The sequence below is a fragment of the Echeneis naucrates genome, chromosome 20, assembly GCF_900963305.1.
Source record: "Echeneis naucrates chromosome 20, fEcheNa1.1, whole genome shotgun sequence".
NCBI classification, from domain to species: Eukaryota; Metazoa; Chordata; class Actinopteri; order Carangiformes; family Echeneidae; genus Echeneis; species Echeneis naucrates.
Window position 1 is genome coordinate 14,712,763 of NC_042530.1, and position 251,692 is coordinate 14,964,454.

At 40.8% G+C, this 251,692-nt stretch overlaps 14 protein-coding genes and 1 pseudogene across 19 annotated transcripts; 7 read left to right on the plus strand and 8 right to left on the minus strand.

Moving 5' to 3' along the window:
- The first annotated feature begins 2,144 nt into the window (after window positions 1-2,144).
- On the plus strand, window positions 2,145-2,776 carry LOC115060608 (histone H1-like; annotated as a pseudogene).
- Window positions 2,777-3,966: 1,190 nt separating this feature from the next.
- On the minus strand, window positions 3,967-4,362 carry LOC115060618 (histone H2A-like). The gene has a single exon (XM_029528577.1). It carries the CDS (start codon window positions 4,351-4,353, stop codon window positions 3,967-3,969), a length of 387 nt encoding a protein of 128 aa, XP_029384437.1. The 5' UTR covers window positions 4,354-4,362.
- A 9,179-nt stretch (window positions 4,363-13,541) lies between these two features.
- Window positions 13,542-19,517, minus strand: LOC115060716 (histone H3). The gene is made up of 2 exons (XM_029528751.1): window positions 19,496-19,517; window positions 13,542-13,960 (listed from the first exon to the last, which is right to left on the minus strand). The coding sequence occupies exon 2, from the start codon at window positions 13,950-13,952 to the stop codon at window positions 13,542-13,544; it is 411 nt and encodes a 136-aa protein (XP_029384611.1). The 5' UTR covers window positions 13,953-13,960; window positions 19,496-19,517.
- Window positions 14,356-14,742, plus strand: LOC115060715 (histone H2A-like). The gene has a single exon (XM_029528750.1). It carries the CDS (start codon window positions 14,356-14,358, stop codon window positions 14,740-14,742), a length of 387 nt encoding a protein of 128 aa, XP_029384610.1.
- LOC115060713 (histone H1-like) lies at window positions 15,969-16,604 on the minus strand. Its single transcript, XM_029528749.1, has one exon. It carries the CDS (start codon window positions 16,602-16,604, stop codon window positions 15,969-15,971), a length of 636 nt encoding a protein of 211 aa, XP_029384609.1.
- A 2,171-nt stretch (window positions 19,518-21,688) lies between the features above and the next one.
- On the minus strand, window positions 21,689-22,063 carry LOC115061007 (histone H2B-like). Its single transcript, XM_029529218.1, has one exon. The coding sequence runs from the start codon at window positions 22,061-22,063 to the stop codon at window positions 21,689-21,691; it is 375 nt and encodes a 124-aa protein (XP_029385078.1).
- Window positions 22,064-23,304: 1,241 nt separating this feature from the next.
- On the minus strand, window positions 23,305-23,616 carry LOC115061246 (histone H4). Its single transcript, XM_029529533.1, has one exon. The coding sequence runs from the start codon at window positions 23,614-23,616 to the stop codon at window positions 23,305-23,307; it is 312 nt and encodes a 103-aa protein (XP_029385393.1).
- A 1,885-nt stretch (window positions 23,617-25,501) lies between these two features.
- On the plus strand, window positions 25,502-30,031 carry LOC115061368 (protein FAM92B-like). Its single transcript, XM_029529676.1, has 8 exons — window positions 25,502-25,521; window positions 25,703-25,940; window positions 26,033-26,101; window positions 27,865-27,966; window positions 28,398-28,403; window positions 28,487-28,591; window positions 28,688-28,801; window positions 29,783-30,031. The coding sequence occupies exons 1-8, from the start codon at window positions 25,502-25,504 to the stop codon at window positions 30,029-30,031; spliced, it is 903 nt and encodes a 300-aa protein (XP_029385536.1).
- Window positions 30,032-33,324: 3,293 nt separating this feature from the next.
- Window positions 33,325-143,078, minus strand: arhgef4 (Rho guanine nucleotide exchange factor (GEF) 4). Of its 3 annotated transcripts, XM_029528939.1 has the most exons (15): window positions 142,740-143,078; window positions 138,368-138,397; window positions 100,066-104,748; window positions 99,090-99,362; window positions 98,619-98,748; window positions 57,594-57,745; window positions 47,089-47,268; window positions 46,608-46,808; window positions 43,646-43,825; window positions 42,629-42,861; window positions 40,753-40,882; window positions 40,525-40,656; window positions 38,167-38,410; window positions 36,867-36,944; window positions 33,325-35,543 (listed from the first exon to the last, which is right to left on the minus strand). In XM_029528939.1, exons 1-15 carry the CDS (start codon window positions 142,905-142,907, stop codon window positions 35,386-35,388), a joined length of 6,972 nt encoding a protein of 2,323 aa, XP_029384799.1. In that variant the 5' UTR covers window positions 142,908-143,078; the 3' UTR covers window positions 33,325-35,385. The 3 variants fall into 3 exon arrangements, with proteins under 3 accessions (XP_029384799.1, XP_029384800.1, XP_029384801.1); XM_029528940.1 differs by lacking the exons at window positions 138,368-138,397; window positions 142,740-143,078 and adding an exon at window positions 118,476-118,497; XM_029528941.1 differs by lacking the exons at window positions 98,619-98,748; window positions 99,090-99,362; window positions 100,066-104,748; window positions 138,368-138,397; window positions 142,740-143,078 and adding an exon at window positions 94,526-94,784.
- Window positions 143,079-148,230: 5,152 nt separating this feature from the next.
- chchd7 (coiled-coil-helix-coiled-coil-helix domain containing 7) lies at window positions 148,231-153,728 on the minus strand. Its single transcript, XM_029529273.1, has 5 exons — window positions 153,459-153,728; window positions 152,006-152,065; window positions 151,781-151,879; window positions 149,646-149,785; window positions 148,231-149,482 (listed from the first exon to the last, which is right to left on the minus strand). Exons 2-4 carry the CDS (start codon window positions 152,057-152,059, stop codon window positions 149,681-149,683), a joined length of 258 nt encoding a protein of 85 aa, XP_029385133.1. The 5' UTR covers window positions 152,060-152,065; window positions 153,459-153,728; the 3' UTR covers window positions 148,231-149,482; window positions 149,646-149,680.
- A 336-nt stretch (window positions 153,729-154,064) lies between these two features.
- Window positions 154,065-169,497, plus strand: plag1 (pleiomorphic adenoma gene 1). Its single transcript, XM_029529454.1, has 3 exons — window positions 154,065-154,201; window positions 160,071-160,427; window positions 160,615-169,497. The coding sequence occupies exons 2-3, from the start codon at window positions 160,180-160,182 to the stop codon at window positions 161,801-161,803; spliced, it is 1,437 nt and encodes a 478-aa protein (XP_029385314.1). The 5' UTR covers window positions 154,065-154,201; window positions 160,071-160,179; the 3' UTR covers window positions 161,804-169,497.
- Window positions 169,498-173,197: 3,700 nt separating this feature from the next.
- mos (v-mos Moloney murine sarcoma viral oncogene homolog) lies at window positions 173,198-174,822 on the plus strand. The gene has a single exon (XM_029529424.1). It carries the CDS (start codon window positions 173,230-173,232, stop codon window positions 174,229-174,231), a length of 1,002 nt encoding a protein of 333 aa, XP_029385284.1. The 5' UTR covers window positions 173,198-173,229; the 3' UTR covers window positions 174,232-174,822.
- Window positions 174,823-178,286: 3,464 nt separating this feature from the next.
- On the minus strand, window positions 178,287-183,662 carry steap2 (STEAP family member 2, metalloreductase). Its single transcript, XM_029529677.1, has 5 exons — window positions 183,263-183,662; window positions 181,434-181,600; window positions 180,015-180,542; window positions 179,625-179,789; window positions 178,287-178,580 (listed from the first exon to the last, which is right to left on the minus strand). Exons 1-5 carry the CDS (start codon window positions 183,660-183,662, stop codon window positions 178,287-178,289), a joined length of 1,554 nt encoding a protein of 517 aa, XP_029385537.1.
- A 2,780-nt stretch (window positions 183,663-186,442) lies between these two features.
- alg14 (ALG14 UDP-N-acetylglucosaminyltransferase subunit) lies at window positions 186,443-197,844 on the plus strand. 2 transcript variants are annotated; one of them, XM_029529407.1, is made up of 4 exons: window positions 186,443-186,613; window positions 187,734-187,900; window positions 189,484-189,606; window positions 197,503-197,844. In XM_029529407.1, exons 1-4 carry the CDS (start codon window positions 186,469-186,471, stop codon window positions 197,731-197,733), a joined length of 666 nt encoding a protein of 221 aa, XP_029385267.1. In that variant the 5' UTR covers window positions 186,443-186,468; the 3' UTR covers window positions 197,734-197,844. The 2 variants fall into 2 exon arrangements, with proteins under 2 accessions (XP_029385267.1, XP_029385266.1); XM_029529406.1 differs by having other exon boundaries at window positions 187,734-187,882.
- A 5,102-nt stretch (window positions 197,845-202,946) lies between these two features.
- Window positions 202,947-220,583, plus strand: cnn3a (calponin 3, acidic a). Of its 3 annotated transcripts, none has more exons than XM_029529101.1 (7): window positions 202,947-203,188; window positions 216,919-217,040; window positions 217,148-217,214; window positions 217,492-217,629; window positions 217,736-217,852; window positions 218,256-218,402; window positions 219,477-220,583. In XM_029529101.1, exons 1-7 carry the CDS (start codon window positions 203,132-203,134, stop codon window positions 219,816-219,818), a joined length of 990 nt encoding a protein of 329 aa, XP_029384961.1. In that variant the 5' UTR covers window positions 202,947-203,131; the 3' UTR covers window positions 219,819-220,583. The 3 variants fall into 3 exon arrangements, with proteins under 3 accessions (XP_029384961.1, XP_029384962.1, XP_029384960.1); XM_029529100.1 differs by lacking the exon at window positions 202,947-203,188 and adding an exon at window positions 205,900-205,998; XM_029529102.1 differs by lacking the exon at window positions 217,492-217,629.
- The last annotated feature ends 31,109 nt before the right edge of the window (window positions 220,584-251,692 follow it).

The following is a 251,692-nucleotide window of genomic DNA, read 5'->3' on the forward strand; positions in this document are numbered from 1 at the left end:
TCACCACGAGACCTGTAGACACCTGCTAAGATCAAAAGCCGTGTGTAGCCACGCAGGTTAGTCTCATGCATATTTTTCCAGTTGTCTCCATATTTACGGGAACCCTCCAAATTTGTCAATTCCAGTATGATCTTTTCAATGGCTGGTGTGATGAACAGGAGGAAAGTGGAGGAGATGTCCTTGGCATGGGCAGCTGAATATCTTGTTGGCCCTGGGGTCATCCTAATGATGTTTTGTGCTGCAGCTCTTCCTGGAGTGGCGTTATGGTCTGCGTTGTATTCCTCCTCATCTTCTTCTTCAGATACCTCTTCTTCCACATCATAGTGTTCTGGCTCATCCTGAACCTCTGATAACATCCGGTCCAGGAACTGCTGGACAGTGAAATGTCAACTCAACCAAGTTGGGGTTCTTCGGTCAGGGGTATCTTTATTTCCTCTCCACTGAATTTTTTTTACATGATGTTCTTTTGTTTTGTCTGGGATCTTGTGTGATATGAGGGGTTAGCTGCAGATCAGAGGTGCAGGCGCAAATTCAAGTTCAATTTGTACATCAATAGGAATCCAGTTTCTTTGTTTTTTTATTTTGGTGTGTGTGTTTGTGTGTGTGTGTGTGTGTGTGTGTGTGTGTGTGTGTGTGTGTGTGTGTGTGTGTGTGTGTGTCTCTTTTGAATTTTTTTCTGTCATGTAAATGTTTTTATAACAAACAGGTCAAAAATGACCCATAAGTCAATCTTCAGACCCCAGGGGTATACAGCCCATATGGAAGTGTAAACAAAACCAAGAAGTTTAACCTTTTTTTATGTTGTCATAAAGTCATAAAAATTTCACGTTGAAAAAAAAAAAATAAAATAAATAAAAATTGATTTTTTTTTCTTTCTGGTAGCGAAACATGGTGGTATGTCATTTTCAACAACTCAAGGGTTAATATCTTAAGTAGTTCAACATCACTGTCACTGTTTGGCGTCACTTAGTATCACATTTAAAAAATCATCTCCATGAAGAGCCAAACCACTGAACATATCTACAATCAAATGCTACTCATTAAAATAAAAGCTGCCTTCCTTTTTGAAAATAAATACATACATACATACATACATACATACATAAATGAAGACATTTATTTTCAAATGTGTCAATGAAGCAGAATCTGACTGTTTTCTGTTTCTCACAATTTGGATGTTGAGCTGAGATTTACTTTTACAACAAAAAGTTCTATATTCTTATTCAGCTGCGTCAACGTCAAGACCTAAATTAAATTGTTTAAAATATACACCCACATTGTTGATCTGCTGTAGATGGTGGCTGTTATACACAGCTGTATGAGAGCAAAATCTGGATACAGGATAAATTGAACTGGAATCATAATAAAGAAAGAGAACCTTCACACACGTGCTCAAAATTCAAAGTTTGAATTCCACAGAGAATCAACAGTGTGATGACCAATGTTCGTGTTTCTCCTCAGATTATTCATATTAATGCTAAAATTAAAAAATAAAGAAAAACAAGGACACCAACTCCTCTGTCCCGACAAATCAAACGAAACGTGTTCAATAATCTCCATCCTGCTCCTCGTGAAATGCTCACAGCTCCTGACGGAGTCTGCATCAACTTCCCATCAGCCTCAGCCATCAGCAGTGTGTTTGCTGTCGGGAAAATAAGTGCACTTTCTTACAAACCGATCGTCTTCACGTGGTTGGTTTTATTGTGGCTGTGTGAATATGTGTGCGGAGCAGCTGTAAAAGGTGTTTTGGTGAATTTTTGGGGTATCTGAAATGATTTTAGGAGCGAAAGGAGCGAGGAAAGTCGGTGAGCAGCGCTGGGCACCGCGGTGAACAGGTGAGGTTTCGAGGCTCCACAGAGAAAAGGCAGAGAGGATCAGGGCTGCTGACGACTTGAATACGAAGACAAGCGTGTCCGCCATCGGCTGCCTCGGCTGTCCGCCTTCAGCTCCTCTCCTACGGGGATTTTGGAGAGTTTTGTGAGGGCCGAGAAAACACAAGTGTGCCGGCGTTCAGAGAGCGGAGAGGAGCCTCGGCAGGACTGAGTCTCCACGGTTCTCATGGTGTGTTTAAGGACCGCCTCCTGCTCGGAGCGTCTCATCATTCCTCTCGGTCTCTGCGAGCGCTCCGAAACTCCGAGGAAATCATGGCAGAAGTTGCTCCAGCTCCGGCCGCGGCCGCCGCTCCGCCCAAAGCAGCCAAGAAGAAGGCCCCCAAAGCCAAGAAGCCGGGCCCCAGCCTGGGGGAGCTGATCGTCAAAGCCGTGGCCGCGTCCAAGGAGCGCAACGGCGTTTCGCTGGCCGCCCTCAAGAAGGCTCTGGCTGCCGAAGGCTACGATGTGGACAAGAACAAGGCCCGCGTCAAGACCGCCATCAAGGGCCTGGTGGCCAAGGGGACCCTGGTCCAGACCAAGGGAACCGGCGCCTCGGGCTCCTTCAAGATCAACAAGAAAGCCGAGCCCAAGGCCAAGAAGCCCGCAGCAAAGAAGGCCGCCCCTAAAGCCAAGAAGCCCGCCGCAGCCAAGAAACCCGCCGCGACCAAGAAGTCCAAGACCGCGGCGGCCAAGAAGCCAGCGGCCGCTAAGAAGGCCGCTCCCAAGAAGGCCAAGAAACCTGCAGCCGCCGCCGCCAAGAAGGCCGCTCCTAAAGCCAAGAGCCCGAAGAAGGCCGCTCCCAAGCCAAGAGCCCCAAAAAGGCCGCAGCTACCAAGGCGACCAAGAAGGTGGTCAAGAAGGCCACCAAGCCCAAAGTCAAGAAGGCAGCACCCAAGAAGAAGTGAGCTAGCTGCCTTTGACATTCTTTCACTTCCTCCTCCTCCTCCTCCTCCTCATCTACCAAAGGCTCTTTTCAGAGCCAAACAAACACCTCAAGCTCAGAGCTGCTTCCTCTCAACTCGGCCTCATTGCCAACAGCGCATCCATCTCAGCGTGCCTCAACTAAGCACATCCGCATCCACATACACATCTTCTTCACACATTTACACTCTCTAATGCTCTAATGGAGGCGTCTTTGCCTCCTCGTTGATAATCCTGCTTGGAAACACTCCAAACAAACAAACAGAACATGACATGGCACGGAAACTAAACATGTCACACACCCTGACCATCTTTGGTTTTCTTTTGACAAGATCAACTCACCCCCGTGTTGTTTTTATGGCCGCCTGATTAAAAATACACTCTCTCTCACACACACGCACACACACACACACACACACACACACACTTTCTATCCCCCCCTCATTAAAAATTACTAAGTCCTTCTCCATAAACATATACAGAAATTATCCATTTTAGAATATGCTACTAGAACATATTTATGTAACAGAGACAAGCACGCCTCCCTCACAACTTTATAGCAACCTGTAATGTGTAACTCAGTTACAGTCTCTAAACAAAAGAGAAAGATTTTCCTGCCTTCGAGTTTCCATTTGACAACGATCCATTCGTTCCCTTTCATTTGACAATGATTGTTTGCTAATAAGAACTGAAATTAGCTTCGTCAGATTTGTTTGTTACATACATTTATTCATAGTAAATAAATGATCACAACTACCTTGAAGCAATTAGCTATCTGGCTACTAGCTACTATTGAACTTCTTAAATCAACTCCGATTGTAGTGCTCTGTGTACGCTGTGTTTTCAGGGAAGTTTAACAAAGTCCCTACTTGACATTTATTCGTCCAGCAGTTCGTCCTTCTTCTTTAGACCGAGTTTCTCTGTGACAAACAGACTGAAGGGGAGGGAAACTGCTGAATGCGTTCTCATTGTTGCGTAGTGTGTGAATAATGTGGCTTTTTATACAAATTTCCGTTTACACACAACAGAGCAATATTTCGCACAAAATTAGTGCACACCCTTTGATAATAACAATAATAGCTTTAAGATGGAACGTGAGGACGTTAACTCTTCCAGATGTGAGTGTGTGGCTCTTAAAAGAGCCTTTGTGTTGACGTTGTCCTGCAGCAGGAGTCTACTTGGACTTGACGGGCTTCTCGGTCTTCTTGGGCAGGAGAACAGCCTGGATGTTGGGCAGCACGCCGCCCTGAGCGATAGTGACTCCGCCGAGGAGTTTGTTGAGCTCCTCGTCGTTGCGCACAGCCAGCTGCAGGTGTCGGGGGATGATGCGGGTCTTCTTGTTGTCGCGGGCAGCGTTTCCAGCCAGCTCCAGGATCTCAGCGGTCAGGTACTCCAGCACGGCCGCCAGGTAGACGGGGGCCCCGGCCCCGACACGCTCGGCGTAGTTGCCTTTACGCAGCAGCCTGTGGACACGACCCACCGGGAACTGAAGCCCGGCCCGGGATGAACGGGTCTTGGCCTTAGCTCTGGCTTTTCCACCGGTTTTGCCTCTTCCGCTCATTTTTCTAGTCTTAGATTTGATCTGATCGCTGAGCTGAAGCGCACAGAAAGTGGCGATTACAGCGACTGAACCCTCCCTTATATCGGCTGAGCCAGCGGGACTGACGGTGCCCGACCAACCAGAGGAAAAGGCTCCTATAGCGGGGCAGCTGCTGGGAGTTTTTTAGCGGCAGTTTCAAATCACCCACCGCTGTCCAATCAGCAGCGGAGACTGAGAGCAGCTGAGCGGCTGCTGGGTGGCTCCTCTGGGCGGTGCGGAGCTCCGGGAGGAGCCGCTCACCAATCAGGAGCCGGAGGACTGAATCAGCGTCACATCCTCGCAGCCGGTCCCACTCTTTAAGAGCCGAGTCCCGCTTCTTCAGCGGATACTTTTCTTCTGTCGACGCAGAGATCGAGTGCTCGAAATGGCAAGAACCAAGCAGACCGCCCGTAAATCCACTGGAGGCAAAGCCCCCAGGAAGCAGCTGGCTACCAAGGCAGCCCGTAAGAGCGCCCCGGCCACCGGCGGAGTGAAGAAGCCCCACCGCTACAGGCCCGGTACCGTGGCTCTGAGAGAGATCCGCCGCTACCAGAAATCCACCGAGCTGCTCATCCGTAAGCTGCCCTTCCAGCGCCTGGTCAGAGAAATCGCTCAGGATTTCAAGACCGACCTGCGTTTCCAGAGCTCGGCCGTCATGGCTCTGCAGGAGGCCAGCGAGGCTTATCTGGTCGGCCTCTTCGAGGACACCAACCTGTGCGCCATCCACGCCAAGAGAGTCACCATCATGCCCAAAGACATCCAGCTGGCCCGCCGCATCCGCGGAGAGAGAGCTTAAACTCCGCTGCCGCTGCCGCTCCAACAACTACAAAGGCTCTTTTAAGAGCCACTTCACTCAAAACTTTACAGGGAAATCCTCATTCATTCATTCATCCCATCAAAATCACCTTTCTTCAATACAGTTTACACATAAATTTCACTTGTTTGACCGTAAGTCATTCAGAAAAGTGGAAGTGCTCATATCTTTCACCTGTGGAGAATGTTATATTAATAAATATAAAGAATATATAAGTGTGGAGAATGTCATATTAATAAATATAAAGAATATATAATAAGTATGGAGAAGGTTAAGCAGTGCCTCTGTGCTGAAGCCAGTGGCACTAAACTTCCAAAGTCACCCCGATCACATTTTGGTTGAGAGAACTGATTGCTTTCGAGTCAATTGTTTGCCACATATGACTATGGCCTGGATGAGTGAGAACATGCACAGAGTGACAGTGAACAAATGAGTCTGCTGAACACACTTGTATGTTTTCTAGGGCCCTCCTAGTTCATATATTTAGGACAGACGTGTAACGATCAGGGTTGCCAGCTCCTCAGTCAGGAAAGTCACTCACTCACTCACTCAATTAGCATAATTTATTGATGATAGGGTTTGATCGTGTCATTGCCTATAGAGACAATAGTGACTATACAGAGCCCAAGTCACGAACTACAAAATTCCAGGGAATTTTTTCAAGTGCCATGGGGCCTGTTTCCCGGATCAGTAGCCTACACAATTTATTTTCCACTCTTCAAAAGTCACCCCGATCATATTCTGCTTTGGAGAAATTACTTGTAATTGTATCGACACTGTAGCGCCCCAGTTGTCACAAAGGGCTCGTAGAAATTTTCAAGAGAAGGCTTAAAGCGTATACTGATTAAAATTTGATAGTTAAAAACTTCACGTTCATTTAGCTTTTAGCTATGCTGCTTTAGACCTACACTGCTGGGGGAAACACTGACCACCTCACAAATAAATAACAAATTTGTGTTGTGTTGTGTTTTAGATTCCTTAAACCAGCGGTCCCCAAACTTTTTTGCGCCACGGACCGGTTTAATGTTAGACAATATTTCCACCGACCTGATTTTAAGGTGTGGCAGATAAATGTGAAAAATGGGATGGCTTTTTTTTTTTTTTTTTTAAGAGTAAATTAATAATTAAAACACTCAGGCTGGGAACACTACGTTAAAACCAAGAACAGACTAAAGTAGGGAGGATATAAAATAATTTATTCACAGAAATAAAACAAGGCCGAATAAAAGCTAAAATAGAAGAGAAGTCCACTAAAATGATCCTGGGGAAACAGTCTTATCTCGGGGGAAGGGAGAAGGCTCAACGACTTGTCGTATTCCTCTTAGATCCGGTACTGTGGGCGCTGCCGTGGTCCTCCGGTCGGTACTTCTCCGGCTGGTTCTCAGCTTAGGAGCAGAGTTTTATCTCTGCCTGCTGTCTGCGTTTCTCCTTCTGTGAGTTTAGCTGTCTCCTTCTGCAGCCAAATGTTCCATCCTGCTGGGAGCTCTTTCTCTGTCTCCTGTGTCCCCAAATCGAGCCTATCAGAGGTGCAGTTGATCATTACATTGTTGCGGCTGTCGGGCTTCAGCGCCTGGTGAAAATTTTTCAAAATAAGAGCACACCAAAACATGCAACATGCAACACAACACAACACACACACACACACACACACACACACACACACACACACACACCAAATATTCAATACAGGTGCAGCAGGATGATGTTGTATGAAGTTCATAATTGTCATTTTAAATACTACAGTACCTCAGAAACCTCGTGCTATGCTAAGGTCATTAGTATGTGAAGGGGAAGGTGAAGAAGATCAGTGGAAGAGTATATGCTTAGCATGTATGAGGCCCCAGGTTTGATTCCCAGCATCACCAATGTGTATTATCAAAAGTCAGCTGAGCACTTTCTTGCCCCGTTGGCACATAAAGAAACGCCCATGTTCCACTTAAATGATGATCACGTACATTACATCAGCGGTCCGTAGGTCTTTTGAACCGGGCCGCACAGAAAGAAGAAATAACTTGCATTATTTCGTTTTTTGTTTTTTGTTTATTTTTCTCCTGAATCTGAACTATGTTTTATTTTGAAAAATGACCACCAGTCTATGACTCACTGTTGACGCATGTCAAGACGGTTGTCTCGATCACATGATACGTTACTGCTAAAATTAATCCCACAAGCTAAATCAAATCAAATCAAATCAGATTTATTTGTATAGCGCCAAATCATAACAAAGTTACATCAAGGCACTTTACATATAGAGCAGGTCTAGACCAAACTCTTTATAAATTTATTTAAAGAGACCCAACAGATCCCCCAATGAGCAAGCACTTGGCAACAGTGGCAAGGAAAAACTTCCTTTAAGAGGCAGAAACTAGCTAGCGAAATGAATAAAAAAAAGGACAGTTTCTTTGTGAATGGGAAAAGGCCCAGTGAGGAGACAGAAGATGATCCTGTGACTTCCATGAAAAAGAAAGCTGCATTTAGGTTCGGGGTTAGGGGCAGAGAGGATATTACTCGTGTTGAGTTGTTGGCACGATGTTACGAGGATGCTGCTAATAAAGTTACAAATTGGATTGACGTTTATTGTGATATTTAGAAAATAGCACAGTTTTTATCGTTTCATTTTATTTTGCTGCATTTATCCACCACAACATAAAGGCCGGTCCGCGGAAATCTTGTCTAATATTAAACCGGTCCGTGGCACAAAATAGGTTGGGGACCACTGGATTACATAACACACGTGGGCTTGAGCAACACAAGTTTCACAATGGCCCTTGACTAAGTTTGGCTCATACAGAACACTAGACTTTTCTGAATGAAGAGTGACATGTAAGCTGGAATCAGGAAAACATATTTGAAAATGTGTGATGGTGGTATGGTGGTCTGCATAGTTTCCAAGAAGTAATTTTGCAGCCATCGCTTCAATTTCCTTTTACAAGTCTATGGTTTCTCACATCTAATGGAAGGACTAGCCTTCTCATCTAGATGTTGTGGCTGAGTGGTTAGGGTGATGGATTAGAAATCCATTGGGGTTTCCATGTGCAGGTTTGAATCTAACAGATAATTGTCAGTAGTTTTCTCTTGGACTGAGTTTTCCAGTGGAGTCATTATGGAGCGTGTTGGAGAATTTCTGTAGTCTCCACTGCATTAAGATGAGAGAGTTGAGTGCTGTTGTCAGTAGAAGTTGAAGAAGTTTCACATCCCATCTAAGAGTATGAGAGCACTGACTGGTGGCCCGTTTTGGATATTAAGACCAGTGATAGAATTTGTTGTGAGTGTTCCTGGTTTTAGTGACGACTGTTTTCAGAGTCTCTGAAGTGTGAAAAGCCATTGTTGGGAGTCACATGTGGCCATGAGATCTTTGGGAAAGGGATGAGAGGCAGAATGATATGTGGAATGGTTTAATCGCTTTTTGGTAAATACAGCATATATAAAACTTCCATGTTTGTGTGGGTTTGTACTCTTCTGTGACATGCTCATTGTTGGTACCCCTTTCTACTATAGCAAAGCTAAAGTTTTGTTGTACTGATCTGACATTTGTATCTGTCTGTACCACATTTGTTACTGTTAGCAATAGCTGAGGATGGTAACAACTTCCAGATCTGTCATTTTGATTGATAAAGTACCTCAGGAACCTCACGCTGAGCTAAGCCCGTTTGTATCAGCAGGGGATGTAACTCAGTAGAAGAGTGCTTAATCATTAGTGTAAAGAAATTCCCCTCCTCCTGTAATGGGTGCATAACTGCTGATTTAAAGACTGAAGGAAAACAAACACAAAGAGAATATAAGATATATAATATATAATATCTCTGATTGGCGGTAAGCGTGTTGCGTCATTTCCGGTCACTGGCGGTTGTGTTCTCTATTGTGCTTTGTCATCTCTGTGTTGTTTCCACTGTTCTTCTGCTATTATTTCCTAATTCACTCGAGTAATCAGGCAGAAAATTATTTTCACACCAACACTAGGTTTTAGAAGTCAATATCTTCCCTTTCTCCAGAGGTTATAACCGTTTCTGCTCCTCCGCTAATCAAACTACCCGATTAGCAATGTCCTCTAGCTCTCTGTCTCCACTCTCTGTTCCTCCTTCTCCTCCTCCTCTCCTCTCCTGTTCTCTGTGCCTCATGTGTAGTTATTCTTCTGCCTCCTTTTGTGATAGCACCTCTTGTCATAGATGTAGGATGATGGTAGAAATGGAGGCGAAGATTAATGAGTTAGAATCCCGGCCGCACTTTAGCTAGCCCAACCTATGCTAGTGTAGCTAGCCCCCCCTCTGTAGCCGGTGCGGGCCAACCTAGACGAGAGAGAGTTTCCTCCCCCCCAGTGGCTCCCGAGCAGCCGGGATCTAGTCAGGGCGGCTGGGTGACTGTCCGAGACAAGAGGCATAGTCGTAGGCAGCAGCCCCCGGTTCACCACCGACCAGTTCACGTTTCCAACAGGTTCTCCCCTCTCAGCGACACACCCGCTGAAAAGCCGACTCTAGTGATTGGTGATTCTATTCTGAGGAACATGAAGTTAGTAACACCGCGGCCGTAGTGAAGTGTATCCCGGGGGCCAGAGCAGGCGACATCCAGTCTAATCTGAAACTGCTGGCTAAGGGTAAACGTAAATATGCTAATATTGTTATTCACGTCGGCAGTAACGACAGCCGACTTCGCCAGTCGGAAGTCACAAAAATTAATGTGGAATCGGTGTGTACTTTTGCTAAAACGATGTCGGACACTGTAGTTTTCTCCGGCCCCCTCCCCAATCGGACCAGTGATGACGTGTACAGCCGCATGTCGTCATTTAACCGCTGGCTGTCGAGGTGGTGTCCCGAAAACAACGTGGGCTACATAGATAACTGGAAGTCTTTCTGGGGGAGACCTGGTCTAATTAGGAGAGATGGTGTCCATCCCACCGTGGACGGGGCCGCTCTCATTTCTAGAAATATGGCCGATTTTATTAGAAGTCCAAAACCCTGACAATCCCGGGTCGAGACCAGGAGGCAGAGCCGCAGTTTAACACGCTCCTCTGCGCCTCAGTCAGAGCGGTCACCTGCCGAGAATAGAATAGTCTCTGTCTATGTTTAGGTCTATAGAAACTGTGTCTGTCCCCCGACCACCTAAATTTAGAAAAGTTAAAAAAACCCAAATTAAACAGAACAGGAGCTAAAAACAAAAATCTAACTGTAATTAAAACAGCCACAAATTCAGTCTCAAATAACACTGCGATCAAATGTGGACTGTTGAACATTCGATCATTATCATCAAAATCTCTACTAGTTAACGATCTCATAGCTGATCACCATATTGATTTATTTTGTATAACTGAAACGTGGCTGCAGCAGGATGAGTATGTTAGCATTAATGAAGCTACACCCCCAACTCATGTTAACTTTCATATCCCTCGTACCACAGGTCGAGGAGGTGGGGTGGCTGCAATATTTCAGTCAAGCCTATTAATCAACCCCAGACCAAAATCTGGCTGCAGGTCTTTTGAAAGCCTCACTCTTAGTCTTTCCCACTCGGACTGGAAAGGTGAAAACCCAGTTCTGTTAGTTACAGTATACCGTCCACCTGGTCCGTACTCAGATTTCCTATCAGAGTTCTCTGAGTTTATATCAGAGTTAGTACTTAGTACAGATAAAATCATTATTCTGGGAGATTTCAATATACATGTTGATGTAGAAAGCGACAGCCTTAGTTCTGGGTTTCTTTCCCTACTAGACTCAATTGGCTTTTCCCAGCATGTGAATGAACCCACTCACTTCTACAATCATATCCTTGATCTTGTTCTAACTTATGGCATTGAAATTGACAAGCTAACAATTCTTCCCCAAAATTCCCTCCTGTCTGACCATTACCTTATTACATTTGAGTTTACCTTAATGGGCTCCACAGCATTGAGGAATAAATTCAGCTATAGAAGATGTTTATCTGAAGCTGCTGTGGCTAAATTTAAAGAGAACATTTGGTCATCATTCCCAACAATGCCATATCTAAATTCAAATGAGGATTTCTCCCATACGCAGGTTGATGACCTTGTGACTAGCACTATGGCCACACTGCGTTCGAATCTTGATAATGCCGCCCCTCTCAAAAAGAAAGTATTCAATCTGAGGAGGCTGGCTCCCTGGTATAATTACCAAATCCGTGCCTTGAAGCAGACATCAAGGAAATTAGAAGGAAACTGGCGTTCCAGTAAGTCAGAAGAGTCTCACAGAGCCTGGAAAGACAGCCTAAAAACATATAAAAAAGCTCTCTGCAGTGCTAGAAGTTCATATTACTCAGAACTCATAGAAGAAATCAAGAACAACCCCAGGTTTCTCTTCAGCACTGTAGCCAGGCTGACAGAGAGCCATAGCTCAGTTGAACCAGTGATCCCCTTAGCTCTAAGCAGTAATGATTTTATTAGTTGGTTTTTTTTTCAGACAAAATTCTCATGATCAGAGAAAGAATTTATCAGCTCTTGTCTACGTTAGATAAAAATCCCCTTCTGAAGATGGCAACTGCTGAATCAGCTGCGGCGCCTCTTTTACATCTGGAATCATTCTCACCTCTGAATCTCTCAGAGCTAGCTTCTATAGTTTCATCATCCAGACCGTCAACCTGTCTATTAGACCCAGTACCAACTAGCCTCTTTAAAGAGATCTTTTATGTAATTGAGCCGTTCATTCTAGATTTGGTTAATCTGACTTTATTTCTGGGTTATGTACCTCAGGCACTTAAGACTGCGGTCATCAAACCCCAGCTTAAAAAGCCTAATCTTGATCCAGATGTTTTTGCAAACTATAGACCCATATCGAACCTTCCATTTATTTCTAAAATCATTGAGAAAGCTGTAGCAAAACAACTACACGAGCATCTGGATCCCAGCATTGGTCCGGGGGGCGGACTCTTTAGTAACTTTCAAGACCAGGCTTAAAACTCTACTCTTTAGGTATGCTGCTATAGGCCTAGGCTGCTGGGGGAAGGACTGAGCTTCTCTCTCCCTCTCTCTGTCTCTCCCTGTCACCCTCTCTCCCCCTCTCCCTCTTTCTCTCTAACTCCCTCCTTGCATGCGCTGATAAAAACCATCCTTCTTAAAAAAAAAAAAAACAAAACAAAACAGTTTCACCCAGTTCTAAGCATTTATACTGCATTTACTAACCATGTTCTGCCAAAGTCTCTGTCTCTCCCAGTTCCTCTCCTCTCTCTCCCTGTCCTCATCCTGCAGGTGGTGACTCATCTCCATCCCATGTTCCTGCAACACCTGCTGGTCCCATATAGCATGAATTCTGTATTACAGCTCAACTCCATGAACTTCATGCAACAACATGTTCCTGCCTACACCCCCCCCCTCCAATGCCTGCCTGTCTCTCTCTCTCTCTCTCCCACTCTCAACCCAACCGGTCGAGGCAGATGGCCGCCCCCCCTGAGCCTGGTTCTGCTCGAGGTTTCTGCCTCTTAAAGGAAGTTTTTCCTTGCCACTGTTGCCAAGTGCTTGCTCATCGGGGGATCTGTTGGGTGTCTTTAAATAAATTTATAAAGAGTTTGGTCTAGACCTGCTCTATATGTAAAGTTCCTTGATGTAACTTTGTTATGATTTGGCGCTATACAAATAAATCTGATTTGATTTTGATTTAAAAAGTGTTGCGGGTACAAAATCTAAAGGAGAAGAAGAAGATTAAACAGAGATGGCACAATCTGAGCTCTGTTTCAAATCTTGTCACCATAACAGATTGAAATGCTTCAAATCTTGCAATACAAGAGAATCATAATATATTGAGCTTTCTTCTTCTTCACTTCTTTTTAAATATTTTAAAAAAGCTTTTGTGACATTAAGATCACACCTCATTTTGGAGCTTTGGAGCATGTCCTTCTAATGCTCTGGACACATTATCCATGGCAGGGGTGGACAGTAATGAAGTTAATTTACTTGAGTACTGTACTAGATAAAATGTGGGAGCAGAAGTTGAAGTAATGGATGAGCTTATGATGGGAGTGATTGATAACCTGAAGTCACCATTTCCATGTACGACTTGTGAAAATGCATAAGCAACAACCATTATCCATTAAACAAGCAAAGAATGATAGTTGTCTTTGTGAAAGCGTGTTACGAAGCAAAAATACAGTTGTAACCGGCCTTGTATTTAGTTGGTATGGAAGTGGTGAATAGGAAAGTGTGCAGTATCGTGGCAGCGAGAGTAATACGTGTGTTAAACAGGGGTAGACAAGAGCCCTTCCTTATTTCTGATGAATTTTTTTTTTTTTTAAACTGTATAGCACGAAAGTGATTTCGATGGGATACGAGGATGAATGAATGAAAGAGGATTTCCCTGTAAAGTTTTGAGTGAAGTGGCTCTTAAAAGAGCCTTTGTAGTTGTTGGAGCGGCAGCGGAGTTTAAGCTCTCTCTCCGCGGATGCGGCGGGCCAGCTGGATGTCTTTGGGCATGATGGTGACTCTCTTGGCGTGGATGGCGCACAGATTGGTGTCCTCGAAGAGGCCGACCAGATAAGCCTCGCTGGCCTCCTGCAGAGCCATGACGGCCGAGCTCTGGAAACGCAGGTCGGTCTTGAAATCCTGAGCGATTTCTCTGACCAGGCGCTGGAAGGGCAGCTTACGGATGAGCAGCTCGGTGGATTTCTGGTAGCGGCGGATCTCTCTCAGAGCCACGGTACCGGGCCTGTAGCGGTGGGGCTTCTTCACTCCGCCGGTGGCCGGGGCGCTCTTACGGGCTGCCTTGGTGGCCAGCTGCTTCCTGGGGGCTTTGCCTCCAGTGGATTTACGGGCGGTCTGCTTGGTTCTTGCCATTTCGAGCACTCGATCTCTGCGTCGACAGAAGAAAAGTATCCGCTGAAGAAGCGGGACTCGGCTCTTAAAGCGTGGGACCGGCTGCGAGGATGTGACGCTGATTCAGTCCTCCGGCTCCTGATTGGTGAGCGGCTCCTCCCGGAGCTCCGCACCGCCCAGAGGAGCCACCCAGCAGCCGCTCAGCTGCTCTCAGCCTCCGCTGCTGATTGGACAGCGGTGGGTGATTTGAAACTGCCGCTAAAAAACTCCCAGCAGCTGCCCCGCTATAGGAGCCTTTTCCTCTGGTTGGTCGGGCACCGTCAGTCCCGCTGGCTCAGCCGATATAAGGGAGGGTTCAGTCGCTGTAATCGCCACTTTCTGTGCGCTTCAGCTCAGCGATCAGATCAAATCTAAGACTAGAAAAATGAGTGGAAGAGGCAAAACCGGCGGAAAAGCCAGAGCTAAGGCCAAGACCCGTTCATCCCGGGCCGGGCTCCAGTTCCCAGTGGGTCGTGTCCACAGGCTGCTGCGTAAAGGCAACTACGCCGAGCGTGTCGGGGCCGGGGCCCCCGTCTACCTGGCGGCCGTGCTGGAGTATCTGACCGCTGAGATCCTGGAGCTGGCTGGAAACGCTGCCCGCGACAACAAGAAGACCCGCATCATCCCCCGACACCTGCAGCTGGCTGTGCGCAACGACGAGGAGCTCAACAAACTCCTCGGCGGAGTCACTATCGCTCAGGGCGGCGTGCTGCCCAACATCCAGGCTGTTCTCCTGCCCAAGAAGACCGAGAAGCCCGTCAAGTCCAAGTAGACTCCTGCTGCTGGACAACGTCAACACAAAGGCTCTTTTAAGAGCCACACACTTACATCTGAAAGAGTTAACGTCCTCACGTTCCATCTTAAAGCTATTATTGTCATTGTTGTTGTTATTATCATCATCAAAGGGTGTGCACTAATTTTGTGCAAAATACTGCTCTTTTGTGTGTAAACGGAAATTTGTATTAAAAGCGACATTATTCACACACTACGCAACAATGAGAACGCATTCAGCAGTTTCCCTCCCCTTCAGTCTGTTTGTCACAGAGAAACTCGGTCTAAAAATGACGCCTGCTGGACGAACAAATGTCAAGTAGGAACTTTGTTAAACTTCCCTGAAAATACAGCGTACACAGAGCACTACAATTGGAGTTGATTTAAGAAGTTCAATAGTATGTCGCTAATTGTTTAAAGGTAGTTGTGATCATTTATTTACTATGAATAAATGTATGTAACAAACAAATCTGACGAAGCTAATTTCAGTTCTTATTAGCAAACAATCAATGTCAAATGAAAGGGAACGAATGGATCATTGTCAAATGGAAACTCGAAGGCAGGAAAATCTTTCTCTTTTGTTTAGAGACTGTAACTGAGTTACACATTGAGGGTTGCTATAAAGTTGTGAGGGAGGCGTGCTTGTCTCTGTTACATAAATGTATATATGTTAGCTCTAGTAGCATATTCTAAAATGGATAATTTCTGTATATGTTTATGGAGAAGGACTTAGTAATTTTTAATGAGGGGGGGATAGAAAGTGTGTGTGTGTGTGTGTGTGTGTGTGTGTGTGTGTGTGTGTGTGTGTGTGTGAGTGTGAGAGAGAGAGAGAGAGAGAGAGTATTTTTAATCAGGCAGCCATAAAAACAACACGGGGGTGAGTTGATCTTGTCAAAAGAAAACCAAAGATGGTCAGGGTGTGTGACATGTTTCCGTGCCATGTCATGTTCTGTTTGTTTGTTTGGAGTGTTTCCAAGCAGGATTATCAACAAGGAGGCAAAGATGCCTCCATTAGAGCATTAGAGAGTGTAAATGTGTGAAGAAGATGTGTATGTGGATGCGGATGTGCTTAGTTGAGGCACGCTGAGATGGATGCGCTGTTGGCAATGAGGCCGAGTTGAGAGGAAGCAGCTCTGAGCTTGAGGTGTTTGTTTGGCTCTGAAAAGAGCCTTTGGTAGATGAGGAGGAGGAGGAGGAGGAAGTGAAAGAATGTCAAAGGCAGCTAGCTCACTTCTTCTTGGGTGCTGCCTTCTTGACTTTGGGCTTGGTGGCCTTCTTGACCACCTTCTTGGTCGCCTTGGTAGCTGCGGCCTTTTTGGGGCTCTTGGCTTTGGGAGCGGCCTTCTTCGGGCTCTTGGCTTTAGGAGCGGCCTTCTTGGCGGCGGCGGCTGCAGGTTTCTTGGCCTTCTTGGGAGCGGCCTTCTTAGCGGCCGCTGGCTTCTTGGCCGCCGCGGTCTTGGACTTCTTGGTCGCGGCGGGTTTCTTGGCTGCGGCGGGCTTCTTGGCTTTAGGAGCGGCCTTCTTTGCTGCGGGCTTCTTGGCCTTGGGCTCGGCTTTCTTGTTGATCTTGAAGGAGCCCGAGGCGCCGGTTCCCTTGGTCTGGACCAGGGTCCCCTTGGCCACCAGGCCCTTGATGGCGGTCTTGACGCGGGCCTTGTTCTTGTCCACATCGTAGCCTTCGGCAGCCAGAGCCTTCTTGAGGGCGGCCAGCGAAACGCCGTTGCGCTCCTTGGACGCGGCCACGGCTTTGACGATCAGCTCCCCCAGGCTGGGGCCCGGCTTCTTGGCTTTGGGGGCCGCCTTCTTCTTGGCTGCTTTGGGCGGAGCGGCGGCCGCGGCCGGAGCTGGAGCAACTTCTGCCATGATTTCCTCGGAGTTTCGGAGCGCTCGCAGAGACCGAGAGGAATGATGAGACGCTCCGAGCAGGAGGCGGTCCTTAAACACACCATGAGAACCGTGGAGACTCAATCCTGCCGAGTCTCCTCTCTGCTCTCTGAACGCCGGCACACTTGTGTTTTCTCGGCCCTCACAAAACTCTCCAAAATCCCCGTAGGAGAGGAGCTGAAGGCGGACAGCCGAGGCAGCCGATGGCGGACACGCTTGTCTTCGTATTCAAGTCGTCAGCAGCTCTGATCCTCTCTGCCTTTTTTCTGTGGAGCCTCGAAACCTCACCTGTTCACCGCGGTGCCCAGCGCTGCTCACCGACTTTCCTCGCTCCTTTCGCTCCTAAAATCATTTCAGATGCCCCAAAAATTCACCAAAACACCCTTTACAGCTGCTCCGCACACATATTCACACAGCCACAATAAAATCAACCACGTGAAGACGATCGGTTTGTAAGAAAGTGCACTTATTTTCCCGACAGCAAACACACTGCTGATGGCTGAGGCTGATGGGAAGTTGATGCAGACTCCGTCAGGAGCTGTGAGCATTTCACGAGGAGCAGGATGGAGATTATTCAACACGTTTCGTTTGATTTGTCGGGACAGAGGAGTTGGTGTCCTTATTTTTCTTTCTTTTTTAATTTTATCATTGATTTGAATAATCTGAGGAGAAACACGGACATTGGTCATCACACTGTTGATTCTCTGTGGAATTCAAACTTTGAATTTTGAGCACGTGTGTGAAGGTTCTCTTTCTTTATTATGATTCGAGTTCAATTTATCCTGTATCCAGATTTTGCTCTCATACAGCGTGTATAACAGCCACCATCTACAGCAGATCAACAATGTGGGTGTATATTTTAAACAATTTAATTTAAGTCTTGACGTTGACGCAGCTGAATAAGAATATAGAACTTTTTGTTGTGAAAGTAAATCTCAGCTCAACATCCAAATTGTCAGAAACAGAAAACAGTCAGATTCTGCTTCATTGACACATTTGAAAATAAATGTCTTCATTTTATGTATGTATGTATGTATTTATTTTCAAAAAGGAAGGCAGCTTTTATTTTAATGAGTAGCATTTGATTGTAGAGATGTTCAGTGGTTTGGCTCTTCATGGAGATGATTTTTTAAATGTGATACTAAGTGACGCCAAACAGTGACAGTGATGTTGAACTACTTAAGATATTAACCCTTGAGTTGTTGAAAATGACATACCACCATGTTTCGCTACCAGAAAGAAAAAAAAAAAAAATAAATAAAAATCTATTTTTTATTTATTTATTTATTTTATTTTTTTTTTTTTTTTCATCTTGAAATTTTTATGACTTTATGACAACATAAAAAAAGGTTAAACTTCTTGGTTTTGTTTACACTTCCATATGGGCTGTATACCCCTGGGGTCCAAAGATTGACTTATGGGTCATTTTTGACCTGTTTGTTATAAAAACATTTACATGACAGAAAAAAAATTCAAAAGACACACACACACACACACACACACACACCAAAATAAAAAAACAAAGAAACTGGATTCCTATTGATGTACAAATTGAACTTGAATTTGCGCCTGCACCTCTGATCTGCAGCTAACCCCTCATATCACACAAGATCCCAGACAAAACAAAAGAACATCATGTAAAAAAAATTCAGTGGAGAGGAAATAAAGATACCCCTGACCGAAGAACCCCAACTTGGTTGAGTTGACATTTCACTGTCCAGCAGTTCCTGGACCAGATGTTTTCAGAGGTTCAGGATGAGCCAGAACACTATGATGTGGAAGAAGAGGTATCTGAAGAAGAAGATGAGGAGGAATACAACGCAGACCATAACGCCACTCCAGGAAGAGCTGCAGCACAAAACATCATTAGGATGACCCCAGGGCCAACAAGATATTCAGCTGCCCATGCCAAGGACATCTCCTCCACTTTCCTCCTGTTCATCACACCAGCCATTGAAAAGATCATACTGGAATTGACAAATTTGGAGGGTTCCCGTAAATATGGAGACAACTGGAAAAATATGCATGAGACTGACCTGCGTGGCTACACAGGGCTTTTGATCTTAGCAGGTGTCTACAGGTCTCGTGGTGAGGTTACATCTCTGGGATGCAGAGAGTGGAAGGGCAATTTTTCGTACCACAATGCCGCTGAAAGTCTCCCTCACTTTTTCAAGAATGCTAAGATTTGACAACCGTGAGTCAAGACCAGCAAGGCGTGTGACGGACAGCCATCAGAGACGTCTGGGACAAGTGGGTTGAGCGTCTGCCCTGCCTTTACAACCCTGGACCTGAAGTCACAGTAGATGAGCAGTTGGTTCCATTCAAGGGTACATTTTTATTTTCGTAATGCTACTTACCTGAAATGTATATTTTTACTTTGTTGATTCATGTGATTTTTTTCTCCATGAGTGTCACTACTGATTGTTATCTTTTTTTTCTTTTTTTTAAATCAGGTCGCTGTGCTTTCCGGCAGTATATGCCAAGCAAGCCAGAAAAATGTGGCATCAAAATATGGGTGGCCTGTGATGCAAAATCCAGCTATGCGTGGAATATGCAAGTCTACACCGGGAAGCTGCACGGTGGAGCACCAGAGAAGAACCAGGGGCTGCGTGTTGTACTTGATTTGACGGTTGGAGGGGGCACAACGTCACATGTGACAACTTTTTCACCTCCTATGAACTCGGCGAGCAGCTGCTGAAAAGGAAAATTGACCATGGTTGGCACTGTTTGGAAAAACAAGCCTAAAATCCCCCCTGCACTCCTCGCAACAAGAGGGAGAGTGGTCTTCTCGACAAAGTTTGCCTTCACCCCCACCACCACTCTTGTTCCTTACCTCCCAAAAAAGTGCTGCTGAGTACACTGCACAATGCAGCTGAAATCACTGATTGTGAAGACAGGAAGCCAGCCACCATCCTGATATCCTGATGTATGTCTCATCATACAATGCCTTTGTGATATGGCAGACGATCCACCCAACCTGGATGGCTGAGAGGAAGACCTGGAGCAGGATTTTCCTGGATCAGTTGGGAAAGGCTCTTGTCACCACCTCTTGTGACCCTGCGCCTCCCCCGCAGCAATTGTGAGAGCTGCTCAGGGAGCTGAAGCTGGGTCAGGCATGAGAAAAAGATGCAATTTCTGCCCCTGGAAGAAGGACTGCAAGACGAAAGTTGTGTGCTGCACGTGTGAGAAATACGTCCGCAAAGCCCATGCTCACGTTTGCACATACTGTCCCACATGTGCTAATGTTCAATGTTTAGCAACCTTTTGCTGTTTTGTTATTAGACAAGAGAAGAGAGAATGCGAGATGTATTTGATAATTCATTTCCTAAAGATTATTAACAAAGAATACATTGTTGAAAAAATTCCATACTGTTGACTGTTATTTTTCCTTTCAATAAAATTAATTCAATAGTAATTTCTTCACATTGATATAATAGTAATAATAAACCTTTACTGTATAAAAGAAAACTATTAAGATAGTTAGATTGTGCTAAAATAAAAAAATAAAATGAAGATGATAATAATAACAATAATAATAATAATAATTATTATTATTATTATTATTGTTATTATAAGAACAATAATCTTATTCACTGGTGAACGTCTTTTTTCACAGTTGGGAAAAAAAAAATAAAATTGAGTTGATTTGATAAATAACCGGGTGTTTCATCATACAAAAACAGATATTGGATTTAAAATCCGATTAAGCTGTTTTATTTTATGGCTTTGGTGAAGGCGTGTCATTTTCGGCCCAAAGGACAAGAGGTGGAGAGACTTTCCGCTGCCCATCTCTTCGCCTTAATTTCAAACACGGAAGTAAATAGTGACGAACTTCCGTGTTTTTGTGCAGCATTTCCCGTCAGCCGCTTTCCCTTATCGGACCTAACGGTGCAAGCTAATGTTGGTCAACAATGTCGTGGGTACACTATAAAGAAACCTTAAAAAACTAAACAAAAAAAAAAAAAAAAAAAAAAAAAAAACACAGATGTGAGGCTGGTACCACATCCTCGGACGGCATGAAGAAGTGGCCTGAAATACGATATGAGGACATTTGAATTATTTTGTGCTGTCTCTTGGTGTGGATGTGTCTACTATGCGCGACTACAAGAGCACAGAAGCGTACCAGTGCAAAGCTGATGTACTGCCCAGTCAAAGCAAAGCCGAAACGGCCGGTTGTTCCTGTGTCGCGGGACATGGGAAGCCCTGCAGTCACTCATGAAATAAAAAGTCAATAGACACTTGAAAATGAGGACATTTTATTTGACATCAAGTTGTAGGTGTAATTATGTAGTCTGAAAATATTTTGTTACCATTCAGTTCTTGAAATATAACAGAATTAATGAAAAATATGAAAATATGGGGGAAAAAAACAAAACACGAACTGTTCAGAATAAAGCGAGCTCATTCAAGAAAGTCAAATTGTAATCGTTTAGTTCATGTAAACATATACAAAGGCAGTCTTTGTAACTTAAATAATAATTCTTAAATGTAGAGTGCCATTTCTACTCAGCATCCTCACGAATGGATGGATGACATATGGCACCTTACATCCACATTCTGATGTTCAAAACACTCCTCTGGGTAAACTTCACTTTTATACCAGTGATTATGATAGCCCCTAACCGCACAGGAGACCCCGGTCTTGAAGCCATTACTTTAAAACAACCAATAACAAATAAAACGAAAATATCTCTGTAGCTGCGGTAGACACAAGTTAGCTATGGATGGAAGAAGTGCAGTTGTGTCCACTTGAACACTCTGGTCTGACATTAGTTGCGAGTAGAAAAAAAAATAAATAAAATGAATAGGGGACACACGCGGAGCGCACGCACTGCTGTCTTTGTAGAACAGTGTAATATAACAGAGTTGCTGTGTTACTGCGAAGAGTGAAGGCAGCGGTGTGTCCACAGAGTCCAGCTGGGCCTCTGAGTGTGACTGAGCCGCAGTAATAATTCTAGCTGAAGCAGCGTTGTTGGTATGAAACAAGGAGTTTAGTCTTGTAGATGAAGTGTGTGGCTCTTAAAAGAGCCGTTGTGTTGGCTGCTTGGTGATGGTGGTTGTGTTCACTTGGAGCTGGTGTACTTGGTGACAGCCTTGGTGCCCTCGGACACGGCGTGCTTGGCCAGCTCGCCGGGCAGCAGGAGCCTGACGGCGGTCTGGATCTCCCTGGAGGTGATGGTGGAGCGCTTGTTGTAGTGAGCCAGACGAGACGCCTCGGCGGCGATGCGCTCGAAGATGTCACTGACAAACGAGTTCATGATGCTCATGGCCTTGGAGGAGATCCCGGTGTCGGGGTGGACCTGTTTGAGCACCTTGTACACGTAGATGGCGTAGCTCTCCCTCCTGGGCTTCCTCTTCTTCTTGCCTCCTTTGCCGGCGGTCTTCGTTACGGCCTTCTTGGAGCCCTTCTTGGGCGCTGACTTGGCTGGTTCAGGCATCTCGGATCTGATACTGAGTTGTTTGCAGAATGAACTGAAGAGGGGGAGACTGCATTTATACAGGCTGCATGCAAATTAGACGGTGTGGCTGCTCTTCTGTGATTGGCTTAACCGCTCAGCGCCGCGGTGTAGTGTTTCTTTTCTTATCTTATTTTGCACAAATTTGCAAAATCTTCAAAGGGAAATAAAAACTGAAACGTCGTGACGATCTTCAATGTCATTGGTCCAAGTAGAATTTATTGAAAATGTATTAAAAATAAAGAAACCGTGAAGTGAAATGAAACTTAAGGCCTGTGTGGATGAGACGTTGGGTTGTTCTGCTTGTCCTGTGCCCAGGACACAGCCAAAACGCTGTCATCTTAAATTTTACAACTCAACGCCCTACAGCTAGATTCCTTGTAGCATTCCTGTAAATGCAGCCATTACATCGGAATGTGGTAGACCACCATTACCAGCAGAATGCTCAGATCAGGGGGAGGGGTATGCTTGAATACAGACTGGATGCTTCAAACATCTACTGAGAGTTTCTGGTGTTGGGCTGCAGGACTGTATGGCAATTGTAGCCGTAAATATCTGCGATATGACTATTTCTTATGTAGTCCATATTCAAGGGGCCTTGTGCAAAACTCCCATTGGGGGACCTAACTTTGAAGACGTGTATTACATGACAAAAATCCAGCGTTATTACAAAGTTTGACCCTCTGAAAGTCTGAATGCAGGAGTGTTGTGCAGCGCATCTCAAGCGTGCAGCCCGTGCAAGTTGACACGGGGTGCTTTGAATTGCCCAAATAAAGTTTAAATGTTTGACCTTTATTGCTGACAAACACAAATCCTGGTGAAAACAACGAAATAAGAAAATAAGTACTTGGAAAACGTAAGAGCAGGCCTACTGGGTGTTTGTGAACGATGACTATATGGGACTTCATTTACAAAACAATGGTGACAAGCTGGGTTGTTCATAGGAGGTTAGGATGTTAGTTCCAGACTAATCCAGCCATTTTGTTTCAGCCAGTCTTTGTAGGTAAGACAAATAGGGGACCTGTGATAGTTCTAGAAATCTGTTTAATAGCGAAAGTATGACTTAATACCACATAACACAAAGCAAGGACAGTTTTGGTAGAAACGTGTATTTCCACGGAGTTTCGTGTTTGTGACCTGCCGATGAAGGACATGAGCTCTTAGTGAGTATGTGTGCGGCTCTTAAAAGAGCCTTTGTGTTGTTGCAGTTGGTGGGAGCGTGTTTATCCTCCGAAGCCGTACAGAGTTCGGCCCTGCCTCTTCAGAGCGTACACCACGTCCATGGCGGTCACCGTCTTCCTCTTAGCGTGCTCGGTGTAGGTGACGGCGTCCCGGATAACGTTCTCCAGGAAGACCTTCAGCACACCGCGGGTCTCCTCGTAGATCAGACCGGAGATTCGCTTCACTCCGCCGCGACGAGCCAGACGGCGGATGGCGGGTTTAGTGATTCCCTGGATGTTATCACGGAGAACTTTACGGTGACGCTTAGCGCCTCCTTTACCGAGTCCCTTTCCTCCTTTGCCTCTGCCGCTCATTTTCACTGTCTGCTAGAAAACCTACAGAATGATTTCAACTGCGGGAAGCGCGAGTAATCAAAGGCTGACTGAGGACGTGAAAGAAGACAGGGGCTGAACGACTCTTCTTTGCTGCTTCATGGTCTCTGACGAGGAACCTTTAGCGCCACCATCTCATTTCTTCATGCTGACACTCATTTCAGTCTTCACCAACGAGGAAAGGCTAAAGTTTCTTTGTTTGTTTGTTTTTGTTGTTATTAAGGCAGCGGGGCCGGATCTGGACAAGGGTACGGGGGGCGTCATGCCCCCGCAAATGCTCTGACTTCCCCACCAAACATGACGGCATAAAAAATCCAATATATTTAAAAGTATTTCACTTCATTTCATCCATTTCGTCATAAAAAAGATTCGCCATTGGTACGAAGCTACGAGCGAGCAGTGCCCTTGAGAAGAGTTGCAACACTCTGATCCCGCCGCGGGATGTTTGTTTGACGGTTCCTATCTCTTTGAAATAGGAAGATTCCTTCTAAAAATGTTAGGTGCCTTGATTCTTGCATATATAATGCTGCAGGATCATAATGTTGCCTTTACTACTAGTTGGGGCAGGAGAAAATTACGGGGGCAGCTTCCAGCTCTTTATGTATCTATCATTTCTTACAACTAGTACAAACAGCAAAACCTAGTTGATAACCTACAAAAGCGTGTCACTTGCTTTAAATGGATAGTTAATTCCTAAAAAGCAAGTATCCTTGTCAATAAAAATGTCAGTGTCATCAAAATGACAAGTCCTAACACAATGGATTATGAACAAGATAGTCGAATGGCTCGAATTCGATTCAAGCAGCTTGAATCCATAAACCCAACCTGCTCCGTGTCAACACTCCAATCTGTTATATGAAATACTGTGATACTGGGGACCATGTTGCTAACCCTAACCCATCCCTGTACGGCTATAGGTTGTCATGTTCTCGCGGCTGCTTCACCCAGCATAATGATCTGTGTCTAAAAAGCAGAAGTGGTTCAAACATAAGGAAATGGACAGTGAGTTTTGTGATCTTCAGTGGCCTGAATCCAGTAGACCATCTCTGGGATGTGGTGGAACGGGAGATTGACATCATGTATGAACCTTCTTGAACTTTCTCTTGCTCTCCCCCTTTTGAATACCCTGTCATTATTGGGATAAATATTAATAATGTATGCATAATTGTGATTGGTATAGATAGTGAGGTGAGATATAAATAATCTTCAACAAGGAGCACATCTTATGCAGGAGCCGCATTATGTCACGGGTGGATTCATCTTTTGATTTGTTTAGCCTTTGGTTGCCTGTGGTGATTCACGATGTTTGGGTCACGTGGGCACCGGGTATGAATGCCATAGGTGACATAGGAGACTCAGTCACCGGCACACACGGGGAGGATAGAGGCGTGCATGATAGCCGTAATTTTTTGTTGACCGCTTTCACTGTTTTCATCGCTTTTCGTTTGCGTTGATCACTTAATTGCTTAGTTACATTTGGCAGACAGTCTTTATTACATTTGCAACAAAAAGCCGTCTGAGGAGCTGTATTGTTTCATTAAATAGTGCAAAACTGTATCTGGACTCATACAAACGTTATACAAAGGACCGCACACTCTCGCAGCGAGTTTGGAGGACAGGCAAGTCGCTACATCTCATATACAAGGAGACAGAAAGACTGTTCAGTTAGTCTCAATTCAGCCAACACAATAACACTCTGCTGCTCTCCTGTGGAATGGAGCATCCCCTACACCACCACCATCGTCATTAGCTTCCATCTGTTGTTGCTGTTTCCATAGCAACCAGCCTTTTTACCTGGTGTAGGTGAGAACCAGCTGAGCCAAACAACAGAGAAGAGGAGCAGCAGAGAGGAAGGAGCAGAGCAAACATGAACAGCCTCTTGTCTACGTACGAGTCAGGACTTTATGTTTCAAATTATCCAAAGGCTGTTTCATTCTGAGGACTTTAACGTTGAGACCAAACTAGTACAAAGCTAGTTTATTCTGACATGCTAAAATACAAGGTTAGGATTTACATTTCCTCCTTTGATTTAAGTTTTTTCTATTGCTCTGTTGTATTTTTGTTGTAGCAGGGATGTCGAGGTGAAGAGCATGGAGCAGACAGTGAAACATGCTGAGAAAAACCTGGGTGAGATCTGTCACCTGTTGGGCTCCTACACCAGGAAGACAGCCAAGCTCAGAGACAAGGCGGACCTGCTGGTGGCTCAGCTCTTTGACTTTTCCAGCACAGAGGGGCACGAGGTCCAGATGGGCCTGAAAAACCTGGCAGAGGATCTTGCTATGATTCAGGACTACAGGCAGGCTCAGGTCAGAGACACTGACTGCCTGTCTCCACACATCCGACATGTTCTGCTTTCTTGAAACTCTTTACCAACTGGTTCCTGTCTTCACTTTTATAGGTAGAGAGACTGGAAACAAGAGTTGTTGGTCCTCTAAAAGCCTTTGGAGGCGTTGTCAAAAATAAAAGGGTGAGTTTGAATAAAGATGTATCCTGCCAACAGAGATATATTTTCACAGGCTATTTGTAGATGAAGGTGTTGTTAGCACTGTAAACTGGTAGTAAGGATGTTCTGGGTTTGACGTTCTCCTCGTGCCTTTTGGGGTCCCTCTTGGTTAGATTTATTGGTGATTCAAAATTGTGAGTGTGAGTGTGAAGGCTTGTTTGTCTCTATATGTCAGTGCCGTGACTAACAACCTGTCCGGAGTGAACATGGCCCCCACCCAATGTAAGGTGGGACTGTGCACCGTATTGCTGTTGGATAAGTAGTTTAACTGATGGATGCATGTTACTTTATCAGCTGTAAATAACTCATTACTGCTTATATGGCTCTCCCCCATGTTCCCATTTTCCAATGTCTGTTTTTATAGTATAGTCTTCATCCTTCAAGCCTGTTTCACATGAAAAGTGAAATGCAGAAGTTGGACCCCACGTTTTGGTGGCTTGTCTCAGTCATTGTCCCTTGTTTTGAGTACAAATATGACCACAGTACCAACTGAGACAAAAGACTTTTTGCCATGAAGTAAGAATTTATTTGCCGTTCAAGCAAAATATAACCTTTGCATATGCCATTTTATGTTTACCTAGATACAAGAATCCTTCAGTATGTGTTGATAGCTGATTTCAAAATGAACTTTCAAGACAAAACATAAATTTTCAATTCTTTGTCTTTTTTCTTGCTTTAATTTCATATAGAGACAAAGTATATACATTCAAGGTGTAGACTTTATTTTGAATGATCTTTTTGTTTTCAGGCAGTCATATTCCATTGATAACAGTGGAGCTTCAGATAGCATGGACCAGTTCATAAAGCGATAGTATCAGAATAATTACTTGTTAATTCACATATAAGGAACAAACAAAAATTATGTTGACATGAAAAATAATATTATTTAAGAAATATTTGTATTTATAACACAGGTCAAAAGTCACTTTGCTCATTTGCATGATGAGGTGTCATCAGCCATTTTAATTATGAAGTTGTACGGCAAGCGCAACAAGTTTTTTGTTATATATGTATTATGTACTGATTATGTGTTAATTAATATAGTATTGTTCATTTATTAAATATATGTTTAGTATTTGTACAGTATATTATTCATGTATGGGTTCAAATGACTATTTACATATCTATGTTTGCACAATTACTCTTTGCATTTTTAAGTTTAAGTTTAAACATTTAAATCTGCATCTTTAAAAACAGTTACTGTAAACTCAATCCCTCTCTGCAGTTTTCCTCTCAATTGCCTTGACCTATCTTTCTTCTGGTTGGTTGTTTTGGGTTAATGTGTCTTACGAAGTGGACAAAAGGTGGACAAAAGTTCTGCTTAAAAGGTTAAAGTGTGTCAATCTGTCAAACATCTTCTTTTATAAAGGGTGGTCTAAACCACCACATATCAATGGTTGGCTATTGAATCCATCCATCCATCCATTACTCACATCACTTATCTTTATTCACTCTGGACAGGTCATCAGTCTATCCCAGGGCTTAGAGACACCCACCTATTTACACTCAAACTCACACAAGGCACAAGGCCTGCCTTTGGACTACAAGAGGATGAGAACGTATCTCCAGAGAACCCATTTAGGGAAAGCGAGAATCTGCAAACTATGCAAAGAAAGGAACTTTTTTTCAATAAGCCAAGTAAAAATTTGGGAATATCTGCTGCCCTTGTCCGCTGCAAACATTTACATCTGACTGGCCTTAGGATGATATGTCTGTGTACCATTCAGGCAGATCTGAAGAAGTTCAACACTGATTTAAACAGAGAGCTGAAGGAGCTACGGAAAGTGGAGAAAATCAGACTGAGGAACCCAGCAGATCGAAAGAGCATTGTATCCTTCCTTAAACTTGAAAATACCCAAAGGTCAAAGGTCAATGTGGCATCACCAAATACACTTATTTCACAAAATTCATACATCATTTATTATGCAATTGAACAATTAATGTCAAGGGATAAAATAAAATGATGACATTTTATTTTCAATTGGGAAAGGACAAAATTACTGTGATATCAGCTTTTGCATTATTCTGGCCATTATGTATTTTTGTGGCAAACCAGAGTCCTTAACTGTAATTAATATACGTCCTAGTATATGTCCAAAATGTAGCAAATATTTATCAAGCCATATGAATTTGAAATATTTGATTTTACTTTGTTCATACCTTTAAATATCATGAAAGAATGGCAATATTTTACTTTCTACAATGATATTTACATGAATGTAATTACATATTATTATATTCTCTTGACAAGAACTTCCAGTCTCAGGTAATGTAAACAATTTTATGGTTAACCCATGAATATCATCACATTTCCAGTGCTGTAGAGGCTTTACATTGGTTCATGGATAGGCAGAAGTAAATGCGCTGAAGGCCTCCAACAACGCCCAGCATAGCATCAGGCAACTAGAGGAGGCCATCACTGATTTCCAGAGACAGAAATTGGAGGCTATCAAAGTCAGTTTCCCACACATATGCACGCTATACTAAAACTGTATCCAGAGAATGAGTGTTGGACTGACAGCAACCTTCACTTTGTTTTTCCTTTTTCAGACAATTTTCACAGACTTCATCACAGTAGAGATGCTCTTTCATGCTAAAGCTCTGGAAGTCTATACACACACATTCCGCAACTTGGAGGCAATGAACACTCAGAAGGATCTGGAGGTATTCTGCGATAATGACACAACTGCTAAAACCTGAATCTACAATGTATAATGAGTGTGCAGTCCACAACCAAAACCAGAGGTAAAAGAGAGTAAATATTTGACTTATTCATTAGTTGTTTGTAAATAGGGAACTGGCTGCAACAAAATGTGGTCGATTATCTTGACTTTATTTGGTGAGAGTAAAGTATATTGTGTGTTTACAAAATAACCCATAACCATCCATCCCACCATCCATCCTCCACAGCTTTTTCCGTTTATGGGTCACAGGGCTGCTGGAGCCAATCCCAGCTCACATTGGACGAGGGGCAGGGTACACCCTGGACAGGTCGCAGTCCATCATAGGGCCAACACACAGCGACAGACAGAGATCAACAGACACTCACACACACCTATGGTCAATTTAGAGTCACCAGTTAACCTATACATGTACTGTATGTCTTTGGACGGTTGGAGGAAACCGGAGCACATGGAGGAAACCCACGCAGACACAGGGAGAACATGCAAAGTCCACACAGAAAGGACCCAAACCAGGAATCTAATCCGCAACCTTCTTATTGATGGGCAACAGTGCCACCCATAACCATATGTGACAAAAAATAAATAAATAAATAAAAAAAATAGCAATGTAAAATGTAAAAAAAGTTTAGATTTAAGAGTAGAAACATGGATGTTTGAAAATAATTTTTTCTGTCATGTAATAAAACATAGACAAGAAAATTGAATGAATATTTTTCAGGGCAATTTTTTTGTGTAATTTTTATGTGAGTGCCTGTTTTACTTGCCACTCTGCAATTCAATATGTTGATTGTGGCAAAGAATTTCTCTGGCTAAAATTAGCATTAAAAGATTATTGAATGTTGAGATACTTTAATGCTACTTTAGTTTTCCTACCCCCCTTCATTATCAGATGATCATAATCCCTAGAAAAAAACTTAAATATTTAAACCCTGCTTCTGGCAATGTCTTCTCGTGTCCATAGGTATTTAGTGGACGGCTCAAGATGGCTGATCCTCTGGCTGGGTATCTGGAAACCTCCATGAGCCACCACCGCAGTCCTATTGCGGCCTCCCCCAAAGGCCAAAGCCTCAGGCCAGCACTGGCCTCTATCATACGCCATAACAACCAGCAGCTGCACAGCCAGCACCCAGAAAAATCCAGGAGGGTGAGCCCTTCTATCATTGTTACCATAGTAACTGGATCTGTCAAGGATAACACAGCAACACATTGATCAGTGAGCCTGAACGTTGTCACCTTATTTCCTTTGCAGTCTCGCAGCACTTTACAACGCCAGAGAGGCATAGAGGAGGAGGAATCTGAGGAAGGAGAAGAGGATGAGGAAGAAGGAGAAGATGAGGAGATATATGAATCAGAGACAGAGGAGGGTCATCACATAAGCAGGCAGTCTTATGCTGCTCAATATGCCCAGATGGCAAAAGTAAAGGATTGCACATAGAAGCAGCTATTTTCATTATTGTTGTCACTTAGACAGAGTAAAAAAAATAAGCATTTATCTAGCACTAAACATAGTAAAATTTAGTTTAAGTACTTAATAAGTGATACAAAGGCTAATATTTGTTACTGGAAAGAAGTAAACTAAGCGGAAAATGTGGCTCAACTCATTCTGATTAAGTTAGAGTTAGAGATGATAGTGCTGATTCATTTTATTTCATTAATTTCAAAAGCAATAATTGTGGCATGCGCAATTGGCCTTTTCAGAGCTTGTGGAAGCAACCTTTTGACCTCGGAAGGTCAAGGGTTGAATCAGAATTACATTATGTGTCTTTCATCATGATCATTATTTCGCATTTGTGCGATAAATAAAGTACTCTTAATTTTAGAACTATTGCTACATTTTGGAATATGCACCTATGAATGCAAACATGATTCTACAAGTCGGCAAATCTGGTTCTGCCTTAATCAGAATCAGAAATACTTTACTGATTCCCGAGGGGAAATTGCCGTCAGTTACAGATGCTCCCATTCAAAAGTCTTAAAGAAGTAGGAAAGTATAAAAGTATAAACTATGTCAGTAAGGTTTAAACATAAGTACTAAAATAAAATAGAATATATTTTAAGACTAAAATATAAATGTACATTTGCTCCTGTATCTACAAAGTGATAAATAAACAGTTTACCAACATTTGAAAATAGAATATTGCACATGGATGTAGTTATTGCACTGGATAATTGCACATCAAGTAGTTATTGCACATTATTAATAGTCCAGAGTAAACCAACTGACTCAGAGTGTCTGACAGTCAGAGTGAGGAGTTATACAGTCTGATAGCCACAGGGAGGAATGATTTTCTATGATGCTCCGTGGTACATTTACGGAAAATCAGCCTTGTACTGATAACCGATTACTGGCCAGCATGTCGTGGAGTGGGTGGGACACATTGTCCAAGATGGCTCGCAGCTTGGACAGCATCCTCCTCTCTGTCACCTCCATCAGAGGGTCTAGGTTCACTCCCACAACATCACTGGCTCTACGGATCAGTCTGTTTAGTCTGTTGGTGTCAGCTGCCCCAGCACACCGCAGCATACAGGATAGCACTGGCTACCACAGACTCATAAAACATCCTGAGCATAGTTGATGTTGAAGGACTTCAGGCGCCTCAGAAAATAGAGGCAACTCTGGCCTTTCCTGTAGAGGGCGTCAGTGTTTTTAGCCCAGTCCAGTTTATTGTCAAAGTGTACTCCAATATATTTGTACTCCTCAACAATGTCCACACTGACCCCATGGATGGAAACAGGGGTCATCGGCACCTTAGTCCTTCTCAGGTCCACAACCTGTACTCAGCCTCATCTCCCCCGTGGATACATCAAACCACTGCAGACTCATCTGAGAAATTCTGGAAATCACAGACTGTATATAAAGTTTTTAGGAAAATTATCCTGCCTCTCAGTTGTTTCATTATTTCAATAAATAGGATCTCTAGTTTCAAGTCTTTTTCAATGCATCATGAGGTTCATTTTTTAAATCATGGACCCACTCAGAGGAAAGTAGAACACAGAGCCAGATACAGACTTTAGTTATTTACAAAATATGTAGCTTTACAGAGGCTTTTAATATGACTGACATGGAAGGCCAAAGCTCAGATTCACAAGAATATATATTATCATTTAATTGTGATATATAAAAGAAGTGTTGGCTGTTGTTCTGTATGCACAACCCATTATTATCTCCTCATCTTGAGTTTACAAGAAGTGAGTCTCACATACATCCCAAATGAAGTCAGATCTACCTTATTTCAAAGAGCTGTCAAGCTTCATCCCATTGGCCTACTTCCCAGGTGTGTGTAAAGCTCTTCAGGCTGCTCCACAGCATGAGTAAATAAATACGTTTGTCACAACAGACGATTCTGCTGTTACCCAGCAGATACTCTGCTCAAACTGACAGATACTGGAATGTGTATAAAACTTCTAGAGAGATTGCAAATTGATCCTAAATGGTAGATACAAGTTTGCAAGGACACAGCTTGGCAATGATTTTTTGTTTAGAGGTTCAGGTTTCTTTTGTTCTTTTCCAATTTACACTAAATTGAAGTTGAATTGAAGTTCTTCTTCTTCTGACTGATGCCATAAAAAAAAAAACATGTTTAATGTGAGGCAACAGTGTTAAGGGCAGTGCACTGCAGGAAGAACAAGAGAATTACACTTAGCTTTAGCTCAACCTCTATTTCACAGCACAGCCTCAGTGGCATTGCAACAATTGTATCATACTTGTCTCAGTGCCTCTGGGCAATTAGCACAGGGCTTGACAAATCTTCTAAAGGGCCTTGAGGCAAAAATGAGCCACTCCTCTTATCTGGATGCGTAGTCACGTAACCGAACAAATGTACAGGCATATGACAACTTAATTTTAATGTCATCAAAGACCATTGGCAAGGGATAAAGATGGGAGATGACTTACACTACCAGTCAAACGCTTGGACACACTTTCTCATTCAAATGATTAGGAAATTGTGTCCAACCTTTTGACTGATACCCTTTTTCATGCAGAAGATGCACCCTGATGACAAAGAGTCCATGAGGCTCCATCTTTGATACTCTGTTTTTCCCTCGACTTTGCTGTAGTCTTGCATTGCTGCTGTGCACTCAGAGTGGGTGTCACAGCTGTCCTTAAAACTCAATTTGGCAAGTTTAAGCTTCTAGTCCTGAAGGGTAAAGGTTGTACCTACCATGACAGACAACACTGGGGTGGTGGTGAAACTCTTCCAGGGACACTGAGTGGTGAACTCATATCTTCAGCAAACATTGCACCATTTAGTCTAAACCAGGCTTCTTTTTTTGTTGTTGTTGACAACACTGACAAGACAAAAAAAAAAAATTGACAAGCATTGACAAAAGGTCCACACCTTGTTTTTCTTTTTCACTGTTTTGCAATTCTCTTTCTGGTTACATCACTCTATTACAACTAAACACTATTCACTGAGGAAGACTTGAAGTCATAGTTGAAAGCCCTCTAAAAAGTTAATAACCAAGACCAAAAGGTTTTAAACACAATAAGTCAAACGTGTCGGTATTCATCAGTGTTTATTTTTTCTTGACAAAAAGCAACCGTGCACGTACTTAAGATAAAATGGGAAATTGGCAAATTGAACAAACAGTTGAGTCCATTTAATGCTAATTTTCAATGACAGTTTTTGATACTGTGCTATGGACATTTTCAGTTTCATAACCAGCCCCAGATGTGAGGTCATATGAATATAATTTTCTTATCCCTAGCAGCTCTGTGCTCATGGACGATTCCGCATCTCACGATTTCCTTGATATATCGGGGTAGAAAGTGCAGGTATACATAGTAAGAGGGAAAATGGGTGTGCAGCACATGAGCGTTTCATGCTAGACCCTCACTTTCAATTGTCCTATTATCAAACATAACATTCCAACCTCTTGCCATATGCAGATAAATCTAAATGTGGTGAGTGGGGATTAGGGTTGCCAACTCACCTAAGGACACCTAGTTGGCAGGGTCGGCTGACCTGATTACCAATATCATAAAGAGGTATAAGGAGAGAGAATATTTTAAAAATTTATACGGGCCATACTGGAGAAAAAAAACTGAGTCACATGATGATGATTATAAAATGTCAAAAAAGACCCCTCAGATTATTAAAGGTACTTAAATTACAGAGGCCAAAAAACACTTGGTAGTGGCAGAGTCACCTTACTCTCCACATTCCAGTTTAAGGATGTGCCCAGAATTGAAAAAAGTTTAATTTAATTGAACAAATTCACGATAAATAATCAACCCAACTGATGGCCACGGTTGTCAGCGTAGGAATGTTTAATATTCCATATCTTCAGAAGATAAAACATTTGAACATAAAGATGAACGGAGTACATTTCACCGAATGCACAGAGCAATATCATTGGGCTGCATTGATCTGAAATGAGATTATACTGGAGACCAGATACACAGAGTAGGAATATTGGATATCAGAAGTACAGGTAGATAAAAGAACATCTGTCTGTGTGTGCATGTGTGTGTGTGTGTGTGTGATGCCATCAGCTTGGTAGCATGATGAAATCTCAGTTCCTGGATCTGGTTAAATATAGCTGGGTTCTTCAGAGATAAAAAAAAAATAATAATAATAATCTTCACAGTATTTTTTTTCATCACATCCATGCATGTCATTGTAAGTCATCCATGGCACACTTCAAATGGCACTTGAAAAAAAAAAGAAAAAAGGAGGAAATTTGTAAAAGAAAGAAGATTCACTTGTTTACTTTCATTGATACGGTAGGTATAGGGAAGAGTCGAGGAATGTGTGTTGCCGGAGTGTGTGGGCTTTGCTGCTGTTTGTTTGAGTAAAAAGCTCCTTATCTCTGATGAGTTGTATCTTCTTTGGGCTGCATTTCTGTCTTTTATCGAGTGTTTGCACAATACCACAAATGCACCAGAGAAATACAGAAATAACTTTTGGAAGGTGAAGATCACAAAATACTAAACCCAGTTGAAATGAACTTAAATTATATATTTGCACAGAGAGAAGCACAAGAAACTTTATCCCCCACCCCTCCCGCCGCCTCAATTTTCCCTTTTTTTCTCAAAAGCAGACATTGAACGAACAGATACAAAAACAAAATCATCTGGCACTGTGAACAGTTGGCATCTGTCAAATCATAAAATAAGAGAACAGTGGAAATGAAACGACATAAGTTTGTCGACAGGCAACGTCTTCACAGAGGCAGCACAGTCAGGAGTCCCACGCTCACTCGCAGCAGTACAGTAGTAATATTAGTACCAGTCAGCGCTTGATTGAAGGTATAGTAGTAGTAAGTTAAGCAAAAGTCCACTCTCCCTGTTTGACTCAGTGTCTCCAGGGACCATTCTCAAGTTTGATTGTTAACCAACCTATAAAGTGCTTTCGAAAAATAATCTCCTCATCATAGTCATCCTCATCTCTACAATAAATCAGTATATCAATTAGGGCAATGTTACAAGTAGGAAAGGAAAGAGGGGAAGGACTAGAAAGGGTCTATTCAGGCACGAGCAGAGAGCTCTTCTCTTTCTCCTTCTCAGACACTTCTCTCCACAGCATCTCTTTTCATTTCTGATTTATTTGTATTTTTATTTTACTTCTTGAAGGGAGTCAGTCTGCCAATGTTGTGCCAGAAGGTGGAGGTTTTGCGCTTGGGCTCAGCCAGCATGAAGACCTGCTGCTGGGGCAAAGCAGTGGGGAGGGAGGGGTGTTTCTGTCGCAGCAGGAAGTCGTAATAGGGTCTGGTCACCGCTGAGGAGGAGAAGAGGAAATATTGTAAATAAGGACTTTCTTAGGAAATAGCATGTAGAACTGAAAGGAGCTGACATGAAATACACATTCATTATTGATACCAGGTTTTTCTCACAGTGATTCAGATCCAGTGATGTTAAATTTAACTTCAGTGGGGAAGACATGGTCGACTGCCATTCAGAACAATAGGAATCTCCTGAACAATATTTTCAACACTTCCAGCAGTTAGGGTTAGCCGTTTAAAAGAAATGTGGTGAGTTTAGCACCAAGCTTTGTTCATTTACCACTCAGGAGTTGTCTCTGTTGTTTTGCTTCTATTTCTTTAATTTCATCTAGCCTTCATATAGCCTCTTTCTGATCAGACGATCTTGTCACTTGACTTAATAGCAAGTCACTGTAGCATCCATGTTGCTCATGAACGTTGCTCAGAGAATGAAATATAAGCTTTCGGCCAAACTGGTTAGTAAACTACTCCTAATATTGGCTACATCTCAGTGGCAAAACCTGCAAATAGTTGATTTAAAAAATAGTATTTCCTTTCTTTAGGTCTTCATAAAAGCTTTTAATGTACTGATGCTTTGTCTGCTGTTAAGATAAAGTATGTCTCATATAAAACGTGGGTAGTGGCATCCATCTAATTGTGGCAGAGGAAGAAAGAATTCACATTGTAGCTACTAAGAAAGCAACCATTATTTAAATTCACTTTTTATCAATTGCATTGCCTTTCTATTTCTCTGCTTTGAGTGAAACTCAACATTGACAGCAAAAGTTTCACAATAAAAACTTCCCAGGAAAGTGTGAAGGTATATTTCCTTTTAATTGCCTGGATGCTTTTAAATTGAAAACATTTGTACAGGATGTGTTTGTGTGAAGTGTGTCCTTGACAGTAGCGAAAATCGAAGCAACACTTATGTCTATTTTTAAAGGAGAACTTGGTCCTGTTGAGGAAGTGTGTGGAGGAATCTTTATAAATAACTCTGAAGGACGAAGAGTAATTTTAATCCCAGTTAAATCTGCACTGTGATTGTTGATTCTGAAATGCTTCATGAAAACAGGTTCTGGTGATTTCTCTAAAAAGTGCTGCCGTATGCATTATAGGTATGTGCTCACAGTACGTATTATACACAGTGAGGTAACTTACATACAAGCAAAGAGACACAGGAAGGTATCTTTAAAACTGAGATAGTCCTCCGTGATAGAATGAAATAACATTTATGAACAATAAAGGGGATGAAAAGACTACACTGACACAGATGCTACAGCACCCTGAGACTCCTCAGATCCATGAAATACAAATATCTCTCTGAACCCCGGGGTGTGTACCTTTGGGTTTCCCAGCGGGATGGCTTTTGCAGGCATTCAGCATGGCCTGTTTCTTCTGGACCTCTGTGAGAGAGAAGCCTGAGAATAGAAAAATAAATAAATATAAGTTTTCTCAATAAACAGTTATTCTTTCATGGGAAAAACATGTTAAAAGCAGCAGGTTCAAAATGTCATTTTAGGTTTGTTGTTTCTGTCTGTTTGACTGAGTGATGATGTAATTGGTTATTATGACCCTGAAAACCTTGTAGAACAATTAGATGCCGTTAGTTAAAAGAAATATACCATATCAGGTATAACATTGCTGTCTTTCTTTTTTTTTTTACTTGCATTATTGATGCAGTAAGATCAATGAAGTCAATGAAAGTTCATAGGAAAGGTTAAAGTGACAGATAGCCAGATGGGTCAACGAAAGTATTACCGCAGCTGAAAAAGTATTTTGCACTTTATTCATTAAATGACATTGTTCCTTTCATGCACATTTTATTATCAGCCATTCGAAACAACCTCAAAAATAAACCATCAGCAACATTGAGTGACTTCAGTGAATCCAATAGGTTTTTACGTTTTTTGCTGTGAAAATTAGATTAGATTAGCGTTTGAATCTATGTTTGCCAATGTGTTATTTTTATTAATGGTGTGCAATGACATCTGGGAAAGTGTGGGCCATGACAGATCCACCCTGCTAGATTCTCCAGGAAAAGGAGAACATATTTGTCAGCTACATATATGAGGGAATCCTCAGAAATGGATGGTCTAGTCTGACCGCAGCTTTAACTCAACAGATATTGTGTAAGCCTTGGGCTTTTACACAAACTGTATCTTACACACAACACAACCAGCCATCTAATATGAGAGACTCAACATCCTTCCGACACAAGAAAGACAAAGGCAATGACGAGCAGCCAGATAACAAAGACCCAACTACTCAGGGCACAAACTCAGTGTGTAATGGAGGGAGCTGAGGTGGCATCAGTGCTTGCCAACTCTCTGGATGAGCATCACAGGAATCCATTTACTGCTGGCAGTCCCACACTTCCTGACGCATGGCCAAGTGAGGATATTAAAATATTAATGCAGATGTAGTGGAGGGAGAAGAGAGGATATGAATTACATTTATGGAAACAGTTCTGTGGTTTTCAGGGAAGAAAGTGAGACCGAGAGGTTGTAGAGATGCTGCCAGTTAGCCAGAAGATCGTGAGTTTGATTTCAGGTGATCCAGATTAACGATGACTGACACATCATTGGAGATCAAATCTTAGTGTATTATTTAAGGTGAAGATGGTGTATGTGTGCATCAGACCTGTCTCACGGTCATGCTGGACCTGCCTCCTCTCGTCAGCAAAGGCCCGCAGCCACCGCTGTTTCTGCTCAGGCTTCTTGGCACACAGGAGGTGGACCTCGTCGCCGGCCAGCGATCGCAGCTTCAGCGCGTTCTTCACGCTGATGTTGAAGTCCTTCTCCTTGCCGTCCTCCACGTCTATCACCTCCATGTGATCCATGTCCATCCGTCCCTTGTAGTACAGCATGTCCCGACGCAGGAGGTCCTGTGATGATAAGAATGGAAGATGTTTATCCAAGAATCCTTGTGAACAGGTCAAATAAATACCAATCTAACTAACTGGCAAGAGCCACAGGTGTTGACCAGATGCATTTTTATTGTTGATATTGTGCAGCTACCCACTACAGGGGAGTCTAAAAAATGCAGGTTCATTAGTGACACCAGATATTTTTTTTCTCCTTTTGATTGATTATTAGCAGGAAATGGGGCTTAACGGTGTCTGTACTGATCCACTCTGAACTGGTTTAAAGATTCTTTGTTTTATCTTTTACACATTCTATCTTTTCTTTTTTTAATGCAGTGTGAATAAATGAAGGAGCAGTTCCTTTAGCACATCTGCTTTTGCCAAGACATGGACTGCACTGTGCACAAAAATTGGTTTGCCTCCATTTCCCACATGAAATGAATTCATTACACTGTGGCATGGTGGAATAGCAGATAGCACTGCTGCCTCACAGCAAGTTCAACAAGAGCTTGAACCTGAGTCGTAGGCCTTTGTGTATAGAGTTTACATGTTCACACTGTGTCTCTGTGGGTTTTCTGATGGCTTCTACTCACAGTCCAAAGACATGCTAATTCAGGTTAGTTAGTGACTCTAAACTGGCTGCAGGCGTGACTGGTTGTTTGTCCTGTTGTTGGCCATGTCAATGACTGGCAGTCTGTGAACCGCCCTCACCTACTGTCAGCTGGGACTGGCTGCAGCTGCCAGAGATAAGCTGCATATATGATGGATGTATGAATTCATTGCAAAGCGCTAAGTAATGTCCACCAACAGATTCCACAGTTTTAGCTATTACAGTTATGTTCATAATAATAGCAGTGTCTTTAAAAAGGCGAGTAAACGTAAAAGTTCGTCAAATAAATTGTATTTTAATGAACACAAATGCATTGGGGACACTGCACATTCTATTTCAAAGCAAGGAAATTGGAAAAAGTAATTGGATTTGAAAACATTTTAAAGAAAGTCAAGAAATATAATGTTCAAAAAAGTAGCTGCGTTGACATCTTACTTTACAAACTAAAAAATACTTGAAGGTTCAACTTCAACTTCATGACTTCTTCCAGTATTCTGATGTACTCAAACTGATCCATGATCGCTGGTATGCGATAAATAGGACCAACACCATAGTAGGAGAAGCATCCCCATATCATGATGCTTGCACCACTGTGCTTCCCCGTCTTCACTGTTTACTGTGGCTTGAATTCAGTGTTTTCAGGACGTCTGACAAACTGTCTGTGGCCGTTAGACCCTAAAAGAACAATCTTACGCTCATCAGTCCACAAAATATTACGCCATTTCTTTTTAGGCCAGTCAATGTGTTCTTTGGCAAATTCTAACCTCTTCAGCATTTCTTTTTTTTTTTTTTTTTTTTTTTTTTTTTTAAACAATGGGACTTTGCGGGGGCTTCTTGCTGGTAGCTTGGCTTCACATAGACGTCGTCTGATTGTCACAGTACTCACAGGCAATCTTAGATCTTCTTTGAGCTGTTTTGAGCCATTTTGGTTGTTATTCTCCGATCCATTTGAATAGTCGTTTTTCTTTTTCTTCCTCGCCTTTCTGGTTTTGGCTTCCATTTTAAAGCATTTGATATCATTTTAGCTGAACAGCCTATCATTTTTTGCACTTCTTTATAGGTTTTCCCCTCTTTTATTAATTTCTTAATCAAAGAACGCTCTTGAACGACCCATTTTACTCTGTTTTTCTAGGACAAATGCACAGCCAGCATATGCAGGGTCAGTTGCCTTGATCCTTAAATAAGGGCCACCTGTTTAACACCTTTTTTTTTTTTCCCACATAATCAGTGACCTCACTAATTGAACTCAGCACTGTTATTCTTTTGAACACGCCCCTTTCAGTAAATTATTCAGTTTCACAGAATCAGCAGCATGTACGTCAATGCCTGTTGGGTCTGTTGGTTTTCTATACCTTTACTAACCCTTCTAGAGACATACCTGCAGTATATAAGCTGAAATTCTAACAAAAACAGCGATTTATCTTGCTAGTGATGTGGGACTGCTATTATTTTGAACACAACTGTATATCTTCAGTTTTGTCTTTTCCAGCTATATGCAAAAAAAACGGTTTAAATGCTGAGGCACCTTTTTGCAGTAAACCATCTGATGGTCAAAGAGGAAAAACATTCTCTGTTGACTCTTGGCCTGAGGCTGGGACAGTTTGGTCAGCTCCCCTGAAAAGATGAGATCAGAGCTCCTGCTGAGAACATCTTCCCCCTGCACAAAATACGCACAGAAAGTTACTTGCTGCGACCAGAATTTCAAATCAAAGACACAAGCATGATGATGATACAGTGATGCTTCTCTCCACACCTCCCAGTCCTCTATGGAGCTCTGCCATTGGGCGATCTTGTCAATATTCTCAAGGCGCCGTTTCCTTTCGTTGATCAGCCTCGCCACGTTCTTCATGGCGTTTAAGGCTGCCTCCACATCTTTGTAGTCTCTAAAGATCAAACAGCAACATGAAACTTACAATGTAGATCTTTAAATATTCTTTATATTTATTAGTATCTAATTTGAGCCACAGAGTGCAAGTGACATGTTTCTACATCATTTTGAAATCTTTATTTAACCCAGTCCCACATGCACCATCCTGCTGCCATAAAATACAGAATAAAACGCAGATTCATTCAAACACATTACGTCCACTGGTTTCGATGTGTTTGGTAAATGCTAGTTTCCTTTTATTTATATACATCTTCACCAGGAAAAGTTATGCACAGAAACGTGTTGAGAATTTTCCACTGATGCCTGGTCCATATAAAATTTGTTTATCAGCCATCAATAGTTCCAAAATGAAATCATTTGTCTCACTCGCTGATCTTGAGAAAATTGAATTCATCTCACTGTCTCTTGAATAATACAACACTGTGTGTGTAACTTCTTTAAAATACTACATCTAGGCTCCTGGCTCCTGCTAAGTGGTTAAAAAAAAGAGATCCTATTACACACCCATTTTAGTCTCTATTACATACCTGTGTCCCTTAGGAGGGATTTTAAAACAACTTTCAGCATTTTTAAGGCTGTGTTTGGTTTGGCAGCTTCTAATAATCTCAGAAGTGCTTGCTCCTGATGACCAAATGCTGCCCGAGATCCACAAAGCTTACTCTGTCATCTGGCCCAAAGTTTCATTAATTTGGCCGCAGACTTTGAAACACCCTAACCAAGGAGATCAGACACACTGAGGCTGTTAAAACACATCTTATAACTTTTTTGAAGCATATTTTAATTCTTAATTTCAGTAGTTGATTGTTGTTGTTGATTTTTTTTCCCTAGGGGCTCAGCAATTTTTTTACTATTTTACAAATTCTCCTGTTGACATACATTTTTTTATAATTCTCCCTTTTATGGCAGTAATTGCAATTTAAGAAAGTCATTATAAGTCATTATTATTATTGATGATGATGACCCCAAAGACATGATAGCTATCACCGCTCACTGGCCTAGTTGGATATTATCTGTAAGGAACATAGAGCAGGGTGAAAGTTTGTTGCTAGGAAGGTGATCACTAAGTCTGGTCCATTTTTTGTCACACAAGTTTCTTGTGTTTTTTCTAAATTCTGTAACCATTGAGGGATATAGCTTTTAACGGACTTTGCTGACAGTTTTAAAATACAGAATAACATCAGCTTTAATGAGGGTGGCCCCAACAATTGAAGCAGAAGCTGAGCCAACAAAAACAATGACTGGGATCTATTAAAATTCATTTCTAAGCAGATTTGTTTGTTTACATTGTGTACATGTTCTGACGAATTATCCTGCAAAAATGTTAATGCAATTTCATAGACTCAGCGTCAATAAGAATTGTATGGATATGGACGTGTTATACATGCACAGTTGCTATCTCATAAATGATTTTGTAGTTTATGTTAAGACAATTTAGAGCCAAATATTAATCTTTTTACAAGGTATAAAATATAATAGATATCTTTCATAAAAAAAAATTTATAAAATAACTTGAGCTCCACTTACAGACTTTAAAATGCATCTAGAAATTCATCTAGTTATTTATTATTTATCTAGCTATATTATACAAAGAAGACAGATATTGACTGTGACTGTCTACACTGAGCTGTTCTCTTAAAGAAAGAATAAGTGGTGGCAATTTTTTTTAGACATTGGCCGTGCATTATAGTAGTGCATACATGCAATATGTGCCAGTGGACCTGCCGAAAGTGTGTGTAGTCACCTGTGCTGTGGGTTGGTGTATTTCAGCAGCTCAGCCAGCTGAAGCGGGTACTTGCAGATCTTCTGAACCGGAGTGAGCAGGAAACCATCCAAAGAGATGTCGATCATCTTCTGGAGCAGTCGGCAAGCTTCGAAGAAGAAGACGTACTTGTTGACTTTCATCAGCTTGGAGAGCTGGACGCAGGCGTTGGGGTGGTTGTTGCAGTACTCTGAGTAGATCTGAAAATCTGTTTGCTGCACAAGAAAGAAAACATGAGGGAAAGGGTCAGAGCGAATGCATTTACTTTGACAAGTGCTCCTATTATTTTGCTTTGTGAGGGCAGGCTAAACACCACCACAAACAGCTTTATACTGCCAAACCTAAATTAACCTAAAACATTAATTACAAGGAACATTTGTCCATGGATGTATGACATTGCTTTAGTAAGGTGTTCCTAATAAACTGACTAAGGGGTTTATCAATGTTAGCTTGAGGAGTTTGAACGATGGATTAAAAAGGCACAATAAAGAAGCAATGGGAAGTGGACCAACTACCTATTGTCCAGCTGTTTATTTCTAGCTTTGGACAATATCTATTATCAGCATATAGTCAAACGCAAGTATTGTTTAGATTCATGTTGTAATCATATGGTTGCTTTTTTTTTCTGTCCTTCAAATTTTTTTTCATGATAATACACAATTATTTAGTATTTTCTGTTTCAGGCTGCCACTAAACAGTAATTCATAGTTCTATTTGTCACATAGTTTTACGTAGTAATGATGCTATAATGAACAGGGAGCAAAGCAGGGATATAGGATGGGATTGAAGCAGAGAAGACTTTAAAAAACAAAAAAGTGGAGTGGATAAATAAACGAGTGAATGAAATTATTATAAAATTCAATTTAACCAACTATCACAATAATCAAACATCATCATCACCGTCCTCTAATAAGGGTGAAAACTCCTTTCCTCCTATAGTAATGTCCCTCTGAAAGCATGATGACACACAGCGCTCTCAGTTATTTTTACTCAGCGTACATGATCAAGGAAACAGCAGCCGATCTCGCTGAGGTGCGGCTGCTCCTTGTTGAACTTCTTCTCCAGGCCCTTCAGGAACTTCCGTTGGAATCGGTATATCTCTTCAATGTTGCCAAAGATGGTTCGAAGCTGCTCCTCAGTGAACATGTCTGTCCTCTTGCGGCACTGTTTGATGTAACCCTTGAGGGAAAAGAGACAGGATCAGAACCTGCTGCACAGACAATAATATATGTTTCTCTATCAATTCATTTTCTCCAATAATGAAGATGTCTCCGTGCGTTTGCACATTTTAATCAGTTACATCAGAAGCTTTTCAGATCAAGGTAAACATATAATGAGTGAGCCAGGACGTAGTCTGTGTCACAGTTTGATTCCTTTGATTACATGGTGTAAAAAGGTCTGATGATACTGCATTATTTTATACCTCATGTTGAAGCTGAGACCTTTGTAAATATTCAAACGTAATGAGGTGTCCATTTTTATATTCTGGCGACAGTATTTTTTTCACATTTCCACAGAATGCATCATCAAAGCTTATAATACAACGTTTTTCTGCTGAAACCTGTTAGTTATTGCCAATGTTAGACACTGATCATTGAGACAGTCTGGCAATATAAAAGGGTGGACCAACACATTAGATGTGGCTGTAAAAGCTCATTTAATTGAGCTCAGAGGGCCTAATGCTAAGTGTTCTTTGCTTGTGAACTTGGTTACTTGTTGTAGTGGGTGGTGATTATCAACTGACAAGAGCTTTGATCTTCATTGCATTTACAAGAAAAAGTTTTTAACAGTCTCTATGAGCAGCACTATGTCTTCACGGCAGATGGGCAGTTACAGTGGGTAAAATAAGTATTGAACACATCACCATTTTTCTCAGTAAATATATTTCTAAAGGTGCTAATGATATGAAATTTTCACCAGATGTCGGTAACAACCCATGGAACCCACACATGCAAAGAAATCAAACCTGAGATGTCCATAAATTAAGTTATGTTTAATAAAATGGAATGACACAGGGTAAAAGTACTGAACACACTTACTTAAATTTATTTAATACTTTGTACAAAAGCCTTTGTTGGTAATAACAGTTTCAAGACACCTCCTGGATGAAGAAACTAGTTGCATGCATTGCTCAGGTGTGATTTTGGCCCATTCTTCCACACAAACAGTCTTCAAATCTTGGAGGTTCCATGGGCCTCTTCTATGAACTCTAATCTTTAGTTCTTTCCATAGATTTTCTATTGGATTCAAGTCAGGTGATTGGCTGGGCCATTCTAGCAGCTTTATTTTCTTTCTCTGAAACCAAGTGGGAGTTTCCTTGGCTGTGTGTTTGGGATCATTATCTTGCTGAAATATCCACCCTTGTTTCATCTTCACCATCCTGGTAGATGGCAATAGATTTTTATCAAGAATGTCCCGGTACATTTTTCATTTCATCCTTCCTTAAATGACATGAATGTGCTGTGCCATTTCACCTCCAAACATGTTGTGTATTATGGCATCCAAAGAGTTCAATTTTGGTCTCATCTGACCAGACTATTTTCTCTCAGTATTTCACAGGCTTGTCTAAATGTTGTGCAGCAAACTTTAGCAAACATGTTTTTTCTTCAGCAATGGGGTCTTGCGTGGTGAGCGTGCATACAGGCCATGGCTGTTGAGTGCGTTACTTATTGTTTTCTTTGAAACAATTGTACCTGCTAATTCCTGGTCTTTCTGAAGCTCTCCACAATTGGTCCTTCGCTCTTGGACAACTCTGCTGATAATTCTTTTGACTCCTCTGTCAGAAAATCTTGCGAGGAGCACCTGGTTTATGGTGAAATGATACTATTTCCCCTTCCGGATTATGGCCCAAACAGTGCTCAGTGGAACATTCAGAAGTTTAGAAATCCTTCTGCAACCAATGCCATCAGTATGTTTTGCAACAATAAAGGTGTGAAGGTCTTGAGAGAGTTCTTTGCTTTTACCCATCATAAGATGTTTCATGTGTGACACCTTAGCAATGAGACACCTTTTTATAGGCCATCAATTAGGACTGAACCAGCTGATATAAATTTGCACTGACAGGGGGCTGGATTGCTTTCTGATTACTGATAGATTTCAACTGCTGTCTTGGCTTTTGGTGCCTTTTGCATCTCCATTTCTTTTCCCTGTGTCATTCCATTTTATCACACATAACTTAATTTATGGACATCTAAAGTTTGATTGCTTTGCTAGTGTGGGTTGCATGTGTTGTTACTGAAATCTGGTGAAAATTTCATGCCAGCAGCACGTTTAGAAATATATTTACTGAGAAAAATGGGGACGTGTTCAATACTTATTTTACCTGCTGCAGCTACAGTTAGTATGCATACCTCAGTAGAAGAAAGGGCAGGACAGACACAATATTTAAAATTTGCATTGCTTTCCATGACAGTTCTTGGTGAGTCAAGATGCTGAGTCGAGATGTTTCTTCTTGGCTGCTGAGTACGCAGCTGTTAATCCTAATATTAGTTTAGTAACAATGGCAAAACCTACAAAAAGTTCATTTCAGAACTGCACATCTCTGACACGTAGGTCTGCGATGTGTTTGTTGTGAACCCTGAAGCTTGTATTGGTTACCAATGGATGGCACTGGATGACCTCTGGTTCTGTTGTTTTATGGAGTATGGACCATATTAAACATCTTTAAGACCACTTTCACCTTAGAGCTAGTTGTGCTGATGTTTGTGTGAGATTGAAAACCAACACAGGTCTTGGCTTGTCTAGGTTCTGTGTTGTCAACAACTGGAGTAAGTTTCCTGAAATCCAAACATTTATGGTTTGGAAATAACTTTTGGAGTTTAGCTTTTCGGTTGATCAAAGTCAGAGACTGGCCAGCCAATCAGGGATGGGTGTTTTCCATGGTCATGTTAAAGGGTCTACCTGATAAATAAACAAGACTTTTAAAGAAGGACTTGACAACAGTGTTTCAAGTCATCCATACCTCACAGATGTCTTTCAGGTGCTTGATGTAGTCTCTCTCTGTACTCATGATCTCATTGATGACATTGGTCCTCATCTGCTCCTTGCAGGGTAAACCAGGCCCCAGTAACAAGCCCAGACCTGCCTGGTCCTCCTCTCCAGCGTGCGTCTCCTCCAAATGGGCCAGGTACTCCTCTATTGGCTCATCCTGGTTCACACGCAACTGAGAACAGAGACAACTGTTAAAAATGTGGGAGGATTTATGATTTCCACACAAAGAAATATTTTTACATTTTCTCCAAAGAGAAAACTCACACAGGTGCAATCTGCAGTTTAAATTTTGTAATAGCTTTTGGGACAATATAACAAAAAAATAATTTTGATGACCCTTGAGTGTTTCTTTTTACATCAGACTCTTGTATGAAAACACTAAATAGCTGTAGTAATTAATGAAGCAGTGTAAAAGCCGTATGGCCAGTAATCCAGGACCAAGTTTGTCTCACCCTCACAAAGCTTGCAGGAAACCAGCCCTCGCTGTCCATGATGCGACCCCACCACCACTCCTTGTTTGTGGCATCCACTACTTCAATAACATCCCCAGCCTTGAAACCAAGCTCCTGGTCGTCCATGGTGACATGATCCCAGAGTGCCTCGGCGTACACCACACTGCCATCACTGATCAGCTGCGGGAGAAACGGCAAAGAAAGGGCACGGGTTTGAGGACATGGTGTTGAGACTTGCCACAACATGCACTGTAATATCGTAATTGCAACATGAACACTGTCATCCAGTGACTATCAAAGGTCAACTACCAACCAACTAAAATGACTCAGGATAGTCTTCACTGTTGTAACATGACACAGTCTTTGTGCAATACCTTCTTCAATTCATCAGGTTAATTATATATCATTAACATTTAGCACATGTAACCATTTATTAAATATTATATATAACAATATTATTTTTACTTATCCCTCTTGTTTCCCACAGTCTGAGAAATTAGGATGATTTGATTGCAGTAAGTGAGACTAGAGGGTTGTTCATGTGCTGAAACTCAGCCTGAAGCTGGCTGAAACATGGCATGAAGAAAAAATAACTTTTATTTTTGGGGTGCATTCAACATGTTTTGTATGATGCTGTACCTCACACCCATATGATTTCACTGACAAGATTGTAGAGGAACTTTACCAGCGTCAGTTTGACTGCCAAAGAAAAAAAAAAAAAAAAAAATCATAATCTGATGCTCTTTGGGAGCTGTCACAGGTCTGAGTAAAAAATAAAGGTTGTGTCTGTTAAGAATTGACCGACGGTATTGAGTTTAAAAGAGTATGGGTGTTTACAAACTTAGGGTGGTGATTGAACCCTCCTGACTGCCTCTCTCTGTCCTTCTCAAAGCAGCTGTTCAAAGTAGATGGCCATCCATCCTGAGTTTGGTTCTGCTCAAGGCATCTGCCTCTTAAAAGAACTCTTTTTTTTCTCACTACTGTCTCCATGTGCCTGCCCTTGAGTGTCGAATGTTGTGCGTCTTTGCAAATAAATTTATGAAGCTCTATTTGAAAATTGCCCTGAAATGATTTCTGTTCTGATTTGGCGCCATACAAATAAAAATTGACTTGATGACGAGACAGGATGTCTCTCACAAACAGAAACTTGGAAGTTAGACAGTGTAATCTAGTTTTCTGATTCAGCTGATACGATTGATTTGTTGATAAAGTAAAGACAAACTGCTGCGAAGCTAAGTAACCAGCTGTAATGGAGCAATAATGTTATTTATTTATTCACCTGATGAAGATAAGTTCAATATTCAATCTGTTTTAGCTTCATATTTGGTCTCTACCACTCCATTATCCCACTCTTAAGCTACTTCACTCAGTTCACCAGCTCATCTCTTAACTGTGCCTATCTGCTGTTTGCTGCTGAGTGGGTAGTGCACAGCCATTTTTCTACAGCTTTTCTCTGCAGACAGCTGCAAGCTCTGTCTCAAAATAATACTGAGTGGTGAGATTGAACCAAAATACTTAAGTTGTTGGGCACCTTTAAAATGTCTCTAGGTTAATTGACATGATCCCTTTCACATTGCTGTATTGTTTTAGATGCGGTAACAGATTCCCTCTGTCAGTGCAGCCTGTTTTGATGTCAGGAGGTTACAGACTGACCCAGCAGGTGCCAAAGGTCCTTCGGTAGCACCATAATAACCGTACTGCCCTTACACAGGCTACCTCCAAGACTCAGGCTGAGATGAAGAAACAGTAGAGGGAAGATGAAGTACACGATAGGGAGGAAGAGGAGGCAGAAACACGCAGGATATGGAGCCAGTGTGACTGATGAAGATACTGCAGTGGACATATTTCACACTGTGTTCTATGCACCACAAACATGGCCCAAAGCTCCACAGAGGCCATCCATTACACTGCTCAGCCTCTCACTCCCGCAGAGGCAACGCAAATCTTGTTGCACCACATCAGCCCCCCCACATCCCTCCTCTCTGCGGGCATGTCTTTTCAAAGAATGCAAGAAGAAATCTGGATGTCTTCCGTCCCACCTCACCAATGCTGCTGAATGCAAGACGCTTTTACATTTTTCTCTAAGCGATGTGTCTCTCAGCTCCACTGATCCATCATGGCGACGAAGAAAACAGATGATGTGGCTGTTGCCTAGCAACACACCCACACTGTCTTGCTTCTCTGCCACCTTTCTCTATAGATTCCTCTTTCAGTACATGACACCACAATATTCTCTCATGAAATGTTATGATAGCAAACCAGCTACATGTAGATAACAGGTTGGGGATAGTGACAGTGGTCAGTACGTCACTGCTTTCACAACCGAGCCCCCATTCCACCATCATGTGGTCAAGACATAGGCATTTTTGTTAACGATTCATGTTTAATCTATGCCATGAGAATATTCTATTACCAAGCTTGCATTACTGCCAGATTTAGATCATTTTACCTCTACAGGCCTCTACATTGAATTTAAATGAAAACAGTCTGTTAAGGTTCACAGACCTGTACAACCTGAGCTGACCCTGAACCCTAGTCCAGCATGGACATTGCCTCATTTGGAGGGGTCAGTACCCAAAAAGACTGGGAGCAGCTGGCTTATTTCAAACCTTAGACACATTTCAAATGGCATAATCAAGCGATGCTCCGAAAACAATACAGCAGCAAGCTCAAATGAGGTGTCCCAATGTGACAGTCACCCATTTTTAAAACTATAATAAGTGATTTATTAACATTAGGAGTCAAAAACAAACTCACGGTTGTACATTCATGAGATACCATCAGCTTGTCATATTCTGCTTGGTCACAGGTTATTGTAGAAGTACAGAAACATTACAATCCCGTATTTCAGACCATATGATTAATCTAAAACCAATATCCATGTTCATTTATTCGGTCAGTGGTTTTAATAAAAAAAGGAAATATTATTTTGCCATTTGGATTTTTTATATTTTTGTTTTACGTAATACAGGATACAATGAGGTCTTTAATTTCATATTCAAAAACATTTCCCTGACTTAATAACTTTGACTTGGAGAACAGATAATACTCATATATTTACATAATCAACTAGTTGTTTCTTTAATTGCAGAATTTAGCATACTGCCTGTTTCATCAGCTAGAACAACACCACCCTTCTCCTGGACATTAAACCGGATAGAGGGAAAAATAAGCTGCTTCTCTTCTTAGTAAATTTCATTGAAATATAAGCATGTTTCCCTTTTTTCTCCAGAGCATTAAAATTTCCAACCCCTCAAGTACAAACGTTGAGCAAACTGCTCAAAAAAAGAAAAAGTTTAAGTGAAAGATTGAAGTTACAATTCTTCATTATTATACTGACTCACAAACTGACAACTCACAAAAATAACGTTTAAAATGTCAAAGATCTCTACAGGCCTCCTAAGTTGATTAAGAGCAGATCCTGGATCTTAAATGACTGCAGTCCAGAAACAGAGCCAAGCCCGCTTTGCTGAGAGCTGGTGGTTCTTTGGGGTTATTTTCAGTGGTTGACAGTAACAAAGTAAATTTACTTAAATATTGTACTTAAGTACAGTTTTTGAGGAACTTTACTTTACTTGAGTGATTCACTTTTTGGAAACTTTGTACTTACTCCACTACATTTGATACATTTGTACCCTAACCCTACTTTCATTTCTGTTAAATACTTGTTACATTTGCATTACAGAATGTAAGTTGCAACACCACATGAATTTCTAGAGAACTCAAGTGGTGTTGCTATCGCTGTCCCTCATGCATGTGCCACTCAGTTTGGGTGATGAGCTTGCAGGTAAAATTTAGCTGGGAGAGGAAAGGTGATCCACTTCAGCTGTGCTCTGTAAGTCATGGCTTCGGCAGGCAATGGAGATGAAGCTGCTCCTGGTCTTTCTGATCATCCGTGGCCATACCTGAACACCATGTTTGAACTCACAGAGCTAAAGAATGATTTTTATTGTTTTAAATTTGTTATTTGTTGAATGAGGATTTCACATATAGGCTTCCTTCCCAGCTGTGTCCAACCTGTCTCTCAAGCTAAACAAGCCAAAGCTGAACAAAAACTTCTTCCACTTTGAGCAACAGACTAAAGGGAGGAGAGGAGAGAGGGAAAGGAGTGGAGAGGGGAGGGAAAGGATTGGAGCAAAAGAGGAGGCAGAATGAGGAGAGAAATGCAGAGGAAAATTTGCACTTTTGGACTGTTACCCCAAATAAAACCTCCTGTCTTTGGCTTTCAGTTTACAAAGGTTTTGTCACTGAACTAAGAAGTTTATTATAACTTATTTTATTTAACATTTTAGCTTTGAACAGGGTTGGTTTTCTTTTTTATAAAAAGAACAAGACACTTACAGTGTTGGTCCTTTTGTCAGTTTGGGTTTCTATAGTATTTGCTTCTTATTCAATATTTCAATTTAGTTCAAACCATTTAATTCACTGCATTATTTTAGAGCTAGAATTTTTGAATGCACCTTTTCAGGACACCTTGTGTTGCGATGAAAAGTACTTTGAATACTTTAGTATTTTTAAAAGGAAGTGCTCCTGTACTTTTACTCAAGTCATAGTTTAACTTGGGATACTTTAACTTTTATTAGCGTAACATTTGTCCAGGTGGATATGTACTTTGAGTCAAGTACTGGAGCTGTGCACTTTGTCCACGACTGGTAATTTTACATGCATCATTAAGTAATTTCACATAGAAACACTGAGTTTTTCCACTAATTATTTGCAGTGCCTTTTCTTTGACATTTTTATTCCCCAACAGCTGTTGAACTACTGTCAATGAAAAACTTCCTACACAGATGTACTGAATTAAAAGCCTTCCATTGGCTCAAAGAGCTAATATGGAGTTACAGGGAGTGATCGGCTCATCAAACAAAGAGGTGGAAGGCGTTATAAGTAATTCTCTAAGTAATGCACTTTATATTGAGTTAATCAACACAACTGGCAAACTTAGTAGAAAAGATATGGAGTGTCAACATAAAATGTTGACATTTTATGTTTAATGTCATTTGTGAACTTTTTTAAAAAAATGAATTTATTTTGGGGTGTGACAAAATTCTTTTTGAGAAGAGAAGGAAGAGATTATATAAGTTTATATTTTTCTGTTGTATCAAGTTAAAAAAAAATCCCAACAGGTTGGAAAAATATGTATGTGTGAGAAGAGTGGTTGGGATCCATTCTCATGGGTCTCTTTTAGCTTTCCTCTCTTGTTTACCAGAACAAACTCCTACACTGCAGACCCATTTTGCAATTTAGCAGCAGTAGCTAATGTCAATATGCGACTGTTCCACTGTAAAAAGCTGCTTCTGATGATATTTGTATTATTCTACTGTTATTACTTTTTAATCAATGTTCTATTACACTAGTGATAAAATTAAACCCTTCCTTCGAGTCTATTGAAGTTGTACATTCAGAACACAATTGGCCATGGTTATCTAAGAGCAGAGGACCTGTATCAGGGTCACCACAGAGTATGTTACATCACCTGAAAGACCTTTATTATTACTGTTGCTTTTAAGTTTGGTTCATCCACGCTACACACAGAGCAAAAGGAACTTACCAGAACAACTTCATACCTTTGTTCTGTGGATTATTCCTCTGAGCCATAAGCTCCATTTTTGCATGAAAGGTATTGAAGTGAGCCACAATGCTGCACTGACAACACACATGTATATAGCAGCACATGTTGCTTCAAATGCTCACTATAGAACAGTGTTATGAGCAGCATTCTGCATATTATCCCTGTCCTTTGTCATGTTTTCTATGTTGTCTTCTATGAGACATTTTTTTAAATGCATGTCTTCAGCAGGAACCAATGGGGTCATGGTGCTGAAGTGGCAGCATGGAAGTTAGGAAGTAGTGAGACACAAGTCAGACCAGACCACCTTTGGCTTTTGTTGATGGTAAACACAGAATAGAGAGAAGCTTTTTCATTCAAGCAAAACAACCTGAGTCCCATCAGGTGTATATCAGGAACACAGAGGAAGACATGTTTTCTGCAGCCCCCGTGCTCACACATTCTACTTGTTTACATGTTTATGAGGACACACATGAACACACATCCTTCATTCTCACAGTAATGATCTTTCGCCACGTCGTTGTACCTGTGCTCTGCTGCTGCCATGTTGGACACCCATCAATCCAAACAGCCCCGTTCATCAACAGGGCAGTCCTCCTCTGCTTTGGGTCCGTCTGTTATTCAGTTTATCTGGTCTTATCCTCCATGTAAAAATGTCTACTTGTGTGTGAGAGTTTGTCTGTGTGTGTGTGTGTGTGTGTGTGTGTGTGTGTGTGTGTAAGAGAGTGTTGAGTGTGCGTGCGTGCTCTACTGGAAGGCCAGCAGGAACATGAGCACCACATTGATGATGATCAGCAGCATCATGATGAGGAACACCACCACCTTCTGGGTCTCTGGGGGGAGGTTGCAGCGCAGCATGGTGTTGAAGAATCCCATCCTCTGCCTGCTCCACCTCCCCGAGCCGCTACCGCGAGCCATCAGTCCCCTGGCCTCCTCCTCTTCCTCCTCCTCAGCACCGCCGCCCCTCCCCCGTCGCCTTTCCCTCAGCGCTGAGCCTCCACACCACACAGCGTCACCCCGTCCTCCTCCTCGACGGTCTCCGTCGCTGTCTTCTAGTGCTGTGCTCCTCCTCCGCTCGGCTCTGGCGGTCGCCTCCTCTGCTTCTCCTGCCACTTTGCCGGTGCCCAGCGTTGCCCCGGCCTGCCAGTGGAGGCTGGGTGCCTATCTGTGTCAGTGTGTATGAATCTGGGCTCCGTGAAGCTTTTTGTGTGTTATGTGCTGAGCATCTCCCTCCTCCTCCTCCTCTTGTACTCCCTTTTTCCTCTTTGAGGAACAGGCGCCTCCCCTCTCTCCTTCTCCCTTCCACCAATTTGTCTTCTTCCTTCAGGTTCCTTGTCTCTCTCCTTCTCTCTCGGTCAGGATGTCAGGATGAAAGATGGTGGACGGGATGCTGCATCTCCCCGGTTTATGCTCATGCCTCCTTTTCCTTTTATTCCTCCGTCCTCTTGCTTTCTGGCTTGTTTTCTCAGTCTAGCCTACATATGCTCAGGCGTTTCCACCTCTAAAAACAACCAACCATTTGTTCTCCCTCCGGCTTCTCTTTTTCTCCCCCCTCTTCTTGTCCCTCCGATTCTGGCCACCTTTTCTCTCCGTTAAGCTCCTGTTAAAATGGAGCTCGGTGTTCTGCCTGGAGCTGTGCTGCCTGAGCCATCTATCTAACTACCAGGATAACCCTCTTTTCTTTTTTTTCCTTTTCTTCCCTTCCTTTTTTGTCTGCCCACCCTTGCACGGCCAGTAGCCAATCAAAATGTAGAATGTGTCAGCGTATCCTGGATACCAGAGTAGCTGAGGCAGGGCCATAGCAACCTCTATGAGGGTGAGAATGCGGGGTGGGCTGGATTGTTGGGATGAGAGGGATGGGGGGAGCGATATGATGGAGGCCATGCAGAATAATGGATGGATCTCAAGAGAAATAGTTTGTGTGTGTGTGTGTGTGTGTGTGTGTGTGTGTGTGTGTGTGCGCGCGCGTGTGTGTGCATGTGCAGGGTATAATAGCTAATAGTCCCATTCATAAGCATTTATATTGGTTTAATAGTTTGATATATTTAATATATAATATATAATAATAATATATTTAAGTAACAATAGAAATAAATGATTGACAGAGTTTATATTACAGCTGTACCTTCACTGTGTCATTTTTTCAGTCTGGTGCTGCTCTATCAAATCTGCAGATGACGTGAATCATCACAATCAAGTCCCAATTATATAGTTTCTTAAAAAAAATAAAAAATAATTAGCTGTACTGCTTTTAATAAAGGGTTTTATTAGAAAGGCATTAGGCCTGATGGATTGTATTGTCAAAATGCACTTTCAGACAATAGATAGAGTTCAGTGTAGCCAAGGTATAAGATATATCCAAATAGCAGTACCCAGGCCAGAAAGGGACCAAAGTCTGGGAGCCTGGGCCTTAGAGAGGCAGTCTTAATAGACTCTATACTTAATTTCCTCCATGACGTTATCAAGGGTGAGTTTTACTGAATTCACCTCACCTTTTTAAATTATACTAAAGCTTAAACTTCTTTACAAATAGGGGCATGGCCGTTGAGTGACAGGTTGGTGAGTGTATGCTGTCATCTGCTATGGTAGCTGAACAGTTGAAGGAAATTAAAGCAAAGATGAAAACCACGGAGTGCACAGAGCCAGTCAATCCCCAGAGACAATAATGAATGCATAGCATTTTATGCATGTGTGATTATGGTATTTCCTGGATTTTTAGTCAATGAACTTGTAGCAACTGACCTGGGGAAGTCAGTGAGCCGTTGCCTTCCCTGCCTCCATTTCTCCATGGACCTGACCTCAATACGCAGGTGGAATCAACGCAACAAACCTACAACATGCTCTTCTCTCCATTTCCAAACATCAGGACGACACACGAACATTACAAATTATTAATAAAAACAACAACAACAACGACATCCTCCTTGATTTCACGGGTGAATTATTCAAATTGTTTTGTTGGACCATCAGACAAAGATATCAAGTCTACAATGGTGTAAAATGAGGCAAATGTTGACACACAGCTGCCCCCACACCTTCATGAGCCTCCTCTGATTCAGCCCTCCTTTCCTATGCAGCAAGGACACTCTACTAGAAACCACACAGCACATTATTGAACCATACTATTTAACTCCTTGTGTTCCTTGATCACAGCTGCCACTGACCCACAGGATGGCAGCAAAGTGCTAACTCTGTGCAGTCTAACTAACACTCGGGAGGAGGAGGAGGAGGAGGAGGAGGAGGAGGAGGAGGAGGAGGAGGAGGAGGAAGAAGAAGAAGAAGAAGAAGAAGAAGAAGAAGAAGAAGAAGAAGAAGAAGAAGAAGAAGAAGAAGAAGAAGAAGAAGAAGAAGAAGAAGAAGAAGAAGAAGAAGAAGAAGAAGAAGAAGAAGAAGAAGAAGAAGAAGAAAGAAGAAGAAGAAGAAGAAGAAGAAGAAGAAGAAGAAGAAGAAGAAGAAGAAGAAGAAGAAGAAGAAGAAGAAGAAGAAGAAGAAGACTGGTGCTTGGATATCTATTTTGATTAGCTGTCAATCTGTCACCAGAACCCAATTAAACAGGGTGTAGAGAAACCACAGCAGAAAGAGGGAGAACTCTGGGTAAATTATAACAGGTCTGGATTCTGTGACAGATTATTTAAGTGTTTGACTGAAGGGCATTTTGGAAGTCAAGAGTAGTGTCTGCAAGACATTTTTTTTTTGTTTGTTGTTGTTTTGTTTGCAGTGCCATATTGTGAGTGAGTGAATGTATCTATCTATCAGCTCTACTGAGATTAAACATAAGCAGAATCCAGAGCAGGTATCCATGACAACCAAATAATGCAGCAACCTCAGAGATTGTTTTTACTATTACTCTCAGCCAAAAGGCAACCAGAGCCATTTTCAGTTCTCTGCTGAGGCCAGCCTCCACTCAATGCAGCATTTTGGTCAAACAGCAAACATTCTTTGTAAATTGCCATTTAGTGCCATCTCCTTCAGGTTCAGTGCACCTTGGGGGTGAAAACGAACATTTTAGAAGAATCGGCTTTATATGAAATACTGACTTTTTTAAAAATGGACAGGGAGTCATCCATTGACAGACCTTTTTCCCTCAACAATGGACATGAATACCAATTCACACAAAATTTAGATACAACAGTGAACCAACATTTTTATTCCTACATAGCGATTCAGAAACACGTTCACATAAACCAGTGGCTGTCGAATTGATGGGGGAGCTAATCTGACCAACTTAGTTTTTCCTTCCATCTATATCAATAATTTTTATATCTACACTTTATTATGCTTTGATGAATATGTGGGTTAAATGTAGTTAAAATTGTTGAAAACACATCCACACTGGGGCTGTAAACTCAACTACACATACTTCCTCGTTATAAAACATGAATTACGCCTTGTGCCTTGCCCAGCAAGGCTGTTTGCTCCTGGTAGACAGGTGAAACAGCTGACCATATCAAGATGATAAGAGGAAGAAATGGTAGTGTGTTAGCTACATGTTTTAGCTGATTCTCTGAGGAGTATCAGAACAGTCTGCTTAGTAAATTGGTCACACTGTTTGTTCGCTTTCTAACTGGCAGTGGCTGACACAGTGTTAGTCTGGTATTCTAACTCGAACTCTCACCACTGACAAAGTGTCAGTGACTGGCGAAAGAGCAGATCCGGATCGTTAGCAGAGGTCGAGTTAGAGAGACTCAGCCACATGTTTGCGCCTCAGACAGACTTAAACTCAAAGTCGATCAGACATTTCAGAACAGTAAGTGAAGTCTTCTAGATGTTTATTCTGTTTGTTAGCTGTAATTCCAAGGTGGGAATACATAATCATGTTATTGCTTATTTCACTTTTGATATGTCCAGTATTATATAAAAAAAAACAACATATGGGTGTTAACAATCAAAAATACCCATCATCTGGTCTTAGAGGTTGCATGTCCACAATGCCTACCTCATTGATGGCAAGTTGCTCCCCTCCTCCCCCTCCTGGATGCCCAAAACGATGTCCAGAACTGCGAAACTCTTCATATAATAAGTCCTCTTCGCTCCCAAGCTCATCTCCAAGCCCCGCCTTCTCTGACGCTCCATCTGGAATAACCACCGCTGGTTCACGAAAGAAAGGGAGGGGAGAGGGAATGGGGAGACAGAAAAAAAACACAGTTTTAAATTCTGCCTGAAACTGTGGGCAGAAGTGAAAACTGAGAGCACAGGCCACAATAAACATTTTTAGTGAGACAGATGACACAGACAGGCTTCAATTTAAAAAGCAGAAATATCCTCTGTCTTGAAAAAAAAAAATATATATATATATGAATAACAAAAATAATAATATTAAAAATCATTTTAATCATTTTAACCCAAATACAAATTGAGACATTCCCTAGAAGAGCTTAACAGCCCCACTCCATAAAAGTGTGCAATTGCCACAACCCAGTGGCTGCTGGGACAATAAGCCATGAAAAATAACACACTGAGAATAAACCTGAGGCCTGGGATGGCGTAGACACCCCCAGCAACTGTATGTCACTGTGCCAAAACAAAAGCCACAGGTGTTTTGCAATAATAGAAGAGAAACACAAGTTTTTAATAACTAGAATGGGATTTCCTTTTTCCTTATTTTAATAGCTCTAATATTACATCTACTGGTAATAGTACCACAATATCACCCATTGGATTGCAAACTTCTGGTGGATCTGACCTGCTCTGTGGTGTGCCCTCATTGTACGGCATCTTGCAGATTCTGTTACAGTCTGTCAAGCCACACCGTAATGCGTCTATTTTCCTGTTTTGTATTGAAGGAAACGCAAAACTAGAAACTGAGACATTGAAATTATTAGGAAAATGTTGTGTGAGCTAATGTAGAGGCATTTCCCCTAAGAATTCAATAAAAACTGACTAATTTTTGCAACCAGTGTTCATTAGATAGAATGCAGGTATTGGAGAATTTTCAGCATCAGCCCTGGAATCTATATTTATATTAATTGTGTCAGAATTATGAGATAATAGCCGTGACCGTGAGGAAAACGGGCAGCGTTTGCTTCAATTTTCATATACCGCACAACAGATCCACTTAGTGGATAATAAATATGGTTGAAACTATAAACACATGCAACTAACTCTTGAACATCCGTTTCAGTCATATTTACAATCTCAGAGTTTTTACAGAACGGCTACCAGCGATCACAGTGTACCCTGTCAATGACTTAGCCGTAACCATGGAGATCTTTCCCATCTCCGGCTTCCTACATCAGCAACTAACATCCATGGCAGCGCATAACATTTCAGGGAGCACAGTCTTTAATATATACATATGTTGTTTCTTGTCTGTTCATGACAAACAAGAATTGGTCATCTGATCTCATGCTGATATATATTTTTCACATTACTCTAAATTATAAGTTAAATATCCTCAATCAGCTGCCATATCCAGACTGATGCAGTGCTTTACCCAGTGTGGCTTTGTGCTTCTACAACATCCTCTGAACCGTCTGAATCCACTCCCTGGCTACCTGGCTGATCAGCTAAAAATACACTTGCTGTCACACCTCGTCATAGGCGTCACCCTTAGCTGCCTCACCGACAGCTGTTGCCACGGAAGATCTATCCGTGGTGACAAATCACCATTGAGACAGAGAGAGAAGGAGAGAGCAGGAAAAATGTAATGGAAGAGCACGTTGAGCCCCCTGGGCGACGTGGCAAAAACATGCACTTGGAAAGAAGACTCAGCTTTTAAAGAATGACGCACAATCGGATGCAGTTGGTTTGGTGGAGGGGGGACTTTTAAAAGTGAGCAGGATGCTATTTCCTCTCCTCAGTAAGCAGGGACAGTAAACAGTCCTCTACTGTCAACATCTGCCACAGTGCATACTGAGGATAATGTCGTCTTCTGAATTCACACAACTGCATCTGACATGCAACACCACCACTCTACTACCATGGAACTTGCAGGTGCTGCCCTCATGGGGGCAGTGTAGAAAGATGGAGGAGCTCTGGCTATTGACTGGCCCTTATTCATGTGCAGAGGGATGATGCAGTCAGGCTAACAGTAACATGGGGGGGGGGGCAATAAAACACAGCTCTATACGGCTGACTGGAGGCTCCTGAACCTAACTACCTCACTTAAGTCCTGCTCGTATTTACTGTTACATTACAACACCACACTCAGGTAAGAATCTGTAAATTGAATCTATCAGGGATTTCTCAAACAATTGTCTGTCATCATAGTGGCTCCTAACAACCGTAGCTTGCCATTAATAGCTGATATAACTTTGAAAGGGCCCTGGGGCAAACATTTTGTCTTGTGCGAGTACACTGATGCTTGCAAGTTCCTATTCAGTAGAATATACACAGGAGACACATGTCAACTTTATTATATGCCAAGAGACCAGTCAGAGTTCAGTATGCTCACAATACACATTCCCCTCAGTAGCAGTAATGGAATCTGATTCTTACCTTCACATCCACACATCTCTCTAGATTTAGTAGCTATCTGTTCATGTTTTCAGTCAGTTTAATTGTTTAGCTTCATTTGCACCACAGGGTCAGTCAGCCTATACATCCTATATATGTGTACACATACACACATATTTATAATGCAGAAATATAATGCAGATATAATGCAGAATAGGTTATAAGCCCAAAATGGGTCAAAGTAAAACATTGTTCAGAAGAAAAAGTGTGATATTATGGAAAGCTTTGATTAACTAAAGTGAATCATATGGCCAGGGCCTCATTAATGAGATACTGTGGCTCCAAATGACATCATAACTTGGCGTCTTTTTTGTCCAATAGGAGGAAGTATATCTTCCTCAAAACTTGATTTCCACATCTAAGACGCTTGGGGATCGTGTTTTTATTTTCTAGTTCTCCTCTAATTTTCCTTGTGCAGCAGCTGGGACAGAGTAAACAATGTGACGGATAAAACTGACGGAGCAGAATGTAAGACTGACGTGGGGAGGCTTCCTCTCTGCTGTTCAATCATCCACTGAAGACGAAATCAGTATCATCTTTGGAGAGGCCACTAAGTCCCTTACAGCAGAGAGGGAGAACTAAATTGCAGTGTTTACTCTTTGCTTCTTGCTTGAATGGTCACCGTGTCCTTGAGCCAGTGTGTGTGTGTGTGTGTGTGTGCCTTTGCGTGTGTGTTATGACCAAGATTCTAATGACATCATAGAATGCTGACTTAAATGGGCTGTGAGTGTGTGTAACCACAGGAAGCTGAAGCTGAGGCAAAGCGTGTTAGTATGTGAGTTTGGACTGTAGCATTTAATCATCCTGAGCCTCTGGATGTGGGTTAGCCACATTAGTAGATCAGATTTGTCAGCATAGAGAACATTCAATACTCACTGGGACGAGTGCCTGTGTCTTTGTGAGTGTGCATGTGTGTTGATGGTGGAGGAATTGAAGTGTAATGGTTTCATTTTCATTACATGTTTGTGTGCTGCAGCACGGCACGTGTCGACTGGCGGCACGTGACAGGGCAGCCTTATACCACTGGCTGACCTCAAGAACCACTTGGCCTGGAAGAACAGAAGATCACTGGATAACAGTCTTTAAAAAAGGGGGACATCTGCACCTTAAAGGATAAGCCTGGAAACATATCCTGTACCTTGTTGTCAATAAATCCCATGTGCGGAAACAAAGCAGCAACAAATACCACCAAAACTATTGAAAACGCATATCAGTGAGCCACACGTTTCTTGTTCAGCACAACACAGAAAGTAGTTATTTACACCGTCCCACATACACCGCCCTGCTGCCCCAAATACCCACTAGAGCACCAAATATGTATTAATCTGCAGATGCAAGACATCCCCTACAAATACAAACAGATTATATCTGGACACCGAGCTTTGAATAGTGTGGTGTTCCTGTTTCTACGAAGTATTGTTCAGTAGTTTTTGGAAAATGCAGACAATTCTGTCTTTAAAAAAAAAAAGAACACAAAATCAATAAAATTGGATATTTGTTTGGTGCTTTAAAAGATTTATGTATTCAGAGGGAACCATTGCATTTGTATCTGAGAGTCACAGACAAGGTGGAGGAATGGGAAAATACTTACAGACACACTATCCCATTGCTGATCTATCCATTATAGCTGAATTCTTTGTCAACAAATCTCTACTTAGACCTTCGGCATATGTTTATTGGAATGTAACTAAACCAGCCTGCAGCAAGCTGCATTAGTGGCAAGTGAGGTATGATGGGGAGTCATCCTGGGAACATTCCCAGTCCCAGCATGTTGCAGTTTCAGGCCGCATCAGCAAAACAATTCGGGTAACCTTGCAGGAAGAGATTTAAGACCTAAGATGGATCTAATCAGAAAGAAAACGTCTGCATTTGATGTGAATACTTCTGATCGATTATCTGAACATATTTAGGTTTAAAGCTTAACACTCATTCCACTTTATTACATCTCAGATGTCTTGACTATTAAAAAAGGCACTTACATCATGACAAACACATTATCATGGCATGAAGCAACAAATCATATTTACATGGGGTACTTATACAACAAAAAAACATGCATTATAGCCAGAATGCTCCATAGTACTCATAGGAAGTGTATCTTCTAATAGATTAGAGAAAATATGGTGCATACAAACTGCATACGCAGATTGTACACACAGTAAAGGATAGTGTGATAGTGAACTAGGCTTGGTTCAAAATATGAGAGAAAATGTGATGAAAAATGTAATGCTGTGCTTACTATAAATTGTATGTTGGAATGTGAAAAAATGTGAACTCAAACAATAACGTTTAACCAAACAAGCTGATCAAAATTCAACAATTTTATGAGAAGATAAAGATCGTTCAAAAAATATCTGCTGTCTCTAGTATTTCTATCAATGTACAAGCACATATTATGCAAGCTATTGCACTACAAGCTTAAAAAACATTCTATTTGGAAAGCAGCCTTGTGCTAAATTCGATTGTCAAAATGGATCTGAAATATCTCCTGCTCTGAAAAACACAGCCTGATTTTTAATTGGTTGACAACTGATGGTTCAGGGTTAACGTGTGTCCTAAAACAGGCAGTGTCTGCCTGGCAGAATACAAGAACCCAGGTGAATTGTGACATCACAGGTGAAGAAACACTCACCAACAGACTGGAAACAAACCAACCACTTTGACAACATGGAGAAACTGTTGGTTGGCTTCCAACCTGTCCCATCATCCTGCTGATTTCTTTATGCAATAATGTCATATGCAGTTAGGGTGGCCAATTTGTCCCCTGATAACTATTTAGTAACAAAAATACACATCCCGTATTGAGCTTAAAATGGACGCACTTTGGCCCGCATTTCCGTGGGGATCAAAAATAGTTTGTAAAACATGCCAATTAGGTATCCCTTATTTATTTTTCAGGGAGCTGTCAATCCTATATTCAGTAATGACTTTTTGTCAGCACAGTGTTTTCAGAACTGATACACGTGACTGAGAAAACTTGAATTTTGAGGTAACTCGAAAAATTTTACTTGCATGATGCCCTGAACTCCTGGTGCAGCTTCCTCCGTTCAAGGAGATTTTTCTTTTTGTTTTTCTACTACTACATAGCTAATATTTGCATCAACAGCTGATTACTTAAAAGTTAGCAGGAAATGTTGTGATATTTCATCATGAAATCTAATTTTTAAGCACCAAGTTTCCAGCCATGGAAAACCCCATTTTTTTTTTTTTTTTCTTCAACTGAAATTTCTTCTCTTTCTGATAGCAACTCACTGTGACCTGCTCACAGCATGCATTACACATTTTTATTTTGTTAATGCTGAAGCTCCATTATTGTTCGGTCTGGGAAAGGAACTTGACAAATAGTCCATTAAACTGCAGCGGGTCAGTTATAATTGAATAACGTAAATATGATTTCTCTTGGAACAAAGTGGTTCAGTATGAAAGTGGGGAAATTGTTACATGCCTCCTCCTCTCAGCACAGTGTGACACAACAATTGCACCTCTCCTCTGATATAGGAAGTGACAGATTGGAGTCGGGCTTGTTGCCAAATGCTCCTTCTAAGTGACACAGTCTCCTGGTGGGCTGGTACCTCGACTTCCTCTTACTTCGAGCTCACTGGGCAGGCTACGTACACACTCATACATTCATAGATTACCTCTTCACCTCTCCCGAGATGGATTTGCTCTATTAGGTAAAGGGGAAGATGTTTCTTTTATAAATCAGGGTTTTAATCTCAAACCTTAGCTAATAGATGGTGATGAGGATTTCGGATTTTTTTTTTGTTTGTTTGTTTTTTAGTTTAACCTCCACTGGAACCTTGTAATGCCCTCAGACCAATTTGTGCCTTCATGGACAAAATTCAATTATAAAACAACCATTTCTTATCAACGTACCCTTCCCTGAGTGCTGGAACAAAACGCTACAAATGGTAGAGCAATTAGTGTTTAAAATAGAAAAATAAGGAGGGGATTTCGGTCCAAATGCATTTGGACTGAAACTGTGATGAAGTCATGTGTTTACTTAGACAGCCAGCAGCCACAGCATCCTAGCACAGAAATGAAGCACGGCTCTGCAGCAGAATGTGCATGCGCACACAGACACACAGACGTGCACAAACACAAATGCCCAGACACACACACACACACACAGAACACCAGTGGATCTTTCAGGGTGACCTTGGAGGGCTTCTCAATAGTGCACATTAATTAAAGGAAAGGAGCACAAAATGTCTTAAATATAGCCTGACTAACTAGTTTCACATTCACTCACATAAGCACAAAAACAGGGTTAGGGTTAAACAAACAAACAAAACAATAAAAACCAGAAGTGTAAAAATAAGAGTAAGAGAAGAACAGTATCTCAATTAAAACTGCAACCACCACTAACAATGTCAAAATCAGCCATTAGCAGCTGCCTGAATAGAGTCTGACGTCTATTCAGAGAAGAAGAGGATAGAGCAGGGGAGGATGATGTATCTTATATTGCGACTAGAGACCAGGACTTCATTCTATTACATCAATGGGAGGAGCCACCAGAGTTGTCCCAGTGAGATTATCTCACCTGGCTAGATTGGCAAATCACATGAAGCCACAATTTAATCCACATCTCAACTCAGCATTCCTAGTTTCTGGGGAATACTTGGTCTTATTAGGGGAGGTAGCATGCAGTACTTCCCACGTTTGAGGGAGCAGAATTTATATTAGACCAAAACCATGACAACTCAAGAGTTGAGACCAAGAGAAAGAGTTTCAGTCCCACATGCTTCTCCAAGAACAACTACCCACTCAAAACCACACAGAGACTGTCTGCCCACTGAACGTTTAATCTCATTAAATCAAAACTAATCAAAAATAGAGTCATGCATACAAAACTAATATAGATTATTTCAATTGCTGTAACAGACCTGAAAGACAGCGCAACTAAATCTTAGATTGTTCTCCTCTAAATCCTGATTAGCCAGTGATCTGACTGTAGCTGCTGTAGGTAGATCAATTAACCCCCCTCTTCAAGACTCAGGATGAGGAGGAGGGGTCGCAGTCATTTTTGTATCTCGTCCACCTGCTCTTTACTCTGGGTCGTCAGCAGATTGATATTTTTAGTAAAGATAAGTCATTATTGTGGGTGATCTATACATTCATGTAAAGGTTTACAGTGACAGGCTCGTATCTGCACTTAATTACTTATTTAAGTCAATTGGTTCCTCTCAACATGTTTATTCTCCCAGTTAGCGTGTTACTGAAATCCGGACCATAGACTGTGAATAAAGATGGACATAGCCTCTGTTGTTTTGTAGCTCTGAGTGAGTTAATTTCCTGTCACCATCTTAGTTGTGCCTAACTTTGACAAACTCTTGCCTAATCCAGAAACAGGCAAAGAGGAGGGGACTGTTTGAAGACAAGACTTCTGGATGCCAGCCTGCCACTCAAAGTGGTCACTCTCTCAAATATGCTGTATCCAAAGCCTAAATAAAATGTAAATTAGCAAGTGGTGTAAAAATTCTGTCTCTTTTAGAGTTATCATGAAGGAGGAAATGGGCCACAGAGACTGAAACTGTATCATGCTGTAAACATGTTTATTTCTGCTGTGAAGTACATTTAACACGACCCTTTGGGGACCTACTCACTTTTGAAGCCAGATATTTCATTCTCCCTAAGTTGCCTTTGGTTCTAACATGTGACATAGAAACTGAATGTTAATAAGCTTGTATCATTCATCTTTAAGAGAAAAAAATAAACACAACTCCAGGTTTCTGTTCAGCTCTGTAGCCAGGCTAATAGCATCATAGTTCTAGTGTGCCGTCTGTTCTTCTAACCCACATTAGTAATGAGCTGCTTTAACCATAATTTATTTTAGTGTTGGAAATCATGGCGATAACACACAGCCTTGAACACGATGATGCAGCCAATCAAGTTATTCCATCATTGATTAACTCACTCTTAGTCTCCCAGTGACAGCAGCCTACACATGTCTTATAGTGGAAGATCACTCTCCACTTTCGCTCACGACTGTGAGGCTGATCGGAAATTCTGACTCCTCACCAACATGGTTTTCATATCCCCCGACTCTCCTGTATCTACAATTAGATCTGTCCAGATGAAAAACTTCAATAATTTACATGTCAAATGCAACATCGTTGAAGCCTCATGGTGTTGGATGAAATGCTACAATTTACCCTGATGGGGACATGTTGAAACACATCACTCATAAAGGGAAAATATAACAATCACCACGAATTCCACGGGCTACATCCAGTATACAGAAATAAGCACCTCTCCAGATGTATGATTGGCTAGACAAAAAGAGACAAACATGATACACAGAAGGATTCCTTGCTTCATTCTCATTCTTCATCAAGCCATAATGCAGGAAATCATTCATGAGAGACCCAGTAGCGCTAATATATTGGTCACAAATCAAGAAGTCTAGACATACTCAGCATTGAGACCAGGCCATTAGGACTTAACCCAAGTGCATCCAAACAACACAATCTGGAAAGATAATTAAATTCAAGTTATACTCTATGGAAGAGGTCAGCCAATCAGCTCATCATCAAGCTCTGCTGAGGTCTGATAAGGAGCCACTCATTTGAATCGGGGTGTTGGAGCAGGAAGCATCTAAAACATGCATCTAAAACATCTAAAACACTCTAAATCCAGTCCTGGAGGGACTGGAGAGACCTCTGTTCTATGGAGTAGTTGTCTTTCACCAGGCATAATCTAAACCAAGAGTATGTGCAATGACAAAGTGATCAGGTTTGTAAAAACCTGGCTGATCCTCAAGTAGTGAGTAGTCATCAAAAAAAAAAAAAAAAATCACTGTTGAGTTGCCTACATTCCTACCATGAAGACACGAAAAACCCTTTTACCAGTATTACAGGTGGAAATTTTTGGATATATCAGGATTTCATTGAATTACAATTCAGAGGGCTCAAAGAATGACCAAGGGCTGTTAAGACTCAACACAACGCAGATGTTTTAAGTCCACATTTTACAAAGTTGATAGGCGAGAACTTTTATGCATTAAGAAATAATCTTAATCTTTCAGGCGAGAACTGCAATGTATCCAAGAATTGAAATTTTTCCCCCATCCCTCATCAGTATTGCTGCAGGTTTAGCAATCTTGCCAAGAGCAGAGGATTATGAATTAATGATAAGACAAAGATCCCTCAGTGCCCACAGACATTCACAGGCTCTGTGAGTGACTGTGATGACTGAGCCAGACACAAAGCAATGAACAAGCTTTCACAAAAGTCTGATTGATTGTACCATCACCAACGGCTGGGGTCAGGGGTCAAGCACATATTGCTTGCCCAGGAGGAGACAGTAGAGGAAGTTATCCTTGAAGAAATTGTTGCCACAGTCAATAGCACTGAGGCTTAACCAATGTGAACCCTCTCAGGATCCGTGAGGCTACTCAGTAATGTCAAAATGTAACATGCAAGTGCCATTATCATAATTTTCCACCTGAAAATCCACAGATTTCCAAAGGAGGAGAGATCCATGAGTGGATAAAATCATGTTGGTGAGGTAGTTATTGCTCTGTCACACAAGATGGGTTAGGAAAGACAGAAAGATAACATCAATGCTGCCTCTTGTGTTGTTATGGGCATTAATTTTTATTATTTTTTTTATTATCATTGTTTTTGGTTTACAATGGTTACTATTATGATTTTTATTAAACTAAAACAACTGTGATATAGGTAATGGACAGCTAATTGGAAAACATTCCAGTGACCCAAAATGCAGTTCCTAAAATGGCCACTGGTGTCTGAGTTGGAGTGAAGGGTGGGTGAGCCTAGATGTGCCGCAAAACCAGCATGGAAGCCTCACTCTACCCACAGCCCTGCTCTTCGCCCCTTTGTTGATTATCCATGAATTCAGAGAAGTCATGTACTATCAAGATGGAGACAGCAGAGCAGCTTGCTCTGAAATGCTCTGGAACTCGTCCCAATTGTATTCAAGAAATTACAATTGTCTATCTATCTTAGATCTACAGAAAGAGGATGCATAAACTGCGGGGGATGCAATAGGCTGCCTCAAACAGGCCATGAATCACAGAGAGGGAGATCGATGTGCAGCACAGGCACCAGTTTTTCTCTGTGAGTATTAATCTGCACCAAAATGACTTTTGGTCATTGGTCACCCAAAGTGGACACACAAGTGCGCGCACACACACACGCACTTCCATGCTCAAGTGTGGTTCTCTTTGTAAACATAATTAAAAGTGAGAGGCCACATTTTTATATCTGCAGCTCTGTAACCATATGGTGCAATAGTGAAGGTATTTTAGTGGTACTCATTGAAATTCAAAGCAGACTTTGTGTAAATTGTGTTAGGAAGACTCCAACCAACTGGGCCTGAGGGGGAATGACAGAGGGATGTACGAGGAGAGAAAACACACATTTGGCAGTGCTGACACATATGAATGTGTGACTGGAGGAACAAGAAAAATATATAATAAGAAGGAAACAGTTCACTTCTTGTCATCTTCATCCTTGTTTTTTTACGAGTTTGGTTATGTGTTGTTTAGGTTTTTAAAATACTGTGGGCATCAACAGTCTATTCTCACAGACAACAGATAAAGCAACAGATTTGGTAAAAAAACGAAACAAAACAAATGGCTCCAATGGACAAAGTGTTAGCCTGTCAGTAACTTCTTTACATGGGGGGCTAGTGCTTATATTTACTGACATATATTTATCTGACCTTAAGCATCTTCTGAGAAAACAAGTAAAAAAAAAAGTAAAACTCTTCATGAACATATTTTTGCTCATTCAGGATGAATGTCTTTAAGGAAATGTGGAAAAAAGAAAACTTTGTCTTTGGATACTGACATGCCAACTTAGACTTATCTCCAGCAACTTGGGATACCACCTATCAGCCACTTAACATGCCGTCCTCACAATCTTTCCCACTTGCTGCCCTTAACCACTCTGATAGGAGGTTGGGGTGTGACCTTACACAAAAGCTTGGAAGCAGATATGTGCCAGCTTTTTGGGTGAGTGTGGAAACATCTTCAAGAAATACAAGTCCCCCTGCCTTGAGGCCGCTCTAGGTGGTGTTTAACAGAGCCATTTTCTGTACCTAAAGAGAGGAAAATTTAGCAAGTTGTTAATTCATCACAGACTTCAAGTAAAAGTGTCATTAAAATGATAAACTTTTCAGCCTGGCTTCAATCCCAGACTTCTTTGAACTGGTATACCAACACTATGCTATTTGCGCATGTGCTGGTGAAAAAAGTCAGTAACTATTCAAAGCATTTAGACTACGTCAACCACATTATGTTAATGATTTAGAGACAGGTGGCAGGTTAAAATGCAGTTAAAATCCATCACTCATGTTGGTTGCACCCTGTGTAGTTGAGGCTGATAAGACCCAGCCAGGGAAGTTATTACTGGATATTACTATGCCATTATTTTAAAAGTTCTGCATTTATGTCTGGCCAGTCTAGAATCCATGTTTTAAACCAAAATGATGAGCAGATGAGCAGCTTCACAAGATTTAAAAACTCAATGGGACATGAAAACAGGGTTCTTGCACCATTTTAAGAGTAAAATTTTATGTTTTTTAAGAACTTTTTAAGACCTTAAAAAATAAAATTTAAGACTACTGACAATTTATACCTGGTCCCACTGTAGCCAGCTGCTGCCACGTACTGCTGGTGCTTTATTCCTTTCATATGTGACTCAACGGCTTTGGGACCCATGGTCCCTTACGGAAAAGTCTTTTGCCCTAATTTGCACTTCCCCATCTTTGCATGTTGAACCGCTCACTTCGACAACCACGACGCCTAATGGCGCTTATTTACTAGTCTCTCATTTACTACATGCTCTTTGTACTAAGTCAATGAAACAAATACACACTATGTTTTATGGTCAACCACTGTGTTTTCCTATCGGCATTAAATGCACCACCTGGAAATGTAATACCTACAGCAAATTTATGGTGAATTTAAGACAATTTAAGGCCTTAATTACGCAGATTTCAATTTAAAACATGTTAAGACTTTTTTGCTTTCAAATAAAAATTTACTAGTAAGGACGCACCCTTAAATGATCATTACTGTCATTTCCTCGGCTCCTCAGACCTCACAATGGCAAAGAAAAATAGAATTAGTCAATCTGATTATTTTGATTTCATACTATCATCATTTAAACCAACATGACACTCCAAGATAACTCTATGGCCCTTGTGTGAGTAGTTATTTACATTCAAATGGGTGACTACAGGCACAAGCTAAAGCCTATTTGACATGCTTGCTCACATACTCACAACCTGACATGCTTTTAGAAATTATGATGCACAAAAAAGATGAAGATGCGAAAGGAAAAAATATGAAATGAAGATGCACAGTATATTTAGCTTTTCCTTTGAGTCTTGGCATTTCCCTAATGCTGAGACTGAGTCCAACACAAGCTCCTGATTCCCCATGGCGTCTTCATTGAACCGAAGACAGAAGAAACACAACTGCAAAGGTCAAGTGAGGAATGGGGAAAAAAGGAGGGATAACTATTCTGTGTGTCCCACAGGAAGCAAAGGCCACTGATTTAGGGAGCGTGCTTAAAAAAAATTAAAAAAGAAGAAGCAAAAAATGCTGACAGTAAAATATGATAAAGATGTGGGTGGTAATCTAAGGACATAGAAATGGCCTCATTTTCTGCCTATAACAAACAGAATGACAAATGCAAGCAGCCGTGAAGCATTTTTGTCAGCATTTTCTGCCTCATTAGTATTTCCTTCTGGCTTCTGATGCACTTGAAGCCCACAAACAAACATTCAGCAGCGACAGGTATAACAACCATCCAAACTCAATGGTATATTGACAGCAGGTTAACTGGCAGTCAGTACATATCAAATGTCACACAAGCACACCTGAGGTGTCTTCCAAATGCTATATAAAAGCCATCCAGTAAATAGCCATTCACAAATCAACAATACTGTTTCTGGGAGAAAATATCAGGGATCTGCATATAGTAACCCTTTATGATAGCAGAAGCTTGATAAATTCTTTAATTAATTGCTTTGGAAGGAAATCTGTGTAAAACAAGTCAACATTGGTTGACCGAACCATAAATCAAAAGAATTGCAGATTTAAACTTAGAGATTTGATGGCAGATCCACAGGGGATGAGCTTAGAGCATTACTGACTGCTTCGTTAACAAAGAAACTGTGCATTTCTTTGTGGACTGATCACGTTGATATTCTCATGATAATATCTACACACCCAGACTTTCTTCATAGAGACAACAAGAACAAGACAATAATCTCACTTTATGCCAATTGGGACTTGTATACAGTAACCCATTGCTAGAATATAATCCTTAATTTTCATCTATTTGAAGTGTTGTGCTCTTGATTAATTACTCACTATCAAGGGTAAATGTAATCTGTCCATTTGTTTTTACCCTCTGAGGTAAAGGAGGATTCCACTTACATAGACATATAAAAAACAACCCAGAGCTGCTACGACCCCATTCACCCCCATCCCATCACGCCATCCATTCTTGTTTCTCTGTGTCCTTTCCTTTGCTGAACACATACGCAGCTGCTGACCATACATGGGTGCACTGAGAGGGGCAGCTCCTGATCCTGTAAGATTTGTCCGGCGGCTCTGGATTTACCACATACTGATGGGATTGCTCACTCCACCTCCAGACCTGATGGCTTCTTTGCAAACCTGACATCTCTGTTCACTCTGTACTCTGCACTGACCATCCATACCCTGACTGTCTTCCCTTGGGTGAGCAGCCATCATTCCTGTCTGGCCCACCTTTGTAAATTCACTCCTCACAATACATCCTTTTAGCTCTCCCCTTGACTCACTTTTGGGCCTGTGCACCCTTTTAGAAACAGCCCACCCACCACCATCATTACTTTTTAGAATTTCAGTGACTCAGACAAGGAGGATAAAGCTGTGAGGACTCACATTTCAACATTTTGTTCCAAGACCAAATAAACAACAACAAAAATAGTTCAAGGAAATGTTAAGGACACTCCTTTTCTACAGAGAGAAATTGAGGAAAAAATAACAGAAATATCTAAACATTTAAAGCAACGTACAAAAAGAAACCCTTTAAAACCATACCATGGAAATTACCATTGTATGAATAAAAACCTCTGCAACACAAACAAAAATAAAAGGGTAATAACCTTTATTAGGCTGTATTAGCTTTACTTGGATGTTAATGTATCATTTGAAATCTCATACTGATCTCTCCTCTCTCCCGAGTACAGTTGTCTGTCAGAGATTTATCAATCCATACTAATTGAAAAAAAAAAATAAATAAATAAAAATAAATAAATAAATAAGAAATTGGTTGCTTGTAAGGTCAGTCAGGAGAACCAACCTGAAGTGAAAGCTAGAGAATAATAGCAGCTGAAGGAAAAGAGGAGTTTTTCTTTAGAGGACATTGAGGTCAAATTTCTTTGTGGTTATTTTTAAATGTTTTTTTTTTCCCTATACATTGATATGTGGTATGTTGGTATAATTGGTTTAATTTTTTGCAAGGCACCTCTTCTAAAATATTTTTTACCATGGGACTCTGGAAAAATAAAGGACATAGTAATGAGTGATCGTTTAAGAATTCATTGATTTTTGTGTGTTAGATTTTTAGCCGCTGGAAAATTCTGACACTTGTCCAAGATAAAGACTTTGAACTAACATACAAATAAGATGAGACAGATGTAAGTAGATGGACAGCAGGACTACACTACCTGTGCCATGCTGTGCTAACTCTGCTGCCTAACTCCTCCCAGCTACTCCAAGCTGTTAATGCACAAATTCAGTCTTCAAAACATATAGTTCATTTATCCCATTTAAAAATCTAAATGACAAAGCAGAGCTGCTGTTCATCACTCTTGGCAGAGAAAATCTGCGGGTTTATTTTCTGGCAGCTCGACACTGGCTCCATTCTAACTTAGCCAAAGATAAGGTTGACAAGTGATGATTTCCAGGCCTGAATGCATGCCATACACCATGAGTCAGTAACACACACAGACATAAACACAGACGGGTTGAGAGAGTCTCTTTAAGAAAATCAAAGAGCACTGATTAGTCAATCTCTTATGTTTATAAGGCTCTGCTGGAAGAAATCTGTAAATTCTTTCATTTCTGAAAACTAAACTAGACAGATCAATCCAGAAATCAAGCTCACTGTGAACTGTACAGCTACAAACACACCCACTCCTGGAAATGGCAGGAGTAAACCACCCTGCCTGATGTCAGCAAATGGTGAAAAAGCATTAACCTCAACAGAGTTATTCTGATTCTGATTCTAATATCATTGTGTTGCCTGAAATACAGGATCTTGTATTGAGAAGTACACAAGCTGATCTGATACCATGTTATTTGTGATTACTGGCATTTTGCAAACAGCTAATATTCAAGCTAATGTTACATTATTTATTGAATTTTTCGATTCTCGGCTCAGTAACTGAATGGATTGGCAACACTTAGTCCCACTAGCAAAATAGCTCAAGCATAGAGTATGATGGGCTGTAATTTAGAAGGAAGGAGCTCATTTCAACACCACTCAGGTCATCAGTGCTGAGAGGAATATACAGGACAAACTGCAACAGCAATAACACAATGAATCCCACAAATAAACTTTAACTTTAGTTATTATTCCAGTGTTTATTTTATATTAAGACAGTTATTTTTATACTTTTATTGATTTATTTATTTTGTTACGCAAATAATTAACAATCAACCACCATAAAATGCAGTGAAACAAGAAATTGGTACCTTTTCTCAAGGTTGTGTCCTAATGTCCACAGAACAAGACCAAATGTGTATTTTAGTGCGAATGTTTATGTTCAGAAAAGATACATAACATTGAAAATGTGGCCTCGAGAAAAACAAAATGCTTCATATGATCGTAAATCCAACTGGGGCATTTTTATAGTCTTATGAAAGGGGAAAAGTCTACTGAATTGAAGGATATCAAGCAATCCCAAACTACATCACCCTGTTGAAGTCAAATGCCTGTGTAAAGATCCTTCCAGAATCTATTCGGGGCAGCAGAAGTAAGGTGACAGTGTATAGGGAGCGTAGGTTAGTGAGTTTGGGGGAGTTTTTATCGCTGTAAATTGAATTATTACTATAGTTATAATTGTTATAGTATTATAGTGTTAAAGTTGCTGTTTCCTTTGGAAGTAGAAAGTAATTAATTTGGGATCAATGGCATCTGTGTGCCTTGAATCATTGTTAGCATGGTGTTTTTAGGGGAAAGGTGGAGCCAAAGATAGAACTTTTCACTTTTCTCCTTTGGTATATCCAATTTTCTTGGGCATATTAACAGTTAAAATATTTTTGACACTGGGAATAGATTCTCTGAGGTCCCTCAATACTAAGAGCATGCATGTACAGCCTTTCCCAATAAAAAACTAATACATCTTTTCCAGTGAGGTGGCCAAGAGACAATAAACCAATGTCCAATACAGTGTGTATCATTGAGTGCGGTGACTGGTTTATTTTCACCTTTGCGCAGGAAAAAAAAAAACAACAGTCATTTCCGATGTCATCACAGGCGGTTTAACAGGTAAGTTTCATTCATCGGTTCCATATTGCAGAACAATTTTTCTTTTACTTTGGGTATGTCTTTTTAGGATTTCTTTCCCTGAAAATATGGTCAGGGTTTAACAGATTAACACTGAATCCTATTTTACAAAATTGGAGCTGCAGAATATGTTTTTTTTTTTTTTTAAGATAGTATGAACTATCTCAGGTGTATAACAATAAAAAACTATGAGAGAATGTACAAGAAACCATGCAATATTTATAGACAATATGCATTTTCACAATGTCAGTAAATTGTCAATAATCCTGTAAAGGAGCTTAATAAAAGCTGTTTTATTAATTAATAAAACAATTGGGAGTTTCACAGTTAACAAGATCATAGTCCCGAATGTTACTTAGACCTTTTCCCTCATCACATCCTCACATTCACACGATAAAGCAACAAGGACAGATGTGTGCTGCTGGGGAGGAAGCAGCCCCTGTTCTGGTGTGTTATTATTGCTTTTATAAATAGTAGCAGTGGGCAAAGTTGTCCCCCCCTCCCCACCCAGCTAGACTCCCCTCCCCAACCGAGCCTCCTGTCAGCTGTGAAAAATCCAGCTGGAGGCAGAGGACTGGTGGGAAACAGGGGCCTGGGATGACCCTTTGACTGTCCCCTACCCCGAGGGCCCCTCATCATCCAACCCAGTTTCAGATGAGTGCAGTGTGATCTCATATGTGGAACATGGAGCAGAATGTGTCATCGACGATGGAGGACACAGTCGTCATGTAGAAATGGTCTGAAAACAATCAGCACATTGAAAAAGTCATGGCTGTGGAGATTAGTACCATCTGAAATCAAATCATTTTACTCTCCATATTAGTTCTTTTCTTCTGTTTGACATTAGTTTTAACACAGTTATATTCAGCGAGGCTACTAAGAGGAAGACCATGGTCCAGATCCAGACCCAAATGCAAACTCATCCTGAGCTAAAGCACTGCAATTAGCTTTACATCACTGGTCATGTTATGCTTGAGATGGTACAAAGAGAAAGCAGCGTGGTGGAATAGGGTTGGTTAGGGCTGTTGCCCCACAGCAAAATGGTCATGGGTTTGATTGCTGAGCCAGGGGACTTTCTACGTGGAGTTGACATGTTCTCCCACCATGCCTGCAAAGACATGCACGTGTGAAAGTGAATGGTTCTATGTCCCCATGTGTCGGGCCTGTGATAGACTGTCAAACTGCCCAGGGTCAACCCCAGCCTTGCCAAAAGTCAGCTGGGATTGGCTAGAGCACCCCCTGTTACCTTGATGAATAGCAGTGGAAAGTGAATGATGAATAGTTGGAGGAGAAAACTAAAGTAAAGCAACATATTTCTTAAGAATTAAGGGTTAGGGTTGATTAAGAAATTTAGACAGTTTAAAGATCCTAAAGTAAAACAAATAATAAATAAATTCTTAATTCAAATAACAGACACAAATTCCTTCACAACAAAGGTGAACGCTGTTAAGAGCAAACCAAATCTGCACATTTTACTAATTTCAAATTGTGTTTATTGTTCATTATCTTGTTTCTGTATACTTTGATCACATTCATCAATCGTACTGTCATTTATTCTACATTATTTTTGCTGTCATTATTATTAATAATAATAATAAACTAAATTATCTCCTTTTAAATCCATGATGTCATCACAACAAACAGCACGTGAAACAGGCCGGTCCCAATCTGTGCAAACTTTCCCATCAATCTCATCAAATCAGGAAGCAGATTCACCTGAAACTCGCCCACCTAAACACCTGCTCCCTCCACATTAAAAGGCTTATTTTAAATGAATTCTTTACTGACAATAACATAGCTAGATTTCAATCTCTCTGGTCCAGCCCCTTTGGTTACCTCTGGCTACCGCCTCCCCCCAAACCAAGCCCCTCAGTCCTCTCTATATTCTCCCATTTTGTCACCCTGTTATCTGCCATATCACCCCATGTTCTTCTTCTTCAAGATTTTAATATCAACTTGGACAACACAAAGTGCAACCGTGCTTCTGACTTCCTGGACCCCCTACAATTATCAACTTCCCCATCCACAACTATAGTCACATCCTGGATCTCGTCTCATTATCCGTTCTCTCAGTCCTGCACATCTCCAGCCTCAATCTTCACATCTCGGATAACCTTGCAATAACCACAGACATAAACCTTTCCATCCCCCTGCTCCCCTGGGCTATAACATTCAGAAGCATCAAATCCATTTCTCCCTCTGCATTCTCTGCTTCATTCTCTTCTGCTATGGCTGCCTCCACAAACTGATAATCCTGTTGACCAGATCAGTTACTACAACCACACCCTTTCCTCCTACCTAGATAAATAAGCTCCCCTGTAATTAAAATTTGTCTTATTTGTCCACTCTGCTCCCTGGTACACCCCTGAACTTTGCCAATTTAAATCCTGTAAACCTCACCTGTAAACAAGAAAGCTCATCATACAGTTCACGCTCAAACCTACATCGACTACCTCCAACAATAGAAAGAAGCCCTGAAAACTGCCTGGGCGACCACTGCAGCCTATCAACCTCACCAGACCCTCCTTTTCTCTCCTCTCCACCCCGACCCCTCTTAACACCACCCCCCCGGCCCATGTCTCCCTGCTAGAACTTTCAAATTGCATAACTGGAACAAAAACAAAAAAATTGCTTATCTTGCCTGGACCCCATCACACCCATTCTCCTCAAAAACTACCTCCCTGCCATCTTCCCCCTCATCACCAAAATCCTTAATATCTCCTTCAGTACTCGCCTATGGGTTAGGGTTTGCCGATGTCACACCCATCCCTAAGAAACCTGGACCTAATCCCAACTCCCCCAACAAGTTCTGGCCCATCTCTAACCTCCCCTTCATTTCAAAAACACTACAATGTGTCGTTGCTACCCAGATGAAAATCCATCTCCCCACCGTCAATCACTATTAAACTCTTCCATCCAGAATACACAAGAAACACAGCACAGTTCTCCTTAAAGTCAGCAATGATCTCCTCCTCTCCTCAGATTCTAGGCAGCCGAACATCCACTTCCTTGTCGACCTCTTTGCAACCTTGGACACTATGAACCATTTCATCTTCTTCTCCTCTCCAACGCTCCCTACCTCCTCCACCTTTGTGAAATCATCTGTTGCCACAGTCACCACTTCCACTTTTATGCCAATGACATTCACCTTTACTTCACCACTTCCACCCACACAAATTTCATCTGAAATTAAACTGGATGCAAAAAAAGCTTTCTTGAACTCACCTGTGACAGCTTTGAACTGATCATCATTGGCCCGAAATCCCTCCCTAAATCTGCCCACCGGGTCCATCGCCATCAAAAACTCAACCCTGTCTTCCTCCCACAACATCTGCAGCTATAGGATGACTTTTGCCAACAACCAGCTAACCACATCCGCTTTATTTTACCTTGCAATATTGCTCCACCTGTTTATCTCCTCTTCAAACCTTTGTCATTTCCCACTTGGACTACTGCAATTGCATTGTCTCTGGATCCACCCCAAAGCCCTAAATAAACTAAAGTAAGTCCAGAATTCTGCTGCTTGACTCACAGAAAATTGCGATCATGACCATGTCACCTTTGTCCTCCAGAACTTCCACTGGCTCCCCACAGATTACTGCAGCAAAAACCCCCCTCACCTTCAAATCCTATTTGTAATCTGTTGTTTTATTGATTGCATCTCTGAGCACTGTTAAAAGCACTTAAGGAAAAAACAAAAAACAAAACATTATGCAACAATTTGCAAAGTCCAAATAGGCTAAACTATATCAAATAACTAAATGATACAGTTAAACAATTATGTATTTTATTTTTTACTGTGATTTTTTTTTATTATATTAATACAATGATATAGAATATTTATTGTTTTTTTGTTTACACCAATGTTTTAGAAATACCTTTGGAGTGCAGGATTAGGGTTAGGGTACAAATCCTGGGGTATCCATCCTACCAAAGTCTTCTGTGAAGCAACACTACTGGCATCTTCTTTGCGTAAAACTAAAATTCAAAGCACATAAGCCGCTCGTGTATCGCAGCGTGCTGTACAGAGCTCTGCGAGCGCAGCTGGTGGCTGAAGGCTACTGCTTGGGCTGCAATTACAGTTAAAGGACAACTTTAAAGACATAGTTCTGCAAAAGGATGGAAATGTATTCACCATGCTTGGGCTGTCTCATGGGAGATGCATTGAGGTTTTCAGAACGACACTGTATGTGAACAGGAACTCCTAAAAGTGCATTAAAATAAGCTATATAGCAACAGTCCACCAGGAGAAAGCGTTTGAATGAAGTCTTGAGAGAATGCCACCACACAGTAGTATTTTCTAGATGTGCATACACGTGCAACATAAAGTAAGGACAGCAGTTGTAACAATTTGCTGAAATACTAAATATATTTTCTTTTGCTTTCTTTAGTCTTTTTTGTGAGTGTGGAGACATTTTGAAACACATTTACCGTGGCAACGCATGCTACACTGATACATCTGACACATCTTGAAAAGCTGTGGTTTCACGGTGCAAACCTTTACACAGTTAATTCTCTGCCGTTTGCAAAACTTGCTGCACAGTGAGCAGTGCAAGGGAAGATATGAAAAGGCCTCACAGTTGAGGGCAGAGAAAAGATAAAGTCAGTAGATTGCTGCATGTGAGTGTCATATATACATCATGACAATGTTTTTTCACATCAGTGAATGGCCTTCCATTGTAAACATGGACGCTATCTGTTATTAAAACAGCTGCATTTTGTGTGTGTGTGTGTGTTTGTGTGTATTTCTTTTGTAGTGCTGAGCCACTGGTTACGCAAACAGATACACAATCATACAATCCTCATGAGGGAGCAATGCAGTGTGTCGTGGGAGTCTCTGTGTCCTCCCCTCCACCTGATATAGCAAACAGCTCTAAGCTGCACTGAGTCCGTGGTGCTAAGTTACTGTCTGTATCTGTGTGTCACAATAAGAAAAAGCCGTTGCAGTTTGCTTCATGTTTTAACAGCCATTTATTTATATGTCAGTCTAAGCTGCGGGAGTATCATTGCAAAAATCTGAATGATTTTCATATCAGTGAATTGTCTCTGATATGTCTGCATTCATCTTTGCTCCTATAGCATCCTAATCGGGGCTATATTTAATTCTGTTGATAAAATGCACTTCACAAGAGGTACATTTAGGCTACAATAACAAAACAGTTCAACAGCAGTATCAGCTTTTCTCTGCAAAAAGAAAAGTCGAACACAACTGGGGGACTGCTCAAAAACAACAACAATGGTAATTAACTGTGTGTATCATCTTTTAGCAGACCTTGCTTCATGCCTTGTTATGATTCTTATAATGCAGTTGCCCCATTTCAAGCTCTCATCAGTTACCGTAAACATGAACTGTTTTTAATAGATTGGGAATGAATGAGAGAAGTGAGGTGGAAAACGATTGTATGTTGGTTTCAAACAGATACAGTTTGGGCATAAACACAGAGGTAAAGCAGCTGTGTGTTTGTTGTTGGGCCACAGCCCATTAAAGGAAGGGAAGAAGACAACATGCTACTTTGTTGTCTAGACAAAGGAGGGTCTTTGGAACCCAGTTCTCCCACAACACTCATCTTTTCACACCTATGTGAGAAGACAACCACAAATTCTAAGACTAGCTGCTATTGGTCACTGCATGACATGTGACCCAGTTTGTTTCTACTCTCACTCTCTACTCCCGAGGCTCTCGCATCTGTCACACCCATTTGAGTTCCTCTCTCTTGATTCCTGGATCCTCAGTGGCCTCCATTGGATTAGCTCTCCTGACTCAGAGGCCATGACCTCCTTTGCTCCTTTACTCTTCTTATGGTAGCAACGTAAGGCCCTGCCCAAGATTTCTAAAGTGGACAACCTAAACAGCAGAAGACTTGATCCAACGTCTACTTGCTGTTTCCCGTAAGCCTCAAGTTAACATCAACTGCTAACTTAAATGCAACACCAGCAATGCAACCAACTTAACTCATTAGGAATTCAACCACTCAGACCTGCAGGTCTGGACTCTGGACTTGGACAAAGCACAAGGAAAAACAGTTGCTTGTCCAGGAACTGGGTGACATTCACTGGGCCAACCTAGTATACAACAATCCCATAGAAAAGGACTTTTAACCCATATACATGCAAATGCAGATTTGGTGACTCTCTCTGTTAGGCTTTCACAGCCACACCAGGCATTGATGTTAAATGTTATATGTTCCAACGTGGTTAAGCAAATCACTCGCCCAGCATGCAACTAACGCCCCCACTTCTTTGTACTTTGGCACCTTGTAACTATGTCAGCTGGCTAACCACAACATGAAATATGTGGACACAGAAGCCATCTTGTTTATAGCTTCATTGTTTGCCGTTTGGTCACTGTTACACAAACATGCAATTGCACATACACGTACATGCACAAAGATGTACATCACCCGTAATAGAGCAGTACCTGTGTGCTTGTTGGTGGCTTTATAATAAATATTCTTACACACAACCGCTGCTCTATTTGATTTGGCAAAAGGAATATTGCCAACCTCTCTGCCGAACTCTGACTCATTCTACTATAATATGGTAATTTAAGTTGATTATAGTCAGAGATCCAAATTAATACTATTTTATGAGACTGAATTTGTTATTTGGCTATTGTTTCCCTTTTAGGATGGTGCCCCGAGGTTAGCTTTGATATTAATTAAAATTATAATTTAATATTAATATTTTTTCATCAAGACATAGTAAATTTGACTACCAAGCCCCAACAAAATGGTGCCCCCTCTAAGTTGTATCACAGTACTGTCTAATGTGAGGATTATGTGAGGTCTTATAATGACAGTGGATAATGAAGTGGATGAGTTGAGCACGTGGCGATTGAGACAACACCGGCCGAGTCATGCGAATAGAGCGGATTTCATCCCCACGCAGCTTAACCTCTCCTGCTGGTCTAACGGTGTGTGTGTGTGTGTGTGCGCGCGCACATCCTCACATTCAGTGGGATTAACCATCACCAGAGAGGAGAAATTGCAGCCAGTGAATGAACATTACCTTGCATTACTGCATGATGAAGCAGATCAGCTTGTTTTAGAGCCCGACCAATCCAACAGGCTCCTCTCGAAAACAGCAGCCTTATTGTCATCATCCTTCAAATGTAAATATAAGATTTAGGGCTCCACCAGAGTCCAAGTCTATTCTCGAGTGTGAGTTATTGTGGCATTTTTGTGTTAAGGTCTTTTTGTGTGTGTGTGTGTGTGTTGGCATATGGTGCTGACCTGAATATGGCCCAGCTGAGTAAGCAGGCAAGTTGTGTGTGTGTGTGTTTGGGAGAGAGAGAAAATGAGGGAGTGTGATGAAGTTACTTTGGAAGCATGTAGGGTTTTGTGTTATTAAAATGCATTGAAGTTTTTTCTTTCCAGATGTTTTTGTACATATGTGGAGGTGATCTTGTAAAACTGGAAGCCTAATGGCTTAATGGCCCAATGGCAGCAGATCAAATGACTTTATAATCAGGAGGAGGTCTCCAGAATAATTGTGGTTATGCCCTTGTGAACACACAGCATTTATGACTCCATCCTGCTGACGTCGGACTGAAGTGTGATGCTTAAAAACAAATGGTTAGCAGACGTGTTTTAAATCTGATATATCTAAAAGCCAAACATTTAGAAGATGTACAAGTAGATGCTTAAGTGCATAGTATAGTTCAGATCAGCCTTTAAGATACAGTAACACTGTAACACTGATTACATCCTCCCATACAGCAAAGACCACAGCCATCACTATAAAGGCACACTTGGAGTAGGGACGACTCTGCAAAATGTGACTGATCTCCTGTGATGGAGACTTCCAGGCTCTGACCAAGTGAAGTGAAGAGGATGTCAGGGTGGGGTGGATTTGTACTATAGAGAGGGGGAGGTGTAGACCGCGTGTAAGGAAGTGCCAGACTGAGCTGCCTTCTCCTCTTATCCGGCTCTGTGTTTACAGCCATACATGGGCAGTACAAGGACAGAAACACAGGCCTGTAACAATATGAAATGTGACATACATACATATACATACAAATAACTCCCCTGTAAAAACCTAAACATTCCTCCTCCCAGCTTGCATTATTATTATACAGAGAAATGGTGAAGGGGTGGGCAGGAGATGTGAAAGTGGGGGGATGGGTGATTAAAGGACAGGAGAAGGAAGAAAAAGGTAGACTGAAGCTCTTTTCAGGAATCTGTCTGTTTGTGTGGTGGCACGTTGTAGCTCTCTGTTGTTTTGTGTGTCTGCCTAACAGTGTCTTTATTTAGACATCACAGAACCAGTATGAAGATGAGGCAGTAAACTGGGACATGGTGGAGATTAGTATTCTCACTTCCTAAATTCATGACCATCATTGGCACCAACTCCTTCCTAATTTTTTTTAACACATTTAATGCAATTTTGCCATCTTGACAGCAGAAGTAACATGACAAGCTGTGTCGCAATTCAGGGGCAGGATCTCTCTCTGAAACTGTGGAGACTGATGATTAGTGATCAAACACGTACCCTTCTACTTGGCTATGACAGATCCAATAGGGTGGATGTTTCATAGTCCAACCTATCCCAAGATTCACTGCACACATGTAATGACAGAAAACAGAACCAAAAAAAGGGATTTTACTGCTTTTTGGCTCAGTTCACCCAACTGTGAAAACCAAACCAAGTCTTACTAACCTCACATTTTTGTGAGAGGTTGCTAGTTGACAGTAGACAGTAGCTGGACTGAAATTTTAGTCACCTTCACCGTCCTTCCTTGAAGGACTATGACAGAGGTTGAAAATATTCCACAGGTCATGTTGTCTCACTTGGGTCAAGCCTTTGGAATCTCATTCATTCGTTCAACTTCTACCACTTTTCCGTTTCAAGGTCCAGGGGTTGCTGGAGTCATTCCCAGCTCACACTGGTTGAGGGTACACCCTGGACAGGTTGCCAGTTCATCACAGGGCCAACACACAGAGACAGCCAGAGACCAACAACCACTCACACTCACACTCCTACGGACAATTATGAGTCACTAATTAACCTAAACATGCATGTCTTTGGACGGTGGGAGGAAACCGGAGTACCCAGATTAAATCCACACATGAGAACATGCAAACTCTGCACAGAAAGCCTGGGAACTGAATCAGCAACCCTCTTATTGTGAGGCAACAGCACTAACCACTATGCCACTTTGGAATCTATTGCAGTTAAAAAGGTCCACACCTTTATTGGCCAGATCCATCCTGAATTGGACAAAGCTTCAGACAGGAAGTAGTGACTTTCAAACAAGAACCCCTTTGTGTTCATTTAACATGTTCATTTTGTATGTGAATTACTGTTGCTCTCTTTCTCCTTTACAACTTAATATTTCCACAGGTCTAAACTGAGTGCTGTCAGATTAATGAGACGACTGCGGCAGAACAAAGGGGAAGCGTGAAAAAACAAAGAGAAAAATTAGATTTTTTAAGCTCCTATTTTAAAGTGTTTTGACCAATCCGTATCTGTGGGACTGCAAATACTGTTTAAACAAATGAGAAACAGTCACATATTTCTCTCAGCCTCCAAACCAAATCAATAAGTGACACACCAGGACACTGGTCCTTCTCCTAATAACTTTCATTCGATCTCAGCAGGTGCCAAATACCACAGAAATATGCAGGGCTTTGAGTCGATATGCTGTCAGCCCTGAATGAAGCCAAGGGAAAATATAAAATCATTCATCTCATGACATCATGTCATGATAAAATAAATGTGGCAGAGCAGTGCTGTGTTAGAGGCAGGGAGGGGCTGGGATGAGAAATATATAACACAGAGAAGTGAAGGATCAGAGGCCACATGGAGAACCAAACCACCTATTTAGTATTATATGCACACCAAGCAACCATAACATTATGGCCACCTGTATAATATTCTGTAGGTCCATCTTTGCCAGCAGAGCAGCCCTAACACATTGAGGCCTGTTAAGCAGCAGATCCATTCAGTCCTGGAAGTAGTGAGGTTGAGCCTTCGTGGATTTGTTTGTCCAGCTAATCCCACAGGTGTTGGACTGGTTTGAGATCTGTGGAATTTGGAGTCAGCACCTTGAATTGGTTGTTGTTCCTGAACTGTTCTTGCAGTGAGGTAGGGAGCATTGTCCTGAAATAGACAACATTAGGAAATACTGTGTCCACAAAGGACTGGAAATGGTCTAATCCAGGTTTCGGTCAGTGCTATATGTCAAAGTAACATCTACATGAATGGCAGGACCCAATGACCCAAGCAGAACATTGTTCAAAGTATCACACTGTTTCCACCAACTTGCCTTCTTGCCATTTTACAGCCTTCTGCCATGTCCCTCCGAGGTAGACACACACACATGACCTAAAAGAAAACCTGATCAATAAGACCAGACTACCTTCCTCTATTGTTCTGTGCTCCACTACCGATGCTGAAGTATCCATTATAAGAGGTTTTGGTGGCGAACAGGTATCGACATGGATACCTCATTTTAAGAAACCATGTCTTCATCAAACACGGCTGAGCTCATTGTGCTGTTGTTGAATCAGACACCATCTCATCATCTGATTGGCGCCTAATGTGAAGGAAATTACTTCTCTGGCCACAACTAATGGACATTTTTTTATGATTGCTGCTGTGATATTCCTCAACTGTATGGAGAGACAGTGTGTGAGAGCTAGATGTACTGTATATATTGGGCGGGTCAAAGCAGTGGCACAGATCAACACTCTGAAAAAAAAAAAAAAAAAAAAAAAAAAACCTCTGGTGAGACTCAACTTGTACGTGTGTTGTGGCTTCTACATTGTATTGCCGCAAATGGCCGCCCATTACATCTCTTGCCTTAGTGGCACCTTGGGTGTCTGTTATCAGATACACTATCTGTCTTCCACAGTTGCAGTTTGCAATAAGGCTTTGTGTTATAACATTGGAGTCTTGGATCGTGTCTGAAATCTTAATTTATGCTTCAAACGAATCCCAGGCGCCAGGTGATAACCTTGATAACATCACTACGACATCATCTTCAAACTAACACTGCACAACTACTGAACAAACTAGACATCAGTTTAGGATGAGTAGCACTCGGCTCCTGGTCCTCATGCATAGCATTAGTGCAGCTCAGGTCACATTTGCAAAATAAACATTGTGAAGCCAGACTTGTCCCAGTATTCTGCCATCAAGTCACAGATACAACACAACAACCACTAAAGACCAAACAATTAGCCAGACAGTCCTTCCACACACTCAACCTTAGAATTGTCAGCAACGCCTGGTTAATTTTGTGAGTTATCAGCACTTTGACGTGTGATCCTCTTGAGTCTAGATGAACAAGGACCTTATCTCACATACCAAGCAATCTCTCATTTGGCCTGCCATCTGTCTTGGGCAGAGAGCACAAGCTTAGGAGCAAATACAAATTCTTTACTTAACCAGGCAGCATTTTCAATCAAACCAGTTTACACTTTTCAGTCCCCTCTCAACCAAATCATCTACAAGTGGTGGCTTGTACCAAAACACATTTCATGTTCACACACGTTCAAAGGCTTTTGAATTATTTGTGAACATCACTTTACAAGAATAAAATCTTTTTGGGTTAGACCCTAATTTTAGCTATGACAAAGTGTAGCAACAATAACCATTTCTTAAAAAAAGTGCACTTCACAAATAAAAGCAGGTTTTTCAACCTCACTTCTGGCTGTTGGCATTTGGGACAAGTTTTGCCATTAGATTTGGTCAGAAATCTCTTTACACAAACTTGTTTTCTAGCGCACATACGCACACATCATTCTTCATTCCACTATGAAGAGAGTAGAATGGCTGACAACTATGGAAAGCCTTTGGGCACATCTCGGAAAGACAACTGAAAACATCGTATTGGACTACTGTGGACTGATAAAATAGATGCAGTGGGGACAGGGAGAGCAGTCATTACGGAAGAACAGGAATAGAAACTGCCAGTGTGGCTGGCAGCTTGGAAAAAAAAAAAAAACATTCAATAGTTGAGAGTTACGCTGACATCGATCTGTACTTCTTGGGGTATCACTCACATCAGCTGTCCCTAGATAAGCAGAGAAGAAGAGTTTGTGGCCCATCGATACACTGCCGTAACTGAAGAAGGAGACATTGTAACTGAAAAAGGTCTTTAGGGCCAAGGACAAGACGGACAAACATTCAGTGACATGGACAAATTCTGACAAACAGAAGGAATCAGCAAAGAAGACATGAGCTGTGTCCTAATTCAGGGGCCATGAGGCTGTGTTCTAAGACTGATTTTTAGTATCACATATTGACTGTCCCATTTTGAAAAGTCCTTTAAATGCCACTAAAAGAGCCCCCCCTGCTCCTGGGTATCTTCCATGGCCCAGCCTATCCCAGAATTCAGTGTAAGACTGCAAGTAAAATGATATGGCAGAAAATAGTGCTGAAAAACTCTGAATTAAAATGTTAATATTTTGGTTTCAGCTCAGTCCAACAGCTTCTTGTATAATTATGAAGATAAGGGCTTTATTATTTTTTTGCTTTTGCGGGAGAAAAATTACGCACTGTCAGGTTGCTAGGTAACAGGAGGGGTGGACAGAGCCCGAAATTCCCCATCAACCAGACCATCTCACTTCGATTCAGCCTTGACAATCTACAGTAAGCACCAGGGGCCACACGTCCTTTGAGGGTGATGGCCCCTGAATTGAGACATTGCCTGGGACAGCAGACTATAAGGTAGGATCTGTGTCACTGCATTTATGAAGGGCACAGACAACAATAGGAGTCAAAAACCTTACAAATTATGAAGTCAAACTTGACTCTTGAAAAGGGAAGCAGTTTAGACAACGAGACAAAACGAAGGTAGCAGAAAACTTTACAGGAAAGCATGAATTAACTGAGACAGCATTTCAAAAAGATCAGTTTAAATCCATCAAATCACCCTTCAGTGTGTAAGAGTCAGAGGGCCAGAGGCACACGAAAAGACATTCAATAATGCAAAAAGAGGTGTCGGGAAAGAGTTCATCTTCTAGTCAGAATAGTTGCCAGGATTATTGGAGTTCCCAACAAATTACATATAAACAGCAAGCTGCAGCATATTTATTTTTTGTTACCAACAGTTACGCATTCTGCCAAATCAAAGCTACTGTATAGGCCTCAATACCCAATTTATGGCCCAGGTTTAATGACAGTGTTCAATGTAAAACTAGTTTCTAAGAAAATTTCAAAGACATTTCAGAGTAAAACTTCATCAGCCTCAAATAAAACCCAGACAAATCTGAGAGAAGGAACAGCAACATAGAAAAGTCCATCATGTCAGTTGTGAGTCATGGCCATTGCCATAAAATGACCGCTGGATGTGACGTAAGGCCGTGGCTATAGGTGTTTACATTTAATTGCTAAGCAGTGTGAGTAGGCAGAACGCAGGGTTCCGTATCATCAAAACTTGATGATATGGCTTGAAACACTCTGACTCTAAGAAGGTGGGGTCTGTATGCCTATTCATCAGAGAAAATGTATCCAGCAAAGAAAAATAAATTATTTGAGCATTCTGTGTAGTTGTGCTGCCAAACTTGCCACAGGTACGTTGTTGATAGTGTAGAATGAATTAAGAGTTTTAATGCTGGTCTAGACGTAGTATATCAATGCTGTTATATACATGTGGAGGTAAAAAAGGGCATTAGCAGGAAGTTGGTTTTTGCATTTGCATGAATCACCTTAATGTCTTTCTAATAACCATTATTTATGCTTAAAAACACTTTCAAGATAATTACACAGTGGTGCAAAAACTGTTTCAAAGCAGTAGCAGAAACTACATGCAACACAACAGTGTGCTGATGCAATTCAATCTGCAAGGTCTTACTAAATACCAACATTAGCATGCTACCAAGTTCACACCAGCAATCTTACCTTTCAGCTTTTCAGCAGGTTTCTTGTTTACTGTGTTAGGCTGTGCCAGCTAACACTGACTGTGTGTTTACGGACGAAGTAAGTGGATTGTCTTTAGTTTTCAAGGTTTTCAATCATAAAACCCAGTATGGCCCAAAGTCATAGAGGAAAAGCATCAAGAACACTGTTCAGTGATTACAAAGAATCCTGGGAACATGAACAACTGTACAAACAATTCCAACCAACAGTTCACTCTGGATTTAAGTGTTGGGCTGATGGATCGACCACCCAGCCAAATGATCTGATTGAGCATGTTTTAATACAATAATAATTACTACAGCCTTGATAAGGTCAACTGTCTGATCCTGCTTAACACTCATTCAGAGCATAAAAATCTTGCTGGATGAGTGGCCAAGCACAAAATCAACAAGTCCAGAGCAATTAACTGACATTAACATTAACTATGGCTAAAAGAAAAATGATTTGAATTAAAATAAAAGTACAAGTGCAAACGAAAAAATATTAAATAGTTGTAAAGTTTTATTATTAGTAAAACAAGGGCAACATGGAAATGCAGTTTTCCATTGTGATAACTTGCTCACAAAAAAATACTCGTAATTATAGAAGGAAAAACAACCACAATTACTCATATCCTTTATCACCACCTATCAGAAAATAAATCACTGGAGGCTATTGATTTGTGGGGAAAACCTCTCACTTCAGTTGGCACATGACATCATGTGCCCCTTATGGAACACAACATGCTCCTCCGACATGATGTAATGGGCTGTTTGGAGACAACAGTGCTATTAAGCTGAGTTAATTGCTCCCAGCACTTTGGGTTGTGCTTTGACTGTCTGCTTCCCTGCAGCTATACTTCATATTGATCATATTCAGAAACTAAAGGAAAATTTTGAATTGTCATTGCTCTTTAAAGGGTGGAGTTTCAGCAGAATACTATCACACTAAACCTGAATCCATTTTAAATCCAGATCTGATTTGGCTACATTTTAACTTCTGAAAGAAGAAGAGCGAATGTATCATCATTTCTCAACAAGAAGGTTCTATCGGCCATGGATTGGGACACAATCATTCAAGGTACTCCATTATGTCTCCCACAACCATGATTGGCTGTTTTTTTGCTTTTTTCATGCAATGCCATGTGACCACGGCGCCACCCGATAGAACCCACTATAAGAAAAATGACTCTTTGATGGAGCATTTTACCTGCACTGTTTTTCTGCCAGGGCATACTGCTGCTGCGTTATAGTAATGGATTAAATGTCAAAGTACTGGACAAAACTAAGTTGCAGTAACTCTCTTCTTTGTCCCATCCGAACTGAGTAACTTCAGCAGAGGTAGAGCGTGAAGTTGCCTCAGGCCAAATGGCTTTTCCACAGCGACCTATTTCCCAGAGAGCCACACAATTTTTGTGATGGATGCTTTCAGACATCTTTTCCTCCTCCCTTTACTGTTTCTTGCTACAGAGATGAGGACAATAGACTGTGTGTGAGTTTGCTGCACAGTTGCCAGCTGGCGTCCCTTTAATTCACAGGCCCACAGGAGTCATAGACATGTTTATACACATGACCTTTGTGGCATCATCTGACAAATGTTATTTTTATTGCACCTACGTAGAGCTACAAAGAGGAGCAAGTGACATGAGTAGTGATGGTTTGGGGTTTAGCGTGACAATGCCTTTCAGGGAACGAGATGCACCATTGACACGAGAGAGCCCTGTCATGCAGTATGATGATAGATGGATGACAATAACTTCTAAGAACGTATGAGTTGATTCAGTCGACCACTCAGCATACGTTTGGGGACATTTCTGCTCTGCCTGCATTTTTACCATCATACCCTGAATGAGTTGAGCCCATGACTGAGCCACATGCCTCATTTAGTTGGTACCTGTGGCCACACTATTATCTTAGTGTGTCTTTTTGTTTTCAATGGATTCACAAAATCCATTTTGGAAATACTTTCGAATATGGTTCAATTTCAACTAAAACTGAACATGTTCATTCAAACCTTTGACCAACTGCAAATGATGTTGCCATGTCAATTTTAACAGAAACCGTTCTGCTGAATGAGCAGCAGCGCCAGTAGATCTGTCGTCATCTCTGAGGACTTGCAAATGAGCTTTGCTGTGCTACTTTCTGTTCTAACTGCTGCGATAACAATTGTGGTCGTGCAGCAAAAACATTCTTGTGTCGTATGTTGATCCAGAGGTGGGAGTAGCAGAGGGAGGAGTTGTGTCAATTATTCTGTAGCTTCATCTTGTTGACAACAGAATCAATGTAGTCCATTGGAATTCAACAAAAGACACTATGACTAACAAGAAAGACCTGAAAGGCAACTGTCTTTACTCTTAGCACAGGAATTAAAATGACAACAATACATTTCCAACAACAATACATACCCCCGCACAAAACCTTGCCACATGGTGAGACCCCCTCAGATCCCAAATCTTGACATGGAGTCTCGGGTCACATAGGCAGGTTCTACAAGATGCTTGGACCATCTGCCCTGCTTGGTAGGCTCAAGAACTATTGCTGCTCTTAAGGCAAAGGATGATCACACAGTGCTGTGTGTGTTTGTGTCCTCCTATCTGTCACAGGAGCTCATTGTTGCAGACATCTTCCTGATACGTTGCCACTGCTAAATGGAGCTCATTTGCTCCAGCTCCTTCCAAAAGAAGAAGAAAAATGAAAAAAAAAAAAAAAAAACCTAAATCAGATTAAACTTCTCCTCTAATATCCATCAGTAGACATTTCAACCGTACACTCCTCTTCACTCCCTCTCCTATCTGCCAAGGGCAAAACCAACACAGCCCAGCGCTGCTGATACCATCATCCCTCATCTAGCTCTACATGTCCTGAGTACACATTTACAAGATTATGGTTGATTTCTTCACCCCTCTCTCCCCAGGTTAATAAATCAATACGGTGCTTTCTATATTATCTACTGAAAATACAGTCAACTATTACTGATACTGTAAAAACTTTTTACCCTACTTTTGATGTCTGATAGTTTCTCCCTGAAAGAAATTAGCTGGTACACAAAGGTTGAGCAACCAAAATATTGGATTCATATGAAATACACAGCCCTGGCATCACCACTACTCCCCACACACGAGACAAAGTACACTCATGCTGTGCTGGGCTGTTTCTGGCTGTTTTCATGTGAGTCTCTGTCTCAGGCTGGTTCCTTCAGTTCAGGGCTGTTTGGAACCAGGCTATGAACAAGCAGAAACTTCAGAAGCAGAAAAATGAAGCTAACACGGAAGAGCCAGAATCTTCTCTTCTTCAAATGGCTGCTTGAAAATGGTTCCAACGCTGAGTCAGACCCCACAGACTCTCAAGCTAAAATGTCCACCTTGACACCAAAAACAAGCATGTTTACAGCCTGGGACAAAAAAAAAAATCTGATCAGCTTATTTTATCTGGTATGACAATTGAATTTTAATATAACTCATCTAATTTTATTGTATGAACAAGTGTGTGTCAGGTGGGTGAAAGTATACAATTACTCAAAGTCTCTGCTTGACACACCTCATTTCTTTGCGCATTTTGGATTCACTAAGAGATCAGCAGCCTTAGATCCTGCCTAGATGGCAATGGTAAAGCGGCTCACTCATAGCTTCTAAACCAATCTTCAAAGTGGCTGTTAGTCTTTGTTTACTACTATTCATTAAATAAGGTCAATGGCTCAGGAAGGTTATGTGGTACCAACACATTTATTGTGAAGTGTAACTGCAGAGTCAACAAGATTACCTAGATTACAAACCTACCTAAACAAAGTCACTTATCAACATGACCAAGAAATTTTACTTGGGGGTAAATTATAACTTAATGGCACTAAACACATTCAAGTTGTCACTGAAGTCATTTGCAAGGATCTTCCAAAGAGAAATTATCACGATTTTCCTGGACCAGTGCACTGGACCCATGAAATAATTGACCGACTGGCCGTGCCATCTTTAATCTCCATCGCTTCTGAGACAAATATGATGAACTGGATGAAGGACAACATAGATTTAAAGGGCACAGCTTTAAGTGTCTTTACCAACAAGTTTTCCAAACTCATTTTGTTGGGTACAGCCCTCTAAAATGCACTGGCAGGGTGACACACATTTGTCATTTGGCAATATCTATTGACAAGGGCTTTCAGTTCCATCGCTGTTGTTAGTTTCGGTTTAGAGTCTGCTCCCAGCAACTACCAGTATCTAAAAGTGCAGAACAAAAAAACCTTTCTGACCATTTTTGAAGCTTCATGTGTTCTTGTGGTTAAAATGTCACACCTATGTGAGAGGAATAGTCTCACATAAGTGAGTCTGGAGCAAAGATTAAAAAGAAGAAACAATGTTAAGCCAAAGACAGTCATATGTACACTATGTATTTTATTGTACACACATTTCCCATCTCAGTAAATGCTCTGTGCTCTTGCAAGTGTGTGTAATGGGTGTAAATTCAACAGCATGCCAACACATATGCCTGTTGGTCCACCTCCCACTGAGCTACGAACACTCGCTAACATACGGTGCTAAATCCGACCCTCCTCCCACTCTACTGTACATCCTCACCCCTCCTCTCCTCCTCTCAGAGATGTACACACATAGTCTTTTACAAGTTAAAAACTACAGCTCACACACACACACACACACACACACACATACACACAGAGAATCACACAGCCTGACTAACAAAGCTGCAGCAACAACAGTTCGGAGTCATGATAAACCTAAGTGACACCTTTTCAACAAGACAGATCCTGGATAAACAACTTGGCATTATGAGCTAATGTGCCCCTCAACCCCCACCCCCACCCATCTTCTGACTTTGCTGCTGCCAGCTTAGCATTTCACATCTGACAAAGTCCTGAGCTGAGGGCCAGTTTCCCTTCTGTTCTTACCGCTCCTTCATCAGAATGCTGCAGTAAAAACAGTCCCTTAGCAGGGAGAGAAAAATGGGCTGACAGGTAGGGCTGCTGAGAAGAAAGCATGCATATGAATACTGACAGTCAAGCCAAGACTCACTGAAACACAACACAACACTACCAGGCTTGCTATCTGGTGTCCATGAAAAAAAACCTGCCTGTGGTTATGAGTGAAACTCCACCACAACCAGATGTTGCAGTCTTTTAAATATCTATTGACTTGGATGAGTCCTGGTATCAAATCTCATTAATTATTGAAATTATTTCAAAAACTCGAGGCAGCAGATGTAGAAGGAGAATCAGCTTTCGATATCTTTGTAAATGAGCTCTAGGTTGTTGGTTGAATAAAATAACACCCTCTAGAAACTTGTTGTGTACGTTTTATAGACTAATATCAGTATCAATATTTCTATTTCTCACAATGATCTATTGGAAAAGAGAAAAGGTATCACATGGATCTTGTAGTAGCTTAGGGGTTTCAGAGATGGACCATATAATTACAATCCTGCTGGGAAGACAGTGCTGCATGCCATTCTTTTTCTCCCGCTCCTGTCATTTGTGTGCGGTCACTTGCAAGCTGCCAAGCAAACCCACACACGCAGAAGAAATGAAAATCCAGTCAGCACTAATTTCTAAATATTTCAAATGATTCCCTGCCCTAGCTCAGCCCGAGAGCTACGCCTCATCGGTCAGATTCCTTATATGAACAACCTTGGCAAACGAGCACAGACACACACACAAACCATGAGAAACTGTTGATACGTTTCTACATGACTAGAGAGCCACGGAGCCAGCCCACCCAAACATATCAACACGGCTCCTACCCTGACAGTGGGTGTCAGCTGACCGGCTGGCATGACATGCACATGCACAGGCGCGTGCGCGTACACACACAGACACACACACACACACACACACACACATAGAGAGCAAATCAAATTAAGCCCTCAATAACACATTAACCTCATGACATTGTGTCAGCTTGCTGGTTTTTGCTGGTGTCCATGTTAACAAAAAATGTGACAATGACAGACTGATATGTTGTGATTGTGTGGCAGACCTGCACCAACCTGCAGTGTATGATTGTGTGTGTTTGCAGGGGACTTACCTGTGGTAGAGTGCAGACTCTCCAAGCTCCAATAGCGAGATAGGACCCCCCTCAAAGTGCCGCCTAAGCTACCGCCTCCTCCACCTCCACCCATACATCCACCCACCCCGAGACCTCCATCCACCATGCTGTCCACCCCTCCGCCTGTCGGGCTCCCTCCGTCTGAGTCAGACCCCGGCGATAGCCCTGAGCTGCCGCTGCTACCACAGCTCCCCCCGGGTAGGGGCACGCCCCCCTCCGAGCCCTGCTGGGTTCGCATCCTGATCTGGGCGCACGACAACAATTGGAGAAGGGGGGGTGGGGGGGGTAGACTGGAAGTGAACAGTGAAGAAGTGACAATGAAGAGGAGGTAAAGCGGCCGAGCAGGTGGTTTATTCCTCCGGCAGGGAGGAGGAGGAGGTCTCCTGGCTGATATCTGGTGTACTATTCGCTGAGGTAAGCTTCAGCTGTCAACTTGCTGCTTCCTCCTCCCATGCACAGAACAGGAGAGCTGGAAGAGTGCTCCTCTCCTCCCCTCGTCTCTCCGCTCTGGAAAGCCTCGCGTACAGCGGCTGCCTGCTCCCTCTCTGCTCGTGTCTCTCTGGGTCTCTCTACCCATTCGCACACTGCTTCATTTCTTCACATTAACTCACAGGGCCAGTCCCTCTCTCCCTCTCTCGCTCTCTCTAGGCTGACATCAGTGGAGGACCTGTAGGGGGATTCGTGCTGCTCGACCGCGTCGTTTGCCTGATGGCGACAGTGTGGACCGCTCACTAATGGTGCAGGATCCATTAAGGCGGAGACTGGAGAAAAAAAAAAAGTCCCCCCCCCCCTACCTCTCCCACCCTCTATCTCCAACCTCACATACACAAACGCAGACAGTTACTTCATGCACTATGTTGATTTACAGTGAGTTACTGTTCAGAGCATTTACAGCCTCTGACTATAATGAGACAGGTGCAGGTATTTTATTCTGTGTTCAGATGAAGATCCAAGCAGGACTCAAGTTATGACCTTAGAAACAACACAAGCAGCAAAACAGTATAAGACAATTCAAATTGCATCCAACCATATTGTATCAGAGCAGCAGAGGAGGATGATGATGGCTACTAAAAGGCTCAAATCATCGGTGACCTGACATAACCCAGTAGATCCAAAGAAAAGCATTATTTTAGCCCCAAAGGCAGTGGTGTCACCACATGCTGTATAGTGGAGATGGATACACCTGCTGCCACTGAGTATTGAGCAATATTTGTTATTTTAATGAACTTTGTGAAAGTTCAGTCAGGAAGACTGTCTTGTCATGCAAGCCCTCTAAGTCACAAACACCTTTTAATTCCAACTTCATCCGCTCATGACCTGACAAGCTAGCCTTTAGCAAGTCAATCATACAGTTCCATACTTCAAAACCATCACCCTTCAGTCCTACTCTGGAAATCTGACCATCTCCACTAGACCACCCAATCAGAGGCTTTCCTCTTATCAAGAGATCCCCATCGTTCCAGCTGCTTTCCTCTATGCCATCAGTGTCTTTGCTCAGGGGGGAACTTTCCTCTCATTGGGAGGAACCTTAAATCTATTCATTTTTTTAATGCCTACTTGTATTCATACATCTTTCATTACATTGGATCCAGAACCTGGAGGGGACTGAGTGCAGATTCCATGTCTCTTCAGACACTCCTGCAACCTTTCACTGTCCTAAAATATGAGGATCCGTTATTCTGCATTGTGCATAGGGTTATCTGTCTCTATGTATCAGCTCTGCGACTAACTGGCAACCTGTAGAAGGTGAACTCATCTTCCACCATTTTCAGCTGGGATTGCTGTCTGATGGATGGATTTCTCATATTGCTTTATTCCTCCTACTGTCCTAATAAAAATTGTTAGTTGAATAAATATTTGGTTCTCAAAACGTCATTGCTTTTTTTTTTCTGAGGAGCTACTATGATGAAATACTATGATATTCACACGTGACGTTGGAACCAGTAGAATCTTTATTTCTGGTCTCTGCTGCCATGCTAACTTAAACAAGTTTAGAGTAGCATCACTTCCTCTTTCTCTTTGACCACCTTTCTGCAAAGAAATTAATGTTGTGAAGTGTCTCCAAAAAATGTTTTTCACCTTAATAAACTTAATAAGTTCCTTGGATTTGGTCTTGTGAAGTTTGATCTTGCTCACAACGAACTGGTGCTTCTATCTGTTTTTCTGCATCAGCCCACACACATAAAACAAGGCTGCTGAGGGATATAAATGTCACAATAACAGAACGGAAGCAGATAAGGTGTAACCAAGGAAGACTTAACGAGGTCAAAACGCAGTTATCTGTGACCACAGAGCTCCATCACGATTTTGTCGTACCCCTGAGGTCAGTGGTGACTCTACAGTTGATCGGACCACCATCATGCCTTCGCTGTGGGGATTTCAGCCTCATGAAACCACCTTAAAGCAGATTATACTAGAAGGAGTAAAGCATTGCACAGATTAACTCTACTCAACTGGGGATCAGAATGATAATGCAGACATAGCATTGTGTGAAAAGATTAAAGTGGCTTTAATAGGAGAGCACTGTCCCATTGGCAGTAGAGGAGCAGCCCAGCACAGTAATGCCGCACTGCTACTGTCTTACTAATCAACTCACAATTCAATTCAGCCCTGGAAACCTAATTATACTGAGAAATCTGCAGCAATAACACTGCAAGACCACCACATGGATCAGCCTGTGACTGTGTATGTGCAGACATGCAGACAAGTGCACAACATTCAGAGACTTCCCCTGCAGGGGTGAACTGTCATTAAATCACGATCAAAACAAGGCTAAAGTTACAGTGACATCACAGCTACATACTACACTTATCTCATCGCTAGTCTCTCAGTACTGTTGGAACTTTATTACTGACTTCTAATGGGGAGGGCAAAACCTAAATATTGGAACCCCTTTTCAACAAAACACAATTTAACATCAATGCAAAATATAGCCTTTAATTTTATCTTTAAATTGAATAAAAGCTTCTCTGCTTCTCTGTAACACTGCAGGTAGATTCCAGAAAACCTTATAATCACAAATTATTTTAGTGCAGGTGCAACATACCAACAAATATTTTAAAACAGACTGTTAAGTAGAAGCTGATAAGTCTGTGCATATTACACACATACTATCATATATAGTGGCTACAATGGCTGCAGAAAGGGGTTTTTGCAAAGTGTCATTATTGTTCATATTGTATGTAGATATGATGGGTAAACAGCAGTTTTAGCCATTATAAATAAACTCAACAACAGAAAAATGGTTAAAAAAAAGTGAGATCATCAGCTGATTATAAAACTCTAAAAAGACAATGTTTTTTTCATGAAAGTATAAAAATATATTTTTTGCAATGATACTAAAATTCAAGCTGCATATTCGTACTGAAACATCTGCTTTAACATGATTCATTGTGCTGCTCTGTTTTTTCCTCTCAAATTCAGAAATATTAAGTAAAAAAAAAAAAAGACTGCATTTCTTACTGAATAATTTGATGATATTTTCCAGTTGATCTGTTTGAATTAACTTACTGCGGCCTGCAGGTTATATCAGGAACTGCAGTATTTTATGTTGCTGCAAGCCTCCACTAGAATGGTTCAAAATATTGGTCTCTTATTTAAATTTTATCAGTCTCTAAAGTTGCACAATACATGGACTCGTCAAAAGTGCAGTTCAAGCAATTTAACATGCGTATACCTCTGCAGTACAGCGTGTTTGTTGTAATAGCACAAAGAGACTCGGTTCAAGTTACAATCAACACAGATTCAACAGAGATTCACTGAGGTGAAATTAGATAAATCAACATTTAGTGACAAAAAGCGGAGAGGATCTGCCACCTAACTATCCTATCTATGGTTTGTGCTTTAAGATAAAGCACAAACATTGAAGGAACACCATAATCCGCTGCTGTGAGAGTTCAACACCAAACCTCACGACCCAGGCACATCACATTAAATACATTAACATTCATTTGGATACCAGGAACCTGAGTATCCCAGGTTCATTTACTCCAACTATTAGATCCATTAGCGTGTCTGGTTCATTGTGACTAAGAGTGCAGTATACACAGGTTGAGCCAGAATGGAGACTTACAGGTGTAGGAGATGCGTCTTCTCCAACCCAGGCAGTCGAGACCTATGGGGGTGCTCTGAGAGAAGCAGTGGGCCTTGAGGGGCATCCCCATGAAAGCCTTGATGGGTCCTGAGGGGGTTCCAGCATCAGTCTGTGGGAATGGAGCACTGGTTTCAGTTTCTGATATATTACAACTGGATTTAACTAGACAAGAACAAATAAGAGGCTATATCTTATTGGCAAGAGCCGAATGCAATACAGCAAAGAGAAAGAAAAGTTGATGAACATGCATGAATTAAAGGGCAGAGGAGCAGAGAATATAGACTGGGACATGCATGAAACAGATAAAATAGCTACAAGTGCAGATTTATCCAAGGAAAAAAGTCGGAAGCCACTGGAGAGAAATAGACTGTCCAGGAGGAACAGAAGCAGGCAGGCGGAGGAGGAGGAAGACGAAGATCTTTGTATGGTAGCTGTGAGGCCACATCTTACTTTGTCCATGTCTTCAGATGTCAGTGTGTTGAGCTGGCCCAGACTTCCCCTGATGGCTCTGGCTCCTTTCTGTTTGCATTTCTTTTGTTCTTCAATCCAGAGGTCATCAGAACAGATTTGGCGCTGCCGCTGTCCACCTCTGTCACGGCCCACATCCACCCGGTGGCTGTTTCTCAGCCCGCCAAGAACCACAGACGCCCTTCCTTCAGCCTCCACCTCCAGCTGCTTTCTTGTTCTGGACTGGCTGGCAGTTCGACCAATGTTTTGTGCACCCTTTTGAGTTCACAGTTAACTAGTTAGTCACAGTCTCTTGACTATTCCCCCTGAGTACTACTACTACTACTGATCAACAGTCTGTGAAAACTCTGTCAATTTAACTAATGTATCAACATGACAAGTATTTGGACACTACAGGGTCATACTTGACCGCTTTTTAGAGATTTTCTATTTTGAATCATGTAGGATATAGGCCACAAGAGGGGGCAGTCTTCAAACGGTCCTGCTCTGGCTGTGTCTAACAGGACTACTGTGGGAAGCAGCAGGGAAGCAGGCTGATGGTTGCCCTTTATCTCACAAAATCTACCACACTGCTGGAGGCCGACAGCAGAGAAAGAGTTGACATTGCTATTTCTCCCCCTCGTCTGCACAGAGAGGGACTTGTTCTCTGTCCCAGCCCAGACCCTGAAAAATACACTGGCAACCACCCTGTCACACACATTAACACACAAACACCATCAACTGCAGCGCAAGAGATTAACTGGGGTTTATTTCCCCCCTCTGGTTATTTCAAGCTAGTGAGTGTGTGTGAGTTGGAGGCAAAGACGAGCTGGAAGCTCCTGAATGAGGCTTTATAATGACATGTATAGAAGAGCATTTACAGCATTTAAAGACCAATCATCAGAGATTTGAATGTGATCCCAGGAAAACGTTTGATTTACAGATGTTATTGCTTTTACAAAAATCTTATTTTGCTTACCTCTAGATCACTGTTGAAGCCAATGGCATACAGGCTGATGTGTGACTGGCTGTCTACTCTGTGCTCGGTTGTATCCAGAAGGCTGAGGCTGACACCCATAGGGCTTGTTGAGGGTTTTAGGGTTTTAGGTCTCTCAGGGGGGTCCGTCAATCCGTCCACGCTGACTGATTGACCAAGAAGAATGGGACACACAGAGCTGGCCCTGGTTGAATGAGGGTAGCGGAAAATTTTGCGTTGTGCTGCTGGCCTAGGACTGTTGGGTTTAGGGCTCATTGGCCGTAGGGGGCTGTCAGCCAAACCCTCACTGGCCCCTGAGTGGGACCGATTCAACGAAGGTGAATGCTGATGAGTAGGCGTGGCTAGAGAGCTAGGGCTCACAGGTGAAACAGGGCTGGTGTGACTGGTTTTATGGACTGCAGAGTCATCTGAAAATGGAGACAGGCCAGACATACACAGTGTGGCAGGTAGTCCGTTTGGTGAGCACTTTCTCCTCTGGCCTTCTGATTTGCACCCATTGGGGCTTTCATGTCCATTACCTTGTGGAACTCCCCGTTTGGAAATTGGATCAGTGTGACGAAGGGTCTTGGGGGATGATGGTGACCTTGGACTGCTGAGCCTGTCCAGAATTTGAGAGGATGTAAATTGTCCACGGTCTGGCCCAGAAGCAGTGCTGCTGCAGGATTCTCCATCTGGCACTGACAGAGTTCTTTTCAGCAGCTCAGCCTCCTTGGCCTTTTTTAGTTTCCTCCAGGATTGTTTGGCTTTAGCAGAATCCACATCAGTGCCGACAGAGGCCTGCTCCTCATTCTCCTTGTCCATTGAACGGGACTCAAACAGGCTGGACAGAGACTTGTGTGCTTGTGCAAAGCGCATGCGAATGTTTAAACTGTCATTGCTCTTGCTCCTCTTGTAGATTTGCCCATTAGGAGATTGGACTTGCCTGAGGAGGGGGTTGTCAGGGCTTGAATTACCGTTGCCCTCCTCATTATTGCCTTGACTGACTAGATGGCGGACATGGCAAGTGTGGGGAGTAGAGGGGAAGAATCTGCAGTCCTCATCTTCTATTTCATACTGCACTGAGGAAAATGCTTGGACTGTTTCACTGAGGATGTTGCCTCTGATGAAAACTTCATCATCAGAGTTGTCCTTTTGTGGTGCTTGCTCAGGTGTAAGGCCCTCACCTCCTCCATCTAATGACTCTTGGGGTCCATCCTCACTCTTGGTACCCTTTGAGCCCCTAGCCTTCCTAAAAGAAGGCATTTTAGCAAAAACAGAAAACTTGGAGCCTTTATTTCCTGTCTGGCTGCTTTTTGTTTTGCCTTTCTTGACCATTTTGTCAAGATTGGCGTTTCCGTCTGAAATAGCAGAGTGAGAATCCTCCAACTTATCGCAGTGCCTGCTATCTGAGGTGTAACACACAGCATCATAGGCAACAGTCATAGGTCTGCAGTGCTTGTCACTACCACTGCGTAGGACAGGTGTACCTGTGCTCAACTCAGGTTCTGGTTCAGCAGTGGTTAAAGATATTTCTTTCGGCTCAGTCTGGTCTATCTGGCCGTTGGGACCAGAGGTGTCCTGTGAAAGGTCAGCATCTCTCACTTCCTCAGCAGGCATCATGATCTCATATTCTTTCTTTGTTTCTAAATTTAAACTGTCCTCTGTTGTGCTACAGTTTTCCAATGAACGTTCTGCCTCCCAAATTGGCTCTAAACTCCTGTTAGCAAGCAGGTTGATGCTGACAGTGGGTTGTGAATATCTTACTCCCCTCACTTCCTGCTGTGGAGCTGTTGAGCTCACTTGTGTGTGCTTTCGGCCCGACTCAGGCAGTGGATATTCTTCCAATGATTTAGAGAAGCTGCCTCCTCTTCTGCTCAGTTGCTTGTCTTCAATATATTCATTGTCCACTTTTGAACTTAGTAGCTTAACAACATTCCTCTCTACATTTGGACACTTGAGCTCGAGACTTCCTATACCCGGGCTATCATGAATAGTTTTCTCCGGCTTTCCTATTTCGAGCTCTTCTGCAACAACCTGATTTAACTGGAAATTATGGAAATGGTCGTCTTTTCCTGGCACAGATTCAGAGTTGTAACTGCTCCACCTGGATCTATGGTCAAGTGAAGACCGCAACACCTCAGAATGCTCTTGGGGCTTTGCTACAGCTTCTAGAAAGTCAAGGCTCACGTTTGTCGATGGCTCAATGAAAGGGAGAATTATTTTCTCCTTCCTAGTGTAGTTGCACTGTCCTCCTTCAGAGAAACAGCCTACACCGTCCCCTCTTCGCACCCCTTTTATACCGGCCTTGGTGTTATTGTTGGAGTCTGAGAGCAGAGCAGGAGAAGTTTTCAGGCTGCAGACAGGTTCTAGGATCTTCGGGTCCAGCTGAGTATGCTTACAAAGACTAGAAACTGTGCTGGCAGTGGTTTGTGTGTTCATCAGGGAAATCGTTTGAGGTACACCTGGATCCTCTCCTCTCTGATGGCCATCCTGAATGTACTCAGTAGCAGTAGGATGTGTCGATGTTTTTCCTGTTTTACTAGGAAGATGCTGAGCAAAGAAGTTGGTATCAGGCTCAGAGGCAGTCGCAGGAGACCTAACACTCTGCTCACTGTGCTCAGCCAGCTCGGTCCTGTCAAGCTGAGAACTTGGGACAGTGACTTTGCTTACTGCTTCCAAAGTTTGTTCCCGGTCAAGATAAGCATAAGTGCCCTCCCCTTCCCATTCCTTGGTTAGCTCAAGAGGAGAGCAGGGTGATCCAGCCCCCCCCCTCTCTCCTCTAAATTTGTCTGATAACAAAGGGGAGGGTTTCTGCACTCCTTGGTTTCCAGATAAAAAAGGCAGATTATTTGATAACAGGTGAGGAGGCAGACATTCCTCCGACCCTTTTCCAGTGTCAGATTGGATTTGAGTTATGTCAGTTTGCACAGAGCCTGACTGCACCCCCTTCAAAAGCCCGTCCACTGAATGAAGCTGCCTGAAAAATTGTATTTCTGCTGTACTACCCCGATGATCCAAGTGATTACAGATTAACTCCTCTGTCCGACCTCTAACTTGCCATAGTTGTGAGCTTGCACTCTGAGCGTCTTTTTCATCCAGTTCTCTCCCAGTCAGCCCCTCCCTGTCTGAGTCTGATAACAGGATAGGTGAAGTTAGCTTTGGAAGCTGTGGAGCCGCAGTCTGCTCGGCAGCACAGGTATGTAATAAAAAAGAGGCTGTGGTCTCTGTGGAAAATGTTATGGAGGAGCAGATTTCATTTACTGTCCCAGGGGCCGCTGCCCCCTCTGTTATATTACGATTAAAGCCACACTGCTCCGCCTGGAAGCAGACACCTGACCGCTCTGCCTTTTCCTGGGGTTTTGATAAAGTACAACAAACCTGGGGGTGGATCTCTGACAGTCCACTGCTGTAGCTCTCCTCACACTCAGTTTGTGAACAGCAAGTGTCTACCTTGTGCGTCAACACGCTGATTTGTGTATGGTTTGTGTTGCTGAGATCTGACTTGTTGTCACGTGGTACTCTGTTTATCTTTGTGCCATGTGGTCCTGTGATGTTTGGACTTTCTGCAACAGTTTCTGTGATGTGCTGTGAGTCTGTAGATTTAAACTCAGATTTAGAGGGAGCTGGTGAACAAATGCTGTCAGAGCTTTTTCCATCTACTACATCAATAAAATCTGAATCAGCAACATATGTGGTGTTGTTATAGTTAATCTCTATTTTGTGATCAGTTTCAGTACAACATGTCCCCCCACTCTTGTCCAAGTCCCTTTTGTCCTCACTGTACACCTTTATAGCCTGTATCTCTGTGCCCTCAAGGAGTAGAGCCTGATCTTCTAACTTTTCTTTCTCCCTGTGACATCTGCCATGAAAGTCAACATATAAACCTGCATCTGTCTCAACAATATGACTGTTGAGCAATTCAGTATTTTGAACTTTTACATCCTGAACATGAGATTTAGCTAGACTTTCTTCTTTCTGTGTCTCTGCAGTCTCATCCTCTGTGGTACTTGTGTGTGTGATGCATGTTTCTGACGTTGGTCTGTTGGGATTGCTTTCCTCAAGCTGTGCAAGCAGTTTCACTTCCTGAGTGTCAGATGGAGTAATTACCTTTGTGTTATGTTGGCTCAGTACATGTGAACTGTTTGGCTCCGTGCAGCCCTTGCTTTCAGTTACTGTGCTGCAATCAGCCTGTAAACCGGTCTGTTGTTGTTGCAGGCTGAGCTTTAATTCCTCTTTACTTGGATGGGGTCTGAGCTCAACTGAGCACAGGTCTCTGGTGCTGAGCTTTAAGGACTTATTAGGGTCTAGATGGTTCTCTGAGTTTTTTCTTCTGCTGTAACAGTTTTGTCCAGTGTAAGTCTCTGTGGCATCCCTGTGGCTGTCCTTGACCGCTACTAACTCTCTCCGTCGAGCTTTACTCTCCCCCGTGTGGAAGCTGCTGCAGGTTGCCAGATGATCGTCAAAGCCATCCTCCAGTCCGAGCAGGGCGAACAGACAGTCCTCCCCGTCTGGAGTGAAATCTGAAAGGGTGTCGCTGTGCCATGAGCGGGAGTCAAAATACTCATCAGACGTGTCACCACCCTCAATGCTTCTCTCACACCATTCCAAAGACTCTGCGCCCAAATCCCCCTCCTCTAAACCTAATCCTTCAGAGAGGTGGGAGGAGTCTTCAAGGGCTTGTTGAGGCTGCAGAGAGAGTAAACAAGAGAAAGATGAGATAGAAATTAGTGCAGGAATAACAGCGAGGATCTACATAAGAAGCATTCTTTTCAAGTGTTATCTACCAATATTTTTGTAAATTATAGTTACAGGTCTACAAGTTACAAGTCACTTAGTGTCGAGGGTTGATGCAGAACTGACAATAAGTGAGATAATGTGAAGTCATTTTGAAAGCAAATCATAAAAACACAATAAGCAATTACAGTTACAATGACAGTGAGATTCTATTTCTGATATTCTGATTGCGATTCTACTGGAATGATCATTTTTTTGCTTCATTTTCACAAAAAAACAGCAATATTTACATCTAAAGAATAATGGTCAGAGGTTGTTATACACACACACACACACACACACAAAATTCGAGCTGCCGCTGGTACATATCCAATCCAAGACAGAGTTTTACTTACTCTCCAGCGTCCCAGTACATCAGCGGTATACAGAACCAGAGAACAGAGGCGAGCAGTAAACCGGCTCAGCAACACTCCCATGGCTACACATGTGCTCACACACATAACCACACAAATTCATTCAAGCCTCAAAGGGTTCCCTGTTCCTCCGCTACAACATGCCTGTAGCCTCCCTATTCACTTGTGTTCCTTTGTCTCTTTTCTTATCTTCCATGATCACCAAAGGTGCCTGCTGAAAGCTCCAAGTTTTAAATTACAGATCCACCCCTTTCTAACTACCTGTACTGATTGGCCTTTACGTAACGCCTCGCCGAAGTATAGCTGTACATAAAAGACAGAGCAGCACTTCCTTTTTCTCTGCATGTTAAGGATGTGCTCCCTCGACAGTGTCCAGGGGCTAATCTAGCCTCACTGCAGCAGGTACATAGGGATCTTTGTCTCAATAACAAGAAAAGACACTAAGAAGACCTGCTATAAATACAGTGCAGGGTGCATGACAACTGAAGTCAAGGACAGGTAACGTTAATGCAACCTAAATCACATTAGGAAACAAATAGCTCCACAGCTCATACATAAAAAGGAGCATTGTTTCCGCAAGACCTAATGAATTGAACCGGTCTGACATATTGGATGGAAGCCAACCACCATCCACTGCTCCTCCATCAGGGGAGTTCAATTCAATCAAAGAAACTTTATTTGTCCTCAGGGGGCAATTTATAGGGGCACATAGAATAGACATGAAACAATAAACAAGTACACAAGAAGAACACAGAGCCAGTACAAGATACACTGCATACATTGTGAAGAAAATGACGATAAATGATATGGGAATTGTAATGAATGTACAACTTTCTCATTCTGGCTTAAATGAATCATTATGATATCATGGATGAGAGTCCCTCCATGAGTGCTGACATAGGAGAGAGAACGTAACTGCGTTTTAACTATTTCTCCTTTGTGTAGTTGTTCTATTAATTGTCTGTCTATGTTTGATTACACTGAGCGTCTAGCAGCACATGTCAAAACATATGGCAGGGGAAAAGGCCCTCTACCTGCAGCCCAGATGGCATCAGTATATGTGCAGGTCAGGAACCTTTTATGTGCTGCTGTGTAACATCCCACTACCACTTCCCGTTGCAGAATGACTTTTACTCATAGCCAAAAAACTAAATAAATACACTCACCAATCTTAAACTGTTGTTACAAATTACATTAACTAATATAGCACTCAGAGAGCTGTTTTTTTTAAATAATCAGTCCGTCTTAATGATATTGCTTAAATAATTGTATAATTTAATCACTGTCTCACTTGATTCAATGCTTTAATTTAATACAGCCACCTGCTATGACATCTCTTGAATTCACCTGCCCACCCACCCCTTGATACCCAAACCCCACCCTTCCACACCTCAAGTAAGGCCATAAAATATAAGATGTACTCACTGGTTAATCCAGACATTCTCCATTCACAGAGGGGCCAGGGTTATTTTCTGCTAATTAATTAGAGTTGAGTGTCTAAAAGCAGCTTAAAGGCTTAACAGAGCTCCCTTTCTACCACGTAGTAAAGTGGCTGGTGGAAACACTGACTCCTCACCACCCTTATCCACGCATGCACATGCTCCATGCTCCTGTCCCCTGTTACAGGAGGAATCTGCTCTCCAGCATCCAGCTGAGAGATGCTTCTTACCAACACCTCAATGCGTGGTCCTTTTTCTTGTTGTTGTCGTTGTCTGTTGTTAATTAACTGTACATTTTTGTGTGCAATTTATTGTTTTTAACCAACTTTAACTTAACATCTTTGACAACAAGAGTTTGTATTTCTATTCTGTTTTGTACTGATATTCAGTTTGTGTATGGGTACGTAGAAAAGCAAATCACATGGTAATGATGCATATCCTACATATTCAGGTTAGTAAAATACACTGAAGACAAAAGACTCTGGAAAGCAAAATTAAAAATCAAAACTAAAAACAACATGCTGTCTGTATCTATGCGTACAGTGTGCATGAATACTCTCAGGTATCACTTTTTTGCACATACCATCATATATCAGGTATGAAAAGCAAAGCAGTAGATGTCACTGAGCAAATGCCATCCTAACACTGTGTTTGTTGGTCTAGCAGTCTCAGTTGCCATGGAACCCCTGTAACCAAGTGTGAATCTAATCAACACACAACTGGGGTGCCACACACTGAAGACACTGACACACACACCAATACAAAGCCACCATCTCTATCTAGACAGGACAGTCGTTTGTGACAACAGGTATTTGAAAAAGAAAACAAAAGTCTATTATGAGTCTAAAAGAAGTTGTGCAACTGTGAATGACCAGGCTGGAAATCCACCCATCCGTCTATCCATTAGCTCCAGCGACTTAGCTTTGAAAGTAACTGTTGAAACTGTCAACAGTGACAGATGACATCAACACTGTAAATATTCACACACTGATCCCTTTTTTTACATCCAGACCACATAAATCACCACTGTGATATGGTGTCATGGTTGGCAGGAGAATCAGGTGCAAAACAAACAAACAAACAAAAAAATAAAAGAGTGGAATTATCTAATATTTTCTGCTGATGGTAAAAAGATTTTCTGAAATGCCACTTTTTACACAAAATGGTAGTGGTGAACATAGCTGTCCTCCAAGAAGTTCCCTTTTTGCTACACAAGCAGCTTAATGAAAGCGAGGCCTTCTTGCCTCGAAGTTTGGCCAGTACACACCACCTAACTGACTATCTTGACTGAAAAGCAAGATATTTCATGCAATTTTCTGCAAAGTGAGATAAATTTTCAACAACAAATCCAGCTCTGTCTGTGAGATACCACAATTAGTTTTATCCAAACACCGAATACAATAAAGAAGAGCATTTTACTGTGCACTGGGTAAACAGAAATTAGACCTAATTAAAAATGAAGACCTGGATCTTTGAAAAATGTGAGACCTTTAATGAAGGTATAAATGTAATTGCATTGCACTGTGAAACATGTCACTATATTTTAAGTTATGCTGATAACAATGACATAGATGTTTCTACCATAGGAACAATGATTACACCACCTTTGAAAAAATATTTTGTATGCACAACATGCACTTAAATAACTAGCACACTACTCCTTTATGAATAACTAATTGCTTTGTCCATAAGCCCCCACACAACCATCCCTTGTTCTTCTAGAAAAGATATAGGACAAGAGCTGTTCAGTATAAATGCATTGTAATGTGGATGGTCATTAGCCCAAATCAAAACTCATCTCAATTTCAAAAGACAAAAAAATGTAAGACTTTTCAAATATCTGCAGGAAACGTGCTCAACATTTACAGTAGTGAGAGAAACTCAGCAGAGAGGGTTGCCCCCTCCTCTCCAGACATGAGAGCATGTCTGGACAACTTAGCCAGGTAAAACAAGCCAACTTTACTTCTACCAAGAAAAAAAAAAAAAAACATGCAATAAATAACACACACATATACTTGCTTTTAGTCTCCTGACTCCTTGACCTGGGTCATCTTGCAGACTCTGGTCCTTCTCTTCTTCCTCTTTCTGTCCCTAGCACCAACTGTTGCCTCAGCACTCTATCATCCCACAGAGGCAGTGTTGAACGGCCTCGAGGCGCCACCCACGCCCTGCATGGAGGGAATGTGGACGTGGGTGCTGCAGCCACGCTGATGTGTCAGGGCCTTGGGGACAGCTCACTATTGTGCCAGCAAGGCTCCTCTGAGTGCGCACATACGCACATCACACCAGTGGGCTATACACACTCTTTCAATGAGCACACTTGCTCACATGCACAGTGTGTGTGCACACCGGAACAAGGCTTATCTTTCTCCTCTCCAAAGCACAATATTCCAGTCACCAGCTGTGACTGAGCCTCCATCTCAACCACACCCAAAACCAGACCTGACGTCCACTCCACCTGTTCACATGCAGCTACAAAAAAATATCTCAAACTGGGTAATGGGTTCTTTGTGTAACTGACAATGTAACAGTTGACTGTCATCTGGGCTGCATCAATAATTAATGCTGGTTATTTACAAAGCATTAAATGCAAACCACACACACAGAACTTACCTCTGCTTTATCTGGATGTAGAGTAACTGGTTGCAGACTGAGCACTACTCACGCCTTCTCAATTTCCTCGCCTTCTGCCTCTCCTAAATCTCACACTGCTCCCTCCATCACCACTGCTGCCCCTCCTCCCTCTGAGGTCATACCCAGACTGCCATCTACTGTCTTCTATCTCAGCGTAGAGGAGGGGGAACTTGATCTCTGTTCTGGATGCTACTTGGGGTAAAGGAGGGAAGGTGGTGAGAGTCCCCTGGGCTTGAACATGATTCCTCAGTGCACACTACAGTAAAAACAGCCGGGGATATATTAAGATGATAAGCTGACATGAAATAAATGCAACATCAGAGAGAAGGAGATGCATCAGAAAAGGGTGCACTCATGGGTCAGTTGGTACTAGAAGTGAGAGTTACACTTTATGAGCCAAATCAGGACTGGCACAGACGCTGTTGAATCAAGAGAAGCCTCCCAGTGGGATTTCCAAAAGGAGACCAGCACAGTAGAAAATCTAACCTGAGGTCAAAAGGGGATCGGCACTTTCCAAAAAACATTTAACAACATCATCTGTGACAGTAAAACCTTGAAACCACTCACAGCTTCCACTGAGAAAAGGTCAAAGGTCACCTTTGGTTATGTATGTGCAATTTGAGTATAGAGCACAGCATAGTTAGCGTGTGTTGCACTGTTGTATTGAAAAAACTGACACATTGTGTATGGGGTGCTACACTCAAACTAAGCTCAGACCAATACTGACAAATAACACAATGCTCATCCAATAATGGCTTACTTCATATGATTATGCTCAAATTATTACAATAGCAATACTTCTTTTCATCAATCAAAAATATTATTGTGTGTCTTCCAATTAAACTTGACTGCTACTTTATCAGAAACCTTAAGGAGAAAATAATGGGCCATTATGATTCAGGAAATCATCTTCAGTCATATCTTCAGTGTGTCCAGCAGTTTTCTGTAGACAACGTTTTAAAGGACTCCTCAAAACAAAGCAATCCGTCTATTTGCACCCATTTCATTCTTTGCTTTTCATTCTTCAGCTATTTTTGTTAGATTTTTTCTCCTTTGGAGCAAAAGGATATTACAACTCCACAGGGGCAGAAACCAGCAGTTTAACTAAAATAAAGTCTGACGGTGAATGAATTTCGTAGTCACGCCGAGGAAACAAAAGTGGGATGACTCAATGGAGCCATATAGTCACAGCAGCCAGCTGTATCCCTTTACATCAGCCACTCAATAATTCATGGGAGTTAAAGAGCACACAAGCTGCTGCTCAGGGACACACATGGCAGCAGCCAAATTATGGATCCATATAAGAGAACGTAAAGGGATGCATCTCCATATTATAAATGAATCCTGAAATGATTGATTAAGTTATTTAACATTACTCTCCTACCCCTTTAACAACTTCTATTAGGAGCATGCTTAAAAGCAATATCTTCGAATAAACCATATTTTCATTAATGCAGTGTTTCTTCCAAATACAGTAGAGCAGATTTATTAGCTTGGTCAACAAGACATGTCTCTCTCTCACTGACTCTCTGCCACAGTGTCTTATCAGTAAAGTATGTACTTTTTGTTTCTTGGTTATTGGAGGAATCTAGTGATACGTGTGGAGCAAATCATTATTGCATTGAGGCAAATGGCCACACCCACTCTGAGTCTGTTTGTGTTTGAGCTCTCTGCCTCTTAAAAGGAGGTTTGACCCCTTCACTGTCGCCAAGTGCATGTTCTTTGTGGGAATTGTTGGGTCTCTGTAAATGATATTGTAAAGAGAAGGTCTCAACTTGCTATTTTTGAAAAGGGCCTTCACATAACTTCTGTTGTGAGTTGGTGCAGTAGAAATAAAACTGATTTGACGCTGACATGACAGAGTTCACGGCCAGGGTGGAATCTTATTTGTCAAGATAAGAGAGAAACCACAGGACTGGACAGAGTAGCAGTGAGCCAACTTGGAGAAGCAAGTTCCAAGAAACCTTGGATGACCAGATGGAGGAGATGTAATAACGTTATAGAAGCATTGATGGAAGTATTTGTAAATAACGATGAAGCTGTTTACACACAGCTTCTTTCTTTATTACACGACTTTTTCACAACAAGCAAATTCTTTTATTTTTGACCTGCGGAAGTTTTAAACGCCATAAGGAAACAAGTACAACAGAGTGAATTATAATATATACAGTTGTGTGTATTTGTTTTTGCATTTACAGCACCATATATAAATAAGAATCTTCAGAAATTGCAATTGTGATGAACTTTTTTTTTCATGAATGGACATGTGTTCGAGTCACATCACAGCAGAGACAACAAGGCGATGAGGTGCTTTGCTTTGTCCAGTGGATAGTACATTTTTTTTAGGAACTTAGTTCAATAGTTTGTACAAAGCATCATCATCATCATTAGTTTTCATGGGGGGTGGGGCAATCGATAATCTGAATTAATTATTCAAAAAGACAATGAAGCTTTCACTGTGGTTCGTGGGCAGGACTGATTTTAGGCAACATGAATCAGTGAAAAGGTCAACATTTACCACTGAGTTTGCCTGAGCACATTTGCTTTGCTGTCCAGAGCCTGCAATGAAAACAGAGCACTCCAGTATACAACAAAGGCCTCCATTCAATGCTCAAACAAGACTAAAGGGGCAATATTGTGTCTTACCCCAGAGGAGAAGCAAAAAACTAGCATAACTAATGAGCTGCCTCTTTCAAATGTCAGAACACAGTGAAAAAAGACGAAAGCTGATGCAAAAACAGAAACATCACAATGTCATGAGCAGTTCCCCAAGTCTGAGTGTGAGCCCTGACCTTTTGCTTGTAAAGGTCAGCCCTGGGTCAAGCAGGGTCATCTGATCCTGGAAAGCAACCTGCAGCCCCCAGACAATGGGACAAATCCCTCTTGTAGCTGGCTCTGTTTAATAACCTGTCACCCGTTCATCACCAGTTCATCACCCGTTCATGTGTATGATTTGAAAAGTTTGGCCTTAGGTGCCTCCAAGTGGTAGAAATGGGAATTACATAAATGAAGAGCCTTTGTTTCTACATCAAAATTACTGTATGCGCTACATTGACCAAAAAAAAAAAAGAAATAAATAAATAAGTTGCAGAAGTTTTCCTATATGTAGGAACACATTTAATTATCCAAATGCCAATACCCAAACACACACATACACCCACACACTCCGAGCCCTCACCCTTTCACTTAGCTTAGCTTGTCTCCACTCTAGAGGACACTACCATGGAAACATGGCACAAAGGGAGGGACCAGTGAAAACAGGCCACAGAGGCCTGGGATAGAATACCAATAACACTGTGTGGGAAAGAAGCAGCCAATAATTGCATGTGATTCCCTACAGACTGCATTACTCTGGCCAGCATTTCCTCCAACACCAGCACCTTGTACACATACACACACACACACACACACACACACAAGCGTTGTGCAGAGATAAATTATTACAAATAACGTTACACTCAACCATCCAAATTAAACCAGAGAACATCAAAAAGTAATAAACGACACTCCAAATGAATTGATCGTAGCAAATTCTCATTACCCAGATAATTGTTCATATCCTAATAAATGTTGGCTTACTCTGAAGCCAAGGATTACGTTGGCACGTCTCACTCTCCACAACACTGTAGGTCTATTTGATGTCCTAAAGTTTGGTTTTTCTCAGCAGGACTTTATTTTTGTTAAGAGATAATTCCTCTGAGATGAAAATACAGGAAATGTGAGAAAGAACAGATTTGCGCAGTGTTACTATTTTTATCTTTTGTAGATTAACTGTGTAATCTGGGAAACCATTTCATTTACAATGACCTCGAGACTAACAAAGTAAGGTCACTAAAATATGTGCTATCTGTGATACAATAAAAATGTTAAAGTCAGGTAAAGTGACTAGCTACTTTAAAGCATATTTTCATTATTTAATTTCATTAGGGTAAACTTGATGTGACATTTTCTTTATCGTTCCATGGTTTGTCATTTGTGAAAACAAGCCTGGAAACTAACGCAGTCAAAAATTGACCCTAAATGTCCTTTTAATTCTTGGGGAAAACTGAATATTTTGTATTTTCAAATATTAAGCCTTAGATGTGACTTTAGTACTGTCCTGCAGAGCCCGACACCTGCTCATGTCAGCGTGTCTGAAGGCATGTTTTCTTTGCTCTGAGCTCAGGATTCGCAGGCTCATTCTCTTGTCATCACCACCTGTATGATGTGGCTACTGACTACCCAGTAAATGTCTGTATGCATTCCCAAAACTCAGTACACTTTATTGGTCAAAAGGATGAGTGTGGACGTATTGAGCTGAACACACTCACAGCTCTGTAGCTACTGACCCTCAAAAAGTCCATGAGTATCCTCAAAATGCAGCAGCTCTCAGGGGCTAATCAGTGATTAGTGTTTGTTGTTGCATTAATGCTCTCCTGCCCCACTGTGGTAACAAGTGACTTAATGCAACTTTAAAGCCACTTAGCCACTTATTTAGATATGGAGGTACAATCCAATAATCTAATGTTGGTGAGGTTTCACATGATCAATACCAACTTCAGCAGAGCATGACTGGAGTTAGCAACTGCCCACTGAGGCTAATCATCAGAGCTGCATATGGATAAGTTGTTGACAACCAGGCAAAGTAGCTTGGAAAGACTTCTGCAGTCCAGACTGAGGCAGACCTTCTTTTTTTTTTTTTTTTTTTCTTTTAAATCTTCATAATAACGTCAGGAGAAAAGTGAAAGGAAGAGAACCTTGGTATTTCTGCTTCTGGAATGGAATTTGATGACTGTGCAAATATCAGCATTAGGTTAATCCATAAAGTAATTCTTTGTGCATTTAATGGGGTCAAGCAGCAGGGTAGTATGACTGTATGTTTACAATGTCTGGGTGCAGTGTCTGACAATGTGGCGACACACAGTCTCCAGCACATCTATTCCATTTCTGATTTGTTAATCTCATTAATTAAATTTTTTTCTTTGACTGAACTTTGTACCCCATAATTTAATTCCTCTTCTAGTTATTCTAATGAGGTGGGCATTGACTGTATGCAAGTGGAGGTGTGTACTATGTGGCTCATATGAGGGATCTTGGGAGTGCTTCCTGTCTCAGTGCTGTGATTAGCCTTCCAATCTGGATAATCTTGAACCACAATCTCCCCCTAACTTTTACCATACCACAGCTCCCATGAATTGTTAGGGATAGAAGGGAAGATGTTAAAAAAAAAAAAAAAACCTTAGTAAATTTAGCACTGAGGCTTAAATGGAGAGACACCAAGAGGAGTCAGTGATTTGGGGTGAATGTGCTCTAGCAAAAGGATGTTTGTTTGAAGATCTCCTCCAGATATGCATTGAGACATAGCATAGTAAGTATATACTCTGCTTTACGTTTCTTTCTTCATATGTTTTATTTCTCCTTTACTGAAATGTGTCTGCTAAAAAAAAGCATAGCTACAGTTTGCTTTCAAGGCCACACCACAACAATATCAAAATAATGTAAACAGTGTGTGTGTGTGTGTGTGTGTGCCCATGTGCTTCCTCTCGACTAATGCTCCACCATGGAGCACTGGGATCCCAGTGGACTGAAGCAGAGGGTGTGGATCACTCACTGGAATTTAGCCCCGAGCTCCCCTCACATGCTTCGGGCCTGAATCACACTGCTGTTGTATCAACCCCCAAACTGTCACAACACTGTCTGCACTGGTGCAATGCCTTTGAGTTTTAAACTGGATGTTATGGATTTTACTGATTTCCATACTTCTCCATTCTACTACATATTGTCATGTTTAGGGACATCTACGAGGCTGGATGGAGCTTTAGTTGCAACGTTATTTAACCTGTTGACGTTGTACTTACATAGCAATGCATTAAAAGCACCTGTACACTTATTTATTCATGCAAAATATCAGTCAACCATAAAATCCTGCCTGATTCGAGTCAGGTGCTTCTATTAAAAAAATGTCCACATCCATTGAAGTGTAAAAGCTACAGTAACACAGATAACCACTCTTCACACCTATGGTGAGCACAAAAACATCAGAATGAACAAGACTGTAAAAACGTAGCCTGATCTTATGAATCTCAATTTCTGAACACAGATGGTATTTGCAATCGGCGTCAGAGCTTGGCATCAACAGCAAAAATTCATGGTGACAACCTTCCTCTTGTCAACAGCAAGCAGTAACCTCCAAAAATAAACATATTCACACCTTGGTACAATAAACAGTTTCAGTCTCTACACTTAATGCTCTCCTTCATGACAACTGCACAGGGGTAAATCAAAACATTTTAAAATTACATTTAAATTTCATTCAGACCTAAATATCTGCATAACAAAGGCTACACGCACCATAGTCTGAGTTTCAAATATGTTCGTCCACTTTGACCATTTTTGGATTAGCTGCAAAATCGAAGGAGTCACGCACTGCCAAGATGGCAGAGGCAAAGCAGCTCACTCCATGTGTCAAAATAACTCTTCAGACACCTAAGAGGCAGATTGATGGTGAAGTGTGCCAATCATGGGTTGAACGCCACAGGCTGTCTGTTGCTAGCCATCTTCATCCTTTCATGGACACAGTTTACCATCTTCTAATGGCTACCTAAAGCAGGATAATATTGCATCTGACAAGAAGTCGTCATCTCAAATATAGATTAAAAAATAGATTAAAAAAGTAATGTGCATGTTGCAAACTACATCTGAATTTAAACTGGTCACAAGATGGCTTGAAAAAGAATTGTAAGAGCAGCAGAGTAATTTCCCTCAGTTAACTTCATTGATGAAATCTAGAAAATATTAAACCTGCTGTCTGAAAAGCTGCTAAGAGAGGGGGGGGGGGATTAAATAGGCCTCATCAACCCCTGTGGTGAGTTCCCACATTTTGGAAATTTGGGAGGCATCTCTTGCTCATTGCTCACTGTGTGTCTAGTTAGAGCTGCAAAGGGGGTCTGATTTTGGCTGTGAAAGTTGGTCAAGAGGGCAGCGCTCTCTCAGGCTGGTGAACAGCTCATTTGTCACCGTGAGTGATTTTTCTTGCAGGACATGCTGCTCACACAGCAGTTATCACATCTTTCCTTCTTTGTTTGTGTCACAGAGTGTGTAATGAAACCATCACCATCTTGGAGCTTACACCATCCCTGTTGTTAACGCACTGATTAAAACTCCGGAGGAGGCTCCGGGGAGTCTGAAAGACTCTGGCACACATGCGCCTCCTCACATTGTTCTGATAGCACCTCAACACGTCAAAGCACCATAATCACTTTTTGCGTAAAGATCACAGAGGCAATCTTAGCTAGGATCCTCTAAGATTGCCAACTACTAATGGAGAAAGCTCGAGGAGACATCGCAAGAACTTCCCCTTTTTACTCACCAAGTGCTCTAGACGTGGAAACAAACACTGATGTAAACTTTTGCCGCTGTCCCCTCTTTCCTCTACTGAAATTTGCATGCTAGCCTATTATCCCAGGCCCATCTCATTCCACTAGCAAGTCACTGTTCAGAGGACATTTTATAACCTCTTGTCTTATAAATGCAATGATGGCTGAAAGTCTTACAATGAGCATTTCTCCGCTCCTAGCTAGACTTAGAAATAGCCACCTATATGTGTCTGTCCCACTGACATTGACATGACTGTCTGAAATGTATTATTACAATCATCATTTGCTATCATCAAAATCTGTTTAGTAGGAAACAGAAACAGTAGATAAGCATCTCCACTGATTCACACCATCAAAATTCCATGTCTGATGAAAAAATCTGTAGGTACGGTATAAAGTTGTTCCACTGATGTGATTTTTTTTATTTAAATTGACCAACAGTTTAGACACACATCTAAATGAGTAATACACAGGTGAGTAGCAAGCAATGTTGCGTGAGAAGTCTGGTCATGTGAGAAAAAGGGTTCCAGCTTCACATATACTGGGGGAACAAACCAACTTTGGAAGAGTGTAGCTGAGGAGGAGTGATCTGCTCTGTGCTCGATTCTGAATTGTGTGTGGTACATGCATACTCTGCTTTATGATCTATATTCCTGTAGATAGGACCATTCATTCATTCATCTACCACTTATCCATTTCCGGGTCACGGAGAGCACTGGAGCCAATCCCAGATCACACTGGGTGAGGGCGGGGTCACCCTGGACAGGTCACCAGTCCTTCACAGGCCAAACACATAGAGACAGACACCAACAACCTCTCACACTCATACTCAGACCTACGGACAATTTAGATTATCTAAACCGTCTTGAGATGGTGGGAGGAAACCGGAGTACCTGGAGGAAACACATGCAGGAGAACATGCAAACACCAAACCCGCGACCCTGTTGTTGGGAAACAGTGCCAACCACTATACCGCCATGCCGCTGCTAAAGGGGACCAGCATTTCAAAAAATGAACATCAGGTTGAAAATATAGACGATAAATATAGATATAAATAAATAAATAAATAAATATATATTCTCAATTTACATTTATTTATGCCTGGGTGTGTCAGAATTCTACAATAATGACCATCCACCAGCTCCACAAAATAAAACAAAATCCACATTATTACAGATTACGCTGATAAATACAGGAACTGATTACTGCAGCCATCAAGAAAATGTAGTTGATGTTAGACAACATTTCCTCTGAAATTTAGGTAAGTGTAAAGAAAAAGAAAAGTAAAGCTTTAAAATCAAGTATGAGTTCATTCACTTTACTGAATATTCTTTGGTGAAGGGCTTGATTAAATGCACTGTTACTTGTGATGTTTTGATGTTTGCTGTGGAGCGTAGCAGATGGGAGACGACAGATCTGCTAAAGGCTGAAGAGTCCCTGCTGCCGTCAAAGCCTCCATCCCCGCTAAATCTGATAATAACCCAGTGAGCCTTGTAGCCTCTTTACATTTTAGCTCAAGCAAAACAGTTCTTTCTGTGTTTTGGATTGACACGGACCGGTTTGGAGGTGGGTAGGTGGGGGATTGGGCAAAAAAATGCTTCCCATCCAGTGAAGCACTGCTTCACTGGATGGGAAGAAGGGAAACATCAAAAGGCAGCAGCACATGTTAACTGGACTGTTTGAGAGGGGATAGTATCGGGTTATTCCTGTCTTCACTAGATGAACTAATGGAAGGGTGGTAGTAAATTCTGCACAGCACCAGTCAGTGGAATTCAACCACACAAAGAAGCACTGACATCTGCAGTTCAGCAAACTGACCACAAAGTGAGAAGCCTTACCTGAAATATAGTGCGGAGGAAGTACATAACACTTAGCATTCTTGAAGAATTGAGTCAAAAAAAGACAGACAGACATACGCCCGTCTCCCCTTTGCCCTCCCCTTCTCTGCCCAGTAGTTTGCGTCTACCCAGCTCTTGTACCGTGTCTCTAGGTTAGTAGGAGTTCCAGCTTCACAACCTGCTGCTGTCTTAAACAGACTTAGCCTCAGTCATAGAGAGAGGGAGGGCAGGAGGGAAAAAGTCTTGCCACAGGAGTTGCATAACAGCTTATCTGACAGAGTCCCACACAGGTGGAGGACTTTACTGTACAAGTTGGAGTCCTCACGCAAAAAGGTTAGCAGGGATCCATTAAAGCTACAAAGAAGTATTTAAAAAGCTTCTCTATAAAAGTACTTCGTATGGTTTGGCAACTTTACTACAGCCCAGACTCTAAAATATCTCTAAAATCTTACATCTTTCTTCAGAATAATACATAAAGCATTAAATATTTTGCTCTCTTTTAGCAACCAGCATCTCTTCCTAACCAATGATCATTTGTGAGGTTGGATATTTCACTCTATGTTTTTTTGAAAAGTTACTAAAACAAACAGCTTTGGTATTATGTCAATTTCAGGAGTCACTCTTATTTTAACCTTGAGATAATTAATCTAAAGATGATCCACATACAGTAGGATGCAATTTGCTCGGATTTACAATAATCAGTCTGAGAAAGCAGCTTCTTAATTTTGAATGAAACCGTTTACACATTTCATTTTTATGGCATCTCAACATGCAAAAAGATTTTTTTGAATATGTAGCCAAGAAGTCACAAAAAATATGCAGCATAATAAATAATACATCAGCTCCAAAGAAACAATGACCTCACTGTTCTGTAAAAGGGGCTCAGAGTGAAAACAAAAGGCCAGCAGGGTCTGTACTACTCCACCACACCAATGTACAGCTCAGCCATGTGTTTCATTACAGTGAAATCCTTTCAAAGGCCTCTCAAACTCCTTTTATGTTACTTCACAGTCACGAAGAACCCTCTTTTTCTGTGCATGGCACTCCCACCTGACTTTGCCTGAAAGTAACTTTAAACTCAGTTTTAATGCTGTTTGTTTTGGCCTCACTGACATAATCAAGGCTCTGTCAACAACATTGCAGAATAATGAGTCATATGAATCTCTGTTTTATTTACAGGCTTTAGCAGCACATAAACCAAAAATTTTGCTGCGCATTAGAAATGAAAAGAGAACTAAGACACACCAGGAAGATTGAGTGATGTTGAACCGCCGATGTTGAACATATATATATATGTAGCTCCAGATTTGGGGGAAATACCACCCCCTGCTGGGTCAATTTTTTTTTTTGCATGATTTAAAAGGTACAACTACTCAGCACTAAAGTCATCAATGTCGGACTTCTTTATGTGGGTGGAAAGAATTCAACACTAAGTTTTCAACAATTTAAGATTTCTGTTAGTTCACCTTCAAGACTCATCTGAATGCCCAAGAGGAAGACCATTGGGATTATTTTTTCAGTATTTAAACCTTGGGGGCACTGCATGCCCCACTGTTGTCCCGACAACATACTTTTTCTGGATATGGCTCTGTGAGTGAAATAAAGCTGATTTGAAACTGTGCGGGTGCCTGGTGTTGTTTGCATCCCTAAAACCAGCAACAAGCAATGTCAGGCGAGCTGCAGCAATGACTCAGGCTTCTCTCTGGCAGCCTAGCATGTCTCTTCCCAGAAGACCTGAAATACATGGCTGCTTCTGGCCAGGCTGCTGGTTGCCTGTCGGGATTAGAGAGGGAGAGAAAGCCTGCTGTTTTTCAGGAGCCAAGACATCGTATTTAGATTGCACAACCCCAAGTCCAAAAAAGATGAGACGCTGTGTAAAATGTAAATAAAAACAGAATGCCATGATTTGCAAATCTCATAAACCCATATTTTATTTCAAATCGGACAGAAACAACATATAACATGTTGAAACGTAGACATTTTACCATTTGGTGGATAATATTGGCTCAATTGAATTTGATGGATTCTATTCATCTCAAAAAAGTTGGAGCAGAGGCAACAAAAGGCTGGAAAAGTCATTGGCATGAATCAAAAACAAGTGGAGGAGAATTTGATAACTAATTAGGCTAAATCAGTAGCAAGTCAGTAACATGACTGGGTTCTGAGAAGCAAAGCAAGGGACGAGGCCAAAGGTCAAAAACTGATGCTCATGATCTACCTGACATCACTGTATGGGCTCAGGAACACTTCCAGAAATCACTGTCTGTGAACACAGTTCAGCGTGCAATCCACAAATGCAAGTTAATGGTGTATCATGCAAAGAAGAATCTTCATCGTCATATTTATTTTATTTGCGGTTGCACATATACAAATAGAACTAATTACACACAAATATATATTGTACAATAACTGAAAAAAGGAAGAGGCAGAAGCTCATAGCTCATCTTTGCCTATTCTTGAATGAAGCCAGATGTGAACCATCATCTTCTGGGCCAAAGCTCATTTAAAATGGTCTGAGGCAAAATGGAAAACTGTTCTGTGGTCAGATGAATCAAAATTGGAAATTCTTTATGGAAACCATACACACCCTGTCCTGTGGACTAAAGAGGACCGGGACCATCCAGCTTTGTTATCAGTGGACAGTTCAAAAGCCTGCACCTCTGATGGTATGGGGTTGCATCACTGCCTTTGGCATTGGCAGCTTACACATCTGGAAAGGAAACATCAATGCTGAAAAGTACATAGAGGTTTTGGAGCATATGCTCCCATCTAGAAAATCTGCATTTTTCAGCAAGACAATGCTAAACCGCATACTGCATCCATCACAACAGCATGGCTTCGCAGGAGTCAGGGTGTTATACTGGCCTGCCAGTAGCAAAGTCCTAAGGACTGTCGAGCAGCTAGAATCGTGCATCAGACATGAATCTGGCAACATTCCTCTCCTAAAACTTCAGCCACTGGTTTCCTCACTTCCCAGATGTTTACAGATAGTTGTTAAAAGAAGAAGGGATGCAACACAATAGTAACTATCACCCTGTTCCAACTCTTTGTGTTGCTGCCACAAATTCAAAATGAGCTCATATTTTCAATGAAATGGTAAAATGTCTCTCTCACATCTGATATGTTGTTTATGTTTTATTGGGAATAAAATATGGGTTTTTGAGATTTGCAAATCAATGTATCCTGTTTTTATTTACATTTTACAAAGTGTCTCAATTAATTTGTATTTGGGGTTGTACATAAGAAAAGATGGAAATAAAAGCAGTGAATTGCAGGCAGACTCCTTTTCAAAGAGGGGCCAGTGAGGAGCTTAATTTATAGCTGAGCTATAAACTTCTTTCGCTGTCAACAACAGCTTGTCAGTAAGTTGGATGAGATTGATATTGAAAATTACTCACAAACTTTTTAGAATTAGGTATTATTCCTCAATTGTCATTTACAAGCCATACATGAAAGGATAAAAACAGAGCAACAGCCTTAAAAAATGTATTTTAACTGACTGACTGGATTCACTTGGGAAAACACTATGTCAGATCCAAAATGCTTTTTCACCAAATTCAACCTGATAGCCCCCAAGAATCATTACTGACTACAGCTGGACTATAACTGTACTTTCATAAATCATATTGGGTCAGCTTTCACACCTTGTGTGATATACAGTGTTAAAATAACAATTCCCCACATCTGTCAGGCCACGATTGGTGTAATATAGTGTTAGCTGTTGGAAGAAACTGTTGAAAAAAGCAGTGCCAGTAAAGAAATGTGGCATAGAACAAATTAGTCCTACATTGTCAACTTTGCAACCTACTCATGATTTTTGTGGTACACTCAAGGACTTTATGACAGAGCCCTGAAAGTCCTCTTCCAAAGTTCACTTGAGAGGACATTTGGAAATCTTGAAGCATGGCTTGCTGTTTTGAAGAGAATCATGAAATGTCAGTTTAGTCACAGAGACTACTCTGACATTTGATGGCATGGAGAAATTTGTGCTCCAATATCATGTTGGCTAGGATTCTACTGAAAAAGCATGTTTAATGAAGGACTGGGTTGTCTGGCTGATTATATCATGTGAGTTAGAACTAAGTACTTCTGTTCCTTTATTTGAGAGCAATACTAAGGCTCACAATTAGGGCAAAACAGGCTTAAAGCTTTGCCTGCTCTGTGCCAGCCTCGATGCCTTAGACTCCGCTGGAACGTGTGGACCGGAAACACACCAACAAGGTCCAAAAAAGGGGCTGCTTTGTTTCCTCAGTTGCTGAGCAGCAAGGAGTCACCATGTTGCCTAAAGCACCATGTCAGTGAATTTAGCAGTGCCACCTCCTGTTCTGACCAGCCAGACAGGCTGATCACCACAAAGTTTCCTCTGAGTCCAACAGAATCAAAGATAAAACTAATAATGCAAAGAGCTCCATTAATTTGAGCAGCTTAAGCTTGCTGGCCATAGATGGTGGGACACCACCAGGGGAGCAGCTGTGTCAAGCCAGGTTGATATCGTTCAGGTTTGTTCATTTTGTCTACTCTGCATTAGTGTTCCTCAAGTTCTTGCAGACCACAAATCACTAAAGCAAAACCTGCAGTACTTACTACATGAGCTGTGTCTTGAACAGCTTGGCAGAAAATCTCACCTTAGAATCATCTTTGCTGTATCAGGAATTTTAACGCTTGTATTGAATATGGCAATCAACAGGGCTCCAACCGCACATAATTTCAAATGCATGGTTTCCACCTTGGCCCTGTGATGGACTGGCGACCTGTCTAGGCTGTACCCCGCCCCTCACCCAATGTGAGCTGGAATTGGTTCCAGCAGCCCCGCAACCCAGAAATGGAAAAGCGGTAGAAGATGGATGGATGGATGGTTTACATCTTAACCACTCTATTACCCCAGCGCTAAGGAGGCATTTCTGAAATGCTGTATAAGTCTCATTTCTGGCAATAACATGACTAATAAGACTCATGTCTAAACCCTATCCAATCTTGTCCCTTCTCTGTAACTGATAAGCTGATAACTGGTAAACATTTTGCTTATTCACAGAGGAGGTTCCCTGATAACTTTATTCACATTTCCATCGAAATGTCACACTGATCATTTTAGGGCTAACCTGTGAAACAAACTGTAGAAGCTGGTGAAGCCTTATGAGTAGACAGTGAAATTCAAATAATGTTTGAAATGACAAAGCTGATTTAATATTGAAAACAACACATTTGCACAACTCACTAGCAGCCTCTGTGGTCACTCACAGAAAGTTTGAGAAAGACTAAATTTAAAACATGATATTTTGATTACAATTTGAGAAAAGCTGCTCTCCATACAACCGCTGAACACCACTGATCACCCACTAGAGTACTGGCCTGTAGTTAACTTTCCCCACCGTGTACACAGACTCTCCAGATTACAGTGTTTATCAGCAGCCTTACGCTTTAACCAGCTGCTGAAACGGCTGAGGCCTGCTCCCAAACACCATGATGCCACAGGTCACAGGTTAAACCTCTGTACAAAGCTCAGGAGACCATCAACACATTAGATTGTGGTTTCAACTCCACTGCCACAAGCCCTCCAGCTATGGGACCCACAAGAACATATTGTACTGAAGTTTTTCATGCCACTAACAAAGGCTGTCAATGTAGGGAGTTTTTTCTGTAATGTTTCTCAGTGGTGGATGAGATGCATGTCTCTGCCTATACATGACACTGGAACATGCTAACCTCACAGGGTCAGGCCATCTGTTCAAAAGAGGGGCTCTGTGTTGAAAATGTTGTCAAAATGGTGGCACAGGTTCCAACAACAGAGAGGTGGGCTGTGGCGTATGAACCGTCATGCTGCATTCAGGCTGTTGTCCAAAAAAGAATGAGATGTAGGGCATGGGAAAAACACTTGAACCTCCTTTTCTTTGCTTCCTGTCACAAACAGAAAAAGCAAAGTGCATGAACTCTGCAGATGAGCCCTTTAATGAAGGATGGGCGAAGTTAAGAGCTGGTTTGAGTTGGACTCAACAAGGTAAGGTGAGAGATTGTCTCGATATTTACAGAGAGGAGCTCCTTAACACTATACATGAAATCCAGTTCTGGTCAATAGCTCATTGGGCTCCAGAACACATTGTGCTGAGAGAAAGACACACTGAATAACTGGGCAAAATAATTAATTCACAATTTCAGAGTTGCAAACTGATTCTTCTGCAGTATCTGAAACACAAAGTGAGGATAAAAAAAAAGCAGCATTAAAACAAAAAGAAGAACTTATTCACTGGTTTATTAGTTACCAATATTACAGCAATGCAAAACTGATTTTAACTTTCATTAAAGTCAGACTTGTTGCATGAATGTTGTATAACATGCATTAGTTGTATATGTGTGTATGTGCATGTAAATTCACAATTTAGTTTGGCTAAAAGTATATGCGAGCAAAAAGCTGCAGCTTCTACAGTGCCTTGGTTTCAGAGCCTGGCCCATCCATTTAAGTCTCATTGCAAAATAGAAAAAGTAATCACATTATGTTGTAGCATAGCAATCCGTGAAGGCACCAGTATGTAAACTTTCTTAGGAACAGTGATGTAGGTCACTGTCACTTTAAGACAAACAGGATTTTATTAATTTATTTTATTTTTTTTAAACAAAGTAACGAGGCACAAAATGTAGATTATAACTTATCTTAAAGTTAAAACTACAATAAGGATTTGTTTTTGTTTTTTGTTTGTTTATTTGTTTTGTTTTGTTTCTTACAAGTTCTTCCTCTTGAAGTTAAGGTACATGATTTAAGCCAAGGCAAACACTGAACCTCAACTCATAGCAGTAAACCAGCTTGGCCACTGACACAGAAAATAGCAGATAGAAAGTCTCATCCAACTCTAACCAGTTTAGCTTTTCTTTGCTTTATCCTGCTGTTGCCAGTTTGATGGGAAGCATGAGGAGGAACAAACCTAAACAAGTTGAAATTATTTATACACTTCTAAAAACAGCCAATCAGTGAGCTCTCTCTTCCCATCTGCCTCCACCACCACATCATTTTATATTGCCCCAACAGCTACCACTGAGGTTTAGTTTGAGCCAAGAAAAGACTTGTCCACTGCTCTCACCCTGTGTGTCAGGGAAATGCCAGCAACATAAAGCACTAAGCGAGGACTAAAACAGAGTCTAAGCTGACCATTTATTCCTATCAAAATTAGAAAAGATTCTTAAGAGCTTGGCAAATTTGTGTTCAGTGAAGTCATTGTGACCTGGGAAATGATTTAAACTACAGAAAAATGATGTTATGACAAATATTTAGTTTAACATTGGACATAAAAGTTAACAACAACAAAAAAACTAAGTCTACAAGTAAATCTGGATCGGGCCGAATGCCCTGCTCATCACCATTGCTTGTGTCACCTTGACCGGTGAAACAATATCAACCTTCGCTATTGATAGATGCACGTACAAAATCTAGGTAAATATTTTCTTTCATTATAATCATTTAGACAAGATATCATCACTAGACTTCCCAGTGACACCAACTGAGTCCAAACTGAACAAGAAAAGCACCAATCTCTTGTTTTCACTACACAAATGTGTGAAAGACAGCAGCCCTCCATATTTCCTGGGTAACCAACAGTTACAGGAGGAAATCATCATGCATCCACTCACTCATTAGCATAACAAGCATTGCCGAGGCGCAGGCCAGCTCTGTGAACCTCAGAGAACATTGGTGCCTGAGTGAAAGGCCCCTCCACTCCAATCCACCCCTTCCGTTCTCCACAAGAAGCCACTTAACACGGCGCTTTGTCTCCTCTGACTACATTATTGATGAGAAGAACATGCAAATCAGCTCTCCAAAGCTCGGCATCGTGACAAGGCTGAGAAAGTGCCACTAGATCCCTTCATGGAGATCCATTAGCAGGATCTGGGTCAGTGTTAATCAAGCACCTCAGAGCAGGAAACCAATACAAGGTGGCCAAGCACGAACAATGCAACTTTGGCGATTTGGACATTACAGGAGATGATCCTCAGATGCCATTGATGGGAGATGTTTGAGATGCTTGATAACATTTAGTGTCTGACCATGAGCAGGTTGTAGCCTTTGTTGCACCTTTAGTTACACACGGCAGAGTTAGCTCGGTTCTTTAATTGGGCTACAATGGTTGAACAATTTATTCAAAAGTTGATGGGCCTTAAAAAAAATCCGCAACAGCACTTGCAGAAAAATGTCGTGAACTAAATATCAGTGATCTTCGACTTTGGGTCCCATTTGAACACACAAAAAAAATTGTCAAAACATCACTTTGGGCTTCTTGTTTAATTTATTTGTTTGCTTGTTTCCTTAAATCAATTCATTAAAAATCTGCATCCCATTCAAAATAAATACTAATGATTAGTTATTGCACAGATTCGTAAATTTCTCCCCAAAATTTAAGGAATATTTTCCACAAACATTTGACTCTGGATGGATGGCTGATAATGGATATACCATCCCTCGGAAACACTGCTGTTACAGGCAACTAAAACCCAGGTTGATATTTGTTCATGAACATGATCATTAAATAGTTTCTTTCTGTTTAAATCCCAAAACTGCAACTACATTTTAAAGTTTTAATGTACTCTAATAAAATGTCTAAAAATAACATGTTAAATTGTGTATTTTCACTTCTAAAACTTGGTCTGTTTCATATTTAAAGTTTTAAAGCAAAATTTTAACACTTGGTTCACATTTTGGTTGTTTTCCATTTCAAAATCAACTATAACGTCAACCTATTTGATGCAGAAGAATAGTTGCTTTATGGTTTAATTCTGTTTCTCTTGGTTTAAATCCCTGGTTTGTCAGTTACGCAGAGGAGAGGACCTCTGTTTGATTCAGCTGTAGGTAAATAATAAGGTGAAATAATCCAAACAAAGGTCATCGGCATTATCATGATTTGATTTGATTCGCGTCTGTATTATTCAGTGTTCAGAAGCTATAATCAGCAGCTGTTTGTTGTAAAGAGAATGAGCCTTGGAAATAATTCAGCTGCAGGTAAACCCCCTGAAACCCCCACAGCAAAGGAATCCTTCCACAAGGAACTGACAGTTATGGTGATGTTGATAAAATCTTCCATGATCCCATGTTATTTCATGATATTTCCCAAAGCTGTCTTTCTTTATTGTTTTGATTGAGAGACCTCTAGTGGCAGAGGTCACAGAATGGAACGTCACTCAGCTGAGACACTTGATAAACATCAACTTCCAGGACGAGTAGGACTTCTGCTAAAAGTGCAGTTAATCATCGTCCAAATTGCGTGATTCATGTGTGTGTGTGTCTGTCTGTGTTTGTGCTGGTCTGACTGTGTGGTCTGAGTTTTAATGAGAGCTGACAGTGAGGAATAACTGGACATTGTCAAGAGCTACTGGACAGTGAGAGAAGCTGCTCTATCCAGACAGAGAGCCAGTGGAGCAAAGCTGACTGACATGGTGAATAATTCTACGAAAAACGATTCGGATCAGTCGGATCATTCAGTGGACGCACTGGTCAGGATCCTCCTCCTTGGGAAGGTCTTGTTACAGATTTGTGAAAAGAATACAAAGGAATCATGTCAGTTATGCCCTGTTCTCTTGTCTGAGCCCCCTTGCTTTCTCTCACTCTCTCACACACACACAATCTCTCTCTCAGTGTTGTGCCGGTCCTAGAGGGCCAGAGAAACCTAATGACCAGGCTAGGAAACCAAAACCACAGATCCAGAATAAGAAAAGCAGTCAGTAGTCATTATGCTCCGTCTGGCTCATTTCATCCTCCTTTGTGAGGAATGCTTTCTTTGGCTGAGCTCTGCTCACCTACCAGGCTCTCTCTCTCCCTCTATTTTTGGCGGAAGAATCTGGGTTAGAGGTGGATCAAAGTGCACTGTCCTACGCTAAAGCCCTGGCTCACTCTTATAAAACAAATGATGTCATGGACATGCTGGTAGTGCACAAACATGATAGCAGACAGTCAGCTGCCCCCTGCCTGTGGCCCCACTCACTGTAATCAGAGTCAGGCAGCTTCTGAGTGCACCTCAGTCTGCAGGCAGCAGGTCCGCTGATGCTACACTGAAATACACTCTTATTTTATGACAGTATTTTGGTTCTTTGTTCTTTAAATACACTATGGAAACATGTCATGGAGCTACTTGGTATTTAAGCAAATAGTGTTGCAAAATCTTACCATGAGTCAGGATTATATTTCATAGTCAACACGAGAGCAGTCAGATCCTTTGTATGCTAACTTCAAGTTTTCCACTCGGGACACAACCTCACCTGAAAGCTCTGATGAGCAACTACATGCAATTCAAAGACCAACCAAGAGGCCACCCAAACATTGACCACAGACAGCTGGAAATGGGCTACAATATAATATTAATAGATTATTATCAGGCAAGTGATTGTATATGGTACATATACAATCACTTGTCCAATAAAGGGTTAAAATCTGCTAACATCAGGATTTTCTTGCTGGTGTTCTGACCGGTTCTCTGACTCGAGTCAGCAGAGTCACCAGAAACACCGCAGACTCAAATGATTTGGTTTCTGGCTTCATTCCAGTCAAAGAATTTAAGTAGTAAGTTAAACTATTGATTGATGCAGAAAGATTGGTGTGTATTGTGTTAATATTTTTTGTACTGCTTCGTGGGTGGACGTAACATGAAACAATTGAGAACCACTGCCGTAAATTCAGATGTTTCCTGTCCAGCACTGTGCTGTTGCACCATAAATGCTCCAAAATAACTTTAAAAAACACACAATCTCAGAACACTTTTACAGAAGCAGCAACCCAAGGACGGCATTCTCCTTGGATCTATTTATTTACGGCATGGCTCCTCTCAGTTGTGTATCCTCTTCCCAAAGGGAAAATCTAGTGGTACCAGAAAAGTCGATTAGCCTTTAAAACCTGCTTATACCCACAAATTTTGCTAGAGAGGAAATATTATTTAATGTTTTGGTGGTCTGAGACTTATCAGCCTTTAAAGGTTTCTGTCATTATGTTATTGAATTTATGTAAAAAAAAAAAATCATAAGAAAGGATTGTCTCATTATTCAATTTTATTTTCAAAGTATGATATTGAGTAAACTCACAGTATGATGACCAGTTCAGTGGGTGGAAAGGGAGACAAATAGCTTTATTATGTGACAGCTTTGTCTCAGCAGTAGACAGGTGTTTTTCATACCCCTGAATGCAGCACACGATGTGTCTACCTTCCTTTCTGGCTGTCCTGTGGTCACTCATCACTGAACACATCTCGATTGACAAGTGCCATTGCATTCAATCTGCACTTGCTGCTGTCGGTTTCTCTACACAACACACATCTAAAGCTTTCCACTGTGTTGAGCAGAAAGAACAGAGGAGCTGACATGTTCAGGCTGTGTGAGAAAAATTGAGTGCAATGGTGTTTACATGCATGCAGATGTCAGGAGCTGAACTCTGTGGTCAGACTTGTTCTGTTTGTATTCCATTAGCATGGATGCCACAGCAGAAAAGGGAGGAAAGGACCAGGCCACAGTGGGCTAACTCTGCTCCCAGTTTGGCTTCACCTTTTTGTCCCCTCTAATTGAAAGGACTGTGGTCAGCCTCTGGGAGGAAGCACGGAAGCCAAGTAGTACTAGGCTGGGAAACTACACACACACACACACACACACGCAGAGAAACCTACTCTCGTCACCTAAGTTGGATCCTTTCCTGTTCTCTGACTACAGGGGCTCACTCCTGTACTAAATGTTTCCATATACCACTCCCATACATTAGCATCATCATTCTAAAGCTAACAGCAGCCTGAAATATAAAGAGCATAATGAATAAAAGTTCAATCAAGAGGTTGAGATGGTCAGAGTGGTGGGTGAGTATGAGACTTAAAGTAATGAGCATCTTTCTAAAATAGCTATGTGGTTGTCAATAATGACATCAAAATAATTTATTGTTTCATTAATTCAGCTCGTTTTAGCGTTCCTAAAGTGGTAATTCTGAGAGAAGGTCACGAAGGGTCAATGTAGGGAAAAAATAGCAATAACAGAGTATCTGTGTGTAGGAGGGATACTGACACTTCATGTTAAGTGTCAGGTAAAATCCAAGCTATTCAGATCTCCAGGTAAACTGATCAATCACATGCTTTAACTGTATCTCTTTAGCTACAAGTAATGAAATTAAAAGTAATTTATTTAAAAAAAAATTAATACAAAGCCTCTGTTTGCATGTATGTGTTATCTTTTAGTTTGTTTGTTTTTTTTCCTAATCTCTGAGAGTCAGAAAGTTACTTTGATGCAAATAAAAAAGTTTGGTGTGAAGATTTGAATGTTCCTACAGTTTTATTTTTTCATGCATTGAGTGTCAAAGGTCAGTGGACTGGTTGATGGGGATGGTTGTGTTATAATTACAAAAAACATAAGTCTAATCAGTCATCGATCATTGAATTAGAATACACAGGGCAAGTTGGCAAAATTACACCAGTCAGTAAAAATTGTTGTTCACTGGCAAATCTTGCTGCTTTCAATGGAAAACAACAGATCTGATTCATCCACTTGGATCCTCCTTTTTACATGAGTCACATGACCTTATGTGTCTGACCTTAGGAAAGCCTATCATCTGAACAGCATGGCAGAGCATGTTGCTGCTGAAGGCATAGCCTCTACTTACTACCCATCTTTGGGTCACCGTCAGGCCAGCTCATTTACCTCAAAAGACCAGATCAACATTTGCCAACATGCTAGCAACAAACCAATCAGATTGCTGCAAACACTGAGTCATCATTTCTATGAGATGAGATGAGGGGGGGTGAGCGTGATTACTGTGCTTGATAAGCATTTCATAATTTCCTGTATCTCTTCATTGTTATTCATTCATTCATTCATTCATTTTCTACTGCTTATCCGTTTCCAGGTGGCAGGGGATGTTGGAGCCAATCTCAAATCACACTGGGCGAGTGCAGCGTACACCCTGGACAGGTCGCCAGTCCAAACACAAACAGCCACTAAATTCAGTCCACTGCAGGGCCAAAGACGAACAAACACACTCACACTCAGACCTACGGGCAATTTAGAGTCACCCAAACATGCATGTCTTTAGATGGTGGGAGGAAACTGGACTACCCGGAGAAAAGCCACGCAGGCACGGGGAGAACATGCAAAAAAAAAAAAAAACAACACAGAAAGGCCCCAGGCCAGGAACTGAACCCGTAACCTTATTGTGGATTAACAGAGTTAACCACTATGTCCCTGTGCTGCCTCTTCAATTGCTATATCATTTAAAAGTTTTCAAATATTTGATAAATAAAAGAAAGTGCAGGATTAAAACAGCATGACTAAAGCAGTGATCATGCTTGTTTATGTCTAAAATAGAATGATAAATCCCTTTATCCTAGCAATTATAACTTATTCATACATATTGACAAACAAGCATTAATCAAAGGAAGTATGTAAACTGTCTAACAGACACTGGGAAAGCTGAGGCAGTGAGAGTCCAGTGAGAAGACTGCAGCCTCTCTCGGAGCAATGGATGTAATGAGGGAGCATGGGAAACTGGGCAGCTGAGTGTCTCTTCACCATCTATTCATCTAAGCTTGGCTGGATGTGAAATGAGACAAATTCCTGAGTATCTCTCTTGTGTCAACTTTGCAACTGTGTGCTAAACACTGGACAGCAGCCCGCCACTCTGTCACCCCGCCAACTCCACTCCAGCCCTACCCCTCTGAGAGGAATGTGACGGCTTTGCCCCAGACACCCTTTTTTTTTTTTTAACCAATGACTGTGTGTGTTAGTATACAGTTTTCAACCCTCTAAAAACACACAGGTTCAGCAGGGGGAAGGGTCGCTGACCATCTTACATGTTGGACCGGATCTCACATTTTGAACAGTGTGTAACAGTGTATGTGTCTCTTTTTCCCTTACCAGAAACATTCAATAGGACCTACCCCGTCCCGTGCCTGTTAAACGTCCCATTGCTGCTTCTCACTTTTGAGTCACATGACAAGCCAGCACGTTTATATCTCTTAGATCAACTCATATCTGTTTGCTTGTCCTCCATTAATGCCACTGTACCTCATGCCCATCTGACTAACCAGATGACAAAATGAAACTCCTGGTGCTTTATATAACTTGGTTCTTAAAACTAAGTCTGGCTCATATACTTCCACATGTGTATGTTATCCTCCGGTGTTAACTGACAGGGAATCTTTGTACACTTCGTAGACAATTTGTACATTGTGTGTGCACCAGAACTGGTCCAGATGCAGAAAAAAGATCTGAACATCATTCTGCATATGGGGCAGACTTAGGCCATGGACCCAAAGCGTATACTGGACCAGAAGTAACAGTATGTGGCCCCAGTATAAGCCAGATGCTATTGCAGTACCTTGAAAAGCACCTTTTAAGCAAAAGCAAAAGATGGAAATGAAAGAAGATCACAGCTATTAAAGATACCGCCAGCCACCATTGGTTTCAACAGAGATCCTCCAAACATTCAAGTGGGAAACAGGGAAACACCAACCAAACAGATTAGCGCTTTAGTATTTCTTGGACATCACATGGCAGTGGACGCTTCCATCTGTATAGAAGGGTAAGAATCAGACAGAACACAGTGTATGCCTGAGCAGATTATTCTAGTACATACAGACAATTCAGAAACAAAGTGGGAGATGGTTTGAAGCACAATAGCTTTTCAAAACTTAAAACTCCAACTTCTTTTTTATCAATGACAATGCTTTTCAAGGCTTAGATGGACAATGGTAAATAGGTTTCTCATTAAGATCTTTTGCAACAAAATTAATGTTGAGTAGTTAAAACGTGTTCACTCTCATATTTCGAGGATCTGTTGAAATAGTTCCAGACCTATCCAGCAGCCAAGTACATCATAAAAGAAAATCTAAAATCCAGACAGAAAAGCCTTTCAATGTTTCAATGCCTTTGATGTTTATTTTGCTTTTTATGTCTTTGTTATGTAAAATATGTGTTGTATCTTGTTTAATCTCAGTTAATCAATAAATAAAAGCTTGATCACAAAAAAAGAAAAGCCTTTCAAAAGGTATTTACAGTGATGAAAAAATACTTCCGGAAGCAGCTCTTCCGATTTGCATCTCCATTGAGGTAGGATCCCAAGAGTTAATCCACAGTGGTTTACAATGAGTACTACAGAATGATACATTTCTTGACTCAAAGAAAAGCAAACTTCAGAATCAGAGGAGCAGCAGTAGACACATTTTAGTTTTTCTGACCTGTCAGAGCTCAGTTGGCCCTCACAGACATGCAACTCTAGTCAAACAGAGTGAACACAAAATCAAACTCAGTGGGAGTAATGAGGCTGGTCATTATATAACAACCTCCTACTGTTGTCATATAAAAGACCTTGCAGATCTGATCTCCTCTTCCTGCTGCCTCGCAGCTTCACCCAGAGTAAGAAGCCTCACCTGGGCCATGGCAGGACTTGAGAAACATCCTGCGGCGACTTGCGGTGGTCAGTGCAGAGAAGCAGAAACACAACTTTCTCTTTCTTCATAAAAGTATCTGTCTCTTCACAGCTGCCTGAGCTCATACAGTCCAACCACAGAAGAGACGCTCATGAGACAGAAGGGAGAAGGGGAGGGAGGAGGGCCAGAGGGAGGCAGGGCTTTCCTGCAACACCAAGCTGTTTGTAAAGCTGTGTTTGTAATTCCGCCTGGCCCTTCATTCGAGGTGCGTGGTGGTGCATTACAAACAGATTATAATCCTATCAGGAACATGGAGTAACTTTTCTCATACAGGATCCATCAGACCTACTTCTGTTGTTTCCATTAAATCCTAATTTGAATTCCAGCGGCTATTGACTCTGAAAACCTAAGACCTGTGCATTTCAATTCTGCCTTTCACAAAAAAGTGCATATTTTCAATCCACTTTTGAAAGTGACAACAGCAGCAACCCTGGGAAAACAGAAACCACAATGACTGATATAACAGTGATGGCACAATAAACTACCCAAACTAAGCTTAACTCCTTATGAGGGCCTAAACCCCGTATGGGACTTCTGGATCTTCTCCTTATAGAATTACTGAACCTTAGCTTCATTTCAAGCAGAATATATGTTTAGTTCCTCAAAATTGCTTTTGGATTTGAAAGAGAAAAATTCTACATTTATGGATTATCATAGAAAGTCTTACGTAACATTTGCTTTATGCCACAAACATAAAAGAGATGCTCTTGTATTTCTACATTTATGCAATTATGTCACGGTGAAAACCTAATGGCGTTTCACCTTAAATATTGTTAAAGGACATGAGATAGGAAGGACTGAAGCTCCTTTCCTCAGCATCATCTAATAATGGCTATGACTTAGATACTTCAGGACATTTCACCCAAAATCTTCCCAACTAGCTTTTTTACATTTATTTACTGTACAATCATGCACAAGGTCGAATGTCTGCTTAATTAGGTTTTGATGTTTGATGACGTTGTTACAACATCATGAATCAAGTTTTTATGGTATCAAAATGACACATAATCCTAAAGTTTAAGTCCAAAGGTGAGGCTGAAGAGATTACATTTATTCAACTTTTTCAAATTTTCATGTTCGTTGATGTTCATGTTGATTGTTGCTGACCTTTTTGCTACTATTTGCATTAAGTGTAGTTTGAAGGCTATTTTAATGTTGGAATGGCAGCTGACATTATTTCACCCACATTTCAACATTGAAGGTCAGTTGTGTGTCAGCTGGGTTTCTAAGCAAAAACCACAATTTAACCACAAACTGCTTCTAAATTCAGTTCCTTACCCACAGTCCTTTACTTAAGGATGGGATCTAATACATTTGTGTCTATAAAAAAAAAAGGAATTACATTGTAATTCCTATTTATAGCAGGAAAAAAATCTATATCACTGATACTGCTCCGGTCTATAATGTGCTACAGCTGTTTTTACAAAAACCTCACAAAAAAAATGTTGAGCTCAACATCTGACTGGATGGTTTTCTAACAAAAACATAATTTGTGCAAAGGCCCTGACACTGATAATCTGCTGTAATGTGTTGTGGACAGACACCGACAAAACCACAGAGACCCACGCTGACTCATGCTGGCCAACTAAAAGGATCCACAGAGGAGGCGACAGTTAACACTTGGCACCCATGTCGTCCTGGCAGCTTTAAATGCAAGATACCCTTTGAGATGCCTTCAAACGCAAATGGACTGCCTGCAGCACTGTGAGCAACTGCCACTGGAACCAAGACATACGGTTACCAGGAAAGAAACGGCCAGACTTCTGGATCAGATGCACAGTTGCTAGGTTTGAGGTTTTTCCTGACCGAAGTATTTTTTAACCACAAGCATTGGTTCTCAGTTCAAAAAGAACAGAAAAATAACTGTGGGAAATCGACACACCCAGATCTCTTTCAACTGATTCAAAGCATTTTATTATATTTGATGAATAAAGCAAAAGAGGGCTGACAAGTCAATATATTGTTTTCCTTTTGCTGTACAGATTGATAGCACCATTAAGATAATTTTATGCAGTACCACTTCATCTCTGCAGACAAGGAGATTACTGCCATGCCAGCGTGTGTGATCAGCGATCAAAAGGCATGACTTATACATCCATGTAATTCTTTCCCATTTCCTACACAGAAAACAGGCAACTGCTACCATGCAGTTGCTCATTTTTACGTTTTCTTGTTTCATTAACAGTTACCATGGTGATCAGGCTCACAGAGGAAATTTTTTTGTTCGGTGTGAAAGGCAAACCACTGAGTCTTTCTTCGATTTCCTTTATGTTGTCTTCCTATCAACTTTTTCCAGTATTAACAAAAAACAGAATTGACCCAGGTCGACCAATCACAGGTCTTGTAGTCACCATGTGGTACCTCCCTTCACTTAACCATGTAATGCCCCCCAAAATCCAGTTTTAGCCTGATTACACAACTCAATCACCCTTTTACTCTTACTTCATTTAGTCAGAGATTGTTTTAATGGTCACCTTTCAATGCTTTTGAGGGGAGTACTGACTAATAGAGAATAAATAAATTCGATAATAATTTTATAATTATTAATTAGAAAGTTCTGCCACTAGCTACTAGGTTAGGGTTGGGTTAGGTAGGGTTTTGAAATCAAATGGGTACGTAGGGCTTTGTATTTTTTGGTGCGTCCTGTGCCAGTTGTTTGAAAAACAGATCATCTGTCAGGGGAAGATCCAGGTCCATGAAATAAGATCATCAGATCCACTGTAGGTATTTTTGGTTTTCACACCCTTCTGAGTAAAGACACACAAACAGTGTTGTGGTACCTCTTGATTACTGTTGACATTCTTGATTATGATCTCAGTCTAACAGTCGGAAACCCAATACAATCAGCAGCAGCAGCAGGTCCAGACAAATCCTGCACTGGTTTCTGAGCTAACCAGACTCTATTCTTTGTCGCCCTGCATAATTAGGGGCATAGCATTTCCCCACTGTGTCCTCACGGTTTGGAAAGGGATGTTGGTTTTTCTCTGAAAAATCCACACTCTGTGGAATCCAGCGGGCAGGTCAGTGGCAGGAAGACTGCACAGTGCGAGACACTGAAGCTCATGTGAACACTGCTAACAATACCTTTTGGGAAAGACTTAAAAAAACCAGACTGAGCCTTCGAAAAACAAGAGACAAGTCCGGAAGGTAGGAAAAGTTTAGAGATGTGTTATAATAGTAAATATAATTGGCATAAGGTATGCACAGTTTGATTCATTAAACTAACCTGAAAATGGAACCTTAAAAACAACAAAAAAAAAAGGTTTACAATAAAGCAGTTGCACAGCAGCCACATTTTAAAAACTGGGATTTCCTCAATATTTCAATTCAAACAAACATTTTTCATGGCCAAAGGCATCAAACAGGCTTCAGCATGACTCTATTTCAACACACAAATCATCGCAACCCAGCACCACAGACACAAGCCAGAACAGACAACAGAGACAGCTTCATCATCATACATGTCCGATATAATAACTGGAAATATGGCTGTTTAGCCAGCATATAATACAAACAGCTCACACCAGCAACAATAACAGGACTGTGAGATGCTGCATTAAAGGCCTGCCTGCATTTTCCACAAAGAAATCACTAAACACACTGAATCACTTACAGAGGGGGTGTCCCACTGAACATTTTAGAAGCACTGTCAGGAAAAACACTGAGAACCTCAAGCATTGACTGAAACAACATCAACAAAAGTTAGTTTTTCATTTGTGAGTTCTAGTTGGGGTAGTAGGCATGACCTGATCACACACAGACAAGCAAAGATATATATATATATATATATGCATATATATGTATAGCTGCTCTTAAATTCACCTGAACAGTTTTAACTTGAAAACTTTTGAATGACTGAACATTATTAATGCCCATGTATTTGGAAGCAAAAGCCTAATTGCTCAATCTAAGAAGCCCATGAATTTCTTGCATGTTTTTGCATTGAAATTATGTGTCTGAATTTTCAACAGCCATTATTTTTAAATGTTGCCAAATTCAGAATGAAAACTTAACAATTTCAGATTTAAGTTGCTTAAATTTGTCAGGTCCTAAACAGTACCTAAATGTTGAGTTAAACATTCATATATAATGTATAGGGACACTGAGAATGAGGCAAGGGTTCACATACAACCAATGAAGTATCCCATGAGTGGTCATGGGATGTGAATTTTGGGATTTGAATTGGGTCTTGAATTGAATTTTAAGACCTTCAGTCATCCCAGTCAGTGCCAGAAATTAACGAGTGTTTTTTTGTGCGTGTATGTGTGCGTGTGTATGAGTGTGTGTGTGTTTTGGCACTTCAAACTGCTGTCTAATCACGACTGTCACCTTATGATTTGTATTACTGACAGTTCACAAATTATAATTGCTCATAAAACAAATATCCCACAACAACTAACCTTCAAACATGTATATTTTTGTAACTTGCCACACATTGGTGGAATGTAGAAGAACTGAATATCTTACCTGGAGAGGAGCAGGCTGGCATCTAAGTTTCTGAGGAACGAAAAAGAAAAACAATCAGCACAGCACTGTTTTTGTTGTACATTTATGGGGCTTACAGAATAATCACTGCATGTTTTAACTGTTTGACTTCACAGCACACTGAATCTGAATTGTGAGCTACTGTTACAACAAGCAACATCTACAAAAACTGTGTAGACCAGCGGTCCCCAACCTTTCTCTGCACCATGGCCTTCAAATGCCTCCAAAGGCTTGTGTTTTCATGAAGGGTGCTTGGTCTCCATAGGCCAAAGTAGTTTTGAAGGCTTCATTGCCTCATTTGCTAGACTGTCACTGCATGTTATGCAGAGCAGGCTTTGTGCAACAAGAATAACCTGTAGCAATAAATCTGTATTTTAATTAGGACTCCCGAAATTTCTTTTCCCTGGAATTTGTAGGCTCCTAGTTTTCTGTCTCCTCACTGGTCTTTCTCCCCTTTTCAAAGAAGCTCTCCAAAAATGATTGTTTTTTTTTTATTCATTTTTGCTGGCTGGTGGGTTTAGTTTTTGATGTACCATATCATGTGACTGAAACAAGCATCTTGACATGTGTCCAGAGGCAAAGAGGGATGTATCTGGTAATTTTTTATTTTTTTTTGTGTGTGTGTGTGTGTGTGTGTGTGTGTGTGGCCCCCGAACCAAATGACCCATGGACCACTACCACACCGTGGGCCTGATGGGGACCACTGGTGTAGACCACTTCTGCGCCACTCACTACTTAATAAGCTCCAGCTATTGTTTACACCTTGGCCAAATCTAGCCTGGATCGGGGCAATATGGCCCATAAACTACTTATAGCTGGTATTTATAGGCCAATGATAATTTAAGGCCACCGGTGGTTCATAAAAGACCCCTGGTGGTCATTTGTGTGTTTAAAGTTTGATGCCTCGTGAATAGCCCCTTCTTATAACCCAACAACATGTGGCAAAGATCAGATGGCAGACAGACCCCAGTTCAATTCCCAGCCGGCCTGCAGTCTTCCTGGGTTTGGGAATGCTTTGATGCTACCAGTGGCTAAATGGTCTTGGGCATTGAAATAAACAACCAAAACAAAGTACAAATACAAATACAAAATATGTATCTGAATATTTTAATTCACTTCAACAATTCACTTTGCAACTTGTGTGTTAAGGCTGTCTTGAAAACGTGCTGAAAATCTCATTACAAACTCCAGTCAGGTTCTACACTAGCTGAAGAAGCATTGTGGCCCCCTAAAAGACGTGTTGGTGTTCTTGTAAACCACTGCGCTTTGAGATGCAGCAGTTTTAAGACATGTCAGTGGCGCCTTGATGCTCCTAGAAAACAGAATTCCACATAAGAAGACTTGCAGCTGCTTGACAAAATACAATTACCACAACACCAAATGATGTATTAAAACAAGAGTGGTGACAGGGAATAAGTGGCTATAATACTGCAGACCTTTTTGGTTCTCTATTAAACCAAGCTGGCGCACAATTAGACGGGTACACAAGTCCATATTTAGTCAATTCAGTGAAATTACATTGCAGCTTTAAGGTTTGTGACCTTTTTTGTAAGTTTTGTAGTTTTGTCAGCAGGTTAGCTGCTGAGACCTGCTAACACTACATTATACATCACTACAGCAAATTCTTACAGAACAAGAAGCAGAGCCCCCATCTGGCTTTGGAACAGATAAGGAAAGAAACCCAGACTTGATACATGAGTCATGTATCTACAGAGTTTGGAATGAGGTATTAACATTTAGAAGATCCCTCAAGTAGAGTCCAGAGACATGAAGAAACAAAGAAGCTAGGAAGCTGTTCTGGTGGCACGTTGTGGCCAAAAGCTTTACTGAACTGTCCCCTGTTGGTATTTGTTGCAATAGATAACTGAGAATTGAACCTTGTAACCCAACAGCTCTTGGAGGACGTGGATTGGTCGGGCTGGATGTAAGCCACTACTATACCTCTGTAGCTGCTGAGCTCAGGAGCCCAAGGGCAGATTCAAGACAAGACTTGAGATAACAAGAGCAGGAGCCAAGTCCATTGAGATTTTTCACCTTCGTGATTGACTACTTCCCTGACACTCCCTCATCTTACAGAGCTTTATAATAGTTTTGTCAAGTCAATGTGCACTGCATCAGGACAACATTTCTGATGCACTGAAGTGCTGACATCATGAATACAGCATTTCAACTCCAATGAACACATACGGAAGATTCTTAAACAGATCCTCATATCAAGCCAATTCAGACCAGCAGTCCATCTACACTTGAACTGACACCTTGTGTCCTCAAATTATGTGCAAGAGCAAGAGTTTTGTGTTTGCAAATAAAACAACAACAACAACCAAAGTTGATCCCACCTGAATTAACATGCAAAACAAATTCCAACTCATTATGCGATACCCGCTCTTCCCTTTGCAATAATGGCCAATAAAAGCAGTAAAAGTTTGCAAGATGTTAGTCTTTCACTTCCTCTGTCAAATAAATGGATGGGACCATCTGCACACAACCTGTCCTCTGTTTAAAGTCATTTGATCAGTAAATGGAATCTAGTGGAATCTAGTGAGTTCCAATGCTCCAAAGCCATCTCTTTGGCATTGGTGACTGCATCATACAAGTCAAGTTTGTATAGCTTGTATAGGTTTGTAGTGCTGAGCGCACACAGCTCCAATAGGCCATCAGGGCAAAACAGTCAGTCACCACTTGGAGATCTTCAAATTGGCTAAAACATGTCAATGTTCAAGTGAGGTTTTAACACTATTTACAGCTTAATCGCTTTCAATTATAGGTAACATTTACAAGCCAAGTAGGTGGGAGAAAGCAAGAGTGTGAGTGTTGCACTTGTGGGCATAGCTATTTCCTGGAGGTTTAAATTGAACAGCAGTGTAAATTACTTGTCTTGGTGGTTCATTTGGAGCCAGCACTATTTGTACTCCTCGACATGGAAAACCAAACTTTTATGACAAATTTCTGGACCCTCACGTTTGTCTTTCCCATCGTGAGAAGTTTTGATCAGTCTTTGTTTTGTGTTTTATGTATGAGCCATGTAGCCACACAGGCCATGAATGCTGTGTGCTGCTCACCAAACTCTTGTAATTCAATCACATTATTGGTCTATCGGGGCTTTAAAAACAGGTTTCACCCGTCCTGAACAGGTCTGTTCACTTACAATACCAACGGCAAGCAAAGTATCTCAGGCATAAACATAATCTGATTACCAGATGTGCTGGTGCGCTCCTCTGCGCCTGGACCAGACATTTGTAAAAGATTTTAGCAGTAATGTTTTAAAGGCTCCGATCTGGAAAGATCAATCTTCCTTTAGTGATAATGGAAACTGATGAATGATTTTGGAGTTGTGACATGCAAAGGCCTTCCAGAATTTGAATCACAGCATTCCAAAACGGCACAAAGTACCAGTTTTGCTTGGTAAAATTATTTTACCATACATGAAATGAGTGCAAGGTTCTGTTTTCAACCTTAGCAACATATTAAGTAAGGAAGAAAACAGAAATCAATCAAGCATGTTACTTTTATGTTGCACAGTGCATTTGTCATTTTCCTGTTTGTTTTCTGTTTGAGTCATAGATGCAGAGCAAGCACATTTACTGAAAGGTCAAAAAGTGGTGTTAAGGTCACATCAAACAAAGAAAATGGTCATGATACAACATGTTTTAGAAGCAAGCGAATTGAACGATTGGTGCACTGAGCAGAGTACAACATGCTTACTCTCCTAAAGGACTCAGGACATTTGGAGCAAGCAAATCCTTTGTTATTATGGATTGAATTTTAGGATGGCATACGTCACGCTGTGTAACTGATACATATCTGTGGAAAGTCTGTGGGTCAAAAAACAAAGCACGTGGACTGTTTGGTGATATCACTTATCATATTTCATGAGATAATTTACAGATTGTCATCAGAGGAGATTAATCGGCTAAATCAGATCAGATAATCTACAACTGTGCATGGATCAAGCAGAACTGTGAACACAGCTGATATCAATGAGATTCTTTTCACCATGTCACATAAAGAATTGAAACTTTCTTCTTTTTTCATTAACATCTTGTTTTTTTAAACAAGCAGATTTTGTTATGCTTATCCATAATACATAACTACACAAATTCTGCATCACTACTGTGCCATTCTAACTCGTTTAATTAATATACAACTTCATTATTTTTATGTTTGATTAAAATTATGATTCAATTACATCAGTCAGACATTTCCACCTGAGCATGAACAGCTGAATTTCTGCTGATAATTGTCAGCACCCTGATGTGTGTTAGAATATTTAAAAGCAATAACGCTATTAATAATAATCATTAAGATGCCACTGTCTCCCCCTGAGAGAGGCAGATCCGTGGGGAGGACTCACCCGGTACCATCTGAACAGAGCCCAGCAGAGCAGGTAGGCCGCCAGGCTGAATTTGGCGGTCCGGTATCTCTCCGGTAGACAGGTGAGGTACACGAGCAGCTCGGAGCGTCCCCCGCTGCTCGGCTCCTCCCGGCGGGCAGACTCTCCGCTCCCGGCCGGGCTGTCCATGGCGCGTCTCCTCCGCGGTCCGCCCCGCTTCACCGTGCACTCGGTCCAAGAGCAAAGTTCACTCCGGTGCGGAGTCGGTGCGGCGGCCGCTCAGTCCAACCAGATCCATCCCGGTAACTTTCCTCTCCCGGACACTTGTTGAGGAAAAACACTGATGATGGGGATGATGAGGGCAACTACGAACGCGCGCGCCTCCAGTGCTTAACCAAACACGGAAACCCCTGATGTGCACACTTTTAAGGTTTCAAATTAAAAGCCCCAGGACTCCCGGAACCTACAAACTAAGAGTCTGCTGCTCGTGCATGCATCAGTTTAAACGTACACAAGAGGAAGCTTACAGCGCCCCCTGCTGGCACACATGGGTTCCCCTGTCATCCACACCAGAAATGAAAACGTATGTGATGATGTGGTGAAAATAAATTTCTAAGTGAACTAGTTTGACTTTACCCAACCTGTGGGCCAGGCTGCCCACATGAAGCCACTCATGATTTTTTCCCCTCACACCATTTTCATTAAAGCAGCACTCTGCATCACCGCTGCTGTTGAATGTTGTGGGGAAGATTGATTTGTTGCCTTCAACGGTATCTTCCAATTTTCACCAGTGATTCCTGACTAAAGGACATCCCTGCAGGGATTTACAGGCATTGACTGGCTTAACTGATTCACAGTGAAATGAGGACTCTGGTTAGATGACCCTCCTGTGAAGGACCTGCTGATTGTATCATTTGTTTAATCCAGGGTGAACCCGTCCCCCTCATATACGGTAAACTGGGATTGGCTTCAGCATCTCACAACATTATGAGGTCACTGGCTGTATGACTAATTGGATGTGCTGCAACAGACATTGTCAAGCAAATTTGGACAACATGTCCAACTATAATTGATGAGAAAATAACAACAGTTACTAGGAATAACTTTATTATTGCCCAAAAAATGTAAAAGAAGCATGAAATTTGACCACGAAAGGCTTTTGAAAATATTGCAATAACATGCACGGCGTGTTGTTTTGTCTGCTATATTGCCATTATTGTTTTGTTTCACAACTAACAGATATATGTGAGGTAGACAACTGAAACCTCAATCTGAAGCGTCACATATGGAACAGCTCTAGAACAGTTTCTTTCCACGTGAGCTCAGTGAAGATTAGCTAACCAGACTGACTAAAAAAAAAAAGAATGCAGTCAATGATAACTTCACAATACAGAACAACCAATAATGCCTGCTATCTTAAAAACATGGTCATAATAGACTTAAAGCTGCCTCAGTGGATGCATAGATGAAGAGACACACACTTCAGTTGATTTGAACTTTGTGTAGGTCCTCAGCAGTAATGTACACCACCTAGAGCAACATACAGAATCACAAATTATAACAACATTTCCGAAAGGATAAAAGCAACACAGCTCATTTTAGAGTATATGCTCTGCACAGTAGCATATGTAAAAAGGTTTTAAGTGGTCATTCAGTTGCACTTCTCCTTCAGGTTTTTTTAAGTGCTTTTTTTTTCCTCTTCACATTGTCAGAGGAAAGACGTCTCCTCTTATTATCAATAATTTGATATGACCTATTTCTAATAGAAATAAGCAGACCTACTCTGTACCTCCACCAGAACTATTATAAGCCAGTAGTGTTTTGGAATGCACTCCACAGGGTATATCTGTGCTTGTTTTTAGTTTGCCATTCATCGATTATTAGCATTTGTATTTGTTGTTAGATAAGTAACAATTACAACCAGAAGAAAAAAGTGAAAAGTACAATATGATGTTATTATATAAAATCACGTCAGTTCATTTTAAATGAGCAAATCAAGTTTGATGACAGGAGTCTCACAAAAGTATCAACCCCCTTGAGGGAGAACAGTGAGTAACAACAGGAGTTGTGGAGGAAGATCAGCAGGAACAAATCTTGGACTACATGTATTAAAGCCCTCAAAGGGTTGGAGGACAGAGATGAAAGAAAGCTTGAAAAGGTTGGGGACAGCATCTGCAATAATGGAACAAAGAGATATGGAAAACAGGACAAAGAGGAAAAGGAACTGATGTTCGAAAGCAAATTCAGATGGCAACAGGAGGATGAACACCTCATCTGGGAGGGGGGCCCGCTCTAGAAGCAGGAAGCAGAGTGTCAATGTACTCCAGGGAAACATCAAATCCAGCCTGGTGACATCTGGCCTTTTAGGCTGCATTAAGGACCATCTGGAAGGGCTTTAATGTGTATGCTTTCTTATTACTCACTACTTCATTATACATAAAGTAACTAGAACTTTACTTCAAGGTCATTCATAAACACAACTTCCCTCCTAAATAAGTGAGGTGCAATCAGTAGTGGAGCTAACAATTGGTAGTAAAATGATTTATTATTTTATTTCTCCTGTACATGTTTGCATGTTGTTTATTACATTTTTTGTGGTTTCTGGGTGCAAAGAAAAGAATTAGCTCTGTGCTTAATCTACCATCATCTCTGAAGCTGAGCTGAGAGGATCTCAGAGACCTTTATACTGAGAAGGGTTCACACTGACCTGATCGTGGCAGGGGTCAGGGTAATCACAGACCTCCTCGGGGAACACTACACGTATCAGCATTTTAACCTCCTTAGGGTAAACATAGGTGGGCTGATGCAGAATCCCCATCTTTACACCAACCTCGTGAAACATCTGGAATAAAAGGAAGGAGAGAAAGAGCTGAAACTATATGTTGTGATTAATTGTGACTGTAAGTATGCAGCACTACAATTCCTAGAGGATTGATAGTCATCAGTAGACATTTATATTATCCATCCATCCTGCTGCTTCTCTGTGTCTGGGTCATGATGAAATAAAACTAATCTACACATTCTTATCTCCAGCAGTGTCCCCCTGCTCCTTCAGGAAAGCATTCAAGCCTAAACATAATATAACTCAGATGGGACTATATCATATACAACACCTCCAGTGCATTCTAAGTATACCATGCGGCCTCCTCACCACCTGGAAAGGACTGGAATAATATCAGAGACTGAACCACATCAGTCCGCAGCCATCAGCAGTGGGGACTGGTTATAAGAAGGACTAGGAGAAATCCTGTTTGATCACCAACCTTGAGTTCATCAGTAATATTTAGGTCTACAGTAGAGGAGTGGATGAGCAGACCCTGCCACCAGCAACCAGCAACATCTCCAAAAATATAGCAGAAATTTTTGCTGTCTGACAAAATGACCCATATGGTCTGCAACACATTTTGTTATTTATTTCTGGAAAGCACTAATCTATTACAGTCTATTAACTGGATCAGTAATATGTTGTGTTTAGAATTACACAAAATCTGTATATATAGTTATAGCCTGACATGTTTATCCGGTGTGAATGTGTGGAACATACGTGACAAAATTTGTGTCACCATGTGCACTTCCTCACCTACCTCTTCCTGCTGTGCTCCATCAGAGAGGTTGGCAACAACATTATTTGAAACATTTCTATATGTTAGCCTCTCTGCTTGTGTTCACAGCTAATTTGCTAGACTATTAACATATTGATTCATATAAATTGTGTAGGGCTAAGCTGCACCATCACCTTTGACCAATTTTTCTGTTGATCTTGTTTATCCAAATAAATGGAGATGGACCCCAAAGACATTTTGGTCTTGGCCTTTTCATCTAATCACAGCACAAAACACCTACAGAATTGGTTACAAAATCAATGTCTAAACTAGACCCGGTTAAAACCTGTATATGAGAAAAAAGGTGCATTGATTCTGTTACATCTACTAACCAGTTTCCTCTGCAGGAGCCTGTAGAACTTCCTCCGACGGGCATGGTCACTCCTTAGGCCTTTGGTGGCGTGGATTAGCGATGCTATCCACACAGGAAGTCTGAAGAAACAGCAAAATTTAGACAATTAAAACATGTTTAGATGGTTCTTCTGTGAGCACTTTCTCTGGAATCAGTTTACAGATTTATATTAAATAAAGATTAATGGGGCACATTTGTCAATTCAATCACAACCCTGCTGCTTTGGAAATTTTAAACTAAAAGATGGATTATTTTAATTTGGAATTAAAGTTGATTATCCAAGGAGTCGGGGGAAGAGGAAGTAAATCTTTATCTCACCCAAACGAACAGCAGAGATCAATGTACTCATCCATGAGGAGGATGTTTAAAGCAGCAAAGTTCTGTGAAGCAAAACACAAAATGAAATTTGGTTTCCAGCACTTACACAGTCAAATTAAGATACAAGTTGTTCAAGTCAAGTCTAAAATCAGTGTCTTATTGGCTGAAATCCATGTAATGTGACTTGAGTCTGTTTCTTGCCCATTTCGTGAAACCATATTGCATCAACGAAGTCTATGAAATGAATAGATCTTAGATTAGAGCAGCACACAGATTTATTATTTACAATTATTATTATTATTATTATTATTATTATTATTACTATTATTATTATTATCAACAAACTACAGCCATGTCTGGTTTAACAGCTGAGGTCTGGACGCTCGTCTAAAACTCCAAAATATTCATTGTAAAATAAACTCAAACACAATAGGTAGCAAATCTTCAGTTGTGAGAAACAAGAACAAGACATCTTCTGCCGCTTATCCGTTTCCAGGTCACGGGGGTCATCACATGAGCTACCTGCGGCATGAGATGACGTCACCAAGTAGACCAACACTAAATGTAACTTAGGTGGAAAATATTAGCTTTCTATCTGCTGGACGACCGACACAATTTCATCCCTTGGTTTTTTACAACGTCAAACTCACTGCATTTCACAACAAGAAGAGGAATAGGCTGTTAAAGTCATCTAAGTCATTTCTGTTTCTTGAAATAAAAAGAGTAACCCTTAAAGTACAAATACCGTTACCGTTACCTGCCAAGGACTCCCTTCAGATGAAGTTAGGTTGAAGTTTGATGTTGGGCTGAGTCGCGCCACATGTAATTGATGAGTGGAGAGCAGGCGAAAGAGAAATATTCCGAGAGGGAAACCGACTTCGACACAAAAAGCAACGTGTTTTAATTAATCTTCACTTATTCAGGCTCAGTTCAGTCTGTCGGGTTTTTTAGTGTATGAGATTAAAATAAAATGTCTTATAACTTTAGTACCACTTTTCAGAAGTCAGACACTACTGTAAATAGTTTTTGTGGTTATAGTTATTCTTCTCTATTTAAATAAAAATGATTCAGTTGAATTGATTCAGGCTTACTATTTAAGTAGAGCAGAGACTGTGACTTTAACTGGCCATCTTCAACAATAAAATGTCGGTCACACAATTATAAACTAGTATTAATAAATCAGCCATGTGACTGATGTGATGTAAAAATAATAGAAACAGACATGGGCCACTGACGCATGAGGAATTTATTTAACTTATGTTTAAGTTTGTGTGTTTTTAATATTAATTTATTTTATTTACATACATTTTGAAATGCGCTACCGGTCAAAGGTTTGGACACACTTCCGCATTCAAAGGAATAGGAAAATCTGTCCAAGCTTTTGACTGGTAGTGTACATCTTCCTTCTTTTAAAATTCTGCTGAGGGAAACATCTTTCCCTTTTTAATGGTTTATTATTTCATTCCATGTCAATGAAGCATTACATTTCTTGTTATGTAAATGTCTTAGTAACCTTTTTGACCATATATACCTATATAGTTATCACTGATCATTATGTGTATCTCAATACTGTATTTATATGCATATCTGTACCATCAATTACCGCATTATATATAATTCACATATGACCTTTCGTCTTCAGTGAAAATTTGCAATACAGTAATAATTCAAATCATGCACATAAAGTAATCCAGAGAGTTGAATCAGTTAACGCTTAGAGAAAAGAGATCTTTTAACTCAAGTTGAAATGTGTTAATTTCTCTTAGGCTGATCAGGAGATCGGTGCTGAGCTGAACTTCTGACAAGACATGACTATAAATAATAAATCTGTGTGTTGCTGCACACACAAAATAATAGCACATTCCTACCATGGTAATGGCTGTTTGAAATTTGTTCCTTAAACCCTCCAAACTGACTGCAGAGCGAGTTTGGTATTTTCTAGTGCTGTCCGAAGGTGTAGTCTGAACTAATTTGAACAGAATTTAAACTGCTGAGTAGTTGTGGCTTAGTTACAATCATAAGTCTATAAACTTCCCTGTGATCTGATCTGTCCGCTCCCACCAACCGTAGGATTCAGCATCATCATGCACTCAGCTCTGCTACATAGAGAATGAGTGCAGTGTGAGTACAATGTGCTGGCATTTATTTATTGACTCAACCTGAGTCTCACATTATTATTTCCGGTTTCACTGCATTAAAATGAAAACTGGTCTTTGTTTACTAGTTGCCGTGGTGAATCCATTTATTATGGCATTTTTCCGATATCGGCATGCAAACACTTCACTGTGAGTGAACCAACTCAAGAAGTGACTGAGCCAGCTCAAACTTAGTCCAGGACTGAATTCAGACTTTATCTGAATCAGCTCCCTGGACTTTTTGTCTGAGCAAAAAACAATGAAATTGATTCAATAACTTTTAATCGATTTCATGATGTGTCAGTTCATGTCATATTGTTGGTAACTTCAATAAATAATGTCATAGAACATCTGGTCTTCCTGCGACTTCCAACTTTTACTTGAGGATAAAATCCAGTCCCAGATCATTTCAGCAGGACATGAACTTGATAACAGATCAAAGGTCACAGTAGAGAACCAGCCTTTGTAGGGTAACTGCATCACCAGACTGTGTTGGCCTGTGAGCCATTCCTTGGGACTCCTAGTCATCACGTTTCTGTGTGACTGTGCAGGGTCTCAGTAGGGTTTTCCTCCAATAGCAGCAAGGATCTCCTGTCTCTCTGCAGCAGTGGGCATTACCGGCTGCACGCCGTTTCTTCTCCTATCCACCATTACGTTGTGCTAAAAGGAGACAAACACAAAAGGCGTGGTAAGTTAAAGATGTGCACTGTGGTCATACTTCACGTTCCTGACACTATTGAAACAGTTGTGCAGTGTGTGTCTTTATAGGGACACAGAAGTAAAAGGATAAGGCCAATCCAATTCAGACCTTTTTTTTTTTCTTTTTTTTTTTTTTTTATATATATACATATAAAGTACAGGCCAAAAGTTTGGATACACCTTCTCATTCAAATGAATTGGAAAGTGTGTCCAAACTTTTGGCCTGTACTGTATATCAATAGTGGTGCTGGTGGTGGAATAAGACATCTGCATAATAATAAATCTAAAAGTATAAGTCTTATTAGATGCAGGTTTGTGTTCTTATCTATGCCAGTTTGGCATCCTTAATGGAGGAAAAAAGTTTGAGAAACCGTTTTCAAGACAGCTCATGATAAAAACTTTAATAAAGAGCATATTGACACCAGACAGCCTCTTTTAAAGCCTCTATTCAAATTAAATCCTCTAAACTACTCAGTTAATAATACAAAAAAGGCATTAGCATACCTGAATGAACATATGTTTAATAGTGTCAAACAAAAATCTAAAAGTAATCCAGAAGGAGAGTAAACCCTGTGTCAGATTAGAATAAATGTCTCTCAAATGGTCATTGGTTGTATGTGCAGTTTACTCTGAGTCACAGATGAGTTTCATCTACACTGTTTTTATTGACACAGCTGACAGTTATTTTGTAGTGTAGTGTAGCTGTTAGAGCAATTGTCATTAGTCCTTCAGTCAAGGTGATTTTCATGGTTAACTCGATTCAAACGGATGCCAACTGTTTCAATAACCCTTTATATGCGTGGGCAGTTATGTTATCAATACCTGGATTATTTACTTTTAATTTATTTACAGAGGTGTTTATGTCTTCAGAGGTTATGGACATGTGACATTGTTTATTGAGACTATCACTAATTTAACAGCAGATACTTTTGATTAATTTCACTCTACACAGCAGCAATTTCAAATAGGTCGTTGACCAACAAGTTGTTTCTGTAAATGAGACTGTAACTTCTTCATTCTGGGTTGTGACTTGAACCACACTCTAATTAGAGACTGTTTTATAGAAAGCTGTTAAGATAAACATTTATAGTCTGTAACAAATTTCAGTGACTCAAAACTAATCTAGAAAAGCACCATCCCAAAATAACTGCTTTATTGAAATGTAATTGGTCACATGCATAACTGTTTAGAAAGTTAAAATTTTAGACAAGACTGAGAATAGAGGTTAATAAAGCACAACTTCAGTGAAAGGGACCCTACTGATTCCCCGTTGTTTCAGTAAACTGCATGAACAAGGGTATAAAATGTGACAAATATTTTTGTCACTGAAAAATAATAATAAAAAAGGGGGGGTAAATCGACAACAGGAAGAATGAGGTGTATTTAATTTGTCTCCTTGTGGACTGGGCTAGTGTGACCATTACATTAATGTTAGTTTAGCTATTTCACATACATATGACAGATCCAACATACTCACAGCTGCTTGTTGTTGTTGTTGCATCACTTTTGACCACAGTTTTTGTAAATATCCTTTTTAGGATTGTCACGGCATGACTTAAATCATTTAACATTTCTGTTTAACTTTGTCCCTCAACCTTTTGGTGAAAACAGGCCAGCTAATACTCGAAACTCCAATATTTTTTATCCACTTTTAATTAAAACTCTATCCATTCTTTTGGATTCTCCTGTTCTCCCCCTAAAGTTCCCAAAGCAGTGCTGACCCTGACAAAAATGCAATGCCCCCATGACTCATGGTTGCCACTAATTGCTTATTTTCTTCAACTCTTGGGCCTCACTGTGAAGATGCCCAGACCAACCAGTGGGTTTTGCAGAGTCAAGAAGAGAAGCTCCACTGTCAGGTGAGTGTGATCAGGTATTCAGTTGGAGTTTTTGTTTTCCTGACAATTTATTTTTCTTGCATCCTGATGAAAAACAATTATACTAATAACAACTCACCCAGTATTTCCTACAGTTCTTATACCTCTGGAAATAGGCTGAACACATGTTCTTATCATAGTTGAAGGCACCTAAACACTTATGGGAGGCATCACTTTCCTAAGAAAAGAGAAGCAATCACAAAAATAACAGGAGGACAAGATTAGAAAAGTAGAGACACCGTGACAGTGAAAAAGCTGGAAGATATTTGACACTATTCAGAAAGTAAAGTTTATGTGAACTTACTTCGATGCACGGGTTTATGTCCTGATTCCGAACTTTGCTTTCCTTTTTAGCCATTTGGATCTATGTAGAAAGAGACAACATAAAGACTCAGTTTCTGTCATGCAGACATTTCTAAGAAGTAAAATCCTGCATTACTGTTCTGTCTAATGCAAGCCATTTATCTCATGGTCAACTGGGGTTTTAGGGCTTACAGTTGAGTATACAAACATTTTCACACCAGTCTCCATGGCAGATATGATGTTATGAAGGGAGTGTATGTGAACTGTAGGGAATCCAAACAAATATGCAGTTCTACATCCTGCAAACATGATACTGATGCACTGTTAAATATATTTGATTATAAAGGACTAGTTCTCCTTACTAATGTTAAGTGAAACTGCATCTCTCTGCTAAAGTGAATATCTGGGTTTTGCAGTGTTTACTGGACAAGAAAAAACATTTAAAGATTTCATGTGGATTCAGGTGAAATGGAATGGATATTTTTATTTATGTTGAAAGTATACTGACAATCGAAAAATAGATTTATGTGGGAAAACTCCTGCTAGGCTACTAAGAATAAAACACAGACTGATCGATGAACCAGAATTGGCATGGCAGCAAGGGGCTCTGCAACATGCTGTTTCAACCTGACCAAGGAACACCAGTGTCATGGCAGGCAATAAAATGAACCTGGCTGCCATATCAGTCCGGCTTGGATTTTAAAAAGAATAATATATTTTCAAGTCTATGATCATCAACCATTCCACCAGAGTTTCATCAAACATATCGAAATGCATTTGCATGTTCATGAATGAATAAACTTTATTGTCACTATACTGACAGCACAATGAAATTTGTTGTAGCAATCAAATCATCAAAATACTCTGTTGAACAGAGTTCAGAGCAAATCGGAACTGCTATTGCAAATACTGTTGACGTACACAGATAGAACATATGTGAAGCTCATGCAAAGAAAGCAACGAAAAGCAAAGAAAGAAACAAAAACTCTGCAGAAACTTCATTGGTACATAATATACAACGTAAGACGACAAATGTGCACAAGACACAGCCAGGGTCAATGTAAACTACGGTTCATCGGGGGGGGGGGGGGGGGGGGGGGGGGGTCAATTTTACAATTAGAAAGATCTCAGATAGGTGTTTAAAGATATTCCGGGTTGAAAAAAAATTTATTCCTTCTGTAAAAAAAAAAAAAAAAAAAAAAAAAAGTTAATTAACATGTGACATAATATATAATCCATTAAACGCTGCGGTGGGACATTAAAACACTCAGATATTATTTATAAAAGAGTTTGTCCACAGACCCCGCCTCCTCCTTCCCGGTATATGTAACGTTGTTCAATCGGTGACCTTCATTGATTTGACCAAACGGCAAACGGGGAAGCTTTGCATGGACTTCTCATTGAGATAAACTGACATTAGGTGGTGAATGGAGGCACAGCTGCACAATCCATACCTCCACAAAGGTCAGCTTTCCTGCCGGCTGATGAACTGTGTATCCTCCCCGGTGAAGGTTATCCGGGTTCTTTCAACCGACAAACGAAGGACGCTTCCTGCGTTCAGGCAAAATGTTGACATTTACGTCCCTTTGAGGTGCGAGCAGGACTTTAGCTTCGAGAATGTGGCGAGCAGCTGAACGCTACACGCAGCGAGCTAGTCGTGCTACACACACACAAACTCCCTGACATGCTAAACACAGCCCCACTCTCGTTTCAACAGCGCACCAGGAAAATCACCCACACCGTCACCGACGACTGACGGCCGCGTGAGCCAATAGGAGGCGCCTGAATCTTTCGACGTAGACTGACAGTGCGATGAGCGAATGGGAGTCTTCGGCGGACATGCTGGCCTTCCTATCGTTGTAAATTAGATTAAACAAAGTTTAAACGATTGACAGTAAAGCTAGCAAGTCCATAAATTGAGTTTTATTCAAAGGGACTGTAGCTGACTTGGAAGGGAAAGTGGCAGCGCTTGACACAAATCAAAATGGCACAAGGGGGCGGAACTTTCAATGGGCGTGGCTAAAGATAGTGCGGTTGCATCGCAGCGCATACACAATGGCTGCTCGAAAGAGGGGAAAGCAAACAATTTTCAGGCCCGCCGCGTCTAGCAAAAAATATGAGAAAAAAATTATTAAAAATTCGGAAAATAGTTGAAAGTCAAGAAAAACTCAACAGAAAGGATGTTAAAGCGTCCGGGGTAAGTTTGATGTAAATTAAGTAAACGGTTACACAGTTCTTGAATTAAAATATCGGGGTTATTTAAATTATGAGAGAGGGGTGAGCTGGGGAAAAAGTTAGTGTTAATCAGTACCCAGTTTGGGACCACAGAGAAAACCAAGGGAGGTACGAGGATTGGGGGAAAAAATTAAATAAATTGTGTCACTGGTGATATTAGTGTCACGGTGAGTGTCCACGAACATTAGAGATCACGGGGAGCGGTAGAATGAAGGAAAGTTGAGTAAAGTTGAACATAGCCTCCACACTTGGTTTATTTTTTAAAACTATAATAACAACAGCAGCGCGATGAACACCGACAGCAACAGGCGCACTTGGATTCGGCTGTAATGTCAATTTTCCTTCCGTCTGCATTCAACGTTTCTTTCTTCTTTTTTTCTTTTTTTTCCTCTTTTTTTTTTTTTTTTTTTTTTTTTTTTTGCCCGATACAGGCTACACACATACACACAAACACACACACTTCACCATGAGCCAGTGTCAACATGTCCGTATCGATTCAAGCATCTCATTCTCCAAACTCTAACGCCAGACGCAACCAACGCAGCGACCACTGTGACACTTCGTCACGCCGTTTTCACTTTTTAGTCCGCTAACTGTGTCGCATTTCGCTCCAGAGCAGGTATCGATCACACGGGGGGGAGGGGGGGGTGCAGTCAGGCTGCGACCAACTGGTGTGGCCGATCAACAAGAAAATTTGCTTGTCAATAAGAGAGCAAAATGGAGGTGGAACTTCAGGGAAACTAATTGGGCAACGCCGAGGATCTGCTTTGTGCAGCTCCCTTCCAGAAGGCTGCAGTCAGCTGGTGTTAGGTTTGGTCGGTGTGGCAGGTTGCACCGTTGCACGTTAAAGTCATTCCTCTCCTATAGCTGCTGCTGCTCATGTTACAGAGCAGTAGCCCTGAGCCTGCAGCGCATAGGCTGCAGATCATAGGCTTCTTCCATTTGTTGCCGATCTGCTCAGGCAGCCTTTGTGTGCTGTGTGTCAGTGGTTAGAGAGCTGATATTGTAACAGTTCCTGAGAGGAAGTGTGTCGTTGTCACTGCTGGTTCGAGTCTCTGTTTACACCTGTCCTGCACCTAAAACCTGGAGTTAAGTCTGCAGCTGTCCTGTAGCCCCTGTGACATGATTTTCACCCTTGGGTCTCTCTCATGATGACATTTTGTCAAATTTGAGACTTAAAACCTGAGACCGTAAAGGAGATTTTCAACCAGATACAATCCATTGATTCCCTTAAAATTCCCTGCTCCTTCTGCCTGTTGTTTCTCTATGATTGCACCTAGTTTGAAGCAGTTTTATTTCCTGTCTTGAGATCAGTGGCCTAATTGAAACCATGGTTAGACTAAATTGTTTCATTTGCAATATAATGCTGTTATTGTGTGTTAAGTGTGTTTTGAGCTGGGGAAAAACGAAACTGTTTTTGAACATGTTTTCATCGAAATGAACAAATCTTAGTCTTGTAAAATATATATAATGGGCAATTTTGTCTTGAAAGTTCTCATTGAATATATTGTTGCAACAGTGAGTTATTAAACACTTTTATTTTGGAGACATTTCAACAGAATAATCAGAATTAGTAAAAACAAAAAAAGCTAATTGTTGTTTTCATCTCTTTTGATATGAAGGACCTAAAGTTAAGATTCTAATAGATGTCACTAACTGGATGTAAAGCATATCCAGTGTATTATCATTATTATTGTTGTTGTTTTAAAAATTATCTAAAATAACCAGGAACATCTTAAAAAGACAAAATATGACTCATAATATGCATTTCCATGTGATATAACAAAATAGTGTCTTTAAATCTAATGTTGGTAATGAAAATAGATGAATGATCACTTTTTGTCAAAGAATGTATTACTGTATTTTTTTTATGATGTGGAAAAGTTTGGTTCTGTAGCATCTCAAGCACCCATAACCCTTAATTATTACAAAACAGTTATAATTATCAGTGTAGTTATTTGTAATAATTTAGGAAATTTGTTATAAATGTAGGAATCACTGTAGATTACTGTGAATCTGTTAACTACAACTTAAAGGCTGATTCCTTTTAACTACTATCATCTTTCAGGTTTTTTGAAAAATTTTGATTTAAATGCAGCAATAGAGAAATATCAGCACAATCAGAATAAAGCTGAAGGGATGATGTGCTTTCTCCTGCATGGAGACCTAAAACTTTGTATGATCAAGATATATATATATATTTGTCAAAGATCCTAGGATGATCATGAAAACCTGTCTTGACAGATAATCTCTGACTGAAAACAGAGGAAAATTATCTGAACCTTCAACAATAATCTAATTGGAAAATATCTGCTGTCTGATGTGATCTATGTATCTAGATTCAGCACAGTTTTGCATCATATTTAATAAAATTTTTGTTTCAGAACATTTTTAAGGCAGAGAGCTAAAATTGAATAGTTTACCTTGTTTGAAATCTTTGTTTAGATAATTCAAGGAAATTTATTTAAATTCCTCTGTCGAGTTATGGAAATCCTAGATCTGAGGGAAGATGGTTTTCTGAGCTAACACGAAAACAAATGTTTGTTTCGTATTACATACTGACATAATCCATAATTATCACTTTGGGTCCTGTTAAATCATTTCACCTTCTTTCTTAATATCATAAGTTTTGCGCTTCTCTGTAACTTTTGTGAATGTCACTCAGCTGAACCTGTGCAAATTGGTTTTTGACGTCAGCAAATACGAGATGAGACATTTGCAATTTGTCCTGGGTTACCCAGTGTCTGGTTATGGGACATTTATTTTGAATGTTTTAAAATAGCATCTGTGGTGTTGCTTGTCAGACCTGACTCTTATAATTTTTATAATCAAAAAGAAGTTTAAAAAGTTTAAAATTTTAATATGGATATACTGCTTATTGCACAGTAACACATAAAAACAGCGATGTTTTTTGACGAGACATGATTGTACCTGTGCAGCATTTTAACATTTGGTGGCCGGAGTGTCCATCTCCTCCCTTTGTCTATTCAGTCCTGGCCCAGATTCTGGGAGTTTTAGGGACTAATTTAAGGAGAATGGAGGTGAAACATCACCATACCTTTCCCTAACTCCTTGAATCAGCCAGGGCTGTTGTGCTGCCACATTTTTATACAAGTGCGTGCCATTAAACAGTGTGATCCCACAATCAATTAAACAGTTCATACATAAGTTTTCACGCAGAATACTCTGAAACACTACTTTGATGACATTTCTTAAAATATAAAAACCATATTGTCATATTTAAATTAATAAAATAAAGAAAACCTGAACTTGTTTTAAGTTGTTGGAAGAAAACCTTTTAACATGATGTCCTTCTATTTGCTTTAAACTATCTGCAAAGAAAGAAAGAAAGAAATATAAAAGAGTTGTAGGTTAAAAAGTTTCTTACCTTCATTAAGGTGTTTTAGGTTGTTGGGGATTTTTTTGTTTGTTTGTTTGTTTTTTTTTTTGTTTTTGTTTTTTTTTTTTCCCCCTCGTTGTTTTGGATGTATTGGACTTCTTGTCCTTCCTGGTGCTCCCAGCAGGACATGCTGTCTCTCTTGGGGCAGCGTGACACGTGTGTCCTGCCCTCTGTGGTCAGTATCGCAGGAGGAAGTTGAGGCTTCTTATGTCGGACTGAATCCACCACGGTCAATTTTTCTCCGCGGCAGATCACATGTGATGTTGTTCCTCTGCAGTCTTGTTGTTATATCCAGGACCACACACTTGGTCTGGTCCGTCTCCAGTAGGTTTGCCCGAGTCCATCTGTCTGTTCCAGGTGGTAGATGGTCCTGGCATCAGGTGCTGCTGATGTAGTGTCCTAATCTCCCAGGTTTTACGGTCTCATGATGTTTTTACAGATAGATGCTCATTCATCTTGATGACTGGACTGGAAAAGTACGTGGGTGGCGAAAAACTCCACCCACTTGTTTCAAATATCTTTCACTGCAGGAAGTGTGCTGTGTGTAGGACCTAGAAGCCTTTAGTTATTATTATAATTTTTTTAGGTTAAATTTCTACATTTGACAGTCACAAAATAATTTGCACTGCAACTGTTGCTGTTGGCTTAAAAATTTGACAAACTACTTAATATACACTACCAGTCCTATTCCTATTCATTTGAACGAGAAAGTGTGTCCAAACTTTTGACTGGTAGTTTCTCTTGTATCTACTGATCCTAAATTGAGATGTTTAAGTACAGGTTGACATGCAGCCACAACATGTTGAGGACAAATTTTAAATAAAACAATTCAGAAAACACAATTTTCTAGGCTTTTGAAGCTGGCAAGTAGCCAGTGGATATTTTCCAATATATTTACTGAGGTAAAAAGTAACTCAGAGCTGTCCACTTGTGACTGGATCAAATGAGACATGTATTAATCCCATAAAAAGAGCCTTTGAGAATATCAAAGCTCCTAGTTCCAGGGGGACAAATTAAATGCACTCTTTCTGTGGAAGACACTTTCATATGAATGTTGAAGAAGTAATGTCAATAAGCAAAATCAAAAAAGGCTACATAAGGCTGAAGAAGGAAAATTTATCATGGAGCTTAGTCACATGCTAAAATACCATTTTCATTTTGAGTAAAAATGCTGCAAATCTGTCATCAAACATTTACTGAAGTTCAGAAAGTACAAACTAAGATAAAAAAGGTTTGCAACAATATTATTGTCAGTTTTAATTTTTTTTTACTGTCTATACATTGTGACATATATAAGGACATTTTAGAGGAAATTTGAGGAACATGTTAACTGTAATGGATCAGTGTGAAGGCTTTGTTTGGCTGAATACTACATGCACCATCATAGTTTTAGGGTTAGGGTTAGGGTTAGTGCACGATCACCTGAAACTAAGTGGACCTGTTTGTTTAGAATAAGCCCTTCTCAACTACATATAGAGCGCAAACCCACCATGTTGCACTGCAAGGTTTCTACAGAAGCCCAGAGCAGACAATCCAAGAACTAGATCCAAAAGAGGACCTTTAGTTACATGAGGGCCAACATAGGTTCTTCTATACTTTTAGGAAGGGAGGAGTGACAGCAAGGGTGTTCAGCTGCAACTTGTAACCTGACCAGTAGATGTCACTGAGTCCTCCACACTGGACCTTAAACACAACATATAACAAAATATAGAAGAAGAAAGTGACTCATCTAATAAAAATATTTATATTATCAATACATTAATCATAGTTATGGTCACTTTCAATTAGGGCAAATAACCATGGTAACCTTAACTGCACTGACTAACCTTTTTCTATTAGCTGACCCTGACCCTCAAAGGGACAGAAGTTTACAGTGTTGAGTACAAGCAATAGATATTTTTAACAGTAGAGCCGCTTCGCCAAATTCCCATGAGTCCTTTATGGATTCAAAACAATGCTTTTAACAAATGGTAAGGGAGTTCAAATGAAGGATGATCATTCAGTTGCTTTAATTTCTGGCAGGGTGGAGACCCTTACCTCATCACTATATCCCTAAATGACGTGGTTACTTTTTGGTAATCACTGGATGAACAATCAGGCATGAACTACGTCTCTCTTCCTCTGTGCTCCAGCAGCAGAAACAGCCTGAAATAAACTTTATCTTCCACAGACTTAATGAAATTTTTCCAAATGTATTTAAGAAAACAATATGTAATAACATATTTATTTGCCAACTGCTGTAAATATTTGGATATGATGTTTTCCTGTTTTATTCATCTGTGCCAGTAAACTATTTCTACATTTAGCTCACTGACTATCCCTCATTGTTGCTACATTAATCAGAGTTCCCTGCTTCTAGCATTAATTGAGCTGTTAGTGATGATGCTTGTCATAAACCATTTAAATGACCTTTTTTCTGTCTCTCTTTCAGCCCCCTGAGTCCGGGCGGTGTTGAGCACATAAAACTGGATAGAATAATCGCATCAGTACTAGTTGGGAACTGTGCCCCTGTCCATGTAGCTGGTCTGCCTTAGGGTGCCATGGCCACAGGAACCCAGGGCCACCGTGACCACATCTTGGAGAAAGCCAAGCTCACGCCACCCACAGGGAGGCGCAGGAGAGCAGAGGGGAAGCCGAAGAAGAACTTCCCCTGCCAGGAGTGTCAGAAAGCTTTCAACAGTCTGGAGAAGTTGAAGGTGCACTCGTATTCTCACACAGGAGAAAGACCCTACCGCTGCTCCCACCCCGACTGCACCAAGGCTTTCGTCTCCAAATACAAGCTGCTACGGTACAGACAAGCAGCAGTACATAGCAGGCTGCGGCATGTTGATTTTCTCTTTACCTTTGGTTGCATTACTAGTCAGAATGTGTGTTGATGATTACTAGTTTTCTGGTCTTTTGATTATCTGTAATGTAAAGCATGCCTATCAAAACATGATTGCATGAGTGCTCATAGAATGTGTCTGTGTTCCAAGGCATATGGCAACTCACTCGCCAGAAAAAAACCACAAGTGTTCATACTGTGAGAAAATGTTCCACCGCAAGGATCACTTAAAGAATCACCTACACACTCATGACCCATACAAGGAGGCGTTCACCTGTCAGGAGTGTGGAAAGAGCTACAACACCAAGCTGGGCTTCAAACGCCACCTCGCCCTTCACGCTGCCAACAGTGGCGATCTCACCTGCCAAGTGTGCCTGCAGCCATTCCCCAGCACCGGGGTTCTTCTCGAGCACCTCAAAACGCATGCTGGGAAGTCCTCTGGCGGGACCAAAGAGAAAAAGCATCGCTGCGAGCACTGTGAGCGGCGTTTCTACACCCGTAAAGACGTGCGACGCCATATGGTGGTGCACACCGGGCGCAAGGACTTCCTTTGTCAGTACTGTGCCCAGCGCTTTGGTAGGAAGGACCACCTGACACGTCATATGAAGAAGAGCCACCCCCAGGAGCTTCTGAGGGTAAAAACTGAGCCAGCTGATTCGCTGGAGCCCATTGTCTATGGCTTGGCTTCTGGGGGCATCAAGGGCGAGCTCCCAGGAATGCTGACAGCAAGGCCACACCAGCTTAACATGTACACAGGCCCCGTCCTGGACACAGAGCCCTTCCCCACCCCCACACACCCCTTTTCTTTAAAGTACCCACTGGGCTCCAACTTTACCTCATACACCGTCTCCTCCCAGGAACGGGAGCATAATCTAAAGGGAGAACTGGAGACCTACCTGATGGAGCTGCAGAGCAGCATGCCCTCCTCATCCTCTGCAGCCCAAGAACCACAACTCTCCTCCTCCAAGCTTGAGTTGGAGCCTCAAGTGGGCGGGCTGGAGGCAGCAAGTGAGGAGGTGTCCATGTCCAAAATGTCCTCATCTGTGGCAGCAGCCACTGCAGGCGACTCTCTGGCCTCATCCTCCTCTCTGATGGATTTCTCACAGCTTTTCAACTTCCTTCCGCTCAATGGGCCTCCGTACAACCAGGCAGGGGGCAGCGTGGGGCAGGGTGTTCCCTTCCCTTCTGCCGAAGAGCCCACACCTCTCGCCCAGCTGCCCCCACAGTCCTCCGAAGGCCCAGAAGTTGCAGAGAGTCCGCTTCAAGGGCTCCCCTCCTCCTTTATATCCAACCTGAGCACACCCACCACACTGCCCCGCTTCCATCAAGCTTTTCAGTGATCCAGTATGTACTGCGCTTGACACACACACGCACACACACACACACACACACACACATACACTTAACATGCATGTCAAACTACACAACTAGAGCACCAAACAGACACTGAAACAAGCTGTAACAAGTTTGACAATATTAGCACCTCTGCCCTTAAAAAATTACAAAAGACAGTAGACACTTTGAGATCCACACTGACAACAGACACATACAAACACACACACCCCCTCACAAAGTTTGGTTTTTCTAATGTTGGGATGCCCCCTGTCATTTATCTTGAAGTAGAAAAAGACTAATCCTCTCAACTCCTTGCTAATGTTCCCATAACAGTAGAAAAATATCCTTGTGCTGCTTTCATGGAAATAACAAATCCAAACTCTTGGTTTTTTTTTTTTTTTGCTATTTGCAATTTTTCTCTCCAATCTGCTCTGATCACAGTCAACATTGTACATGTACATCTGAAACTGCAGCACAAGCAGTGGTTTAATCAGTGCAGAAATGTGCCACACACAACTGGGACAAAAACCTGTTTGTCTGCAGTGATGTGTTTCGACAGTGAGAGCGATGACAGTTTAAACCTAAATTAGCCTTTTGGGAGATGAGGAATCTTCACATAGATGAATGATAGTAGATTGATTGCAATGACATTTTCTTTTCTCTAGAATAGATGACCATAGAATGCATATTTTGCATTGTATATTGTTACTTCTTCGTATAGCACTTTGAACTCTGTGATGCTGTCAGGCTTCACGTGTGACATTTGATTTATGTCTTTCTCATTTGTGGTGGGATTTTTAAAGGACCCGTCTGTAGTTTTTGGAATATTTTTGTCCATTTGCACTCATTTAACTTGTCACAGCTAATCCATGACAGCGATCACATCTGCTGGCGTCTCTGCCAGGAACATCACTGATGTTTTCTTAATAAATCTCTGTGCAGGACAGAGATGTCTCCTCATCAGCAGTAGCAGACATAGCTGATGCACACAATTGAGTTTCAGGTTTATTTCCAAGCTGATGTCAACATGCATGTAGCAAATAGGTTGAAACATGCAAACACATGGACAATTTCTTTTTGATTGATCCATAAAACTAAAATAAAAGTTCATCCACATTGTTATAGACAAGGTACTGAGTAGGAACTACTGAGCAACAATATAACAGTTTTACATTTCAGTTTGGTAGCTTGTAGTTGTCGTTCTCTGACAAAAGGGATGACAGAAGCTGAATTGGGTAATTTTTGAGTTTGTTATTTAAACCCCAACTCATGAAGCCCCGAACAAAAGTCAACCAAATGCAGACAGAGGTGGCTGCTAGCCATCATCAGTGTATTTCATGGCGAAGCAGCCATTCAGCAGCTGGTCTCTCTAATAGCCCACTGCACCACAAATATCTTGGTTGACCAGCACCCTGGTTGACACAGAAAGCTGGCAAAAAGCACAAAGCAATAAGCTATTTACGTGCCTTAGAGCTGGCTCTCTGTGTCAACCACTGCAGTGCACAGATCTCTTAGCAGGAGTGAGGGGGTTCGACTGCTGAGCTGATCCACCCTCCCCTCATTTAGTTTGTGTCCCATTAATTCAAAAAGATAAAAGTCAAAGCAAAGCCCATAAACAATGATGGAGGTTTTACAAACATACATAATCAAATATCACACACACTACCAATCAAATGTTTGTACACACTTTCTCATTCAAACGAATAGGAAAGTGTGTCCAAACTTTTGACTGGTAGTGTATCTGTAGTCAACCCACAGTTCTTTCAGTAGGAGAGGGAAGTGTGATCAGACCGCCTTGTTTGTGAATGTTGGACAGAAGCTAAGCTGTTGAGTCACAATAGATGTGAAAGATACTGAAACTTTGCTTTACATCTGTGAGTGATGCAATTTTCTTTGTGGTACAAAGTATCGCTTGGTTTTATGGAAAGTCTTTGCAGAGGTGGCATGAAAAAAATTTACCTAAAAAAATGCAAATTAGGGACTGCAAAAGTTATTGAGGTAGGAAGGGAGGCTGGCTCTAATACTGTGCTTTTTAGAAAGGCAAGAGCTTAAAACAAGTTCACTGGACCCCTTACCCTACTCCACTCCAGAATATATCATAAATGCAGCAGAGTCAGATTAAGAAGACAAACCCCAATTTAAACCTTTTATGTATAAAGAAACGTTTAACAGTGTGCATAGATTGTTTACCAAATCTTCTTGCCATTCTGTGTCGTTGAAGCAAGAGTTGAATATAGATTATCAATATAAAATATGCCAACAATGCGAACTCCTCATGTGTATATGAAGTCAGTGTAATGTTATGTGAAACTGCCAAATTTTGCTGCTATTTTTGGTGATTTAGCCAAAAGAAAGGGATGGGAAACAAACATGACTTTGAATGACTGCTCCACACCTCAGTTATTCATTTTTTTCTCTTTTTTTTTTTTTTTAAGGCCTGATTCTAAACCTCCAACATTTAAAACCTAGCATACAGGTCAAAGAATAAAGCAATACTGCTTTGTATTTTAGCTCGGCCATTTGATCATGAAAATCAATGTCCACTGTCACATTTTCTGACTTCTTCTAGGACAGTTACACTTAACTCAGTGGAAGTCAGCCCCTCAAAGAGAAACAACATTTTAGCCCTGCAGGGTTTGACTCATCTGACAAACCTAAAATCATGCAAATGTGAAATGTTCCCAGCCTGTGGGTCCCCTTCCAGTGGGCCAGCAAATCTCTTGTAAAACAGAATAGTTTTGATTAAAAAAATTATAAAAAATATATACTTTTGTTTTTACATTTCACAACATGATTTTTTTTTTTTACTCAATTTTATAGTTGTGTGAAAGGCCTTCACACAAGAAGGAAACAGCAGACTGTATACTTAATATTGTTGTGGTGTCTGATACGAGCCACCAACATTGTAGAGGTTTTTGAGCATGCTTTGAGTTGGCGAAGGTCGGGAACCACTGAAATAGAGAACCTCTGTCGCCCCATTCTGATGTCAGCAGTAATGAAAACATACCAACCAATGTCCCTACTCAGATGACTAGAAACTTATACACAGGTTGGCTATGTATTGAATAATTTCATGGCATGATTTAAAGAAGTTAACTTGTGGCTCATCCTTTAAGTGGTTCTAGTGCCTTTCTGCAGGGCATGTAGCTGTCCATGCAAAGCTGCTTGCCGGTGGCTGGTAAAGATCTTTGGTGCTACAGGCAGTTGTGGAAAATATTCCCATCTAACCTTCCTTGGATTGGAGAAAACTAGAATTCATTAGGCCAAAGCTAGTTAGATTTAGATAAACCGTCTTCCCCTCCTAAAGCCTTAATTGACTATCATTTGTATATCATTTGACGATCATCATAACTTACTTGTGTTGTATGTCATTCACTCACTGGCATATTGCATTAATGTGTTTTGTCAGCTGCCCCAACAGTAGCACTTGATCTCTGACTCTGGGACTTGCCAGTCAAATTTACAGAAAAAGAATCAACCCAGGAGCCTACAGACATATGAACTGTGTCCATACTGGATAATTCCTCATTTCACATCATTACATTAACTCTCCATACAGTAAATAGCGTGCTCTGTATCTTCAGTGTATTGTTGTGGAAGTCATATGGGCGGGGAGGCAGGTGTTCCTCTGCTTACAGATCTGCTGATAGTTTCCTGTTAGTTCAGTATGAAGATGATCTTTCACCAGATTCTGTCCATAAACATGTTAGAATTAGATGGCTTTTCAGGATTGTATTGTATCTTTGACCTTGCCTGGTGATGACAATTGGATAAAAGTGGTGTTAAAGTTAGGTCAGATAATACTCAACATTTAGGGTTGCCACGTATCCCAGTTTTCCCATAACTGTTCAATTTGTGTGGATAAACCTAAAAACTGTATATTTTTTCTTCTTTCTGTGGACAAGCTGTACTAACTCTGTCAGGGCTGCAAGAAAAGCATGTTCGTGTTGAATTTCTCAAACAATATAGACTTTTTAGAGGCTTTAAGTTCCATGAATGAAATTGTATTTGCCTTTACATCACTTTTATGGCAGCAGAAGTCTCAAAGCCGAGGAAAACTAAACCAAAACTAGCTAGATGAGTAAAAAGCTTAAGCTAATTGCAGACCCACCAAGTCCTCTGTGCCTTGCACATTTTCCCCTTGTCAAGGCAAGTTTATTTACATCGCACATTTCCTACACAAAGGTAATTCAGTGGGTTTTACATACAGAGAAAAGTAAGAACATTGATATACATAAACTCAGTCATAAAATAATAAAATCATTAAATTAAAATTATGAAAACAATATGCAGCTGACTGGATTAGTTAAGAGAAGTATAGTGCAGGTTTCATGCATAAGCACAAGAGAAAAGAAATGTGTTTAAGCTGGATTTAAAAGTGATCAGTGTGGACACAGTCTAATTCAAATCCTGGCAAATTGTTGAAATCAATGTCAACAATGCAAAAGGGCCTTTTTGTGTATATATACACACATACTTCCTCCTAAACATCCTCTAATACCACACAACACCAACAGCCTCTGCTGACATGTTGCACAAGATGTCTGCATTTACTGGATGGCCATTAAAACTAGGGCTTTGAGTATAGTTTGCAAACATCCTACGCAGCCAGTGATGTCTTGAAATGAGTCGGTAGGCCTACAGATTCATGAAGTGGAAAAGGTTTCTAGTAAATTTCAAACAGTAAACTACAGTTAGCACTGATGCATTGCTTTGACATGTCATTAGCAACTGCTATTACCTCTATTGACTGTATTTAGGTTTAGATTGTCTTAACAGCTGCAGGGCTGCATTGGGTGGTTAGCTACAACTGTTAGCTGTTAGCTTAGCTTAGTTTGGGTTACTCTTATGTGACCTCAGCACTTCACACATCACTCCGTTTTTTTCTTTTTTTTTCTTTTTTTTGTAAGTTTAAAGTTAAAATCTGAGCGATCACCACCCTTTTAGCAGGCAGCCTGAAATCATGGAGTAGCACACAGCAGTCAGCCATGGGCGTATGACAGCTGTCGACTTTCTTACACAGTTAGCGTTGTGCTAGCCTGGTTCACACCTGGTGTAAACATCTAGGCTGATCTTACCATCTTCCCCCTGATTTCCATTGTACTTTCGCAGAGAACACAAGCAAATGTTCTGTGTTTCCACTGAATGGTGTAATGCGATTAAAACTTTTTTCTCTTCCTGTCACATTGGTCCAATTAAACATGGCGGCAGATTAGCAGCAGTGTGCTTGGTTGTGGTTGACACCACAGGTGCAACCACATGAATGTAGAAAAGAGTTCCTATTTCAGTTTTGCAAAACTCATGTTGATGCCAGGTGTGAACTGGGACAATAATTTAGCTCTGGCTTTAAATGGAAATGTCATAGAAACTTAGAAACATAGAAATGCACAGCTAGTGTAGTGTGGTGTCAGCCCAGAGGCATACATCAAGAAAGAATGGGAAAGCTGAGAAATATGAACTCATTTTGTCTATGTATCATGTGACCAGACTTTGATTTTATAAAATAACTGTTAACATTTCTAAGTATATTGTATAGTTTATGAATGCTGTTGACACGTTTTAATCAATATCCAGTCCTACAACAACATTATTGACGGATAAATAGTCACAGAGGTCACTGGCTTATCTACATCGTTCCAACAGAATCCATGTTTATATGTTCAACAGACGGTGGACTGAACACTGTAAATGTGAACTTCACAGCTTGCAAAAATGTTGTAGCCTTCCACCACATCCGATAAAAGACATAGTTACATGAAATGTCAGAAGCTTTTTGTAACGCATTAGTGTTATCAATTACCTCACACACTCATCTTGTTTTTGTGCTCCAGAATTAAAAAATCATGATGAACTAGAAGTGTTAATCCCCCACCCCCTGCCCACTCGCTGAATGACATGAGGAGAGACAATATTTTTCTGGGTTGTGTGAAATGTAGAGTTGAATGTGTTTCAAAGCATTTATGGAAATTTGCTATTTGTATCATGTGATTTTGTGAAGGTTTGTGGTCTTGCACAAAAACCTTTGTCTGTGTGTGTGTATGTCTCTCTCTCTCTCTCTCTCTCTCTCTCTCATATATATATGTATATATACATACACACACACATATATAGACACACACATACATGTATGTATATATATGTGTATATATAGTAATAATAGCACTTTTTTGTAAATTGATTGCCTTAATTTCCTACAATACCTTTTTGTTTAAAACCTTTATTACATTATAGATTATATATTTAGCTCTTTCAGAGAACAATAACATGTAAATACAATATAAATGTTTTATTTTTACAGGTACAATTTTGACAGTGTTTTTCCTATCAAAGTGTCATTTTTGCTTTACTTGCACAAGTGTTCTGTGTATCTCACTGAGGGGGCTTTAGCAAATTGTGTATTTTTTTTTTTTTCTCCCAATATAGGTATATTATTTGAGGCCTTCTCTGACTTTTCATCCAGAGAGCACAGGCAATAATGAAGCTTAAATGGACAGTAATTTAGCACTTAATTATATCATCAACAGGATATATGTTCAGTAACAGCAACATTAATTTTTCTTTTGTGTGTCCTCAGTCATTCTCAGTCATCCTTTGGCCTCAATGTGACATTATGAAAACACATTACTTGATTTCTTGTAGTTTCTGTCTTAAAGCTGTTGCACAGAACCCAGAGATTTGATATAGATGCGTAAAAAATACTCTACACAATCGACAAGTGGATCCAGGTTCAGCATCTGGTGTCCTATCAAATTAATCATCCTAAATCTAAATTGCCCCGGTCTAAGATGTAGGAAAACCAGATTGTATCCCCACTGTCACGTGGTGAACCAGAGGAAGATGCTCTTCGGTGAGAGGCACAGACCTTTAGCAAATCATGTCAAACTTCATATATATATAAGCTTCATTGGTACCAGTGAACTTTATTGAATGTGTATGTAAGAAACACTGCAATACTGCAATATATTTTGGTATTGGATCAAGCTGCTAACATACTTCTAAGGCTCCTTAAGGTGCTACAGACCTCTTTTCTAGTTTTTAAATGTATCATTTGTACAAACAAAGTATCCAGTTTAGCTGAACAGTTGGCATGTGTGTGCCTGGTTGTACTATATAGCTACATATATTTTATTGTACTGTGACTTTTGTAGTCTTTTAACAGACTTGCCTGTAATGCTCCTCACCCCTTCCCCACCGGTGTGTTTTGATATTTGGAAAGTGAGTCGTGGTGAGAGATGAAGACATCGGTGCTGACGCTGAAAAGCGCGACTCTCATTGAAAACGAGCTGAGAAAGTTCAGAGACGAACTGCATTCCAGCCATGTTGGTTTTGTTATCCTCTGCATTTCAACAATGCCATCCTGTGACAATGATGGACTCATTGATAATTCTCAATATTTTACTTCAAATCTATTTTACAAACTACTGTTGTATTTTTATAAATATAGGCAAAGTATTTCACATAAACATATATATAAGTAAATATATATGTATATGTTTATAGGTTGTGTAAAATAAAAATTAATGCTGCAGCTTTTATCCGTTGTTTTTTTAAAAACATTGACATCATCCAAAGAGGCAGATTATTTATTGTCTGGCAGAGTAACCTGATTTGATTTACATACCTTTGCTGCTATGAGAGAGAGCTGCAGTTGTCAACTCCAGTGTTTTTACACAATGTAATGAAAGTTTAATAAACATAAGAGAAGGATCCAACTACCTGTCTGTCTGATCATTCATTAAACAATGTTGCTCACTTTTCTTATTGGACTATGAAAAGCATGGCATAAGGGATGTATTGAAATAACATCCCTAAATGCAACATTTAATGTGCCAATGAACTATCAGAAATCTTATTTAAAGAACGTTTGAATCAGATTTTCTGGATACAACTAAACTTAATGTCATGTGCGCTGAAATACACTGTTGGCCTACATAAGCATAAATCTTTCAAAATGTCCCAGAACTTTGTAATAAAATAATACATAAGGAGTTAGTTAACAGGGCAAATTAGAATATTTTTTGGGGGGTTCAGTATATGTTCCCAAAACAGTGTGACCAACTGATGTGTTTTAATCGAGCACAGAATACAGGTCTGATCATTTAAGTCATTTGCAAGGACTGAATGGGCTGAATGTTTTAGTCAACCATACATCAACATACTGTATATCCAGTCATAGTCGGCTTTGGGAAAATCCCGGACTGGCACACTGCATCACATGGCTGATATGTAGAGCGAGTCACCAATTGAATTTCTTGCTTTTGGTCTTTGGGATAGGAAACCTAAGAAACCCACACAATCAGGACATATACACACAAGGAGTTACTCAAACTAGCTGTTAAGACAATAATGCTAACAACTGCATCTCTGCACTGCCGCCCTGAAACTTTAACATACAGTTTCCCATGGGCTTCATAACAATCTGACATCTATTAGTAGAGTTGCCACATGACGGCCATAAGCTAAAATGCAGGTTTAAGGCACTTCATCATTGGCCTCACTTTACAGATCCAGAATGTACATCTGCTTTTATATACAGTCTATGAAATCTACAGTAAAATTTAACCAAACATTCTTAAAAAATATCCAACTTTACAGCAGAAACTTTACAATTGTTCTGGTCTAAATTGCCAATTTTCTCCTTCATGAATGTCCTGTATTATTTGGCTCTGTTTTGCAAAAATGTAGGCGTAGCTACTGTAAGTAACTGCTTACCATGAACCAGCACCATGTACCCATGTACCCAAGTACCCAAGCAGCCCACTCTAATAATAATAATAATAATAATGCATTTTATTTATAGGCACCTTTCTGGACACTCAAGGATACCTTACAAAACATGACATTAAATTCAAACAATAGATAAAATACAATCAATTGAAAAATAAAAATACAAAAAGCAGTAAAATAAACAAACAGAGAAGTAAAGTGGTAAAAAGTGAAAGTGAAGTCACTCCAGTCCCATATACGCACATAAACTGGTTAAAGGGAATAGGCTTGTATGAAAATGTGCATTTTGAGATGGGATTTGAAGGTGGAGAGAGAGGAGGAGTGTTGTATGTCCTGAGGCAGAGAGTTCCAGAGGTGGAACTGGTGATTGAGCGACCAGGTTGGAGGGTGAGTTGGGTGGAGGAGGAGGACCTGACAGTACAGGTGGGTTTATTTTTTAATGAAGGAGCTTAATAAGGTACTGAGGAGCAAGGTTGTTGATGGCCTTGAAGGTGAGAAGCAGAATCTTATAAACAATGTGGTGTTTCATTGGAAGCCAGTGGGGTTGCTGCAGGACAGGTGTGATGTGACTGGTAGAGGGGGTTCTGGTGCTGATACGGGGGGCGGAATTTTGAACCAGTTGAAGTTTATGGATAGATTTTTTAGGTAAACCAAAGAGAAGGGAGTTTCAGTAATCTATGTGAGCAGGTTGTGGACCAGAATAGCAGTAGATACTGTCGGGGGAGAGAGACGGATGCAGGCAAAATATGCTTTGTAGATGGAAATATGCTGACCAAGTGACATTATTGATGTGGGACTGGAATGTCACAGTGCTGTTGAGGATGACGCCCAGACTTGACATTGGGGGAGGGGAAACTGGGGAGATGTCAGTGAATATAGTGAAGTTGTTTAACTTGGAAAGGGTGGGTTTGATGCCAATGAGAATGGCCTTTGTTTTATTACTGTTTAGTTTAAGGAAGTTGTTTGAGAACCAAGATCTGATATCCTGAAGGCGCTCCGAGAGGGAGGAGGTGGGTTTGGTGGATCAGTGGAGCTGGGTGTCATCCACATAGCAGTGAAATTGGATCTTGTGTTTACAGAAACTATGACCAAAAGGGAAGAGGTAGATGATGAACAGGAAGGCTCAAGGACAGAACATTGGAGTACACTAGAGGTAAAGGGGTGGTTGGGAAACAAATGCTTTAAGTTGGATAAAGTATGGTGAGCGAGAGTTTTGATTTAAACCAGTCCAGGGGTGTGTCAGATATTCCTAAAATTTAAACAGTGGCTATTATGTTCGGAGATGGCCCATTCAGTTTCATGGCAAGAGACTCAAATGACCAGCGTGCTGGGTCAGAAACAGAAGAGGCTTTTTCAATTCTCGCAAGGATCTATCGCGAGATCTCCACCACAAACAGACGCGGGTTTGAGAGATGCAAACAAAGCCGGGGGGAGTTGTTTCATTCAGCGGGGAAAAGTAGTTAAGCTGTTGCAATCAAAGTCATTTATTATGTCCTAGAGAAGATGTCCTTTGCCGGAGAGCGAGCGGATGTTAAACAGTCCGAAGCGGAGATCAGCGGAGGGTAAGCCGACCTGGCTAGGTTGGTTAGCACTCCGAGGTTCTCCCTCCCACTGGCATATCTCGAACGAAGGTGAGATGGAGACCAGATGGAGCTGATAAGAGTAGAGTCGTCGGTGATAAAACTCCGTTGCCACCCGCGGTGGCTGTATCTCCGAGGAAGATGATGGACGATGGAGATGCAGTACTGCTGTTCGGACGGCTTCAGAAGTACAGCAGCTGAGTGTTGGAATAGGGATGCCTATTAAAACATTTCAGCAACTCCAGGGGACATGTCCGTTTTTATTATCCACATTAACCCCAGATTCATGATTAAAAAAAGGTGCGAAATCGTCATTCTCTGATGCTGTTGCTCTCATAGGTTGACATTAGGGTCAATACAAACAATCCAGCTACACATGCAATTCATTTCCATGGTGTTGCAGAGTTTATCCCAGTATTAAAGACACCGGAGGAGTAGGTGTCATCTGCTCTGTTGGCTCTAACCTTCACCATGTCCTACTGTGTGTTAGAAAACAGAAGTGGCCTCGAGTTCAGTCCTGAGCAGACTGATAAATGGCAAAGGCGATGGGAAAACATACAGCACTTCCTGACCTCTGCCGCACTGCTATCATCATCATCACTATGATCATCTCAGTGGGGCGTTAAGTGGTTGAATGTGATAATGTATTAGTGCCTGCTGGGAGAGTCTGTGAGGAGATTCCAGAGGAGGCTATGAGCCTTGTGAGCGGGAGCCCCCTCCCCCTGATTATCAGTCTAAACACTGTCAAATGTGTGTCCACTTTCTGAAACTGCCCAGCCAGCAGCTGATTGGGTGGCATACACACACACACACACACACACACACACATACACATACACATACATAGTAGTCACTTTTTTTTCAACACATACAAATATTACTTTGCAAAAAGTGTCTCATATTACCCTTCCTCCCCTACTGTAGATAGAGTAAACCGAGTTGAACCATGGCGATGAACCCGTTGAACCCAAACAGAGAGCATTAAACACTCCACACCACTAGGGTGCGGTGTGTGTGTATGTGTGCGTGCGCGCGCGCGCGCGCTGAAAAGCTCCGGGGCTGGAGGGCTGCTGCTCAGTCAGTGGAGGACTTCCGGTGTACTCGCGCCATCTCTACCATGCACCATGCCCTCTCCGATCCCCGTGACCCGCCTACTGCCCAAAGATATCTACCCCTGCCTGGACATCGGGACCTGCAGCAGCCCGCTCTCCAAACAGTGCCACGGCTACACCTTACAGGTGCCCGCCCAGCGGCTCCACGGCAGGGTCACCAGCCGGCTCTGGTCCTCCGTGATTCACTGGAAGGAGCTGCGGGCCGTGCAGCCAGTGGGTTCCGGCGGGTTCGGCTCCGTGTATAGGGCGGAGTACCTCGGTGAGACCGTGGCGCTGAAGAAAGTCAAGAAGTGCGCCAAAAACAAGCTGGCGTCCCGGCAGAGCTTCTGGGCCGAGCTGAACGCTGCTCACCTGCGCCACAGGAACGTCGTGCGCGTCATCGCCGCCACCACCTGCGTGCCGGCGGATTTTGAGGACGAGTCCAGCATCGGGACCATCCTGATGGAGTTCGTCGGGAACAGGAATCTTCAGCAGATCATCTACGGCTGCGCGGAGCTGCTGAACGGGGACCGATGGCTCCGATACTCCACTGACATCGCTCACGGTCTGCGCTTCCTTCACTCCCACAGCGTCGTGCACTTGGATATAAAGCCGGCCAACGTGTTGGTGTCCGGGGAGGACGTCTGCAAGATCGTCGACTTCGGCTGCTCCCTGAAGCTGGACCGCGGGTGCGAAGCGAGCGCCATCGGCGGCACGTATACGCACCGAGCCCCGGAGCTGCTGAAGGGCGAGGGGGTGTCTCCCAAAGCGGACATCTTCTCCTTCGGGATCACCCTGTGGCAGCTGATCACCAGGGAGCAGCCGTACACCGGCGACAAGCATCACGTTCTCTACGCGGTGGTGGCGCACCATCTGCGGCCGTCAGTCCAGGAAAACCCGGTGTTCCAGTCGGAGCAGGGCCGGCTGTGCAGCAGTCTGTTAGCCCGGTGCTGGAGCGGAGAGGCCCGCTGCAGACCCAGCGCCCAGGAGCTGCTGCCTCACCTGGAGCAGCTGCGGAACGTGGACCCGCTTTAGCTACTTTGAGTCCGGCCGAGCAGGTGCATCTGTGCCGACATTAAAACGACTGGTTTTTATTTTGTCTTTTTACTGACTCCTTGATGGCTTTGACGCAGCCTGATGTTAAATGTGTGTTGATGGCAGTGATTCTTCATTGTGCAGCTCAGGTAGGCTTCTTGAAAATGGCCTATGACTGAGCGGAGTTTGGTGCAAAAACACAAACGAAGCACAACTGAACATCCTCATCATCCCAGGTTTAGTTCTCAAGTACCAAAGGAAAACACACGAGGCTGTCTGCATCACTGATGGGTTGTTTTCACCGCTGGAGTAATTTGCTTTAACCCATCCCCCCCAGCTCAACTTGGTCCAAGTTTTGCAGGCACGATCTTTGATGGATCCCAGAAAATGAATAAATCTTTCATTTAATTTGCACATTCATAACAACTGCACTTTAAGTCTTTAAGTCACTGTGAAGGGTTTTAGTTTGATCAACATTATTTTTCTTAAATAGCAAAATCCAAATGTGCAATGAGTTTTATTTTTCCATGATGACTTTAATGTGAGATGTAAGTGTGATGGGTTTTCATTAAAATTATTTTTATACTGTGAGTTTTGCCTCTCAGCTTTTCCTTTCATCATATCAGGCCACTGGTTTTCAAAGTTTCCAGTGAACTTGTTAAACCCTCAGGCTCAGGTAACTTGCTTGTTATCTGTTTAGTGTTTTGTGGCTTGTAAGCATTCAGCAGTTTTTTTTTTTTATTATTTATTATTATTATTATTATTATTATAAATATCTACTAGATACTGAGAGAGGTGGGAGTCTTGTGCTCAGAACTATCCCTTCATGGCGACCTAGAACATCTGTAAGTCACTATAAGAATTGCTGTGTCTGCTGGGAACACATTTGTGGTATGTTTTCAAATGGATGAAGATGTCCAGATTTGCTTGCCTTTTGTATGTTTTGATGTGTTTTCGTAGGTTACAGTGCACTGAGCTCTCAGGGCCACTGTACAAACTACAACCTAATTCAAAAAAGTGGAGGGGAAAGAGTGCAGCTGAGATAGTTAAAGTTTTTTTCATTATTATTATTTTTTTTTCTTGATTCCTGAAGCTCAGACCTGATCTGAGACCTATCTCAAACGATAGCCATGACACGTCAAGTTTGAGACCTGTTATTATTGCAGAGGTGGTCTACTGGATTCCGGTGTTGACACTGGGGAGCAATCTCTGTGTCCGCTGCAGCCTTAAGTTTAGTTTCTTTTTCCTGACAGGAAGTGGAATCTGACCTGATCAAGATGTTTCCTCCACAGAGGTCCTGGGGCCTTTTCTTCATGATGTGAACATTATTCATTCATCTTCTACCAATCCCAGCTCACACTGGCTCACCCAATGTGAGCGGGGTACACCCAGGACAGGTCACCATTCCATCACAGGGCTAACACAAGAGACAGAAAGAGACCAACAACCACTCACACTTACTCTCAGACCTACGGACAATGTAGTCACCAGTTAACCCAAACATGATTTCTTTGGACGGTAGGAGGGAACCAGAGTACCCAAAGGAAACCCACGCAGGCACGAGTAGAACATGCAAACTCCACACAGACAGGCCCCCGGCTGGGAACCAAACCCCGTTCTTGTTGTGGGGTAACAGTGCTAACTGCTATGCCAGTGTGCTGCCTATGTGAACACTGAAGTGCATTAAAATTGTATTGCACTGCAGCATAGAGGGTAACTATAGAAAATGAATGAATGCACTGCTGCCGTGTGATTGACTGGTTGAGCAGATGTGCAGGTGCCCCTAATCAGGCCCTTGGTGAGATTTTAATTAGTTCAATTTCTTCCTACAAATAAAATTGCTCAATTTTTTTTATTATTATTATTATTAGTTTAGGACCAATCCAACTCAGGTCCACTTGTGAGGCAGGAAGTTAAGCCCTTAACATCTTCACGTATCTAATGAGCTTCTTCGTGATTCACCCAACACTACAGCCGAGACACATGTACACATTCACTGTCTGCCGCTCTCAGTCAGAAGCAGCAGAGGTCACTGCTGCATTCGAAGATTTAAACATTACACATAAATATCAGCTTCTCAAATATTCAGATTTTCTTTTAAGCCACAAGGAGCATCACCATCATCATCATCCTCAGCCTTTCAGTTAATTAATAGCACATTATCTATCATAAGTGGCAGCTGAAATGAAATGAAGATGAAACAAAGTTTGATAGTGAGCATCATTAGTTCATTTATTGCTGCTGTTCAAACCAGACAGGGCTACAAACATTTCTCACTGTCACTACTTGAGAAAAAGGGCATGTACAGTACAGTGTAACACTCATGCACAGTTAAATGACTCTTATTGTGTAAATCAATTCTTCAAGTCCATGTCATATTTATTTGAATAGTATTGTGAAACTGTATCCCCTTCACACTTTCCTAACTTGGTTCAAAGATTTGACTTGACTGTGAGCCACTGTCTTCAGGTGTTCATTGAGGACATGTGCTTCAGAGTGGGCCTCTTACCTTGGCCACATGCGGCAAATGTCATAGGCTTCTACTCCCTCTCTATCTCCTCTGGGTGCAGGTCCAGGCTTCACATCATGTGCTCTGCAGGTGGAGTTAGACTTCCTGCCTATACAAGGCTGAGTAAAGTCTGACAATGTGAGATCTGTAGAGTCACCATGGACTGGGGAACCAATCTGTAGGACAGTTCACCCCTGACCCTGCCAAGAATCACACTTTTGATTTTTTTGGATTGTTATTTATTTATATCACTGAATCCTCAGATTCTCCACTTAAGTCACAGGTTTTATTAGTCATAATGTTTTATTTGTTCTAGTAAAAGCATGTTTTTCAACTGTCATGTTTGTCCTTTGCTGAATTAGTCATTCAAAACAAACAACTAACAAACCCCTGCAACAGTTTTTCCACAAATACTGATTTATTGTAATAACAATTTTTGATCTGATCTCTGAGCTGGTTATCATTTAAATAAATATTCTTGTGTGCTGTCATGTGGTGTTACATATTCAGACATTGCATGTACAGGAAATTGGACAGAATCAGGAGTCAATCACAGGGCTCAACTGCTCAATACATTTGTGATCACATGGTATGTACCCTAATCATTCAGGTATCTGGCTGGTTCATTTCTTCCATTATTCCAATTCATTGCTACCATATTGTAACCATTCAAATGTAGTGATCGTAGCTTCATTCGCTGAACTTTCATTTTCTCACAGTTCACAATGGCAGAATGCTTCTGTTTTTTCATTCTAAAGACCAGTGTGGAACTGTAAAACATTTCCTGAGGTGTAACAGCCACTGTTGCTTTTCAACATTTCAATAAAGTCACAAAATACAACAGAATTAAATCACAATTTAAATGATCAATTCGATGATTAGTCAGTGAACGTCACATTGCTCTTCTCATTACAGTTATCCTACTGCTACATGGCAGGTTCAAGTGAGTTCATGAACAGGGAGCAAGACAATTGAATCTTGATTTATCACCATAAACTAAAGGTTCTCCTCAGTTTGGTTTCTAATGTCTTATTTGATATAAGCACAAGACCAAAATAATGAAAGAATCTTACATAATTGAGTTAACATTTTAAGAAAAACTTAAGGAGAGAGTTGGGAGTGTTTTTAATTTTAGCAAATTTTTACTCTTAAATCTTAAATGAAGTTGTGCAACTAACCCAATCTGCCATGCACTTAAATCTTCAATTTCCATCCACAGAGACATCACTACATGTGATGAAATTTTGGAGCATATTGACACCAATATTTTGTTTTATATTACATGTTATGTGTATTATACATCATTTATCCAAAAGTACGGTCTGGTCAAGGCAACTGTTTCATAATACCGGGTCAGTTAAATAGTAGTGGGACTTAATACTTACACCAAATAAATACACAGGGACACAATTAACATCTTAGCTATTCACAGGAACAAAGAGTAATATGCCCTTTCAATGAGAATCACATGACTGAATATTGTTCCTTTGCTTCCATAAAAAAGCAAAATCCCAGCGAAGGGGCAGACGGCTCTATGCTGCAGTGATCACATAATGGTTACTCTCTCGGGTGAAACGTGGGCAGCTGAGCCAACTGGCTCCAGACGCTGGCAGCGGTACTGACTGCTGTCCAAGCCCCGGCGGATCCGATGGAGTTTGCGGGCAACACAGGGGAGCAGCATCAATGCTTTCCCCAAAATCACACACACTGGCAGGGCCAGGGACACCATGAAGCTGGGGGGCAGGTAGAAACGGTAGGCCTCCTCCTCAAAGGCTCGCTTCCAGCCAAACAGCAGGCCGTGGAGAGTCGCAATGAGCAGGGCAATGTAGCCCAGAGTGGACTGGAGCAAAGACAGGACTTGTGATGGCACAGCCAGTTCAGACACAGCCTTGTTCACAATGCAACATTACTTTTAAACCTATTCCTATTGCTTACTTAACCTTCACTGTTTATATCAGAGGTTTGCACACTCTACGGCTCACTTCTTCAGTGCAGAAGAGTTGCAGAGAGGGGTGCATGCAGATATTGTGAAAATACATGAAAGTTAGCTGGTGCAGCTCAGCAGATATAGACAGAAAGAGGAGCTGTAACACATTGCTCTCAGAGGTAGTTAATGTACATAAAAATCCATGGGGCCTGATCACTCACAGACAAACCTCCTATGGAATTCTGCGGTTGTTTCAACAGATTCATCAAACTTTCGGTTTCTTGAGTTAAGAGGGCTTGTAGCAGGCAAAACTTGAGTGTGCTATCGTAACCAGGACATAATATCATACACCTTCAATTTGAGACACATCATTCATACCTGTTCAGGCATCTACCTCCACCCATGCTCCACGAATTTGTTAACCATGTTACAGTAATTTTTCCATGTTTCCCAAAAGTAAACCTCCATGTGGTCTTTGATTATAAATCCAGTCCAGGTTCTATATTAATACGGCTAAGGTATCAAAGATCTCAGTCCACAGAGAAATGCACACAGTCTTCATTCAGAAACTGTGCCTTACAAACAGCTGTCAGGACTTCTTGACCTCCTCTCAGCCATGCCCACCTGGACCTGGAAGATGCTCAAACCGTCTCTGCAAACTGCTAGTTTGCAGCAGGATTGTCACGGTATAAGCTTTCTGAGTTACAGCACTGTATAATAACCAAAGGTATTTTTGCAGAACATTAGAAGGTCACTGTATACTGGATCTTTGACCTTTTGGATATGAAATGCCATCATCCCATTTTATATTTATAGATGTTTGAGTGGCATCATTTTTGAGTTGTGGCCAAAAATGAAATCCGGTTTGTGAGGTCACATTGAACTTTGACTTTTGATCATTGAAATCAGACGAGTTAAGGCAATGATTGGGACAACCCCTGGTTTCTATATTCCTACCTGTATGAAGCTGAACTCCCTCCAGTTGAGTGTGCTGTGGACAGATGGGATGGAAGTGATGGCCAGAAGTGACAGGAGCCCAAGACTCATTATCCCAAAGGACACGTACATCTCCACCCTCCACACCTCCTCTTCATTCCAAGCATTTTCTACATTAGCATGGACCTGCCAACACAGAGGATGCTCAAGATGCAATTCATCACATGGCTATCTGTTATTGATTTAAGAATGGCCAGATCAACCTGCAAGAACCTGGAACAAAGGTGAGCTGTTTCAATTGTTATCCACTAGTTTCAGATTCCCTGCATGGTAATTTCATTGATGCTTGAGCACTTTCATGTTTTGGTCTTGATGTTATATAATAATTTGAACACCCTCCATTCCACTGACCTGCTGGTAGGCAGTGTTGAGCAGTAAGTACCTCTCAGACTTCCTCATAGGCAGGCAGAGGCTGTAGAGAACATGGACAGCAGCCAAGAAGAAGCTGAGGAGGCCCATCTGTTTGCGGCTCTGCAGCCAGCCCTCCAGCCAGTGTGGGAAATGCCTATACTTGGTACCATAGTAGAGCTGATGGGCAGCTGCCAGCTGGCCTGCCAGGTAAACCAGGGCCAAGAGAGTGATAGCAACGGTGGGCAATGTCCGGTTCACCATCTCAATGGGGATTTTGTAGAAGTCACTCTGCTTGTATTTCACATATGGGTGGATGATATCTCGTACAAAAGAGTAAGCAAAAAAGAAGATGGAGAGGGCCACGGCAGCGAGGACGGGGCCCTTCCAGCCAGGAAACAACTGTAGTGGCATGTTCTCGATGTCCCGCGATGAAGACAGAGTGCCCATATCCACTGGCTGGAAGTTTAGCTGTCTGGCCAACTCCATAATCTGCTGTCGAGCCTCCACCAGGTCACTGCAGATGAAAACCTACACAGAGACGGGATTATAGAGAATAATTATCAGAGGTTCACCATTCAGAAAGTTTGGAACAGAAAAGAGCGATCACATCTGCTCACGGTACTTGCCGGCAAACAGACCATTTCCTGCTGTTGGAGTAATTTTTATTGTCAGGATTGGGAAAATTCTGGAATCTTTAACATTGCAAAAAACAGCACTAAATATCTGTGAGATTTTTCTCTGATGTGTGCCATTATAAGGCTAACATTTCTAAACATGCTGATCTGAACATTTACAATTAGCAGAGATGCTTGCATTGGGTCCAAGATATGGCCCCAAAGCTTACAGCATTCTCTTTGTGTTTCAGGACAGTTAGCGGGATTAGTAGGATTTAAGTTTGTGATCTGTTTAGTTATTGCTGAAAGATAGGCATTAATGGTCTATAGCTGGAGCATCATTTGGTTCTAGTGAGATGTATACTTGTGTGTAAATTGAGCCATGCATTACTTTCTGTGCAATCATGCTCATATTTACCACTGCCTACTCCTCACTACTCCATGTGCCTTTAATTTTAGATTTTTACAGTCTCTGAATGTTGGGACTGAAGTTGTGTCCCGTAAGTATACAATCAAAACTACTGATGGGACAGCTGATCGACTGCGGCATTACTGCAGGATTTGTTCTACAGCCTAAGGCTATATTGTTGTCCTGCATTCGTTTGCTCTGGATGTGCTGGCTCACTGGTCTTTTTTATAATCTGTTTTATAATAGAATTAATGTGCCAGACTGAACTGCCATCTCCTCCTAAACCCTATGAGCCACAATACCCTTAGTGATGATTTGATTTGCCCTGAACAGTCCTGGTCCGGTGTGTTTGATCAGCTGATTTTGATCTTTCTTGCTTTCATCACGGTTCTGTACCTGTGTGCTGGCATCTTTGGGGCAGCTCTGCTGCATGGCCCAGGCTGAGATGACATTGAAGCCTTTGACCACAATGGAATCTGGCAGCAGCGATGCCAGATACTCTGCGTTAGACTCTGGATACTGGTTTACCCGCCTGTTGTTACTCACATCCACCAGGATCTTTCCTGCAGGACAACAAGAAAGCCAGACCTGATTTTGTAGTTCCATATATTACATATAAGGGGGTGCAATAATATTCACTATTTCCCAGGAGCCAATCAGCACTCAGCATGCAAATTCTGGAAAAGAGAGTGAAGAGTAAACCTTGAGCAAACATGGCGAGTGAACAGGCTTCAGAAAAAAGAAAATTTGAAGAGGTGCTGTCCTCTTACAAGTCCGTGGGGTGGGATCATTTTGGATTTAGCATCGACTGCGATGACAACGGAAAAATGACGGTCAGGAAAGCATGGTGTACAAGCATTGCTTTGCAGTATTGTGAACTGATGCCGCACTTTGTGTCATTCACATTTGTTGATTGTTGACTGAATTTGTAGTAGTAGTAGTTTCTATGAGTGTGTTAAAATGTTATTTATTGACACTTTCTATTTGATATTTCCTATTTTTGATAAAGAGCAAGTAAGATAAGTGTTCCCTTTTTATGATACATTTTGTGGTTTGACTGCATCTGTGCTTTTCTCTGATATTCTATTTGTAACCGTTAAGTAGTATCTAATTATGGTGGCTACAATAATGTTTGCTGTTTATTTTTTTTAATGGATACTGCTCTGTTTTTTATAGAAGGGTGTTACATTTTTATAATAAAGTGATTTGACCATATCTGTGCTTGCTTGTAATTATTTTTACATGCAATATATAGCCTTTTCTAGTAAATAGTTTTATATTAAGATATGGAAACTGTGCCATTTCTGTGGCCCAAAAGCCATGATACATACCGAACTGTGGGAAAACTGTACCATTGCATCCCTATTACACATACATTAAAATGTATGAACAGTGTCCCCTCTGTGGGTTTATTCCAGGTACTCCTGCCACTTCCTACGCAACAAAGACTTGAATTAGATTAATTGCTGACAGTAAAAATGCCTGAAGGTAAGTGTGAGGGAAATCTGACCTGAATGAAATGCAAAACTAGTATTTCTTGTTGTATAAGCACCGGTCTTTGCTCAATGAACATGGCATTTGTCTAGGAGAGACCAACGGCCCTAAACAAACTGTCTTGTCAAACATGTAGCCTCATGGTCAGGAACGACAAGGTTTGACTCTTAGCAAAAAAACAGTGTGATGCCTTAATAACTTTAGACCATCAACCCGTATTAAACATATATATATATCTATATATATATAGATATATATATATATATGTACATTGCACTGCGTTCTAACACAAAAGAAACTGCCGGACAGAACAAACTATGCTGAGTAGCAGCATATGTAATGTGTTCCCAACTTTTTGATGATTTTTGATGATAAAATATTCAAGGTTTTGGCCAGTTGAGCATATATGAATCATTGCGTATGCATATCTACCAGAGTTATTTGCTGTTTTATTGCCAACCCCACCCTTAACTGGAGCTCAGCAACACAACACTGTCTAGAGAAAAAAATACTTTGGGACGATCCTCACCTTGTCTGGCTCAGACTGTTGGAGCCTCAGATTTAAGATTTTTACACTGGATGTGGCCTGTTACTTATTTCTTAAATTATACTAATATGGTACAGGGATCGAACCAAAGCCAGGACTGAAAACAGATGCCAAAAACTGGTTCTTCTTGATGTCAAAGCGATGTTTTACTGTGATGTGCTTAATACTGTGTGTTCTTACTTACCTTCCAGTAGATGTTTGAGGTCCCACAGGATAGAATAGTGCTCACGGCGAATTGCCAGGAACACAACATTGGCCTTCCCCACAGCGTCCTCATGGTGCGTCACATCCACCACATGGGGAAATGACTGTGCTGCCAGTTTGGGATGGCGGCTGCCTACCACCACATGAAAACCGCAGCGCAGCAGACGGATGGCCAGACACTTGGAGAAGTCCCCTGAGCCCAGAATGGCCACGGTGGGCTGGGGGGGCAGAAATGAGGCGCCAGCATCTGCAGAGCCAACTCCATTCTTCATGCCTTTAGGCAGGAAACAGGCCTGAGTGTGGTGGTGGGGGTGCGAGGAGGAGGAGGCCGTGAGGAATACATGGCTCCTGCTGTTTCCCATCATGGAGATGGAGTCCATCCTTGCTCCTGTCACTTTTTCTTCTGCGTTGTACTGCCTAGGAAAGTTTCTGTGGGTCTGTTGGAGGTAAGTATAGAGGCACCATTTATTGGTCAGGTTTACTCTTGACATCTGAGACATGATCACAGGCAGCTTGACTCTGTTTCATTTCAGGCCTTTGGCTACCCTTCACTGTCATTGTGGGAGCAATGGCATCAAACTTCTAACCAGCCTATTATAATGAGTGCTACACATTTTAGACTGTTGAAATAAATGAAAACTTTAGAATTGGCTGCACTTCTAAACTGATTAGTAAAATGCTAAATAGCACAAATCTTCAACTAAAAACTTTATTAATAATATCAATCGTAACTTAACTCATAATTCACTTTTTCTAACAAAGTTGCTCGACCAGAAAAACTCAATGAAAGAAAAGGATAAACAACCTGAGCATATTAAAAAGAGTCAAACAGCATGAGTCAGAAACAACTCTTATATCAACATTGTGCAGCAAGATCTAACAGGAAATGAAGACAGACAATTTAATCTGATAAAACAATATTTAGAGGTAACTAACAATATGAACAAACCAGGGAAATTTAAAGGAAGATAATGAGTGACGGTGACAAAGATTATGAGTTCAGAGACTCATGTATCAAATGCCTGTTTACCCATAGTGACAAAACTTGACCTTCAAATGACCAACACAAATCCAGATCTCAATTCTCACTATAACAACAAATCCCAGATTAAACAACTGAAAATGATCAAAATAAAAAACTGAACATCAGTCAGAAATATAACTGATTGAATGATGGGGGACCAACAGTGGAGCAATGCTGAAGATGGTGGATGGAGGTTTGGCTGATACCAGAATAAAGTGCATTACATTAATCAACCCGAGAACAGATAAATGCCTGTAGAACTTTCTGGAAGTGAGTGAGTGATAAAAATGATGATTTAGAGAAGATCCTGAGCTGGCAGAAACAAGACAAACCACATGGATGACTTGATTAAGACTAGATGAGCACCAAACATAACCACTGGATTTCTAGTAGCTGCCTTCTAAGAGAATTAAGACATTAAGTGGTCAAGCAAAGTTACTTCAGTTTCATCAGTTGTAATTATTGCAATTACAGTTCTGTCAACTATTATTGACTTTAACGATCACACAAGTTAGATGGTAAAATTGAATACTGTTATCTTCACGCTTTTCTATGATGCTTTGCCAGAGGCATGCCCAGTGCTGATTGGAAAACCTGTACCTACGTGTGTGTGTGTGTGTGTGTGTGTGTGTGTGTGGAGTGGGATATAGGGGGTGTTAATAAAGGTTAGGGCCGGTGTATCCTTCACTGGCTACCCCATCATCATCATCATCATCATCATCATCATGTCTTGCAGCAGCTCGAATAACGCCAGGAGACGCTACTATTCTCACAGCGACCTTCTCCCCGCAGAGACCTTGCCTTGCGGTGAAGGACGCGGTGAGCTGGGGCTCAGTCCGCCTGTGTTCACCTGTAGCGCCGCAGCAGCGGCCGCCGCTCCTCTCCGCTGCCAAGCGGCGACACGATGACAACATCTTTACCGACTGCGATGAAGCTGTACGGGGACAATTGGACAGTGTGTGCGCCGATGGTGTGTCACCCACCTGACAGTCACAGACGCTGCTGCTGCTGCGGAGATGGTGACCAGTTGCTAGCTGACCGTCCCCATCCTGATGCTGCTCAGCAGCCCCCGCTGTCTGAACACACGCTGCGTTTACGACCCGTCGGTGGTAACAACTTCCTTCTGAAAATCATCCACATGCATAGGTAAAATGCCATAGATATAAGAATAAAATAAGTTTAACAAAGACAGCAATTTATAGTCGGCAACTAAGGAAAATGTAGATACACAAACATAAGAAGTTCTTGATATAATCTTAAACCAGCTATACATTTCAGATTACATTTTCTATTTCAATTCATGTTTTAGATTGATATTCAGTATCTGGAAAGTTTGGAAAAATTAATCAGAGGTACAAGTAATTACAAAAATATTATTATTTGAACTTTTAGTTTCTTTTCCCCAAAAAAGAAATTATATTTCAAATCTGAAATGATAAAACGTTCCCCTGAAATATGGCAATCAAATTGGACTTTTTTTAATGTTGATCAGACAGTGATACTGATAGTGACAAGGGAAGATATGCTGTGGTATAAACAAAATTCAAAAGTATAATTTATTCAAATATATCCAGGATTTTGACATAACACCATCCAATTTATGGTAACATAAAACAATAGTTAAGTCCTCAGTGTTTTATGTTTGTATGTGTTCATTTGTTATACTTTCACCTAATTTTTCAATCTATCTATCTATCTATCTATGTATTTATTTATTTATTTATTTATTTATTTATTTATTTTAAAGAAACAGGCTCATGATCATGTTCCACTTGCCATCACTGCATCACACCATTTCTGCAAATTTGTCTGCTGCACTAACCATGGAGCATTTCAAGGATTCAGATCTGGTGACTGATCACACTGAAATCACTGAGTTACCTAAAACCAGTTTAAGTCGATTTCATCTCTGGAGCTGGCTGTCAGGAGGTGAAAGGCCATGATGGTCAGCAACAATAATCAGACACACAAACCATGATGGATTTGTAATAGGGGGAAATGTACTCAGAAAACAGTTGTGCCTGTCAGCATGGAGACAGTAAACACACCATGTGTTTCCCTCCACCCTCAGCTGGGGGCAGTGCAGTGCTGCTGAGCCCTCCTGACAGTCTGAACTCAGGGCTGTGAACACTCCTACCCAACAGTGGTTCTCTGCTGCTGCCATGACGTTTCTGGAAGGAGTCGTGTTTTTCATTTTAACCATATGTTTCTTATTAATTATCCGAATATATGTTGTTATCAAGAGTGGATCGAAATATAAACCCGGAACAAAAGGGCCGGTTGCAGTTCTCATCGTTGCAGGATCAGGTAACGTTGTAGTAGATTAGGTCGATGTGCAACTGTTTCTGATGCTCTGAGCCGCGATAAAGCTGAGCTGCTACATCGGTCGTTTTTAGCACTTAAACTACATACTGTACTTTACAGCCCGTCAGGCATAATATCAAATTCGCACGAAGGCGGGCAAACATAAAGAACTTTGTAGTTCTGCTGTTATCCGACTTCCTTAGCGTCCATGCTAATAACACGTATCATAATGGACTGTACCAAAACTTTGCTAAAAATGGGGGTGATAGTTAAATGCTGATTGCACCAGGCAGAAGTAATTTTTGACTAAGAGTAAGCAGAGCCGCGCTAATTTGCGGATACCTGCTCATTCTAGTCTCGTAGCCTGCGAAAATAGCTTCCACGCTTCCTTCGGGAGTTTCTAGTTACTGTGGGCACCCCCCAGGTTTAGAAGAACAGTGATGTCAGATCACAAGCCTTGGATCTGTCCAGGACCTCTGGAAAGAGCAGCATGTCCAAACCACGTTATAGCAATAAGAGCCTTATCTTAAAAAATAAAGGTTCCAATACAAATCAGGAAAACAGACTCAGAATTACAGTATGCGACTCAACTATGACTGTAACTATATATGATGTCAGACGATCTGTGATGTAATACAGTCTGAGATTTCAGAGGTCTGTGATGTCAGATGATCTGTGATGTCAGAAGGTTCCAATACAAATCAGGAAAACAGACTCAGACTTAAAGTATGCGACTCAACTATGACTGTAACTATATATATGATGTCAGAAAATCTGTAATGTCAGACGATCTGTGATGTCATACAGTCTGAGATGTCAGAGGTCTGTGATGTCAGATAGTCTGTGATGTCAGAGGTCTGTGATGTCAGAGGTCTGTGATGTCAGAGGTCTGTGATGTCAGAAGGTTCTCAGTTGTAACTGTAACTGTATATAATGTCATATATGATGTGATATCAGACGAAATGTGATGTCAGAGGTCTGTGATGTGAGAAGGTCTGTAATGTCAGGCAATCTGTGATGTCAGATGATCTCTGACATCACAGACATATATAGGTAGATTCCTGGAGAAAATTTCCTCCATTATGTAAAGTTCCACGCTTGTGTGTCTTTGTGTGTTTTCCAGGTGGTCACACAACAGAGATCCTGCGGCTGATGGACAGTCTGGCTTCAGCCTACACACCTCGACACTACGTTATTGCTGATACTGACAGAATAAGCGAGGAAAAAATCTGCACCTTTGAAAACTCTAAACTCTCAAACTCTGAGTCACAGGTACACAACTGTCCTCAGGTGGAGATTTAGGTGTTATTATTGTGATCGTGTTTTTATTTTTAATTCAAAAATATTCATCATGGAGGGTGATGTGGAGTCGATACAAAGTAAAAAGTATAAAAATTAAAGCTAATCAGTAATGTAACAGTAAAATCAATTACATCAGTTACAGAGAGAAGTCGAGAGTCTAGTCTGTTATGTGCTGATGAAATTTATATTGAAAGGGCCGTATCCCAATATGGGATTTGTAAATAAATACCTCTGCAAATACCACTGCTCAGAGAGAGGACAGAGAGAGGAATGCAGTGATGAGTGTTAAAAGCATCACCAGCAATGTGTGAGGTCAAAACATCACTACAATCTGAAACTGCCAAGAAGTTACCTCTCCGAGGGTTTCTCTACAGTTTCACAGAAAGTAGGGTTTATTATGAAAGAAAATTTCTAACAATTTTAAATTTGGAACTCGGTTTTTGAATGTGGTGTATGTCAACAACAACATAATCCAGAAATTGGTGAATGAAACATGTCCTGAAGTCGTTAGTATTACTAAGTATTACTTTGAACAATTTTTAGTTAACTGATACTTTGCTCAAGTGTTTTAATTTTTATCAAACAAAAATTATGACACCAGGCTTTTTTTTAAAAAAGCACAAAAGTTTCAGTGACAGTGATATGTAATCGTTACACAAAAGTCTTCAGAAAGAAACTTACTGGGCTTCACTGAACTGTGCAAATGGGAAGTGCCTCAAATTGATTGAGAAGAGCAGTTTCGTGGTGAAGACTTTTTCAGTCTTAGGTCACGATCAGGTGAAGGTTAAGCATTCTGATGTGGTGGTTAAGATTGGAAGGGGTCTACCTGTTTGTATTCAGCAGTGAAGTGCTCATGTTGTAACTACTAGTCATGGGTTGCCGTAACAGTCACACTGCTGGTGTGATCACGCCACAGGAAGCTTCATAGTTTTTTTTATGTGTTGTTGCCTTTGTGTTATGTTACCCTTCTCAAGTTATCAATTTCTTTGAGATGTTTTTGACTAAGGATGGGTCAAACCAGTAGGTGGTGCAAGTGCACTCCTCATTTGTCATTAACTTGGACTTCATCCACAATACAATGAAACTTCAAATCCAGCCCACTAAACTAATTCCTGCTTTAAATCCCATGTTAGTATCACTGAGAGGAAACTGTAATGACATGAGATATTTTTATAGATAAGAGATAGAGATAAATTTGGCGATTACAAGAATATAGAAATGTGAAATACTGCAATCAGGTACATGTAAAAAATACATTCAGTTATATATTCTAAATAACATGTAATACTACATATAAATTAAGAGCCCTGCCAAGTGTTAAGTATCTTTGTAATGTTTTGCAAGTGTTAATTTATATATATATATATAAATCCCAATATGATATTTGTAAACGCAAGAATAGTTTGAGAATGGATAAATATCTTTATTTATAAGAAGTCAGAAAGAAAATGAAAAGCACCCATCTCAATGTCCCAAAGCCAACTGCATGGTTTACAGTTATGTAAGATAAAGACAATTCCAGTGGTGATGTCTCGAAGCATCTATGATTAACAGGTCCCCTTTCTTCATAGTTCACCATCTGCCGGATCCCACGGAGCCGGGAAGTGCATCAGTCTTGGAGTTCCTCTGTTGTCAGCACCCTGAATGCCCTGCGATTCTCCATCCCTCTGGTGTTCAAACTCAGACCTGACATGGTGGGTGAATGCAGAGATCAGCCCTTAGCTTGGCCTGTACACACACTCACAATCGGTAGTACAACAGTATAGTATAACAGTGTTATTGGCAACGCAAGGAGGGTCAAAAAAAACAATATGCTTTTGATACGGCTGTACACTTCAGCCTTTCTCTGTCCACTTAAAAACACCTATGAACAAAGCCAAATGACCATTCACCATGGACATGCATTGTTGGGTCGTTCGCTGTTGTTGATTTGTCATAAAAAATACAAGAGACAGTTGCAGTATTAAAATGCAACACTACACTGCTAATAAAGACGACAAGGTCAGTAACACTTGTAGTTCATTACTCATGTTGTTTCCACTACTGAGAGTTGAGGCTGAGGAGACCAAAACAGGATCAATGCGGGTGTCGAGTTCATGGTCTCCCTGTCTACACCGCAATGCAACCCTGGAGTTTTCAAACTGGAATGGGACCAGCAGCATTTCAAAACTGCAAAATTTTCAGGGGTGAAAAACTCTGCAGTAGTGTGAATGGCAGATAAAACTTTGCAAAAGTATTTTACTGGCACTAAAGGCGTTGTGGTGCTACAAAGATGCTCTGAGCAAAACCATATTCTCCAGATGTGAGTAGGGCAACATAAATCCTGATTCTTGTGCAGCCTTTCTTAGTTACCTTCATTATGGAAGCTGTATAATCCAGTGTTTTTGAAGCTGAATCTTACTAGAGGCTAAAAGTCAGGACATCCCTGCTTCTGATGCTCAATATATTCTGTTTTTCTTGTCTGATGTCCCTACCTTTGCAGAAACTCCATTTAACTCCCTCCCTCACTTGGAGCATTATATCCCAGGAACGTATTTAAGAGAGTCTAATTCTGAACCAAAAAATTAGATCAGTGCAGAATGGCATTTGTTATTTTACTCAGAACAACCAAGTACTAGGAGTCCTGTTAAGGAAGTACTTCAAGCACTAGACAGATAAGAAAATGCACCAAATAACTATGAAGGTACCCAAATAGGAGAAGAAGTGAAACAGTAGCAGTCTGATACAAATTGCTCATTCACTCTGGATATTCACATGCAACAATGTCTATTACAGTTTTTGTGTCTGAGGATTCATTTGTGTTAAAGTGGGAACTGGGTGGATACACGTCATCCTCTCTCAGTGTGATTTATACCTTCAGTTTTTGAAGTCACTTTGTCTTGTTATTTTCTGGCTTTATTGGAGAATTAACTTTTTTGCCCACCAACCTACTTTCAATAATCATCAGTGTCAAAATGAAATAATTTTTTCGGACCTTTAGCCACTTTAATAAAATCTCCTAAGGTTCAAGGGTATTCTTTGACTTCCATGAAGAAGCGATATGTTGCAAAGTGATCAATAAATATGAATAATGAATACAGCGACCATAAACAAGCATGCGTTCAAATAATTAGCACAAATACAATATGCGAAATAGAGCAAAGGACAAAGTGGCATCAGCAAAAAGGATCTTCTAGCCTCTACTTTTGCACCAATTATGTTGTCAGCCAACTTGTTGTCTCTGAACAGAAGTTGACTACTGTACAGTCAAGACTGACTGGGCCTTCTGTACAACTCTGGCTCTGAACTAAATAGATACTTCTCAATCTCACTCATACCCACTAGATGAATAAACACATTAAAACAGACTCAATAAATAATGAAACGTTTAAAACATCTAATTTATTTAAGGGTTGAGCCAATGTGCTGTGGTCGCAAACTGTGGTCAGCTGCTTCCTGTGGTAAATTGAATTTCATGGGCATATTTTTGAAAGTCTCACACTTGTGTATCTGTGTATGAGATCCCACTGTTATATATCCTAGAATGCCTCACTGCCCTGTTGAATGAATGCAGTGTTAGTGGAATGTGAAGTTTTTTTTAAATATTTGCAGTTTGTCTTGTTGTGCTGACACTGTGTTGTCCCTCTGTAAAATCCATACATCATCCTTAATTGAAACAAGTAGAGTAGATGCACCAACACTCTTCACTTCATCTTCACGGAGTCCGAACTGATACAGTAGATAAGTTTGAGACTGAACCATCATTTGTTTGAATAGAGCTTCACATACAAAGACTGTGGCTGAAACCAGATACCAGCTGTCAGATATAGTCGAGACAGAAACTTTCACATTCGCTACAGGTGTTTATTTTGGGCAGCTGTGCAAACTGACTCTCGATCCATTGGGACACACACTTCAGAGATGTTCATCAACCCAGCATACACGTTAAAAACCGTAGGTCTCTTTATAAATGACAGGCTCTCCAATAATAATTCAATGTTTTCCCCTTAAGGAAAATAAGACCTGTACAGACATAGCCATTTAAGGAAATGTGTACATTAATGTGAAAAATATTTTCACACAGCCCACAGGTCTGAAACTTTCACTCTATGTCACCCCCTGTTGTTCACAAGTTGGTCCATTATCCAGCCTCAGGACTTGGCCAGTAAATGTTTTCTAGATTAAACTCCTATTATACAAGTGGAGCACAGCTCAGCCCTTTATGGTTAGTCCTCTTAAAATTCTGCTATCCTGAGCGCACAGGGCTTTTACAGCACGTTTTCCAACTGAGACAGTAAAACGCTTCTTGACGATTTGACACTCAGCTTGAAATACGCTAATACCTCTTCTTCTTCTGACAGGTTAACTGAGGTGTAGCAGGTGATATATGTTCAGATAAAGGGCCATGAATCACTGGAAGTGTTACATTTCAAAGAAGGCTCTCAGCGTGGCGCAAACCAGAACATCAGGGTTCAAAATTTGAGGCGAGTTCACCAAAGGTTATGTCCACATTGTTAAGTCTTCATTTTTAAACTCATATGTTTTGCTACATTTTTGCCTCCGGTCTACACTATTGTGGAGTTTTTGAGACTTTTGGAAACAGTGTTGCCTCTATTTTAATGTGTTTTCATATGTGTTAATTTGGGCATAGATTGTTTCTCTTATGGAGCTTAACTGATCATCTGGACAGAGTTGAGCTTCATTTTGAAAAGCTATTTTAAAGTGAAAACTGTGGACGTGGTCTTAGATATCATCGAACCTTGCAGAGTCAGTTCCATAGTGCATGAGTGAATAATGGGTCAGCCAGTGTGATAACACCAGTCAGGATTTCTGTGTCACTGACCTGTGTTGTCAGACTCCACATGGTCTCTGTGAGCCACTTCCTGTTGTGCCTGGGGAGCCTGGAGTGAAGGCACAGGCTGGATAAAGAGGTCTGCATCAGCGGGGAATATTCTAGGTACTTTTTATAATGCACAATTGATATTCATCAAGACTCCTATGTATTTATTGAGCAGTCTAATAAAACATACATGTTAAAATATAGTTACAATAAATAAATGGCACAGTAATGTTATCCTACAGTAATGCCAATTACATCTAGAATTATCAATGTGATATCTGGCATTATATAAACTTAATCAGACAGCTAACAGATACATACACTGTAATACTGTCACATCACCTTAGTCATCATTATACATGACAAGGATTGGATCGCTGTATGTGGGTTTAAATTGGCTTAGGCTTGGAAACCTGCAGAAATGTTTGTGTGTAACTTGAGGTTCTGATTTTACTTCCAAATCCCACAAGGAATAGTTAAACAATGGTTGCCACTCATAAATGATAAATATATAAATTGTGTGCCCAGATTATAAGATGTCCATCTCTTAGATTTTATTTGCACTCACAGCAAATCCACCAGACACACTGAGGCTGGTTTTCAAATGAACTGCTTCTTCATCAGAAAGTAAAGCGTTCAGTTAATAGAGCTGACAGTGATGTCAATGCACAGTTTGTGTGGAGCCTAAATAATACGTGAAAGGGGAAAAGACAGAAGAGCTCTGTGGTGTACAACCCTCACTTTTTGTGAGTGAGGCATCTGTCCAGCAGAACCCTCTAGTTATTGGTGGCTGGTTGAAAACAAAGCCAGGGACTTACCACCAGGGCAGTCATGCCAGGAATGTCCCAGCCAGGCTTAGAGCCACGGCTCGGCTGAGGAGCAACAGGGGATTTCAGAGAACCAGACCTAGATGGGGTCACCAGAGTTTCACACAAGAGGACACAAAACTGTGATAAATGCTGAATTGCTGTATCTCATCACAAATGAATTTGCCAGCTGTTGAGTGTCGGTGCGTGGAGTTAGACCGTTCAGAGCTACGGATGTTGCCTTGCTGGTTGGATATAAATGCAACAACAACAATAGCTCCTTTTCCAAATGCAATTATCGTGTTGTGAAATTGAGCCAGAAATCTAACGCTGTGCTAACTGGTTTTCTCATTTTATAGGGTAATAAATCAGGTTACTGTACTGAGGCTGATGTTTACCAGATGAAATGACTGTAAATCCAATGCCTGGAAATATCTGTTGCATTTCGAGAATTCAGCTTACTGCAGCCACGTTGGGATTTTTCAGCATGAGCCTTATTTTTTCCACATTATTGGTTGTAAATGATTCGTACTGTAGGTAGAATACTCTTCGTAAATTTGATCTTCTTTCCAATAAGAACAGTATACCTGGAACTAATCAACAGATGCAATATAATCTAATGGTCCATTTGTCAGCATCCAAATACGTCCACCGAGAGCTAGATTTCATCACTGATATGTATAAATTGTAATTATATACATGTGTTAGACCATGTTACAAGTAGAATTCCCACAAAGGAAGACCTTTTGTTGAAGAGCAAGATTCTTGTTTGACCAAAAATCTATGAAAAGTCCCCAGACTCCTGTGACAGACAAACTTTTTTTTCTTATTCTTTCAGTGTTTTTAATTGCCGCATTAGGTACAATTAGATTAATTGTGATACTGTGTGCTACCCTGACTGAGGTAAATAATTTAAGTTCTTACTCCACTTTCCAAAACACTTCCAAAGAGCCAAATGGTGGCAGTAAGGGGCAAGGAATTACAGAGTGACCACTCAGTGAAACATTTCCTTCAACAGATAAAAGCACAATTAAATTATCCTGTTTTCATAGCCATAGTCATAGCCATGCTATGCTCCACAGCTATGTTAACAGATAGTGAAGCATTAAACAAATTTAAAATGAGGTTAACATTAACCAGAGCCATGAGGGCAATCAATTACTTATACATAGAAAAGAAAAGACAGGAGTGAGTCAAACTAGAGCTCTTCTAGGATTCTTCTCTCAGTCAAGACAGACCAATATTGACTCCATGGTCAGATAAGGGAAAGAAAAAAAAATTCAGTCTTGGACGTGTACAATGGCACTGCAGTAATGCATTAGGGTCCGGCAGAGTCTCCAAATCCTGATATGAAACTTTTTCAAATGTTTCCATCGTCCACTGGTTGACCAGGATTCAAGCCAATAGTCCTCATGGTCAATTCTCCCATCCACTGGTCTCATCTTTCTCAGTCAGAGCCAAGAAAAGGGGGTCTCCTCAGTGAAGACTGCTTTATCTGAACACTGTGGCTTTCACCTCACGGTTGTACACTACACTGTCTCAGCTCACTTGTAGGTGGTGCCAATTTATCTATGAACATGGAGGACCAATACTTTAACAGGCAGGACTTACAAACACCAGAGAAACTCAGATTTCAAGATAAACATTAGGGTGATAACTTCCTCTTGTGTTTAAGACACCACTATGCCACTATGTCTTACAAAGAAAATAGCTGCATGCTGCTAAATCATTGTTTAAGATTAATTCAGTATTATGATTGTCAGCTTTAGTCAATGTGTTGTAAATAACTTAGTGGGTCCATAATTAATATCTCCACAGACTGCTCATGTCCCAGAAAACAAATTGGAGTCTTGTTTTGAAGAGAGGCTATGTCAGGAGACTAATACTGGAAACCAGACTGGTCTTTTGATGACTAGTAGTCAGTAACCACCTTTTGGTTCCATATTCCCACCAACTGGACAGGGGTGTGGATTAGGAAATGCACATACAAGTAACACCACCGTGTAAGACCACCCTGAAGGTGAGCTGTAAAATGGATGGAACCACACTACCGGAGAAGGGCAGGCCGTAGTCTGACTGCTCTCTGTCGGTGAACCGTAGTGCTGAGTGGATGCAGACTTAGAGAGTTTCTCTGGTTTCCAGAGCAGAGAAGACAGAGTGTCACAGAGTTGCTGTGTCTGTACTGTGAAGTTGTATGATGATTTCTCCAGACTCAAGAGCAGTTCTCTCTGGTTTCCTGTAAACCCAACTCCTTTAGCCCAGAGGCCACTTATTCATCACAGTCCCCTCCCCCTCTGTCTGAGTCTTCCTCAGCTGCTTTCACTGACACACATACACTAATTCTTCCACAGACTGCTGCCATTGTAAACCGCATGTTTCTTCAATGATTATTGATGGCCTGTGCAGTTTAGCAAGATTAAGCTTGGCGCATATAACTTATTCCTTATGCTATACAGGCTTTGAACAAGAAATTACATGTTGGCAGGGGTAAATAGTAGTATATTGTAGGTATTTTGCATTTTCGACAATTTGTTATCTGCTAATTTGTTCCATGGCACTGCAGTTTTTTTTATTGTACAGTATGTTGCTGTATTGTATTGTTATTATGGTATTTGGTGCCATATGTAATATTTTGTTGTTCTTTGGGAAGAGGAACCAATGACACATTTCCACCAAGGTGGACAGTTTCCAAACCCAGAGATCTCTCTGCAGCTAACTGGTATCATCACATATACTGTCCTTTAACTCCAGCCTGACTGTCTAAAATAAGTCAATTTACCTTTGAGCCAACATTACAGGCTGTGGACATCATGTGGAATCAGTTTAACGAAACAGAGATAAGATTTCTTTCTCTATTGTTCCAATTCAATGGGCATTCAGTGGTGAATATCCACAATCTAAACTTATATGAGATGAACAGTTAGAAGATAAGTTTATTTGTAAATTGAGTTGTCATTTACTGAGATCCTAATATACTTTTCTTAAAGTATAATGGAATTTGTCTGTATGTGATAAAATGAAACCTATTTCAGCACCCTCAGATACAGCAATGATTAGTTATTCATGTTTTATAAAAAAGACACGTCTCATGGTTTAAAAACTCTAAACTAGGGAGACTTTACATTTGTTTATACAGCTGCTTTTATCAAAGCGACCTGTACCAGGGAACACTGGATGCAATGATTGTGCACCGAAGCTGCTGCTTCTCTTCATTATACAGGCATTTCTGATTTATTGACAGAACATGTCTGAAAAATTCCATATGTAGCCGTTAAAATGGTTCAAATATGATTTATTTATATGTTAATAATTAAAATATTCTTTATATCTGTGTCATATTCAGATTCAGTCTAGACACAGAAAACTATAGTTGGAAATATCAGTTTTGCAGTATTTTTGCTGAGAGACGCTCACTGCACATTAAAAATAGCTAAGACACCAAACGCATAGATCCTGCAATCCAGCAAGGTGGTGCGTCAGTGTGCTCAGGCCAATTGATACATGTGTGCAGAAATTAAAACCAAAATGTTCTGCAGCCCCCATCCACACAGACAGTAAAATGTTCACTGCGGTCAAAGACCTTAGTCAGGTTCTAAGTAAACTGCTATTCAAGTGCAAGGAAATCAAACAAAGTAGTGCAGCGAAAGCACACAGTAAGTGCTAGTTGTGTTAGTCAGGGTGTTGGAGGTGTTAGTAGAGGAGGTTCTCCCTGAAGACAGAAGTCTTGAAAAGATTCTTCAAGAGAACAGTCTGACCTCTGATTAACATGTGTGCAGAGATCACAACATTAGTCGAGTTCAGAATTGTCATCCACCAGTTTCTGTATTTAGACATGGAACAGTTCTGTCACATCACAGTGCCTCAGTCCAGGATGCTGCTCTCTGTGTAGTTTGTGTATGTTTCACTTCCTGGAAATGCACTCATCCCCTCTTTCTCTCTCTCTGTTTGTGTGTGTGTTGTTTCAGGTGCTGTGTAATGGCCCAGGGACGTGTGTTCCCCTTTGTCTGGCAGGACTCCTGCTTGGAATTCTGGGAATGAAGAAAGTCCTGATAGTTTATGTTGAAAGTATTTGCAGGGTGCATTCGCTGTCACTGACAGGGAAGATCTTGTATCCGATCTCAGACTATTTCTTTGTGCAGTGGTCCCAATTGAGGGACAAATACCCCAAATCCATTTTTCTTGGGAGAATAGTCTGAAAACATCTGTTACATATGGACACAAATACATGCTTAAATATGTTGTAATGTTTGTTCCAATGAACGTGAATAAATACTTCTATATTTTTTTATTGTGGTAATATGATGATTGTTGCCCAGGGAAATCTAAGCTTTTTTTATTAAAAAAACAAAAAACTCCGTAATGTTTCCAGCCTGCTTGCCCACTCTGCTTTCTCACCCCAGGGTGAAGGGTTGTGGCTTCCAGCAGGGGTACCAGTACAAGACCACTTATCCGTTTCCAGGTCGCGGGTTCTGCTGGAGCCAATCCCAACTCACTTTTGGCAAAGGCGGGGTACACCCTGGACAGGTCCCCAGTTCATACATAGATGAGCAACCACTCGCACTCACACTCAAACTTATAGGCAATTTAGAGTCACCAGTCAACCCAAGCATGCTTGTTTTTGGATGGTGAGAGGAAACTGGAGTACCCGGAGGAAACCCACTAAAGCACGGGGAGAACATACAAACTCAGACCCAGGAACCAAACCTACGACCTTCTTATTGTGGGGCAACAGTGCTAACCACAATGGTGCTGTGCCGCCCCTGTGGCTGAATCTTTTCTTTACAATTGCCACATACTAACCAGGTCAGCCCATGTGCTGGGTGATGGCCGAAGAACAATTTTCTCAGTTATTCTTTTTTAATTTTTTGTACATGTTCTGAAAAAATGTATCCTCTTTCCAGGACACAAGCATTTCTGCTTTTTGGAAAAATGCCCTTGTTCTTTCATATTTTGCAATACATTTTGTTGGTTCATTCTGTTGTTCCTGGTTATAGCAGGTACACTAATTACAATTGGCCAGTGGCTTATCAATCTTTTTAATTAATTAGTAGCAGAAGTGTGAAGATCAAGACCACCACGAATTCCAGAAGAGAGGAATTGGGTGATGTGGTGTGATGTTTGGTTACACAATATCAAATATCAAAAACCATCCAAGTGCCTTTAGTGCCAGCTGATCCTTGGTGAGGTTGTGTGTTATCATTGATGTGTAGCATTACTTGTGATTATTGTTCTAATGTCTCTTCCAATTTTACCCTCTGCCCTCTTGTGCACCCTTCTGTGCAAGAGTGACCATTCTGCCAGGCCTGCAGTAACATCACATTTCATCACTCTGGGGTGGCATCCATCCTCGTGTACCAGATGGAACGGGGCTTCCTCTAATTTGACTCTCCAGGCTTCACCTTTATCACATTGTGTGTTTGTAGTGATGATCATCTGGTGACCACTAACATGCAATGTGGTGAGTAGTGTGGTTGATATCCATCTGCATTTTCCACCTAGGATCCTATCTGATAGAGTGACCTCTTTCCAGAGACAATTACTCTTGTGTGAAGTATTTTAATATTTTCCATAAGAGGCACTTTTACAGGAATGGAGCTACAGCAGTCCTCCATTCTTTCTGCTCATTCATGTGGCCCCTTCATTGACAGTGTAGTGAATGTTGCCCTAGTGGCGACCTCCTCTTTGTTAGTGGCCTCATTAAGAGCATTCTGTGAGGGATAGCGTTTTCCCTCCAGTCAGACAGTGTAATGAGGTTCTGCTTCATTCTCCGCAGCACAATGTGGAAGCATATCAAGGGTTTGCCCTCTCCCACAGAAGGCCAGGCCGTCAAAGACAAGGCTGTGCCCGAAAACTCACCGGTCAACAAATTGAAGACCTATAGACAGGTGACAAGTGAGCTAAAGAAACAGTATACCCCATCTTCATTGGGCAAGGTGCCAAGTAATGACCATAAAAAAATCTTGAATCATGCATTATTAAAACACGATTGAGCATTAATGCATTGTCTTTTGACTGTTAAAGAACATAACTTTACAAATCTCCAAATAGAGCAGGTCCTAGGCCCACTTAGCATAAAGTTATTCACTTGACAATTCCAAATGAGAGTAAACACTTGGCAACAGTGGCAAGGAAAACTTTATTTTAAGAAACCTTAAGCAGATGCAAAACCAGCCCAAGGGTGTCAGGCACTTCTTTAAACAGTTGGGTTAAAACTAGCTGACTCAAAAAACAACAACGACAAAACTTAAACTATAGAAACCCTTCAAACTGCCATACACTCATATGCAATGTACAATGAATTTATTGCAACTTTGTAAAAGCAGCTGGTCTAAGAAAATCATTGATCTAACTGATTAAAGATCTAATTGACTAATATGGATAAATAAGTGGGTTCGATTCCCGGCCCGGACCTTTCTGTGTGGAGTTTGCATGTTCTCGCCGTGCCTGCATGGCTTTCCTCTGGGTACTCCAGTTTTCTCCCACCGTCCAAAGACATCATGTTTGGGTTGACTGGCAACTCTAAATTGTCTGCAGGTCTGAGTGTGAGTGGTTGTTGGCCTCTGTCTGTCTCTGTGTGTTGGCCCTGCCGTGGACTGGAGACCTGTCCAAGGTCTTCCCTGCCCTTGCCTAGTGTGAGCTGGGATTGGCTCCAGCACTCCCCAACCGAAAAACGGATAAGCGTTTCAAGATTATTGAATGATTGAGAGATTAGTGGGTTTTGCTCTCTATATGAGTCAGAGCATAAACTGGAATTCGACTGGTCAGAATAATTTGTTTTATATATTGTAAATCTAGGTTTACAGAGAAGTGAACTGAGCTCTGAAAAGATTTTCAATAATCCTTCCTAGTATAATAGAGTTAGAAAAGAAACCAAATTTAATCCAAGTATAATGTTAATCTATGGTTGTGGGGTAAATAGCAAAGAAAGTTACACCAACTGCTCAGAAAGACCTCTCTCCATGAACCTGTTTCAGACCTACTGTTGTCTCTGAACACAGTCCAAGTAAAGCAAAGTAAAATCAGAATCGGCTAAAAACAGGATGAAAGGTTAGTGTAAACACCTTTCATTTGTTAGGTCCTTCACTGTCAAGATTCAGGGCAAAGTTCTCATATCATATACTAACTTTTTTATCTATTCGAGAGAACACATAACATAACATGGACCATGTTAGTGGAAGCTGAGTTTAAATTAGTCTTCTTGCATAAACTCACCGTAGTCACACCAATCCTTTGCAACCAGCCTCTTGTATGAAGTGAAAAGACCCTCTGTTCAGATTAGTTGGGCAAACTCTTCTTAAACTTGACCATTATGTTGACTTCATAATGATTTTAGGTTAAATTCTATGTGAATAGGAAATGCTGATGTTGTTGATTGAAAATCAGGACTGTGTTACCACAATTCGTCTTTGCATATTCGTCTTGTCACATTCAAAATCTGCTATTTTATAGGGGAAAAAAAGTGTGTGTGGGGGGGGTTATTTTGTCAGTTGCATTGTCAGAGCTCTGTTTTTCTTTCTTTGTGCTGTGTTTCCTGTTCCTGGATGGAACACTGGACAGGAAGAGCTCTGAAAAAATCTGTTCAACTAAACCAAGGAGGAGGTGGAGGAGGAAACACACAGAGCAAAGGTCTCAGCTTCAGGCTGACATCTGGGGCTATTTATAGACACACTGGGTCTCCAAGTGTCCACACAGAAGAGACACAAAGCTGCTGCTGCTTATAATGTGATGAGGGTGGAGGGTTTGTCACTTCACTGTGTTCACACTGAGCCACTCACACCAAGTTATCTCCCAGAGAAACTGCTCCTCAGTTTAGCATAAAGTAAATCACTGCATTGGTCTGGATCTTGAACCTCAACTCCAAGGCAGAGCAACATGTTGATGTCACATAAAAAAGGTATTGAAAGTAACTCCAAGGAGGGAGATGTGTGATGTGGTTTCCACTGACGGAAAGGAGTCTCCTCAGAGGCTCATACTGTGCATCACAGCAAGCTAAACACAGCTGCAGCTAATAGAAGTATAATGGATAATGGATACACCAACCTATATAAATTAAATTCTTTCCAGAAAATGTGTTCCAGCATTGGATTTTTAGACATTGGGCATCTTGCACAGACAATAAACACAGCAAGTTCTGCGGGCGCATATGGGAACCCACCAGAGAGCTGTAAATTACTGAGTGTCTTATGCTGGGAGTAGTGAATGAGAGCAAATGTGGCAGATGTATGATATTGCTACTACTTACATGTGAGCAATTGGTACCATAGAGTACAGCGTTTTAAAGTGTCATACAACAAATTGTTCTTTGTTTTTTCTTCTTGTCTGTTTGTTTTGGGGTTTTTTTTAATCATATTTTTCTGTGATGGTCTGTGACCTGTCCAGGGTGACCCCGTCCTCACCCAATGTGAACTTGAACTGGCTCCAGCATCCCACCATGACCCGGAAACGGATAAGTGGTAGAAGATGAATGAATGAATGAATTCTTAGTGTAACTTCAGTTCCTTGGGCTGCCTTCTACTGGAGTTTCATTGTGTTGTAAAACCAGAAGTCTCCTCAGATCTTCAGACACATTCATGATTTATTGAGTTTATTGAGTTTCCTCAGTATAGAACATGTGTCAGCTTAATTAATTTTAGCAGCCTCCCCAGTCTCCAGACCCCAGTCCAGTAGGCCACCTTTAGTATGTGGTGGAACAGGAAAGCATCACTTTTAATGTGTGGGAGACAATTTGCAGAAATGATGCGATGTAGTCTAGTTGAGCCCATGACATAGAGAACTGAGGCTGCTTGAAAGCAAAAAGATTGTGCTTCTTAATAAAAACCTCAGTGAGATGATTTTCATCATGGAGTGCTTTGTCTGCAAGGTTAGAAAATTATCATGACTGATGAAGCTTTCATAAAAATATTCAAGCTTGTCATTTTCCATCATTAATGAGTCATTGCTTTGCAAAGAGACAACTGGGTTTTACATAACTGATGCTGGATTTTTTTTTTGCCTACTGGATCCAATTTAACCATAACCATACCAGACCAGATATCTTTTTTTTTTTTTTCAGATTTTCCATTTTCTCTTACCTCCCCCCTCCTCCCCGTAGAGGTTGAATGAAACCCACCTCGATGTTTAAATTAGATGCGCCACCTTAGACCTGAGACAGAATATTTAATTGGAATGTAGAGTAAGAGAAGTATCCATTTTTTTTTAAGAACTCCTTTACACATTGCACTGATTTCTGGCATTTTTCAGCTGACACTGATACACTGTGTCACCTCAAAGTGGTAAACTGAGGAGAAGAGCATCACGAGTGGGGCGTGGCCCCAGACACGCCGGCTGCTCTGATTGGCTGTCGCCGCGGCGTCAATCATTGGGCTCTTTTTGTTTTTTTGCAGGCGGCTCCAGTCCGGCAGAGTGTGGTGCTCCTCACAGTGAACCCTGACTGACTCCTCTCCCTTTGCCCGGAGTGTTCTCACGGACAGAAGCAGGAGCTTCCTTCGCCACAAATCTGCACTAATTTGAAGCCAAGGATATACATTTGTTTTTTTTTTTTGTTTTTGTTTTTGTTTTTTTAGGGGGGGGGATTTTACGCGCCAAACCAAGAAAATGACTCATTTCAATAAGGGGCCAGCCTACGGATTATCTGCTGAAGTGAGGAGCAAAGTAAGTAATTTATCTTTTTTTTTTTGTCTCTTTCAAAAGCTGCTTCATTATTAGGAAAAAAATAATGGCTAGGCTAACGCTCTGTGTAAACACAGTCCGTCACCTCTGGGACTTTCTCCCGTTGGGGGAAAAAAAAAAAAAAAAAAAAAAAAAGTTCGAGCCAAGTTGAACTCTCTGAGCTCCAGACCCAAAACTCTCCCAGGTTTACCCGAACTGCAGGAGCCCGTTTTCCGCCCGCCGGGCTCCATGCGCCGGCAGACTTGACCTGCAGCTCCGCAAACTTCCAACCTCAACTTGAGCACCAACAATGGCAGCAGAGAAGAATGTGACTCGTTTGGAAGCAGAGGGAGGGGGGTTACACAGTGTTAAGGCCTGCCTGCAGGATTAGCCTCGAGCTCTTTAAAGGTCCGTGACCGAGGTTTCCTAACTTTTTACTGAGATATGCAACCAGTAAATCGTCTTTAAAGTTTCTGTTCCACACTTGAACAGTAAGCCGCTCATCCCCCCTCAGTGATGGGAAACCAGCTTTTCCTCCGTCCCTCTTTGTTTATGGACCAGACCGCAGCAGCACCGTAAACCTGTATTTAAGGAGTTCAAAGCTGTTGGGTGAATTTGTATTGATGGGAAAAAAAAAATCACCGTGTCGTGTCCTTTCACCATAAATAATCCTGAATATCACTTATAAAAAGAAAAAGCCTGCCCAAAGTCACTGTTTGTGTAGGCGGGGTCCTGGCCGCTGCGGAGTCCGGCTGGCTGTCTTCATATGGAGCCTATAGGCGGCCACATCGACCGCTCTCTCCCCGTCGTCTGTGTGTGGATGCGCTGCACTGAGCTGTGATCAGGTTGCCACGTAGCAGTGTTGTGATTAGAGGCGCTTTCTGTTATTAAAAGGCAAATGTGCATCCCGAGGCTCTGCGGCGAAATGACGGCTTTTGTGAGTTAAAGCCAAAAAACCAAGGATGAAAGTTGTTTGCCAGACAGTATACAGAGATGCAGACAGCTGGAGTTAAATGTCTGGAGGATGACTTCATCAGAACTAGTGCACACCTCTAGGCAAAGTCTCTTCATCAACTTCAAATCAGCTCTGTCTTCTGCTCAAGGGTTTATCATTGTGCGTTTGTATTTAGTACACACTCTTCTTGCACTATTCTTTTGACATACATTTGGATTAAAACCCAGTTTTTGCATTTAGTCAGACAGTAATCATAAATTCATTACTGCTCACATCAAAGCCTACTGCAATGTATCTTTGAATATGGTTAGCCTCCACAGATTTATGATTTGGATTTTGTTTGAGTTGTTTAAAGAGCACATTGACATTAAATGTCTTTATATATAAAAGACAAATTTATGATGGTAATGTAATGTTTACAAATAACAAATAATTTGAGCTATTTCTGTACCTGTACTAGTATTTGAATTGTCTCACTTACTTGGAGAAAAAAAAAATTGGTATGGGTAAATATGCAAACCTATCCACCAATCTGATAACGTTTTTATTTATTCATGAATGAGAATTCAGTCATTTTTGCTCCTGTAATGAAGACAGGAAAGACAGGAAGTTACAATCACACAAGTTGGGGAAGGAAAAAATTTGTGTAAACTGCATTACTACATAATTTGTACTAGTTACCTTAGCTATGCTTGATGAGTGCAGCTGGAAAAACAATATTGTTTATGACGATTTATTCTCCATCATGAAAAAAATCACACTGGTTCACTGACATCTACGTTCGATTACAATAACATTAACCTGTGCACCCAGCATGACCATGGCAATGTACTCACACACACTGGACAACCTTAAGTATCAGAGTTCTTACCTCTGCTACAGCATAACTGCCTGGACATTTACCCCTTGAAATGGCCATCACGTGCTTCAATTGGGTTAGGGTTGCATCAGCACAAGGCCTTGGCCCTTACAGTTGTTAACCATCCATTCCTCTGTTACATTTGTTAAATATGCAGGAATGGAGGGTTCTGGCAGAGTTTGAGGGTGTAGTTACCCTTAAAACATTAAAAACCAATTGTTGTGGGCCCTTAAACTATAGTTGTGTGTCTATATTCCTCCAGATAACTAAAGGCAACTAATTTCTGCCTTTTTAAAATTACAACAGTGAAACCTCAAACACAGGATAGGTCAGCAACAGAAGAGTGATGCAAAGTAGTGCAAGTAGCTTGTGGTTGTCCCATTAAAATCTCAAGCATGTGTATGGTCACTGTGGAAAATATTTGTCTCAACAGGAAGTGACTCATGTGAACTTAGGAGTGGAACTGCCATTTTAAGAAATTAGCTGTTTGGACTCTAAATAGACATTAGATGATGGGCTGAGTAAAGATAATAATGAAAGGCCATAGGCTGTTGTCCAAATTATAAAGGTTTATGCTGTATGCAAAGCTGGTACCATTTTATTAAAACAAATGAAACCGAATCACTTTTTTTTTTTTTTTTTTTTTGTACAAATCAGCAAAAGTGACAAAACAGTTATATTCTAGCTCCTTATTTTTCAATGAAAAAAAATTAACTATGCTGCCTAAAAATGATAGCTTTATCAGTGAAGGTCAGCCAACCGATACCATATGCTAGAGTCACTGAACTGATACTGAGGACTTTATTAATGGCTCAAATTCAACTAAAGCAAACTTGATCACATGCTGATCTTTCTTTGCTCTGCTCTGCAGTGTGTTTTGTTCACCTCGGCCTACCAGTGTTCCAAAGCTGCTGTACAGTGTGGAGGATGGGCTCTGCTTACATAAGTGAAAAATACAACGCAACATTATTTGGACACATTGATGGGAATGACTTTAAGGTCTGACAAACATGCACAGGTTTAGTATGTTAAGTGGTCTGTAAATGTTGATTCTATAGACAGAATGTAGCATCCTTTGTTGAATTTTTGGATCTGTATTGGACTAAAGGTCATTTGTGGAGAAAGACGCTCTGCTCTCTAACACCACTGTCCAATCAGACTGGATTGATACATTTAGCTGATCACATCACATTGGTGCCAGGAGTCAGAAACTACCAGGTAATTTCTTATCAAATCAATCATCTAAGATGGTCATCATATCAGTCATGAAACAGAGCCCCCAGTATTTAGATTAAGTAAATTGGGAAATAACAAATGTGCCAACTCATTTGATCTGCTATCAAATATGTTTAATTAACATACATTAACAACATGCGACATGTATACCTATATGTTTTAACTGTGTACACCTGGTTGTCCTTGTGTTTGGTTGCCTTTGTTAAACTGATGTATATTAATTTTCAAGAGTCCTCTTATAAATCTGAGCTTCATGAAGGTTAAAAGATTTACTTTTAGTTGAGGCTATTTACTTTTCAGTTGTATGCTACGTGAGCTGTATATTGTGAGCTTAAGAAAGTAACATAAGTTTAGTAGCAATTAGCAATATGAATATCAACCCACTAATTTTGAAAATGTTTCATGGTGACTGTGTAAACTCTGCAGGTGAAGTTTATGTAACATGATGGAGAACTACAGTGTAGCTACAAGATTTGTTTTAGCTGTGGTTCCCAAGGGCAAGCCAGGACTTTAAACCTCAAACAGAGTGATGAAAGGATTAGCAGTTAAATGTTTCCATTGGACTTGTCATTGATTTGGATGTGATGGGGAAGGTTTTCCATTAATCTGATCTCCATTTCACATACTAGATGGAAAGTAATACAGTTAGTGCACTTTTGTCCTTTGCTTATGATTGCTTTGTCTATAGTGGAGTGTATGCATGGGCCACAACCAAAAGTCTACAGCATGCTTAAGTGCTCGTAATTTGCAAATGTGGATTAAGTCATGCCAAAACCTGGAAAGTTCTAAGAAAAAAAGTGTAAGGGTTGTTTTTTTCTCCCCCTGCTGTCATTCATTGCAGTAAAACCTCCCCTGTCAGAGAGTGCACTGCACAAAAGGAAGACGACAGGCAGGGGCCCATCTGTGTTCCATTGCATAATGTGTGATCAGTAGTCCATACTCCTTTCTGAGCTGCAGATATAACATTCCTGAGATTCTTTAACACAAACCCCTTCTGGAGGACCCCAACCATCTGTGTGTGGATCCAATCCAAACTCGGCTCAGTTGCGTTTATAAGCCTGGGCTATAAACACATCTTACAAGTATAAGTCAGTTGTAGCTCAGTTTACCTTCAGTTTGTGGAAACAATACATGATTGGAACCTATTTTACAGCTAAAATCAGACAAATCAGCTAATATAATTTTTGTTAGCACAAAACCTCCATCCAAATCACTAAATACATACGTTGAAGATAACAGTGATTTCCAGAGAAAAAGTGAGAAGCTCGTACCCAATAGTTGCTCTGTGGTCAGCCGAGCTTTGTATCTGTGGAGGGAAAGCCAGACCATGGGACAGTTCTTCCATGTTTCTTCAATTGAAAGTCAAAGAGAGGTTTTTGTTTAATAGAAAAGTTGCAAGCAAGGTCTGAAAACTCAATTATTAGAAAGCAATTGCCGGTGTAGAAAGTCTCGTACTTTGTCTGGCCGGCCAACGGTGCAACGTTATCACTGATAGTTGTGTGGTGTAAATTTATCATTCATGCTACTTTCCTGTGTGTTCATGATTTTGGATTTGGACCTGGGTTGTTACTGTCATGTAACTTTTCAGTAATAACAAAAAATATTGATCCATCCATTGTCCGTACCGTGTATCCTTGTAGAGTCACAGGGGATTGGAGGTTTCTGGAAGGGAATTTACACCCAGATTTACTTGCATCCACCTCTGCTTTTCCCTCTGTGCTTAAGACATGCTGGAATTCTTGTTTCACAGATATTGAGCATTAACCAGGAAGATTTTGGTAATGATGCTGTGTGCTGGTTTTTCCCCTTCAGCCTATTCCACCTTTGTTTACAGTGTCTATGCAGGTGAAGTACTCTTTCAGTTGGCTGTGGGGATTGCCCCAGAATATTGTGCTCTCTGGCAGCAGTTGAACATAATCAGACACAACTTTGTTTTAACTAAAAATCCATGATTATCTAATGTCTAACTAGGCTAGCCAAGTTGATATTGCCAGCATTAAAAGACATAGCAATCCATAGACTCATGTTTGAAAAAAATATTCAAGTGAGGTCGATGTTGCAAGCTAAGGAGGCTCCAGTTATCAGTTTAGTACTGAGCTGTAGACGATTATGAACAGGAAGCAGAAAATCATCCAAGTTTCAGTCCCACATCTCTCTCTCCACTGTCACACCTACATGCATCTTTATTTTCTATGCATTTCCTCAGAATTACAACATAAACTCACAATGTAACCTGATCTGTACAACAGCCACCAATGTGCTATTTGTGTTTTGATAATCATAAAGTCTGATGAAGACTGATTTTCATATTTTTTTTTCCTATGCATTTGTGTATGTCATGTCTACACTCAAGTTTTTTACACATTCAGTGTTTACCTCCAGAATAATTTGAAACAGCTCTCTTGGGATATTACTGAATTAACCAATTATTTCTGTGTCTAGCTTTGTTTCAGGATCATATACAATCATATACAAGGATTAACAACCTTAATCCTCCACAAAGTGAAATGAAGTAGTCTGTATTAAGAGAAAAGTGAAACCTGTAATCGTGGCATACTCCTCTCATACACCTCAGATTACTCCAGGCCCATGTTTTCTGTTTCCTGTCAAGAGGTCATGCTTGACGTGGGGTGGACGTGTTTGCTAAAGGTCTAACTGCTCGGACAACAACAGATCTCTTTCCTGCAAATCTCCACTCAACCCATATCTTTCACTGCGCTTGGGTCATGAACTCCAGAGCTTGACTCATCAGGCTCTGCCAGTTTGTCTCCTCTCACACAGAAACGTGCAAATAGTCAAAGCTAAATGTGTAAATAATATCTAATTTTATTTAATCACGAAAGCTTAACTTCAGCCATCGTTAACATGGCCAAAATCTTCTATTATGGGAACGCTTTTTTCATTAAGGAGCAAACTGAATAGACTGTATAACTTCTGTTGATGGTCATGACACAATCATTTCTCATTAATGTCTGTGCATGTACTGGTTCTGAACCCAGATTGTGGAATACCTATTAATGACCATGGTTTAAGGGATAGGTGCTGCCTTATGTGTATAATCTATAACAAAATATAAATATATATGTGTAATTTTGTACCACAAGCATGAAAGAAACACAACGCTACTCTCTCACCCGCACATCTTTCCTATTCATGATGACACCGCCCAGCCCTCAGATTAGTTTTGTAGAGCTACATTATCTTGTAAAGCAAATAAAACTAAACATGAACAGCATTCATGAACAGGTTACACCACTGGGAGCCTCATTTACCTTATCATGGACTGTTGTTAGAAACATACATCGGTTTTTACAAACACACAAGATCATGAACTTACCTATGACCTTTTCTTAATGATGTGACAATGTTGAGTGTGATCAAAAAGCAGCACGCAAAGCTAACTGAACTCTTCAGCATCTTTAAAACCCCCATCCTGAAGCATCTGTTTGTTTTTACCCCCCTCTTATGTTCAAGTTGCCTGTGGGTGGGCAACTGGCTGGTGTTTCAAGGCAACAGATTGGTTGTGTTTGTGTGTGAAGTGAAACAACCCAGTTGTAACTGAGGAAAGTTAAACACAGGGACAGACCTAGGTCTGTCTGATTGCTATTGACTATCATGTCTGGGATCATGATTGGCAAAGAATTTGTGGCCTGACATCCAAGTGGACTCTTCATTCCCATTGTGGTCAGACATGTGCTATGAACTTGTTGTTCAAAACCTTGTTTGTATATCAGGTACATGTTCTCTAATGTGTGTAACATTTATTAGCCTAATGTTGTACTGGTTCTCTTTATGATTTTTGTTTATGTGGAAATGCCATAATATTTTCCTGACTTGAATGAAGTAAGTATAAGTTAGTAATAAGTTGAATCTTGAATTATCTCTTTTGTAGGGGATGCTGATAACTACTTTCCAGTGAAATTGCCATTTGACATTCATGTTCCTCATATAATAGGTACTTGGAAGTTAGTCATTTCAGCAGATTAGCACAAATAAGTGTTGGAACTTTTACAGATACTGCCAGCAAAAGTTGCTTCATTTAGATTTAATTTTAAAAGATAACTGCTAGCCTGTCCTTTGCTAACCTTTAATTGGCCCACTAACTTAAGCTGCATACTGAAGCATGGGTAACAGCATGTGTACCAGTTGCACCTGAGCAGGACTTGATCTACAGTTACCAGATGCAGCCCAAGATGGTGATGTTACAGTTTGTCTATGAAACAGAAGACACAAATATGAGGCAGAACTAGTGGGAGCTAGCTGCTTAACAACCACTGAACTTTCAAATTTAAGGTTATCGAAATGGTTACTATTTATGATCCAAGCAGGAAGTTTGACTGGTTGTGACAGTAGGCAACATTTTCGGCAACACGTAGTGGTCACCAGGCAGATGTATCAATGAAGGGAATCATAACTTTTAGTCAAGATTAAGACCAGAGCAGCAAAAACAGAAGTAACGGCTTGCAAAATCTGCCTTTGATCTTGCCCACCCCTGCAGAACGTAGTGCCATCACCATTTAATTTCATTTTAATGTTCTAAAACCTCAGTCTTCAACATATTTGACATCTTTTGAAAACTGGATGTACACTAAAACCTATGAAGCAAATCCAGTAAATCACAATACATTTTATTGTTCACGTCAAAACTATGTAATGACATAGTATGTATGTACGTCTCATCCAGTCTTAGGACAGAAGGATTTGGTCTTCATGGGTTAAACTCTTGCACATGTTTTTAAATTGACAGCTAACACACTGCTCTCACACTGTAGTTCCACCAATTTTCACAGTTACAGTCAGTGGAGTAGCTGCAGCCCTGAATCTCTCCTTCTGTCCCGAAATGTTCATTTTTTTTTCTTTCTTGCTTCTGCTTTTCCGCTTGTGCTCCTAGCTGATGACATAGCTCGACTCACCACACTATGTGTTGTGTTGAGCGTCTTAGCTGGTTATACATTGATGAATAGCAGCCTCTCTGTTTGCCCAGCCTTGGTTCAGTGCCCGGCCATGTGTGTGATGTGACGAACAGCAATCAGCTTCGTACTGATAAACCACAGTGATAATCACTCTCAGTATCACAGTAAAATTTACCACCCGCTAGGTCGGACCAACCTGTGATTGTGGGCCCTTATGAGTGTGTTGGGCTGTAGTACTGACTTCACTAAACCTATTTTCCAAATGCATGCAGTTTTTGTGCTGTCATCAGGAAATGCCTTTGGGTACAGAGATGAAATGGGGAGGGGATGGGGGTTGTCTGGTTTTCACTTCCAGCAAACTCAAATTGTAACCTTCCAGATTTTTCCCTCAGAAGCTCAGTTTAATGGTTCCATCAAGAGAATTAGATCCTTTTTCCAATGCCTGACTTTTTTTTCTTTCTTGGCAATGCTTTTCCAAAATAAGTGCTGGGAGAGGACAGGAGAGAAAAATGCCTTCCTTCTAATCATTCAGGCTCTTTGGCCCCTCGCTGGGGTTCCTCCATGTCGTCAAACTCCACGGACACACATCGCCTCACATTCATTCCTGAGTGAGACAACTTTTAACCCCGAGGCCGAAGATGTAACCTTTAACTCCATTGCTCCACTGAGTCATAGTTTGGAACAAAACATCCTATTTGGCTTTTAACACGAACTTGGAGGAGGAAAGGGCATGTGAAGATTTGCGGCTTTGTCTGTATTGCATGAGCCGGGGCTTTGGTGTTACACTCAGGGACTCAGGCACAAAAAGAGTCAGCTTTGACTGCTCCACTGGAGGAGGGCAGGTTTTGTTTTGGAGGCTGTGTAGTTTCATGACCATTATGGAGACCCTTAAGCCTTTGTTAAAGTAATATATCGTTTGTGTGAGTAGTGGTTAAATATGAAGCCACAATGGTGCTCTTTTGGTTTTGAGTGGAATTGAGGTCATGGGGTAAGAGACGTTCAGTCCTAACCAGATTTGAGTTTAACCTGTAGCCTTTTGCTGCAAGCCATCCCCTCCCTCTGTCCCTTTCCTGTCTATCATAGTATCACTGTAATAAGGGCCAATATAACAAAAATATAACAGCACACAGCTGTAGTCATATATTCAAAATATTGATGATAATGGTAAAAGAAAAATCATGAACAGTTTTTCAAGGAACCATACCAAATTCAACTTGATGTCTTCGGACTGTTCATGACTAATTAGACACAACCAGATGTTTGATTGTTTTACAGGAGATTAAATGAGAGATATTGGCACACAAATGAATCACAGTAAATTTTCCAGTACTGGTAGCTTGTTTTAATTCTGTGATTGTGATGATGTTATACTCATCGTATAACCTATTATGCTCTTGTCTGTATTGAAGAAATCCTGGGAGGTTTCGGTGCTTATTATTTCTCCTAACTTTGGACTGGTGTTGTGCAGTTATGAATGACTTGAATTGTCTTCATCCCACTCATGGTATGCAAAATTAAAATGAGCAGTTTTATCAATACTTAAAAAACCTAGGGGACGCAGTAGAATTAAAATCTGAGAAAAATGCCTTTTCACCATGAGCATTGGTGGTGTTCAAACTCCTATATAACTAAACCAATCTCATACTGTGGAATTCCCCCATAGCCAAAATGAAGACATCTTGAGCCTCTCGTCAAAGTCAGTATGTTGTGGAAAATTGACATCATTAGAAGTGTGTAGTTTTAGCTCATAGCGGTTCCTGTTTGCAGGATGGACAAAGGATGTAATACCCAAGGAAATTATCACTGATTTACTTTGATGTTGAAGAACATCATCACTCTTAAGCCCCCTTTCCATTAGTCAAACCCACTAAAACCTGCTAACATCTGCCTTTTGACAGCAGTGGAATTGGCTAAAATCTGCAATCTACAACGCAAGTACTCCATTTGGTAGTGATGTAAATACAACACTGGGGCAAAGAAACTCATTTTAATTCTTTTCCTGTAACATATTTCAGGGTAAACATTCTAAAAAGATTTATTACTTGTGCTGGACTGTACTTGTGCACCAGAGTCACTGCAGCCACACTGAGCGCAGGGAGGAGAGAGTGAGCTGCAGCCCTGAAATAAGTTTTAAAAACACCCACGATCATTCGAAGTGTCTCACACAGAGGCTCTGAACATTTAACAGCAGCACAAACCTTGGGATGAGTTGTAACAGATCTGTTTGCTTGATTTGCATGGTGACTAGCAGCTCACTGTTTCTTCACTAGGCTTGTATGCATCTCTGCCAGTGCATGTGATTACATGACTCCTTGCAGTTGTTTTAAGACAGCACTAGGTAATTTTTTTGAATGATGTGGAAAGTCTTGTACATTTCTGGACATTTACTCAAGCCATAGTGGATAATGATGTCTTCAGAAAATAGAAGTGGCTCTGATACTGACAGTGTGAATGTGCAGTCCTGTCCTAAGGATGTAAGGTTTTCCCCCGCATTGTAGAGGCTCAGAACTGTGGGTTTTAAAATCTCCTAATTGCCTCTATGAGCTGTGCTTCACTGCCACTGAAGCTGCCACGTTTGAATTCACTGGTCTGGTCCCAAACTACAAAAACTACCTTTCATTGGTTGTAGTACATCTGGGTGCATGCGTGCTTTTTAACCACACCTCATATCTCTGTTTCTGTATCAGTTTATCTAAGAAATTACTCTGCATACTTCCACTCTGGGCTATGACACCATAACCCCCCTGCACAAACAAACACAGTTGTTTGATTCAGCAATAATAGAATTAAAAGTTGCTGCTGCTCTTTCTTTTACAGAAAAGTGAAATGCAGAATTTTTTGTAAAAGAAGCTGCTTTCTAGTAACTCACAAAAATGGATACAACAGTTTAATGAATGCATTCATTAAATTCAAACAAGTAACTATATATAGTTAGTTATTTGAGCGTCACACCAAGAGAAACCAACATTCTATGAGTCTGTCCCCTGTCCCCCAGAAAGTGGATTCTTTACAGATGGTTTCACCCCTGTGGTTCCTCTCTGGCCATGAACTGAAGGAGACTCTGTCCCGGTGTGGATTAGCAGATTGTCTTTGGGATATTTATGCCGTGTTAGCCAACACTAAAAGGCTGTTTACACAAAGTAGAGGAGGATTACTCTACAGTAAGATTTACTGGACTGTTTTACATTAACAAAAATATCTCTTCAGCTTCATTAGCATAGAGGTTTATATTTTTTTTTTAAAGCTGTTCATTTTAAGTCCACTGAAAGTACTACTTTCACACTTAACATGTAGATCAGTGAGAATTTATTCCCTGTCTATTCTGGTCTGATTTTTCCGAAGCCACCACTGTCCAAATCTGAACAGTTATGCACCACATTTCTTTTTTGATTACAACAGTGCGAGCATTACATTATTGGACAGGATAGAGGATATGTTTCAAGTTCAATGCTTAAATCAAACTTCAGGCTACTTCTTTATGTTTTAATTGAAAATGCATCTCTCCCTTATGTCTCTGGCTTTTTCCCCTGGCATCACCACTACTCTGGACATTTTGAGACACAAAAATTTAAACTTTTGCTGCTTACCCTGTTTAAGTTCAAAAACTCAGTTATGTTGTATGTTGAGACCTTTCTTAAACATTGACATAGTCACAACCGAGGACAATGTTTGTTTGTGTCTCATCAATCTCAACTACCAGCGGTGAAAGCAACATGAGTATGGAGTTATAAGTTATAAGTGTTGCTGACCTTGCTGTCTTTACATTGTAATTCTGAATTTAAATGTCTTTGCTATTCATCTTTTTTTATTAATGTTTTTCTGCAACTAATCAGCTGAATACAACTGACAATCTGTTTTCTGTTAACACCAGCTCACACATGTACATAAATCAACACATTGCATCATCATAGCAGTCCTTCAAATGCATTTCAATGAAAATAACAATAATAATATCATTAGGCAAAGAAACAAGCTTTAGCGTGACATTCAGCAAGAGTGTGTTTCAGAGACAGTCTGGTCTCAAAGCTGCTGCTGGTTTCCTAAAGATTCTTGAGGTGGAGAAACAGGAAATACAGGAAACAATTAAGTGAACCATATCCTTTCTCTGCTGTCTCTGATTCATAACTAAAATGCAGAGTATTTTTTATTTCGGCCACACACACACAATTTGCAGTTTGCGCTATTTGCATTCCAGTCAAGAGTTTGTCGCTAGTCTGAATGACCGTGTTAGGGGTGGGAGGTGGCTGAAAAGCCTGCCGTTAGAACTACTCTGCCATGGTGGGGATTGCTCTGTCACAGATTGGTGTGCAAATAAACAAATTTTTGTCCAGTATTTAATTCACCACAACTTTAGATAAACACAGGTTTAAATAATGACCCAGCGAGTCAGATTCCTCAGTAGATTTTAAGAGAATTAGCAGGATTATATAATTATACCAAGACAGAAAAGAGTGGGATTCAGTAAGTGAACACTAACCTGCTGTTAGACAGCAGGCTTTAAGTCCTTTCTCAGACATCTGAAAGGTCCCGATAATACTTTACGTAACATATTTTTAAAAACCTACGTAGCACTCTCCTACAGTCATTCCTGGAGAAATGATATTATCACTTATAGGAAGACATGAAGAATAGAATCATACCTTGAAGTAATCTATACTCAATTGTAGCAGAAATGGCCAGCTTGCATAATGATGTTCTCTTCAGTCTTATATGGGATTGTGCAGTCAAAGCAAAACATGGTGTTGAGGCTTCATGAGGCTTCAACAGAATGTATTGTTCTTCACCTGTCGCTTGTCACTGACAGTGAAGACCAACAAAGAAAGACACGGGTCCAAAATCATTTGTGAATCTGTTGCTCTCTACAGAGTGATGCCAGTATATCAAATACTAAAGATTCACTACTTCTTTCATTTTATTTTATTTTACTTTTGTTCATTGGTGGAAAGAAATATTACAAGCAGATACTGACAAAAAAAAGAGGCTGTCCATATTGCCCGTGACCATATTGTCATTTACATTTGATTTGTTAAAGTGTGTGTATATAATAAGATTTAGGGGTCTAGGTTGATTTGTGTTGGCTATGTTTTTGGTAGTGTGTTTGTGTAATGTAAAACCCCTCTGATTCAGCCTTAATGTTTTTGATTAACTCTATTAATTGATTTAATCATCACTTGTTTGTCACCCAGACAAAAGAGAACAAAGTTAATTTTCTCAACCCACAGTGTGACGCAAATTTGATTAGATTTTATCTAAAGTTATCTATGAGGTGTTAAAGTCCCCACATCATTTCTCATGATGGTTTGTGAAACCAGACTGAGACTTTCATCATGATAAAATTCATGATTGGCTAGATGTGAGCTAGTCACGGTCAGGCACTGTCTGTTTTCATGCTTTGAAAGCTAGTTGCTGTTTTGTAAGTCACTAGAAACAGTAACACAAACTGGTTCTTGACTCACATGGGATCTGAATCTGTATTTATACTTGTATCTCAGCAGGTCTGTTAAGAGCGGTTGTCTCTGGTCTTTATGTCCATGTGTGCAAAGCCAGGATGAATAAAAGCTCCTCAATCATGTGTTTCTTTTACTGTCCTACATTTAGTTAAGCTAAAACAGTCTGGCTATTATGGCTGGCTTTCTCATTCATAATTCACCTGCTCCTCTTCATCAAATACAGCTGTTGAATGACAAAGTGTCCAAGGCAGCTTGAACGTATGAGTTCTTATTAGTATTTTTAGAACTGCAGACTGAACATGATGTTTTTAATCTTTCAGATCGCTCAGAAATATGACTCACAGAAGGAGGAGGAGCTCCGCTTTTGGATTGAGGAGGTAACAGGAATGTCCATTGGAGAGAACTTCCAGAAAGGGCTGAAGGATGGAGTCATCCTCTGCGAGTAAGCTTTCTCTCTGTCTGTGTGTCTGTCTGTGTGTGTTTAAACACATCTGATGTGACAGCAGGACTCCTGTTCTGATCAGTGTTATGCTTTCCTTCCTCTCTCAGACTGATCAATAAGCTGCAGCCTGGTTCAGTAAAGAAAATTAACCTGTCGCAGTTGAACTGGCACAAGGTAAGTCAATCAAGTCGGGGGTTTTCATCTGCTGGTAACACAGTCATTAAAGAAAGTCTTATGGAAGTCAGTCATATCGAGCAGGTTCAGCTTCATTAAAGTGGCTACTGTGGGTTTTCTCTACTGGCAGTAGAAAAATTGTCAGTTATCTTTCATCAGGTTTACTGCCTTTTACAATGCCTTCTTACCTTCTGCTTCAGGTTTAAAACACCTGCTTTTGTTTGTGAGTTACCTGACCCATCCGCCATAAGTTTATTTCTTCTGTTTGTCTCTGCAGCTAGAAAACCTTGGGAATTTCATCAAGGCAATCCTGTCCTATGGTCTAAAGCCCAATGACATCTTTGAGGCCAATGACCTCTTTGAAAATGGGAATATGACTCAAGTCCAGACCACACTGCTCGCACTGGCCAGCATGGTGAGTGAACACAGTACAGAGAGTCATTGTTTGCTGAGCAACACATGTCCAATTCTTACAGAACTGTCACATCAGTCTATTAACCAGCATGCCCTCCTTCTGCCAGGCAAAGACCAAAGGTATGGACACAAAGATTGATATTGGGGTGAAATATGCAGACAAACAAGCTCGACATTTTGACGAAGAGAAGATCAAGGCCGGCCAGTGTGTCATTGGACTACAGGTAATTATGCTGTGGTGATAAAATACCCAACGCTTGAGGCTGATGTCAGCGTAAGCTGATGTTATGATTACAACTTTCAATATAACCACTTAAATAAATAAATAAATAAATAGCTTCAGCAGTTTCCCTGGAGAGTTTTATGTCTCTGGAGTTAGTCATGGAATTTCTCAGGAGCTATATAAACCATAAGGCACTCTGTTCGTTGAGAGAAACAGGGATACGTCACCCTCTAAATAAAGAAACACTTCCCACAGAGTTGCACAAGGTACTTTTCCACCAAGAACTAAAGGAATATTAATTTCTCAATTACCAATTTGCAGCACATAGTTATAGATAACAAAGCACAATCTTCATTGCTGTACTATTTGTAAAATGTCCCCTGTGATTTGTTTTTTCTCCTCAGATGGGAACAAACAAGTGTGCAAGTCAAGCTGGAATGACCGCGTATGGTACCAGAAGACATCTGTATGATCCAAAGACTCAGACTGACAAACCCTACGACCAGACCACCATCAGTCTACAGATGGGAACCAACAAAGGAGCAAGCCAGGTGAAAACCATTCACCATTATTACTTTTAACAATGATCTACTATATTTAACATATTTTTCTTAACTTATTTTGAGAGAAGAAGGTGATCTGACCTGCTTTATACTTTCTACTGATTTTGTTGAACAGTCTACCAGTCACTGTGTAGCCACATCATAATTCATACTCTGCTTTATGCTCTATTTCCTCTGAATGGGTCAGTCATTTAAAAACATTATGTTGCATAGATGAAGACTTGGAACTGTAGAGGCTGAGACCATAAACCCCTTAGACTCCTAAGACATTTGTTGAGCTAAAAATGTGATAGATGGCATGTTAGAAGGCTACTCACCCAAAAATAGTCTTCTTAGTTACATCTAAGATCTATTCATGTGGATAGTTTTGGTTTGTTTGTTTTTTGATTTTGAGATATTGCAGATCTGTCTTAGGGAGAAAATAAGACCTCTGCAACCTTGGGTTTTATTCTGTAGAGTTTCTTTCTCACAGGAACTATTTTGTCAGTAGGAAGTAGTTCCAACTTTGTGTATGACAGAGAAACCTTGTACAGCCCCAGGTTAAAACAACGCAGCTGTGTTGCTATAAGCATGTTTCAAACTCTGAGCCATGAAACACCATTCAGGAATTCAGTTTGAATACCAGGTCCTTCAAAACACAGTGCAAGAGGTTTATAACACGTAGACAGGTTCTACAACTTTATTTTACCTCATGTTACATTACAACAATCATGAGGCAAACAGTTGAAATACCCCAGTCAGTTGTTCATTTACTGTGAATGCATTCTGGAATATGTGTCTGTCCATTAAACAACTCGCCAAGTGATGATTTTTACTGTTGCAGCAAAAAGTTGAGCCTAGGCTTTCTTTGTATGTTTCCTCGTCAGGCCCCTGAGACTTTTCAGTTTTAAATACGTCTATAGGTCCAAAATAATAACCCAAAGAATGACCACACAAAATAAGTTGTAATAAATAACCTGGATCAGTGTAAATGATTGAGGAATTAATCTAGCTTTAAAGAATCAGCATTTGATACCAATAGTGCTTGTTGTAAAGTTCCTGCTGCTTCTGGTTTTCATGCAGGCCGGCATGTCAGCCCCTGGTACCCGCAGAGACATCTTTGACCAGAAAGTGGCACTACAGCCAGTGGACAACTCTACCATCTCCCTCCAGATGGGCACCAACAAGGTGGCGTCTCAGAGGGGCATGAGCGTCTATGGCCTGGGTCGCCAGGTCTACGACCCCAAGTACTGTGCCCCACCAACAGAGCCGGTCATCCACACCAACGGCAGCCAGGGCACCGGCACCAATGGCTCCGAGATCAGCGACAGTGACTATCAGGCTGAGTTCCAGGAGGATGAGTACCATGGAGGTTACCATGACAACTACAGCTCCCATTACAACGACCAGGGTATTGACTATTAGTACTGACCTCCACCTCCAGAGAAGTATTAACAAGTGTATGCTATCTACACAACAGAGCAAGTCTTTTGCTATCCTCACTAGTCTTTTTGTTCTCTTCAAGCATAAAATGAATCGCTGCCTTGAACTCTTTCCTTCTTCACCTAGACTCTTCTCATCTGGGCAGCAAAGGTTGCAAGAAGTTACAGTAGCATAGAATAATGAGATACAGTGATGAACGTGTTTTTGTTTTTTTTGTTTATGTTTTTTTTAAAGGTAAAGAGCATACTTTTTTAATATCCACTTTTTAAAAGATTTTTCAATGATGGAGCACTGAAGTAGTGATTGCTTTGCTGGCAGGCGATGAAGCTGCTGCCTTGCAGTGTTTTTATTCATGGACTGAAACTTCACTGATCCATGTGAAAGGAATTCATGCATTTTCTGTGCCTTCTCCCCTTTTCCCATGTATCCTCCCCCCTGTTTGTCGCCGGGCACACTTTGTGATACCAGTATTTAATAATTTTTTTTTTTACCACATTAATTTGCTGGATTTCTTTTATTTTTATTTTAATTTTTTTCTAAAATTGATGAGCATGTAAATTCTGATGACCAAACCTTTGCTGACTGTTTTACAGCTAGACCTCCACGTGCCATCACGTGATCTATATCTTCATATCATTCCCTATGTATTCCCAAACTGTATTTATTGTGATGACTCTCATTGCAAAACAGTCCACTGTTGTATGGTTCATAAAATAAATGGTATGTTATAAATAAAACCTTAAATCCTTCAAAGTATGCCTACAAACGGTTAATCCAAACGTTTCACATCTCCCAACATATTAAAAAAAGGTGCTACATTCACTGCTACACCTTCAGAGTTAATACTTGATTTCCTGACATTATGGAAAGGGAGGATTGGAAATTGTCTGTGTGATGATGTAAGGCTTTTTCAGTGATCAAGTGACAAGGTTTTGGCTTCGAAACTGTAGTGTGGGTCTTTCTGTGCCTGTCGGATCCCTCTGGGTCCTCCAGCTTCCAAACCCAGTCTGAACACACGCACACATTAAGCTAAGCGAACATTCTGAAGTCCCCATATAGTTCATATCACAACTAACTAATTTTTCACAATTAGTAAATTAGGCCATGTGGTATTGTATAACCTTATTACATTATGTACAAATATATTACCATATCCTTAGATAAGAGAACATAAACTAAAAATGTTTTTACCACAGCTGGTACACATGACAAAAACAATGAAGTAAATCATATTAAAAACACTGATAAATGAAAAGAAGTATAAATAAAATATACCATTGTATATTAAAATATGACTCACTGTATACTGAGTAGCTTTAGCCGCAGATGGAGGTCTGTAATTTACCAGCATCACAGTAAAGGACACCATGGTATTAATTGAGAGAACTTCATTCTGTGCCAGTAAAGCTGAATAGTGGGGGATATGTACACTGTAGTGATGGCAGACACTGTTGCACTGCTTATGTTTTGGACTCACCTTCCACATCAGATTGGAAGTTTTTATTTGTGATCAAGGAAATGATTAGAAGATTGTCACAAAAATGTGTGCAGCACTTAAATATTACCCAGTGCACAAACTCTTACATACATTTTCCTTTTTTTCGCCCATTAGCAGAGTAAAACATCTATATTTCAAGTCAAGTCCTGATGGCAAATGTATTGAGTTTCTATAGTGAACACAACATGGCTAATGTGTGGATTCACTGAATCCATTGTTCTTTGAAAAGCAGTTTTGTAAATAGCTGTTTCAAATTCCTCTCTCCCTCTCTTTCTGGAAATTGACAAAAGCTCAGTGCGTGAGGAGTGAGCTTCAACAACTCAGCAAAACAAACATTACAGTGGTATGCAAGCTGTTCACAGAGAATGGCTGAGGTGAAAACTGTCAAATGCATCTTCTCACCTAAACAAAAGAAAGCTTTTCACGGTGTAGCTAGACTTCCGATTAAAATGTGCCTATTAGGCACATGGTGCATACCAGACATGTTGGAAAATCAGACACTAAATTTCCACCAGGAAATACGTCATTGAGAGGCCAAGAATGAGACTTGGATTGCGTTTCAGTCCATAATTTTCCGGGATGCTGTTACTGTATTAACATGTCAAAATGGCAGCTCACAGTGAAAATGCTGAGGATACAGTTTCAAACACAGGACTTCATCACAATGAATGCATCATGGACATATTCCTCTACCACAAACCCAGGTTTCACAAAATATGGTCACAGGCTTTCCTCTCTGAATAATGTCAACGGTCGTATTTGGAGAACATTATGATTTCACAGTGAAGTTGACCCTTGACCATATTTTACATTTCCGGACATTCGAGTAAAATTTTTTTATAGGTAGGACAAAAAACATGTTTGTGAGGTCACAGGGACCTTTCACCTTTCACCACCAAATTCTGTGTCCTTGAGTCGAAGTTAATGTTTGAGACAAGTTTAAACAAAGTCCCTCAAAAAGGCCCTCAGCTACCACATACAAGAGACTAATCAGTTCATCCCTGAGTCTGAATGCATGTTTATGCCAAATCTGAAGCTCCCTCAGGGCACCTGGGATGGGATGGACTAACAGACAAGCTGAAAACATGTTGGCTCCTCTTCAGTAATTCAAAGCCTCAGGTATTATCCCGGTGCAGCATTGTTCAACTGCATTTTACTGCTGCAGCAGTAGAGCATCCCTTATTGACGACGCATTTGCACATTGGTGATTCAATTTTAGTAGAAGAGTCTGATCAAAACACTGCATTTCATAACATTTATGTAATGTTCTATTTTTAGATAATGTCACCACATGGTCAGCAGATTTCTATCTCGAAACCGTGTAAACAATAGAACAACAAGCTGCAGTGCATAAAAACTCTCCTGTCTCTCCCAAATAGTCTGAAGGAGGGAATAGAGCAGGGCAGGACACATTGCTGCTGCTCCTCTGATGAACTTGAGATAGCAGAGTGGAGACAAAGTTGGTTTTGCACTGTGCTTCCCTGAAGTGGAGGCACTGACACTTTACCACCCACAAACCCATCACTCAGTGAGTCCTACAGTTCTGCTGCCATGCCTAGTGACAGCTAGCTAACTAGCCACCTCACTACCATGCTACAAGAGAAAATGAATAGGAGCATGGACCCTCTTTTAAACAGAGCACTAAGTAATAAAGCCATTTAACAGAAACATCAGCAGCTTGAAATACACATGCTGTTGGTTGTTAGGTCATAGAAAAAGAATGCAGGCCAACAGTTCCCAGGGTCAAAAAAAACAAATAAACATCGGTTCCTACATTTCCCATAATACAGCGTGATATCACAGCATAGCATTGAAGTCAGTCAAAGCTCATTCACACATCTGCGTTTTTCTTCAGCCTGTTTGGTCTTTAATTAAAGAAGGAGCACTTTAAGAGACTTGCCCCTTTTACTGATGTTGTAATGAGCATCCCTGAGTTTAAATTTAGTCACCCCCCTTTGTGATGAGTGGATCGGGTAAGCATGTGTCTGCTCTGTGGCCTCAGTCAGGCAGTCTGGGATTTCAGAGAGTTTTACGACAAAGAACCAACAGCCAATCAGCTTCATGAGAATGTAGTGGCATTCAGTCAAAGCCTCTCCTAAACCCAGACCTCCCCCTGCCCCCAACCCATCCACCGCTCAGGAATAATCGCTGCTTTGTGCTAGACTGCAAAATTCAGGTTGAAAACGCAAGAGTCATTAGAGAGAGGGAGTCCAAAAAGCACGGTAACCGCAGCAACCGCAGAGGGCCCTTACAGGAAAGAATGGCATAAAACACAACCAGTCCTGCAGGCCTGGCCCACCGCAGGCAGAAACCAACCCGCTGCTACCCTCCCACTGCACATATGCTGCTAGGGGCCCAGAGATGTTTGAAGGTTTTTTTGGGCCAAATACTTAATAAATGATGCACAGTATCATTTTCCCTGGCCCAGTGGACACCCACATTACCGATCTGCTTCAGACCTGTTCAGTTATAACTGCTGGCCTCTCACCAAAACAGAATGAGGTGTATGTTTGAGTTTTGGAGATTTATGCTGACAGTGTCCAACCACAGCAGAATGAGGCAGCTGATCATTTTTCCTCCTCATGAGACATGCTGTTCTCATTGCCCACGTTTCCACTTATCTACAGATTGTTTGGTTGGTACCCGATAGTTGGAGAATCCATCGACAGATTGCAGTCAGTGTCTGTGGAAACGCTCTCAGCCTTCAAGGCCTGGACTTTATAAACATGGGAGTTCCAGCTCTCCTCCTCCTCCTCAGGCTGTTATTCAATACATTTCTGCACAGGGAGCGAGAAGGAAGAGGGCGGAGGTGTGCTGTCTTCTGGCAGGCACATGGATGACTTTGACAGTGAGAGGATGGAGGTGGATGTTGGATTTCCTGCAGCAGACAGGCCACTGATCATCCTGAGCTATCGGCCCAGCTGAGCAAGATGTCAGCTGGGGGCCCACAGATTCAGCTGAATTTTTTTTATGTAAAACTCAGTGGAGGCAAAACAGTGACACAAAATGGCCTTCCAGCACAGGACAGTAATGATAGGGTAGTTTGCTGTTATCACTCGAAGTCTGCATGAGGGTAAATATGGAGCATCTCTTTCATCAAACTGCCATTCCACCTCAAATGAGCATTCAAAAGCCCCATGTGCAGGATGTAGTAAGGTTTTAAGTGGAATCAAGTTAAACACTCCTTCCCTAATCCCTTCCCAAGCATGCAGATGAAAACTAAAGTGGCCTGATAAAAATGTGAAAATCCACTATTGGGTTTTTTGTCATTGTGGGCTCATGTAGAAACATATGATCTAACATAAAGCAGAGAAGCTGTGATATTAAGCAAAAGGTGATAGGATTCAACCAGGACTTGGTCCAGCTTTACTATGTTCTGAAATGTTTTGGGGTTTGTTTTTATTTTTATTTTTTGGCAATATTTTTTCTGGTTTTCCTTTAAATTAGCTGGACATGTGATAAAGTTTTGGTGTACAGCAATATGCAAAAAATGATTATTCTGGCTCCGGGAAATGGCTTTATCTGTTGGTTAACCTTTAACATTTTTTAATTCAGCTAAGTAAATGTTTTCCAAAAGAGTTTATGGTCTCAGTCTGTAGTTTCAACTCTTCAATACAACATGGCGTTCACCCTTTAAATGATGGTGCAATTTAGGGGAAACAGACCGTAAAGCAGAGTATGAACACAAAGGGCAGGTCAAATCCAGCCCTCACTCCTCCTCAGCTCCATTTTATCCTCCAAATATGGTTTTTACTGGTTTTAGAAAAAAAGAAGAAAGATGGCCGACCGGCTCTATTAGACATTAGAAGAGCTGCAGTTTTTGATGCCTCTGTGTTGTTTCATTTACATTTTACACACAAAAAGCAGTCATTTTGTTGTGGGCACCTCAGGCCTAATCATGAAGGTGATAGATGTTCAAGGTCAGCTGACGAATTCATTGAGTGCTCCCATCAGTGATTATTAAACACATTACTGTCCCCACATAATAGATACATTTTTCTTGGCAAGCTTATATTTTTGGAAACATTAACTAAATATAGACGAGGATGAACAAGCCTCATTCTCCACAGTTCACTGACATTAACACAATCTGCTGGAATGAATCCCTCAGTGTCGACAGTGGATCCGTAGGCGTACTATGACAGAATAATCACTCACATGTGAATTACCTCAACTAAGTGAATCGAGCTATTATTTAGGTGCACAGATTTTCGGGCTTTTGAGACGAAGAGGACAGGCTGTGGGATTTATTTCATCTTATCTCCAATAATAAAAGAGATGATTCAATCATGTAGGGCCACATGTTTACAGCAGTAGCCAAAAGTCACTGTTAAAAGGAGCATGTTGTGTTTTTACAACTCCTTCACATGTTGGGATCTTAATTGGAGACACAACTGGACATTTTAAAGGTATTATTTCTTGAACAGAAAGAGTACTGTTGTTGAGCTCACCCTGCTGAAGCTGCAGCACTTTGTCCACAGTATTATTTTTTTTAATCTTTCTGACAATAGTATCAGAATTAGAAACACTCTATCTCTATATATGAGTAGAGGCTACAAAAGGCGTCTAGTGAGTAGATTACTGACAACATTTCTGACATTCTCTGTGTCATATTAAGACATAAAAATTACCAGCCACAATTTCTACACATTAATTCAAACAAACAAACAAACAAACAAAAAACAGATGTAGAAACCAGAGATTAAGGTTCTGGGCCGCTATAGTCCAGTTCCTTTGTAAAATAGAGTGTCATCCTGGAAACATTTGTTAGAAGAAAACAATACTGAGCTAGGCTGTGTTAATAAGGCAAAAACAACAGGTTCCTAATAAAAAGCAATAAAGAGCTTGGTTATTGAACTCAGGCTATAATGTTCCACATTCCTAACCACTGCAGAGTATCATAGAAATGAAATTAATGTGTTCTCATCTAATTCTGACTGAGAAGAAAAGCTGGTATATTTCTCCAAACGTCTGATTTGTATTGTTTCAAAAACATATTGTTTTGTTGTCATCTTCACATTCATGTGTTAGCAAGAATTGCACAAGCCGACAGAAATGATCTATGATGGAAATCTTCTGAGCTGATGGAAAATGCTTGGACAGACACAGCTGACTTGGGCAGAAACATTAAAGGCGTGCTTCCCTGTTTATAGACCCATACATGTCCACATTCCACTCATACTTTAATAATCTGTTCTATGTAAGAACTGACCATGAGACACTGTGACACCAGCTGATGCAGAAATTCATGTGGACTGAGACGTGTCAGAAACTTGAGGCTGAAGGGATGATGTGAAGACGCTCAACTGAAAGTGAATAAAAACTTTGTCGTCAAATGTGCACAGGCACACATGAAGTTGTGGGATCAGTACTATGAAGGTGATGAGCTGCAGGATGAAGGCAGAAATCTCAGATGTTGTGTTGTACAGCTTCTGTGTGCCTGAACGCTGCAGTCAGTACAGAGTGAGGTGAAGCCTTCTGGTGGTCAGAAACAAGAAAGCAGGTTTGCTGCTGAGTCAAGGATGATGCTGACCTCTGCTGGATTGTGTGCTGAATCACTGATTGGCTTCAACAGACAAAATGGAAGATGTATTTCCATCATTAGCACACACACAAAACTGTTATTATCAACTGTAATGCAAATCTTCTTTATTAATGCTGCCTTGTGAAGTTTGATTTAATTGTGATGTTTCTGGCAACCTGTTGTGTCCATAAAGCTTCTCTATCTCCTATTAGAACTAAAGTCACTGAAGCTTTCAGGCCAACTATTGTTTTGTTTGCTGGAGAAATGTTTCATGGTGGTAAGTTTCGAACACAAAAACTCAATTTTGAGAAGCTTTTAACAGGAACTAATAGTTTAGGACACAAATCTTATAAATGAACGTTAATGAATGGTCTCTGAATAACTCCGGGTTACATTGCGAATCACAGTGAGTTACCAAGGTGCTGGTTAGGAACTCAATGTTGCATAGATGTCAGCTATGAATGGAGTGATGAGTAGTTCCTAGGTATCGGTGATACTGAGTTATAGACACCTTGCTCTGGGATTACTACTCAGCTTCGAGTCAGCATAAACCTGCAGTGATTCATTTCCAGCCCAGGGTGAAGTGACACATCAGTGTGAGATGAGATGATCCTCAGTCATCAGTATAACAGGTAGCTGTTGAGGTTTTAGCTGAATGGCCAGGTTTGAATTTTTCCACCACTCCTCCAAAGGCCCCCAGGGTCATTGGAGGAGCTTAGACAAATTCCCATCTAAATTCACAAGCATTTGCTCATTTGGGGCCTTCTCTGAGAGCTCCTGTAAGTAAGGTTGAACAATCTGAAAAAACCACCAAAAATTCCATACTGATATATATATATTTTTTTTTTAAACTTTATTTTTTATTTTTTAATTAGTAGAAAAAAAAAGTACAGAAGTACACAAATACAAAAACACAAAAGTACTGGGAGGGAAGAAACTACTTTCTCACATACAGGTGCCATTTTGACCATTGCAGTATCTGTAACTCATTTGTTCCATTAATCTGATTTCTTCTACAATGTCCAGCCAGTGGCTCAGTCCAGGTGGGTCAGATTTTAGCCAACTCCTTGTAATGGCTTTCTTAGCTGCAAGAGAAAGGATCTTGAACAGGTATACGTCTTGTGTGCCTATTACACCATCTGATATCAGCCCTAAATATATACACCGAGGGTTGTTAGGAGTGCTATATCCAAAAATTTCCCACATGGCTCTCAGAACCCCATCCCAAAATGTCCATATTTTCGTACATGACCAAAAAATATGGGAGTGATTGGCGTTCAGTTGCCCACATTGTCTCCAATAGTATTGTTGTTGGCCCAATTGTTTAATTAAAATTTTTGGAGTAGTAAAAAAATGTGTTAAGTTTTTCCAACCAAACTCTCTCCATCTTTTACAGCTTGTTGATATGTGTTGGGTCTTATACATGGTCTGCCAATCACTTCCTGACAATTCAACATTAAATTATTTTCCCAATTTCACTTTAATATACATTGTGTTTCTTCCCTGCTGCTTCAATAAACCTCTGTACAGTTTAGAGATGATTCTCGAGGGAGTTTTCTTGTACGCACCTACTCAACCACGTCATTCCAATGAGATTTCCTTCTTAATTTCCGTCTCGTAAAAGTGTCTTAATTTAAGGTATCTGTATAGATCTTCTTTTTCCAGTCCAAATTTGTTTTTGAGTTGTCTGAATGATTGAAAATGTTGGTTATCAACAAGCAGTTTCTCCACTTTTCAAAAGTCTTATCTAATGCTCCTGGTCTGTACATGGGCGTGTGAGAGGGCCATGTCAAATGCTTACAGTCTCCTGTTAACTTGTATTTTTTAACCACATCATACCATATCTCAAATGTTTCTCTCATAATTGAATTTTCACCCTTGGGGTCCATATGTTCTTTACCAATTAGTCTTTACTGTTGAGGGGACAGACCCAGGCTCATCTCAATGTCCTTCCATCTGGCTTGGTAACTCAGAGAGCACCAATGAACTATTTATCTTAACTGTGCAGCATAGTAGTATTCCCTAAGGTTTGGCAACGCCAATCCTCTGTTTTCTTTGTCTAACTGAAGGGTCTTGAGTCTTACCCTAAGCAGGAGATTCATCTTAATCACCTCAATTCTTGAGATGAAGTCCATTACTAGTGTGGACCACTTTACCACATCTCTTTGAATTTGTGTGTGTGTGGTGTTTATCCAATTCATCTTTTGAAATCGGGGCAGTCAAATAACTATTTTGCTCTGAGCCTATTGATGTGAGGTCCAGAGGAGTCAGAAATGGTTTCATCTCTTCGTCAGCCTTCTCAGGCTGTGAATATAAGGTTTCCCGATAGTTTTTAAAGATTCTTTGAATTTCTTCTGGGTTGTATTTTAAAGTATTTGTCAAAGGGTCCCTGATCTTATGTATTGAATTTGTTATTTGCTGCGTCCGAAGGCCAGTTCCTTCTCTAATTGGTCATATTTTCATATCCGGATTTTCCTTAAGTGAGCTGTTCTTGATATTAGACTCCCTCTCATAACTTTTTTCTTTAAAGTTTAATGAATTAGATGTCATTATCACCACCCCTCTCTTTCTACTATATTTTACATGAACTATAGTATGTATTGGAGTATCCGAACTTTTAGTTTCTCATGTTCAGGTTTTGATATGTGTGTCTCTTGTAAAAATACCACATTGGACATTTTGGCTCGGACCCCACTCCTCTTGACCAGGCTTTTCAGGCAGTTGACATTGAGAGAAGCTATTTTCAGGTTATGCGACATTAACACTCAGGCATAGAAAACTGTAAATGGCTTTGTAGTAGTGTTTCCCCTCAAATAACAAAGCAGAACAAGAATAATGTCAGTACAAGGTCATCTTGTTGGTGGGTCTAGGAAAAGCCTATCACTAACAGGGCCCTGTGCATAGGATGGCTAGGCCATTTGAAGGAACTAGCCCTACCATCGTTAAGTCCAATGTAACTTATTGAAAATTAAGTCGTCGCTCCCAGACATTTACTGACGATTAAACCTAATATTAGTCCAGCTCAGTTCTTGCATTTCTTCATTTTACCCCCCTTGCGCTTGTGATAATCTCTGTGGGCAGTATGGTCGCTCTGGAAACTGAAGTTAACATCGTGCTCTCTGGATGACGTCGTCTTCTGCCTCCCGATGCCCCGTTACCGTCTGCCAGGAGCCCAGCAGCTCTCCGAAACGCGCTCCCTCAGCCGGCGCTGCCTCCTCCGTCTCCTCGGCGCTGTAGTAAACTCGGGCTCCCGTCTCCCAGTGGATGGGTTTGTTCACGTACGGTGTTTGGAAGCGGACTCCTTTAACTTTCAGAACCTTTTTGATCCCGATGTATTCTTTGCGTTAGTGTAATCATGATCGAAATAAAGAGTTTTGTTATTCAGCTGAATCCTTTCCTCTTCTGTTTTCCTCCACGCCTCCATTAAGACCCGGGAAATCCTGGAAATTGATTGTGAATGCTCTCGGGGGTTTATCTGGTGCAGGCCTCTGAGGTCTGCATCTGTGTGCGCGTTGTATGTTTTTAGCTCCTAGCTTGCTCCGGAGCGACTCGATAAACTCCAGCACCGAGTCTTCTCCCTCCTCTCCTTCTGCCACTCAGAAAATGCGAATGTTATTGAGTCTGGAGCGTGACTACAGGTCATTCAATTTATGTTGCATGTTTTTTTTTTTGTTTTTTTTTTTTTTTACTGTTTCAGACAGGAGCTCAGTGCCTCAGTCGCTTCAGTCGCCCATCTCTTCTCCAATCAATCTACTTTTCTAATAAAAACTATATTGAATTTTGCGTTAATTTGGGGGTAAATTGCGCTTTGCCTGGGAGCTCGATCTCACCATGCGTCTTGCCAACACGTTCTCACTCCCAATGCGTCAACCGGCTGACGAATGCTCAGTGTCCCTTACTGTCGAATAACGACTCGGGGGGCACCCTTTTTTCGTCATTTTGGATGAGTTGGATAACCCGACTGTCTGACATAGAACTCCTATAGCGCCGGAAATTGACGCCAGGGAAACATTTGAGGGCGTCCCCTAACTCTTTGTTGTCATGGTGACCTTACGTTTCCTAAAACGTCATTAATGCTGTAATTTGGCTGTTTCATATGGTTATATTTAAATTCTAGGTTTAGAAATCGAATATAGAATCCAATTATTTTATTGAAAACTATAACCCATTATAAATAAAGGTTTTTTTCTATTTCAGCAGTACGTGACTTCGTTTTTATTTATTACTTAGTTAGGCTACTGAGAACGACTCGACTGGAAAGACGGCTAAACGGTGTCAGGTTTTGAGTTAATTCTGGTGTTTAGTGTTCTGTCCTTGTAACTTCCTGTTTTATTTTGAAGTCCTGGTTGTGTCCCATATTGATTGCCTTCCCTGCCCTAATGTGGATCACCTGTGTCTTGTCTAGCATTGTGTATTTAAGTCCTGTTTTCAGTCTAGCCCTTTTTTGTCCACGCTCTGTCGTTTAGTTTATGTTGTAATTTTGGTTCAGATAAAAAAAAAAAATCCTTGTCGTCACCCACCTGGTTTCTGACTCCTGCATTTTGTTCCTAATCCTGCAACACTTCGTCTGCGTTTTCCCCGTGACAAACGGTTGCTCCGGCCGGACAAGGGGGTCGATTTAATTTAATTTCTGAACCATCACAACAACTAGATAATGCATTTCAATCATCGGATATTCCTCGTATATCATATTTCATATCGTATTGATTTTAAATTGGTATTTTTACTTTTTTCTGAACTTTTTTTTTTTATTATTTTTTCCGGTTTTTTATGTAACGTCACGCCAGTACATTTCAGAATCCCGTGCTATATTTTGCGTCATTTCGTCCCATATTTATGATCTAATGCTTTTACTCTTCTTCCTTGCTGCAGGATAAACGTATTTTGTGATAGGAAACATTATTTTGCTTTTTAATTTACGGAAAGTTAACATTACGTTTTTTCGTTGTTTTTTAAGGTACCACTGACAATGTCATCTGATATTATTTTAATGTAGTTTTTCCTTACTATTATTGTGGAAGGGTCAGTCCCTCCCCCCGCAGCTCCACTTCCTGCCGGGAAAGCAGATTCTGCGCTTTTACCGCGAACCGTCCTCCAGCGAATACGTTCGTCTGTGGGGCGTTTTGTGAGCTGATCCCTTTGTTTGCCATTATTCACATGGTTTATATGTTGAATGAATGATGAACAATGGTTTCATTACTAAACACAAGACTATGAAAACAATCTTCTAACTTGTGAGGGAAGAAATAGTCATATCTTGTAACTTTTCTCTAGCTAGCTTAAGTCAACTGTGTTTAAGCTAACAGTTACTGCATGAACGTGGAGCATCACCAAAGAGGAGTATGTGATCTGCAATAACATGAGGCATAATGTCTCATTAGGCACCCTTAAAGTTACCTTTGGTATCCATTCAAAAGATGGGGAAGTCATGGTTCAACCACTTTTTAAACTTTTCAGCATAAATGGAAACACAGATAGACTATAGCTAGCCTACAATACTAATATTTGTGAAGGTGAGATGTTTGCGTTTCATTACTGTCACGAATGGTATTTGTTTATGTTGTGATCTATGAGCACTGCTCATCTTTGTTACCCAGGTTCAAATATAGGTTACTAAATGTGAGCATCTAATAGTAGAAAAAAGTGTGTTTTCTGATTGTTTTTTCCACACTGGGCAATGTTTTTTAGTGTATTGGAGAAAATCTGATCAACTATAACCTCCTCCCAGACTACATTTGCTCAGTCCATGGAGGTCTGTTTGTGTAACCATATATATGGCAACTGTGATCTTGGACCTCCCTGACCAAAACATCAGTTTCCTCCTGGGAGAGGTTTGGCCGTCTGGCATTGCTGTCTCCCTGGTCCATGTTGAAATATAAAATGATAAAGTTGCAATACGCCTTCACCACACACTTTAGTGTGAACTAAATATTTTAGTTTGTTTGCTTAGACTTGATGTCATCTTTAAGTTTATGAGTACTAGCATTGTCCTGTATAAACAATATTATGAATTAAATCCCAAAGGGCATTTTTATGCCAGACTGTCATTTTATTACAGTGTGAATGGAGTAAAATGCCAACAATAGTGGCACATGTGTATAGTGGCAATGTACCTGTGTGGCATGCAGGGGTGAGAGAAATTGTTCACGATGCTGAGAGAACCACTCCAAGGACAGGAACAGCTTTCCTGATGAGTTTATTGTGGCTGTTAGCATCAGCTTTCAGAACAGGACGCTGACCAAAGAGCATGTGAGGGATAGTGTGCAGGGAGCTGGTCATTATTGTGTAAAAAAAAAAACTCTGATACAAGAACCTGACGCAAAGTGGCTGTATACATGGTCCTCTATAGCAGCCTGTTACAGAGAAATAAAAGAAAATTATAGTAGATCAACCCATGTGATAATATTCTGAGTTACAGGTACAGTCACAAAGAATTAAATAGAGTACAGATGTGTAGAAATTGAATAGATCCAGGAGACTCAATATTTTCTTGTAATCTACAGTGAACACAAATCTAGTTGAGATTTGGCAACATGTTTTACTACACAGGATGGACCCAGGATCCAGATGTCAATGAGGAGGGCCTAATTACACTGCACCTCAAACCCTGTGACCCACTGGAAGGACAAAACAAGGCGAACATGGAGGGGTATGTGGAGCAGACCAACATGGGGGGGCAAGCCAAGCCCACAGACATGGTGAAAAAGTCAGGTATCAACAAATGTTTGTTGGGTATTTTCAGTTAATTAAAATAGTAAACTCATTTCTCTTTTGATTAGTGATATCTCATTATCTCTGTTTATGAATACATTACATAATTAAGAAGGAATATTGTAATCTTTTAAACACACATGACACATGAGTAAACTATAATGTCATATTGCAGTGGCGAGAAGGGAAATTCCAGAGAGGAAGAAGCTACAAAAAAGTATGTAAAAACTATTCCTGTTTGTTGTCCTGATATACTGGACATGTCATTGTGAAACAATGTAAATATCAGAAATGTCTGAAGTCATAAATGACCCCCAGCTGTTGTCAGCTGACAGCTAGCTGATTAGTCTCTACCCAATCTCATTAATTCTGGGGAGGAGCCTTCAGTGCCAAGTCTAACATTATAACATTTGTTGCAATAAATGGTTTAAATCAATGACAAGAGTGTTCCTGAATGCTCACCACAGTCAACTATATCAAAACACGACCTATCAAAGGCCAGATTTTTCAAAGCACAGTGCGAGGAAATGAAGACGGGCCATACTTCTTTTTTTCACATCCTGCCTATGTAAGATTTTTCTGCTGTGGCCTCAATCAAGACAAAATACAGATCAAAGTTGGACATTGCAAAATTTTTCTTATGAACCAAAGGGGGGCTCAGCAGAGACAGTTTGGGAACGGCTGATCTATCCTGTCAGTGTGGGAAAAGGTACAGTAGCTAGGCCTAGGCTGTGTTCATGGCCATATTAAAGGAATGGGGAAATATACTTATTTGCAAGAATGCATATTTTAATGGGGAAGATTGGGTCTAAACTGAAATTAAAACTATTCACAGCTGGATGTGATTTTTGTTTGTTATATAATTAATTAATTAATTAATTTATTTGGAAAAGCAAATATTTACAGTTTTATTTACAACATTACTATCCTGAGTACCTCAGTACCAACACCTCAGTAAATACTCAGTTTGTACTACCAATATGTTACCAGTGTTACTGTATGGTTTTTTCATCTTACGGAGGGAAAGAATTCCTCTTGCAGTTGGAATGGGCATAATTCAAGAACATTTCAGCTGGAGGAAGAGGAAGTTGAAGAGGAATTGTAGTCAGAACTCATAAATCAAAACAACCATTTTAATCTGACTCTTGAATCAAACACAGGCTTTGAAGACCTGTCACTGTGTTTCTAGCCTCTCAGACCTCAGCTGGGTATCTGACAATCTGTGTGGTAAATGCTGCCAGGAGGTCCCTGGGTTCACTCAGGGCCTTTCTGCGGGACATTTGCATAGTTTCCCATGCTACTTGTCGTCAGCAGAATACCTTCATTTACTAATGAAAAAGTAATCTCTCAAACTTGTGAAAGCAGCTGCAGCATCTGTTTCTATGTCGAGCTTCAATGATGTGAAATCTCCAAGTAGACAAGTCAAGTGCTTGTCTGGCTTCTGCAGACTTTTTGGAAAACTGTTCCTGTCTCACTGTGGCACATCCTTCCTTCTTCCGAGACTTCACGCACAGCCAGGGCTTGTAGGTTGTGTGTGTCTGAGAAAAAATGTGGGTTGTAGTTGAACAAAACAAGCAATTTAATGGTACAGAAAGTACCAAATCTCTCTGTTGATGCTTGTTAACATACCTGTTCATGATTTTATAATTTGTAACCAGTCAGCTATGTTTTATTTGTCCATATGTACTTTTGATGCACCAACTGCTTACATTTGAACCACATGAACTTTACTTTGAAATCATCAGTTGCTTATCCTTTATTCTTCTTTATTTTTAACTTAGCTCCTAGAAATGCAGCTCCAGCTGCTGAGGTAATTTCCCAGGAGAAGTGAAAATGCAACAGAGAAGTATTGCATAAGCTCGCCATAGATGTCTATGATTCTCTGCATTTCTCAGCCAATCACATACCCAGGATTACATCTGTTGACATGCAGAAGTTAAACAGGAAATACTATGTAGAGTATTAAATAATTCAGTGCAATATGTGTGCGTGTGTGTGTGTGACTTAAGTCAGTAACAGGGACTATTTGCATAAGGAACAGTTAACTGGGGCAGACTTAGCCAACTGGGGACAAAATCTCTTTCCCTATTTTGAAAAACGATTGCTTAAATGGTTTGAGTTGGGGCAACTCTCCAGGAAATGAAGACCAGTCTATGCTATTTCTCTAAAAGTGACCACAGTGTGTGTGTGTGTGTGTAGTTTATAAAAACATCCAGCAGGCTGCAGCAGTAGAGGAAACACATTTTAAATTAATCAACATCATTCTGCAGTTTGTCTGTTGTTGTCTCTTCTTCTTCTTTTACTGTGTATAATTATCAAAGCACATACATATTTTAATCTACTTTTAAATCTGCAGTGTTTTGTGGTTTTATGATGATGAAAATTGAAAACATTGACACTGTTGACAATTGACACATTTTAATGACATTATATTGGGAAAATCAGTACAAATTAACAACAGTTAAAATTTTTCTGTACCATTAGTTTCATTCTTTGTACTGAAATTATGTTTATTTGCATTGTCCCCATTTAGAAATTTGTGCTGCCAATGGACTTTATCACATCTCTGTCTGCTCATATAAACAACATCAGACTGGGAACGCAATTTTGTGAGGTATTCTGTTTGTTAAATCAAGATTTACAGAGTTTTGAGGAAAAAAACCGGACAAAAAATATACAACTGACAGACACGTTCTCTTCATACGTTTACTTGGTGGTTGACTAAAGATTGATTAGTTTTCCATGAGATCAACACTTGATGTCTAATAAGCCACATCCTGTTTGAGAGCTGTACGTGTCCTTTTGGAGCCTTTTCCCAAATGCTTTGTTTGTAATGTGACCATGACTGAGACATCCTCCTTAAAAATGACAAGGTGTTTTTTTTTTAGTTTTTTTTTTTTTTAGAATAAGATTATCTGTTATTAGTCCCTCATATTCGGAAAGTCACATGTTGCAGCAGCAATGTCCAGAGATGTCACCAACAAAAAAAAAAAAAAACAAAAAAAAAACTGAGACAAACAAAATTGTCTTATTAAATTAAATTTAACTGATGCAGTATAATATAAAAAAAATTATTATGAAAATTTTGACCTATCAAACCGAATAAATTTACTACTTTGTTAAATTAATTTCCACATTTTCAAGTTCAACAGCACAATATTGATTAGTGAGTGTTTGGACTGTGGGACGAAGAACCTGGAGAGAATCCACACATGAAAACCCCTCAGAGACAACCCAGGGGATTGAGCCAAGAACCTTTTTAGTTAAAAAAACAAAAACAAAACAGGAAGCAGACAAAAACATGACCCAACACAGACCACAGACCATGGCAAGAATTTGAGCAAAAGACGAAAAAGATTTAAAGTCCTTCATTTATCTGCTGTAGAACTGGTTCATTGTACTGATTTGGATTTTGATTCGTACTGCAGGCAAATACAGTGACTGTAGATAAATACTTCTCTCTACCACAGCTATCAGCTTTAAAGTCATACACATAAATTTAAAGAGTTGACAGCTTCTCTCATGAAAATCATCACAGCAAAGACCATTGACTATTAATTTTACAATTTATATATTGCCTTTTCTTTCATGTATTTAAAAACCAGCAAAAAATTAGTTACTGTAGTTATAAAAAGAAAATCAATTATTATTCTGACTGAATAAAAAAAAAAAGATAGTGGGATTAATAGATGAGTAATAATTTCACTGTGATGTGGGAACATTTTTTACATTTCATTTACCTGGAAAAATGTAAAATAATAATGATTTGATTTTTATTAAGTCTTTTTGAGTCTAACGTAACCTTTTATGTCTTTTTTTAGAGAAACACAAGAAACTTGTGCGACGGACAATTATTATCACGAGATAATCTGTAGGCCAGCAATCAGCTTAAGCAACAACACATAAGATGACCCATTTGGCCCACCGTACCTGGGACACTAAAATTATTCTTCAAAGGTTTGTCGGGAGAAGAGGTATAAGAAGTTGAAGTTAAGCCTCTCACCTTTCTTATTTCTCAGAAACTTCCCCCAGGGAAATTTTCGTCCATCTTATTTTCTGCTTCCACACGATTCATTTTTCAGCTGAAAATGTTGCTGCTCAATTTTCCCAGCTTCTGGTCTTTGACTTAATACAGACTAAACATGCCAGACATAGCTCAGACCTCTGTCTGTAGTATATATCAAAAAATATTACTAAAACAGGTTCGTGCATAAATGGAGACCACATTGTTTGAAAATGTTTGAAATTGTTTGAATATTATGAGGAGTATTCAGATGTTCAGCGTTTTCCCCACATGTTAACCATCTGAGACTAGAGTTGAATTGTATTTTTCTACTGAAAGTGTCTGTATGTCTCTCTTCCTGTCCCAGACATCACGCTCTGCATATTAACATGACCATGAAAGGAGGTGGCAGTACGATGATGGAGGGAGGAGAGGCATTCCCATTGCCAAAGAGCACAGCGAGTCTGAGGTAACGTGTGCTTCAGCTCTTACTGACTCAACACAGGGCAAAGTCCTGCAGTTCACAAAGGCACAACACATTCAAGAGGCGCTTACTGTGTTTATGAAGTGAAGTGCCCAATGAGAGAGTCACAATAACAGGAAAACAATCAAAAAAGGGATAAAAACATATATCAGTTTCCAGTTTCTTTAATCTTGACTTTAATCTTTCTCGCCCTCTGTGGACTCCAAAGCTGCATTTGGGCCCATGTTAAAAGAACAAGTTTCTCTGTCGGTGATGTGTGCTGTTTTCGTGAACTGGTCCAAAAAGACCTTTTGAAGGAATGGGTTTTTTAAGTTTGCAGCACCTCGCTGCCCAATGTGATATTGTTCTGCAGCATAGTTGAACTGTGTTCAGTGTCGTTCTGGACTGATGACTGAACCATGCTGCATTTTTCTTCACACGGATTAAAGTGGCTTTGCTTTCTCCAGCTGGGTGATCCAGATCTTTAGTTTTTGTGTTGCTAAGTGCCAGTCAGCAGGCCTATGAAGAATGCCGCAGTGTTGATGGCATGCCAGCCTGCTTCATGTTTCCCTGCACCTGATAAACAGCACTGCTGTAGCTTTGTTGCTACAGGCAATGATAACATAAATGAGGCTGAGTTACACATGCAGGGTTCACTCCAGGACATATGACCCTAAATATCACATTTATTGGGAACAAGCTGGTGGACTATGTGATGGCTGTGTGTCAAATCACTTATATTCATTTTATTCACACCCAAAGAGATGATGGACTACATAAAAACATAATAGCAGCCAAGCCAAAACCAGCTATCTGCTATCTAGAAGACTGAATGTAAGAATGTAAGAAGTTACATTCCTAAGTTAAATTAACTGGTAAGGTAATAAGCCTGATACAGACATGATTGAAAAGATAAAGACATAAAAGCAGGTCTATAAAAGACTGAAGTCTGCCTCGTCTTCTGCAGCAGGATTTTCCACAGTTGATGCCAGATATGTCGTGTCAACACCGATCTGCTGCTATTGTTTTCTATGTTATCTATGGATCTAAATAAAAATTACTAGGAAGAGTAAAGTTTGCAGTTTACCTAATGTTTTATGCAATCCTGTAAGATCTGTAAAGTCCAAGTGGTTAAACTCTTCCCCGCCAAACTGACCAGAGATGATAGTGCAGTTTAGAAAATGTTTTCTCATTACAATGTCCGGGCCCCAGCATTCCACATCTCTGTTATAATATGGCTGCAGCAACATGCAAACATGAAACAACCTGCACCCTTTCACAGGCTGCAGAGAGAGCAGATACTAACTGGTTTAACCACTTTTGTGATCCAAGGGGTGTGTTTCAACCTTTTTAGCGGGATCCACACAGGAGGGTATACTCATGCCAAGTTTCAGGTTCTTTCAGTTCAAGAGAAATGAATTCATGCAGGAATTTATGCAACAAGTCACAAATGACACATCAGATCCAAACTGATGCAACAAACTAATGGGAACTGATTCTTTCAGAAAAACAGCAGGCCAATGCTTGTCAAATCAGTCTGTCCAGATCTTACTTGTACTTTTAAGTAGCTTCTTGTTTGTCAATGCAGGACAGGAGTTTGAACCTAGAACCTCCTTTTGTTCAAACAAATATATTTCTGAGACAGAGGCGGTGCTCTTGTATAGTAGTCATGCCAAAGTAGAGCCAAAGTTTGTAAAGGGGCACGTCTTAAAAGGGAGCTTGGTCATAGATGGCTTCCTGGAAATGGAAATGTCTGTTCCCTGGAGAACTTCTTCAGTCTCATATTGTTTTGTTTACTTCCTCTAGGGAAGAGGCACACTAGAAAGAGCGAGGCCATACCAGGCACATCAGCACCCAATCCAGACACGAAACACACAAGACACAGTCTATTATTAGCATGCAGCAAAACAAAACTGGACCACAGGATGGCCAAGTGTGGACTGGAGGGCAGCGCTGGTTCAATCCTCCGACTGGATGTTTTCAGTGAAGCGCACAGATGTTAACAGTCTGAGAACAGTAACAAAGGAAACATTTGCACCATATATCTGTTTCTCAAACACAGAACTATTTAAACGTTGACTTGAAAACCCAGATAAGATCTGAATGGTTCTGGTCCACACATTGCAAATGAAGCAGTCCATTATGTGGCCTCACAGTTCAGTAGTCTCACAGCTCATTTAGTAATCAAACATCTGGAAAAACAGACCCTGCTATGCTAAGTATGTTAAATTACAGGAAATGCTACAAGAAAGGGCCAGGGTACTGTGAAACTCTTAGCGTCCTGCTGAAATACTGCTGAAGTTGTTTGCAAATATTTAAGAAAGTTGAGTAACATTACCCCAAGGCCATCTGAGGATGAGAGGAGGTGAATGCTAATAAACTGAAGGAGCACTGCTGTGCATCACGCAGCATTGTCACAACCGCCACGTTTGGATGAATGAAATGTTCCCACAAATTTGGGGGAATTTGGGGGAATGAAAAACACCTAAAAGCTCCATTTAGTGAGGGCAGAGACAATAGCTCAAATGCAAAGATAAGAGTGAAAAGTTGTCAGTGCACTTGCAGAAGATTCGATTTAGCTGAGTGATCAGCTGCAGGACATGGACTAAAACACACTTCAACCTGAAAACAAAGCAAACATATATTAGTTTGGACATCTCTGAGCTTTTCACACACATTTGACCACAAACTATGACACAATGCTGTTAGTTAGTGTAATTTTAGTTCAGTTTTAGTCAGAGGTAGGTTGGAATGTAAATGCTGTAATGTAAACCATTTTTCAGTCAAACAAAAGGACCCGATATTGACTGTAATGACACACACACACACACACACACACACACAAACAGACACTGCTATAATTGATGTTATGACCTGGCAGGTTTGACATCCTTCAATCCCATTACACTTTGGACGACTTCTTCTCCTCAGATGTGTTGACTCAACCATCCATCCAGATTAGGCAACATCATAGTTTCAAAGCTCATCTGTCCACTTCCTCATCAAATGGTCCAAATGTGGTGGTTACTTTGAGATTTCCTCATTGTCCAAACCATTTAGATATCTATTGTTGGTCCTTAGGGTTTTAGCTAGTTTTATGTGCTCCTGTCATTACTTCCAGTTTTACTTCGACTTACCCCTATCTTCAAGTTTCCTACCTGTGTTTTTGCTGTCCTTGTCCTGATGTGTTGCACTGGTGTCTTGTTACCAGTGTCCAGACTTATTTGTTCCTTTCCTTTCTGTCTGTGACCCTGTTTTGTGTCCCTGTACTCTCTGAGCATTTCCCAATTGGATCTCTGTAGCTCTGCCTGGTTCATGTTTCCCTGCATGTTTCCCTGTGGCAAGTATAATGCCACATCATTTAAATGTTGTGTAGCGATTCGTTCCAACCATGACAGAACTATTCAGAGAAATAACATCAAATCAGATTTATTTGTATAGCGCCAAATCATAGCAAAGTTACATCAAGGCAATTTACATATAGAGCAGGTCTAGACCAAACTCTTGATAAAATGATTTAAAGAGACCCAACAGATCCCCTGATGAACAAGCAATTAGTGACAGTGGCAAAGAAAAACTTCCTTTAAGAGGCAGAAACCTCCTAATACATGTTACATGATATCTGGCTACAGTATTCATATTTTGTGTAACAAGGAGAGCATTCACTACACACTGGACTTTATGGTAATTTTAAGAAGGGGGAATAAAAGTGGCATCCAACATTTCAGTGTTTGGATCTTATGTTTTAAATGTGACAAAATATGTTACAGTGACTACAGTAATTTGACTGTGCTGTGACACAGCCATCTTTACCTAACAGAAGTTTCACGATAATTCATTATTTATGTAAATATCTGCAGACTTCTTCTTTTAGTGTTTTCCATGTCAGGATGTTAGTATTGATAGAGTTCCCTGCGTGTTCACTGTTGACTCTGAGTAGAGCTCTCAGTTGGATTGAGATTTCTGCTGTGTTCCACAGTCCTAGAAGAGCTAGAGATAACAAACACATTGCTTTATTTAAACTCTGGCAGCATTTTTGTTATCCCAGATGATTGAGCTGAGGCAGGCAGAGCTCTCAGTTCAAATGACTCATTATAAGTCTTTTTATATTTTACATCGACATTTTTTCTTCTTTGACTGCCTCCATTCCAGCTCAAGACATGCTTTGTGTTTTTTCACTGTGTAACAAAACAGGGCAGGACACGAACGTGAGACAACTAGTTAATACAAATGCCAGCAATTTTATGTAAACGGAAGCCTTTTGGTTCCATCCTCATCTCACAGTCACTGCTGTAGGCCTCAAAATGAGTTCTGTGTAAAGACATTTTTATATACCCATGAGAGTGTGTTAGTATGTGTGCATCCGTGTATTAGGGGAATAAATATAGCAGAAACAACCTCTACACACTTTGCTCATACTTTTACACAACTGTGGTTCCTTGTGACCATAAATGTTTATTTGGCTATTGCTATTACAATATTTACAACGGTTTATCTTTCTCAGCTGCAGCTGATTGATGTTCCAGTTCTTCTCATAATACACTGGGTGACTTGAATTCAACTGTGCAACATTTGTTAGACAGAGATATTATTAAAAGATAAAGGGGTTGATTCAAAGCCTTAGTTGCCACAATGATCCAAAATTATGTTTTAAAGTTGAAATGGCCCTGTGATGGACTGGTGACCTGTCCAGGGTGTACACCGCTATCACCCGACGTGAGCTGGTATTGGCTCCAGCACCGACGCAAGCCGGAAATGGATAAGCTGAAGTTGAATAAAAATTAATGACGATTAAAGATATAAGATATGATATAATATAATTAATACAAACTGTAGTTTCATTTCACACATTGATAAAGTTTTCTGTTGTTATAATACACTGTAACAGTTCATCCTGGGGTATCAATGTTTATGCAGACAGGATACTCTAATATTAATGATGATATAATGCTAGTTATTACTATTGATTGTTAAATAATGTCTAATAAAAGTGTTTAGAATAATACTGATCGTGGGAAGCTGTTGTGAGATGTATTGCCTTACACGAGTGGGTTCAGATGAGCACAGGAATTTCTCATAAACAGCATACACATTAACCCTCCTATTGTGTCAGTGCCTCTTAAGGTCAACAGAACAGGGTGTGGGAAATTCTGCTGTTTGGTAGTTTATCTTCCAATAATTAAGGAGTTGTAAAGTCTGATGGCAGCGGGACTAAACAATTTTGTGTATGCTTCTGTCCAGCACCATATATGGATTAACGGTCAAAATGTGTAAATTTAAACCTCAAACATTATTTTCTGTCTTCAGTGGTGATTTAGTGATTCAGTGGAAATGCTGCTCCTTCGTGTCATTCAGGCACATTTACAGGAAATCGCAGTGGCTACGTTCTGCATGTCACAATAGAGGCAATGCAAATGAACCAAAGGTTTCCTGAAAATGACTGTTTACTACCAGTCTCACTTACACGCTGGCGCTCCAGATGGTACTGCAAAGTATGTGCAGTATAATGATTTTAACACAATTTCCACACACTAACCATTGTCACATTGTCACATCTGCCATGTTGAGCTGCCACAGCAGGTCCAAGCATAATTGGTGTTGCAACATGCCACAATGTTCCAGAGTGTGTAGAGCAAGTATGCTGCAACATCAGGTGCTATCTCTGTCTGAATCTGAGCCTACACAGTCAGCCAGACATGACAGTGCAGCTGTGTTTACATTTACTAACATACCTCTGCTTTGCTTTGGCCTTACAGTGTGGAGGCCAGACACACCTGAAGCTCAGAGTCAGCATGTATTTGGAGGACAATGCGCATAGACAAATATCCAATATGAAGTGTGGCTGGTCAATATAAAATTGAGGATGTAGTTTGGAAACTATTGCGAAATGCTGTAAATGACCGCCTGGAAGTGCGTCTTGGTGATACAATAATAAAATGACATGAATACAAAAATAGCTGCTAAATGAATAAGAAAGTTAAACTGCCAGTGGTGTAACTTCAGCAGTGATGCAGCCAGTCAGCTGACCAGCAGAGGTGACCTGCTTTTGCTAAAAAAATCTATTCACCAATCATTTTACTGTAAAAACATAACTGACTGTTTAAATCATCTTGATTACATGAATCCAGCCATGTTTGCCATATAGTCTTGCTCATTGCTATAGTTTGTGGAATAAAAAGAAATTTTTTCACAAACCACTGAAACACCAAACGCTGATAGGTAACATTTCTGGAAGGCTCTCATCCTACTGAATTCTTCAACAATATGAAGTCAAAGTACCACATTCTCCAGGTCCTTCCTGGCCTCGGTGATCCGACTTCACAACAAACAATGCACCCAGTAGTCTGCACACCACACACCCACTCTACCCAATAAAGAATGTGCAATGAATGGTTGCAATTCAACTCTAAATTTCTTGTACATATTCATTTGGTGAAATCTTTGTTTTATGTATATTTTTTCATGTATTTTCACCTGCTCTGTATTTCATCCTGATTGCCAGGCAGGTTGCAGTTTGTGTCAATCACACACTAGCACACCCTAATGCACCCCGATCATTTAATAAATTAACAACTTGTTGAATTGGAGACTTGAAAGTACAGACTGAGACCATAAACTCATTAGGAAAACATTTACTGAGCTAGTAAATCAAGTGAGAAGTAGAGCCATTTTTCTGTTGACTTCAGTACAGTCGGACTTCTTTTACTAATTAGTGAGTCATTTTTTTCTGGTGGTCAATAGATAGAATGCAGGTTTAGTTTTGGCGTCACTTTTCAGATGTCAACTTTTATATTTAAGCTGGTCAACGGCTAGAAGTGGCTCTGCAAATAGTGATCGATGTTTACAGCAGACTGGGCCATTATTTTGTTTCCTATTTCAAATATATTTTGTCTAAGCTCCTGGCTTCCAAATTATTTGACACTCTAGGAAACTAAAGGTGAAACTGAGGTCGTCACAAACTGGAATTATCCTCAGCTTGCTCACATGAGCTCATTTTACTGTACTTGTTTTTATTGTTCAGTGGCTTAGTTCTTTATACTGACTCACGCTTAGCCCTCGTTTTATCCTCTTAATAATCTTGTTTCTGCAGTTTGCTGCTGAAACAAGATTATTGTTAATCAGCTGAGGTCATCTTGGCTCAGACAGCCCTGCCCTTTATTCCATCATGAAGGTACAGGCTGTTCTCACCTTCTTGGAAAAGCTCACTGTGAGGGATCATGCGATGGTGGTGGGTCATATACAGGAATTCAAACAGTCCATTGCCCTACTGTATGCTAACAGACAAGTCTGTCCCTTGATTTTATACTTGTGCTTTGATCCCTAGTTTGGAGATGAGGTGCAGATAGTCGTGTACCAACAGGCGAATATTCCACATCTTTTCTCCAAACAACTTGCATACCAACACAACAAACATCTTTCTACACATTCCTGGGCAAGCTGAGGCAATGTGCCCTGACTCGGTCTGTGAGAGTGGAAATTTACTGTTCACATGGTTCAGTTTTGAGCTGCTATACCCAAGAATTTTGGATTAAGCTGTTTTCCTGAGTACGTTCCCAACACTGACCAAAAGAACAATGCTGATAGACTTTGACCTCAGGACATAATATACTACACGTGCCTAACGTAATCACGTCATTAACAGCTTCCAATAATTTTTAACACTTTGTGATTACAATTGCCAGCTCATAGAACTGCCAGGAGAGTCAGAACATAACAATTTTTGTGTTATTATAGGAAGGGCTGTGTGTATGAAGCTCATTACTGCTGTTGGATTAATGCCACTCTATACTAAGTAGGTAATGGCAAATATAGTAGAAGTGGATATAACACCAGCAGTGACTGCCCAGTGTCTCAAGTGGAAATGATGCACACCATAACAGGAAAGAGACGGCTGACTGACACATAACTGCAATAACATCCTGGCTTTGACTTCTTCACTGCTGTTTTGGTGGTGAACCTGTGAGTATTAGAGCTGGGCCACTGTCCCTCACTTGAATTCTCCTTGACCATTCATACATAACATTGCATCCAATTACGTAAACAGTTGGGCAGAAAACGGGGTTTTCAGACTGAGTTGAGTTTACAGAAATCAGGAGTAATACGGTTGGTTCACATTTACCAGCATCATAAGGGAGGAAATTCCAAACAATGAATGAGCAGACTAGAGACAGCAAAGAGAAGCCAATTAGAATTGGAGGAGGAAAATGAATATGTACAAGAGATAAAATATGACATTTGAAATGTTGATATATTCTTTTCACTCACATCATCTGAAAATCTTTGCTAGTGCATTGTTGGCCAAACAACTACATGAACATGAATGTTAAATATTATTGTTAGCACTGAACCATTTCATAAAAAACTTTTTCTTTTTTTAATCAATTTGCTGATATGTATGATGTCAGCACTTTGCTGCTGAAGAAACAAAGGTCCTCATACCAAATTTTGTGTATGTAGTAACAGAGATTCCTGTCCAGTCTTAGTCCTGACTTTGTAGCTGCAAGATGCTGAATCACCACATAGTAACTGCTATAATAATCACACCACTGACCACCAACACGATTGGAACGTATTAGTTCCTCTTAGGTGTTTGAGAGAATAGCCTGCTTTTTTCTGATAGAACACTTTGTGTAGCCAAAAGTTAAGCCAACAAATTATCATGTTGTACCATCATGTTGATACAATAGCAGCGCATGAAGTGAAAAGGTCAGGGTGTGCTTCTTCAGCCAGGACCACTTTCTTCTTGGCTGTGTTTAGGTGTTTGAGCAGAAATCTGAGAGAGGAAGTCTAGTCTGTAAAGATATAAAAGCTCAGCCCGGCAAAACCCCCAATAAGCTGAAGAGGCCCCTTGCTCTGATCCTAATCAATGAAATCCCTGCGTCTACTCTTATCTCTTCTTGTTTTTACCGGCTAACATGATCCAAGCTACTGATATATGTTTTTTAAGTTCCTACAAATTAAATTTACACTGGCACTGAGTGCCTCCAGGATGTCCAAGTCCAACATAATAAAAGCTTTTAACATCTCCCACCTATCCTGCTCTCATACCGCAACAAATGAACTGTTAAACCAAAGCCAAGCTTGATGAGCCTGCTGTGGTTGTATATCCTTGCTAATATTAGTGTGTACAAATATGTATGTTTGACAAAGTATATTTTGCACGTATATTTGATAAAGCAATTAAAGTAACTATTGTGGAAAGCAGAGTTAACATATTTAATTTCAGCTATATTTCCAAACTTTAATATTTCTTTTCATTTGAAATTAATCTTAAAGGCAATTTCATCGAGTTGTTGTCTCTCATTCCCAATCAAGCTAGATTGGTAAGAACTGCTCTACCTTGCTAATACAGCACAAAAATGTATGATAAATTCATCCAGTTGATATTTACTAAAAAGGAGCAGTGGCTCTTCATTTAGCAGGAAATTATATGAAAATGCCTCTGCTTCTAAGCAAACACGTGCTAAGTATGACTATGATGCCTGCAGCACTAAATGCGCTGTGTGAGTTCTAGTTGGCCAGTGGATATAACTTATTATTCTAGCTGCCTGCAGACTTTGGGGGCCTCAAGTTAATCATTTCTAAGTTATATCTTATTGTGGCCATGCCAGGATACAGTATAGAGTATTGTGTGCACTGGCAGAGTTCTGTTTATTTTGTTTATTTAAGTGTACACAATTATCGCAGCTTCCTGCGCTATGGTCTGTTGATACACTTTGAGGCCCATGGTCTTTGCAAACTAAAAGAAAAAGCACCAGGCATGTAGTTGCCTGAATTACAGCAATCTGATAATTGGCTTTTACAGGAACTTGACATGCTTCATAATGATAATCTAATCCCAAACTTTTTTGGGAAAACCCCTCACAATCAGATTTTTTGGGAGTTTGAGGTGAGGAAAGTGTAGAGAGAGAGGAAATACAGGAGAGACAGTGGAGGGTATGACTAGTTGGAATTCAAACCAGTGACCTTCCTGGTCATGGCTCACTACTCCCACAGTATGTGCTCTAACCACTTAGCCATCAGGGCTCCACAATCCTGTTCTTCAAGATTGATTTCAAGGATGTATTGAACTGCAAAGGTGTGCCTACTAAATTGATAACCTATAGTGAATAAATGTAAATATAAAATAATTGATATGCAAAATATGAGTAACTGATTCTGATGGTGATTAGACAGTTGATGAGACATTTTATCTTGTCTTCCAAACCTGGAAAATGGAAATGCAGAGGGGAAATAACAAAGACGGATACTGAATGAGCAGGCACGGCTCCCACAGGCCAGACAGAATAAAAAGTAATTCAAAAAAATGTTATAGCAACGCTGAGTAAAAACAAAGCTGATAAACCTCAAACCTCCCACTCCCACAAATAAATTCCAGCTCATGAGATGACTAGTCTCCCACACTGGCCTCTGTTTGGAGACCTCTCAGTTGAAAAACTGCAGTAGCACCTCATTCAGTCATTTTGTCCCTACAGAGAATCCAACAGCTCAGCATTTCCATCTTCACATGGAGAAGGCTGGCCTGTGTTTTTTTGCGTTTCGGCTTTGGCCACTCCCTGTGGATTAGAGGCTGTACGGCGTGGCTCACTGACCTCCCTGTACTCTGTGTAAGTTAATGGATGACAGGCACAATTGACTCAAGAAAAGGCTAATAACTCCATGCATTTCTTCAGACTGACTGCTGCCTTTCAGTTGTCCTTCCTAACATTTTCCATACAAATCAGCAGGTATAAGAAGGCTGAGTTAGCCTTCCTGTTCTGACTGAAGATACACACAACTGCGGGGAGTGGAAAAAGCATTAGCTTCAAATTAATGTAGCAGCTCTGCGGTGTCTCTTCCTGGGGTTGGTTGTCTTGTAAAAGAGTCAGAGCCGCCGTGTGACATTCCTCAGTTTATGTGACTTTACGATATGTTGTTTAATGACTGCATCTCCCGTCGCCCACCTCAGTGTGTGGTAACGCACACTTTTCCTGGGTGTGAAAAGTGATTGCAGCCCTTTTCACTGCCAAAAAAGAAATCAATCTTAGCACTTTTTTCACCAGTGAAAAGGGGTCTTATCTGTCCTATGTGCTGCAAATATTGCATTTTGGGGTTGCTTTTTGTTGTTGTCCGTGACTAGAAGTTGCGTAGAAAAGGTTGGTCTGGACTGTATGAGCTTCTCTGTGCCCAAGCGCTCTTCTATTGCAGGAATGTAAAGTCAGTGTTTAGATCTTAGTCACTTGAGCTGATATCCAGTTCTTTAGTTGCTGCTTATTGACTCTCAGGACACACTGTCTCCTCCCATTTTACAAACCATGTTTGTCGAAACAGCAGATTGATGTTATGACTGTCTGACAAAATGCTTTTACAAAGTTGGGTGAATGGAGGGAGCAAATAATCTGTTTAAAGCTGAATGTTAAAAAGCCCTCAGTAGAAAATATTTTATCACGGAATTAAACTCTTTTCTGCAGATATGCTCTTCACTGTTCCCTTTGTTCCTGTAGGAAGCTTTAAGTTTGATACAGATACAGTGATTACTAAAGTGCATGCCATGCAAGAGTGCTATCAAAAACTAATTCAATGACAAAAGGTCATTTGAGGTGCAGGCCCAGTGTTCACTTTGTTTGTGATGTGTTTTTAAAGAAACCAGTTGGATGAATTAGCCTGACTGACTCTGCTAGAGCTGCAGCTTTTCCAAGTGATGTTTCCAATGTAGGTTCATTTGCTCAACACAACTAGGTAAATAACGCAAAACACACACTCCTTGTGTTCATACAGTATGCCTATATGGCTTTATACCAAATTATTATATAATTATATAATTATATAATTATTCATTAGGTGAGAACATGCCACCCAGTCAGCCAAACAGTGCCAGCTCATGTTAGCCCAGTGGTGTTTGACTGACTGCTGTCTAATATTAAATGAAACTGTTCACAAAGTCAGTTGGAGCTGACCCTTGTGTAACCTTGTTTCAGGAGGACGTTTCCTTCACCTGACTTTACTGAGGGAAAATTTTTTTGAGTATATACAAGAACACAATATCACACATTTTGTTTCACAATAGGAAGTGAACCTTAAGCACAGGTAATGACTAATGGTTCATTCCTGTTACTACATGTATCAAAACCCTACAACTTGTTACGTGACTCCAAAAAACACAACTACTGCAGTGACTTTACATTTATCTACATGCCTGTCTATGGTCTCCATTAGAGAATGCTTGCTCGGGTTCTGAGTAAATATACCTAACTAACAAGCTGCCAAAACAGGAAGCGGTGGATGACGCCCAGTGCTCCCTGCCCTTTGTCTTGAAGACAACCCCCCCCCCCCCCAACAATCTAGAAAGAAATTTCCTTTTCGGTAAAACTTTAAACAAACACCAGAAGATGGGTTACACTGCTACAAAATAATCTACTCTGCTGCCCTAAAGAGACAATAAAACCCTGACGACTCAGACTAGACTTACTCTGTCATGTCTGTCATTTTATCAGTAGCAATAATAGTTGTGAATGAGTAATGACACATTACATCCTGACAAACATGCTATTGGCAAGTTTTAACCTTGGCTATCTAGTCAACAAAGTTACAAAAAAGTGATATGCTTTTCTTTATTTATTTATTTTATTTTTATTACTGTGACCAACTGTTGTACTACTCCTCAGTTACAATATGAATAAAAATAATATATAAACGCACAAGCATTCATCCATGCAAAAGCATTCATCCATATTCATTTATATGTTAAAGAATAACAATATAATATAACATGAGATTTGTATTTATATATGCCCCAGTGAAGATTACATTTCCTTAAAATATGGGACAGGCAGGAGAAAAAAATGAAGCAGATCTTCAAAAGGATTCAAAAAATCCAACAATACGCTGTGTACTTTATTTTGAAGAAATGACTGGGAATGCAATATTCTGAAATTTAATTGAGAATAGATAGAGAATTGGATAGAGAAAAAATAGCAGTGTACAGTGTGTTGTTACTCCAGATAATTCACACACCCCACTGTCAGCAATTTTCACAGGCACTTTTACTTAGGTAGAAAGTAGTTCTAGTAATTATATTGATGGGGCCTGTGATGTGAGGAGAAAGAGCAGCTGCTGTACCTCGATGGAGGCAGAAATCTCGATACCTGGATAAACTTTGATTCACAGGGTGTAGAGGCCTGATGGAACTGTCATCTTGGTGGAATCAAAAGGAAATAAAACTTGGGTGGAGTCTGCTGCTTAATGTTCACCAGCGCACATTCCCTTTCAAGTGGTTGATGCTTTGGAGAACACTGTAAATGGTGACATGCTTGCACTCAGACATGCTGTATAGCTGCAGCTATTCCTCTTTCCAGGGATAGGCCTGTAAAAGTAATTAAGGCAGTCCACTAACCTTGACCACAGAACACTTTGCTACAATGGACAGAGAGGCCCCATGATCTCATGCCATTGTGTCTGTCTATATTCTGCCCTTGACCACCAGGCCAAGCCAAACACTAGCTGGAGCTCACTCTAGTGCGAGGTAACAACCTCATGATATGATTGAGTAGAAAAATCTAATTTGAGATGTAAAGTAAATTTCCAGAATCATCAGTGTCCTGGGAATAACTTGCTTTTTTTTCCAGTACCTTTCTAAGTACCATTTTAATACTCATCCATCAACACGGACCGGTGAACT

Coding starts and splice junctions, on each gene's coding strand:
- LOC115060618 (XM_029528577.1), bottom strand. CDS start 4,353: ATGAGCGGAAGAGGCAAAACCGGTGGAAAAGCCAGAGCTAAGGCCAAG.
- LOC115060716 (XM_029528751.1), bottom strand. CDS start 13,952: ATGGCAAGAACCAAGCAGACCGCCCGTAAATCCACTGGAGGCAAAGCC.
- LOC115060715 (XM_029528750.1), top strand. CDS start 14,356: ATGAGTGGAAGAGGCAAAACCGGCGGAAAAGCCAGAGCTAAGGCCAAG.
- LOC115060713 (XM_029528749.1), bottom strand. CDS start 16,604: ATGGCAGAAGTTGCTCCAGCTCCGGCCGCGGCCGCCGCTCCGCCCAAA.
- LOC115061007 (XM_029529218.1), bottom strand. CDS start 22,063: ATGCCTGAACCAGCCAAGTCAGCGCCCAAGAAGGGCTCCAAGAAGGCC.
- LOC115061246 (XM_029529533.1), bottom strand. CDS start 23,616: ATGAGCGGCAGAGGCAAAGGAGGAAAGGGACTCGGTAAAGGAGGCGCT.
- LOC115061368 (XM_029529676.1), top strand. CDS start 25,502: ATGAACAGCCTCTTGTCTAC. Junction 25,522..25,702: donor ATGAACAGCCTCTTGTCTAC/GTACGAGTCAGG, acceptor TTTTTGTTGTAG/CAGGGATGTCGAGGTGAAGA. Junction 28,802..29,782: donor ACACTCAGAAGGATCTGGAG/GTATTCTGCGAT, acceptor TCGTGTCCATAG/GTATTTAGTGGACGGCTCAA.
- arhgef4 (XM_029528939.1), bottom strand. CDS start 142,907: ATGGACAGCCCGGCCGGGAGCGGAGAGTCTGCCCGCCGGGAGGAGCCG. Junction 43,826..46,607: donor ACCTGAAAGACATCTGTGAG/GTATGGATGACT, acceptor TTTTCCCTCAAG/GGTTACATCAAACAGTGCCG. Junction 40,657..40,752: donor GCTCCATAGAGGACTGGGAG/GTGTGGAGAGAA, acceptor TATTTTGTGCAG/GGGGAAGATGTTCTCAGCAG.
- chchd7 (XM_029529273.1), bottom strand. CDS start 152,059: ATGGCTAAAAAGGAAAGCAAAGTTCGGAATCAGGACATAAACCCGTGC. Junction 151,880..152,005: donor ACATAAACCCGTGCATCGAA/GTAAGTTCACAT, acceptor CTCTTTTCTTAG/GAAAGTGATGCCTCCCATAA. Junction 149,786..151,780: donor AGAACTGTAGGAAATACTGG/GTGAGTTGTTAT, acceptor GTCTCCTTTTAG/CACAACGTAATGGTGGATAG.
- plag1 (XM_029529454.1), top strand. CDS start 160,180: ATGGCCACAGGAACCCAGGGCCACCGTGACCACATCTTGGAGAAAGCC. Junction 160,428..160,614: donor TCCAAATACAAGCTGCTACG/GTACAGACAAGC, acceptor CTGTGTTCCAAG/GCATATGGCAACTCACTCGC.
- mos (XM_029529424.1), top strand. CDS start 173,230: ATGCCCTCTCCGATCCCCGTGACCCGCCTACTGCCCAAAGATATCTAC.
- steap2 (XM_029529677.1), bottom strand. CDS start 183,662: ATGGACTCCATCTCCATGATGGGAAACAGCAGGAGCCATGTATTCCTC. Junction 180,543..181,433: donor CCAAAGATGCCAGCACACAG/GTACAGAACCGT, acceptor GTCTCTGTGTAG/GTTTTCATCTGCAGTGACCT. Junction 179,790..180,014: donor TCAACACTGCCTACCAGCAG/GTCAGTGGAATG, acceptor CTGTGTTGGCAG/GTCCATGCTAATGTAGAAAA.
- alg14 (XM_029529407.1), top strand. CDS start 186,469: ATGACGTTTCTGGAAGGAGTCGTGTTTTTCATTTTAACCATATGTTTC. Junction 187,901..189,483: donor AGGTACACAACTGTCCTCAG/GTGGAGATTTAG, acceptor CTTTCTTCATAG/TTCACCATCTGCCGGATCCC. Junction 189,607..197,502: donor TCAAACTCAGACCTGACATG/GTGGGTGAATGC, acceptor GTGTTGTTTCAG/GTGCTGTGTAATGGCCCAGG.
- cnn3a (XM_029529100.1), top strand. CDS start 205,927: ATGGGCTCTGCTTACATAAGTGAAAAATACAACGCAACATTATTTGGA. Junction 205,999..216,918: donor TTGATGGGAATGACTTTAAG/GTCTGACAAACA, acceptor TTAATCTTTCAG/ATCGCTCAGAAATATGACTC. Junction 217,853..218,255: donor AGTGTGTCATTGGACTACAG/GTAATTATGCTG, acceptor TTTTCTCCTCAG/ATGGGAACAAACAAGTGTGC.